Source organism: Balaenoptera musculus, chromosome 4 (genome assembly GCF_009873245.2).
Source record: "Balaenoptera musculus isolate JJ_BM4_2016_0621 chromosome 4, mBalMus1.pri.v3, whole genome shotgun sequence".
Lineage (NCBI taxonomy): Eukaryota > Metazoa > Chordata > Mammalia > Artiodactyla > Balaenopteridae > Balaenoptera > Balaenoptera musculus.
In genome coordinates, this window is record NC_045788.1 from 123,841,834 (window position 1) to 124,130,191 (window position 288,358).

Sequence of the window (288,358 nt, forward strand, 5' to 3'; positions counted from 1 at the left end):
GCAAGAAGAACTACAATCCTGCAGCCTGTAGAATAAAAACCACATTAACAGAAAGATAGACAAGATGAAAAAGCAGAGGGCTATGGACCAGATGAAGGAAAAGATAAAACCCCAGAAAAACAACTAAATGAAGTGGAGATAGGCAACCTTCCAGAAAAATAATTCAGAATAATGATAGTGAAGATGATCCAGGACCTCGGAAAAAGAAGGGAGGCAAAGATTGAGAAGATGCAAGAAATGTTTAACAAAGACCTAGAAGAATTAAAGAACAAACAAACAGAGATGAACAATACAATAACTGAAATGCAAACTACACTAGAAGGAATCGATAGCAGAATAACTGAGGCAGAAGAACAGATAAGTGACCTGGAAGACAGAATGGTGGAATTCACTGCTGCAGAATAGAATAAAGAAAAAAGAATGAAAAGAAATGAAGACAGCCTAAGAGACCTCTGGGACAATATTAAACACAACAACATTCACTTTATATGGGTCCCAGAAGGAGAAGAGAGAGAGAAAGGACCAGAGAAAATATTTGAAGAGATTATAGTCAAAAACTTCCCTAACATGGGAAAGGAAATAGCCACCCAAGGCCAGGAAGCGCAGCAAGTCCAATACAGGAAAAACCCAAAGAGAAACATGCCAAGACACATAGTAATCAAACTGGCCAAAATTAAAGACAAATAAAAATTATTGAAAGCAGCAAGGGAAAAACAACAAATAACATACAAGGGAACTCCCATAAGGTTAACAGCTGACTTCTCAGCAGAAATTCTACAAGCCAGAAGGGAGTGGCATGATATACTTAAAGTGATGAAAGGGAAGAACCTACAACCAAGATTACTCTACCTGACAAGGATCTCATTCAGATTCAATGGAGAAAACAAAAGCTTTACAGACAAGCAAAAGCTAAGAGAATTCAGCACTACTAAACCAGCTCTACAACAAATGCTAAAGAAACTTCTCTAAGTGGGAAACACAAGAGAAGAAAAGAACCTACAAAAAGAAACCCAAAACAATTAAGAAAATGGTCATAGGAACATACATATCGATAATTACCTTAAAAGTGAATGGATTAAATGCTCCAACCAAAAGACACAGGATTGCTGAATGGATACAAAAATAAGACCCATACATATGCTGTCTACAAGACACCCACATCAGACCTAGGGACACATACAGACTGAAAGAGAGGGGATGGAAAAAGATATTCCATGCAAACGGAAATCAAAAGAAAGCTGGAGTAGCAATACTCATATCAGAAAAAAATAGACTTTAAAATAAAGAATGTTACAAGAGACAAGGAAGGACACTACATAATGATCAATGGATCAATCCAAGAAGATATAACAATTATAAATATATATGCACCCAACATAGGAGCACCTCAATACATAAGGCAACTGCTAACAGCGATAAAAGAGGAAATCGACAGTAACAAAATAATACTGGGGGACTTTAACACCTCACTTACACCAATGGACAGATCATCCAAAATGAAAATAAATAAGGAAACAGAAGCTTTAAATGACACAATAGACCAGATAGATTTAATTGATATTTATAGGACATTCCATCCAGAAACAGCAGATTACACTTTCTTCTCAAGTGCACACGGGACATTCTCCAGGATAGATCACATCTTGGGTCACAAATCAAGCCTCAGTAAATTTAAGAAAATTGAAATCGTATAAAGCATCTTTTCTGACTACAATGCTATGAGATTAGAAATGAATTACAGGGAAAAAAACATAAAAAACACAAATACATGGAAGCTAAACCATACGTTACTAAACAACCAAGAGATCACTGAAGAAATGAAAGAGGAAATTAAAAAATAGCTAAAGACAAATGACAATGAAAACGTGATGATCCAAAACCTATGGGATGCAGCAAAAGCAGTTGTAAGAGGGAAGTTTATAGCTATACAAGCCACCTCAAGAAACAAGAAAAATCTCAAATAAACAATCTAACCTTACACCTAAAGGAACTAGAGAAAAGAGAACAAACAAAACCCAAAGTTAGCAGAAGGAAAGAAATCATAAAGATAAGAGCAGAAATAAATGAAATAGAAACAAAGAAAACAATAGCAAAGATCAATAAAACTAAAAGCTGGTTCTTTGGGAAGATAGACAAAATTGTTAAACCATTAGCCAGACTCATCAAGAAAAAGAAGGAGAGGACTCAAATCAATAAAATTAGAAATGAAAAAGGAAAAGTTACAACAGACTCTGCAGAAATACAAGGCATCCTAAGAGAATATTACAAGCAACTCTATGCCAATAAAATGGACAACCTGGAAGAAATGGACAAATTCTTAGAATGGTGTAACCTTCCAAGACTGAACCAGGAAGAAATAGAAAATATGAACCAACAAATCACAAGTAACGATATTGAAACTGTGATTCAAAATCTTCCAACAAACAAAATTCCAGGACCAGATGGCTTCACAGTTGAATTCTATCAAACATTTAGAGAAGAGCTAACACCCATTCTTCTCAAACTCTTCCAAAAAATTGCAGAGGAAGGAACACTCCCAAACTCATTCTATGAGGCCACCATCACCCTGATACCAAAACCAGACATAGATACTACAAAAAAAAAGAAAATTACAGACCACTATCACCCATAAATATAGATGAAAAAATCCTCAACAAAATACTAGCAAACAGAATCCAACAACACATTAAAAGGATCATACACCATGGTGAAGTGGGATTTAACCCAGGGATGCAAGGATTCTTCAATATACGCAAATCAATCAATGTGATATATCATATTAACAAATTGAAGAATAAAAACCATATGATCATCTCAATAGATGCAGGAAAAGCTTTTGACAAAATTCAACACCCATTTATGATAAAAACTCTCCAGAGTGTGGGCATAGAGGGAACCTACCTCAACATAATAAAGGCCATATATGACAAACCCACAGCAAACATCATTCTCAATGGTGAAAAACTGAAAGCATTTCCTCTAAGATCAGGAACAAGACAAGGATACCCACTGTCACCACTATTATTCAACATAGTTTTGGAAGTCCTAGCCACAGCAATCAGAAAAGAAAAAGAAATAAAAGGAATACAAATTGGAAAAGAAGAAGTAAAACTGTCACTGTTTGCAGATGACATGATACTATACATAGAGAATCCTAAGGATGCCACCAGAAAACTACTACAACTAATCAATGAATTTGGTGAAGTTGCAGGATACAAAATTAATGCACAGAAATCTCTTGCATTCTTATACACTAATGATGAAAAATCTGAAGGAGAAATTAAGGAAACATTCCCATTTACCACTGCAACAAAAAGAATAAAATACCTAGGAATAAACCTACATAGGGAGACGAAAGAACCGTATGAAGAAAAGTATAAGACACTGATGAAAGAAATTAAAGATGATACCAACAGATGGAGAGATATACCATGTTCTTGGATTGGAAGAATCAATATTGTGAAAATGACTATACTACCCAAAGCAATTTACAGATTCAGTGGAATCCCTATCAAATTACCAATGGCATTTTTTATGGAACTAGAACAAAAAATCTTAAAATTTGTAGGGAAAAACAAAAGACCCCGAATAGCCAAAGCAGTCTTGAGGGAAAAAAACACAGCTGGAGGAATCAGACTCCCTGACTTCAGACTATACTACAAAGCTACAGTAATCAAGACAATATGGTACTGGCACAAAAACAGAAACATAGATCATTTGAACAAGATAGAAAGCCCAGAGATAAACCCATGCACCTATGGTCATCTAATCTATGACAAAGGAGGCAAGGATATACAATGGAGAAAAGACAGTCTCTTCAATAACTGGTGCTGGGAAACCTGGACAGCTACATGTAAAAGAATGAAATTAGAACACTCTCTAACACTATACACAAAAATAAATTCAAAATGGATTAGAGACCTAAATGTAAGACTGGACACTATAAAACTCTTAGAGGAAAACATAGGAAGAACACTCTTTGACATAAATCACAGCAAGATCTTTTTTGATCCACCTCCTAGAGAAATGGAAATAAAAACAAAAATAAACAAACGGGACCTAATGAAACTTCAAACCTTTTGCACAGCAAAGGAAACCATAACAAGATGAAAAGACCACCCTCAGAATGGGAGAAAATATTTGCAAATGAATCAACGGACAAAGGATTAATCTCCAAAATATATAAACAGCTCATGCAGCTCAATATTAAAAAAACAAACAACCCAATCCAAAAATGGGCAGAAGACCTGCCATTTCTCCAAAGAAGACATACAGATGGCCAAGAAGCACATGAAAACCTGCTCAACATCACTAATTATTAGAGAAATGCAAATCAAAACTACAATGAGGTATCACCTCACACCAGTTAGAATGGGCATCATCAGAAAATCTAGAAACAGCAAATGCTGGAGAGGGTGTGGAGAAAAGGGTACCCTCTTGCACTGTTGGTGGGAATGTAAATCGATACAGCCACTATGGAGAACAGTATGGAGGTTCCTTAAAAAACGAAAAAATAGAATTACCATATGATCCAGCAATCCCACTATGGGCATATACCCAGAGAAAACCATATTTCAAAAAGACATATGCACCCCAATGTTCATTGCAGCACTATTTACAATAGTCAGGTCATGGAAGCAACCTAAATGCCCATCGACAGACGAATGGTTAAAGAAGATGTGGTACATATATGCAATGGAATATTACTCAGCCATAAAAAGTAACAAAATTGGGTCATTTGTTGAGACGTGGATGGATCTAGAGACTGTCATACAGAGTGAAGTAAGTCAGAAAGAGAAAAACAAATATCGTATATTAACGCATCTATGTGGAACCTAGAAAAATGGTACAGATGAACCTGTTTGCAGGGCAGAAATTGAGACACAGATGTAGAGAACAAACGTATGGACAGCAAGGGGGGAAAGCCACAGGGGCGTGGGTGTTGTGGTGTGGTGAATTGGGTGATTGGGATTGACATGTATACACTGATGTGTATAAAATTGATGACTAATAAGAACCTGCTGTATAAAAAAATAAATAAAATTAAATTTTAAAATTAAAAAAAATAAAAATAAATAAAAAAATTTTTTAAATTTAAAATTATAACAAATAATTTATAAGAGAGACTCATAATCTATTGGGAAAACAGCAAAAACATAAATAGAAGTTTCAAATAAGAATTATAAATGCTATGGTCTGAATGTGTACCCCCAAATTTCATTCATTGAAAACTTAATGCCCAAGGTGATGTTCTTAGGAAGTGGGACATTCTGAAGGAGCTTATGTTATAAGGAATTAGTACCCTTATAAAAGAGGCCCCATATAGGTAGCTTGTTCTTTCCACCATGTGAAGACACAGAATTCAGTACTCTACAACCCAGAAAAGGGGTTTCACCAGACACTTAATCTGCCAGCTCCATGATATCAGACTTCCCAACCTCCAGAACTGTGAGAAATAAATGTTGTTTATATTCTGCTTGGTCTATGGTATTTTGCTATAGGAGCTTGAATGGAGTAAGACAATAAATATAGAAATTCAGATTAAGTCATGAGATGTACTTTTCACTGTACAGATTAGCAAAAAACCCTCTAATGGAGAAATACATACTTTCACACATAAAGTATACATACTGTATTAATCACAGCTGTTTCCAAAATTGAAAAGTGGGAACAATATACCTAATACATATTGCCATTAGTAGGGAATTTATTAAAAATTTAAAATTGATAATCAATGGAATGATGTGCAGCTATGTGTAGACAGATGAAAAAAGAATCCTTCAAGACATAATGTTAAATGAAATAAAATGAGTCATTAAGGAGTAAACAAAATGTAATTCAAAATAAAAGATACAAGTCAAGAATCCACAATTAAAGTAAGTATTGCAAAATTATATAGAAAAATAAAAGAACCCATCAAACTATATTTTTATATTTAGCATAGTGGTTAACTCTTTGGCATATGTGGTTTTATTCAAAACACTTTTATATGTGCTTGGATGTCTTTCAACAAGAATGCACACATGTTACTTGAGTAACTTACAAAAAACAAATAGTATAGAATTATTTTATTGAAAATATGCTTTTCAGCCATTTTAGAGATCAAATACTGTCAAGTTAGAATTACTTTGCCAAAGAAAAACAATAAACTTACACTATGTCATATGATGTGAAATAATGTCAGTTCTTGACCTGAGAGTTGTCATATTTGGTATTTATATTTTCCTCTAAGGATTGTGCTTACTCACGAGATTCATAAGGTAAATCTTAATAAATATGAAATAATTTATACATATTGCAGTTTTTTACCCGATTTGAAGTGATGCTCCAATATTATCTATACATTTATCGTACTCAACTCTAATCCCAGTTTGATTAGAAATTCTCGAAGCAGGCCAACTTGTATATATTGTGGTTCTGATAGCATAGGCTTAAGACAGGTGAATAATTGATTAATTCGCATAGAAATAAAACATCAAATAATGAAGTATCAAGTCAAAGGACACAATACCCAGTCTCAAGGAGTCAAATAAACATAACATGAGAGAATGTTGATGACAGTCAAATATGAGCAATTAAGAGAAGTCAAAGTAAACATTATGGACAAAGAACCAAAAAACTGCAGTTTAGGAATTATAACTGGGAGCCTGGTAATGCTGGAACAGAGATTCAGACATAGAGAAAACAGAGCAGTAGGAAAAAAATCTCAGTGTGGACAATATATTCCAAAAATCTCAAAGAGCAAGGCTTAGGCAGGCTCAGGTTCATACCGACAGAGATAAGAAGTTCTATGTTGTCCATTAGCAACGATGGGAAGATAGGTTATGGTCACTCTCCCTAGAGCAAAAGTCATATGTTCTGGTTGGAGTTGTGCTCCCTACTTGTGACGTGTCTCATGGGCTTGTGGTTGTTTGAGGGGAGGCGGTTTATAGCAGATGTCTGTAACTCCTGGCCTAGAAGCAGAAGAAGCAGATGAGACTTCCTAGGAGCTTTGATCTTTGATCACTATGTTTCTTCTACAACATTGTCTATCAGAGCCAGGACCTGTAGACTAGTTTCTGAATATGCGTAAGAGAAGGGTGGAAAACGTGCTCGCTCCTGTTTTTACCACAATAGAACACACACACACTCATTCACACTATGGGGAAGAGAGAGGAAGAAAGTGGTCATTAACTAATTGCATTTCTTTAAAAAAAAAAAAATCTTAGCAAATATTTCTCATATGTAGTATTCAACTACAAGCAATCTTTAATGAGTACCAGGAATGCTTTCTCAAGTTAACATTACAACCAGGAAGGTATAACTAAATGTTTTCTGCAAAACATCATAGAAAATGCTTTTATAATTCTCCAATGTACAACATACATAATAAAATCAATAAATATTGATTGTTTCATCAAGATATATTCTTTCTGTTTTTTTTCTCTTTTGTAAACTTATAAGTCATAATTTTATAAGCACATATCCCATTCTTCAAATTTTAGATGTGAGAACATTTAGTAGTGTTCCAGAGTAGCAAGAAAATGCGCACCATGATTCTGGTGACCTCAGTAAGAAGTAGTCATCTTCTCATCTAGCTATACATCCTTTAAGTGGGAGATACCTGATTTGAGTAGTAAATTCTGACTAAATGCTGACTGTAAAATACTTCCTGTTAAATATAGGGAATGTGTTTCCCCAAAACTTCAAAAATTTCAGCAATATTGACAGAGAAAGATATGAGCGAGGCAGAATATAAAATTGTTATCAACTGAAACACTTCAGATTACAAGCTATGGCTTCAGAACAAGTTCAAATTGCTTTTTAAACTCTATATTGGCTTTTTCTCTATGTGCCCTCAGCACCGCAAACTCTGAACATCTGATAGGAAATGGAAACACTGAGCTGTTCTCTCCTGATTTTTGTGCACAATGTTTCATCAGAGAAAACAGCTGCCAATATTTTATGCCCAGAAACAAATTGTTTCTCTTTTTCTCTCTGTAATCAAAATCAGAAACCTCAACTAAATAAATAAATGCTCTATTTTCTTTATATATAATGTACTTATATATTAAAGTAACACATACATTTAAAAATAGTTCTCTAATGTTTATTAAGGATTAAAAATTTAACTAAAAATTAGATTCAATTGCAGCCCAAAATATAAACAAGTAATGATTGCAGCCACCTATATTGGGGAGAAAAAAGAAATAACAGATAATGCTGAATATTGTTGAAGTTCAAATTTGCAGTCAAATCTCCATTATCTTTGTTAATGGGACAAGGTAGTGGCCCAGATAATATAGCATGTCATCCAATGGTTCATTTTATTGGCCTTGTAATATATTATTCTATTTTGCTCCTGCATATTTATAGCTTTAATTACATTTTAATACTATGTTATTAAAGTTAAGTGTGCATTCCTTGAATACACACTTTTTTTGGCTATCAAAATATTTCATTTTATTTCTGTATCATAAATTTGTCATTTTAACAACTTTGATCATTAGCTAATAGAGTAATACAAAAAACCGAGGGCGAAAAAGATGTTAGTATTTTTTCATAAAGTACAAATTTAGTTTTCAGTTGTTTGCCTCAGTAAACATCATCTCATTTCAAATCCTCCCCTGACCTCATCCAAGGAGGGGCTTTTTTTTTTTTTCCTTAACAAATATCTAACACCAAGAATAAATGAAAGATCTAATAAAGACAAGCTTTTTTGCAAACATTTTTCTGGGTAAGATTTCTAAGGACAACAGTACTGAGTGAAAAAAAACCTTTCATAATTAATATGAATACATATAATAAGAAGAACATAATTTAGATCCCCATGCTTATTTTGCAATTTTTAGGTCTCCAATTATGAAAAAGTTACCTAGCTAAGCAAGAACGGTTACCTTCATACGTGGCCAAATTATTTTTACTGACACTCTTTGAAGACATTCTCTAGTTTTGGCCTTTACAAGAAGTTAATTCTCACACTCTCTCACCAATTACATAGGTTGCTGTTTCAGCCATAGAGACAGGCCTCGAAGAAAAGCTATATGTGAAAGACTATTTAATGGAAGGTGGAAGATACTCTGCCATTAAGATTTTATTATTTTAAACCTGAAAACAGATAACCAGCACATGAACAAATATAAATAAATTGAGTTATTTTAATAGTGAATTTCTCCCAATTAGTTTATTGAGAGACTTCACATGAACTGAGAGAACATTTTGTGAGTCTTACAAATGCCCCTTGTGCTTTTGATGAGGGGCTATTAGAATAAAGGAGCATCAGCTGCGGTAGAATGTATTTCACATACATACACAGAAGCACATATGTAAGCAAAATACTAAATAGCTTACAGTAGTAAGCAAAATACAGCCCATGTCTCCAAAAAACATACGGATACATACACAGAAGGAGGGATAGCAAGAGAATGAAATGGGGAAATAAATAGGTGATAAATCATTCAAGGTCTTAGATGCCATTTAAGATGTTGACCTTTATGGTAAGAGTGATATATGAGTAAAATATTATTCAGGCAAGAATCATCAGTGAATGTTCAATATAAGAATAAAAGTTTATTGAGTAATAGAATATTAATGTTGCCCCAAATATCTCCCCTAAAATTATTAACTATAAAAATTTTTTAAAAGTAGTAACTACAGATCTGAGTAACTGAACAACTCTTTATGTGATCAAAACTAACGTGACAAAATAAGACTGATGGAATCATATGCTCTGGATGTATTACCCTGAAAAGAACACAGTTTCATTCCAATAATATTTCAGCAAAAATTGATAACCTGAACTTTATCATGAGAAATCTCAGAAAATCTAAGAAAGAGTAGTGAAATGCTAGTTTGTAGTTTTCAAAAATGTCAACTTTATGAATGACAAAGGAAGGTTGAAGAAATTTTCCAGATTAAAAGAGACTAAAATGAATGACAGCTAAATGTGGTAAAGGGAAAAACAATTATTTTAAAGAACATTATTGGGGCAAGTAACATATTAAAAATAAGACTGCAGGTGATTAGATGCTAATATTAAATCAAATATAAATTTTCTGAATTTTATAATTATACTATAGACAATATACGAAATACACAGTGAAGCACTAAGGGATAATGGTGCATGACGCATGCAGTCTACTCTAAAATATGTCACAACAAATAATGAATGTATGGAGAAATGAATATATGGAGAAGAAGGGGTAGGGAGAGAGCTAGAAAGGAGGGAGAATGATAAAACAAATCTGGCAAAATGTTAACAATTTTGAGAAGAGGGTATATAGCTCTCTGGGTGCATGAGGAGAATGAATTAGAAGAGATTCTCTCTGGTTATAGACAGATCCGTTGGAAAGTATAGTAATTATCTATACCTAGTAATTATCTAGGAGAGTGATGATGGTGTCCTTCCATTTGCATTAGGAGAAGTAATGGAAAGAAAGAAGCAAAATCAAAAATTTGTTGATTTACTATGCATAGCAAAAGGGGAAGGGAGTAAAAGAAGGTTCTCGGGTGTTTGATGTGTACTCAGCTGTTTGGAAGTAATGTCAATCAGTACAGTAGGGAGGATGAGGAACCCAGGAAGAGAAGGCATTGGGTCATTTTGGAATGTGAAGTGTCCACAGAATCATTACATGAGAATATCCAATGGGCACTTATCTACATGGATTTATAACTCAGGTGACAGATATTGATGGAAATATATCGTTTGGCATTTGTATTTCATCATCTGAAATATGCTTTTAGAATCACAGGAATGGTGTAATTCTCTGAAAAACACTAATGGTTTAGCATTTGTCAAAGGAAGACGTGGTAAGAAAAGTGTCATAGAAGACAAATGAAAAGAGAATTTCAAGAAGAAAGAAGTGGTCAGATTTGATATAAACATGACAAAGGTCAGATAAAATCAGGACTGCTATATAAAAGTACCACAAACTGAATGACTTAAAAGCAATTTATTATTTCATTGTTTTGGAGGCTAGCAGTCCAAGCTCAAGGTGTCCTGTCTGAAAGGTTAGTTCCTTCTGAAGGCCGTGAAAGAAGGATCTGGTCCAGGCATTTCTCCTTGGCATATGTATGCTGTCTTCTCCCTTGTCCCTTCACGTAATATTCCCTATGTGTGTATCTGTGTCCAAATTTCTCCTTTTGATACAGATATCAGTCATATTGGGTCCTACTAGTTGACTTCATCTTAACTAGTTACATAAACAATGACCCTGTTACAAATAAGGTCACATTCTGAGATACTACAGGTTGGAACTTCAACAAATGAGTTTTAGAGGGACAAAACTCTGCACATAGCAACCAGGAACAATAAGTATACTCTAGACTGACCAAGGAGGGTTTAACTGCAGTCCAGTAAAGAGGCTAATAACAAGTTAAGAGAAGCAGTGGGGAAATACCAGATTATCAGGGTTGAGAAAGGAAAGTGAGGTGAGGGATTGAGGGTTGCAGTAGAGGAGCTACATTCCAGAAGTTTGACTGCAATGGAGAGGACAAGGATCCTAAGGAAGCTTAATTTTAAAGATGGGATAAGAAAAGTAAAACATATGCTTAAATTCTGAAAAGAAGGTACAAATACAATATAGTGAGGGTATAGGGAAAGAAATTTGTGAGAAAGATGAGAATCCATAAGAAGTTCAGGACTTAGAGAAATACAGTATCACCCATCCCAAGGGAACAGAGAGATGGAGATTACAAATAATTTATATGTTTACATATCATATCAATGAAAGAAGTATGTGAAAATATCTTGCAAATAGTAGTATGCTGAGTATATAAGGAACATTGATATTATGTTTTATTATTATTAACAGCTGTATCTTATTCTATTACTATTGGTATCTTTTGTAACTAGTATTAGTCTTTTATTAGTATTAGTATCTTTGCTAATTCTCACTTGGAAATTATCTATTTAGAGAATGAGATGATTTTTCTGGCACCTACATAGTAAAGTAAGATTTGATACAATGTGCTAGATCATGCCCAAAACTGGATATCAATCCATTTTTATTATAGGTTTTGCTCTTCTGTTGGAAAATAAAGTACATATATCTGAAATTGAGAAATCAACCATGGCTTTATTAGCAACATATAATTTTATGATAAAGAAGATTAAAAATAACTATAATTCTGCATTCAAAAGTTAAAAGTATCACTAGGTGTTATTAAGTTTTTATTGTCCAATAATACAAATAAGATGAATATTCAAAAAGTTTACCTTCAAACTTTTAATTATAAAATACTAGCTTTATTTAATATCACAACATTAAATAATCTCTAGGATGTGGGTACTCCATACTTTTTGGTTCAATATCAGCACGAATTTTTCTGGTCACAGATTTCTAGATATATGCTTGATAAGCTGAAATTGAGAAAAATGGGCTAGATGTTAGTAATCCAGCTCATCTGTAATTAAATTCATGTGGAAAAGTATAATTAAAAAATTAATTCAGTTGGTTTATAAATACTAAACACAAGAATAAACTGACATTTTATTTTTTATAAAGACTATAATTTTTGTTGAGCTTGAGGTCTAAAATGTTTCATTTTATCTCCCCCACCTTTTAAATTCTGACACTCATAACTCATATTCGTCTTGAAAGCAAATCAACAAGCCCAAATAATCAAAATAAAACATGGCAAAAATATACTTATGTCATCTAGATAAATATGGTAAAGACATTGGTCTTAGATTTGAAAAAACTATTAAAGTTCTTTGGGGTAAAGTTTAAAAAATATTTACTGAAAGGATTATGTATGGAGAATGATGCACTGCATTTATATATATATAAACATCAACTATTATCATTATATTTAGTTTTAAGTTCCTTGCTTCTTTGCTGTCAATATCACTGGAACCAAATGTTATAAGTACGGACAACCTATTACCTCTAAATACAACCTAAATCACTCCTAAATACTTTTGAAGAGTACATGATATTGCTATTTTCTCTCTCTAATATGTTACAAAAGGTAGTGAGGCTACAGACCTGCATGAATGTTCTTATTCTCACCCTCACTTGCATTTTCTGGGACCCCACTCTTTCTAATTTCCCACTCACATACTTTTCTCAACTATTCCTTTACTTTAGAGACTGCACACTCAGGATTCATCTATCTGAAAACATGACATCCGATCTCTCCTTGCATACACTTGCTCATCAAGTTATAGATCAGGTTGTTATCTTCCTTTTAGCCCTTGCAAATATGTACAGTTGTGGCCTTAAGGATCTTTCATGACTCCTAAGCATCACATCTTAGGTTCTGAATAGTGATTTCCTCAAAAGTTCTGTGCCAATAAATAAATTGTTTACCCTCTTCCTTTTTATCCTCAGGACAGTGTTTCAGAAAAACAGAATTCTACTTCTGACTTTTGTACTTTCTAATAGTGAGTCCCAGGGCATGTCATTCAGTGACTTTTGTCTTCAACTTCTTCATTAGTGATGTGAAAGACATTGTTTTCAGTTCTTGTTCCTCTTGGGAAATAGTACAGCGTAGTGGGAAAACCATTGACTTTGGAGCCAAACTGAAGTGGGTACAAATCTCGATAAGTTGTTAGTGTATGAATGTAGTGAATTTACATAGTTACTATGATGCTAATATTTCTTATTCATGGAAAGGGAATAATGTCAATTCTTTAGTATTTTACTGCTTGAACTTCTTACTGTTTTACCATGATGCAAAAATTAAAGGCTACAGTGTTTTAGAATCTTAAACTTACAGTCTTAGATGAGCATCATAACCACAACTGGATATTAAGCTTTAATTTTTGACCATGTGCCTGATCACACAGGATATCCTATGTAGCAGACACTCTCAAAATCTCATCCAGATCCAGGTCTCTTCTGCTCACAATAAAGTTTTACACGCTGACCTCTCTGTGCATGCAAGGATCATGTAACTGGTTTTAGACAAGCAATTCCAACTGTAAGTAACATGTATCACTTTCAGTTTGAAGAATAAAATAGCTTATGTGAGATTCTCCAGCATGTGTGGGTGTGTGTGTGTGCGCGCCTGTCTTTCTGTCTTGTGTGTGTGCTCTCCAGGAAAGCCTGCATGTCCTGATGTGCCTACAGTATGATGCAACCTTTCTAAGTCTGACTTCTAAATTTCCCTGTAGAAAACAGTTGCCTAGAGGGTCTATCACACCCACTTTATACTTTATATGAATAAAAACAAAACAAAACAAAACAGACCTTGTTGTATTAAGGCACCAAGATTGAAATTTACAGAAAAAGAAAATAAAATCTTACACTTCTTTTTACCCAGTCAGCAGAATGCTATCCCATCATCAGACATCAGTTTTGGAGAATGGCAATGCCAAACTCCCACTGAGATGTAATTTGAAAATGTCTTAAAACTAGAGAAGCAATTTGATTCTAAATAAATAGAATCATCCTATCCCTTTAGAGAATGTTATTGTTATTATTCTCTTAGGAGTCACATCCACTTGAAAATGGAAACCTCTCCATTCCTTAGCCAACTTCCAACAGTGATCCCAGGACCACTTTCCTAGATGTTTCCACACATGCTGTATTTCCCCCCCTCTTTCAGGATGCAAAATTACATTTCCCAGTAGACAACACTGTGATTCTTTTAACCACTTAGTTCTAATTGGAATGAATGCTCAATGGGTCAGTAAAATTTGCTTGAATTTTAATTTAAAATAACTCTAATCAATGAAGTTAACATAGCCAATTTGTATTTTAAAATATGGTTCAAAAAATCCCCAAAGAAGCTAATAAACATTTCTATTTCCTGTTTCTTTGAGGTAGAGGTTTACACAATATGTTAAGAAGGTCTAATACTTATAAATATTGCCTATGAAGCTAATTATAGCTTAAATCCATTATTGCTCCTATGTAAATTAACTTATTTTAGTTAAAGAACACAAAAGTTTTTTTATTTATGTAAATTCTGGAATTTGTATTTTATTAATATAATTAAGTGTGGGGAGGTGACAATATCCTTTTACAAAATTTGATATGTGATTTATTGTCCTTCACCTAAAAGAAGGAAGCAAAAGCATTGTATTTTTTCCACAAGCCAGGAAATTGTGATGGATAAATAAATTAATCTCAGAGAACAGTTTAGGGTATTTTATACTCTGAGAGTTGGATCTTTCTAATTTTATGTTGGGAAGAGGACCAAAAATAAATATTTTTCACCTGAAAACTTTTCGGATTCTTCTGGAAAAACCTCCACAGTAGACTGTTATGTATAATGATTCTTCAGCCAAAAGTAACTTTATTCACAGGGTATGAAGTCACATTTAAGTTATGTCCATGATTATCTAAAGTTTATTCCCATAAATTAAGTGCTTCTAGAACCCAAAACCTAGTCAGGAATAAACAAGGGCATGAGGGAGGCAGAAGGAAAGAAGAGGAAAATAAGTATACACATAGGATACAATTATTTTCCTTCATAATATGCATATTCTTCTATGACTGAATTGAAACCAGAGAGTTTGGATAATTAATTATGTCGGTGAGTACCACATAATAGTCATTGCAGAATCTTCTCAGGAATTACCAAGCAGATTGTTTCTGGGTAGCACAATTTAAAATGTAGCATCTCACCTGATGATATTACTCCTGTGCAGATTTCCAGCTAACAGTATTTTTTCTGTGCAATTTTTCACAGTCAAAACTCTGTATTCAACTCCTACCTATATTTTGTTATAATAATAATTTTTGCATCCTACAGACATCTATGTCAATTTAAAGAAAAATGCACAACACAAGAGCTGTGAATTGAAGTTTTATTCAGTATCTTACTGAGGAATATAGCCCGGGAGACAGCCATTCAGTTAGCTCTGAGGAAACTGCTCCAAAGTGGTAGGGGAGAAGCCAGTTTATATATGATTTTTGGCTAGTGAATACACGCAGTGAGGCATACATTCTTGGTAAAAGATTACTGCTATTCACAAAGAACAGATATCTCAAGTTAATAATTTTAGTCCTTTTCTTTGCAGGGGAAGATGCAAGAATCTGGGTTCAATAAAATTCTTCCTGAGCTATACATCTGATTATGTAAGGGATCTGTTTACCCAAGCACAGAGTGCCTCACCCAGTTTTTCATTCTGAATTCCTCTCTGGGTGCACTATCAGTCAGTGACTGTAGAAACTAATGATGTAATCCTTGTAGAACTGGATAGCGAGCAATGATCTATGTTTTTCATTTTTCTTTTTTATATCTAAATGAAACTTCAAATTTAAATCTATCCCTCTCTTTCTGAAAACAGTGACTTTCATTTATTTATAGTTTTTTTGGTCTAATGCATACTCATATACATTATCTCATGTGATAGTGAATGTATTTTTATGGTAGCAGATGATTCTAAAATGACATTTAATCCATAGACTCAAATAGTCTCCCCCAAGTTTATAATCAGGTGCCCATAATGATACAGAAGTTGGTGAAATTCTCAACAAAAAGAAAACTAACACTGTCAAGAAATGTGCTGGGGGGAGACCTTAGAGATGGCAGAGGAGTAAGATGTAGAGATCACCTTCCTCCCCACAAATACATCAAAAATACATCTCCCTGTGGAGCAGCTCCTACAGAACACCTACTGAACGCTGGCAGAAGACCTCAGACTTCCCAAAAGGCAAGAAAATACCCATGCACCTGGGTAGGGCAAAATAAAAAAGAAAAAACAGAGACAAAAGATAGGGATGGAACCTGTACCTCTGGGAGGGAGCTGTGAAGGAGGAAAAGTTTCCACACACTAGGAAGCCCCTTCACTGGAGGAGATGGGGAGTAGGCGGGGGGGGGGATATTTGGACCCACGGAGGAGAGCACAGCAACAAGGGTGCAGAGGGCAAAGCTGAGAGACTCCTGCACAGAGGATCAGTGCCAACCAGCACTCACCAGCCTGAGAGGCTTGTCTGCTCACCCACTGGGGTGGGTGGGGGCTGCAAGCTGAGGCTTGGTCTTCGGAGGTCAGATCCCAGGGAGAGGAGTGGGGTTGGCTGCTTGAACACAGCCTGAGGGGGCTAGTGCACCACAGCTAGCCAGAACAGTGTCCAGGCAAATGTCTGGACCTGCCAATGAGGCAAGAGACCATTGCTTCAGGGTGCACGAGGAGAGGGGATTCAGAGCACCGCCTAAATCAGATCCAGAGATAGGCACGAGCCACGGCTATCAGCGCAAACACAAGAGATGGGCATGAGACACTAAGGCTGCTGCTGCAGCCACCAAGAAGCCTGTGTGCAAGCACAGGTCACTATCCACACCTCCCTTCCTGGGAGCCTGTGCAGCCCGCCACTGCCAGGGTCCCATGATCCAGGATAACTTCCCTGGGAGAACACACTGCACTCCTCAGGCTGTTGCAATGTCACACTGCCCTCTGCCACCGCAGGCTCTCCCCACATTCCAATTATGACTACCATACTCCTCCCTCACCTTGAGGGAGCAAGAGTGCTCTAATCAGCTGCAGCTTTAACCTCCTCATGTCTGGGCAGGGAACAGATGCCCTCAGGCAACCTAAACCCAGAGGTGGGGCCAAAACCAAAGCTGAACCCCAGGAGCTGTGTGAACAAAGAAGAGAAAGGGAAATTTCTCCCAGCATCCTCAGGAGCAGTGGATTAAATCTCCACAATCAATTTGATGTACCCTGCATCTGTGGAATACCTGAATAGAGAGCGAATCGTCCCAAACTTGAGGCAGTGGACTTTGGGAGCAACTGCAGACTTGGGGTTTGTTGTCTGTGAATGATTAGTTTCTGATTTTTATGTTTATCTTAGTTTAGTTTTTAGTGCTTGTTATCATTGGTGGATTTGTTTATTGGTTTGGTTGCTCTCTTATTTTTTATTATTACATTTTTTATTTTAATAAGTTTTTTGTTTTATTTATTTATTTTTTTACATTTCTTTTTCTGTCCTTTTTTCTCCCTTTTCTTCTGAGCCATGTGCTGACAGGGTCTTGGTGCTCTGGCCTGGTGTCAAGCCTGAGCCTCTGAGGTGGGACAGCTGAGTTCAGGATATTGGACCACCAGAGACCTCCCGGCCCCAGGTAACATATATCAATGAGAGCTTGCCCAGAGATCTCCATCTCAATGCTAAGACCCAGCTCCACCCAATGTCCAGCAAGCTCCAGTGTTGGATGCCGCATGTCAAACAACTAGCAAAACAGGAACACAACCCCACATATTAGCAGAGAGGATGCCTAAAATTATATTAAGTTCACAAACACACCAAAACACACTGTTGGACATGGCTCTGCCCACAAGAAAGACAATATCCAGCCCCACCCAACAGAACACAGGCACCAGTCCCCTCCACCAGGAAGCCTACACCAGCCACTGAAACAACCTCACTCACTGGGGGCAGACACCAAAAGCAACAGGAACTACAAACCTGCAGGCTGTGAAAAGGAGACTCCAAATGCAGTGACTTAAACAAAAGAAAGACAGAAATATGCAGCAGATGAAGGATCAAGGTAAAAATCCAACAGACCAAAAAAATGAAGAGGAAACAGGCAGTCTATCTGAAAAAGAATTCAGAGTAATGATAGTAAAGATGATCCAAAATCTCGGAAATAGAATGGAGAAAATAGAAGAAACGTTTAACAAGGACCTAGAAGAACTAAAGAGCAAACAAACAAAGATGAACAACACAAGAAATGAAATGAAAAATTCTTTAGAAGGAATTAAGAGCAGAATAGCTGAGGCAGAAGAACGGATAAGTGACCTGGAAGATAAAATAGTGGAAATAACTACTGCAGAGCAGAATAAAGACAAAAGAATGAAAAGAACTGAGGAAAGTCTCAGAGACTACTGGGACAACATTAAACGCAGCAATATTCAAATTATACGGGTCCCAGAAGAAGAAGAGAAAAAGAAAGGGACTAAGAAAATATTTGAAGAGATGATAGTCAAAAATTTACCTAACATGGAAAAGGAAATAGTCGATCAAGTCCAAGAAGCACAGAGAGTACCATACAGGATAAATCCAAGGAGAAACATGCCAAGACACATATTAATCAAACTATCAAAAATTAAATACAAAGAAAATATATTAAAAGCAGCAAGGGAAAAACAACAAATACCATGCAAGCAAATCCCTTAAGGTTAACAGCTGATCTTTCAGCAGAAACTCTGCAAGCCAGAATAGAGTGGCAGGACATATTTAAAGTGATGAAAGGGAAAAACCTACAACCAAGATTACTCCACCCAGCAAGGATCTCATTCAGATTTGATGGAGAATTTAAAAACTTTACAGACAAGCAAAATCTAAGAGAATTCAGGACAACCAAACCAGCTTTACAAGAAATGCTAAAGGAACTTCTCTAGGCAGGAAACACAAGATAAGGAAAAGACCTACAATAACAAACCCAAAACAATTAAGAAAATGGTAATAGGGACATACATACCGATAATTACCTTAAATGTAAATGGATTAAATGTTCCAATAAAAAACATAGACTGGCTGAATGGATACAAAAACAAGACTCGTATATATGCTGTCTACAAGAGACTCACTTCAGACCTAGGGACACATACAGACTGAAAGTGAGGGGATGGAAAAAGATATTCCATGCAAGTGGAAATCAAAAGATAGTTGGAGTAGCAATTCTCATATCAGACAAAATAGATTTAAAATAAAGAATATTACAAGAGGTAATGAAGGACACTACATAATGATCAAGGGAACAATCGAAGAAGAAGATATAACAATTGTAAATATTTATGCACCTAACATAGGAACACCTCAACACATAAGCAAATGCTAACAGCCATAAAAGGGGAAATTGACAGTAACACAATCATAGTAGGGGACTTTAACACTGCACTTTCACCAATGGACAGATCATCCGAAATGAAAATAAATAAGGAAACACAAGCTTTATATAACACATCAAACAGGATGGACTTAATTGATCTGTATAGGACATTCCATCCAAAAACAACAGAATACACCTTCTTCTCAAGTGCTCAGGGAACATTCTCCTGGATAGATCATATCTTGCCTCATAAATCAAGTCTTGGTAAATTTAAGAAAATTGAAATCATATCAAGTATCTTTTGTGACCACAATGCTATGAGACTAGATATAAATTACAGGAAAAAATCTGTAAAAACTACAAACACATGGAGGCTAAACACTATGCTACTAAATAACCAAGAGATAAATGAAGAAATCAAAGAGGAGATCAAAAGTTACCTAGAAACAAATGACAATGAAAACAAGGCAACCAAAAACCTATGGGATACAGCAGAAGCAGATCAAAGAGGGAAGTTTATAGCAATACAATCCTACCTCAGGAAACAAGAAAAATAACAAATAAACAACCTAAACTTACACCTAAAGCAATTAGAGAAAGAAGAAGAAGAACAACAACAACAACAAAAAACCCCCAAGGAAGAAAGAAATCATAAAATCAGATCAGAAATAAATAAAAAAGAAAGGTAGGAAGTAATAGCAAAGATCAATAAAACTAAAAGCTGATTCTTTGAGAAGATAAACACATTTGATAAACCATTAGCCAGACTCAAGAAAAAAAGGGAGAAGACTCAAATCAACAGAATTGGAAATGAAAAAGGAGAAGTAACAACTGACACCACAGAAATACAAAGGATCATGAGAGATTACTACAAGCAACTATATGCCAATAAAATGGACAACCTGGAAGAAATGGACAAATACTTAGAACAGCACAACCTTCTGAGGCTGAAGCAGGAAGAAATAGAAAATATAAATAGACAAATCCCAAGGACTGAAATTGAAACTGTGATTAAATATCTTCCAACAAACAAAATCCCAGGACCAGATGGTTTCACAGGTGAATTCTATCAAACATTTAGAGAAGAGCTAACACCTATCCTTCTCAAACTCTTCCAAAATATAGCAGAGGGAGGAACACTCCCAAACTCATTCTACAAGAAGACCATCATCCTTATACAAAGATGTCACAAAACAAGAAAACTACAGGCCAATATCACTGATGAACATAGATGCAAAAATCCTCAACAAAATACTAGCAAACAGAATCCAACAACACATTAAAAGGATCATACACCATGATCAAGTGGGGTTTATCCCAGGAGTGCAAAGATTCTTCAAAATACACTAATCAATCAATGTGATAAACCATATTAACAAATTGAAGGATAAAAACCATATGATCATCTCAATAGATGCAGAAAAAGTTTTCGACAAAATTCAACACCCATTTATGATAAAAACTCTCCAGAAAGTAGGCATAGAGGAAACCTAATTCAACATAATAAAGGCCATATATGACAAATCCACAGCCAATATCATTCTCAATGGTGAAAAACTGAAACCATTTCCTCTAAGATCAGGAACAAGACAAGGTTGCCCAAACTCACCACTATTATTCAACATAGATTTAGGTGTTTCAGCCATGGCAATCAGAGAAGAAAAAGAAATAAAAATAATCCAAATCAGAAGAGAAGATGTAAAACTGTCACTGCTTGCAGGTGACATGATACTATACACAGAGAATCCTAAAGATGCTACCAGAAAACTACTAGAGTAATCAATGAGTTTGGTACAGTAGCAGGATACAAAATGAATGCACAGAAATCTCTTACATTTCTGTATACTAACGATAAAAAATCTGAAAGAGAAATTAAGGAAACACTCCCCTTTACCACTGCAACAAATAGAATAAAATACCTAGGACTAAACCTACCTAAGGAGACAAAAGATCTGTATGCAGAAAACTGTAAGACACTGATGAAAGAAATTAAAGATGATACAAACAGATGGAGAGATAAACCATGTTCTTGGATTGGAAGAATCAACATTGTGAAAGTGACTATACTACCCAAAGCAATCTACAGATTCAATGCAATCCCTATCAAACTACCAATGACATTTTTCACAGAACTAGAACAAAAAATGTCACAATTTGTATGGAAACATAAAAGACCCCAAATAGCCAAAGCAATCTTGAGAACGAAAAACGGAGCTGGAGGAATCAGGCTCCCTGACTTCAGACTATACTACAAAGCTACAATAATGAAGACAGTATGATACTGGCACAAAAACAGAAATATAGATCAATGGAACAGGATAGAAAGGCTAGAGATGAACCCATGACATATGGTCACCTTATCTTTGATAAAGGAGGCAAGAATACACAATGGAGAAAAGACAGCCCCTTCAATAAGTGGTCCTGGGAAAACTGTACAGCTACATGTAAAAGAATGAAATTAGAACAATTCCTAGCACCATACATAAAATAAGCTCAAAATGGATTAAAGACCTAAATGTAAAGCCAGACACTAAAAAACTCTTAGAGGAAAACATAGGCAGAACCCTCTATGACATAAATCACAGCAAGATCCTTTTTGACGCACCTCCTAGAGAAATGGAAATAAAAACAAAAATAAACAAATTGGACCTAATGAAACTTAAAAGATTTTGCACAGCAAAGAAAACCATAAACAAGATGAAAATACAACCCTCAGAATGGGAGAAAATATTTGCAGACTAAGCAACTGACAAAGGATTAATCTCCAAAATATATAAGCAGCTCATGCAGCTCAATATAAGAAAAACAAACCACCCAATCCAAAAATGGGCAGAAGACCTAAATAGACATTTCTCCAAAGAAGATATACAGATTGCCAACAAACACATGAAAGGATGCTCAACATCACTAATCATTAGAGAAGTGCCAATTAAAACTACGATGAGGTATCACCTCACACCGGTCAGAATGGCAATCATCAAAAAATCTACAAAGAATAAATGCTGGAGAGGGTGTGGAGAGAACGGAACTCTCTTGCACTCTTGGTGGGAATGTAAATTGATACAGCCACTATGTAGAACAGTATGGATGTTCCTTAAAAAACTAAAACTAGTACTACCATATCACCCAGAATTCCCACTACTGGGCATACACCCTGTGAAAACCATAAATCAAAAACAGACGGGTACCACAGTGTTCATTGCAGCACTATTTACAGTAGCCAGGACATGGAAGCAGCCTAAGTGTCCACTGACAGATGAATGGATAAAGAAGATATGGCACATATATACAATGGAATATTACTCAGCCATAAAAAGAAATGAAATTGAGCTACTCGTAGTGAGTTGGATGGACCTAGAGTCTGTCATACAGAGTGAAGTAAGTCAGAAAGAGGAAAAGAAATACCGTGTGCTAACACATGTATATGAAAAAAAAAAAAAAAAAAAAAAGGTTCTGATGAACCTAGGGGCAGGACAGGAATAAAGACGTTGACATAGAGAAAGGACTTGAGGACACACAGAGGGAAGGTTAAGGTGGGACGAAATGAGAGAGTAGCATTGACATATATATACTACCAAATGTAAAATAGATAGCTAGTGGGAAGCAGCTGCATAGCAGCTAGGGAGGGTGGGAGGGAGACGCAAGAGGGAGGGGATATATGTATACATATAGCTGATTTGCTTTGTTATACAGCAGAAAGTAACACACAATTGTAAAGCAATTATACTCCAATAAAGATGTTAAAAAAAAATGATATGTGCTGGCAGAATTGTTAAAAATCTATCATTTTCTAAAATATCACTAACATTATAATACTATTGAAAAGTGTTGTTGGCATGAACATCCTTCATTTATTAAACAGAAGTATATGGGAGAAGAAGGAACATAGTGCATCCTTTCCCCATTGTCACCCTCCTTATAGAAAAACTTAAGGCTTTTACCCATTGGAAATATAGTTATTCTCTATGATGAAAATGCTTATTTATTTAGTAGGTCTATATTTGAAATATTGAAAGAGTAACTTATACAGTGCTCTGGAATAATATTATACGAGAGTCATCTTTTTTTAAATATGTTATTGTTTCAAAATTTCCTGTGCAGCTTAGCTTGCTTTTAAAACTATTTCAATCTCATATGATTAACATAGCAGGTTAAAGGAAAATATAGTAGGGAATAAGGACAACTGACCAACAACTAAGAAGAAAAGTAGCAGAGCAAATAGAGGGGTATACAAATATAGTACTGTTTTAATAATTTCAAATTTATTTGTTTTAAATAGGGAATGTAGAAAATTACACTAGAGCTATTAAGTTCTTCTAGAAGACTAGGAAAAACAACTCTCTAAAATATCTGCTAAAAGGACCAAGAAATATTTAAGAAATCTTTTATCTGAGTGTAGTAATATCTATCTTTTGAGAAACAGAAACAGAAAGTCGTAACAATGACATAAAATAAAATAAAACAATAATAAAAATAATAAATTGTGTAAAATAATTACCAATGATTAAAAAAGATCAAAATTGAAAATATTACTTAACCTTCTTATGAAACTATTGGAATAAACAAATCTAAGAGACAAAATTAGAGGCAAATCTTTGTCTTCATTAAAAATTAAAGGGAATAGACTTTGGTATCTGGCCTCTTAGTTATCCCAACCATCACTCCAATGAAAGCACATTTGGAATTTCAAATAAAATTATACTGGTATAATTTTGAACGTATAGCTGACTTTGTAACAAAGTAAGGATAATCTTAGATATGTACCTTGAAAAACATTTGCATCTATGCACAAGGTAACATCACCAACAATAATTTCAGAATTTTACACAATATTGAAAATGGAAAACCACCTAAATACACGTTAACTCAGGAGAATAGATTAAGATAAACAGAGTAGTATTGGAGTAGTATATAACAATATAAATGAGAAAGTCAATTTCAGAATGATATATACAATGTCATATAAATTTATTTATAGATTAAAGTGTACAAAATAGTATTATATAATATTTGACAATAATTTTTACGTAGAAAATAACAAAGATATGCATAGCAATGATATAACCTCAGGACGTGATTGTAAGTATTCTTTGAGGTTAATGAGAGAATGAGAATGTAATTGCAATGTCACACGCAGGTCTTTATTTCTCATCCTTTTTTTATCTAAAATATGTTATATAATAATAAAAAATGATAAAGGAAATAAATACAATTAGCTTTCAAGTCAAATTAAATTTTCAAATGTACAAAAAATCAAATATACGAGGAATTGAAATGATGACAGGATAAGCATGCAGGAAATATCTATAACAGAAAATTAACATACTTAATGAGTTTGACCTCCTTGACAATCTAAAAAATTTACCAGTTTGTTTTCACTTACATGCTTATAATTCCAAAACTATTTTACAGCAACATATGGGTAGAATCTTTTTTAGCAAAGACAGAAATTAAGGGGCTGTTAAGTTTATAGATTCATAGAAATGGATCTGAAAGACACCTGAAATATCACTCTTTTTCCTTTAAATGTACATATGTATTGAGGCTCAGTTATAGGTATTTTTCTTCCTTAAATTTTGACAAGTGTCAGCGCTGAGTTCAGTTTTTGGTTTGTTTATCCTCTCCACTAAGCCATGAGCCATAAATGCTGTTGTGCTTTATTTCCAGCAATGCACAATTATCACGTGCTACAACATGAATACTCCGTTTATGTGTGTTTATGAGAAGGTAAAATAAATCTGTTTTGTTTAAAGGGAACTTCTGCTTAAATTACATAGGCCCAGAGCTTTAACATACTTCTTTTTCTTTCATTACAGTGATACCCTAAATTGAATTGTAAAAAACAAACCCTAAAGAATGCGATTTACTTAAAGAAAGACATATAATAAAATGGTAGATTTTGCAATTTATTCTTGTTACTATCTATCTTAATGAAAACTGAGTGACAATTTTGTTGCATTTTAAGAGGAAATAGACTATTGATGTGTTGTATATAATGCCAGGATTAGAGTGTACTCTATGTAGCACTTAAAATCTCTGAATTTTTATTGTCTACTTGTATTATTAATATTACAGGCTCACCCATTATTATTGATATTACCAGCTCATCCTCCTTTATCATCTTCCCTAAATACTAACTTCACATACATGGTGTGAAAAAGCATTTGCAGCTTCATGAGCAGATAGAAAAGAGAGAGAGACTTGTAAATAGTAACTGGTACAAGGTGTTTTTTTTTTTCCTCCCCCAAGGTCTTAGAGTCAATCTTAATTATAGGTAGTTCAAGTAATATGACTAATTTCAATTACAAATCAGTTGAATTGTGATGTCTGCTAAAGGTTTTTTAAGATTAAGTAATGTAATATTGGACTTCTTATCAAAATAATTAATAGACATGAAAACTGGAACTTAGCCCAGAGTTTCTTAAACTTAATCCCCATGGCCACTGTCTGCTTTAAAAATCATGCATATTTTCAGCAGGATGAGTCCCACTAACAGGAGGGAAAAAACTGTCAATTGTTAAGAATAAGTATATTAAAAAGTTAATAAGAATGAGGAGATCCATGTACCTTTTAGGGACTAATTTTAGAATATTGGTAGTTAAAATGAACTCAATTAGAGTGATGCTTACAAAATATTAATAGTGTTTCCATAAATCATATATTCTAATGGCTAATCACAGCTACTTGTCAGAAAATAATATAAAAACCTAATCAAGGGTATATTTTATTTTTCTGAGATACTCTTATGGTCCTAACAGTAAATCTAAATGATCAAAGCATTTCAAGGTTCACAATTTAGAAAACAACAACCATAAAACATCCTTTATTTCAAACTGAAGACGGACTAGCCCCTACAATTTAAGATTAGCTCCAACAGTTGTATTGTAGAGAAATATGTTTTGCACTTTTCTCTGTTAATAAGACACTATCCAAGTTTTGTGGGAGCATGACAGCAGACTCAATAACTCACTGCAAGGCATTCATCTCTAGGGAGTCAATTACCTCTATCTCGTTGTTAGATTGTGATGAGAACACTTAAAACATGGGTATTGAGATCAACTCATTCCATTTAGTCCATAAAATGAGAGCAAGTCATATTTCAAAAGAATAGCTTTTTGAAGTGGTTCAGTAATGAAACAGAAAAATCTCTAAGCTAAACCACACATTTGCTTCAGAAGTTAAACTCCATGTAAAAGAGATGAACACACGCTCATGTCAGTACATTAATGTTTTTGATATTTTTCATACTTCAAATTGCCCCTGTAAATACAATTTTTACATATTAGAATTCAATGCAGTTACTGGAAGTGTTTGAAGGAGTGCAAGTGTTTGAAAATAGCTTTTAAAGCACTCTGCACATGATAGTGGGCTAAGCAGTGTACAGATCAATTTCAAGGGAAATGATCTATAGTTTTGAGAAAGTATGACATAAATCATGCTATACTATAAAGGATTAATCTTCTTAAAACAACAACAACAAAATTGTACTTGTGACTACTCTGTTTAATATCATGCAAAGTTACCTAGAATATAATCTACAGTTATTATGTAGATTATATCATGCAAAGTTACCTAGAATATAATCTACAGTTATTACCATAGCACACAGGGCCTATTTAAGCTCAATAGGTGAATCTCTCCACCTTCATTTTCCATCTTACTTACTGTGATTCTGTAACATAGATCTTTCATGTCCAATGTGTCATTCTATGTCTTGCTTCCAGGGTTTTGCACCTACTGTTCAACTTGCAAAAAGCACTTTCTCTTCTCCATCCTTTGGTATTTTCTCTCCTGATTCTTCGAAGGATCTCACATCTCTAATTATATTCCATTTTCCTGGAGAAACTTCCACCGCTCCCAGATAATCTGTCAGTCAGTTTAGTATTTCTGTATAGATCATATTTGAATTTTTAATCCTTTCTACCTTTGGAATTCTTTTTTTTTTTTTTTTTTTTTAAATTTATTTATTTATTTATTTATGGCTGTGTTGGGTCCTCGTTTCTGTGCGAGGGCTCTCTCCAGCTGCGGCGAGCGGGGGCCACTCCTCATCGCGATGCGCGGGCCTCTCACTATCGCGGCCTCTCCTGTTGCGGAGCACAGGCTCCAGACGCGCAGGCTCAGCAGCTGTGGCTCACGGGCCCAGTTGCTCCGCGGCATGTGGGATCCTCCCAGACCAGGGCCCGAACCCGTGTCCCCCGCACTGGCAGGCAGACTCTCAACCACTGCGCCACCAGGGAAGCCCTCTTTTTATTTTTATATTGGACTACAGTTGATATATAATGTTGTGTTAGCTTCAGGTGTACAGAAAAGTGATTCAGTTATACATATACATATATCTTTTTTTTCAAATTATTTTCCCATTTAGGTTATTACAAAATACTGAGCAGAGTTTCTATGCTGTACAGTAGGTCCTTGTTGATTATCTATTTTAAATATAGTACTGTGTATATGTCAATCCCAAACTCCCAATTTATCCCTCCCTTCACTTTTCCCCTTTGGTAACCATAAGTTTGTTTTCTAAGTCTGTGAGTCTGTTTCTGTTTTGTAAATAAGTTCATTTGTATAATTTTTTTAGATTCCGCATATAAGCAATATCATATGATATTTGTTTTTCTCTGTCTGACTTATTTCATATAGTATGATAATCTCCAGGTCCATCCACGTTGCTGTAAATGGCATTATTTCATTCTTTTTAATGGCTGAGTAATATTCCATTGTATATATGTACCACATGTTCTTTATCCATTCATCTGTCAATGGACATTTAGGTTGCCTCCACATCTTGGCTATTGTAAACAGCGCTGCAATTAACATTGGGGTGCATGTATTCTTTTGAACCATGGTTTTCTCCAGATATACACCCAGGAGTGGGAATGCTGGATCATATGGTAGCTCTATTTTTAGTTTTTTAAGGAACCACCGTACTGTTCTCCATAGTGGCTGTACCAATTTACATTCTCACCAACATTGTAGGAAGGTTCCCTTTTCTCCACACATTTATTGTTTGTAGACTTTTTAATCATGGCCATTCTGACTGGTGTAAGATGATATCTCATTGCAGCTTTGATTTGCATTTCTCTAATAATTAGCGATGTTGAACATCTTTTCATGTGTTTTTTGGCCATCTGTATGTCTTCTTTGGAGAAATGTCTATTTAGGTCTTCTGCCCATTTTTTAAATTGAAATCCCAAATCTAAATTTAATTTAAATTTAATTTTAATTGAAATCCCAAATCTAAATTTCCAGAAAGAATTGGATAAAACATTTTTGGAGTGAAAACATGTAAATGGGTGTAAACCATAGTTATTTGGAGAGGAAAATAAGCTACTATTAACAGGATAGTGTTTAGATAAATCCACATTATATCACAGTTTTATAATTTTTGATTCTTTATTCTGACACTCCATTCATAAAGTGTATTTAAAATACAGAACTATCATATTACTCCTGTCTTTTATTACTTGTTTTCCACTGAGATACAAATGAAATAATTCATTTTCTGTTAGCAAGTTATTTAAAATGTACTTTTTCTTTTTTTGCTTTTCAGCTTTCTCCTCTGAAAAATTAAATGTTGTAGGGAAGGAAATAATTGTTCTCTATGTTTCCTTTGTGCATAGATGTGGAACTAGGCACATTTTCCTTTGCAGTTAATATGATGGGAAAATTTTATGGCATTGTAGACTTTTTATTTTGCTACCAACAATTACCTATGAGCAGAAAGCTACACTATGTTCGTGGATGATAATTGAATTGGGCAATAAGAAGATGTTGGTATGGAGAGGAGATTTTCTAATTAGTAAATATAATTGAATGTGATAAATTTATATTAATTTCTGCATCCAAAATAAACTGTTATTTAATTAACTTCTTACACATGCAAATTAAACTTTATTACATTAAATGTGACTACCAAAGCTATACATATAACTTCAGATGCAAAAATTGCAATTGGAACAAAGTATATTCTTTTTCAAAAATTGCTTTTATGAGTAATGTAAAATCAAAGTAAACCGATGAGACTTACAAAAACATTTTGTTGAAATTTATATTAATTAACATACATTAATGACATATCTGATCACTGCTATGCCGGCAAAGTTTAACAACTGGTTCTCTGAGGAAAGAAATAATGTATTTGTATTGTTTGCAGACTTTGTGGTGTAGCTACTCCCACCATGGGCAATTTCAAGATACCAACATGATATCACTGAGCATGGGATTGGGAAGAGTCATGGGACTCTCATGAGCCATTGCAAGCCAGCTCCAGCACACCGCTGTCACTAATGATTATTTCATCATGATCAAATAATAGTTAATGAAATTGTAGATATTATGTGCATAAAAGTCGCTAAATAAATACAAAGCAGTCAAAACATATAAGAATAACTCCCTAATGATTCAATCATAAAGAATGCATAATAAATCAGAAACACTATACTGTTGTTAACTAATTCCAAAGCTCACTTAGACAAAATGTCACCAACTGTTGTTGACTCCCAATGTATATATAGAAGATTGGAGCTCTCTTTACAATCTATATAAAGTTGGGTATAGCAATTAAATAGACTACTGGGTGAAAATAAAATACATCAGCAAGGGCTTCCCTGGTGGCGCAGTGGTTGAGAATCCGCCTGCCAATGCAAGGGACACGGGTTTGAGCCCTGGTCCGGGAAGATCCCACATGCCACGGAGCAACTAAGCATGTGCTCCACAACTACTGAAGCCCCTGTACCTAAAGCCCATGCTCCGCAACAACGGAGGGCACTGCAGTGAGAAGCTCGCGCAACGTAGAGTAGCAATGAAGACCCAACGCAGCCAAAACTAATAAATAAAATAAATAAATTTATATAAAAAAATACATCAGCAACACTGGCTAAGGGAGAAGAATAAACATACCAGCAGAGTTGTAAAACATTGACTAAACTATCAAAATTCTTTCACAAATGACCAGTATTTTTAAAAGTCTACAGAATAGATTTCATTTAAGCTGTTGAAAGTGTTCCAAAAGGTAGAAATAAATGACTCTTGTGAATTTTCATTATCAGATCCCTTACTTCCTATTCAGACTCCTCCTCTACCTTATTCCTTTCTGTTCCTTCTGCTTCATTCCACTCTGCTATGCACCCCTTTGGCTCTTTCTGCAGTGTGCTAAGTCCCCTCCCATTTCTGGACCTTCAGTGATCTCCTGGCATCCTCACTCCTCAACATTTAGACATTGTACACCTACCTCCTCTTACACCCATGCTATATTAATGTACCTCAAGCCACTTCTCTTCTGAAATTGCATTATTTAGCTTTTGCTTAGGTATTTATTATGTCTCCCTCAATATAGCATAAATTCCATGAGGACAAGTGAATTTGTTTTCTATTGCTGTGTAAGAAATTATTACACGTGGTGGTTTAAAAGAACACAAATGTATTATCTCACAGTTTCCTTGGGTCAGGATTCTGGGCAGTGTTTTCCTAGATTCTCTGGGCAAGGTATCAACCAGGATAAAATCAAGGTGTTGGCCAGGGCAATGATTTCATCAGAGAGGCTCAGCATCCTCTTCCAAGTTTACTAGGTGTTACTTTACTTCCTTGAATTTATAAGACTGAGATCCCTGCTTTCTTACTGGCTATCAACTGGGGTTATTCTCAGTTCTTAGAACCTTCATACCATTCCAAGGGCAGCTGGAGAATCTCTTCCTTCAGTCTGCTAAGACAGAATGCTATATAAGGTAACAGAACCATTAAAGTGACTATCTGTAGTATAATAAAAAGTATATTTTCTTTGTCCCTGGTTTCTGGAGCAGAGCTTCTAAAACGCTTGGAGTTTCCTGAGTGATAAGAGGGTCTGTTGTATGTTAATGAGATGATTCAGGTGTGTATATGGGGGTAGAGGGGGCTGGATAGCTTCAGAGGGGGACTGGCCGCTAGAAAAACTAACCAGATGATTAGAGGGTTTGAACTTTCAGCTCCACTCCTCAACCTTTGGGGAAGGGAGAGTGGTTGGAGATTGCATTCAATCACCCACAGCCAGTGATTAAATCAGTTATGCCTACATAATAAAAATTTAATCATAATAAAAGTAAAAAACCTCAGAATGACAAGTTTTGGGGAAGCTTCTGTGTTGGTGAACATATCTACTTGCTGAGAGGGTAGGGCAATCTGACTCCTCTGGGACAGAAGCTCCTGTGCTGGAAACCCTTGCAGACCTTGCTCTATGTACCTCTTCATCTGGCTGTTCATTTGTATCTTTTATCATAAAACTGCAATCATAAATATAGTGCTTTTCTAAGTTCTGTGAGTCAATCTAGCAAATAATCGAACCTGAGTCGTTTGTGTGGGAACCCCCATATTTGCAGTTGGCTGGGCAGAAGTGTGGGTCACCTGGGGACCCCACTTGCAGCTGGCATCTGAGATGGGGCAGTGTTATGGAACTGAGCTCTTAACTTCTGGGGTCTGCACTCAATTCCAAGTAGTTACTCTCAGAATTGAATTGAATTTTAATACACCCAGTTGATGTCAGAGGATTGGAGAATCGGTTCTTGTATGGAAAAAATAAGCACTATCTCATTACCTTTGCCATATAATATAGCCTAATTAAGGGAGTGAGTATTCTGTCATAATGACTGGTCCCACCCGTAGCTCAAGGGAAGTCAATTTCACAGGACATGCACAGCAGTGGGTAGGAATCAGGGAGCATCTTACAATTCTTCCAACCACAGCAGGGATGCTATTTGCCTAATGTCTAAAACAATGCTTGACATATATAAATAGTCTAGTATAAAGTTGCTTCCTGAAAATGAATTTTCTTCATTTGGCTTATTGTTTATATAAACAAATCAATTTTATTTGAAAATAGTTAAAATACTGAAGTCATTTTATTGATACATAATACAGGTAGGCATTATCCACAATCAGATCAATGTTGCCCTTGCTTTATATTAGATTTTAGATGCTGAGTCTACAAAAGTGACCAAAGAATCACCTAGTTTTTTTTAACCATTATCAAATTTTATGGTTGGTGACTTGAAACGTACTTTGTTTCTGTAACCTGTCACCTTGTAACCATAGGGAATGGGAGATACCACGTACAGATTGCCAATACCTGTTTTCTATACTGTATAAATTCTCCTTTTCTAGCTGGTGTTGCACTTCAAAGACCTCAGATAGTCTATGGTTTGGGTGAGCATTTTTTTTTCCTTTTTAAGGGAAATAGCTCCTGAGATACCAATTTACCTGAAAGTGGAACAGCTTTTGCATGCAGTAAACTCTCAAGTTCAAGGTTAAGAAATAAATATACATAAATGGAAACGTTCTCAGAGATATATATGATTTAACCATTCACTAAAAATGTTTAATAGCTACCACATGGAAAAAATTTATGTATGTATTATATACACACACACATGCACATATTATATATATATATATATATTTTTTTTTTTTTCCAATTTATCTGGTCTTATTTGTATCTTCCTTTACAAAGGTACTGCAAGTTAAGGATTGATAGTTTGGGGTTGACGATACTGCTGAGTGTTTCTGAGGATGTGAATCACCTTTAAACCTAAGGTATTGCTCTGAATATGTGGACACTGACCCTGGGACTGAACCATAACTCAAATTTTCCGAGCCTCAACCACTGCTTCCAGTGACAAATGAAGCAGATTCTACAAACTGCCTCACACAAATAATGCTTTTGGATTGCTTGCTGTGTTTCCTTGCAGAGCTGAGACAACCATTTTTCTTCTAATCCTTAAGGACAAAAATGCATTAGTCTTTCCACTCCTACTCCAATCAGTGCTATTTTTCCTCTTGTGAGTAAAAGGTTTTGTGGAGCCTGTTGGTCATTATAACCACTGGCTTATGAAAGCTTCAATGTGATTCAGAACTTCTATATTCTCCCGTAACTTTTAATATCACACTTTGGCTGTCTGTACACAACAAGTTAGATATTGCAGAATACAGCTGTCTTAATCTTATTATGACTTACCTTTATTATAACTAAATAAAAATAAATGTAATATGTGAATAGTTCTATATAGAAAAACAAAAATGTCAAGGACTTTTATATATATAATTTATTATGTGTAAATAAATGTTATAATTTTCTTATGAAGCAGCATACTACATTTTTAAGAGGATGGACCACTAAGCAGTCTGGCTCCTGCATCCATTCTCTTAACAGTATGAAATGCATACTCATTTAAAACCCTAATTTAATATCTTATGTATCAAACACTATTCCAAGTATTATACTTTTGAAAATTAGACCAATTAACACCCTGTGAAATATTTATTGCTATTAGTGCCATTTTGCAGAAGGAAAAACTGACTATGGTGTGATTTGGAACTTGTAATATAATCATGCAGAGTGCCAATTAAAAAAAAAAACAACTTTATGATATGTATCTACATTTTTGTTATATGACATTATTTTTAAATTCATTGAAAACGTGTTCTAAAGAATTACCATGTACTTTATTTTGCTTTAATCATGGTTTGTATCCAAGATAAATGGTTTATTGTGTAATTGATTATACCTATATATATATATATATATATAAATATGTGTGTGTGTATATACATATATATATATATAGTTATTTTTCAAGGACCCTGAAAGATCAGAGATTTAACCCTACCTGAAAGCTAATTAGTTATCTTTTTGAAATTTCATGAAAGATAATAGAAGACAAAAGACCCCTGGGTCAGAGACAAAAAGTTCATTAATATCAGCAATTACCATAGCCAGAGTATCAGCATTTATGCACTAGTTTCCTAAGACCCAATTCTCAGTGGGTAATATGAAGAGGGTGAGTTAACACCTGCATTACTGGACAGAATTCTTGAGTTAAAATATCACCAATATTTTAAACTGGGCAGTATGTTATATGTATATGCAGGCATGAACTTAATAATAAAGAACTTAAACCTAAAGAGAAAGCTAGACTGAAGGGACCCTGGGGTTATTTATCATGTGTAGCTCTGGTAAAGAGTGGATAGATAATTAAATATGACTAAAAACCTAGACCAACAGGTTATGTAGAAGAGTGATATATTATCATATATCGGTGTATGCTCTTGGGAAAAAGAGATGTTATAGTCAAATAGATTTATATATCCAAGGGATTATTTACTCTAAATATGTCATTGTTAAGAGAACCAACAATATATGGTCAGACACCCAAGGACTACCACCAGTGCTAATCCATTACTCCCTTAGGTCTACAGAGTTAAGGTAAATTTAGTAGATTACATTATAGGCCTATAGTTTTCATCCCTCACTGTTTCAACCCTTTGTCATTTGACTTGGCAGTTCATCTTGTTAGAAAGTAGTCTATCTTTCTATCCTTGATTATTAGTTTGGCCATGTGACTTGCTTTGACAAGTAGTTAGGAGGTGTGATGAATGCAGAGATCATGTCTTTGTCAACAAAACACATTAGTGTTTGCACATCTCCATTTGTTCTTCTACCATTGCTATAAAAGTATTTATCAACCAGCGTGCTGGAAGAGGAGACAGGAGGAACAGGTCTGAGTCACAGCAGTCATCCCTGTGTGGTCATCCTAGATCACCTTGTATGCTGTTTTATTGAAGTCTGAACTTGGGGAAGCATGCAGGAAAGGAAAGTGCACCAATGAGAGATGAAGAACATGAAACTGAGGGAATCTGAAAAGGCAAGCAAAGTTCTTACCCCAATACAGATTCTTATTTAATAAGCATTTGTACATTGTTGTCCAATATTTTCTCCAATGTTATCATTGAAAAATGTTGTTTCATATCTTAGGAACGCTCAAACTGTTTTTGCTTCAGTCTTTCAAAATGGCATGACTTTAATTAGTTGATTCAAACTCTTCTCCTGAGAAAAGTAGAAAACAGAAAGAGAATTGCAGCTTAGTCACATCAGTCAGCCAATTCTACTATCTTCTTCTTATTCTGAGATTCTTAGTGGTAGCATTTTATATTTGAGACCATTACCTTTGAATCAATAATATCTAGTTTTGAACTCCAAGAATAAGATAATTAAATATATCTATAATTCAGATGAAACACAAACTCTTTTTCAACCATTATTTTGTCAACTAAGTTTCTTCAGAGGAACCAGTTTCTTTTTATCAAAATGAACCTAAAGATACATATGTATATATGTATATCCCCTGAACAGAGTTAATTTACATAAGAAGAGTCAGATATGTATACACACACACACACACACACACACACACACATAACCTGACTCTTACATGTGTGTGTATATACATATATATATATATATTTATAAGAAATAAAAGCAGTCCCTCTACCCTATCATTTCTATGGCAAATGGAAGATTGTAGCTCAGTTAGAAAAATAGTATAAGTGCAATATAGCTAAGTATATCAGCTCAGCATTCATGTTCTCTCAGTAGAGAATATAAGCTACTAAACTTTATATCTAATCTGAACACCTACCTGGGACCAAAAAAGGCTTCAAATAAACCCTCCTGATTCAGGGAACACTAGTCTCCTGGCTTATGTCCTTAATTTGATCCTTTCTTCTCTTTTCTTCCAAACCCAAATAGATGCTCTAATTGGACCCCATTTTTTTTTCCATTACAGTGTGAAAGATAGCTCTCTCTCAGTTCATTTTTATGGATTCCAATCATAGTTTTAGTGACCAAAATATACGTAATATATGTACTCAGTCATTATTGGTGCTACTGTCACAAGTAAGGGTTAAAATTATTTGGAATGACTTTAACATACCCAAAAAACAGAGCAATTCCAAAAGTAAGTCCATTTTTTGGAAATGAATTAGCATATAGTTTGAGAAAAGCAGAATAGTCTTCATTTCTTTCCTTCTGTAGTGTAATATATACATCTGTATTTATATTCTTTGTTTCCTTCATACTCTTTTGGATCATAAACACCAGGAAAATAGGCATTTGCCCATTGCATGACCTGACCTGAGTCAATATGATTATGTTGGTCCAGGTCATGTAAAAATTAAACGTGAAAAATAATAGGGATCATTTCTGAGATGAAAATACTATGTAGTTGTAAAGTTCACTATAGTCATTTTAAAAAGGAAGAAAGAGAAATAAGTCTTTCAAATCTTTCAATTAAATCTCACAGAAGTTCCTGGTATTGATCACAGTTTTCAGAAAGTTAAGGCTTTATTTCAAATGCTTACAGATTTACATAATATGGAAGGAAGTATTCAGTGTGTCCAGCATTAAACAATAAAAACCTTTAGAGTCTAAACCAGAAGGAGAAATAAAGGGGGAAAAAAAACTATATAAATTAGTAGGCAATGTTAGTTTTTCTATAGTAACAAATGGAAACTTTAAAAAAAATAAGCAAAAATAAAATAGAACATGACTAAGAAAATATAAGCTCTGTCCAGGTATCTGAAAAGTCAAAATAATTCAATACCATAATTTATATTTAGCTTTTAATTTTCTATGAATTTTAATTTACCACTAAAACTATTTGTTTTTTCTTCACTTAAACTGTATCTGAATAATCTGCATAAAATTACCTCAAAACAAAGCATTTCATAAAATCTCTTTAGAATCCCAAGTCAGTTTTCTAAAATAGACATTTTTAACAGCATGGTTTTTTGAAGTGATTAAAAGGAAATAAAAATCAGAAGATATTTTGATTAGCACTAAAACATGGAATGTGAACACTCTGTATCACAAATTTGAGGGAAATTTCATTTAGATATAGTGCAAGGAAAAAAATAATAGAGAAAATTCACAAGTACCAAATCACAACTTCTCCTTTTGAAAAAAAAAAATTATCCTCATTTTGAACTAATGAAAAAAAAATTAAAGAATATCATGAAAAACCCACGTTTGGAGTCATGAGACAAGAACTTACATAAGAAAGGTGGGGACCTTTTTTCTTTCACTTTTGATCCACAGTAATTTTAGGGAGGTGGGTTCAAGCATGAGAACTACTGAACAGAAGGCCTTGGAATGTTAAAGGCTTTCTCTTTCCCTGGTTCACAAGAGGAAAATATATATATATTTTTATTGATACAAAGGTGCCATAATCTAAAAGTGAGAAGGGCATATTACACAAATGGTACTACTCTATTCAGAAACACTTTCACTGCTTTGGGCCAAGATGGGAAAAATTGTAGTTCCATAGGAAATAACTAAAAAGTCACGAGATACTGTTACATACCTTTGACGACTGCCATTCTTGTTGATGCCATTGACATAGAACTCTACCTAGAGAGTGTTTCTCAAGTTTCCAATTAATAGGAATATCATGGCTTAAATTTCCCATAGTATTCAACTTATATTTACTTGTATCCCCTATACTTATATTTAAATAACTTATATTTACACAGATAAAACAAATCTGAATCAGGGACTCCTCACAACCCCTCCCTAAAGCCCCCTCTTACTAACATCAGTGGCTTCCAGTTTTCCATTATGAATCAGCAGTTTCTCATGAGAACTGGCTCATTATCTTTTTATGACTTAAAGTCAGTTGTAATAGAAGGTCAAATACTGGGAAGACCAATGTAACACCAGGCAGAGTATAAGGGAGTAGATGAGAATAACAGTCTGGACTTAATGGAGATCCCCTGAAGTTGTCTTCACTTAATTGCCTCCACGAATTTGGCTCTCTGCCATGTCAATGGTTGTTGAATTTTCTGGAAACTTGACATCTTTCTGTCATGTATTAGTAGAAAATATGTATTTGAGTATGAATGCCAGAACAGGGAAGATATTTGATTAAATTAAAAGTATAGCAATGCTACCAAATTAATAAGAAGAGAAAGCAATCTCTATAGTAAATTATAAAACTCCAAAAAAGAAAAGAAAAGAAAGATAAGAAAAGAAAGAAGAGACCATGATGTACAAAAGAAAAATATATACTTCAGGTAAGATAGGAATAAAAAATAAATTTTATCAACATAATATAAATGAATGTACTAAATTCACCTATTAAAATAGAATTGGAAAATCAAAAAAATAAAAATAAAATCTGGATATATGTTATTTTCAAGGTATACACATAATAAAAATACCAGGCTGGAAATAAAGAAACAATATTAAATTAAACCATAAAGATAAGACTAAGACACTCTAAACATGATAAAGAAACAATGTTTTAAAATTCTCAAATAATAGAATATTAATATAAAAGCTATATAGAGTTGTATAAAATCTAGTTATTAGAAATGAAAAGAGAATGTACTACAAATACAGATATGATGATATATCCTAATGCAATTATTTCATACACAAATTACTACATAAAAATATATGTAAGGATGTATAAGAATTGAACAGTTAAATCAATAAATATTCATATATATACATCAACAAAAGCGTAAGTGTATGTAAGTCTAAGTTAAACATTAGAAATTTTAAGAAAATCCTGTTTTATTTTGAAGTTGTAAGACATATACTTAGATAACATGTGCATCAAAAGAAATTCAAAGTAAAATTTTCAACTGTCTCAAAGCAGCAAAAACCAGTAAAGTTCACGGTAAACCTATGAGGAAAAGCAGAGTTTTACGCAGTTTCTGGATTTCTATGTCTTCATAATCAAATCAAGAAAAAATGAGAGTGGTCTTACTTTCAAATTAAGATATTAGAGAAATGAAATTCCCAGAAATTAGCCAAAAGTAATTAAGGAAATTAAATGAAGATTTAAGATAAAATTAGTAAAGCAGGAAAATAAAGGTAAAAAGAACATATCAGTGCTGTATTTTCTGTATTCTGAGAATTGAATAATTGTTTCTGCTTCCTCTCTTCCTCTTATTTCTTCCTTCTTTGCCATTATGTTTCTTCTTCCCGCTTATCCTCTTTCTGCTTTTTGTTACTCATGAAACTCCTGGAAAATTAGTTGAAATTATAACTCAGAAAATAAAAATTAACAATGCAGTTTGAGTGAGAAAGTGTCAATGATGAGACTGGAAATTTTCTGAGCATAGAAATGACTAAAAATGAGTGTGGAAATTCAATTACAGTATGTAATAAAGGTGTTACCATCTTCACTAATTAATGAATAATACAAAACTATTAACAATTTAAGAATAGTACTGGGACATTTTAGAGCATAATAGAAGAAAAAATATAAGAAACATAGAACCTGGATTTATGAAATTAAAAAATGTAAACAAGAAGCAATTATACAAAAACCTAAAAGGACACCAAAAAAAAGCTTGTGCATTTTTTTATGGAAAGAAAAGTGAATGAAGAACAGTTACATATTAAGTTAGTTTTCTAGGGTTTCATAACAGATTTCCACAAAGCTTGTGGCTTAAAACAACACATATTTATTAAGGCATCATTTCCATGAGTCAAGAGTACTGGAATGGCTTGACTGAGTCCTTTGTTCTGGGTCTCACAAAGCTTCATTCTCATCTGAAACTTTGGGTCCTCTTCCATGTTCACTGGTTGTCAGAGTTCAGTTCTTTGCATCTGTAGGATTGATATCCCAGTTTTCTTGCTTGCTGTGGAGTGCCACTCTCAGCCCAGAAAGGCCCCTGCACTTAGTCATCTCATTAGACCGTATCACAGCGTGGCCGCTTACTACTCCAAAGCCAAAAGGGAAGGGTCTCTAGTGCAAGCTAGCAATAGGTGTTTATATAGGTATACTGTATGTATAGGTATATTGTAGCCTAACCACAGGAGTGACATCTGTCACCTTTGCCATATTCTATTGTTCTACATAAGTCACTGGTTTCTTCCACACTCAAGGGGGAGGAATTATAAAGGATTTGAATGTGGCAGGGGGGCACTCTAAGGTCTATCCATCATACTTATTAAATAAAAATTCTTAGATTTGTTTAAACAGTCAAATAATAACACTATAAAATTTCATAAGAATTGGCAAAGAAACATGATTTAAATAGAAGGAGAAAAAGTTGTGTGTTGCAGTATTATGTCAGTAAAATAGTATTCAATATAGAAAGTATTAAAGAAGGAGAGAAAAAGGATAAAGGTTGCTACAGACAGTGAGACGGAACTGGTTGTTAAAAATATGAGTATTTAATAGAAATAAAATAGTCATGGTACATTTTTAACTCATTCCTTTGAATCTCCATTAATATATCATTCCTTGTACATTATCTTGCTTGATCCCCTAGTATTGGGTTAAATCTCCTTTGTATGTGTTCCTGTAATGTTTATTTATTTTCCTTTGATGAATTCATTGCACATGTAATTAGTTGTTTAAAATTTGTATTCTTTCCTAGACTGGGAGTTTATGAAAACAGAGATTCCAACTATCACTATTGTCTTGAAGAGTCCCTGGTGCATAACAAATGCTCAATAAATATTTACTGAATTAAAATAGAAACAAATGATTTACAAAGTAAAATATAATGACCTGAAATGATTAAAGACTCTTCTTATTAACACATTTAGTACTAATATAAATGAAAATTGTTGATATAGGTAGAATTTCAGAAATCTTTACTCTGGATCAGATATAAGAAAACAAAATAATTTTGACTAGTATATTTCAAGAGAGTTTAACTATTAAACTTAGCCCAGAAATTTTAGTTGTTCAGACACATTTCTCTTCCTTTAATCAAGTTTTTATAGTTTTCATCTACCACCTGTTTACTCAATATATATTGGCACATCCCCAAGGTATCTTTAATTGAACTCATTAAAATATACGTTTACATTCGCAGCTTGATCAGTATTTCAGGATTGATTTTTTTAAATTTGTATAAACTTAGTAGTTTATTATAACCCTTGTAATTTCTCAAATACTTTTAAAGTTAACTTATGTCATAATATTTGTTTAAACACCTCAAATATGTCAAAGGACAAAACTATTTAGATAATCACTGTACCTGTGATAAATGAAAATTCCACTTTGTATGCTATTTTACATGTCAGTATGTTTAGTCCGTGCTTTAAACAGAACGTTTTATTTTAAAGAAGTCATTCTCAATCTTTTTGCCGTGTGGAACATATAAGGGAGAACCTCTGATATAAATACATACATATGTACATACTATTATGTAGACATCTCATGGTACTTTAATGAAGTTAGTGATTTGAAGATACGATAATAGAATAGTAATTTTCAAGGTTTGTTTGAAAGGGAATGCTGTTTATTCTACAGATCTGTTTTTTGAGAAACTTATTATCTTGATCATTTTGGTATATTTTTTTTTATTCCCACAAAGAAAACTCAAAAGCAGATCATTAGTGTGCATAACTGTAACTTTAATTTTCTTTTTTTTAATTAAAATACCTACTTGATAATTATTTTTTCAGTTATTCCATGTAGGCCAATATATCATGACAAGTTACTACTATACAAGATTCTCAGATGCATAGAGTATTTGTACAGTAGGGGAAATCGTTTTTTTTCACCATAAACAAACATTTGAGCCAACATTTATTGAAAAAAAAGAGCTCAGCTCTGCTTTTGTAATTGAAATGAATGTTTCTTTCCTATTCATATATTTTGAAAACTTACAAGGAAAAAGATATTTCTGAAAAATAACTGATGTAAGCTACAATTATATTTAATATATGAAATGTAGGCTTTGAAGATTTGATTTAATTGATGTTAGTTACTGTTTTATAAAGAAAGTGTCTCTGGGCTTCCCTGGTGGCGCAGTGGTTGAGAATCTGCCTGCCAATGCAGGGGACAAGGGTTCGAGCCCTGGTCTGGGAAGATCCCACATGCCACGGAGTGACTGGGCCTGTGAGCCACGACTACTGAGCCTGCGCGTTTGGAGCCTGTGCTCCGCAACAAGAGAGGCCACGATAGTGAGAGGCCCGCGCACCGCGATGAAGAGTGGCCCCTGCTATCTGCAACTAGAGAAAGCCCTCGCACAGAAACGAAGACCCAACACACCCAAAAATAAATAAATAAATTTATAAAAAAAAAAAAAAAGAAAAAAAAAGTGTCTCTGACAATGTGGAACAATAGACCTAATAAAATCATAATCAAAACAAAATAAATAAAAATATATTTTAAGACACATATGTACAAAACTGTGGAAAAAATATGTTCTTGCTATGTGACACATTCAGTTTCATGTACAGGTCTTGTGTTAGTTTCAAGAAATAGTCTTTTATCAATATAGGCTACTCTTTTTTTATAGAAATGCAGAATTTTTCAAGTAGCAGAACAGTAATTCTCATACTGAATGTACTATCAGACAGCAATTCCAAACATTTTTAATCTTCTCTCAAAGCAGTTTCAATTTGTGTTAAAAAAGATGTAAAATGCAGTCTTATTTTATTCTAGAGTTATTATTACTGCTTTTCAATAACACTTGAGACCTCTTGATATCTTACCTCATTCTCAAGCTTTTCATTGGCTGAGCTTTGCCAGGCAACAAGAAAGAGTCTTTCTTCTTCCTGTTGGGCTTTGCTATCATTGTAAGGTGTGAGAGCTCTTCCTTCGTCTCTTCCTTGGTCTCCAACTCTATTTTAATTAAGGTTTCTCTTTATTAGTTTTTACAGTTTTATTGGTTCTATTTCTCTGTGGAACCCTGAACTCAAAGAGTTCCTCCAGGACGTTTTGTTTTCGTATATAATTAAAAATCTTCAAATATACCTTGACCTTTGATATCTTGGGAAGTTCTTTGGATCAGGAGTGTTTTCTTGAATTATGCTGCAATTTACAAATCTTACAAATGTGAGGTAATATTTAACATGTCAACCTAGATAGAAAAACTGTTGCTTGTCAGTTATTACAAAAAAAATCAGTATTTTGTGTCAGATTATAAATGTCACTTTATCATATTATTACCTCTTTCTATTGTATTTGTAAATTGTTTCACACATAATACAAAAAGGCAGAGGCCAACTTAAATTATCAGCTCATGGAAAATGTATGAATAAGTAGCATTCCTTTTGTTTGTCCTTTGTCCCACTAGTGTATTAGAATGTGTCATAATGTAATTATTCTTTGTCATCAATCTTATGAGAGTTATTTATAGGCTTAGGCTTCAAATTGTTTATTATGTCACTATTTCCTTATAAAAATTTTAGACATGATTGAATAAAATTTCATTAAACAATGAAACAAACATACATAACAAATCAATAGCAAAATCTAATAAAAACACAAAAACTTTACAATATACTTTACTTGTAAACTAGATAATCCATATTTTCCAATATTTATGGCAACAATGGCAACCATTAGGGTGCTGTTGAACTGGGATACATAAAATGCTTCCTTTAGAGTAAAAATTCCCTTTTGATTTTTTGTTACACCAATTTGGTGTGTCCAGACCAGTACGTTAGACAGTAGCCTCCAAGGGGAGGTTGGAGTAGGTTCTTCCAGAAGGAAAGTAATAATATTGTCTCCCTGTAATACCGAAATTACCGATTATCAATGGCTACTACTGTCACATCTAGAACTGACTCAGTCAAGTGAATATGTTCCCCTGACACTGAGCTGCAGGCCTGGAAAACCTCTAATGAAATCTCTAATGAGATTCCTCTGTCACTGTCCTGCATTAATACAGAAATCAATAATTGTTTTATTTTCAATCATCTTACCTTGTAGACCCCTTAATGATGCCTCACAGAATCTTGGTTTGATAAACACTATCCTAGAGTTAAAAATTACCTGAATTTTTACTAGGATGTTACATATTTCTTCTAATTTTCATTCCAAATATGGGAGATACATTGAACAATTTCTCAAAATTATTGGTCAGACAATTTTAACATATTTTCATAATTTGAGTTCAAATAAATCATGTAATTACTCCTAACATCCCATCTATTTAAATAAAATTTTCACCCTAGGTGTGCTTAATGGAATAATGATACTGTAATCGCGTGTTAAAAAAAAGTGCGTTCATATAATGTCTTTGTTTTAAAGAAATATTCATAGATGAAATGATATACCTGGAATTTGATTCAAGATGATGGATGGGTAGTTGAAGTTATATAGGTCAGATAAAATTGCAATAAGTTGATAATTGCTAAGGCAATGAAGAAATTCACATATGATTTATTTTACATACACTTTATAATTAATTTTTTCATAAAACAAAAACAGAACAAAGCAAAATATGGTGTAGGGAGCTTAACCATCTAGTATAAAAACATTGATTCTCACCTAGTTTCCTAATACTCAGAAATGTTAGTATCAAACAAACAATGAAATTGTACAACTTTATTTTGTCACTTTATTAGTAGTAAACACCTTCTTAGAAGAGATAAAACAAAGCAATGTGGGCAAGTATATAAGTATGCTTTCCTTTTGGCAATTTGCCATTTTAAATGCATTTTCCTCTTAGAGTATATATTCAAAATTAAAATATCCTTTTATTTTGTCTTTTAACTCCCTTTTAGAAATAAGTTATATGAAAGTAACTGTTATGGGCAAAATTTTGTCCTCCCAAAATTCATATGTTGAAGTTCTAACCTGCACACTTCAGAATGTGAGTGTATTTGGATAAGGTCTTTAAAAAGGTTAATAGATTAAACTAAGATTATTAGGGTAGACACTAATCCAATATAACTGATGTCCTTATAGGAAGAGGAGATTAGGACACAAATAGACACACCAGGCATGTACATATGCAGAGAGACTATCACGTGAGGACATAGTGAGAAGGTGGGCATCTGCAAGCCAAGCAGAAAAGCCTGAGGAGAAACTAATCCTGCTGACACTTGGAGCTTGGTCTTCTAGCCTCCAGAATGGTGAGAAAATAAATTTCTGTTGTTGAGGCCACCCAGTGTAGTGTTTTGATGTGGTAGCCCTAGCAAAATAATATAGTAACTTTCCCTAAGTTTCTCTTTCACATACTCAATTTTCTTTTAATATGTATGTTAGTCTGCCAGGGCTGCCATGAAAAAATATCACATATTGGGTGGTTTAAGCAGCAAATCTATCATCTCACAGTTATGGAGGCTGGAAGTCCAAGATCAAGGTGTCAGCAGGTTTGATTTCTCCTGAGGCCTCTCTCCTTAGCTTGTAGATGGCTGCTTTCTAGTTGTGTCCTCACATGGCTTTTTCTCTGTGACACCAGTCATATTGGATTAGGACCCCACCCATATGACCTATCTTAACTTTTATTGACTTTCTAAAGGCCTTATCTCCAAATACAGTCACATTGAGGATTAATGCTTCAACACATAAATTTTGAGGGAACACAGTTCATTATATAAAAATATCTATATGTAATTTGAATTCATATGTTTATTTGATTTTAAACATACATTTTCATATTCAGGAAGTGGGATATGGTTAAAAAGAAATTTGCATAAAAATATCTGGTTAGGACTATTGATCCAAAATCTATTTTTACTATATTGTGAATAACTGTGATATTCAGTAGGATAATATTCTTTCTACTGTCTATTTCAAGATGTGGCACCAGCGTTTTAACTCTCTTCAACATAATATTTTCCTGCTATAAAATTCAAAATTATTAATTTTTAGCTACTTAAATGATAGATTATTTTATAACCCCTCTCTTAAAGCACCCCTAACCAACTATGCATCTATAATTTTTTTAACTATGAGGAAATCCTAGCACATTTTTTATTGAAAACTGCCTCCTATTTGAGCCTCATGAGCTGTAAAATACGGTTTGGATACAAGAAGAAGAAAAATAGTTTAATTTGTAGCCTGCAGAAAATGGTTTGTTCTGCTCTGGGAACTAAACCTAAAGAAATACCTTGACATACATTCTCTGTTGTTTTAAAAATAATAGGCATTTAAGTAGATGCGTGAATTCTTTCAGCTTCCATGTAATATATTAGAAAAAAATCTTACTAATTATTTAATACTTCAGACAATATTTAATATCAGTCCTTCATTGAGGATTAAGTACTATATCTAGGATAGCTTCTTAAAGTAAAAACAAAATTTTAAAAATCATTTATGAATAATTGCTAAATCTTGAATACTTATTTTCTCAATAACTATTTTCAAAAATTTTATATTATACATTATGTATATATAAATTATATGTAATATATATTACATATATATATCTTTAATTTTAGATTCAAAGAATGTGTTTAATTACTTCTATAGAAAAATAAGGCCTATAAAGTTTTAGTGTTGAAACTCTCTTATTTCCATCCTATATTTTGCTTGTTTAGTATAGAAATGATGGGAAAACCAAGATGTTGCCACTAAATGTGTATATTAAAGGAAAAAAAAAATAGTATCCTGGTATAATTCACATTAATTACCTCTAGTGATCTGATCAACCTCATTAGATTATGAATTTTATTCACATATTCTTTTTTTTTAATTTTAATTTTTTTTATTTTTTAACATCTTTATTGGAGTATAATTGCTTTACAATGGTGTGTTAGCTTCTGCTGTATAACAAAATGAATCAGCTATACATATACATATGTCCCCATATCTCCTCCCTCTTGCATCTCCCTCCCACCCTCCCTATCCCACCCCTCTAGATGAACACATAGCACCGAGCTGATCTCCCTGTGCTATGTGGCTGCTTCCCACTAGCTATCTATTTTACATTTGGTAGTGTATGGACATATATTCACATATTCTTATCTCCTTTATATTACTGCAATAAAGTTAAGTTATTACATATATAATATATTATTATTATATACATATATCTTTAAACCTCAAGTTTTGAATTTTTAATGAACTAGTCATTGTTGTCATCATCTCTCAATTGGGCTACTTCAAAGTCTCCTAAATGAGATTTGTGTGTACATTTCAGTATTCTACATTCCAGTCAGGATATATTCTCAAACAAATATGGGATCATGTGTCTCTCCTGCATGAAATACATTTTTTACTTTTCTCACAAACAAACAAACAAACAAAAAACTGCTTGATCTGCCTGTCTTTCACCAGGTATTCCCTCTCCCTCTCTAAAACATCCATTTAGTCTATTTAAGTCATTTCCATTAATCTCAGTGCCTTTGTACAAACTAACTCACAGAACATCTACATTTATTTTGCTCTCCATTAGTTGATCAGCATATCACAAATATAATCTGTATATATTATGTATTAAAATATACATGTGAATTGTTCAGAGAAATTTTCTTTATGTCCTCAGGTTTCCAGAAAACTCATAGTTGTTTCTTCCCTAATAATATTTTATAGTAATAAATTAATATATATGATAATGTCTGTATCTTCCACTAGATTTTGAATTCCATGAGCCTAGGGAAAAAGTCTTTTTGTTCACCTTATATCCCACATCTATAAAAATGCTTAAAATATTAGGTGCTCAATGGATATTTGTTTAAAAAATGAATTAAAATCAAGAGAGAGAGAAGGCATTTCAGGAATAGTAGAATAAGTGCTCCAAATCTGCATCTTTATACAAAAGAATGAAATGAGAACACTAGCAAAAAATAGCAAAATAAAAAATTTTAGGGCTCTGAATGCAAAGTCACCAAAAGTTTACAATAATTTGAGAATATTTATTTAACTAAAATGAGTGAATCTCAATAAGAAAAATGAGCTGGTGTTTACCTTTCACTGTTTCCATCCCCCTCTCCTTAGCTCTGTGGTAGTCTTGAAAACCAATTACCTCACAAACAAGATAGCTGTAAAAACCAGCACTCTAGCAGTCACTAGAGGAGGCAGAATAAATTTGGAATTCCCTAAAAGCCCATCCACAGAAAAATCTCTTTATTGTTTTGACTTTGAATTCTGTCAGCATAAGCATCTATAAACCCAGGTTTTTTGTCAAAAACAATTAGCAACAATTGTTTAACTTTGCAGCTGCCTCAGGTAGAAATACAAGCTGAGGCAAGCAAAAGGCTGACCAAAATGTTTAAAAATAATACCTAGGAAGGAAGAAGACCAAAGAGAGCTTTGAAAACATCTGATATATTCCTGGGAATCTAGAAAGACATACACATGTGTAGGGCTATGCACATGCCAAGGAAAGATCTAAGTAGGACAATATCTTATTCTGGCTGGTCTTTAACTTCTGCACAAACAAGAAGTGAAGGCTAAGGCAAAGATTTAGCTTACATAGTGTGGAAGATGTGCCTCAACATATACACAAGGCCCCTAAGCAAAGTCTGAGAGATTTATTGGATCAAGGCATTTGAAGAAATCTCGTGTAATCATTAGCTAATAACTAAGCATATCTAGAACAGATTTCAGTGGCCACAAACGCAAAAGAATACAGATTTTACAGTTCAGGAAAGTAGCTAAATGGTCTAAATAAAACAAACGGCAACAACAACAAACTATGGGGAAAGGGAAGGATCTGATCTTCATAAAAGTTACAAACTTTTTCAAATGTTCGGTTTTCAACAAAAATTAAATGTCTTACATTTATAAGACATGTAAAGAAACAGGAAATAATGAGAGATGTACTGGATACAAAAAAAAAAAAAATCAATAAGAATTTTCCCAAGGAAGCCCAGATACTGATCTTAAAAGAAGTCAGCTACTATAACTAGGTCCAAAATTGAAAGAAAACTATACCCAAAGGATTAAAAGGAAAATATGAGAACAATATATCACTGAAATAGTGAATACCAATTAAAGGATAGAAATTATAAAAGCAAGCCAAATAGAAATTCTGGAGTGGAAAAATACAATAAAGTGGAAAAATTAACTCTGGAAGAAAAACACAATATTAGAACTGTGAGAAGAAAGAATCTAAACATGAATAAGAGAGGTCAACTGAGATTATCCAATTGAGGAACAGGAAGAAAAAGAATTAAAAAAATGAACAGAGATTCAAAGACCTATGGGACATCATTAAGCAAGCCAACATATGCATAAAGGGAGTCCCCAGGTAGAGAAAAGTGACAGAGAGTATATAAGCTTCCTGTGGTTGCTGTATTATAGATGTAGTGGCTTAAAACACCATAAATATATTCTCTCACACTTCTGGATGCCAGAAGTCTGAAATAAGTTTCCTGAGTGGAGCTGAAATTAACACTTCAGGAGGACCACACACCCTCGGGAGGCTGCAGGGGAGAATCTGTTCTTCCTCTTGTCCAACATCTGGGCCTCCAGCATTTCTTAATTTCTGACTGGGTTACTCTCATCTCTGCCTCCATGGTCATAGTACCGCCTCATCTTTTCAGTGTATCAAACATTCTTCTGCCTGTCTCTTGTAAGGACACTCATAATTGGATTTAAGACGCATCTGGGTAATCCAGGATAATATTCTCATATCAAGATCCTTAACTTAATTACATCTGAAAATACTCTTTTTTATATAAGGTAACACTTACAGGCCATAGGTTAATGACCTCATATTTGTGGGCATCTATTATTCAAATGACTACAAAGAGAAAGAGGCCAAAGAATATTTGAAAAAATAATAACTGAGAACTTTCCAAATTTGATGAAAACATTATATTGATAAATGGATGACACTTAAGCAAATTAAATAAGATAAACTCAAAGATATCCACACCTATGAATAAATTGTTGAAAGCCAAAGAAAGAAAATGTTGAAAGCAGCAAGAAAATTGTGACTCATCATATGCAAGTGCTCTTTAAAAATATTTATACCTGACTTCTCAAAAGAAACCAAGGAGATCAGAGGTAACTGAATGTTATTTTATTCAAAGCACTGAGAAAATAAAACTGTCATTCAAGAGTTCAATATGCAGCAAAGCTTTCTCTCCAGAATGAAGGAAACAGTAACACAGTTGCAGATAAACAAAAACTGAGAACACTCCATCACTAGCAGACCTAACCTACAAGGAATACTAAAAGAAATATTTAAGTGTGAAATGGACATTAGAAAGTAACTTGAACATAAAAAACAATGAACACTTATAAAGGTAAAACATCTTGATGGGGTTCTAAGATTTGCATGATAATAAACCACAAAGGAGAGACTTGTATACTATTGCAATTAGTTTGGTATTCATCCAAACTAGATTGCTTTAAGTTAATTTAATCCCCAGGGTGACTTCCAAGAAAATTACTCAAAAAAGAAAAAGAAAAAAAAAAAACAAGTAAAAGATACCATAATGGAATTAAAATAACATATTAGAAAATAACTATTACATTTAAAGAGGGCAATAATAGAGATATAGAGGTACATAAAAGATATATAGGAAACTAATAGCAAATTTCAGATGTAAATCTACATTATTATTGTAGTACTTACAGTAAATTTAAACCAACTAAACACTGTATGCTCTTTACAGGAGAAACACTTTAGACTCAAAGACACAATAGAAGGTATAATTATGGGAAAAGATAAAACAGTCATAAAAACAGTAATCAGAAGAGAGTTTGAGTAATTACGGTAAAATGAGAAAAAATAGTCTTTAAGGCAAGAATTGTTCCTGCAGACAAAGTTGGACATTTTATGATGATAAAAGAGTAAACCTATCAGAAAGGCATAGTTATATACTTGTTATAACATCAAAGTTCTAAATTACATGAAACCAAAAACTATAGAATTGATGGGAGGTATCCACAATTTCAACCACAGTAGTTAAAGACTTCAATACCCTACTTTCAATAATAGAACAGTGAGACATATTATAAAATATGTTTCAAAATATTGAATAGTTTAGGTCATACAATCTATATTCTCTACCTACAATGGAATGAAATTAAAAATTAATAAAAATAAATTTGGGAGATTCAAAAATGTGTGTAAATTAAGCAATATACTTCTAAAAAACCAATTGATCAAATAAAAAATTACAAGGGAAATTATCAGATCAATGAAAACAAAATTATAATATAACAAAGGTTATGAAATGCAGTTATAGCAGTGCCTATAAGGAAATGTGTAGCTATAAATACCTATATTAAAACCAAAAAGAAAACATATCAATACAATAACTGTACTTCCACCTTAGTAAAGTAGGAAAAAAGAAAAATGGAACCCAAAGTAAGCAGAGGGAGAGCATAATAAAGATTAGAGTGGAAAAAATTAAATAGGTTATATAAGAATAATAGAAAAAAATCAGCAGAACCAAAAGTTTACTATCTAAAAGATCAACCAAATTGACAAAAGTTTATCTAGACCTACCAGAGAGAGGAAGAAAGAGAGCAAGAGAGGTAGAGGGAGGCACAAAAAACTAAAATCAAGAAAAAGAGGATTATAGGAGAATACTATAAAAAGCTATATTCTAACAGATTTCTTAAACTAAAGTGGACATATTTCTAGAAAGACATGAAGAAGACATAGATAATCCCAATAGATCTAGAATAAGTAAAGAGAGTAAATTTAGTAATCAAATTCCAGCCAATAGAAGCCCAGGCCCTCATGGCTACAGTAATGAATTCTTCCAAATTTTTAAAGAAGAATAAAGATTAATCCTTCACAAACTTTTCCAAAAAATAAAAGAGAATGGAATGTTGTTCAACTAGTTTCTTGAGGCCCAAATTACCCTGCTACCAAAACAAGACTAAGAACTCACAAGAATAGAAAAATACTCAATATCTTCTCTAAATGTACACCCAAAAATCTTTAAGAAAATACTAGTAAATTAAATTCAGTAACAAATTAACAGAATTATATACCATGACTAAGCAGGATTCATCTTAACAATTCAAAGTTGGTTTAACATTTGAAAAGTTATCAATATATTACATCGTGTTAATAAAGAACAAAAAATATCTTCTCAGCAGTAAAAGGAAAATTATTTGACAAAACCTCAACATCTTTTCACATTTATTAAACTAATAAATGAGTTCAACAAGGATGTAGCCTACAAGATCTGTATATAAAAATCAATTATATTTCTATACCCTAGAAATTAACAATTAACAATCCAAAATACGGAATTGTCCCTTCAAGAATCGAGTTTTCTTCATGTAGTAAGTGTGATGGAAGATACAGGATGGAGAGTTTGCCAAAGTTCACACTGGAAAAAACACATTTCCTCTTTGAATTAGCACCTGCAATCATCATGGAATACTCTAAGCCTGTAAAGTCACTACCATTATGGTTATCATTTCCAGATAAATGGGGAATATCAACTATGCTCAGTCTCACAATTAATAATCTAAGGAGTTTTACTGACTAATCAGATCATCCATTGCTTCATTTCTTTACTGGGATGGGAAAAAAATCTATAAAATATCATTTATATGGAAAATTCTTAGAAGTTAATTAGGACTGTTAGTTCCAGACAAGAAAATTGTGTTAATCTAAAACAAAATGTTCTTTTAAATGAAGATAATTCAAAGAAAAATTGAGATAATTAATTCAAGGCAAAGAGATTCAAGAACAAAACTAATGGCTAATTAAACTACTGTCTGAATATGATGATAACCTTCTTGATAATCATTAACTAATAGAAGCCATAAAAATTATATCAGGTCATAGAAATGTAAATGATTTTATAGAAAGCTTCAAAGACACTTACCTTCCTTTGTTCATCCTGATATCTGGCTCTCCTCGCATACTTACTTATACACTTATAAAAATGATAGGACCCATTTTTAGCAATTAAATTCTAGTGACTTTATACTTTATTTGATCTATTTATTATATGGGTTTAAGAGTTAAATCCAGTATACCCAGACTTTTGATGGACTGACGAATTGGAATGATTTTCAAATAAAGTGCCAGGAAACTGAGATGACACTAACATTTTCTAGAAACTGGAAGCTAATGCTGAGCCTAATAATTTCTCATACTCCAATTCTGAATTTATACTCTGGCCACAATTCCCAGCTTTTTCTATATCAGGTATAAACTGAGATGTATCTTCTCTCAGTGGCTGCAGAATAGAAGACTTCATGTGATTCATCAAATAGGTAATATATGTTACCATTGTATCATTTTTAAACTGAAAAAACAGGACAAATTATATTATAAATATTTTAACTGATAGTCTTTTAAAATTTTGAATTTTTTAAAAAAATTTCTTCTTTTTCTATCTAGAGGCAAAGCTTTTAAACTTCTATTCTCAAAATTCCAAGCTTTCAATACAGTTAATAAGTAAACCAAACTGAAATAATCAAAAAAAAACCTATGCCTATCCTTTATTGTCTGTATATTCCCAATAACATAACATATATGCATATGAAAAAATTATTTACTGATAAATATGGAATAAGACCAAGGTCAAAGTTTTCAGCCTGATCACTTCCAGAATGTTGATATCCTACATGTGGATTAATTAATGAAGAAACGATCAGAACATGCTTGTACTGTTAAGCCCATCTTGATTTTTTTTCCTTGCAGTCATGTGGCAGAACACATTCTTTTTTTTTTTTTTTTTAACCTGTTGATTTTTCTCTTGTTTAATGCAGGATTTTTTTTTTTTTTGATTTCGCACTGGAGATTTTTAAATTATTTATTTATTTATTTATTGAAGTATAGTTGATTTACAATGTTTGTGTTAATTTCTGGTGTACAGCAAAGTGATTCAGTTTGTATATATATATATTCTTTTTCATATTCTTTTCCATTATGGTTTATTATAGGATGTTGAATATAATTCCCTGTGCTATACAGTAGGACCTTGTTATTTGTCTATTTTATACATAATAATTTGTATCTGCTAATCCCAAACTCCTAATTTATCCCTCCCCCAACCCCTTTCCCCTTTGGTAAGTATACATTTGTTTTCTATGTCTGTGAGTATGTTTCTGTTTGATAAATAAATTCATTTGTGTCATATTTTAGAATTTGGTGATAGGGCTTCCCAAACAAAAACTGGTTAAATGAAAATCAATTCTCCAATAGAAAATTTTCGAAAGAATGCACTGTTGAAACCATTTACATAAAGCCAATTCTCACAGACTGAGATGGGCGCTACTCCTTTACTTGTAATGGGGAGTATGTGGATGTTTGGGTTTGGGTTTGAGCCATGAGGGATTTTGTAGGAAATTGAAAGTAGCCTGGACAAACCTGCAATATAATTTATAAAACCATGGACACCCAGATATATACAGTAAACCAGGGGCCCCCAGCCCCCGGGCCCCGGACCGCTACTGGTCCGCAGCCTGTTAGGAACCGGGCCGCACAGCAGGAGGTGAGCGGAGGGCGAGTGAGCGAAGCTTCATCTGCCGCTCCCCATCGCTCCCTGTGGCTCCCCATCGCTCGCATTACTGCCTGAACCATCACCCCGCCCCCCACGCTGGTCCGTGGAAAAATTGTCTTCCACGAAAAGGTTGGGAACTGCTGTAGTAAACCCAGGATGTTGTTTATGCAAATGTTTGGCAGCGATATTTCAGCAGCATTTGTTTCTGGGCAGCATTTGCAAGTCATTCAGCAATGAGATTCTCTATTGATTTTCAATGAATTGGCTTAGTAAATTGAATCTCAGTGATTTTATTTTGGGAAACTTCTTTACAATCCAATTCTCCTTCAAACAGTTTTAGTTTGTGCCCTTAAATATACAATAGGAGTGTGAGATAATAGGGAATATATATATATATATTTCTCTGCCCTGGCTCCTGGCACAGAGCTCCTAAGACCTTTGTAATTCCCTAAGGCATAAGAGTACTAGGACCAACTTTTATTCTAATGAGGTGAGTCTAGATGGGCTCTTGGATGACTCTGGATGGGGGCTGGTCACCAGAAAGATGGAGCCGTAACTAGAAGCTTAAGATTTTCAGCAGCCCCTCCCCACACATACACAAACACACACTTCTTTAGAGAGGGAAGAGTGGCTGGAAAAGGAGTTAATAACTGATCATACCTACTTGAGGAAGCCTCTATACAAATTCCAATATTATGGAGTTCAGGGAGCTTCCAGGTGGGTGAACACATCCATGGACAGGGAGGCTGATACCCTTCAACTCCTTGGGGACAAAAGCTCCTGCCCTCGGGACCCTCCCAGACCTCACCTATGTATCTCTTCATCTGACTATTCAGTTGTATCCTTTATCTCATCCTGTAATAAATTGGTACACTTAATTAAATGTTTCCTTTAGTTCCATGAGCCGCTCTAGCAAATAAATCACACTTGAGGCAGGAATCATAGGAACCTCTGATTTGTATCCAGGTCAGACAGAAGTTTTGGGTATCCTGGGGACCTATTACTTGTGATTGGCATCTTAAGTGTGTGGGAACAGTACTGTGGGACTCAGACCTTAACTTAGGGGGATCTGACTCTATCTCCAGGTAAATAGTATCAAAACTGAGTTAAAGTATAGGACACCCAGCTGGTACCACAGAATTGCTTCGTGTGGGAAAAACCCACACACATTTGGTGACCAGAAGTGTCAGAAATAAAATATTCTGTGTGAAAGTAAAAGAGAAACACAGGTGGAGGACTGAGGTTTTTTCAATGTGAGCAGTCAAAAGCAGAATGATTATCAAAAAGATTGTAGATTCATTTCCTGTAATGTGGTTGAAAAGATATTCTGAAAAGCCTTTCTGATATGAAATATATAGATTTGCTGTTTAAATAATAATTAACATCATTGTAAATGCATGCCTCTGCTGGAAATAAAGAAAAGAAAATATTTTAAAATAGCAAAATATTATCAAAATTGAAATAAGAAAAATCAAGCATGCTAAGAAATTCCTTGAGAAGCTAAGAGCTTTGATTTTTAAGACAGGCCTGAGAAGAAAAGGGAAAGCCAAGGATAAACACATAGTGAGGAGTGAAATCTAAAAACTCTACGTATACTGTGACCAAAAATATTTACATATTAATTGAAATAAAGAACTAAAAAAATAAAATTTACTTCTTAAAAGACGTTAGTAAGGAAATAAATCTGGTTGACCTTGTCTCTGGGCAAAGTGTTGGAAAAAAGTCTCCCCAAAACAATTCACAACTGCATTCAGCTACTCAGGGAGTGTTGGGCCACTAGTTTCATCATTATGTGCTCCCCAAATAAAAGATGTATATTTTATCCTATATTATAAATAAATTTAATCTGTAACTTAAAACTCCCCCACAAATGTATCTGTAGTCCCACATGCTTTCACTTGAATTCTATCAAACATGTGAAATAGCAATAAATATTACAGAAACTCCTCTAGCAATTAGAAAAGAGAAAACAGTTCCCATCTCTTTTTAGAATGCCTTGATATGAAAACCTAACAAGAACCACTAAAGAAAGTAAAGTTGCAATCCAATCTCTATAAAGAACATAAATGCAAAAATTCTAAACAAAAATATGGGGAAATCAAATACAACACCAAATAAAACCAACCAACTAACCAAACAAAATATGACATTGAATAGGATTTATTCAGTACTGCAGTTGTAAATTAATGTTCATCCAATGTAATCAACTACATAATCAGAAGAAAAAGTGAGAAAAATTATATGATGAGTGTAATAGATGTAGAAAAAGTATTAAATAAAAATTCAACATCCATAGGTGAAAATATATCTTATCAAACAAGAAAAGAGAAGAGACTTTCTTTATCATTAAAAGCTATTTACAAAACAAACAAATGAAAACCTAAAAGAAGGGAAAATATGGAATGCTTATCCTTTGAGATCACTGATGAAATAAAGTTGATTGCTATACCACTTCAATTCATTATTGTACTTGAATTCCAAACTATTACTGTAGGGCAAAAAAATATAAGATCCTTGCAAGTACCAGAATATAAGAAGGTAAATATTAGGATTTTGATGTAAGAAATAAACTTTTATTTTTCACAAATGAATAGATTTCCTGCACAGAACACTAAAGTTATTCTACATAATAACAAAAATAAAAAACATGGGAACTTAACACATTTTACTTATAAGCCTGAAATTAAAAACTTCGATTATATTTTTCTATGAGAAAAATGAGAAAATGTAATTAAAAACAAACATTTTAAATAAATAGTATCAACAAAAATAAGGGTATTGAGATATGAATATAGCAATGATATGGAATTATTTCATGGAAACTTTTAATTCTCAATGAAGATTATTAGAAAATATCTAATTATATAGCGACAAATGAAATGCTTAATGTTTCAAAGACCCGTTACTGTAAAGATATCAACTTGCTGTCAACTGAGTGCAATTTTTAAATTCTTACAAGGAGTTTACTTTTAATGAAAATCGACAAGCTGATCTTAAATAATTTAGAAAAAGTAAAGAGTCAAATGTAGCCAGGACACTCCTGAGGAAGAGTAAGCAAGGTAACCATTCTTAACGGTCTTTTATAAATTCAACAATAATTAAAGCATTGTGTTATCTGCTTCACACTATAAAATAGACCTATGATAGATAGAGAGTCCAGAAATCAAATATTCCTTAGATGTTCTAAGAAGTAGAGTGTGTGTCAAGTTTCTAACATTGCCTTAATAAATTAACAAGAAAACTGGCAGTAAAGAGGTGGTATTACTTTTCTGCTACTGGAGCAGCATAAGAGGAGGCCTGCTAAAAAGTAAGCTTTAAATTAGATTGAGTGTCTCACCTCATAATATCAAAATGTCCAGATTTCAGCTGAACATCATGTATAGCAAGAATCTGGAATATCTCAAGTTAAATAAGACAAGAAAATCGACAGATCCCAACGCTAAGATGATACAGATATTAAAATTATCAGGCAATGATTTTAAGCCAGCTATTATTAAATGTTTCAACAGGCAATTACGAACACACTTTAAATAAATGAAAATAGACTAAAAAATAAGGAAAAATGTCTTGAAAGCAGACACAAGGAAATGACATATCATCTATAGGTAAAAAACAATTTGCATGACAGTGAAATCACATAAAAGAGAGGCAAGAAGGAAGTGATAAAACATTCCAAGTTCTAGAAGGAAGGACCTGTCAAGCTGAATATTTCTAAATGTAGTGAAAATATTCTCCAGGAATGAAGGAGCAATCAAAACATGCTCAAAAGCATGAAAACTAAGATTATTTGTCACCAAATGACATACTTTCAACAATGATTAAAAAAATTTTAAACAGAAAAAAAAAAATGATGAAAGGAGGAAACTTGGAACATCAGGAAAGGAAAAAAAAAGAAAAAAAGGATCAAAAGTATAGTAAATACAATAGTCTGTAGTTTTTGTCTTAAATTTTCTTAGCTGTTTTTATTGGTGGAAACAAAAAGTATAACAATGCCTAATGTGGTTCTGAGTATATCTAGAGGAAATATCTAAGGAAATTAAAAATGGGGAAAATTAAAGGAAGATAAAGTGATGTAAAGTTTCTATGCTTTACTCAAACAGTTAAAATGTCAACTGCATTATACTATAAATATATATAATACCTAGAGCAGCCATTTACAAATCTATACAAAGAGATATACTGAAAAAACACAGACACTACAGGTAAATCAAAATGAAATTCTAAAAAATAAAAAAAAATTTAAGGCAGAAAAAAATCATAGAGTACCACAAAATTGTAGACATAATCCTTTAAAACAGCAGTCCCCAACATTTTTGACACTAGAGACCAGTTTCGTGGAAGACAATTTTTCCATGTCCAGGGTGGCGGTGAGGGGATAGTTCAGGCTGTAACGCAAGTGATGGGGAGCGGCAGATGAAGCTTCAGTCGCTTGCTCGCCACTCACCTCCTGCTGGTTGGCTCGGTTCCTAAACAGGTTGGGACCCCCTGCTTTAAAACACATTGATATCTGCATTAATGTAAATGGTCTAACTATACTAATTAAAGTCAGAGATTGATAAAGTAGATAAAATAACACCATCCAAGCGCATGCTGTCTGTAAGAAACTCACTTTAAATATAATAATCACAGACGGTGAAAGTGAAAGAATGGAAAAATATAGACAAAGAAAATAATCAGCAAAAAGCAGGAGTGCATATATTCATATTGGATAATGTAGCCTTTAAAGAAATGTTACCAAGAACTTAAGGAACATTACATAATGGGAAAAAAAAGTCAATCCAGAAGGAAGACATAGTACTAAACAACAGACCTGCAAGTTATGTAAAGCAAAATCTGATAAAATGGAAAGTTGAAATCATCAAATCCACAATTTTAGTTTGAGACTTTTGCACCCCTCTCTCAATAACTGGTGGAAAATGAGACAAAAACTCAGCAAGGATATAGGACTCAACAAAAACATCCATCAACAGGAACTAATTGGCATTTATGGAACACCCCGTTGAACGAGAGAAGGATACACATTCTTTACATTCTTTTCAGGAGTCCATAGAATTTATGTCAATGTATACCATACCCAGGGCTGTAAAACAGATTCAAGGACTGTTAAATAATTGATATCAGAGAAAATGTGTACTCTAACCACCACTAAATCAAGCTAGATATCAATAACAAAAAGATAAAAAGAAAATCTCCATACACTTAAAAATTAAACAACATATTTCTGAATAAGTCATTGGTCAAAGGGAAAGTCTTAAGGAAAAATTTTTTTAAAAGAACTGAATGAGGGCTTCCCTGGTGGTGTAGTGGTTGAGAATCTGCCTGCCAATGCAGGGGACACGGGTTCGATCCCTGGTCTGGGAAGATCCCACATGCCGCGGAGCAACTAGGCCCGTGAACCACAATTACTGAGCCTGCACATCTGGAGCCTGTGCTCTGCAACAAGAGAGGCCGCGATAGTGAGAGGCCCGCGCACCGTGATGAAGAGTGGCCCCCACTTGCCGCAACTAGAGAAAGCCCTCGCACAGAAACGAAGACCTAACACAGCCATAAATAAATAAATTAATTAATTAAACTAAAAAAAAAAAAAAAAAAAAAGAACTGAATGAGGGCTTCCCTGGTGGCGCAGTGGTTGAGAATCTGCCTGCCAATGCAGGGGACACGGATTCGAGCCCTGGTCTGGGAAGATCCCACATGCTGTGGAGCAACTGGGCCCGTGAGCCACAATTACTGAGCCTGCGCGTCTGGAGCCTGTGCTCCGCAACAAGAGAAGCTGCGACAGTGAGAGGCCCGTGCACCGCGATGAAGAGTGGCCCCCGCTCGTCGCAACTAGAGAAAGCCCTTGCACAGAAACGAAGACCCAACATAGCCAAAAATAAATAAATACATTTAAAAAAAAAACTGAATGAAAATGAAAATATTACATATCAAAACTTGTGGGATGCAGCTAAATCAGTTATGAAAGGGAAATCTGTACATTAGAAAATAGAAGAAAAGGCTTAAATAAATAACCTAAGTTCCCACTGTAAACTTTTTGATGTTTGACAAAAAGATCAAAGTAAACCCAAATTGAGTGAAATAAAAAATAAGAAAAGAACACAAATCAATAAAATTGAAAATAGTAAAACAATACAATAAATCAAAACCTGGTTTATTGAAAGGGACAATATGAAAGACAAACCTCTAGGGGAAGAAAAAGGACACAAATTACTCAAATCAGCAGTGAAACTGTAGGGCAATAGAGAAGAGCTATGGACAACCCTATACACATACACTGGAAAATTTAGTTGCAAAATTCTTAACAACATATTAACAAATGGAATTTAGTAATACATAAAGAGAATTGTCCATCATGACATGTGGGATTCACTCAGAGATGCAAAGCTGGTTCAAATCTGAAAATCAGTCAATGTAATGCACCAGAATAAGAGGAGGAAGAAAAAATCACATTGTCATATGTAGTGATGCAGGTAAAAAACATTTTACAATCTTACTATCCATAGATGATAAATAAAAAAGAAACTTTAAGCAAACTCAGAATAAAGAGGATTTTCTCAACTAGATAAACAAATTTATAATATATCTGTAGCTACCATCATACTTAATGGTGAAAAACTGTTTTCCCTCTGTAATGAGGAATAAAGTACTGATGTCCATTCTCACCACTATTAGTCAATTTACTTGTAGAAGTTCTAGCAAGCACAATAAGAAGAAAAAAAAATGTCATACAGATCAGAAAAGATGAAATAGTACTTTCTTTATATAGGGTTGACATAATGGTCCACAAAGAAAATCCCAAGGAACCAAACAAACAAATAAACTTCCTAGAACTAATGAGGGTTAAGCAAGGCCACAGGATACAAAATCAGTGCACACAAATCAATCAGTTGTTGTTTTATATACTAGCAACTGGCAGGTGGGAAAAAACTTTAAATATAATACTAATATTTACAATTGTTCAAAAAATGAAATACTTAAGTATAAAGCTAATAAAACATATAGAGGACTTGTATGCTGAGTACTAAAAAATAGATCTAAATAAATGGAGTGACATAACAAGACATAACAGTCTATGGACTGGAAGACTTCCTGTAAAAGATGTTAATTCTCTCCAAATTCTCTCCAAATTTCCAGACACGTTCAATGCAATTTCTGTCAAAATTTCATTAAGATTTTTGTAGACACAGACAGGATTATTCTAAAAGTTATATGGAAATAAGAGCAGCTAAAAGAATCTTGAAAAATAATTACAATATGAAGTCTTTCTATATAGCTGCAGTAATCATGACAATATGGCATTGGCAGAGGGATAAAGCAAAGGTAAATGAAACAGAATAGAGAACCCAGAAATAACCCCTAAAACAAGTCTGGTCAACTGATTTTTTACAAAGTCATAAAAGCAATTTACAGGAGTAGGGATAGTACTTTTAACAAGTGGTGATGGAACAGTTGTATATCCATAGGCAAAAGAAAATCACCTAAATTTCACACTGCACATAAAATAAATGTTAATCCAAAATCAATCATAGATTTAAAGAAGTATAAAATATAACTATAAAATTTTAGATGATAGAGCCTAAAATCTCATGATCTACAGCTTTCTTAGACATGACACCAGAAGCACGATGTATTTAAAATCAAAAAGATAAATTGACTTCATCACAATAAAGTTATATTTTTCTATGAAAAATTCTGTAACGAGAAGGAAAAGACAAGCTACAGACTGAGAGAAAATATTTGCAAACTACATATCTGACAAAGGACTTACCGAGAATATGTAAAGAAGTCTCAAAATGCAACAGTAAAAATCCAATTATAAAATAACAAAAGATATATGGAGACATTTCATTGATAAGGATATTCACATGGCAGTTAAGAACATAAAAGGATGTTCAACATCACTAGACATTAGGGAAATGCAAATTAAGACTACAAAGAGATATTACTACACATCTATTAGAACAGTTAAATTTGAAAAAAGAAAAATCACAGAAACAATACCAAATGTTAGTGAGGATACAGAGAAACTGAATTTTTCATACACTACTGGTGGGATTGTAAAATGGAACAGCCACTTTTATAGTTGTTTGGAAGCTTCTTAATAAATTAAACATGATATCACATGATCCATCTATTGTGCTTCTGGGCATTTAACCCAGAAAACTAAAAATGCAAAATTCTCTACACAAATATTTATAACGTTTTTGTTTATAATAGTCCCAAACTGGAAACAACCAAAACATTCCTTAATAGGTGAATGGTTAAACCAAGTACAATTCATTCATACAAAGGAATATGACTTAGCCATTAGCATAAATAGACTGCTTGGTGCAAGTAACAATTTCAGTGGAACTCAAAGGCACTATGCTTAATGACAAAAGACAATCTCAAAGGTCAGACTATATGAAGTCATCTATATAACAACATTGAAGTGAAAAAAATTATAACAGTGGAAAACAGACTAGTGATTGTCTAGGGCTAAGGAACTGTAGGAAGGTGGGCATTACAGAGGGGTTCCAATTTCTCCACATTCTCCCAACACTTACTATTTTCTGGGTTTTTTTTTTTTTTTTAATACCTACCCTAACTGGTGTGAAATGGTACCTCATTATTCTGATTTATACTTTTTTTAATGACTAAAAATGTTGAACATTTTTCATGTGCTTCTTGGCCATTTGCATAACTTTTTAGATAAATACCTATTCAAATTCTTTGCCTATTAAAAAAAAAACTGAGCTGATTCTTTTCTTGTTGAGTTGTAAAAGTTCTTTATATATGCTGGATATAGACCCTTATCTGATATAGAATTTGCAAATATTTCCTCTTATTTTGTAGGTTGTCTTTTTACTTTCTGATAGGGTCCTTAGATGCACAAAGGCTTTTAAATTTAATGAAGTCCAATTTATCTTTCGTTTGTTTGTTGCTTGTGCTTTTGGTATCTGAGCTCTAATTTTGAAAGAGCTCTTCTAAGAAATTCTCTTTATTCTTTTAAAAGTTCAATGTATTTTAAGGTATAATTGTATATTAGTTTCTATAATTTTATAGTTAAAATTTAGCTATATTTATATATTATAAAAGTGGTGTGTTACATTTTTAAAAACATGTAGAATATTTTATGGATACAAATAAATTAAACAAGTTTTCATGCTTATTAGATACTATGGCTACTGCACAGTACAATAATATTGTGGCAAATAATCTCTTCATAACATCACCCTGTGGTTGTAAAAATTAACATCTTTTCAAAAACATCGGGTCCTTAAAGGAATGATTTGAGAATTAAATCTGATTTTCAAATTGGAAGGTGCAGAGGTAGCAGAAAGATTCAGGAGCAAAAGATCAGAATTCTTCATTTGAAGGCTTTGTCAGTTACTTACTATTTGACCTTGGGCAATTTATTTGTTCACACCGAGTATCATTTTTCTCAAATGACAGCTGGCATTTGGATATTACAATATCTGACCTAGTTATCTTAAAGAGAGTCTTCAGAATTAAAAAAGAACAGTTACAAAGAGCTTTATAATTTGCATGCAGTAAGTAAACTGAAGTTTTTATTGTCATTTGCATGGCTTGGATATTGAAATCACACAAGGTAAAAACTGGGAGTCAAAAACAAAGAAAATTTTGATCCTGATAATTTTGAGTTATCTGTTCAAGCTCGAGTAATTCAGAAGGAAGAAGTTCCATGGTGTCTTGATTATCCCATAAATGTACAAAGAAACTCAGCCTGCTCCCATGTCAGTTGGTATTTATGGTGCCGTGCAAAAGTGTGCTATGTTATTTTACAAGTGGAGGAAAAAACATTGCTAACACACAATTTATTGTGTCTCCATAATATTGCATTCTTATAGCTGAAAGCCTTCATGAAAATTCGGTGATGTTAAATTGGTACCTTCTCATTCCAGCTATTAACTTCAATTGATAGTTTATACCTCTATGGAAAAAATGGAAATACAGTACAACTTTTAAATCTTACTTTGTTTTGAAATCTAAATACTCATTGAAAGAAAAGGCAACAGACCAAAATGGATTCAACAGATGAGTTCCACTACTTAGTTATCAAAAACTACCAATGAGGGCTTCCCTGGTGGCGCAGTGGTTGAGAATCTGCCTGCCAATGCGGGGAACATGGGTTCGGGCCCTGGTCTGGGAAGATCCTACATGCCGCGGAGCAACTAGGACCGTGAGCCACAATTGCTGAGCCTGCGCGTCTGGAGCCTGTGCTCTGCAACGGGAGAGGCCGCGATAGTGAGAGGCCCGCGCACCGCGATGAAGAGTGGCCCCCGCTTGCCACAACTGGGGAAAGCCCTCGCACAGAAACGAGGACCCAGCACAGCCATAAATAATTAAAAAAAAAAAAAAAAAGTTACTTAAAAAAAAAAAAAAAGAGGATACCTAGTAAAATTTGAATTTCAGATAAACAGCAAAGAACTTTAAAAAAAACCCAAAAAACTACCAATGATCATCTCAAGATAGAGGTGACCAGAATAAGCGTCATAGGTCAGTACAATTGTCCCCATAATATTAGAATGTTTTGAAGAGCATAAACTAGGTGACCTGTGAAATATTCTCCTTTTTGTTTCTTTCTTCCACAATGTAGGGCTCACCTCGTTATAATTATGATTGTCATCATTTGCTTTTCCTTAACTATATCCCTACTGCTGTTTAAAATTAATAGTTTTCTTTCTTGTCCACATCAGATCCAATTGTTCATTTATTTAAATTTAACGTTTTTAACAGGACAACAGAAAACAATGTTTCGAGAAAATATTTTCCTCATTGCGTTTGATTTACCTTTAGGATTAAAAAATATAATCCAAGTGATTTCAAAGGCTAAATAGGTATTATAAAAAGTATTATTGAAAACTTATTAGGAACAAATCCTGCTACTAAACTACAGATGTAGAGGATGGATGGTCCTAGAGCAGCACACTGTGACAATTCCCAAGTGACTGTGAGTAATCCATCCTGAAACATACATAAAAGAACTGAAGTGTTTTGTTTCCTGCTCCTGTCAATCTTCAGTTAATACCCTCTATGCAGAGAGGAAACTCAAATCAAAGTTGCCTAGTTAAAAAAAGAAAAAGAGCTGTCTTCAGATTAACTTTTCAAATATCTTCTTACACTGACCTATAAAACTGTAGGAAAATAATGAGGGTTAGATGGGTGAGGGGTAAACAAGATAAAACCTATTATAACATCCATAATAATGGACCAATAGTGCCATCTATTGCTTCAGATACATGTCCATTATACATATTACAATCTTTGTGTGATAAAATAATGAAGAAATGATACTATGCATTTATTTTGTCATTTTATATACTTGCAAATATCATAAAATTAATAGTTACATTTCAAAATTTATTATGTTATATATAGCATATATTTATTACATATTAAATTTATTATATTTATAATCTTTTAGGAGATAGTGTCAGTTTATAAAAATTTATACTCTTTCTAAGGAGTTATATATCTTCTACACAAAGTGTGAGTGTAGGACAGTGCTAGATGTACAAAATATTAATACTGAGTACAAATTATTGGTGCTGCATATAAAGTGTTTAGTGTAAAAATCAATCTGAATATATATACATATAATACAATTATACTAAGAATTTGTCAGCTATATTCAAACTGTGCTCAATTTTATGCAAAAGTTGCTTGAAGAAAGGAATGAAAAAAAGAAAATATCCCCAGATCCACTGTCAAGATGTTCTTGCAGCAGTTCTCCAACTTGCAGTATCGCCCTGGGTTTCATTTTGCCTCATGTTTTGTTCTAATTGAAGTAAGCGACTATAGTTAAAGCTAATCTTGTTTACAGAGATCTGGTTATCTGCTTAGACCCATTCCTAATAAAACCATGGATGCCAGAAATAATGGAATGATGTCCTGAATTTGTTAAAGACAAAACAAACACACAACAATAAAAATGTTAATTTAGACCCCTATACCAGCAAAAATGTTCTTCAAAAAAGAAAGTTACTTAAGCTTAGATGATTTGATGTTAGCAAACGCACTCTACAAGAAATAGTAAAGATGCAAAATGATCTCTGATTGAACTATATTACTGCAGGAAGGAAGAAAATGATCAGAAAGGGAAACTTTGACAGATAATAACTGTTTTAAGTTGCAGTTATAAGTAAGTATATCATGTGGGACTTTTTACATTGTCATTACTAAGGTATAATTTACATGCAATAAAACGCACCAACTTTAAAGTACAGTTCCAGGAGTTTTGTCAAATCAGTGCAACCATATAATCACTGCAATAATCAGCACACACCACAGTTCCATCACCTGAGAAATTTCCCTTAAATGTCCTTTGTAGCTATAGTTAGCTTCTTCATACATCCAGCAGTAATCTGTTTTCAGATTTTGATAGTTTTGCCTGGTCTAGAATGTCGTAAAAATAAAATTACAAGGTAGGTAGCATTGAGTTTGGCTTCTTTCACTTAGTATAGTGCATTTGAAATTCATTTGTGCTGCGGAGTGCATCAATAATTTGTCATGGTAAGTATATGTCTAATGTTGTAAAAAAAAAAACTGCCGGGGCTTCCTTGGTGGCGCAGTGGTTGAGAATCTGCCTGCCAGTGCAGGGGACACGGGTTCGAGCCCTGGTCTGGGAAGATCCCACATGCCGCGGAGCAACTGGGCCCGTGAGCCACAACTACTGAGCCTGCGCGTCTGGAGCCTGTGCTCTGCAACAAGAGAGGCCGCGATAGTGAGAGGCCCGCGCAACACGATGAAGAGTGGCCCCCGCTCGCCGCAACTAGAGAAAGCCCTCGCACAGAAACGAAGACCTAACACAGCCAAAAATAAATAAATACATAAATAAATAATTTAAAAAACAAACAAACAAAAAAACCTGCCAAACTATTTTTGCAATATTTGTAACATTTTGCATATCTGCCAGCAATGCACTAGAGTTCCTTTAGTCTGTGTTCTCGTCAGCACTTGGTATTGTTTGTCTGTTTAGATATTGGAATAGATATACTGTGATACTTCAGTGTGGCTTTTAGTCTGCAATACCCAAATGACAATGATGTTGAACATCTCTTTATGTGCTTGCCATTTGTATATCTTATTTGATGAAGTGTCTGTTCAGATCTTATATCCATTTTTTTATCGGGCTATTTATCTTTTAATGGTGTGTTTGGAATTCTCTTTATTCTGGTTACAGATCCTTTATCAAATATATGATAAAAGCCAGACTGTGGCTTTTCTTCCTTCTCCTAACTGTATTTCGATTAAAAGAAGTTCTTAATTTTGGTGAAGTACAATTTATGAATTATTTTTTAAGGAAATTGTGTTTTTTGTGCCATGGCTGAGAAATCATTGATTATTCCAAGTCACAAAGATTTTCTTGTATGCTTTATTCTAAAAATTTTTAAGTTTAAAAATTTTAGGTTTTACTTTTGGTAAAATTACCATAGCTTTATATTAAGTTTTGAATTCAGGTTATGTGAGTCATTAAAATTTATTCTTTTTTTTTCCCAAAACATTTTGGCTATTCTAATTCATTTGTGATTCTACATGAATTTTAAAATCAGACTGTTCAATGCTAAAAAAGTTCTGCTGGGTTTTACTGAAATTGCAATGATTTTTTAGATTTTTTAAATCACATTTGGAAGAATATAGCATATATCAATATATGAGAATATAGCATCTTCTAATCAATGAATACAGTATCTCCATTATTTACTTACATCTTCTTTAATTTATTTCATCAGTGTTTTGTAGTTTATAGCACATAGACATTACACATATTTTGGAAGATTTATACCTAAAAGTGTTTCGTGTATTTTAGAGTGAAATTATAAGTGGTACTCTGTTTTTAGTTTTGATCAACAGCTGCTCAGTACTATTATATTAAAATAACTTTTTTTTAATATTAGCCTTGTAACCTGTGACCTTGCAAATTGAAGTGTGTTTATGTGTGTATGTGCTAGATTTTTGTGATTTTCCAAGTAGATATTCATATCCTCTGTGGGACAGACAACTTTATTTCATTCAAACTGTACTTATGTTATTTTTTTAATAAATTTATTTATTTAGGCTGCTCTGGGTCTTTGTTGCTGCACGCGAGCTTTCTCTAATTGAGGTGAGCAGGGGCTACTCTTCGTTGCGGTGCGCAGGCTTCTCATTGTGGTGGCTTCTCTTGTTGTGGAGCCTGGGCTCTAGGTGTGCGGGCTTCAGTAGTTGTGGCACGCGGGTTCAGTAGTTGTGGCTCACAGGCTCTAGAGCACAGGCTCAGTAGCTGTGGCGCACAGGCTTAGTTGCTCCGCAGCATGTGGAATCTTCTTAGACCAGGGCTCGAACCCGTGTCCCCTGCACTGGCAGGCGGATTCTTAACCACTGTGCCACCAGGGAAGCCCTACTTATGTTATTTTTATTTATTTTATTTTTCTTAGTACACTGACTAGAACCTTCATATGATATGGAATAGAAATCATGAGAGTAATTATCTTGGACTTGTCCCTAATCATAGAAAGAAATCATCTCCAGATTACCTGGCTTAAAAATCTGACACCTAATACCTATAAAATATATGTGAAAGATACAATAAATTTTCTATATTTTAAATATGATAAAGCTTAATTTAAATTTATTTTCAATATCTATACATGCAAATTTATGTTAATATACAGGTGCGTTTGCATATATTGCTTACAGATATGCATATTAATAAAAATTATCTTATGTTCCACTTGTACTCTGATAGAGTATTCTGTAAAAATCCTCCTTGATATGTATACAATCCACTCAGCAGGCTACCTGCATCTAAAGCTAAGCCCAGCCTATATTCATTCTCATCTTGCACTCCTTAATACAGGGATAGAAATAAATGTGTTTCCAGAAAAAATATGTCTGTATATACATATTAGGGGAAGAATAGGACAGGAAAATTTTCTGAGATATTTTCAGAGATATTAATTTGTGTTTTGGTCTTTCTATGGTTGACCACTCCATCTGCCTAAAAGCCAAAAGGCAAGACATTTATATTCCCTGAATCAGGGAGGTTTAGTTTGCAAGATCCAAAGAAATACATATTTGAAAAAATGTATTATTTATTTCTTTGAGTGTCTGAACTTTTCAAAAAATTATAGCATGAGAAAGAGGTTTAAGAGAGGGCCTTAGAGAGAGTACAGTCCTGAAAGTCTAGGAATAAGTACAGCACAGCAAGACGCTTACATTTGCACTTCATCACACCCAGAGTGTGACACATATCACCAGCTCCACATCTATGGCTCTGGAGTCAACTTTATCACATTGAATCTTTTTTATTGCCGGAACCTCCTAAATGGTCTCAATGTTCTCTCCTGGATCTGGCAGAACACAGCATCCAGGAGTAGATCTTTTGAAATAACCTCACTCAGAATAAAATCAAGCCCTTTATTTCCTTTCTGACTTCATTCCTCATCACTACCAAGCTGTTGAAATGGAGCAGAAAACCAAGATCTAGCTCCAAGTTTAGTGGAAGCCAAAGCTACAGGAGGTTGGAGCACATGGATTTCATCATTTAATACACAGAGGACTATGTGTTCCATATCACAACTTTGAACTTTAAGAGCAGAGAAATTGTCTTCTTTTGTGTAGTTTGCTTTGGAATTGCTCTGCAGAAAGCCATTTCTTAATGAAATCCTAATTTTCTCAAATGGTTAGGATTGGCACAGTATGAAAAACAGGATTTATACAGGGATCATAAAATGTACAATTTTATGTACAACTGTACATTTCTTTCTATGTACAATTATTTACAGGTTTACAAATTATTCAAAAATGTTAATTTGCACACACAAAAAGCACAAACTGAATGGTTGAGTGAACACTATCAGTATATTTAGGTATATTTCGTCATGATGGATGGATAAAGAGATCGATAGATGAACTGGCATATAGAAATGATTAACAAAATTAAAAGAAAAAACTATAGTTTATAAAATGTACCTATTATTATGCAAGATTTCAGATTTATTGACGGATGGGTTAGCATTCATTAATGTGATGTAATGAATAATTGGGTATAAGTTAAGCTGCTATGAAAGAGACCTTAAGACATAGTGCTTTAAACTTATGATATTTGTCTCTCACTTAACAATATGGCTGCTCTGGTAGCTTGATGGTGTCAGGGACCCAGTCTCGGTCCATTTTGAGTTCTGTCATTCCCACATGTTATTGCCCATAGGGTTGATGATATCCACCAGCTGAAATAAATGAACTGTTGTATCTATAATTGAGTTTTCCTAAGAAATTTTCCAATCAGTCTTCTCCTTTAGCAAGGCCCTTTTTAATATCCCACAACAGCTGATTGCCTGATTAATGTCCCATAAAATGCATAATTTGCTATTATGAATGACATGAATTTTTGCAGGAAAAAGTATAGACAATATTATATGTGACATGCTAGCTATAAATTATATTTTGCCAGCATTGAGTCCAAGTTTAAAATATGCAAACATTCATAATAAAATCCTTCCCTTTTGAATACTTCAAAAAGATTTTCTCATAGCTGAAACATATATCAGAATGTGTTGTTCTTAATCGTTTATGAAAGATTACATCTGCTTGATAAAACAATGACAAAATTGAGACTGTTGCTATTTTCATATACTGAAACAGTGTAGTCCTATGCTTGCAATCAACAAAATAAGATCAAAATAGTCATAGGGAAACTGGTCTAGTTACTTTACTGTCAGAATAAGATTTTACTGAATGATCACTTCTAAATGTTTGAAGATATATTTAATGGGAGAAAGTGAGTTAGAAGAGGTGTTTCAAACTATATTTTGAATATATAATAATCATGTATCTTTAATGTTTGATTTGAATAAAATTGTGATGTAACAAATCCAACTTTTGATTATCTATTATAATATAGATGAATATAATGAGCTAACGCAGATAAGACAGGGTTTGACACGTGGTAAACATTCTGTAACCATTAGCTGTTGTATATCTTACTTGTTATATATCTTACTGTAAATGTCTGCTGAATAGAATTAGATAACTTCCTAAGAGGACAGAATCAGTCCATGCTTCCTCCCTAGTAGCCATGAATTATGTGAAGTAATGCAAAACATATTTTTCTACTTGGTATCCTACTTATTACATAAATGCATTATCCAGTACAATATTGAGAAAATAAATATCAACTGAATCAACTGTAATTAATGAGGCATCAACATGGTCAAAATTGTATTAATATACTGTTATAGGATATTGCAAGTGAATACAAAATTATATAAGTACACTGTTCTTCATTCAGAGAAAGAGAATGGCACTATCAATCAAGAGCCCTTAGTTCTTACATTGTTTTCACTCCCACAATTTCTCTAAGTCTCAACATTTCCCTGGGCTAAATAAGCCAATATCACCTGTCCTACATACATAAGGACACAGACACTAAGTGAAATGAAGATATTTTGAAATCTTTGAGAAAAAAATTACTAAAATCATTCATGTAAATACTTCATATTAGAGTTTAGGGAAATTTGTACTGACATTAACATTTAGGCATATAAAAATAAAAACGAAAAAGACCCTCAAAAGAAAAAAATTATATACACTAATTTCATTTAAATAGACTATTATAAATGTTTTCTTTTTTACAAGTCAATATTAATTTTTATAATCCAATTATATGTCTCCATGTATTACCATAGATTCATTCCTAATATGTAAAGTGAACAATTTATTGTACATTTTTTATTGCTAAAACTCTCAGAAAACTTGTTTTATGGGGCATTCTGTATTTAAAATCAAGGGCTCAAATAAAGAGATTATAGTCCCAAGTTCAGCAAGGCTGCTTTCTTTAAATCTATATAAGAAGATAAGAAATATTCCTTTGTTCTCAGAAATTTGTTTTATTTTATCATGAATTCTAGTAAGAAGAAAAATGTAGTCCAAATTTGATCATTATTTTCAAATCTGCTAGAGGCCTCAAAACAAACTTGTACGCAAATTGAAGGATTTACCAGATTCAAAATATTGCTTTTTGTTGTTATTTTTGTTGTTATTGTTGTTATTTTTGTTGTTGTTCTACGCTTATTTTATGGTATTCTATCTTATATCTTTCTTACTTGGAGGTCTATCTATTTTACTTGTGGGTCATCAAAAACCTTTTCTGGAAGACTGTGTATATTGAGAATATTTATTTGGAGGAATATATATATATATACACACACACACATACATGTACTATATTGGACATATACAGTGACACATTTACATCTATATATGACTGTATGTATATGTACATGTAAACAGATTATATATATGATTAGGTACAGATAATAATATTGATGATATAAATCAGAGATAGGCAAACTTGTTCTGTAAAAGGCCATACATAATATAAATATTTTGGTCTTGTGGGCCATACAGGTCTCTGTCACAACTGCCCAACTGTGACCCTGTAATACTGTAATATGTAAGCAATCATAAACAATGTGTAAACAAAAAAGCATCACTGATTTTTAACAACACTTCATTTACAAAAATTAGTACCATGCTAAATTTGGCCTACAGGGTGTATTTGCTAACCTTTGATATACTTAATAGATATAGCTACAAAATGGACAGAGATATGTAACAGAGCCTGTGTACTCATAAAATACTTCATTTATCTTCTCTTCTGACCTAAGTTCTCACATGTTTGCCAAAACATAATATAATCATTTCCAAATCCATTAAATAGTCATATAAATTCTCATTAATTGTGGGGATTACATTAATCCTTTCATGAAAATAAATTTAAAAAAATTCTATACCATTCTATAATATTTACATATAAACATCACCCTTTAGAATCTTGCACATGAAAATGATCAAGATAAAAACAATGTAAAATTAAATAGATTTAACTATAAAGGGCTATTATTAATATAAAATATTAAAATAGTGTATTATATGAAATAAAACTATAATTGGAAATAATATAGCACTCTAGTCCTTTTGAAAGTGACAGCAACGAAAGTGACACGAGATCTGTATCATGGGAGAAGTTCCTGCCATTGAGACAGAATGACTCACATTTATTTTCTACATTAATTGTGCTCCTGTGTGATCTTTCTTTCTCCTTCCCAAGTTTATGTAAACACTGGTATGGCATGGAATGCAGTTCCACTTTTTTCTGCAAATAGTGTGGGAAGACTTTGGTGAGAAAATTATGTTTAATTTGACACCTGAAGGATAAAAATAAGAAAGCCAAGCAAAACAGAAAAAGAAAGTCAACAAGGCTGACAGAAGAACCTGAAAGAAGCCACACTGATCTAATGGACATATCTAGACCACTTAACCTTATAAATAAATAAATAAATAAATAAATAAATAAATAAATAAATAAATAAATATCAGTAAAAACAAAAACTGGTTCATTGAGAAGATCAATACAGTGAGTCTAGTCAAACTCATCAGGAACAAGGAGAGAAGATAGAAATGATAAAAATTGGAGAATAGAGAAAATGAAAAACCACCATCATCAACAACAAATCTCTTGTTAGTAATCGTAGTTGGAGATGGGAGTATTAGCATTGTTATTCTGAGGCAGCTGTATTACCATGTGAAATGAAATATAAAAATAAACATGGGATATTCTCCCTATATCATCTCCCACGTCATTGAAAACCGGAATTATCAATGTATATGAAATGTGACACAAAGGTAATAAAGATGAAGTCATATAAAATTTCCATAATTTTTTATTGGAATGGAAATGGAAATATTAGTATGTCTCACAAGGCATTTTATCTGTATAACTTTATCTATACCTATTGGTCCTAAATCTTATGAGAAGGCTTAGAAAAAATGATTGATTCTCATTGCAGTACTGTCCAATTAAAAGAAAAATGGGTTTCTTGGAGAAATAGGTGATTCCATGTATAGGGAAGAAAATGTACAAGATAAGCATGGACCCTCCTGAATTATCAGATAGCAAGATAGCTATTAAGGACCATTAGGATCATACCCTGAGGATTCAAGATCCAACCTGCTGAGGCTTTCACTTGTCAATTCAAGAGGGGACAATTTGAGATTTAATATGGCTAAGTAGTATAATGGATTGAAACTCATCATAAATAAGTGAGCTGCTAATTAATGTGAAAAATAATAATTCATTTTTTTAACTGAGTATATGACAGAAAAAGGACCAGGTGATTGTCCCACTTTTCCTGTATGAACTGTACCACTGGGTAACCAAATAGTAGATGAAAGGTAACATTACTTTGCAAAATTGTTTCAGCTGAAAAGTTAAAGTAAAATTATAGAATTAGATTATCACCATTTTTTAACCTCCAGTAGAAGATGAAATGAGAAATTGGGTATAAATGGTGGGAACAGGAACAACAAAAAGTGAAAGCCAGGAGGCAAATATTCTGTGCCTCCTGTTGAAAGAATCTATTTTATTTAAAGACCTTATCAAATCTTTGTCTGACACATGTTAAGCTGCACCATGAGCTGCAATCAACCTAATTTGGATTCAGGGAAACCTAACTCAAATTTCACAGATTATAAAACAGAGAAATTATAAAGAAAAGAAAGGGATAGAGAGTAAAAGACACAGTAAGCTGAAAAATGGGAAAACTAAATTCTGGTATCTAATGCTACACACTTGCTTTATAAACTATAAAGAAATTCAAGGAACTGACTGCTATAAATATCAGGATAATGATTAACTATTGGAGGTACCAACAGAGCTGTGACTGGTTTAGAGCACCAGGAGAGTCTTTAGGAATGGCTGGGAAAATTATATTCGTTAACCTACACGGTGGATACAAGTATGTTTAACTTGAAATAATTCAGTAAGCAAATAAAGAAAATTCATTTGACTGAATTATCACAAAATTAAAAACAATCAAGTTTGAAATAAAAGTGGTTTTATTGTGTTCTTCCTTTGGTAAGCAAACTTGTTTAATCATGGCATACATTTCCTAAGAATAAATGTAAAGTTATTGACTATTTAATCCAATTTCCATCTAGGGCCCTCACTCTACTTCATTTATCATGTTATTTCCTTTTCAGGAAACTGGGGGAATAAACAACTAATCATATTCTACATATGGGAACAGAGATCTTAGAGAATACATGACTTTGACAATCAAACAATTGAATAGATTTAGAAGAAGAATACAAATCATGAACTTAAATTTAGTGTTCTTTTCTCTGCTAAGGTTTCAAAACCAAAGGGGAAAATAAGGATGGCTACAACATAAATTCTGTGATAATGATATGCCATTTTTGGCAGAGTACTTTGTATTGCTCATTAAGTCTCTAATATATGACTTTTATAGGCAATTACTAACTGGTTAAGAAACAATCTATAAGAACATTTTTTACCAATTAGTGCTCTTTCTCATTAAATATTTAATTGCTCAATGGAACTAAACATCACATGTTCTTTTCCAAATAAGTTCTGAAAGACGAAAGATAAAACAACATATCTCAGTGAAATGTCATCTCCTGCATCCAAACTGCTTTCCTTTTATTTTGTAATGGTCTCTAACTCCTTTGATTAAGTGACTAGCTTGTGGTGTTTTGTTTCAATCTTATCAGATTTTCTTAGGGAACTTTCCTATGGAATGTTCACAGAAATGTTAAAGTTCCTTTTACCTACTCAATAATTTTCATGTGAAATTTTTGACTGCAAAGCCAGTATAAATCTTGGTTCCCATGAAGTTACTAAAATCTGACTTCAGTCTCTTAATGGCAATACTGAATACTGTAATAATAGCTACTTCTACTTATCTGAAAAAAAAAAACAGTGGAGAATGGAAATCATTTATGAGAATAGTGGTTAGCAAACTTTTTCTGTAAAAAGATAGATAGTAATATTTTTGTCTTTGTTAATTTCACATTCTCTGTCACAACTACACAACTCTGCCATTGTCTTGCAAAAGTTGCCGTAAACAATATGTGAACAAATGTGCATGACTCTGTTCTAATAAAACTTTATTTACAGATCAGGTGGCTGGCTGGTCTTAGCCTAAGGACTTCAGATTGCTTAACTCTGGTACAAAAGAAAAGCTCCTCCTTTTCTTGCATTCATTTATTAGTTTGTCCAGCAAACATTTATTGTATATCCCTTACATATCCTATTAATAGTAGACTAGCAATAAACGGATAAACAAGTGAATTTATATCAAGCCAGGTGGCAATAAATGTTACAAAGAAAATGAAAACAGGTGAGTGGGGAGATAGTGAGTGGCAAGGCCTGGTTGGGTGGATTTTATATGGTGGTCCGTGTAGACCTCACTAATATGTGACTAATAGGTGACGTGTAGTAGAGAAACCGAGCAAAAGTGCGATAGTGTTGTCTGAGTGAAGAGAAAATCAGGCTAAGGAAACCACATGTGTAGAAACCATGAGATTGAAACAAGCATATCATGGTTGAACAGCAAGACACCTAATGTACTCAGAGTAGGAGAAAGGGAGAGAGTAGTAAAGTAGAATTTGAAGCCAGTATAAAGAGTGTGTTGAGGGAATGGCATTTAGGGAATGCAGCATATGGTCCCTTTATGGTATTTTAAAAATTCTTGTTTTCTTTCCCAATAAGGTACAAAATCACTGGAATTTGTGAGTACTGAGGTGACATGATGCATTATGTTTTATATGAATAACCCTGGTTGCTTTGTTGAGAATAGATGACGGAGAGGCAAAAGTGGCAGTGGGGAGAAGTTTCAGGAGCTATTGCAACAATCTAAGTGAAATGTTGTGGTGACTTAGGTGAGGGCAGTAGCTGTGTAGGTAGTGAGAAGTTGTATAAGCACTGATTACTATTATGTGAGCTTTTGGGAATAAAACCAGAAAGCAATTTCTATTAAACTAAATCTGAAAAGTGTAAGTGCAATACATTGTTATAAAAATTGTCATGTACTATATAAATAATCTTTTCACCTTAAGATATTTTGATTTCTTTTGTTATAAGTTAATATTGCCAAATAAAAGAAAATGATCAACACTCACAAAAAGATAAGCATCATAAAGCTTAATACATTTTATTGGATTTACACCTGAAAAAATCCTGGCTACAACCTTTACAGCATATGAAGAAAAGGGATAGGAAAAAAATTTCCTATCTTAGAAATTGGTTCCAGAGAAAGGAGGTTAGAGGAATGTTCCTGGGCCCTCCCTCTTACCAGGTGAAGACGGTGTCCTGACTGCATTATTGGAAAAATTCTGGCCTGATTAATCCTTATTTGGCTACTTCGCAAAATTGTTTTAATGATGATGCTGGCATGTTTCTTGCCTTGTGATCATCTTTTGAAAGGTTTATTAACAATATTGAGGAGCCTTTAACAATGAAGTATTAGCTGAATTTTCTGAGTACTGTTTAATAAATGACTGTCAGTAATAAATGTTAATGCATTGAGTAAAGACTTTGCTAAAAATAAAATCTACAAAACTTAGAATTTCTTAAATGAATAATAATTTAATATATTAACAATAGGTCTACATATATCTAACTTTCACTATCTGAATAAAGCAATAAAAGAAATATGTAGGAGGATCTCACTTAAGTTGTGAGAGTCTCTCAACCCCACATTTTAAATAATTGCTTTTACTTTAAATTTCTTTAGAAATGGTAGTTAACATTTTTGAATGTTAAGGGATAGCTAATGTTTCTCACTACATTCATCTAAAGAGATGCTAATCATACATTTAAACGGAATACTATTTATCAAAACATTCATGCCAACTTTGGAAATGGCAATATTAGCAGAATCTAAAGGATTTTTGTCCTTTTAAAAATCTTGATATTGTTATGATTGTTTAAAATATTTTATGTTCAGAATGGAGGGATATATTTATTATAATAAATATTACTCAGCTAGAAGTAATGACATTATTTCTACAAAAGATATTTTGATACTGTTTTACTCAAGGCCATAGAAAAATATTTGGAGAGGAAAGAACATTAAATATATGTGTTATCATAAATTAATGAGTTATATTTCATTACTTTGTACAATGAGATATTTTGGTTTTCTATACACCTAACGTTGTTGTCTATACACCTAACATTCTGATTGATGATACGGCCAATAAAGAGCACTAGTTAAGGCCTCTGGCCTCAGAGAGCTTAGAGGAAGAGTCATACCTAAAACAATACAGTATAGTTAAGTAGGAAAAATAATTCGTGTTTTTGAAAGAAAAACAAGAGGTGGTTGATGCAGTTTAGAAGGTTTGTGGAAGGGTTCATCAAGAAAATAGGAGTTGAACTGATCTTCACGTGATGTGGAACATTGAGGTGGCTCTTTTAGTTTTAGAGAATTACCATGAAAAGTATTGAAATGACATAAATGTCACATGCCTGAAATGAGGAGATTTACTCTGTTGGATTCAAAATTACTTATGAGTCTCCCTGTATTTGTTATCAAGATGCTGGAAATGGACTAATAAGGGAGAGAAACACTGATAAGTAGAAGATATTGCGAGAGATAGTCTGATGAGAATTTCCATTCTCATACAATTAGGAGTACATAATATCATTTTGAATCTTGGATTTTCTTTAATTAAATACCAATGCATTTATTTTATTCACAATCGATGGCTTATGTGACTTACATAATCATAAAGATTTGTAATAGCACTAATTCTAATTATATGTATTGTTTCTGTATCTACACGATTTGGTAAAAGTCAGTTTTCTAAGGAGAGAGAGAGGAGAAAGAAAGAGAACTCGGGATCATTGTAAAGTAACCTCAATGGCTGAGCGTTGCTAGTTTCCTGAGGTAAAAAAATCTTGATTAAAAAATCAATTAAGAAAAAAAAAATCAATTAAGGCTTCTCTGGCGGCGCAGTGGTTGAGAATCTGCCTGCTAATGCAGGGGACACGGGTTCGAGCCCTGGTCTGGGAAGATCCCACATGCCGCGGAGCAGCTGGGCCCGTGAGCCACAATTACTGAGCCTGCGCGTCTGGAGCCTGTGCTCCGCAACAAGAGAGGCCGCGATAGTGAGAGGCCCGCGCACCGCGATGAAGAGTGGCCCCCGCTTGCCGCAACTAGAGAAAGCCCTCGCACAGAAACGAAGATCCAACACAGCCAAAAATAAAAATAAATTAATTAATTTTTAAAAAAATCAATTAATATTAATTTTTAAAAATGCTTTAGAATAACTGAACTGAGACCTAACTCTGCCCAACCTCTCCGTTTAGAAACAGGAATTTAGTGGTAGGTCTAAAGTTCATGAAATGCAAACTTGTAACCTGGGGCGGGGGCGTGGGGTGGAGTCAGGTGGGATCTGTTGAGTAGAGCAACTGAAAACCATTGAAGGCTCACTTTAAAGGAGTGAATGAAGTTAAGCATATGGATCATGTGGGAATCAGCATAGTGCCCCTCCCACCAAAGATGTTTATGACCTAATCTCAGCAAAACAGTGTCTGCAGAGGTGATTAAGTTAAGGATCTTGAGAAGGGGAGAATATTCTGGATACTGGATGGGCCCAACGTAACCATAAATGTCTTTATAAGAGACAAAGGGAAATGTGAAATTCAGAAAAGGAGATGTGAGGAAGGAGCAGAGGTCAGAGTGATGGGACCTGGCTTAAAGGGGCCTAGGCTTAGGGCCAGGGAATATGGGGAGCCTCTCCAAGCTGGAAAAGACAAAGAAGCAGATTCTCCCCTGAGCCTCTGGTTTCCAGCATACACCTTGATTTCGACACTGTGAGGCTCCGGTTGAACTTTTGATCTCCAGAACTATAGGTAACGACTGTATAGTTTTAAGCTACTAAATCTGTGGTAATTTTTTTTTTTTTTAATAGCAGCAATAAGAAACCATGCTAAAGGAAGCCTTAATGATGTTCTACTATCAATACAATTTCTGAGGGGGTGGAGGAAGTAAACACATATTTTACAGGGTAGCACATAATAGAGCTCAGAGAGGAACTGTAAAAGTGTTTATTTTCCCTGAAAGGTCTCTATTTGGAGAAAAGATTAAGTAATAGAAGGAAGGTCATACTGGTAACAAGTTCCAGAATGCATGAAAAAGATCTCCTTGAAACTCTCATCTGATCTTATTTACCAAACTCTTTCCCTTATCTTTTCATCCAAACTTCTACAAAGTTATCTACACTTCTTATCTATAATTTAATACTTGTATTTGTTCTTCATTTGACAGCCCTATAGTTTTACCTTTACAACTAGATTGCAGTTGATCTAGCACTGATTACCAATAATCATCAGATTTCTTACATGATTTTCATTGTTATTTTCCCCCAATTTAAAGCCAGATGAAAAAACATAAAGAAAAAAACATATTCTATGAGAAACATAGAAGGGATTATTTTTGAACCTCTTGAGTTGCAAACAGAAGCTTTTTCTATAAAATGTGGAATATAATGAACCATGGGTATGCTGACCATCAGAGTAGGTACTTGACAGGCAGTACCAAAGAAACAAATTACTGCATGACTTTTATATGAAGCACTTGAGTATTTATTATATAGATTATGACTTCAAGATGCATTAAAGCCCCAAAAGTTGGGGCTTTTGTCGATGTTACCATTAATTCTTCATATCCTTACATTAAGATTACAGACTATAAAAGAAACAAAAAAACTTATATCACAACAGCTTTATACCCCCAATATTATAGTGGGGATGAGTTAAAATGTGAGAAAACAACTGAGAGTGAGAACATGAAATAGCAATTCTGCTGGGACTTATGTTCTGCATAGGTCAGTGGAATTATCTGCATAAGGTAGCAAAAGTTTTGCAAAAGCTAAATCAAGGCAAGAAGGTGGAAATGTCCACAGGCTTCTATCCCACCTGAATCAGGTTTGCACATATAGCTTTAAGTATTGCATACACAATATTGTGAATATTGCATGCAGTGGTATTTAAGTATGAGAAAAACAACTTTTTTTCCATATAAATGATTAAACCATGTTGGACAGAGTAAACTTTTTAGAAGTTTGACACAATTGTTTTGCTTTATTATATAGGTTATCAAAACATTTAAAAATATTGTCCAATATAACATTTAGGAAATGAAAAGAGATATTAATTACTGCATTAAAAAGGTATCTACCTAATTTTTAGTATTCATGTTAATAAAACTAATTATCAATTATCAATGAAGTATCTGGCATTTATGACAATTTAAAGAACATAATAACTGCTGTTCTGATAATAGTAATTATACTGTTATTTCCAATTAACATAGAAAAGTATAATTACCATGATATTGTTGGGGGAACAGTTGATAAACATATGATTTTTTTAATTGAAGTATAGTAGATTTACAATATTGTGTTAGTTTCAGGCGTGTAGCATAGTGATTCATTTTTTTTCTGATTATATTATTATAGGTTATTACAAGATATTGAATATAATTCCCTGTGCTATACAGTAAATCCTTGTTACTTATCTATTTTATATATACTACTTTGTATCTGTTAATCCCATACTCTTAATTTGTCTCTCCCTCCCCTCCCCTTTGGTAATCATAAGTTCATTTTCTATGACTGTGAGTCTGTTTCTGTTTTGGGTATAGATTCATTTGTATTATTTTTCTAGAATCCACATATAAGTGATACCATATAGTACTTGTCTTTCTTTGACTTGCTTCACTAAGTGCAATATTCTCTAGGTCCATCCATGTTGTTGCAAATGTCAGTATTTCATTCCTTTGTATGGCTGAGTAATATTTCACTGTATATATATCAGGCCTTCTTAAGCCAATTATCTGTTGATGGGCACTTGGGTTGTTTCCATATCTTGGCTATTGTAAATAGGACTGCTATGAACATTGAGGTACATTGTATCATTTTAATACATGGGGGCTTTTTAAATTAATTTATATTTACAGTTTTATGCTATAATTCTTTCCAAATTATTTTTACTTATTTAGGCCTAGATAATGTTTCAAAAGGAACATTATAATGAACAAAGGAATTTAATTTTCTTTCAATATTAGCAATGTAACTGATAAGTTACATTGGATTCTCATTTTCTTTTAAATCTGGCAGGTGAGAAAGAGTAGGATGAAGGAAAACCTTTAAGTTTGGTCTTGCTAGAGTTCATTTTCATAGTGACACCACAAGGGAAGTATCCCAGCACCCAATTTTTTCTGCTCCTAAAATATTTTGACAGCTGGTAGTAAAATTGTCAGGAAGCACTTTATAAACACATCTGATTACTTTTTCTTTTTTTTTAATCATCTTTATTGGAGTATAATTGCTTTACAATGTTGTGTTAGTTGCTGCTGTATAACAAAGTAAACCAGCTATATGTATACATATATTACTTTTGAAATTTATTTTTCTCGTTTTTCTTTCTTTCTTTCTTTCTTTCTTTCTTTCTTTCTTTCTTTCTTTCTTTCTTTCTTTCTTTCTTTCTTTCTTTCTTTCTTTCTTTCTTTCTTTCTTTCTTTTTCTTTCTTTCCTTTCTTTCTTTCCCCTCCCTCCCTCCCTTCCTTCCTTCCTGTTTATTGCAGTAGATCTATTTTCTGTCATAACGCTGTTAGTTGAGCATGTCAGAAAGATTAGGAAAGAGTTCATTTGCTGTTTATATTCACAGCCACAGGTGTACACTGTGAATATAAACTGTTTGCACTGGAAAACACCGCATAATTCATTTAAGAAGTCAGTGCAAAATAGACCCGATTAAAGACAACAGAGACAAGTGAAATACAAAATGAGGACAATTTATTATTTTGCTATGCTCTTATCTGTGATTTGGTTTCACTCTTGGTTTCTAAGTGTCATGTACATGCCAAGGGAAAATTATAAAAGAAACAAATAACTAATTATTAGGCAGTAAAAAGGAGAGAGGAAAAAAATACAGTCACCTACAGGTGTTCTCTTCACACACATTCTACTTAGCAGCAAGTTGATGTTGTCTGTTTTATATTCTCTCACATACTCCTGCTGAATTCTGTAGATTGCTTATAATGACTGAACTTCTTGGGAATGCTTTAAAGAAGCCTCTTCAAATTTGAGCACTTTGCTCAGTAGGCTGCTTTGACAGAAAGTGCCAATTACAGACACTAGAAAAAGGATTGGGAGAATTTGTCTAAAAAAAAAATCACACAAAAACATTTTATTAATATGAGTTAAAACAAAGGAACAGATGATAACATTAGAATCACAGTTCGAATTTTATGTACAGTTTATAAAAATATTCCTGAGACTCAATAGAGTTAAGAGAAAAAACAAAAGAACTTTTAACTTATATGTAAATCTATAAAAATAGACAAATCTAAAGCAAATAGGGAAATAATAATGATGAGATATTTTTAAAACATTTATATTCTTGAAATTTATGTCCATCTTATAAATGCAGTGTAATCTGCAGCCATCTAATGAATTTATAATCACTAATATTGTTCCTGTAAATATTCGTGAGACAGAAAATGTATTTATCCAAATATAAAAATAGATATATTCCCAGAGGAAAAATGCAAAGAATACACAAAACAGAAATTATAGGATTGTTATTTTTAAGAGAAAAAATATATATACTTTCTATTACTCTGATCAGGGAATAATAATACTATTCAATTATTTCTATCAGGACTTATAGTAGTACAACATGAGAAGCAACTACATACTTCTGTGGCTAAAGAGCAATTTATAAATATTATTCTTACATCACAGTCTTACCTTGATTACATTTTATATTGTATGTTTAGAATGTTAATATATTGAGACAATTTGCATTCCCACTAAAATATTTAAAAACTAAAATTATTCTTTATATCAGAATCTATAAGGTCAAATAAATTCGATCCCTTTTACCAGCATTAATGAGATTGTTTGGGGTGAAAACAATCTGATCTCTCTCTGAGTACATTTAATGAGGCAGATGATACAACCATGCCTTTCTTTTATAATATTCTGCTTCCTGTGAAATGGACCCATTTACAGTAATAATATAAATAACAAATAGTAAAAATAGTAATAGTTCAAATTAAGGTAAAATAAGGGCTTGTCTAAAATATAAAAATATTTGTAATGAAATAAAGTTATATTCAATATGATTCAATTGATAATTTTGTCAACAAAACAACTAAATGGAAGAATTGATAAAATATAACAATATTTTGAAGGGTTATACAAAAAGCGTGAAGATTGAATAATTTTATGTTCAAAACAAGAAGGGCTAAAGAATCTAGAGAAAGAACAGAGTAATGAATAAAAAATTACTTTTCATTTCTTATATCCTTGAATACTTGAAATTTCAATACTTGAAATTTTAAAAACATATAAATGTGTTTAAATTTAAATAGAGAGGTATGATTTAGTTCTACTTCCCATCTCCCCCAAAACCTAACAAATAGTACTTAGAATGTCATATTAAATGTTATTTAAAAAATCAATTTAAACACAGATATATATATTATTTGACTTGAATAAATAGAAAGACAACCTGTCCCTAACTAAGAAGAAGGAATGTCATAAGGAGAACAAATCTCATCAAATTAATATAGTATCAATCAAAATGTCAAATGAATTTTTGGGGAAGTTATTATTTTTTAATTAATTAATTTATTTATTTTTGGCTGCATTGGGTCTTCGTTGCTGTGCATGGGCTTTCTTTAGTTGCGGCAAGCGGGGGCTAGTCTTCGTTGTGGTGCGCAGGCTTCTCATTGCAGTGGCTTCTCTTGTTGTGGAGCATGGGCTCTAGGAGCATGGGCTTCAGTAGTTGTGACACTCAGGTTCAGTAGTTGTGGCTCACGGGCTCCAGAGCACAGGTCAGTAGTTGTGGCTCACAGGCTTAGTTGCTCCACGGCATGTGGGATCTTCCTGGACCAGGGCTCAAACCCATGTCCCCTTCACTGGTAGGCAGATTCTTAACTACTGTGCCACCAGGGAAGTCCTGGAACTTATTTAATAATTCTAAATTTCACGAAAGATGAAGAATTAGAATAGTCAAGACATATTAAAGCTTACCTGAAGAATAATATGGGGAGGCCCATTATCAGTTATGAAATGTACCTTAAACCTGCATTAAAAAACTAAGTTGAATAAACAATGTGTGTGACTGACAAACTTTTGCTCATTTAATAATAAAAGCTGACATTTATTTAATGCTTACTTTGTATTCTAAGTGTTTCAGTATATTACACACTAGTTAGTACCTCTAAGGGAAATACAATGATTATCTCAATTTTATAGTTGTGTAAACTAAGGCTTACTGAAATTCATATCTTGCCCAAAATCAAGGTAACACAGCTAACTAGCAGCAAGGGTGGCAGTCTGCCATCAGAAGAGTATCCTAAATGACAAAGTCATTGGAATTGATCCATTGACCAGACAGGCCCTCCCCTACTTGATCTCATAGCAAACACATTAATTTTTCAAGCATTTTTCAAGCTGTGGTAAATAATTTCTTTTCAAATAATATGTAATTAGGCTATAGAATCCTTTGTATTTTAAATTCTTAAGCCATGTTTCACTTGAATGCTGGTTCTTAAGTCCCATGATTCACATTGTTTGAATGTTGTATTTTTACCTCAACTCTGGAATCTATTTTTTCATTTTATTTTTATGAATGTATATTTGTTGTATACCATTATACAAGTTATAGGTGTACAATATAGTGATTCACAGCTTTCAAAGGTTATAATCCATTTATAGTTATTATAAAATATTGGATATATTCCCCATGTTGTACAGTATGCCTTTGTAGCTTATTTTATACCTAATAGTTTGTACCTCTTAATCTCTTACCCCTGTATTGCCTCTTCCCCCTCCCCTCTCCCTACTGGTAACCACTAGTTTGTTCTCCATATCTGTAAGTCTGCTCCTTTTTTGTTATATTCACTAGTTTGTTATATTTTTTAGATTCCACATATAGTGATACTATACAGTATTTTTCTTTCTCTGTCTGACTTATTTCACTTAGCATAATTCTCTCCAAATCCATCCATGTTGCTTCAAATGGCAACATTTTGTTCTTTTTTATGGCTGCATAGTATTCCACTGTGCCTATCTATCTATCTATCTATCTATCTATCTATCTATATATCACATATATATATATATATATATATATATCACATCTTCTTTATCCATTCATATGTTGATGGACATTTAGGTTGCTTCCATATCTTGGCTACTGTAAGTAATGCTGCTAAAAACATTAGGGTGCATATATCTTTTTGAATTAATGTCTTTGGGGTTTTTTTTGGATACATACCCAGGAGTGGAACTTCTGGATGATATGGTAGTTCTATTTTTAGTATTTTGAGGAACCTCTATACTGTTTTCCACTGCACCAATTTAAATTCCCACCAACAGTGTACGAGGGTTCTCTTTTCTCCACACCCTCTCCAAAATTTGTTATTTGTGTTCATTTTGATGACAACCATTTTGACAGGTGTGAAGTGATACCTCATTGTGGTTTTGATTTGCATTTCCCTGATGATTAATGATGTTCAGCATCTTTTCATGTGCCTTTTGGCACCTGCATTTCCTATTTGGAAAAATGTCTATTCAGTTCTTCTGCCCATTTTTTAATTTGGTTGTTTGATTTTTGATGCTGAGTTATATGATTGTATATGTTGGTTATTAACCCCTTACCTGTCACATCATTTGCAAATATTTTCTCCCATTCAGTAGGTTGGCTTTTCATTTTGTCGATGGTTTTCTTCACTGTGCAAAATCTTTTAAGTTTAATTAGGTCCCATTTTTTTATTTTTGCTTTTATTTAAATTGCTTTAGGAGACAGATCCAAAAAAATATTGCTGCTATTTAGGTCAAGGAGTGTCCTGTCTATATTTTCCTCTAGGAATTTTATAGTATCCAGTCTTACACATAGGTCTTTAATCCATTTTGAGTTTGTTTTTGTATATACTGTTACAGAACGTTCTAATTTCATTCTTTTACACATAGCTGTCCAGTTTTCTCAGCACCACTTATTGAAGATACTGTCTTTTCTCCCTTGTATATTCTTGCCTCCTTTGTCATAGATTAATTAACCATAAGTGTGTGGGTTTATTTCTGGGCTCTTTATCCTATTCCATTAATCTTTGTGTCTGTTTCTGTGCCACTACAACATTGTTTTGATTACTGTAGCTTTGTAGTATAGTCTGAAGTCAGGGAGAGTGATTCCTCCTGCTCTGTTCTTTCTGAAGACTGTTTTGGCTATTTGGGATCATTTGTGTTTTGATACAAATCTTAAAATTATTAAAACTAAAAGATGGTTCTTTGAAAAGATAAACAAAATTGATAAAACTTTAGCCAGACTCATCAAGAAAAAAAGGGAGAGGGCCCAAATCAATAAAATCAGAAATGAAAAAGAAGTTACAACTGACATCACAGAAAAACAAAGGATCATAAGAGACTATATGAACAACTGTATGCCAATAAAATGGAAAACCTAGAAGAAATGGACAAATTCTTATAAAGGTACAATCTCCCAAGACCAAACCAGGAAGAAACAGAAAATATGAACAGACCAATTACCAGCAATGAAATTGAATCAGTAATTTAAAAACTCCCAACAAACGAAAGTCCAGGACCAAATGCCTTCACAGGAATATTCTACCAAACATTTAGAGAAGATTTAACACCTATCCTTCTCAAAATATTCAGAAAAATTGCAGAGGAAGGAATACTTATGAGTTCATTCTGTGAGGCCAGCATCACCCTGATACCAAAACCAGACACAAATATCACAAAAAAAGAGGAAACTACAGGCTGATATCACTGATAAACATAGATGCAAAAATCTTTAACAAAGTACTAGCAGACTGAATCCAACAATACGTTAAAAGGATCATACACCATGTTCAGGTGGGATTTATCTCAGGAATGCAAGGATTTTTTAATATCCACAAATCAATCCAGTGTGATACAACACATTAACAAATTGAAGAATTAAAACCATATGATCAAAAAAAAAAAAAAAAACATATGATCATCTCATTAGACGCAGAAAAAGCTTTTGATAAAATTCAACATCCAATTATGATAAAAACTCTTCAGAAAGTGAGCATAGAGGAAACATAGCTCAATATGATAAAGAACATATATGATAAACCCACAGCTGATACCATCCTCAACGGTGAAAAGCTGAAAGCATTTCCTCTAAGATCAGGAACAAGTCAAGGATGTCCATTTTTGCCACTTTTATTCAACATAGTTTTGTATTTGGAGGTGCTAGTCACTGTTACCCAATTTAATTTATTCCCTGTGAGAACAGGAACATACAAGCATTTTGCATGTTTTCTGAGAAACACAGCTTTAAAATTTTACATGCAGTCAGTTCAGCATATAGGCAAAATAAATAAAATATTTGAGCCTATTTTTCACCTGAATTCCTATAACAAAGATCACATTTATAAATGAGGATGGAGTTAAAAAATATATGTTGAGGGCTTCCCTGGTGGCGCAGTGGTTGAGAATCTGCCTGCCAATGCAGGGGACACGGGTTTGAGCCCTGGTCTTGGAAGATCCCACATGCCACGGAGCAACTGGGCCCGTGAGCCACAACTACTGAGCCTGCGCGTCTGGAGCCTGTGCTCCGCAACAAGAGAGGCCACGATAGTGAGAGGCTCGCACACCGTGATGAAGAGTGGCCCCCGCTTGCCACAACTAGAGAAAGCCCTCGCCCAGAAACGAAGACCCAACACAGCCGAAAATAAATAAATAAATAAAATAAAAATTAAAAAAAAAATATATATATGTTGAAAAATATTAGCAGATAGAGATCAAATTTAGCACAAGAAATCCCAACAATAACATCAGAGTTAACTTTGTCTCCATTTTCTAGAAAGACTATAAGCAAACAGGGCTGCTTTGAGTGGTAGAAGAATTGAACCATAGAGAATATCTCATCAGACTTATAAAATAAAGGAAATTTCTCTTTTTGCTTACAGTAAAAGATATAAATTGGCAGCCTGTTACTCCATACATGTGTTTTAGCCTTCACTCCTCACTTCTCACCTTTAGCCACCACGTACACCACACACACATAAAATATAGATTCCTTTTCTGGCATCTGACACTTCCTACTTCTGAGGAGTCTAAAAGAGGAGAGTTTAACAAGGTTTTAAGAAAGGACTTGAATTTCCTCACTCTCAGAGAGGCTTGGTAAAGTTTATTGTATGATTATATTCTTTGCATGTTTTTATTTTATTTTATTTTTCCCATTGCCCTGTATAATTTTAGCCTCTTTTGAGGTTCAAGCTAGTAAAACCTTATTGTCATGAGCAAGCGAGAGAAAGACATTCAAATAGTTTTACCAGATTAAAATTTGGTTCCACATTAAAGAAGCATTCTTAATGTTTACTCTCAAGCTACTGTTTCTAACAGTATCATCTTGTTAAATATTTCTTAAAGCCTATTTTGTCAAAGCTGTTCAAAATACTCCTCCCTCTGAAGGAGTTTTAGGCATTTTTTGGGGGGCATTATGTTTGATATTATTTTCTCCAAATATGTTTTAAGAGATATGCCAAAAACTCTCTTACATAACCGTATTTTTGCTTCTGCCTTGTCTTTCATATATATGAGTATTTTTTAACGGTATATATTCATCTTTATGTTGCTTTAAAAAATAACAATTGCCAGAATAACTTTATTATTATTTTCTATTTATTTTTGGATCCTTACCAATGGACTTTTTAGTTGTATGTTGTATTGACTCTCTGAATTCATCATACATATGTTTTGAGCTCTTTTGTTTGGAGACTATGATTCAATTCTCTATTTCATTTCATTTTATGGAGACTATTTTCTGAGGAGTTTCAGCTGTAATATACTTGTTATTTTTCATTAGTTTCAGGGAGTAGAGGAGGTAGAGATGTGTTTCCTCTGTTATTCAGACATTCAAGGTGAAATTCTGAATAAGACATTATAAGGGTAATACGCATTTCTGAAAGACACTTTACTGTGGATGATGATTATGGGAGCACTCTAAAGGAAAGTATCATTCTGTATTACAAAGATTTGTTAGGAAAGATGAAAAACTATTAGAAATGTTGATGTAAATATTTTCTTAATTTAGACTGTCTATGTCACCATGCTTTGTGGCCACAAGCAAAATATCATGGAACTTGTTTCACACACAAAAACTTTTAATTTGGAAGTACAGATGAAAAGTTGTCAAATAAAGAGAATCTAGTTGGTGTATAACTGGCTGGCAGCACCTTACAAGTTTCACATGAGCAAAATAAGACTCTCAGATTTGTGGGTCCTAGTAATTGAGGCCATTATTTGACTAAATGCATAAAGGATCTAAGGAAAAAATCTTAGGAGCAAAATATATCAGAATTCAAAATTTATTCATTTTAACTTGATATGCTGAGAAAGAAAATTGATAACAGGCATTATTTCAGGCTGCTCCAAAGTTGTAAATTTATACTAAAGTAAAATTATTCACTGCAAAAATTACTCAGAATGTTTAGGATAAGGACAAAGCAAGTTAGATATCTTTAAGATATTTTAATCAAGCATTGGATGTGAGATAATTTATTAATCTCACCTGCAAATACAGGATATTCTGTACTTTTAAAAAATGGCAAAAACACTGTTCAAGATTCGACTTTCCAGTTTTTGTTTTTACCTAACCCCAAAAATGCTTTTACTTCATACTAAGGAGGTTAACATTAAGAGATCCCAACTATCATTTCATTATTGTTATTGGTGCCTTTTAGAAGATAAAGCATGATCCCTGTCAACATATATATGAAACATTCCCATCTCATTTGCAAACCATCTCTTCCCCAGATGGTTAAGCATACCCAGTTATCTTGAATTACTAGCTCTATTTTAGATGTAGGCATTTTCTGGCCTTTCTGAAACTTAAGCATTCTCATTTTTATGTTCTCTATTTGGAATACTCTGAGTATACAGTTTTATATAAGGTTAAGGTAATAAATATATTATAACTAACTTATTCAGTGTAAATGGAAATTGAAATTCATCTTATTTGGCTAAAATTAATTTGACCAAAAGCAATTTGGTAAGCATAAAAGTCAACAATAAGTATCCTGAAATATTGATGCTTTGATTATTCTTAATTTTGATGCAACAATGCTTGGACTTACATAAAACTCTTTAGTCATTTTACATATACTTGTAGTTTTCTGGTATTCAGAATTTTACCATATTTTAAGAATATTTTTGTTTCTATTTTAATTTTTAAACAATAATTTCTCATATTTGTTATTACAAATATTTAAAATCACTCAATGCCTACTAAAATCACCAATGTCTACTAAAATCACTAAATGTCTACTTTGTACATGTGAAACTTGTAAGGTGCTGCTGCCCGTTATTATCAACTTGGGACTTGATTGTTATGTGTTGAAAATTTAGAGGATTAATTACTAGAAATATCTATATTTTTGTAAGGTTATCTTTTATCTATCTATCAACGATTTTTTCTAATTATATATAATATAATATATATTATATATAAAATGAATATGGAGAGAGAGAAAAAGTTCTTTGAAAGTCTATTTATCAATTTCTGGAGGGCAGAGTGAGAATACTACTTAAATGCTCATTTTGTCCACTTACATTTTGTTTACTTTACTTTCGTTAAAATACTAAAAATGATATAAACTTCTGAAATAATATTCTTCTATGATACAATATTTATTTGGCTTAGTCTATTCCCTATTGTTATACATTTATCTTATGGAAGCTAATTGTGCATTAACTATACATATCCGAAAAACTAATTAATGCCAAATATTTTTTGTTTACTTAGAGATGCTTAGATATCTACATGCAGTTTGTGATATATACATATTACTTGGTTCTCTGACATGAAACAATTCAAAAATTGGCAGAAAAAGCATGTAAAGAATGTGGATTTTTAACTGGATAAGTGATTAACTACATTAAAAGATATATTAATAACAAACAAATGAGGTCAATTTAGTTGAAGGGCCTTGTAGTGGAAAAGTAAGAATAGGAAGTAAACAAATTTTATCTGTGCTGTCAGGAATTCTAGATTACCATAAGCTGCTAACTGGACACAGGTGGCTGTTTTCTCAGGAGAGCACTTCATAATAGGTTTTAAATGAGAAAATGAGAAACATCAGTTTTAGATACTTTTGAAATCTCACAAGTGTGAAAGCCTTCATACATCATAACTGAAATAATGGGAAGTGATTAATAATTGTCATTGACATAAATGAGTTGCCAGATGCATCTAATCCTCAAGTGAGCAGGAAAAAAAAATGCAAAAGAACTTCATAAAATGTGTCATAACAGATTGTGGCAATTTATGTTAAACCAAAGAAATGATTTCAATTTCCAAAATAAAGTACTTTTAGAAAGGTAAGTTATTTATTTTAAGAATATAACCAAGTTCCATATTTTAACATTTGAAGATTATATTTTGTCTTCTATCTCAAAGCATAATTATAAACAAACCAAAGCAATAAATGGACAAAAAGTAATAAATGCCTCAATTAACAAAGACAATAATGGAATGTATAAATGTAGCCCAGTTAAAATAATAGGATATAAAAAAAAACCTCTTAATAGGAGTATCTGTTTACTGAGAAATTTTTTAAATAATTTATTTGATTTTAATTTGAAAGCTAACTACTAATTTAGTTAACTTATGCTATGATGAATGTCATTGGGTGGTTATTATTAAATTTAAATTTTAGAAAATCTTGTTACAATACCAAGTTTTGCTTTTCCTAAGGGAAAGCCAATCTCAGGCAATAACTCAACATTTTTAAAATTAATTAATCTATTTATTTATTTATTTATTGAAGTATAGTTGATTTACAATATATTAGTTTCAGGTGTACAATATAGCAATTCAAAAATTTTATAGGTTATGCTCCATTTAAAGTTATTACAAAATAATGGCTATACTTCTCTGTGCTGTATAATATATCCTTGTTGCTTATTTTATACATAGTAGTTGGTATAAATACCCCTATTTTGCCCCTCCCCCTTCCCTTTTCCCAATGGTATCAACATTTTAATATATTTTATGAAGAATCTTTTTTTTCTTGTGTAGCTGAGCCACAATAAAAGAATAATAAAATCATATTTAATAAATAATAACAATTCAGCCATTTTACTACTCAAGTAAATTTTGGTTTCATGTCAAATAAACATTATGACTCTCAGTGCTCCTCAGTTCCAAAAATGGCGCTTCCCTGGTGGCACAGTTGTTAAGAATCTGCCTGCCAATGCAGGGGACACGGGTTCAAGCACTGGTCCAGGAAGAACCCACATGCTGTGGAGCAACTAAGCCCTTGCGCCACAACTATTGAGCCTGTGCTCTAGAGCTGGCGAGCCACAACTACTGAAGCCCTCGTGCCTAGAGCCTGTGCTCCACAACAAGAGAAACAACTGCAATGAGAAGCTCGTGCACTGCAATGAAGAATAGCCCCCACTTGCCACAACTAGAGAAAGCTCGCGTGCAGCAACAAAGACTCAACGCAGCCAAAAATAAAATAAATAAATTTATTTTTAAAAAAGTTGTATTATTTAAAATATTCACCAATGTTTACATTTTATCTTTTATTGGTGGGCATGATAGAGATTTTCTAATTAGATCGGTGTCCCACCCCAATGTTTTTGGGTTACTGGTGACTGATCCAGACATTGGAATATTTTATATGCTCTATAGTTTACTTAATAGTAATGAGTATGACATACATTGTGTTACTTGGTTTAATCAATTTTTTGTTTAAAAATATATTTTTAAACATTTATCATATGTGCATGTGTTTTTTTTGTGTATCTTTGGGATTTACCAAACAGAAGACACTGTATTCTGAGTAACATAAAGTTATATAAAGTGTGGTGTTCTTCAACTAAAAGCTTTGAAACAAGTAGAAACTGGTAATTTTCTCTACTTTAGTATTAAATATAGATAACTCTAAAATCAATTTTTTCGAAATAAAACTGGATCTTAAATGCTCATTTAGTAGTTAACTCATCAGTCTGCCACCTGAATTCAATACACTCTAAGTGAAACTGATCATCTCTTCTAAAATACCTATTCTTTCTGATTTTCCTATCTCCTTCAAAAAGGGGATAATCTCTTCTTTTGTTACCTCCTTTGTGTTGGCTGGAATATCACTTGATCGCTGAAAGTAGAGGAGCCATTTTGAATGATGAGTTAGCCTTGGGAACAGAAATAAGGCACCAAGGAACAATGGCATGGATGGGACTTATATTTTTTGTGTTTCAGCAACATTCCATCACTGTCTGATTTTTATAAGTAAATCATGTAAAACTTCTATTTTACCAAATTATTTTCTTTTTGTCACTCACGTTTAAGCATATTTTTTTTCACAATATGCATAATTCATTTATTATAATCTACCATCACAGCCATCACAACCAACCAGACCCTCCTGTTTCTAGCCCCACATCTGAGCAATGAAAACCCTTACTCTCTTTGTCAAAGCAGTGGAACCAGCAGTTATTTCCAGAAGAGTATGCTTTGCTTGGCACTGGAGCAACTCAGAACAAGGCTATAGCTCATCAGTCCTAGAGAAATGGCAGAGTAAATACCATGGCTGAGAAAGCAGACACAACAGTGGAAATGTAAAACACCCTTTAAGGGTTTTGCAAACCCTGGAGTGGGAGTAGCTTGCTGTGAACTGGAATTTCTACATAAAATTGGGACAAGATAAAAGATAATGTGGGTTTGATTTCTTTTACTCATATGTATTTGAGAATTAGACTGACCTACAGTTTTTGCTTTATTTAATCAGTTATAATGCTACTTTACTTAGACATTATCATACTAAGTGAAGTAAGTCAGAAAGAGAAAGACAAATACCATATGATATCACTTTTATGTGGAATCTAAAATATGATTCAAATGGACTTATTTACAAAACAGAAACAGACTCATAGACATGGAGAACAGAATTGTCGTTGCCAAGGGGGTGGGTAGGGGGAGGGATGGATTAGGAGTTTGGGATTAGCAGATGCAAACTATTATATATATATGTATAACTGAATCACTTTGTTGTACAGTAGAAATTAACACAACACTGTAAATCAACTAAACTTCAATAAAATAAATTAAAAAAAGAATGGCAGTAGCATATTTATTCCTATGAGTTCAAATGCATACATTTAATTTTGTTATGCAGTATGTCCCCTACATACGAACCTTCAAATTATGAATTTACAAAGATGTGAACGTGTGTTCCATCAATGTCAGGTGTGAATGAAATTGCAGCTTGCCCTCCATCTCCCACTGCTGAAGAGCCTTCAGCTCTACCATCTCCAATTTCCTCTCCCTCCTCCAGTCAGTAACTCTTCTTGCCCGTTCACTTGATACACAGACCAGCCCCTGTATGCCAGCTGTTGTACTATACTACTGTATTTTTCAAGGTACTGTGCTGTAAGATTAAAAATGTTTTCTTTATTTTTTTTTTCATTTCTGAGCTTTTTTTTTGGAATTTTATTTATTTTTGTATACAGCAGGTTCTTATTAGTCATCCATTTTATACACATCAGTGTATACTTGTCAATCCCAATCTCCCAATTCATCACACCACCACCACCACCCGCCACTGCTTTCCCACCTTGTTGTCCATACGTTTGTTCTCTGCATCTGTGTCCCAATTTCTGCCCTGAAAACCGGTTCATCTGTACCATTTTTCTAGGTTCCACATATATGCGTTAATATGCGATATTTGTTTTTCTCTTTCTGACTTACTTCACTCTGTATGACAGTCTCTAGATTCATCCATGTCTTTACAAATGACCCAATTTCGTTCCTTTTTATGGCTGAGTAATATTCCATTGTATATATGTACCACAACTTCTTTATCCATTCATCTGTCGATGAGCATTTAGGTTGTTTCCATGACCTGGCTATTGTAAATAGTGCTGCAATGAACATTGGGGTGCATATGTCTTTTTGAATTACGGTTTTCTCTGGGTATATGCCCAGTAGTGGGATTGCTGGGTAATGTGATAATTCTATTTGTAATTTTATAAGGAACCTTCATACTGTTCTCCATAGTGGCTGTATCAATTCACATTGCCACCAACAGTGCAAGAGGGTTCCCTTTTCTCCACACCCTCTCCAGGATTTGTTGTTTGTAGATTTTCTGATCATGTCCAGTCTAACTGGTGTGAGGTAGTTTTGATTTGCATTTCTATAATAATTAGTGATGTTGAGCAGCTTTTCATGTGTGTCCTGGCTATCTGTATGTCCTCTTTGGAGAAATGTCTATTTAAGTTTTCTGCCAATTTTTTGATTGGGTTGTTTGTTTTTTAAATATTGAGCTGCATAAGCTCTTTATATATTTTGGAGGTTAATCCTTTGTCCATTGATTCGTTTGCAAATATTTTCTCCCATTCTGAGGGCTGTCTTTTCGTCTTGTTTGTAGTTTCCTTTGCTTTGTAAAAGCTTTTAAGTTTCATTAGGTCCCATTTGTTTATTTTTGTTTTTATTTCCATTACTCTAGGAGGTGGATCAAAAAAGATCTTGCTGTGATTTATGTTAAAGTGTGTTCTTCTTATGTTTTCTTCTAAGAGTTTTATAGTGTCCGGTCTTACATTTAGGTCTCTAATACATTTTGAGTTTATTTTTGTGTATGGTGTTAGAGAGTGTTCTAATTTCATTCTTTACATGTACCTGCCCAGATTTCTCAGCACCACTTACTGAAGACACAATCTGTTCTCCATTGTATATCCTTGCCTCCTTTGTCATAGATTAGTTGACCATAGGTGCATGGGTTTATCTCTGGGCTTTCTATCCTGTTCCATTGATCTATATTTCTGTTTTTGTGCCAGTACCATGTTGTCTTGATTACTGTAGCTTTGTAGTATAGTCTGAAGTCAGGGAGTCTGATTCCTCCAGCTCCGTTTTTTTCCCTCAAGATTGCTTTGGCTATTCGAGGTCTTTTGTGTCTCCATACAAATTTTAAGATTTTTTGTTCTGGTTCTGTAAAAATGCCATTGGTAATTCGATAGGGACTGCATTGAATCTATAGATTGCTTTGGGTAGTATAGTCATTTTCACAATGTTGATTCTTCCAATCCAAGAATAGGGTGTATCTCTCCATCTGTTGGTATCATCTTTAATTTCTTTCATCAGTGTCTTATAGTTTTCTGCATACAGGTCTTTTGTCTCCCTAAGTAGGTTTATTCCTAGGTATTTTTTTCTTTTTATTGCAATGGTAAATGGGAGTGTTTCTTTAATTTCTCTTTCAGATTTTTCATCATTAGTGTACAGGAATGCAAGAGATTTCTGTGCAATATGTATACTGCAACTTTACCAAATTCATTGATTAGATCTAGTAGTTTTCTGGTGGAATCTTCAGGATTCTCTATGTATAGTATCATGTCATCTGCAAACAGTGACAGCTTTACTTCTTCTTTTCCAATTTGTTTTCCTTTTATTTCTTTTTCTTCTCTGATTGCCACGGCTAGGACTTGCAAAACTATGTTTAATAATAGTGGCAAGAGTTGGTATCCTTGTCTTGTTCCTGATCTTAGAGGAAATGCTTTCAGTTTTTCACCATTGAAAATGATGTTTGCTGTGGGTTTGTCATATATGGCCTTTATTATGTTGAGCTAGGTTCCCTCTATGCCCACTTTCTGGAAAGTTTTTATCATAAATGGGTGTTGAATTTTGTCAAAAGCTTTTTCTGCATCTATTGAGATGATCATATGGTTTTTATTCTTCAATTTGTTAATATGGTTTATCACATTGATTGATTTGCATATATTGAAGAATCCTTGCATCCCTGGGATAAATCCCACTTGATCATGGTGTATGATCGTTTTAATGTGCTGTTGGTTTCTGTTTGCTAGTATTTTGTTGAGGATTTTTGCATCTATATTCATCAGTGATATTGGTCTGTAATTTTCTTTATTTGTGATATCTTTTTCTGGTTTTGGTATCAGGGTGATGGTGACCTCATAGAATGAGTTTGGGAGTGTTCCTTCCTCTGCAATTTTTTGAAAGGGTTTGAGAAGGATGGGTGTTAGCTCTTCTCTAAATGTTTGATAGAATTCACCTGTGAAGCCATCTGATCCTGGGCTCTTGTTTGGTGGAAGATTTTTAATCACAGTTTCAATTTCAGTGCTTGTGATTGGTCTGTTTATATTTTCTATTTCTTCCTGGTTCAGTCAGTCTTGGAAGTGTATACCTTTCTAAGAATTTGTCCATTTCTTCCAGGTTGTCCATTTTATTGGCAAAGAGTTGCTTGTAATAGTCTCTTAGGATGCTTTCTATTTCTGCAGTGTGTGTTGTAACTTCTCCTTTTTCATTTCTAATTTTATTGATTTGAGTCCTCTCCCTCTTTTTCTTGATGAGTCTGGCTAATGGTTTCTCAATTTTGTTTATCTTCTCAAAGTACCAGCCTTTAGTTTTATTGATCTTGCTATTGTTTTCCTTGTTTCTGTTTCATTTATTTCTTCTCTGATCTTTATGATTTCTTTCCTTCTGCTAACTTTGGGTTTTGTTTGTTCTTCTTTCTCTAGTTACTTTAGGTGTAAGGTTAGATTGTTTATTTGAGATTTTTCTTGTTTCTTGAGGTAGGCTTGTATAGCTATAAACTTCCCTCTTAGAACTGCTTTTGCTGCATCCCATAGGTTTTGGATCATCGTGTTTTCATTGTCATTTGTCTCTAGGTATTTCATGCGCACTTGAGAAGAAAGTGTAATCTGCTGTTTTGGGATGGAAATTCCTATAAGTATCAATTAAATCTATCTGGACTATTGTTTCATTTAAAGCTTGTGTTTCTTTATTAACTTTCTGTCTGGATGATCTGTCCATTGGTGTAAGTGAGGTGTTAAAGTCCCCCACTACTATTGTGTTATTGTCGATTTCCTCTTTTACAGCTGTTAGCAGTTGCCTTATGTATTGAGGTGCTCCTATGTTGGGTGCTTATATATTTACAATCGTTACATCTTCTTCTTGGATTGATCCCTTGATCATTATGCAGTGTCCTTCCTTGTCTCTTGTAACATTCTTTTTTTTTTTTTTTTTAATTATTATTTATTTATTTATTTGGCTGTGTTGGGTCTTCGTTTCTGTGCGAGGGCTTTCTCTAGTTGCGGCAAGTGGGGGCCACTCTTCATCGCGGTGCGCGGGCCTCTCATTACCGTGGCCTCTCTTGTTGTGGAGCACAGGCTCCAGATGCACAGGCTCAGTAGTTGTGGCTCACGGGCCTAGTTGCTCCGTGGCATGTGGGATCTTCCCAGACCAGGGCTCGAATCTGTGTCCCCTGCATTAGCAGGCAGATTCTCAACCACTGCGCCACCAGGGAAGCCCTCTTGTAACATTCTTTATTTTAAAGTCTATTTTATCTGATATGAGTAAAGCTACTCCAGCTTTCTTTTGATTTCCATTTGCATGGAATATCTTTTTCCACCCCCTCACTTTCAGTCTGTATGTGTCCCTGGGTCTGAAGTGGGTCTCTTGTAGACAGCATATATATGGGTCTTGTTTTTGTATCCATTCAGCAAGCCTGTGTCTTTTGGTTGGAGCATTTAATCCATTCACGTTTAAGGTAATTATTGATATGTATGTTCCTATGACCATTTTCTTAATTGTTTTGGGTTTGTTTTTGTAGGTCCTTTTCTTCTCTTGTGTTTCCCACTTAGAAAATTTCCTTTAGCATTTGTTGTAGAGCTGGTTTGGTGGTGCTGAATTCTCTTAGCTTTTGCTTGTCTGTAAAGCTTTTGATTTCTCCATGGAATCTGAATGAGATCCTTGCTGGGTAGAGTAATCTTGTTTGTAGGTTCTTCCCTTTCATGACTTTTGTGTGTCTTGCCACTCCCTTTCGGCTTGTAGAGTTTCTGCTGAGAATTCAGCTGTTACACGTATGGGAGTTCCCTTTTATGTTATTTGTCATTTTTCCCATGTTGCTTTCAATAATTTTTCTTTGTGTTTAATTTTTGCCAATTTGATTACTATGTGTCTCAGAGTGTTTCTCCTTGGGTTTATCCTGTATGGGACTCTCTGCACTTTCTGGACTTGGGTGGCTATTTCCTTTCCCATGTTAGGGAAGTTTTCGACTATAATCTCTTCAAATATTTTCTCTTGTCCTTTCTCTCTCTCTGCTCCTTCTGGGACCCCTATAATGCGAATGTTGTTGCATTTAATGTTGTCCCAGAGGTCTCTTAGGCTGTCTTCATTTTTTTTCATTCTTTTTACTTTATTCTGTTCTGCAGCAGTGAATTTCACCATTGTGTCTTCCAGGTCACTTATCCGTTCTTCTGCCTCAGTCATTCTGTTATGTATGATTTCTAGTGTATTTTTCATTTCAGTTATTGTATTGTTCATCTCTGTTTGTTTGTTCTTTAAGCCTTCTAGTTCTTTGTTAAACATTTCTTCCATCTTCTCGATCTTTCCTTCCATTCTTTTTCTGAGGTCCTGGATCATCTTCACTATCATTATTCTGAATTCTTTTTCTGGAAGGTTGCCTATCTCCACTTCATTTAGTTGTTTTTCTGGGGTTTTATCTTGTTCCTTCATGTGGTACATAGCCCTCTGCCTTTTCATCTTGTCTATCTTTCTGTGAATGTGGTTTTTGTTCCACAGGCTGCATGATTGTTGTTCTTCTTCCTTCTGCTGTCTGCCCTCTGGTGGATGAAGCTATCTAAGAGGCTTCAGCAAGTTTCCTGATGGGAGGGACTGGTGGTGGGTAGAGCTGACTGTTGCTTTTGTGGGCAGAGTTCAGTAATACTTTAATTCACTTGTCTGCTGATGGGTGCGGCTGGGTTCCCTCCCTGTTGGTTGTTTGACCTGAGATGACCCAACACTGGAGCCTACCAGGGCTCTTTGGTGGGGCTAATGGAGTACGCTGGGAGAGCTCATGCCAAGGAATACTTCCCAGAACTTCTGTTGTCAGTGTCCTTGTCCTCACAATAAGACACAGGCAGCCCCCACCTCTGCAGGAGACCCTCCAACACTAGCAGGTAGGTCTTGTTCAGTCTCCTGTGGGGTTACTGCTCTTTCCCCTGGGTCCCGATGCTCACACTACTTTGTGTGTGCCTTCCAAGAGTGGAGTCTCTTTTTCCCCCAGTCCTGTCAAAGTCCTGCAATCAAATCCCACTAGTCTTCAAAGTTTGTTTCTCTAGGACTTCCTCTTCCCATTGCCAGATCCCCAGGGTCAGAAGCCTGATGTGGGGCTCAGAACCTTCACTCCAGTAGAAGTGTTCTTTAGTTTGTGAGTCACCCACCCAGCAGTTATGGGATTTGAGTTTATTGTGATTACACCCCTCCTACCGTCTCATTGTGGCTTCTCCTTTGTCTTTGGATGTGGGGTATCTTTTTTAGTGAGTTCCAGTTTCTTCCTGTAGATGATTGTTCAGCAGTTAGTTGTGATTCTGGTGTTCTTTCAAGAGGGAGTGAGCACAGGTCCTTCTAATCTGCCATCTTGAACCAATCTCTCCTGTTGTCTTTATTTTTTGTGTTTGTTTTTTATGTATTATTTGTGTGAAAAGTATTATAAACCTATTACAGTACAGTACTATATAACCAATTGTGTTAGTTAGGTTCTTAGACTAACTTTGTTGGACTTATGAACAAATTGGACTGACAAATGCGCTCTCCGAACAGAACTCGTTCGTGTGTAGGGGACTTACTATATTTTGTAATATTTTATATAGCTCTTTTTTTCCCTAGAAAATTTGAAATGAAATGCAGGAAAAATACGTTGTACCTGATATATTATTTAGGGTATTTTTCCTCTGTATTTTATTCTCTCAATTTCTGTTCAAATTTCTTTTTTAAATATGGCTATGCTTTTTTTATATAAATGTTTTAGCCCTTATATGTGGGTGTTTGATTCTTGTTTAGTTATTTTTTTATGTGGGGTAAAAGTAGGGGTCCAACTTCATTCCTTTGGATGTGAGTATTTAGTTGTCCCAGCATCATTTATTATTTATTTATTTACCACTCATTTTTAATTTCCTTTTTGAATTGCCTTGACACTCTTGTCAAAATCAGTTGCCCATAGATGCAAGGATTGTTTCTGGATTCTGTATTACATTTCATTGACCTATATATCTGTCATTATTCAGATATCAACCTGTGTTGATTACTGTAGCTTTATAGTAAATATTAAAATAAAGATGTGTGAGTCCTCCAACTTTGTTCTTTTCAAGATTGGTTTGCCTGCTCAAGGTCCTTTGCATACCTATATAAATTTCAGTATCAACTCATCAATTTCTTCTAAGAAGCCAGCTGGGATTTTGATAAGAATTGTGTTCCATCAGTAGATCAATTTGTAAGTGTTGTCATCTTGACAACGTTAAGTTTTCCAATTCATGAACATTGGATGTCTTTTCATTTATTCAGGTCTTCTTTAATTTCTTTCAAAGACTTTTGCATTTTCTAGTGTACAAGGTTATTTCTAAGTATTTATTCTTTTTAATCCTACTGTAAATGGGGATTTTTTAAATTTTATTTTTGGATTTTTTATTGCTGCTATATAGGAATATAATCGATTTTGCTTATTGATCTTGTATCCTGTATTCTTGCTGAACTAATTTACTTCGCTCTTTTTTCAGCCTGTCTATGTGAATTCCCTATAATTTTCTATACAAGTTCATGCCGTTTGTGAATAGCATTTCCCTTCTATTCCTTTCCAAACTTGATGTCCTTTATTTCAGTTTCTTACTTAATTGCCCTGACAAAAACCTTCAGAAAATGCTGAATAGAATTGACAAGAGTGAACATCATCTTCTTGTTCCTAAACTTAGGGGGAATGATTGAAAGTTTTCACCATTAATGTGGTGTTCTCTGTGGGTTTTTGGTAAATGTCCCTTATCTTGGTTATATTCTGCAATCTACTTTAGGTAGAACTTGCCCCACATGTTTGCTGAGAGCTCCTGTCCCTTCTGCTCCTGCTGCTGTCACACGAGGCCTTCGTGTATCTGGTTCATATCAGCTGACATTTCTTCCTGTTCAAATCTACAATCTCCCGTTGTTCCATAGTCATCCTTCAATATGTCTGCAATCCTCTCTCAGAAGCAGGGAAAATTTCATCTGCTTTATGTTACCATTCCCAGGTAGGAAGGAAGTATCGATGGTGGTGGTGAGATGTAGGAGCACTCCTACATAAGGACAGGAGATTAAGAAAGATTAAAGTAAAATGTCCTCTTTTAATATAATATTTTGTCTTACTCTTTCATGCCCATGCCCAGCATGGTGTCATTTCTACTTTGACATGTCTTCTTGAGCTGTCTTTGATGTCTTTTGTCAAGGAATGGCTGTATTCACTGCTAGATGCTGAAAGCATGACACAGAGTATTCACCTGAACATCTCATATTGTGATAACAATTAAGTTAGGTATCACCCCAAGACTCTGTCAACAGGGTAAAGGGAGGGCCTAGGGCAACATACACTCTTCACCTCTCTTCCTATTTTCCAGGTTGGATAGCATCTTTTTAATTTGGAGATGGGAGTAGGAATAGATAAAAACAAGCACCCAAGCTGGTTTGTCCAGCTTGAATATATATAGTCGAACTTAACAGCTCTCTATTTTCATTACTCTAAGGGGTAATGAAAAAAGGTAATCCTTTTTCTAGGATTGAAAAAGATCTTGCTGCTATTTATGTCAAAGACTGTTCTGCCCATGTTTTCCTCTAAGAGTTTTATAGTACCTAGCCTTACATTTAGGTCTTTAATACATTTTGAGTTTATTTTTGTATATGGTATTACGGAGTATTCCAATTTCATTTGTTTACATGCAGCTGTCCAGTTTTCCCAGCACCAATTATTAAAGAGACTGTCTTTTCTTCATTGTATATTCTTGCCTCCTTTGTCATAGATTAGGTGGCCATAAGTGCTTGAGTTTATCTCTGGACTTTCTATCCTGTTCCATTGATCTATATTTTTGTTGTTGTGCCAGTACCATACTGTTTTGATGACTGTAGTTTTGTAGTACAGTTTGAAGTAGCCATTTTTGAAAACAAAAATGAAATAATGCCATTTGCAGCAACATGGATAGACTTCAGAGATTGTCATACTGAGTGAACTAAGTCAGACAGAGAAAGACAAATATCATAGGATATCGCTTATATGTGGAATCTAAAAATAGAGTACAAATGAACTTATTTACAAAACAGAAATAGAGTTACAGATGTAGAAAACAAACTTATGGTTACCAGGGGGTTAGGTGGGGGTGGGGGAGGGATAAACTGGGAGATTGGGGTTGACAAATACACACTATTATATATAAAATAGATAACTAATAAGGACTTACTGTATAGCACAGGGAACTCTACTCAATACTCTGTAATGGCCTATATGGGAAAAGAATCTTAAAAAAAGTGGATATATGTATACATATATCTGAGTCACTTTGCTATACACCTAAAACTAACACAGCATTGTAAATTAACTATACTCCAATAACAATTTTAAAAATAAATAAATAAATAAAAACTCTCTGGCTCTCTTCTCTGGTGTCATTTTAACATTCTCCTTCTGATACAAATCCCTTCTCAATAACAGAATACAGGAAGACCATAGAGTAAATAAAATGCATCAATTAATAACTCTTTATCTCTTTCTCTCTCTCTCTCTCACACACACACACACACACACACACACACACACACACACACACACAGACAAACACATCCCTAAAGTCAGGTTTTGTTGAATGTAGTTGAAGTTGAACTGAGAATTATCTAGAACTCATGAAGTCAGAAGATTTTATTTGTGAATAACTGTAAAATTAAAATTCTAATGAACATTACCTCAAAAGGGGTAATTTCATCTTATATCAATTTGTTTTGTAAGAAAAAAAATTAGCATCAGAATTACCATTCTTATAGCACTTTGTCATGAACTATCAAGTAAATCCTCTTTTTTATTATTGATTAAAATAAATGTCCTATAGAAATGTAAATTCCTCTAATGGAGTGCAATCTGTACATTAAAAAAAAACTATATTTATATTGTATAATTAGGCTTATTTCTACAATGGAAGTACATAATTTTTCCATAGTATGGTATTCCTGACCTGGGCATAGAGAAAAGGTTACTTGATTAAGTGTAAAATAGTCAGTTCTTATATTAAAAAAAAAAACTAACCTATTTTCCAATCCCTCTAACTTTATTTGTAGTCAACTTATACTCTTCCAGAGTTCTAGTCAAACATAAGTTATGGTTTGCCCATTTTTGTCCTACAAAATGTGTTCCTTATAGCTCCACAAATATGTGCTTCCCGAAGCTAACTGTATTCTCCATTAAACTTGTTGTCAGGACCCAAAGTCATGATAATTACAGGATGACTGTTCAATGCATACTCCTTGATGACAAAAATTAATGAGACTTGGCATTGCCTCAACTTATGGAGGCCTTAGTTGAGCAATTATATTACTATAATATCTATTGATATTTGGTAAATCTTGTTGTGATACTGATTTTTAAAAATCTAAATCAAATTATAAGACAATATATTTTATTACCACTATTCCTAGCAACAAATATTAACAATATTTTTATTTGAAACATCATCATTAATCTGATTCTATCAGGTTTTTTTTTTTTTAACAGAATAAAGCCAAAAACTATATGTACTTGCTGAAAACTAGGAAACTATTAGGAACTGTGACCAATTACTTCACTTCAAGATTTTTGGATTGGCTAAAAAGATGCTGGCCTGGCACTGGAATGTCACACAATGGCATAGCTGTATCTCACAAAGAAGTTGCCTACTGGGGTGTTTCTTAGGTCTTCCTTAGCATTTTCTTTTATTCAAGAGCAGCATATTTCCCATCTATTTGGAAAGCGAAAGCAGAGATTTCGTTACAGGGCTATTGGACACCAGTTGCAAGCTCCATTTTTAAGAATTTTGTTGTTGATATTTCTGTACTCACCTCTGGCAATTATAAAAATACGATTCCAATTAAATGTATCCACATAGCACACACATATAGGTGCACATGCACATACACACACAAACACATTCACACAAGCATGCACACACATTTATGTGAGATGTTTTCAAAGACTGGTTACACAGGATCCTTTTGCTCTAAGGTCTTGTTTCTTTTTACTTTCTGCCACAAGGAAATTTGATTAACCCTGCCATTGATCTTCCATATAGTGAAGTTCTGTCTTTTGAATTCCAAATATAAAAACAGAACTTAAAGAAGAATGGAATTGGTAAAAACCTCACGTCTTCCCAACGGCCCTTAAGAAAGTTTTGTTATGGGATGAATACCTGTTTCTTGTATACACCTCACTTTGTTGAGGCATTCTTTTTTTAAGAATATTTTAATTGAGGTTTACTTGACATACAACACTGTATTAGTTTCAGGTATAAAACATAATGATTTGATATTTGAATATATTATGAAATGATCACCATAATAAGTCTAATTAACAGTTGTCACTATACATACTTACATATTTTTTTTCTTATTATGAGAACTTTTAAGATCTACTCTCTTAGAAACTTTCAATGATGCAGACAGTATTATTAGCTATAGACACCATTATGTACCTTGCATCCCCATGACTTACTTATTTTAAAACTGGAAGTTTGTACCTTTTGACTCCCTTTACCCATTTTGCACATTCTCCCAACCCCTGTCTCTGGCAATCACCGATCTGTAATCTGTTCTCTTATCTATGAGCTGGTTTTTTTTCTTCTTTTTTTTTTTAAGATTCCACATATAAATGAGATCATATGGTGTTTGCCTTTCTCTGCTTGACTTATTTCCCTTAGCATAATGCCCCCAGGGTCCATCCATGTTGTCACAAATGGCAAAATTTTGTTCTTTTTGTATTTCTGATAATATTCCACTCTTTATATACACAAACCACATTTTCTTCTTTTAAACTTTTTTCTAATTCATTTAAAATTTTTTTGGTATAGTTGAACTACAATATTATATTAGTTTCAGGTGAACAAAATAGTGACTCAGTTTTTTAAACCTTATGCATGAGACAAAGTTATTACAATATTATTGACTATTTTCCCTTTGCTATACATTAGATTCCATTGACTTATTCATAACTGATAGTTTGTAACTCTTAATTCCCTTCACCTGTTTCACCCATCCGCCCTAGCCTCTTCCCCACTGGTGATCACTCATTTGTTCTCTGTATCCATGAGTCTGTATCTGTTTTGTTATATTTGTTCACAAGTTTTGTTTTTTAGATTCCACATATACATGAAAATGTTCAGTATTTCTCTTTCCTTGTCTGACTTATTTCACTGAGCATAATACACTGTAGGTCCATCGAAGTTGTCACAAATGGCAAGATTTCCTTCTTTTTTATGGCTGAGTAATATCTCACTATGTATATGTATATAGTGGGATATACACACATACATATATGTTCATATATATATATATATATATATATATATATATATGCTGAACTTCTCTTTTCATTCATCTATCAATGGCTATGTAAGTTGCTTCCATATTGTGAATAATGCTGCAATGAACAAAAAGTGGATGTATCTCTTCGATTTAGTGTTTTGTTTTCTTAGAGTAAATACCCCAAAGTGGAATTGCTGGATTGTATGGTAGTTCTATTTTTAATTTTTTGAGGAAGCTCTATACTGTTTTCCATAGTGGTTGTACTAGTTTATATCTCCACCAACAGTGCACAATTGTCCCCTTTTCTCCACAGCTTTCCCAACACTTGTTATTTTTTCTATTTTTGTTAATAGCCATTCTAACAGGTGTGATTCCTCTAGCTTATTATTTCTCAACATTGCTTTAGTTGTTTAGGATCTTTTGTAATTCCATACAGATTTTATGATTTTTGTTCCCCTGTGAAAAATGCCTTTGTCATTTTGATAGGGATTGGATTAAATCTGTAGTTTGTTTTGAGTAGTATGAACATTTTAACAATATTAATTCTTCCAATCCATGAGCACAAAATATCTTTCCATTTATGTGTGTCTTCCTTAGTTTCTTTCATCAATGTCTTATAATTTTCAGGGTACAGGTGTTTCATCTACTTGGTTAAATTTATTCCTAGTTATTTTTTGATGCAATTGTAAATGGGATTGCTTTCTTAATGTCTCTTTCTGATCGTTTGTTATTAGTGCATAGATATGGAACAGATTTCTGTATATAAATGTTTTATCTTGCAACTTTACTGAATTCATTTATTAGTACTAACAAGTTTTTGGTGGAGTCTTTAGATTTTTCTGTATATAATACCATGCCATTTGCAAATAGTGACAACCTTTCTTTTCTATTTGGATGCCTTTTTTTCTTGCCTAATTGCTCTGGCAAGGACGTCCAATACTACGTTGAATTAAAGTGGCACTAATGGGCATCCTCGTCTTTTTCCTGATATTAGGGGAAAAGCTTTCAGCTTTTTAACCATTGAGAATTATCTTAGCCGTGGGTTTGTCATAAATGTAGAAGCACATTCCCTCTGTACCCACTTGTTGAGAGATTTTATTGTAAATGGATGTCGAATTTGTCAATGCTTTTTCTGCATCTATTAAGATGACTATATGATTTTTGTCCTTAATTTTGATAATGTGGTGTGTTATATCAATTGATTTGCAGAAGTTGACTCATCCTTGAATTCCTGAAATAAATCCCAGTTGATCATGGTGTATGATCTTTCTAATGCATTGTTGAATTTAGTTTGCTAATATTAGGTTGAGGATTTTTACATCTATGTTCATCAGACATATTGGCCTTTAATTATCTTTTCTTGTAATCTCTTTGCCTGGTTTTGGTATCAGGGGAATGTTGGCCTTGTAAAATGAGTATATAAGTATTTTCTCCCTTCTATGTTTTAGAAGAATTTGAGAAAGATTGCTAATAATTCTTTGAATGTTTGGTATAATTCACCAGTGAAGCTGTCTAGACCTGGAGTTCTGTTTTGGGGAGTTTTTTGATTACTGATTCAATCTCTTTAGTACTAATTGGTCTTTTCAAATTTTCTATTTCATCTTGGAAGAATATATGTTTCTAGAAATTTATCAATTTCTTCTAAGTTGTTCAATTTGTAGATGTATAATTGTTCATACAGTCTCATGATTCCCTGTATTTCTGTGGTATTAGTTGTACTGTTTCCTCTTACATTTCTGGTTTTATTTATTTGAGTCCTCTCTATTTTTTTCTAAGGGAGTCTACCTAAGGTTTGTCAGTTTTGTTTATCTTTTCAACAAACTGGCTCTTGGTTTCATTAATTTTTTCTATTGCCTTTTAGTCTCTATTTCATTTATTTCTGCTCTGATATTTGTTATTTCTTCTTTCTACTAACTTTGTACTTTGTTTTCTTTTTCTAGTTCCTTGAGGTGTAAAGTGTGTTTGTGTTTTAGAGACTTTTCTCATTTCTTGAGGTAGGCATTTATTGCTATGAACTTCCCTTTTAGAACTGCTTTTGCTGTATCCAATAAGTTTCAGTATGTTGTATTTCCATTTACATTTGTCTCAAGTTATTTTTAAAAAATTTTTCTATTGAGTTCTTCATTGACCCACTGGTTATTCAGTAGCATGTTGTTTAATCTCCACATAATTGTGAATTTTTCAGTCTTGTTCTTGTAATTGATTTCTAGTTTCATACCACTGTGGTCAGAAAATATGTTTGATGATTTCAATCTTCTTAAAGTTGTTAGGACTTGTTTTGTGGCCTAATTTATAATCTATCCTAGAGAATGTTCCTTGTGCTCTTGAGAAGAATGTATACTCTGTCATTTTTTGAAGAAATGCTCTGTATATATCTAAGTCAATGTGGTCTAACGTGTCATTTAATACTATTGTTTTCTTGTTGATTTTCTGTCTGTATGATCTATCCACTGATGTAAGTGGGGTGTTAAAGTCCCCTACTATTATTGAGTGAGTGTAAATTTCTCCCTTGAGGTCTGATAATATTGGCTTTTGGGTGCATAGATTTGCAAACATTACACTCTCTTTTTGGGTTGAGACTTTTATCATTATGCAATGCCCTTCTTTGTTTCTTACTGCAATCTGCTTTTTTTTTTTTTTTTTTTTTTTTAAATATTTATTTATTTATTTATTTTTGGCTGTGTTGGGTCTTCGTTTCTGTACGAAGGCTTTCTCTAGTTGCGGCAAGCAGGGGCCACTCTTCATCGCGGTGCGCGGGCCTCTCACTATCACGGGCTCTCTTATTGCGGAGCACAGGCTCCAGACGCGCAGGCTCAGTAGTTGTGGCTCACGGGCCTAGTTGCTCCGTGGCATGTGGGATCTTCCCAGACCAGGGCTCGAACCCATGTGCCCTGCATTGGCAGGCAGATTCTCAACCGCTGCGCCACCAGGGAAGCCCTGCTTTTTTTTTAAAATTTATTTTATTTTATTGTATTTTATTATTTTATTATTTTTGGCTGTGTTGGGTCTTCATTTCTGTGTGAGGGCTTTCTCTAGTTGTGGCGAGTGGAGGCCACTCTTCATCGCGGTGCACGGGCCTCTCACTGTCATGGCCTCTCTTGTTGCAGAGCACAGGCTCCAGACGCATAGGCTCAGTAGTTGTGGCTCACGGGTCTAGTTGTTCTGCGGCATGTGGGATCTTCCCAGACCAGGGCTCGAACCTGTGTCCCCTGCATTGGCAGGCAGATTCTCAACCACTGTGCCACCAGGGAAGCCCTGCAATCTGTTTTAAAGTCGATTTGTCTCATAAAATCATAGCTACACCAGCTTTCTAATGGTTTCTATATGCATGGAATATCTTCTTTCATTGCTTCATTTCCATTCTCTGTGTGTCCTTACATCTGGAGTGAGTCTTTTTTGAGCAGCATATAGATATGTTTTTTTAAATTTTTGTTTGTTTATGTTTATACATCTGCCACAATATGTATTTTGATTGCAGAATTTAGTACATTTACATTTTTTTGGCTATTTATTTATTTTTAACATCTTTACTGGATTATAATTGCTTTACATTGTTGTATTAGTTGCTGCTGTATCACAAAGTGAATCAGCTATATGTATACATATATCCACATATCCCCTCCCTCTTGCGTCTCCCTCCCCCCTCCCTATCCCAACCCTCTAGGTGGTCATAAAGCACCCAGCTGATCTCCCTGTGCTATGTCATTGCTTCCCACTAGCCATCTATTTTACTTTTGGTAGTGTATATATGTCCATGTCACTCTCTCACTTCTCTCGGCTTACCCTTCCACCTCCCCGTGTCCTCAAGTCCATTCTCTACATCTGCATCTTTATTCCTGTCCTGTCGCTAGGTTCTTCAGAAACTTTTTTTTTTTTTTTTAGATTACATATATATGTGTTAGCATATGGTATTTGTATTTCTCTTTCTGACTTACTTCACTCTGTATGACAGCCTCTAAGTTCATCCACCTCCCTACAAATAGCTCAATTTCCTTTCTTTTTATGGCTGAGTAATTACTCCATTGTATATATGTGCCACATGGTCTTTATCCATTCATCTGTCGATGGACACTTAGGTTGCTTCCATATCCTAGTTATTGTAAATTGAGCTTCAATGAACATTGTGGTATATAACTCTTTTTGAATTATGTTTTTCTCAAGATATATGCCCAGTAGTGGGATTGCTGGGTGAAATGGTAGTTCTGTCTTTAGGTTTTTAAAAAACCTCCATACTGTTCTCCATAGTGGATGTATCAATTGACATTTCCACCAACAGTGCAAGAGGGTTCCCTTTCTCCACATCCTCTACAGCACTTATTGTTTGTAGATTTTTTGATGATGGACATTCTGACTGGTTTGAAGTGATACCTCATTGTAGTTTTGATTTGCATTTCTCTAATGATTAGGGATATTGAGCATCCTTTCATGTGTTTCTTGGCAATCTGTGTATCTTCTTTGGAGAAATGTCTATTTAAGTCTTCTGCCCATTTTTGGATTGCATTGTTTGTTTTTTGATATTGAGCTGCATGAGCTGCTTGTATATTTTGGAGATTAATCCTTTGTCAGTTGCTTTGTTTGCAAATATTTTCTCCCATTCTGAGGACTGTCTTTTCATCTTGTTCATGGTTTCCTTTGCTGTGCAAAAGCTTTTAATTTTCATTAGGTCCCATTTGTTTATTTTTGTTTTTATTTCCATTTCTCTAGGAGGTGGGTCAAAAAGGTTCTTGCTGTGATGTATGTCATAGAATGTTCTGCCTATGTTTTTCTCTAAGAGTTTTATAGTGTCTGGCCTTACATTTAGGTCTTTAATCCATTTTCAGTTTATTTTTGTGTATGGTCTTAGGGAGTGTTCTAATTTCATTCTTTTACATGTAGTTGTCCAGTTTTCCCAGCACCATTTATTGAAGAGGCAGTCTTTTCTCCATTGTATATTCTTGCCTCCTTTATCAAAGATAAGGTGGCCGTATGTGCGTGGGTTTATCTCTGACCTTTATATCCTGTTCCATTGATCTATATTTCTGTGTTTGGGACAGTACCATCCTGTCTTGATTACTGTAGCTTTTTTTTTTTTTTTTAAGCCAGCATTTTTTATTTATTTATTTTATTTTTGGCTGTGTTGGGTCTTCGTTTCTGTGCGAGGGCTTTCTCTAGTTGCGGCAAGTGGGGCCACTCTTCATTGTGGTGCGCGGGTCTTTCACCATCGCAGCCTCTCTTGTTGTGGGACACAGGCTCCAGATGCGCAGGCTCAGTAGTTGTGGCTCACAGACCCAGATGCTTATTGGCATATGGGATCTTCCCAGATCAGGGCGTGAACCCGCGTCCCCTTAATTGGCAGGCAGACTCTCACCCACTGCACCACCAGGGAAGCCCTTCTGTAGCTTTTTAGTATAGTCTGAAGTCAGGGAGACTGATTCCTCCAGCTCCTTCTTTCTTTCTCAAGATTGCTTTGGCTATTTGGGGTCTTTTGTGTTTCTATACAAAAACTCAAAACTAAAACTTCCAAAACTGTGTTGAATAATAGTGGTGAGAGTGGGCAACCTTGTCTTGCTCCTGATCTTAGTGGAGATGCTTTCAGTTTTTCACCATTGAGAATGATGTTGGCTGTGGGTTTGTCATATATGGTCTTTATTCTGTTGAGGTAAGTTCCCTCTATGCCTACTTTCTGGAGGGTTTTTATCATAAATGGGTGTTGAATTTTGTCGAAAGCTTTCTCTGCATCTATTGAGATGATCGTATGGTTTTTATCCTTCAATTTGTTAATATGGTGTATCACCTTGATTGATTTGTGTATATTGAAGAATCGTTGCATTCCTAGGATATACCCCACTTGATCATGGTGTATGATCCTTTTAATGTGCTGTTGGATTCTATTTGCTAGTATTTTGTTGAGGATTTTTGCATCTATGATCATCAGTGATATTGGCCTGTAGTTTTCTTTCTTTGTGACATCTTTGTATCAGGATGACGGTGGCCTTGCAGTATGAGTTTGGGAGTGTTCCTCCATCTGCTATATTTTGGAAGAGTTTGAGAAGGTAGGTGTTAGCTCTTCTCTAAATGTTTGATAGAATTCGCCTGTGAAGCCATCTGGTCCTGGGTTTTTGTTTGTTGGAAGATTTTTAATCACAGTTTCAATTTCTATGCATGTAATTGGTCTGTTCTTGCTTTCCATTTCTTCCTAGTTCATTCTTGGAAGGTTGTGCTTTTCTATGAATTTGTCCACTGCTTCCAGGTTGTCCATTTTATTGTCATATAGTTGCTGTAGTAATCTCTCATTATCCTTTGTGTTTCTGCAGTGTCAGTTGTTACTTCTCCTTTTTCATTCCTATTTATTTGAGTCTTCTCCCTTTTTTTCTTGATGAGTCTGACTAAAGATTTATCAGTTTTGTTTATCGTCACAGAGAACCAGCTTTTAGTTTTATTGGTCTTTGTTATCATTTCCTTCATTTCTTTTTCATTTATTTCTGATCTGATACTTATGATTTCTTTCCTTCTGCTAACTTTGGGGGTGTTTTTTGGTTCCTCTTTCTCTAATTGCTTTATGTGTAAGGTTAGGTTGTTTATTTGAGATGTTTCTTGTTTCTTCAGGTAGCATTGTATTGCTATAAACTTTCCTCTTAGAACTGCTTTTACTGCATCCCATAGATCTGGGTCATCATGTTTTCGTTGCCATTTGTTTCTAAGTAATTTTTGATTTCTTCTTTGATTTCTTCAGTGATCTTTTGGATACTTAGTAGTGTATTATATACTCTCCATATTTTTGTATTTTTTACAGATTTTTTCCTGTAATTGATACCTAGTCTCATAGCTTTGTGGTCAGAAAATATACCTGATATGATTTCACTTCTCTTAAATTTACCAAGGGTTGATTTTTGACCTAAGATATGATCTATCCTGGAGAACGTTCCATGAGCACTTGAGAAGAAAGTGTATTCTGTTGTTTTTGGATGAAATATCCTATAAATATCAATTAAGTCCATCTTGTTTAATGTATCATTTAAAGCTTGTGTTTCCTTATGTATTTTCATTTTGGATGATCTGGCCATTGGTGAAAGTGCAGTGTTAAAGTCCCTACTATGATTGTGTTACTGTCGATTTCCCCTTTTTTGGCTGTTAACATTTGCCCTAAGTAATGAGGTGCTCCTATGTTGGGTGCATAAATATTTACAATTTTTATATCTTCTTCTTGAAATGATCCCTTGATCATTATGTAGTGTCCTCCTTTGTCTCTTGTAATAGTCTTTATTTTAAGATCTATTTTGTCTGATATGAGAATTGCTACTCTAGCTTTCTTCTGATTTCCATTTGCATGGAATATCTTTTTCCATCCCCTCTCTTTCAGTCTGTATGTGTCCCTAGGTCTGACGTTGGTCTCTTGTAGACAGCATATATATGTGTCTTGTTTTTATATCCATTCAGCCAGTCTATGTCTTTTGTTGGAGCATTTAATCCATTTACATTTAAGGTAGTTATCGATATGTATGTTCCTATTACCATTTTCTTAATTGTTTTGGGTTTGTTATTGTAGGTCTTTTCCTTTTCTTGTGTTTCCTGCCTAGAGAAGTTCCTTTAGAATTTACAGTAAAGCTGGTTTGGTGGTGCTGAATTCTCTTAGCCTTTGCTTGTCTGTAAAGGTTTTAATTTCTTTGCCAAATCTGAATGAGATCCTTGCTGGGTAGAGTAATGTTGGTCGTAGTTTTTTCCCTTTCATCACTTTAAATATATCCTGCTACGCCCTTCTGGCTTGCAGAGTTTCTGCTGAAAGATCAGCTGTTAACCTTATGGGGATTCCCTTGTATGTTATTTGTTGCTTTTCCCTTGCTGCTTTTAATATTTTTTCTTTGCATTTAATTTTTGATAATTTGATTAGTTTGTGTCTTGGTGTGTTTCTCCTTGGATTTATCCTTTATGGCACTCTCTGATCTTCCGGGACTTTACTATTTCCTTTCCCATATTAGGGAAGTTTTCAACTATAGTCTCTTCAAATATTTTCTCAGACCCTTTCTTTTTCTCTTCTTTTTCTGGGACCACAATAATTCAAATATTGGTGCATTTAATATTGTCCCAGAAGTCTCTGAGACTGTCCTCAATTCTTTTCACCTTTTTTCTTTATTCTGCTCTGCAGTTGTTATTTCCACTATTTTATCTTCCATGTCACTTATTTATTCTTCTGCCTCAGTTATTCTGCTATTGATTCCTTCTAGAGAATTTTTAAGTTCATTTATTATATTGTTCGTCATTGTCTGTTTGCTCTTTAGTTCTTCTACGTCTTTCTTTGTTACATGTTTCTTGTATTTTCTGCATTCTATTTCCAAGATTTTAGATCATCTTTACTATCATTACTCTGAATTCTTTTTCAGGTAGACCTCCTATTTCCTCTTCATTTGTTTTTTCTGGTGGGTTTTTTACCTTGCTCCTTCTTCTGTTGTGTATTTCTCTGTCTTCTCATTTTGCTTAACTTACTGTGTTTGGGGTCTCCTTTTCACAGGCTGCACGTTCTTAGTTTCCATTGCTTTTGATGTCTTTCCCCAGTGGGTTGGGTTGGTTCAGTGGGTTGTGTAGGCTTCCTGGTGGAGGGGACTGGTGCCTGTGTTCTGGTGGATGAGGCTGGGTCTTGTCTTTCTGGTGGGCAGGACCATGTCTGGTTGTGTGTTTGGGGGTGTCTGTGAACTTATTATGATTTTAAGCAGCCTCTCTTCTAATGAGTGGGGTTTTACTCCTGTCTTCCTAGTTGTTTGGCATAAGGCATCCAGCACTGTAGTTGCTGGTTATTGAGTGGAGGTGGGTATTAGCTTTGAGATGGTGATCTCTGGGAGAGCTTTTGCTGTTTGATATTATATGGGACCAGGAAGTCTCTGGTGGACTGATGTCCTGAACTTGGCTCTCCCACCTCAGAGGCTCAGGTTTGACACCCGGCTGGAGCCCCAAGACCCTGTGAGCCTCACGGATCCGAAGAAGGGTAAGAAAGAAAATAAAGTAAGGAAGAAAGAAATAAAATAAAATAAAGTTATTAAAGTTAAAAATTAAAAAATATTATTAAAAATTAAAAAAGAGTAATAAAACAAGAGAAAGAAAGAAAGAAGAGAGCAATCAAACCAAAAAACAAATCCACCAATGATAACAAGCAATAAAAAGTAAAGAAAGAAAGAAAAACAAAAAACGGAGAGACAGAATTCTAGGACAAATTGTACAAGCAAATCTACACAGACAAAAGACAAAATCATACAAAGAAGCATACACATACACACTCACAGAAAGAGAAAAAGGAAAAAAATATATATATATATAAAGGAAGAGAGCAACCAAATCAGTAAACCAATCTGCCAATGATAATAAACAAATCTACCAATAATAATACTAAACTAAATAAACAGAAATCCAGAAACAAATTAGATGCTGAAAGCAAACCCCAAGTCTACAGTTGCTCCCAAAGTCCACCACCTCAATTTTGGGATATTTTTGTCTATTCAGGTATTCCACAGTTGCAGGTTACATCTAGTTGACTGTGGAGGTTTAATCCGTTGCTCCTGAGGATGCTGGGAGAAATTTCCCTTTCTCTTCTGTGTTCGCACAGCTCCTGGGGTTCAGCTTTGGATTTGCCCCCGCCTCTGCACTTAGGTCGCCTGAGGACCTCTGTTCTTCACCCAGACAGGGGGGGGTTAAAGGAGCGGCTGATTCAGGGGTTCTGGCTCCCTCAGGCCAGGGGGAGGGAGGGGTACAGAATACGGGGCCGGCCTGTGGTGGCAGAGGCCAGCATGACGTTGCAACAGCCTGAGGTGCACTGTGTGTTCTCCTCCCAGGGAAGTTGTCCCTGGATCACAGGACCCTGGCAGTGGCGTGCTACACAGGCTCTCAGGAGGGGAGGTGTGGATAGTGACCTGTGCTTGCACACAGGCTTCTTGGTGGCTGCAGTAGCAGCCTTAGTGCCTCATGCCCATCTCTGGTGTCGGCACTGATAGCCGCAGCTCGCGCCCGTCTCTGGAGCTCATTTAGGTGGTGTTCTGAATCCCCTCTCTTCACGCACCCTGAAACGATGGTCTCTTGCTTCCTAGGCAGGTCCAGACTTTTTCCTGGACTCCCTCCCTGGAAGATCATTTTGATTCTATTTTTCTATCATGGAATTAATAGCTGAAATAAATGAATAGATAAATAAGGAAAGACAGACAGAAAGAAAAAATAAGTAAAGGAAGGAATAAAGAAAAGAGAAAGAGTGCTAAATTCTCCAATTTTCTAACATGAACCAGGCTCAAAAAGGACTAATCAAAATCTTTCAGCTGATCAAAATTAAGGCAGAAAACTAACAAGTTAAGAGTGTTTTTGTTTGTTTGTTTGTTTTTTGCTTTTCTCCTCTGTGTGTGTGTGTGTGTGTGTGTGTGTCTAAATCATTGGTAGGATGTATCACAATGTTATTCACTGAGTGGAGGATTCATGTATAAAGCCAATGGTGGAATAAAATTCAGTTGTGATTCTAATGAAGAAATATAAACATTCTTTCTTCAAAGTAAAATGGACATGTTTCCAAATAGCATGCACAAATATGATAATATTATCTTGTGTCAACAAATAGTTTTTCAAACAGTATGTTTTCCCTTGTCATATAATAACTGAACAATGCTGCCTTAACCACAGATCTATTTGACAAAGGGTAGAAAGTAAAATGAGGAAGTTTATGAAAACAAAAACAGTAAACAATGATGATTACTTTGTGTTTTCTTGTATCTGGTCTAATCAGATCTAATGTTGGTTTTCTGTGCTGTAGTTTGATTATACAGTTAATGCTATGCAATGAAATGACTCAAGATGTATATTTATGAGCAGATATCAGGTTTCTTTGCATTTTAATGTTTATAAGTGTGATACAAAATATATATATATTGTTTACTGAAACAGGGTCTAAGGTAAACTTTTCATTTGAAAAAAAAATTATTGTAAACTTTGGTTTTTATAGTAAGTAATTTCTGTTTAAAAAATATCATCACAGAATAAGTTCTAGAAAAAGTCATGATTTCATCCTATAAGGAAAGATTAACTGTGTCATTTTTACTAATATGAAAAAGTGAAACCTTAAAACCAAGACACTAGTAATTACTGGCTATCGTGTCACCCTCCATATAAAATGCTTTGGTATAAATATACATTTGTGTCTTCTGTGCTTTGTTTTACTGAAATGTGTATTTTTATATTTCTGGTTTAAATCAAAAGTAATTTAATTAAAATAATTGAGAAAGATAAAGACAGAGAGGGACAGAAACAGGGTGAACAGGTAACAGAGAGCAAAAGAAAGACACAGAGGTAATTAAAGGAATTTCTGACTCTGCTTGCTCATTCAAATGATAAGAATGATTTTACTTATGGAATTCAAAGTCTTGACTAACCTATCAACTCCATAAATCTATTCCTAACTTCCTATAAACTATTAGACTAAGAGCAAAGCACCAAAAATATCTTTGTCCTGAACAATCTTCAAATATTATAGTGTTTATTTTTTCTGAGTTAGGAGCTTTGAAAAAACTAGGCAGGTAAAGATGATCACTATGACAATCACAAAGTACCTAAGAATAATTGAGAGTTTTCAAATTTCATTTTTGTTTTCCTTTAGAATCTACAGTAAACCTGTGCACTCTGAAGGAGAATTTGGACAGTAAGTTTGTTCTCTAAGTAAAATAAATTATGAAATTTATAACCGTCAGAATTTTAAGAAATGTCAGAAAACTTCCTTATTAAGAATTTTATTAGCATTTGTCATATACCTGTGATTTCTCTGCTGAAATATGTTGGAAGATGTTATTATCTTGCACATATGCTTCTTCTTACATACATGTAAAGGGATTGTGAGTAGAGAATGGAAAAACCTACTTCTAGAATGCAGAGTGATAATCCTCAAAGATGATTTCACAGAAACAAAATTTACTGTGATTCTCTCAGCAATGACCAAGCTCAATATGGGAAGCATATAAAAAGTCAGTCTGCAAAATTCTCCATTCATCTTTTCTGTTAATCACTGATACTTATTATGCATTTTAACCTACTTTATTGCTTTTTTTAATGGTTCTCAGGGTTGTAAAGCAAAAATAGTTAGAATAGGCTCTAGATTTTGTCTACTATAAACTAAGGTTTTTTTGTAAAAAGCCTTAAGAATAGCTCTATAATTATTTTTTACATTCCCAGAGTATGCAAACGTTCCTAAAAACTTCTTAGTAAACTACAACTTACTGTTTAAATGATTAGATGACAAATCACTCATTGTTCATGCAAGTTATTTCCAGTGTGTGTTGCAGGGTGTGTGGAAGGAAGGGTCTCATCATTCTTATTTATAATTTAGCAAAGAGAAGTAACTCTACTGACTACATGTCAACTCTAAGAACAATACAATGATGTTATCATGGGACAAGCAACATGTTTTAGAGAAAGTGGGTACTTTACATATAGGCCTTTATTTACTCTTTCCAACATATGGGTTAGCTAATGTTTTTATTCACATTTTCACTTTGCACTGAAATAGTGAGTGACAAATACAGGCAGGACCTCAACAGAATTTGCTACAGATAATGTCACTCTTCTTCCTCCTCCCCCAAATTCTCCTACATGTTCTAATCTCCATTTAGGAATGTAGCTGATGATATAATGGGAAAAGATACTCTGATTTTGATAACAAATGGATAAACTTTCCACATTATAAAGTTTCTACTGCATTATTCCATCATATAAAATATAAGAAGCAAAGTTTAATTGAAATGTTACTTAATCACTATTTTCACACAAACTATATTTTGTAGGGGAATCAAATACATTGCTATTTGATAAGTGGCAAGAGGAAAAATGACTTTAAAATATAGTGAAATAGTGAAACAACAAAGAATCCTAACTAAACAGCAAATAAATACTCTATTATTATATATATACACACATGTATACATACATTCACCCCAAAACACTGTTAAAATCATAGAAAAATAATTATAACATGAAACTGGGTAAAACTAGATGACGATTATAAGAAGACTGAACCTTGTAGATAAGAACTCAATCCTAAATGAGTTGGAAAGACAGGGTATCATGAAAACAGTTTTGTTGTCTGCAAAATGATATTTTGGCTAATTCCTATTGTCTTTTCTAGAAAGTTTGCTGTGGTTGCATAGGAGCTAGTCTCTATCCAAATATCCAAGTAACACTTCACTAGTAACTCTCTAACTTCTCCTATATGTTCACATTTAACTAAAGATAACCTATATTTCATCAGGAACACTATTCAATAATATAATATCCTGAGGTTTTGGGTTTGCTTTACAAACATAGACCAAAAATATTATATATTATTTATGATACATTAATTGTGTCAGCTTGGAAAATTAATAAAATAATAAGAGAAATCAATGGCAGCATTCTTCTTCCCTATCATAAGATGTATCCATTAAGACAAGAACATAGTTGCCTTGCTTGTAAATTCCAATTATCACTACAACAACATTGAACCCACCTCCAGGGAGACAAACTGCTTTAAACTGTGACACACACACCCCTCTTCTGGCAATCCATCTTGGCTGACTTAATGAGACACAGAGAATCCCTGAACACGTGGAACCACAGTAGTTAACTTGCTCAACCATGCCTGTAACAATTCAATTAGCAAATCCCTGTGGACATTCTGTACTTCAGCAAAATTATCCAGGGATATTTTTACTAAGCTTGCTTTCTAATCACGTTGCCAAGCCTAACTGTTTGTACAGAGACTATCATTGCCCTTGCCAAGAGGAAGGGTCAACTTTATTAACAATCCCATATGTCTACATTCCTAAATTGTCATTTCATGTACATGATGGTGATTATGGTTAAGCAGAAGCTTTAAATCTTTGCTAGAGGCTAATCATCGAAAATCATATGCCTTTTGTCTCCTCACCCCAGAATTAATCTGGCAGGAAATTTAGACCAATACTAGGTCAGAAATATATTTAAAGTTATACAATCAGAGTTTATGGTAGGGTTAATATAAGTATTCACAAAAATGCAAAGTCAGAAGTTTGTGGTCAATGGCTTAGAATCCATGAAAGCTAATACACACAAATGGAGGGTTAGTTGCAAAACACCCAGACCCCAAAAATATAGTTCAAAACTTTTAAAATTATAGGTAAACAAAGGCAGTTTCTCTGTGGCTCTTTCTACTTATGGACTAAACTTTATGAAAAAATTAAAGTAAGTCTGTTTTGCTTCATTTTCAATAAAGATTAAGTGAAATATTTATTCACAATTGCCAAATATCACACACGATTTTTCCTTTCTATGAATCAAAATTTAGTTTGTATTTCTGTTAAGAAAATAAACACCACCACTAGGGGCTATGGATTAAATACCAGTACATATATTCATTAGCACAAAAAGCGTATGCATTCCAAACAAAATTAACCCATTTCACATATTTTCCTCCCTGAGTAGAAAGCCTAATTTCTCTACAGCAAATTTATTATCCCATGGCATATCCAACTAATTTTTGCAAATAAAATTATGTTTCCTCAAGCCATCCATTTATTTATCTTTCCCATATGTCTCCATGCACAACACATGTTGAAGGGTGGAAGAAATTTAGCCATGGTCATAGTGGAACTCCAATAAAGTGGCAAAGTTTCTTTTTTCTGGATGAGTATAGATATTCTAAACTCTTAATTGTTGTGTTTAATATTTCTGCCTTTAAGAAGCAAATATATTACCTTACAAAAATTCACTAATAGATATGAAGAGCTAGATTTTTAACTATCTCTGATTCACAAATTTGCTTAAAACAGAACCCCAAAATTCCTAACAGTTTAGGGAACAGACCTAAGCATCATTTATACCTCCATGTTAAAAAGAAGATTAGGAATATGATGTGACTAAATTACTTTAGAGAGAGAATTCCTTTAAGCTCTAATTTTTTCTAATCAAATATGCCAGTGCTTAGGTATCTCTCTCCTTTGTGTTATTTACTTTTCTTTCCTAGTGGGTTAAGATACCAAGTGTTCTCCCACTCTTATTATCAAAGGAAATTTCTACATTTCCCAAACTATTAGAGAATGATAAGATACCCTTCATTTTTGATTTTTTCTCCCAAGTCATAGGTCCTGTCCAGCATCCTCCAAAGACCAGGTCAATCATGTGTGCAAGTGTGTGTGTGCAAGTGTGTGTGTGTGCAAGAGAGACAGAGACTGAGAAACCTTCCCTAAGTACTGGATCTACAGAGACTTCTTCTGAGCCCTTCTGACAATTACTCTCTGCATTGCTCATTAACCTTTGTTGTATATATAATTTCATGCTGGTTCTTTTTGAAGAGTGACCTGGTCTAATGGTGATTCTATTTTCCCCTCATTCCTTCTTCATTAATTAGTTGGAATCCTGTAAGGAAGAACTTCCTATTCTCCCCTATATATTTATTTATTTATTCATTCATTCCTGAATGAAGTGTCGGTCGTCTATTTTGATGTTTGACTGCTGACTTCTTTTTAGGCTGCACCCTCTCTTCCCCTTTGGCTCCAAAGCTGGACAGGCAGATAAAAGGTCCAGGAGTTTGCACTGGTGGGAAATTTTTTTTTAATTAATTAATTAATTAATTAATTTTGGCTGTGTTGTGTCTTCGTTTTTGTGCGAGGACTTTCTCTAGTTGCGGCAAGTGGGGGCCACTCTTCATCGCGGTGCATGGGCCCCTCACTATCGCGGCCTCTCCCGTTGCGGAGCACAGGCTCCAGACACGCAGGCTCAGTAGTTGTGGCTCACGGGCCTAGTTGCTCTGCGGCATGTGGGATCTTCCCAGACCAGGGCTCGAACCCGTGTCCCCTGCATTGGCAGGCAGATTCTCAACCACTGCGCCACCAGGGAAGCCCACTGGTGGGAAATTTAAATCTTGTGTGCGTGAACTTTTCCCCCATCTAAATCCTTAGCCATTACAAAGGCCAAAACCCACTCCCTCTTCTAACCAAGACAACCTGGACTTCCTTTCACTCACCTAGCTGTTTCTAAGACTCCCTTGTATGAGTAATAAACTTTCTCTCAAATTGTCTTGTTGAGTGTCATCAACTACACATCCAAACTATATTCTCAGGGGGGAATCCCTGTTGCTTTTTCAGGGGTAATATACAATTCCCATATACACTTCTGTAAGTTAGGCCTCATAAATATTTATTTCATTTTATGGGTAAAATAAAATGCTATTTCTATTCAATTTGTTGTCCAAATTTTCCCAGTTTTGGCCACTGCAAGCTCTTTCAGGTTGGCTCTTTGGTTCCTTTGATATTCCCCCATATTTTGAGTACTTTCTTGTTTTCTGACATCATAGGATGCTTAATGTTCATCTTGTATTATCCTTTCCTTAGCCCTGGAATGAACTACTTTTTTAAGGAGTGCTGGTTTCATTTATTGGAGAAAGATATTTCAAAACTGAGAACTGAGTGTTACACTGGTTCTGTGGTGAACAAGTTATTTCATCTGAATGTTCTCTGATAACACCTTGGTGATCACTGTAGAGTTTTCACAGATGTAAGCCAAGAAAGTGCTAAAAGTTTGCACTTGAATGTCATGTAACTTCTGGTTTAACCTTACCCTTAGTGCAAAGCCCACTGGGTTATCAATTTACGTGAGGGGTAGCCTTATCTACAGTAAGGACAAATGTTCTATCTGTGAAATTGTGAGAAGAAAAGCTAAATTCATGTTAGTTTAGCTGCCACATCTCAAACTGCAACAGTTAACAGCTACAGTGCATGATAAGTGCTTAGTTAAGGTGGAAAGGGCATTAAATTTGTATAATAAGGTATTCTAAGGGAGACAGACGCCACATTCACATGACTTTTATTACAGGAAGTTGTTATAATTGTTCTATATTTTTTAGTTATTGTAGTTACTCTCTTACTGTGCCTAATTTATAAATTAAACTTTATCATAGCTTTATATGTATAGGAAGAAACATTGTAGATATAGGGTTTGGTACTATCCATGGTTTCAGGCATCCCCTGGGGGTCTTACCCCACAGGTAAGAGGGGACAACAGTTTGCTTTTGTGGAGGTGGGGGGCATTTCAACTTGACTATGTTTCCTATTCCTCAGATTACTGGTTAAACTATAAGATATATTGTGGAGGTTGGCTAAATTCCACTAAGCAAATGATAGTAATTCACACAGACTGGCTTGGGATTCAAAAAAGTTTATGAAGAACTCCATGTTTATTACCTGTGGTAAGAAATTGTTAAGAACTAGAATTGTAGCCTGTTTTGCTTGAAATGTGAGGGATAAATTAATTCAAACTTACAATAAATAAAACAATTATCAGTCCAGTTTATCTGTAATAACATATTTATAGAACTTCTAACATCATAGCAACTTGCATTAAAGGATAGCTAAATATGAAATCCTAATATTGGCTTCTCTGGTTATAAAAGAGAAACATTTTTTTCAGTGCCTTGCATAATGTTCTTAGAAATATACTAATTAACTTTTAACAATTTATGAATTGTATTTTGTGATGATTTAAGTTGTATCAATTTACTCTGCAGTTTGACAATTATTAAAACATACATGTCCCCAAGTAGAAAAAGTATAGTTTGGTTATATTTTGGTTATATTAAGGACCAGTGCCTGAATAATATGTTTACTGTTGATGCTGTGAATTATTCTATATGAGTAGTTAATATCTCAAGGAATTTAAGATAACTAAGCTATCCTTTTATTGATCTTCAAGAACTGATAAAAACTATATGCTAATTATTGAGTTGGAGAATTATGGCCTAAATATTTTTGATGCTAACACCATATGCCTGGCTATCTGTAAAACAAACAAAATCAAACAAATAAACAAATCCCCCCAAAAAACAAAAAAAACCTGAGATGAAACATTTTTATGTGTTATTTGCTTTCCATTCAGATCCTTGTTCAAGAATAATTTGCAGTGTTTTATTCCTGATTGTCTGAAGCTGTTATTCTTGATTAGGTAGAGCATACTTTGTACGTATAAACAATACAAGCATCTTAACTATTCTACAGTGAACAAATTGGATGTTTGAATGTAAAATAAAGTTTCCTAGGATTTTACCCATATACTACTAAAATGAAAGTCAGTTTCTTGTGTTTATACCTGCAATAGAAAATAAGAAAATCATCTTTGAAAACTGGTAAACTTTAGGGATAACACTAATGATGAGTCTTTAAGATGTCAGGAAAAGTATGTTAAGATAGAATTAATCATATATATGGTATAGTTATTGGTTATTTTATTTCAGTAAAATGTACTATAAATATAGTTTTTATTTCTTGTAGTGCTGTTGCTTTTATAGTGTACAGTATATCTATATAGATATTTTATATCAGATTTTGTCTCTTAGTAGAATAGTTTACTCCCTTTAAAATGACTACTGTTATGTGGTGTCTGAAAGATTATTATTTGTCCAAAACACTTCCCATTTAGCTCTGAATTTAGAAACAGTGACTGCTGCTTTGACTGCTCTCTGTAGCCTGAGATCCTAGTTTCCCTGCTTCTCCCTACCTGAGCTTCAGGTTTCATGAAACAGAGACCAGTCCTTCAGGCACCCTGACAGGTTAGAACATCGTATGCGGGTCTGCTCTGCTCACTTCAGTTCAAGACAGGGAACTGGGAATTGGACTGCCACCTTCTCCAGATCAAGACCACACAAGTTAGGGGAAGGTATGGGGCAAGAGTAAGCAAAAACACCACAAAATTTCCCATGACTTTGAGTGTGGCTTTTGCTTTGTTGGTCATTTGCTTGGTTGCTATAGACCTCTGAATATTTTCCAGAGTTCCTATACAGTTATTTTACCCAGTGTCTAGTGTTTTTATTGATTTTCATTTTTGGGTTTTTTTTTAAATGTTTCCATGGGAGAATCTGGAACAACAGCAGCTTTCTAGCCTTCCATCTTACTGATGTCACTTATTGAGGATTTTTGTGTTTATGTTCATGAAAGGTAGTTCATGAGAGATATGTACATGAGAGAAATATGGGCTGGAGTTTTATTTTCTTGTAATATCTTTAAGTTTGATATTGGGGTAATGCTTGTCTCATAGAATGAGTTAGAAAGTGCTTCCCATCCTTCCTTTTTCTGGAAAAGAAAGTGGAGAATTGGTATTATTTCTTTCTTAAATGTTTGGTAGACTTTATCAGTTAAATAACCTGGGAGTGGAGCTTTTCCTTCTTGTAGTATTATTAATTATTTATTCAATATCTTTAATAGTAAGGAACTATTCAGGTTATGTATTTCTCCTTGCTTTCTTTGTTTGTTTTTCTTATTTTTTTTTTTTTTGTCTTTCAAGAAATTTGTCCATTTCATCTAATTTATCAAACTTGTGGCATAAAATTATTAGTGACATTCAAGTATTAACTTTTAATGTCGATGGGATCAATGGTAATGGCCCCTTTTCCATTTTTGATAATTGTTGGTAATTTGCATCTTCTTTCTTTTTCTTGTTTAGCCTTGCTAGAGTTCTATCAATTTCATAGATCTTTTTAAAGGAATAACTTTTGGTTTAATTTATTTTCTATATCATTATCTTGTTTTCAATATGACTGATTTCTTCACTAACTTTTTTTATTATTTCTCTTTCTATATAGGCTTAAGTTGTTTTAGGCTTAAATTGTTCTTTTTTCTCCTTTTTAAAATTTAGTTTTTTTTTCTAGTAATGATTTAATGCTATAAATATCCCCTAAGCATTGCTTTTACTAAATCCAACACATTTTTGATAATTAAATTTTTATTTTTACGAGTTCAGTAATTTGTTTTTATCACTTGAGACATTTTCTCAGATATATTCATTATGTATTTAGACAGGTATTAACTATTTTAAGTGCTTGGAGATTTTCCTGATATGTTCTAATTATTAATTTCTAGTTTAATTTGATTGTGGTCAGAGAGCATACTTTTGAATAATTTCTAATATTTTTCATTTGTTAAGGTTTGCTTTACTACCTAAGATAGTGTCTATATTGATGAAATCTCATGCACCCATGAAAGTATTTGTTCTTGCTGAGTGATCTGTAAATGTCAATGAGATTTTGTTCAGTTTGCCTATAATCTTGCTAGTTTTGGCTAGTGTTTTATCAATTACTGAGACATTTCAAAGTCTCCAACTATAATTTTGGATTTATCTATTTCTCCTTTGATCTATCAGTTTTTCTACATGTGTTTTGCAGCTGTTGGTTTGTGCATACACATTTAATTCTGTTTTATCTTCTTGATGAGCTGATGCCTTTATCATTATGTAATCTCTCTCTTTGCCCTGATAATTATTTTTCTGTTCTTTAGTCTACTTTGATATTAATATAGCCATTCCACTTCTATTTTAATTTTTTATGTTTTCTTTTACCCTTTTATCCTTAACCAACTTATATAATTATTTTTGACTTGAGTTTATGGTAGACATTGTGCAGTTGAATCATGTTTTTCCATCTAGTCTACTAATGTATGTCTTTTATTTCATGAGTTTGGACCATTTCATGAAATTATTGATTTTTAAAAATTGATGCCATTGTATTTTTTTTATCAGTTTGTTCCTCTGTTTATTGCCTCCCCTTTTTTTTATTTTCTTGTGTATTATATAAACATTTTTAGTATTCCTTTATTTTAATCTATAGTGTTTTTGAGATGTGTCTCTCTATAATTTTTTAATTAGTTGCATCAGGGCATACAATATACATATAAAGAAGTCTACTATTATCAATACTTAATCTCTTTAAGTGCGATACCTATGTCTTATTACCAGTTAGGTTCTGTTACTCCTCAACTTCAATTGTGAGATAATAGTCTTAAGTACTGTTAGAAAAATAATGTCCCAGTATTACTTTCACAGTTCTGAGCAATGTGGCTTCTTGACCAAAGGAAACTGGCATACTAGATAATGTCTCCTTTTCTCCAGACTCATTTAATCCTCATATTCCAAGGCTGTTAGAATTTTAGCCATGATCTGTCATTCAAAAAGTAATAAACTTATTTATACTGGAGTCAAATACTTGCTCTCCAGGGAAGGGGCTTTCTTCTATATCCACTCCAGAGAATTTGCTTATATTTCAACATGGGATAAAACCTAGAGACATAAAGTCAGTGGGCTATATCACAAATATTGTAAAGGACTAGGGATCAATGGTTTCTGTCCTGAGAGGGTATCACCTGTATCACTCCTGTATAAACTCCTAGATTTATAATTTCAGAGTTCTTCTTCTATGGCATAAGATATCCACTTTGTACATGAATTCTGACCATCTAGTAGCTCTCATCACATTGCCCCATTAGAGGTAAGAATTGGGCATGTTAAACTGTTGTGGTTATTGCTGTAAGTAATAATCCCTCTGATCTCTGCTCCAGAAACTTCATAACTGCATTTGAGATAACATAAAAAAATACAATATTAAAATCTTATCAAAAATTAACTCTAAAAAGAAATGTCCCATTATTATTGGCAAGTATATCAGATAATGTTATTTTTTGCTTTTGACAGTAAAACACAATTTTAGAAACAGAAAATGATAGTAGTTGTGCACTGTATTTACTCATACATTTACCATTTTTTTTTTTGCTCTCTTTTCATTCTTATGATTCAAACTTTCTTCCCCTATTATTTCCTTTCTGTCTGAAGTACTTCATTTAGTTATGTTGCAGCATACCTGCTTTGACAAAATTCTCTTAAGTTTTGCATAGAGTGGAATGTCTTTATTTCCCTTTAATTCCTGAAAGATATTGTTCCTGGATGTAGAATTCAATGTTGACAAATATTATTTTTCAGCCCTGAAAAATGATGTACCAGTTTCTTCTTAATTCCATGGTTTCTAATGAGAAATCTGATATCATTCAAATTGTTATTTTCTTAAGTAATATTTCATTTCTCTGTAGCTGCTTTCAAGACATGTTTTTCTTTAGTTTTCAAAAGTTTGGCCATGAAGTGTATACGCATAGTTTTCTTTGTGTTTCTTTTCTTTGGAATGTACTCAGGTTCTTGCATACACAAGTTTATGTCTTTTGGCAAACAGGAGAGAAGTTCAGCTTTATATTTTCAAACATTTTTTCACCTATTCATTCTCTTCTTCTGAAACTCTATTGACAGAGATGTTAGTTCTTTTATAATTGTCCCACAGGTCTCACACGCTCATTTTTAGTTTCATCTGTTTCTTTTTTCTCTGTTGTTTAGTTTGGATGATTTTTATTGATCTATCTTCAAATTCAGTGACTCTTTCCTCTGTCCTTTCCATTTTGCCACTGAGACCATTTAGCACATATTTTTGTTTGTTTATTGGGATTATTAACTCTCAAGTTATCATTTAATTCTTTATATCTTTGATATTTCTGCTGAGATTTTTATTTTTTTCACTTTTTTCAAGAGTGTTTGTGTTTCTTAGAGCATTGTTATGATAGTTGTTTTAAAATGCTTGTTCAATAATTCCTACATTTGGTTCATATCAGTGTTGATGTCTTTGATTTATTTTATCTTTCTAATTGAAATTATCCTATTTCTGGTATGAAAAGAAATTTTGGACTGTATCCTGGAAATTTTGAATATTATGTTTTAAGATTCTGGTTCCTATTTCAAACTTTTATTTTATCAGGAGCCAATCTATTCAGGATGCTGTTTAAATGTCAATTTAGATTCTAAAGCCTCTGCAGCTCTCTGTCCTTGTGAGTTAATCAGTTGACAGAGTTCCATGCCATAGTCTCTTCAGTTCTGGGTTGAAATTGGGAAAAGCAACACTTTGTTATTACATCATGAGGAAGATGGACACGGTTTTCCCCACTGACTTAGCTTGGATCCAGTGCCTGCCTCATTACTGCAGAAAGTTTGTAGTCAGCAATTCTTGAATTGTAACTTCATAGAAAAAAAAAATTGTCTATTACAATATTTTTCTTCCATATCCCCCTCTCTTCTCATCTATTCATATTCCAAGTACATGTGTATTAGACCACTTGATACTTTCCTCTGGTCATTGAAACTGTTTATTTTTTTTATCAGTTTTTATCCTCTTTATCCTGAGATTGAATAATTTCTATTAAAGTTTCAATAAAATTTTCTTCCTGATTTTCTAATGTTCCTGATGCTGTATTGACATTTCTATAAATATGTTTATGTAAGCATCATATGTATAGCCTAATTTAAAGTTATTCATAATTTTGAAATGCCTTTCCATAGGTTTTTCACTGTGAGTAATTTACTCCATCCTCAATTTTTTAACTTTAAGTACTGACTAAATTAGCTATCAAATCTCATATTCCATTTGATAATGAAAAAGAGAGAAAAGGCGTAGTTAAATTAATGGGTAATTGAATGAAGATGCTTCATTTTGAGGAAGGTTAAAGGTTAATCATCTCTGTTTTAATAATGCAGCTTTCTTTACCTTATATTCTGATTCAGGGAGTGAATGGTGGGAGAACACCAAATAATAAAGACTTCCAAATTTAAATAACCTGTGTCAGACTCTATCTAGGTTATGCTTTAAACCTGAAGTTAAAATTTCCTTCTAGTTTTGAAATATGAAAACCCCTCTTTCAGTTTACCTAGCCAGTCTCAAGAACCTTATTAGATACAGGAGAAATCCAGATTTTCTAGCCTGAAACTGGAGTTCATGGCTCAAATTTGTGTCTATTTCATGCCATATCAGGCAAGCAAACATCAAGTACTGTAAGAGACCAAATGATACATGCCACTTTTCCCCCTATTTCCTCTGGCAAAAAAGAAAGGTGACATGCCAGATCTCTACCATGAACCTGAAGTCAAATGATATAATCACATTAATAGAAACAATTAAGATGTTAGGGTTACATACTATTTTTTTTTTTTCCTTTGGTAGAATGGCAGTGGGAGTGTGAACTCCTGTGTGCGGTGGTGCTGGAATCATACTGTTGCAGGAAATCATATGTTGTCCATGAAAGAAAGATATAACCATTTCAATCTTCACGTAAAAAGCAAGATTAATTCTATATAAATTAAATAAATATAAATTTTAGGATATAATCTGTTAAGCCTGTATGCAAATTTAAGTGACTATTTATTTTATTCTGAGTTATAAAAAGACATTTTAACTGTAGTAGCTCTGTAGAAAGAGCACAGAAGTCTAATACATTGGATAGTAAAAATAACATTATCACATTTATTTAGTGTAATATCTACATTTTTAGCCATGACAAAAAATTTAAGAAACAGAGACAGGGGCAAAATCACATTAGTAGCTTGAGGCAGAATTAAGATGTACACTTTGACTAGTCATCATGTTTCTAAGTATCCCTTGAATTGTATCAATTTATTAGCAGGAATTAGCACTTTGAAGACCAGTTAGTTTGGCTCCCTGCTCCCCATTCTGAAATAACCTTGCCATAGCTTTTCAAGTGCGAAGACTTTAGAAACAGGAGCAGTACCATAGGCCAAGTTGCAGAAAGTCTTAACCAAATATATTGGCTGAACTGCAGCCAGGCACCTTTATGGAAGCTTTGCTTGTACAATATTAGCTACTTATCTAATGAAATTAAATTTCATGTGGAACATATAGATGTTGTTAAAAATATCCATGTTATTAATTATTTAGTGAGTAGTAGAGTGGTAAAATATATGTCTAATATGTTGGATATGTTTATCATCAAGCAACCCTGGTAAATAAATTAATTTTTAGAATTAACAAAAATTGATCTTTATATATATAACATATATATATATATAATATATATATAACATATATAATAATAACATATATATATACATATATATAATTTATAATATATATATATAATAAAATGTTGAGTATCATAGAACACAAGTACCAACCTGATAAGAAATGAGCAGACCTAAATTTTAAGACAGAAACTAAGTTTCCAGTAACCCGCTTCCTGAAAAAGAAAGGGAATGTCTCATCTTGTTCTTATTTTCTTATTGTTGCTTTTGCTTTTATTGTTGTCTGCTGATTTGTTTTAATTTCTGAGGTTCTAAAACAAATATTTTGTAAGGCAACATATTCCATGTAACAGTTCCGGCAGAATCAATGCTCATATTTCTTTCTGTGTATGTAGGCATGTATATACGTCATAAACATAAATATACATGTATGTGTTGACCCTGTCATTTGCCCCACTCTGTATAGATATCAAAGAGTAATATGTATCTAATAATCCAATAACCATAGTGACATAGAAGACAGTCAACATCCCAGAACTGGGGTTGAGCACACCCATGTTTGAAAAGTGATGTATAATCACCTGTTCAGAGTGGCATTGGCTTTTATAGATTTCCTTTAAAAATTTCTAAAGAAATATAGTCCCCACTTGAATGAAGCTACTCCAGAGTACTTTATCTGTGAGTTCGCAAACTTTCATGTCCAGTCATGTTGTCCATAGCAACACTGGATTTTATAGATGTCTTTTAAACACTACCAATGTCAGATTATTCCCATATGAGTGGACTTGATCCCAAAATGTATTTTTGATAGAAGGAAAATTTGTTTTATTTGTCTGTAAAAGTGTTTTTTTGGCTTACTTTAGCCAAATTGAATTTCTAAAGAGGTGATTTCTTTGAATAATTGAAAGGAATTGTCTCATCTTTAGACTTAGATTGCTACTGAATTAGTTGGAGCTTTGAAGATTTGTGGATTTTGCATTTCTTTTCTGTACTAAATACTCACTTGTGATGTTTGTCATGTCAGAAATCCTTCCTGCCTTCAGCTGAGAAAAAAATGTGTGCAGCTGTTTGATAACCTACCGATAAAGGAAATAAGAATCCTCTCTCCCACCAAAAAACAAACAAATATATATTTACATATTCAGAAATCAGTAAGAAGAAAGTATTTTTGTAGAGGTCTGACAAAATTAAATTCATTATAATTACATATAGCTGTATATACATAAATGTAAATTTGACCTAAACTTTGATACTCTGAGGTCCAAGCATGTGTAGACAAATACAGAATATTAATTGCATTTGTTCATCTGGACCCTTCATTTGGTTCATGAACGAAAAGGATCATCTTGTAAACAATTCATTTCAAGACAAAACAGGATGAGTGATAATATTTTCATCAAGGATAATATAACTGCATGGCAGAAGAGGCTTATTTTTAAATGGTGTCTATTACTCTTTTTGCCTTTAGTTTTGCCCTAAGTAGATTCATTCCTGCATCCTAGGATGATAGGATTGCAATTAATGAGTAAGAAAAAACATAAAAGATTGGTTCAGCAAAAATTACAATGGACTTTAGGGCACAACTGTCAAGCACCATTGTGGTGGACCAGACTTTGGTAGAATCAGACATGTGCCACGTTTTTTGGGCTTTAGGAGAAATGCTGTCAGCACAGATGTCTTACTAGTAGTTTAGTCATCAGTGATACTGGCATAAATAAAAGTTCCGGTAGCATCATAGCACAGACAATGCCTTTGGCAGGCATTAGCATCTTAGGTAGCACTCCAGCATAGAGGGAAAAAAGGGGAAGAGTAGATAAGAAATTTCATAGTTGCTATATGCAGGCCAAGAAGACTGATGACTATTTGATGCAGCACATGTAAAACAGCCTCTGAAATGTCTTCAGCTTATCAAGGATGTGTTTGGGCTGAAGTAACAATAAACAAATGTGGCCTAAGTCAGCAGAATATTTTTTGTGACTGATGTTCATAGCTGTTCTAAATATTTTATAGGCTGATGACTCTCAGGTCTCATTTTAAATTTCCCTGCATTATCTACTGTATTTTCCTGGGAACCTAACAAGTCACAGCTGTAGGTGGAACGTTATTGGTATCAGTAATCTTCTCTGTATTAGGTGTGTATCTATGTATATATAATTCTAAAGGCACAGTTTCTATTAAATATTAACTACTATTTGAAGAAAATGTGCCAATGATAATTCATCTCACAAAGAGCTGCATGAATTTTAAAATAGAATAGCAGGTACCAAGTTTAAAACTAAAGGAGAAGTTTTTGTTTATTATTTTAGCTGGACTGGGAAAGCCAATATCCCCTATAAAATTATTTTATCTTAACTGTAATACATTTCAAAATTACCCAACTTAAATTAATATTTTTAAAATTTATAGGAAAGTCACAGAGAAAGATACATTTCTAGATATTTGTGCTAAATTAGTTTACTCCAAAGGAGACATCAATAATAGTATTTTTTAAATTATTGTTATAGATTAGAGCAAATACAATGGTTATTAAACTACATTAAAAGTGAAGTCAGTAAAAATCTGAACAAATATATATCTATGCTTACATCATCAATAAATCTTTATTTTTGAGTTTTATCTGATATTTCAAAAGTACAGTATACTATTCATAACTGAAAATAATATAAGTGAGAGTATGTTTGATATGAGGAAATATTTATTAAATAATTATTTCTCTAGACATTGGTATTTTATGTGTATAGAACTAAAATACATTTAAGTGTGATACAGTAAATAATTTATATAGCAGTAATAAGAAATTTAATTAAAATCTCTAGCTAATACTAGTTCAGCAAGGCAAGAATAAGATCCACAGTGCTTCTATTAACATATAATCAAATACTACATCAAAAAATAAAAGAAAAGTAAGCCTTAAAATCATGTTCAAATAAAAATATTTTGCATGAATCTATTTAATTTCTCTAAAATCATAATTTATCTCTTCATGATATTCCCAAATAACAGCAAATTTCAGCTTTTTATTATAATACTTTACTGTGTATAATGGTAAGCTAATGTCTAAATTTTAAAAAGTATTTTAAGACATAAAATATCATAATACTGTAAATGAACAGTGTTACCTATATGTGCTTCACAAGTGTTGATGTATGTGGAGGGGGCCATGGGCGTGGATGGGAGTTTAGATTTTCTTCTCTCACAACCATCCTGTATATGACCACCTCCATCTGAATCCCTAGTCTCCTCATTTCAGAACTAGGTCTTAATTCCCTGAGCATGGGTCTCCCTGAGAATTTTACACATGTATCCTCAAACTGGCAGGTAGCCTGGCCCTCCAGATGCCCCTAGTAGCACAGTTGGAAGCACAGTGGATGCCTCAGTCCTAACAGTGATCTTGGCTCTTGAACTTAAATTCTCCAAAATCAAGGATTTATACTAAAGAGCAGAACCAAACAAGAGACCAGCAAAGATGCCTTCAGACAAAAATGTTTTAATTATTTGTTGGGTCTTTTTATGTTTGCCCTGGAATCTAGCAGGATAACTACTTCTGGAACAGTTTCAGCCATGTCTTTGATCTTACCCATGGTAATTTTCATCTTGCTTTGAAGTGTGGTTGGCTACTTTTTTTTAACATTTATATTTTATTGTTTATTTAAGAATACTACATATACGATTAAAAGTTGGCAGTCGAACTTATGAAATCACAGTATTGACATGATCAGAGACATAGCAAGATAAAATTTTATTTCGTATCTCTGGCAGCATTTATGATGAAAACAATCTGTATTTTCAAGCATTAACAAAACAAGAGAACAGATAATACATAGGAACAAGGAGTTCTGAGAAGAAAAATAGAATAGGTCTCAACTGTGAAGGACCATGGCAGAGATAAAAATGAAAATGATAAGCATAGATTGAATAGGAAAGAATAAAAGAAAATAGAAAGGCCATGTCATAATAGAAATTCCTCTCCTTAAAAATAATGGTTTTCAGCCGAAAGCAAGGACAAGAGATATTGAGAACTCTGTCAAAGTCAGTAATACAATTAGGAGCTGCCTGTCTCTAAGCAGTCACATGCCTGGTCTGAGAAATTAGGCACCCACAATAGACCACTGACTTGGTGCTTCTTTAAATTAACGATCTTTAAAAAACAAAGATCTCTTTAGCATTTATTTAGTGAGGGAAGGGAGAACTTGAGAAATTTTTCTCTACAAAGCACAGATAACATGTAAAACAAGAAATTAATTACATGTATTGAAATGTAACATTAAATATTACCTTATTTTGGATTATCTTGGTATCATGAATTTTTTAAATAGACAATTCCCAATTCCCAGAAAGGCACATGAAAAGTTTTAGCAGATAATAAAATAAATCACGTACTGCATGTAAACAATAATGGATTTACTACTTACAAACTCTGTAATCCTGATCTCTTACGTGGGAATGGTAGAGTTTTTATAATTATTAAGGGACATGAAATTGCTTAAAGCTATTGCTATTAGCAATACTTAATTGCTAATTATAAATAAATGTTAAGTATCATTAAATTTGATAGTCATATGTCATCTAACTTGTATATGGTAGAGTGGCCTTTTTATCACAAAACTACTCAAGCAGGAAACTCATATGAGTTTCTGCTTTGGAATTTAGAACCTTTCAGAGGAAGGGGATCTGTTAACGTTTCACTAGTTATATAAGGAATGAGTGTGGATGTCTGAGTCTGCCTAATAATTAAATCAATACAGAGAAAACTGACTGAGTGATGGGAAAAGAAAGACGTATTGGCAAAACCAGTTGAATCATTAGGTGGTTCTATTCTAACTTTTATGTGTGCCAATGAATCCAAACGTGTTTGTTTAAGTCAGGTTTAGTTGATTTTTTAATCACCTGGAACTGAGATTCTTTCATTTCAGTATTCCTGAAAAATGCAAGAGGTACTCTGTAGGAGTATTTAATTGTATAACTATGTTTGAGCCGTCAAAGGACCTCCCAAAACACTAGGAAATAGTTTTCCAATCAATGAATGATCAAATGAATGAAGAGACAGAAACAAAAATAACATAAACCAACCTTGATTTTGAAATATCAAATTCCCTAAACTGGGTGAAGGATAGATAGTATCTTTCTCTATTATTATAACAATGTGAATGCACAATTTTCTCAAAATAAAATAATAATAATAATAACTTCACATCTCCTAAGCATAGTGTACATACTTACCAAAAACCACTTCTACAAATGTTTCCACTCTAAATATGTAATGCATAATCACCAAGTCAAATTATGCTGCATTAACTTTTATATACAAATAAATCCCTTGAAAAATAAATTATAAATAATTTGTTTCAGAGTTGTAACAGATTTATTTTCTTATGGAAATCATGGTGTGAAGGACACACTACCTATCACAAGAGAAAGAAGTACAATCTCTGGATAGAAGACATGGATTACACAAGTGTAATGGGATAGAAGTCATGTTTGGTTGCTATATTTAAAAAAAATGTCCATTCCAAGTTCCCCTTTCACATGGAAAAAGGACTGGAGGACTGTTTATGTAAAATTTAGAAATTAAATCTTTAATCTTTATTAATCTTGAGGCAGAAGATAATTTGATTGAGAAAAAAATATAATGTGAGATCTAAAATGCCATACTTCCCACGTGGAACAGCAATGTAATATATTTTATATTCATGATTTTCAAAGAAAAATCTCTATATGCCATCTTGAAAATGGTGATGCATACATAAGTACCTGCTCATTATCTTCCCGAATTCTTGTCAAATGGCTCCTTTTTTGATAGAGCTATAACAAACTCAATTCATTTTTATATTGAAGGTTTATACAAAGTATCATAAAATATGTTTTACAGAGAATTAAAACAATGAGAAATACTTCATTGTACTGAGTGTAGTGTCTGATATATAGTAACAGAGGCTAGAGTCTGCAGATAAATTGTTATATAAGAAAAAGATAATGAAATTTAAGACTTTTTGATTAAAATAACTCATTCTCTGAAGTTGGAGGGCTTATAAGGAAATATATATTTAATTCTAACATAAAAAAAGGAAGAAGGAAGTATGATGGTACAATGCAGCAAAGAGTAGTTCGATAAAGAAGAATGTTATTCCAAAAACTTGGGCATATTTATTTTAAATTGAGCAATTGTTCACATATAATAATATTCAAAATGTACAGTTCAATGTGTTTTGACAAATGGATAAAGTTCTATAATTGCCTCTACATTAGGATACAGAATTAATGCATCATCCCATTAAGTTCCCACATGGCTCTGGCAATAACTGATCTATGTTTTTGCCTTTTCCCTAGTGTTTTGCCTTTTCAAGAATGTCATATAAATTGAATCATACAAAGTGTAGCCTTTGGTTTCTGACTTCTGTCATGGATCATGATATCTTTGAGATTCATGCCTGGATGAGTAGTTTGTTTCTTTCTATTGCTGAGTAGTATTCATTGTATGAGTATACCACAATTTATCCAATTATATTGATGAATGTTTCCAAATTTTGCCTAATATGCCTAAGATACTATCAACATTCAGGTATAAGTATTGGCCTTAAAATATGATTTCATTTCCCTTAAGTAAATGCCTAGAAGTAGAATGGCTGGGTTATATGGTAGGTGTATGTTCAAATACTAAGTAAATGGCCCATCTATTTTGCATGGTGGTTGTGGTATTTTTTTACGTCCTCACCAGCAGTGTGTAAGAATTTCAATTTCTTCATATTATCACTCATACTTTATATGTCCAGTCATTTGAATTATAGTCATTCTAATAGTTGCCTAATGCTAACTTGGGGTTTTAATTAGCATCTGCCTAAAAATTCATGATATTCATGATTAAATATCATTTTACATACTTATTTGGTATCCTTATCCTTCTTTGGTGAAATGTCCTTCAAGCATTGCCTATTTTTAAATTGGATTATTTTATTATTACTGAATTTTGTATTTTTCTTTTCCTTTTTTTAAATTCTAGATATGCATCCTTTATTAAACATTTGCTTTGTAAATTTCTTTCCCAGTCTGTGGCTTGTCTTTTCATTATGTAATAGTGTCTTTTGAAGAGATGATATTTTAAATTATAATCAAGCCATTTCTTTCTTTTATAAGTCATTCCTTTAATATCATATTTAAGAAATTATTGCTTTACACAAAGTAACAGGGATTTTTTAATGTTTTTTCCTAGAAAGTTTTTGGGTATAGGTATCACATTTAAGTCTTTGGGTATAGGTATCACATTGAAAGTTTTTGGGTATAGGTATCACATTGAATCATTTTGAGTCAGTTATTGCATATGGTGCAGAATATGGATCAAAATTCATTTTTATGCCCATAGATCTAATTGTTCCATTACCATCTGTTGAAAAGACTATCCTTCTACGAATGAATTGCCTTTGCATCATTTTTTGGCATCAAAACTTATTTATCCACATATATGTGAGAATATTTCAGGATGCTCTATTCTGTTCCATGTATTTATTTGTCTTCTTGATATTAATTCTACATTGTTTTGACTAATGCCTTAGAATCAGAAAGTAATGAGCCTTCCAACTTTTTTTTTTTAAACAAATTTATTTATTTTATTTATTTATTTTTGGCTGCTTTGGTTCTTCGTTGCTGTGTGCGGCTTTCTCTAGTTGCAGCCAGCAGGGGCTACTCTTCTGTGTGGTGCACGGGCTTCTCATTGCGGTGGCTTCTCTTGTTGCAGAGCACGGGCTCTAGGCATGCGGGCTCAGTAGTTGTGGTGCACGGGCTTAGTTGCTCCGCGGCATGTGGGATCTTCCCTGGTCAGGGCTCGAACCCGTGTCCCCTGAATTGGCAGGCGGATTCTTAACCACTGTGCCACCAGGGAAGTCCCTCCAACTTTTTTTTTTAAAGTTGGTTTGCCTATTCTAAGTCCTTTCTATTTCCACATGATATTTAGCCTCACCCTTTTCATGTCTATCCTTTAAAAATTACTTTGATTTTGATTGGGATGGTTTCAAATCCATAGATAAGGTGACCATCCAACAGATTATTTTGTATGGTCCATGGTATAAAAATAGTTTTTATATTTTCACAAAGAAGAATGAGAAACAGAAGCAGAAATAAGAGTAGAAGGAGGAGGAATAGGAGAGATAGGATGGGGAGTACAAGGAGAACGGGAGGGGAAGAGGAAGAGGTGGAAGAAAAGGATAAAAGAAGAAGAAGAAAAAACAAATTATGTATCTGCAGAATCTAGAATTTTTATTATCTGGACCTGTACAGAAAAATTTTGCCAATCATTGTAATAGATCAGTTTGGAAAGAACTGTCATCCTAACAATACTGAGTCTTTACAAGCAGTGGCAAACCATATATATATTTATGTTTTCTTTGGTTTCCATTCCCCTCCCTTTCCCTTTCTTCCCTTACCTTTTGGAACGTGAGGAGGTCTGTCTTATGTGAGAGTTAGGTCACAAATTGCAGGAGAAGGGTGTGGACATTGGTTGAGCATTGGCCTGGCACAGTATCTAAGAGCCCAAGTTAGGCAAGGAAGTCTTCCCTTTGGAACAGCAACTGACATAGGATGTTAGAACTTGAGAAGGAAGAAGAGGGCATCCTTGAAAAGGTACTGCAAACTATGGGTTTTCAGAGGCTAATCAACGGTGAGTGCACCCATATGGGAAGTGGCCTAGCTCACATTGTGGAATTTGTATGGTTAAAGGATATCTGTGTGGGGAAGAAAGTGTAGGAAGCAGTGAGAGATTGGTTACATACAGGAGTATTGATCAAATAAGGAAATGTATTAATGAGAATAGGAACCAGGTTTCTCATTGATAAGGAATAGAGTTGCAAATCTGGAAGGTGGAGGGCACTATAATAATATCAATGTTGTTATAAGTTGAGTAATTATAGTCAGTAATTTAATAATACATATTAATCTTTAACATTTTTCCAGAAGATAAGCAGCATAGAATAATATTTTTTTTCATTGTTTGTATACTTATAGTTTGAATACATTTCCAGAAGAGGTACATTATGGTTTTTTGTTTTGTCTTGTTTTGTTTTATTGTATTTTGTTTTGTTTTCTATCATAAATTTATCTATTTATTTATTTTTAATTTTTGGCTGCGTTGTGTCTTCATTGCTGTGTGCTGGCTTTCTCTAGCTGCGTGAGTGAGGGCTACTCTTAAGGTGGTGTGCGAACTTCTTATTGCAGTGGTTTCTCTTGTTGCAGAGCATGGGCTCTAGGCATGTGGGCTTCAGTAGTTGTGGCACTTGGGCTCAGTAGTTGTGGCTCACTGGCTTTAGAGCACAGGCTCAGTAGTTGTGGTGCACGGGCTTAGTTGCTCTGCGTCATGTGGGATCTTCCCAGACCAGGGATTGAACCTGTGTCCCCTGCATTGGCAGGCAGGTTCTTAACCACTGCACCACCAGGGAACTTCAGAGGTACATTATGTTTTTATTCACAAACAAAATCTTATAATATAAGGCAATGTTAGCTGACCAATGTGAGGTCATTTTTGGCTACAATTTGCCTCTCACATTCTATCAATGCATTCAATCTGTCAGTATATCAGATTCATTTTACCTTCAAAACATATCTAAAATATGAACACTTCTCACGTACATTTACTGCTACCATCTTGATTCAAGATGACATTATCTCTCTCCAATATAAGGTTCTATCTGATGTCAATACTTATACTACAATATTTCTCCTAAGTGGATAAATTCTCCACTTAGCAGCCAGAGTTATCCACTTGAACTTAAGTTGATGTATGTCATTCTTTTGCTCAAAACTGTAACATGGCTCAGTATTTCTATCAGAGTAAAAGCAAAGTCTTATATACTCTACATGGCAAGAGACTTTAGTCACCTTCCTGACCTCAATAACCACTCTTTCCCGTGCTCACTCTTCTTAGACGCAATCTCTTTCACACTGTTCTACATATGCTTCTGCCACAGAGTATTTATACTGGCTATTCTCTTTGCTAATAATGGCATCCTCATAGCAAATTCTTTTCTATCCTTTGTATCTATGCTTGAGTCACATCATAGTGGAGCTTTCCTGACCACATTATTTCAAACTGCAACCTACCACTCCTCTGAATCTTCATATTCCCAATCCTACTTACCCGGTACTACATTCCTATGGGACATTTAATATGAGCCTCCTAACACAAGATATAATGTATTAATGTATCATTTCAAATGCTTACGGTCTGTCTCCCCACAAAAAATGTAACCTCATACCAAAAGCATTTTAATCTATTCTGTATACTAGAATACCTCAAGAAACTATTCTATATTAAGGTATTTGAATATTTATGAATATTATTGAATGAATAACCTGATCTTTCTGGAATATTTTATGGTTTCTAATATCCAGATACAAGCTTGTGAGTTAATAAAATATTAATGGTTCAGAGTTTGCACTAATGGGGCATTTATGTCACCAAGATTTAAAAACAATGAATTCTCATTGTATGTAACATTTTGGCTTGTTTATAGTAGATATGGGGAACGATTGCTAACAAAAATAAAATATTTTAATACCACGAGGAAGTGTCTGACATTTTTATTATCTACCCCTTAATCACAAGGTATAAAATCATTTACTGTAGTAGTTATCTATAATTTATATACATACCAGGGGAAAAGTTTAAGATAATACACTATTGTTACAAATATTGAACATAATTTAATTATCTTTTATTTACTGTGAAATACATCCTATGGTTTGCCGTGATAAAATCATATATTTATATCAAGAATATTTCTTTATACATGGTACAGAACTTTGACAGATCATAATTATTGATCAGAATAATTAACCACAAATCTTCTCATTTTGATAAGCATAATTCAAATTTAAACGTTTTAATTTATTGAAAATATAATTGATTAGATCAATTGAAACTTGTTAATTCAATCAGCTAGCAGCATTTAGCACTTATCATATCACCAGAGATAAGTAAAGCCCTTTAAATTTTAAAATGAGAAACAATTCCTCCTATTCTGAAAAATAAACCTGGCATTTATGAAGGCTGTCTCTCTGAAAACCAAATTGTCTCGAGTTTCATTTGCATTTTTTCTCATGAGATGTCTTCTCCTTGAGAGGGATTACCCATTTTCCTTACTTCTTATGTATTTCATTAACCATATGGAAGTGAACTGATTTAATATGTCTCTGTAATAATGTCTCAGGCACAAAAAATTAGCCCCTCTTTAAAGTGGTAGTGAGAGTGGAGTTAATCTAAAACCGTGATAACTCAGCCATAATACAACTGTGAAAATCTGTCTATATTATATCTATATATATATATATACGCCAACATTTTAAAGATAATTCAAGAAAAGGTAGAACTAGGATGTCTAACATTTTAGTAACAGAGGATATAAAGAAAAAAAGAAAACCCGTGATGTTTCCAATCCCACTTATCCTGCTTATTTTTTTTATCCCACTTATTTTTCTATAGCATATAAAAACAATACACTTACCAACATTTGGAAGTGAAATAACTCTCTTGGTATTAACTGATAAGTTAAAGAGCAGTCACTCTGGCATTATGAAATATTTATGATATTTAAGAGATAACTCATCCCAGAAATGGAATTTGCTTCTACTGAGCTCTATGGAAATCAACTATAAACTAGTGCTTAAGCAGGTGACATACCACGGCTGGAATTCACTGAGCCATGTGAACATGGATGTGGCAGATTCTGTCCCAGTTATGAATACTAATTAGGTAGAAGTGAGCTGGAAACTAAGTTTCTATTATATCACATTGCTGCAACCCCGAGGGGAGGCTTGGAGTACAACTCTATCACTGCAACAGAGGGACCTCATGCTTTTCCAATCACGTAGTTTATATAAAGCTTCCAGCCAGGTATTTGCTCTAAGTGGGGCCTTATTTTCTACCTGTATACAGTCCCCCAAATGACATTGTTGACAGGAAATCCTCTCTACTACTACTACTAGTCTGTCTCCAGGAAGAAAATTATTAATTTTCAATAATTGATAATTATTAAAATTATAAAATTTAAAATTATCAATAATTGATTCCAATATATTTTAAGGTTACAATGGAAATTATCTAGGTAAAATAAGTTAATAAAAAAACTCAATGGAATACAATGTCTAAAAATATAAAATCCACTAGGGAAAGTTATTTGGTAATAAAAATCATTCCACTCAAGATAAAAAATTATTATTATAACAGGGAACTTTTGTTAAATTATCTACAAGCATATTTTCTAAATACTCTTTCTGAAAATAGAGAGTAGAAAAACAAGTCAAGATAACCTGCTTTTTTATGAGGATAGTATAATTTTGTAAATGAAACAAGAAAGCAATCTAAACTATGACATTAAATATGAAATCATCTGGTAAAATATTAAAATAATGTGCCATCATCAAATACTGTGGAAGGGGGAAATAAATATACAAGTAGGTTTATAATGTTTTTTTCAATTAAAAAGCAACATAAAACAAACTGCTGTTAAAGTAAAATAATACAAAGCTAGTGAAAAGCAGACTGTTTTGTGTTGTATCAATCATCATCAGTGATGTTAAAAAGAGAAAAAAGAAGACATAATAAAGAAACTCAAATCTCCCATTTAAAATGGCTGGTAGATTGTACTGTAAGATTACCCCAAGGGCAGTAATTAAGAATATCTGAGTGAATAGCAAAATTTAAAAAAAAAAGATACTTTTAGATTATGTATATATATGAGAAACCAAACTTTTAGGTTTAGGAACATCTTGGGAACAACACAGCACTTTATTTCTTCTGTGAACTCAGGTCACAGCACATTAGGTCATAAATCATAAAATTTTTAATAGGCATTCTTGGTTGACATCACATTTCTTTTTTTTTTTCACATTTCTTAATAGTCGTCATTACGTGGAAGTTGACTATCGCATGCAGGCAGTCTATTGTGTAGCATATTTCTAGGCTTTATCACAGATGTGAAAAGATACACAAACACACTGATGTGTATAATGGATTAAATGATAAAAATTATATTACTATCATAAGCAATGCATAAATATTTTGAATGTTTAATTTTAACATACAGAACTAAAATTATTATGTTTTTTAAACTTCAAAGAGTATTTATCAAGTAAACTTTATCAAACATCAAACTTAATGAGGAATCATTCAATCATTGCCATATTCAATAAAAACTTGATGTATTTTATGGAGCTTTACATTGAAAATTGTACTGGTGACTCTAAGGAAAGCAACAGATCAAAAACAATACAAAACAAAGCTATTACTGAAAGGAGTTAGGTTGAAGAGATAATCCTGATATTTTATCGATTCATTTGTTATTTATAATTATACAAAAATCCAAGAGAATCTGCAATAATAATCTAAAGTGAAAGGTAAGAGATTTCAGTCAGATTCTTGTCAAAATACAAATATGAAAAAATCAATATTGTTCCTATATACTACCAATAAACAATAGAACAACAAAATCAATCTTATATCAACAAAACTTATAATGTACATAATAATAAATCAAAAATGTGCTAGACCTTCTGAAACGGAACCAGGAAGAAATAGAAAATATAAACACACCAATCACAAGCACTGAAATTGAAACTGTGATTAAAAATCTTCCAACAAACAAAATCCCAGGACCAGATGGCTTCACAGGCGAATTCTATGAAATATTCAGAGAAGGGTTAACACCTATCCTTCTCAAACTCTTCCAAAGTATAGCAGAGGGAGGAACACTTCCAAACGCATTCTACAAGTCCACCATCACCCTGATACCAAAACCAGACAAAGATGTCATATAAAAAGAAAACGACAGACCAATATCACTGATGAACATAGATGCAAAAATCCTCAACAAAATACTAGCAAAACAGGATCCAACAGCAGATAAAAGGATCATACACCATGATCAAGTGAAGTTATCCTAGAAATGCAAGTATTCTTCAATATATGCAAATCAATCATTGTGATACACCATATTAATAAATTGAAGGATAAAAACATATGATCATCTCAATAGATGCAGAACAACTTCCAACAAAATTCAACACCCATTTATGATAAAAACTCTCCAGAAGGTAGGCATAGAGGGAACCTACCTCAACATAATACAAGCCATATATGACAAATCCACAGCCAACATTGTTCTCAATATTAAAAAACTGAAACCATTTCCTCTAAGATCAGGAACAAGACAAGGGTGCCCACACCCACAGCTATTATTCAACATAGTTTTGGAAGTTTTAGCCACAGCAATCAGAGCAGAAAAAGAAATAAAATGAATCCAAATCAGAAAAGAAGAAGTAAAACTGTCACTGTTTGCAGATGACATGTTACTATATATAGAGAATCCTAAAGAGGCTACCAGAAAACCACTAGAGCTAATCAATGAATTTGGTAGAGTAGCATGGTACAAAATTAATGCACAGAAATCTCTTGCATTCCTATACACTAATGATGAAAAATCTGAAAGAGAAATTAAGGAAACACTCCCATTTACCATTGCAAACAAAAAGAATAAAATACCTAGGAATAAACCTACCTAAGGAGAAAAAAGACCTCTATGCAGAAAACTATAAGACACTGATGAAAGAAATTAAAGATGATACAAACAGATGGAGAGATAAACCATGTTCTTGGATTGGAAGAATCAACATTGTGAAAATGACTCTACTACCCAAAGCAATCTACAGATTCAGTGCAATCCCTATCAAACTACCAATGACATTTTTCACAGAACTAGAACAAAAAATTTCACAATTTGTGTGGAAACACAAAAGACCTCAAATAGCCAAAGCAATTTTGAGAAAGAAAAATGGAGCTGGAGGAATCAGGCTCCCTGACTTCAGACTATACTACAAAGCTACAATAATGAAGATAGCATGATACTGGCACAAAAATAGAAATATCGATCAATGGAACAGGATAGAAAGCCCAGAGCTAAACCCATGGACATATGATCACCTTGATAAAGGAAGCAAGAATATAAAATGGAGAAAGGACAGCCTCTTCAATAAGTGGTGCTGGGAAAACTGGACAGCTACATTAAAAGAATGAAATTAGAACACTCCCTAACACCATACACAAAAATAAACTCAAAATGGATTAAAGACCTAAATGTAAGGCCAGACACCATGAAACTCTTAGAGGAAAACATAGGCAGAACACTCTATGACATAAATCAAAGCAAGATCCTTTTTGACCCACCTCCTAGAGAAATGGAAATAAAAACAAAAATAAACAAATGGGACTTAATGAAACTTAAAAGCTTTTGCACAGCAAAGGAAACCATAAACAAGATGAAAAGACAACCCTCAGAATGGGAGAAAATATTTGCAATCGAAGCAATTGACAAAGGATTAATCTCCAAAATATTCAAGCAGCTCATGCAGCTCAATATCAAAAAACAACCCAATTCAAAAATGGGCAGAAGACCTAAATAGACATTTCTCCAAAGAAGATATACAGATTGCCAACAAACACATGAAAGGATGCTCAACATCACTAACCATTAGGGAAATGCAAGTCAAAACTACAATGAGGTATCACCTCACACTGGTCAGAATGGTCATCATTAAAAAATCTACAAACAATAAATGCTGGAGAGGGTGTGGAGAAAAGGGAACCCTCTTTCACTGTTGGTGGGAATGTAAATTTTACAGCAAGTATAGAGAACAGTATGGAGGTTCCTTAAAAAACTAAAAAAAGAACTACCATATGACCCAGCAATCCCACTACTGGGCATATACCCCGAGAAAACCATAATTCAAAAAGAGACATGTACCACAATGTTCATTGCAGCACTATTTACAATAACCAAGACATGGAAGCAACCTAAGTGTCCATCAACAGATGAATGGTTAAAGAAGATGTGGCACATATATACAATGGAATATTACTCAGCCATAATAAGAAACAAAATTGAGTTATTTGTGGTGAGGTGGATGGACCTAGAGTCTGTCATACAGAGTGAAGTAAGTCAGAAAGAGAAAAACAAATACCATGTGCTAACACATATATATGGAATCTAAAAAAAAAAGAAAGTGGTTCTGAAGAACCTAGGGGCAGGACAGGAATAAAGACACAGACATAGAGAAAGAACTTGAGGACACGTGAAGGGGGAAGGGTAGCTGGGATGAAATGAGAGAGTAGCATTGACATATATACACTACCAAATGTAAAATAGATAGCTAGTGGGAGGCAGCTGCATAGCACAGGGAGATCAGCTGGGTGATTTGTGACCACCTAGTGGAGTGGGATGGGGGGGTGGGAGGGAGAAGTAAGAGGGAGGGGATATGGGAATATATGTATACATATAGCTGATTCACTTTGTTATACAGCAGAAACTAACACAACATTGTAAAGCAATTATACTCCACTAAAGATGTTAAAAAAATATGCTAGAATAATATGAATATAAATCTAAAAGTTATGGATAGCCCTAACAGGAGATCTGAATAGAGATAAATCACTATATCCATAGATTAAAAGATTTAATCTGCCATAGTAGAAAATTCTCTCAGTATTAATTGATAATTTCAATTTAATATTAATACATTTTAATTAAATTGTATCCAGAATTTTTTCAGGTAACTTGACAAAATTATTCTAAAATTTATATAGTAAAGGACCATGGATACCACTGTAATTTTAAAAGTGAAAAATAAGTAGAAAATGAAAGGTTCTTGTGTTCCTGGATATCAGACTTATTAAGAGTAAACATTGACAAAGCTGCTTATATAGGTGCAGGGAGAGTTAAACATCTCAGTGGATGGAATAAGAACTTGGCATATGATAGAGCTAGACTTAAAGATCTATGGAAGAAATTAATGAGTGCAAATTTTTTCCAGCAGAATTTATAATCATAAAATTGTCAAGTAAATCAAAAATAAGCCAAAATAATAATGTAATATTAATCTGACAATCTCTAATGATGGCCTGGAGGTAGAAAGACCAAGAGCTTTTCCACTTTACTGGTGGGTGTGCAAATTACTGTAATTCTTTTGAGAGCAATTTAACCATATTTCTTGCAAACAGCTTTTAAGACATCAATTAGTGTTTAATTAACATAGCAATATAGCAACCCACTACTTATTTCCAAGTATATTTCCTAATAAGAATTGTGTATGTGGACAAGGGTACACATATTTCAGGGCTGTTTACAATAATAATATTATATTGGAAACAACATGTACACCAAGTGGTGTGGTGTAAGTGTTTAAGAGCTAGATATTTTGGTGCAAAAAAGTCTTGGTTTGTAGCAGTTACCAGTCTTCATGACGTAAATACCAGCCCCTAAGACCAATTTTGATCCAATCACTGAATATGATTTGAGAAGGAATATACATAATGGGCTTATAAGATCTTTTAAGGGCTAGCTCCAACACACCCGCTCATCGATATGAACATAAATAAGTGATTCATAAAATATACTATAAACTAAAGAATTGAATTAGATCTATTTGTATAAATACAGTTATGTTATCAAAGCATAAAACTAAATGTAAAACAAATTGCTGAATTACATGTGTACCCTGAAGTGATTTATTAAAAATTAAACATGCAAAACTTTTTATAGCATTCATGTGTAGTACATGTGTTTACCAAAGTATGGAAAGTGCCCTATAAGAAGTGCCACCATCTTCATGACGGTGGTTAATTCTAGGGACTCAGCAAGAGGAATGACAGTTTGAATAGAGATCACAGGAGTCCAAACTTATATATAATATTGTATAAATATATATATATATAAATTATATTGTATAATATTGTATTTATTATGGAAAGCTGCATGCAGATATGACATTAACAATTATCTACTCCATATGGTAGAAAGTCAAGTGATCTCTTGTTTCTCTGTACTGTGTATTATATTTATCTTTGAATATTAGTCTATAATGTCCATAAACGTTAAGAGAGTTCCTGGAATAACTATATAAATAGATTGTAATAGGGTCCAAGTATTAATTTGGTTCAGTTTTCTAAAAGTCTCATAATTACTAGGAACAACTTTTCACATTTCTCAAAATTATCTTAAATAGTGGAATAAACATTCAAAATCTATTGAATTTTCATTTTAAATGTCTCATTGATGATTTTTTAGCAAAATTGAAAGGAATTACTGGTAGTCTGAAAGGGATGAATTACCTCAAAAAAAATAATGGATTGATGGATTACAGAATAAATTATTTTTAATACTGTAGGGAATCGGCTCTCTTAACGGCTGTGAAAGTTATTCAATTTGTTTTATAAATAGTATCTGACTTTATCCAGTTCAAAATATAGACAGGAATTCAAAAAAAATTACTTTTAAAAGTCATCAATTATTTTGTCATATTAATGTAAAATTAGTGTGATACTCTAATTAAATGCTCTATGTCAAATCAGAAAATCTGACAAGACAAACTTAAATGTATCTTTGATTGGCATGGTTGAAAAACATTAGTACCACAGCTGGTTTCAAGATAAGAGAGAGAGGGAGAGAGGAAAAATATAGTGATGAACAGGAGCGAAGAACACAGAAGTAGGAGCTCTTTTACAAGAACTGGAATCATTACTGTCTGTGACAATACCTGAAACAGTGAGTAGGAGTGAACTCATTGACTGATTCCTTGTCTCTGCCATTCAGTCTCCCAATCAGACCTCCCATGGACTAAATTTCATCAAAAGTCTGATGGATAGAAGGCTTAAGAAAGAAAGAGAAGGATAGGAGAGGGAATGAAATATATCAGAAAGCAAAAAGGCAAGTAATTACAACAGAAGTAATAATAATAAACCCTGATATTACAGAGTAATGTCAGAAGATTGAAAATAATAATAAACAATTATAAAATACAGTGTAAACAATAAAAAAGATTATTTACAAAGAAACAAAATTCAGAATGACATCAACAACACTGGAAACAAGAAGACAAGGAAATAATAATATCAAAATATTGATGGGGAATTATTTGAAGCTAGAAACTCTTACACATTAAAATCATATTGAAGACTGTTGCTTTTGCTCATGACAGAATAACTGATGCTGAACTTGCCCTCACACGTTACACTAGAAACCTGGGGAAAAAAATGAGTCAATTGTTTTCAGACAGCGTTGGAGAGTGATCAACAAGAGAAAGGAAACAAATGAGTTGATCACTATGATCACCCTGGCTTTCAGTCTCAAAGCACTTTCCAGGATGAAGAACAAGGAGGGGAACCCAAAAAAATCATAGCAGTCTCACTGATTTGTGGGGAAAGATGGGAGTCCGGCTGAGATGGCTAGAAGCTGTGGGGCATGGTACCGAAGAGAAGAGAAATCTGCAGACGGAGAGACATACGAATCTGTACAGGGCTCCTTGAGTTTTTACAGAATGCTAAATTGCACATGCAAGTGGGAATCTCATGAGGCAAAGAAGTAACCACTACTAAGGCACCATAAGGTGAATAAATCCCAGAGCTCACGCAGAGTGGGGAAACATCCTAGTTCCAACTGATGTGAGTGGAAAGACTTTACTGAATACCTCAGGCATTCAGCAAGGACTCCATAAGTATCCTGCTTTAATACCAAGGGACAATGTTGATCTGCCAAATAAAGCTTAAAAAGGAGGTCCCGAAAGAATCAACATGATCTGCAAGTAACTCTAGTGCATAGCAAATGATAATAATAATAATTATTATTATTATAGTTATAATAACTTTATTTTAAAAAACCACAAAGTCTAGACATTCAAAAATATAACAATCAAAATACCCAGCATCAAACATAAATTACCATAAGTGCAAGGAATCAGAAAAATGTGCCCCATAATGAGGAGGAATATCATTCAACAGAAACAAACCCAGAAATGACAAGAGATAGTGTAATTAGAAAGCAAGAACTCTAATATCACCATTATAAATATGATCGATAATTTAAAGGAAAGGATGAATATAACAAGGAGAGAAAAGTTAGATATGAAAAAGAATCAAGTAAGACCTCTTGTGTTGAAAAACAATACTGTAATTCTCAAATAAAAAGATCCATAGCATTGGAAAACTTTAACAGTAGATTAGACAAAGCAGAAGAAAAATCAGTGAACTTGGAAACATGACAACAGTAACTATCTAAACTCTAAAGAAAGACTCACGAAGAAGGAATGATTATTGTGGAATTCTTCCCAGGTTCATAAATGTTAATATGTGGGGGAAAATGTGTGTGTTACAATTGATGAAAGAAGGTTAAAAGGGACTGGATGGTGAAAGTGTGGTTAAAAAGCTAGATTTTATTTATAGACAATTGACTGAGTATCTTTGAGTGGGGAGTACTGTGATCAGAGCTGAGCTTTATGTCTTACAACATCTTTCTTCCTCCAGGAATGGAAAAGTCAGTGCAAAAGACAGGCTGGCTGGGTTTAGGAATGATACTGCTAAGAAAAACATAAACACATCTATTTAAGTAATCCACAGGATTTTGCCCAGTTACTATTCAGCTATTCACTTCTCCAATAAATATTAACTCCCAGTCAAAGTGCTATGTTAATAGCCCTCCACTGTAATATACACATTGGGACAAAACTGAGACATTTTCAGAAAACAAACATTAAGGAGATCTTGAAACCATGAATTTCAAAGCTCAAGATCATTATCTCGTCTCATAGTGTGCTGTTCCATGGATTTGCTTGTATTCTGGACCCAAAGATTGAATAATGAATATAATTATGCCAATAGGGAATCTGACAAGACAATCAGAAACAAGCTCACAATTAGGGATATTAGTTGAACAGAGTGACAGTTACTTACCTACAAACAAAAAGATGTATTTCTAAAAATGAGTTTCCTGCTTCAGGAAAACCTGGAAGAATCATTTAAATTAGAATTTTCTGTTTGTTGCAGATGAATTTGTTGAGTGCTTAAAATTAGGAAGGTGAAAAGACCCAGTTTATAGGGGGTAATTCTGTTTTATTCCTATTGTTTTTGCTTAATTATTAATACTACACCTTTTCACTCTCAAAACTGCCCTTGATGGAGTTTGAAAACACTTGTTTAATTAACATGTTGTAAAAGGACAGTTGGGTGTTTGTATCACATTAATTCCAATAAAAATATAAGGGGAGAGACGTTTAAGATTTGTTTTTCACACAATAGCTTTCAAATTTTCCTTTATTAGTTCTCATAATTCACATATAGCATAAGTTCCTGTTAATAGTTTTACTTGCCTGATTGGATGAGGAAATATGGGATGCTGTAGAATTCTCTGCAGCATTTGAAGAAGTACATAACCACTACCAATATAGACTAGTTAGGACTATGGACTCTGCAGCCTGGGTGTAAACTCTGGTTCTGCCAAGAACTTCCTGAATGACCTTGGAGAGGTCTCTTAAACTCTATAGGGTTGTAGTCTTATCTGCAAAAGAAGGTCAAATGGTTAATGCAGGGATTAAATGAGTGAATAGTTGTAAAGGTAGCAGATAATAGTTGGCACATTGTCAGAACTATGTAATTGTTTACTGCTATAAGATACTCTTTAGAAAATTAAAAAAAGATTTTTTAAAATTTATATTTGTTACCAAACTCCCAATCAAGCATAAATTCTGTTGGGAGGAAAAGGTGGATAGAGCTGGGTTCTCATACATCCTGGGAGGAATGTGTAAAAATTCTAAAACTATCCTTTACCAAGTGTCAGTTAATTGATCTTTAACCTCTTCAGGACTAAAGACATAGCAAAAAAAAAAAAAAAAAAAAAAAAAATGGAGATAATTTGTAAGAATGCAATATCAGGCACTACTGCACAAAGAAAGTATTGCAAAAAAGAGCTGACTACTGGAAAAATTATGTATGATCATAAGGCTTTAAGTTGATAGTACTGTTTGGCTAATCATATACCTATTCCAAAATTCTGTGTTGTCTGTCTATCTGAAAGAGTTTAAGTGCCTTTTTTTTTTTTTTTTTTAGTTTCCATAATGTAGCAGATGCAAACAATGAAATTTACACAGAAATTTCCTGGGGTGGGGGACAAATTTCTTAGAAAAACTTCTGTTTCTTTTCACTTTTTCCTGCTTTGAAAGAGAAAGTGAAGTCCAGAACTTCAGTACAAATTCTTCAACCATGCAAATGATAGGCCAGTCTACTAAATATGTACAGTGGAAAAGAAAGAAAGAAGGGTATTGCTGAACCATTGCACAAGTCTTAGCTGTTACCTCTTGATTTCTTGGTATGTGAAGAAAAAAAAAATCTACTCACTGAAGCTATTATCAGTTGGGTTTTCTGAATTTTTTGCCCTTCAAATGCATTTCCAAATGATTCAGGAACTTATGAGGGCTACAGCTCTACTCTAGACATCATACTGGGTTTTGTATTTATTAATGCTCTTTCAATTTTATAGTAGCTTTGGAGAGGAGTATGCTTCTACTCCAAGTACTGCATAAAGGAAAATTATAAGGAATGCAAAGAAGGGCCATCAAGTACAACTGATTGGATACTAAACATTATAAGTAGGCAATTTAAAAAAATCTTTAAGAAACCATAGCTAACAAACAGTACAATTCCAAACACAGTGTCAGAATACATTATGCTTTAAACATGTCTGTTACTCTTTTCCATTGCAATGTGAGAGGAATCCAATTGTCAGTAGGAATGTCATACCCTATTGCCTATATAAAATAAAGAGTAAGCACATAGGTGGATATAGTTGGTTTTTCACTAAAGTATCATCTTGAAGAAAGAAGCAATTTTTTTTCAGTGAAACTTTACCTGTACGCACAGAACCCTGAGTGGAGCTCAAGTTATAGAGACCTTAAAATTAAATTCAGATAAATTTAGGTATATTTATGAAACCACTAGGTGGTGTTTTGGGGGGCTCCAAGGAGCTCCAGTTCTGTAAGTCTCAGAAAGAATTCAGTGAGAGGGAAAATGATAGATAAGAAGTGATTTACTAGTATAGGACACTTGTGAGGCTTACAACTGGGCAGGTGAATGAGAGGGTGCCACACCCCAAGAACTTAGTGGGCTATAGTTTTATGATCAAGGAAAAGTGGGGAAAAGGAAAAGACCACCTTCTTCCTCATTCTTGAGTAGGCATCAAGTTTCCATCATCAGGTCCTCCTCCAGGTTGGGCAGGGGAGTTTTCTTGTCCCTACATGGTCAAGCTAGGACTGTCATGGAACTACGGAAAAATTATTTCTGGTCTCACTACAATGAGGGTCTTTCACTTTGAAATGTCACCTTTCCATAAATTATTGTTTCTTTATGTGTGCAAAGAGCATGTCCTAGGGGTCATTAACTTACTGAGCTCACTGGACAGGATGTGGGTCTCATGCCACCATTGTTTTATTGTTTTGGGGCATGTCTCATTTGTCTGTTGCATGGTTTTGTTGCTAAGCAAGCCTGCTTGGTTTTGTGGTTAACCAAACCTGCTTTCTGTTTTTTTGTGATCATTAACTTACAGGGGTCTCCCATACTTTTTTTCTTTACTTACAGTCCCCTAGTGTGACTAACTATTTAATTACCTATTTTGTCCCTTTACTCTGTCCCTATCATTTATATCTACTTTACAAAATAGATGTAGGGCCTACTCAAATAAAAATAGAAACACAAAATATTGAGAGAAATTTTTAAAAAGTCACAGTAATATAGAAGGTTAGAACATATTTGTAGATTGGAACAATTAGCATAATAAAGATTTCATTTTTCCCCAAATCCATACCTAGATTCAATGCAGTCGTTTCCAAAATTGCAGAAGTCTTTCTGTTTGGGGGTAAGAGGGGTTGATACATTGACTCACTGATAGTCAAGAAAACATGAAAGAATATAAGAACAAAGTAGGAGGGTATATTCTACTAAATATTTTGACTTACTATAAAGATATATTAATTAAGATGGTGTACAATTTGTGAAAGAGAAGTAGACAATGGAATAGAAGGGACTGTCCAGAAACCCTACTAAACTTACCAGTGCTTTAGAAGGTTTCCTGTTGCTATCATTTTCAGAATAGCAGCACTGGAAAAAATATCCAGTGTCATCGAATCCAATATGTCAAATATTTTGGTCCCACTTCGTTCTCCTGCCTATTATGGCCATCGTGCCCAACTTGTCTCTAGTGGTTCAATGGCCTCTGCCAATCCAGGATCCCATCACCTACACTAATAACTGGGAGCTCAGGCAGAACCCCCCATTCCGTATTTAACTAATGTTATGTGTCAATGTTTTTGTAAAGGACATGCACTTTGGGACCTCTTGAAATATGTAGGGGCAGGGAGGAATAAATGTGAAGTTCTCATCTGATTAATTCAATCTAATATTCTTACATTTTTGAATACCTTCGTTTACATGATACCAAGAGAGTTATAACATCTTATCCTCCCTGAGAGCAGGCCAAGTTGAATTACATTTTAGTCAGTCAACCAATCAAACTACTAGAGCCCAATTCCACTGGCTCGAGCTAACACAAGCAGCAGGAACAAAGTTGGAAATATTTTCGTCTGTGGAACATTTTCTTCACTTGGATTTCCTTTACTGATTCTCTCATATCCTCTAATTCCTAATATTGTGCTATCATTGGTTTCAGCTATCAGGCATCTTTATCTAGACATACTCCCTTTGGTCTTCTCATAGTTTTAAGACTTTATTTTTCTTCATATTATTTATGATTCTCTTTCATCTCTATTATTCTTTCTTTAATAATTCCATCTCCCAAATTTATATTCCTAGTCTAAATATCTTCTGGTCATCTCCCCCCAGCCATTGTATCTGCCCCAGTTTTTAAAAATTTTATTATCATTCCAGTTGCTCAAGGCAAAACAACATGGTGTCATTCTTGTATTTTCTTTTTCTTACTTCATATCATATCTGTTTGCAAATCCTGTTTGTTTTTTCATTAAAACAAAACAAAACACATATCCAGCTGCACCAACTTCTCACACCTTTCACCTCTTCCACGCTGGCCCAAGTCTCTATCAACTCTCACTAGAGTTACTTCAAAAACCTTCCAACTTATCTCATTATTCTGACTTTTCCTTCCTTCCCTTTTTTCTCTCCCAGCAGCAAGAATGGTCCAGTTAACACTTAAGGTCAATTTCATCACTCAGATCACTCTAGTAATTTCCCATTTCACTCAGAGTAAATTTGTTATAATGAACTGCAAGGTGCTACAAGGTGCTACCTGACCTAACTCTGGAACTTCTTTGACTCTAATATTCTTTTTTTCCTCTTAGTCCACCGAAATTGTCCTTGTCTCCATGTTATCACATAAAGCCAACAAACACGTCTTTCTCAAGACTGTTACCCCTGCTGTACCCTCTGACTGAAATATCTTTCCCAAGATAGTCAAATGCCTTTCATGCATTTGCTCAAAAACTCCATGACCATCCTATTTAAAATTTACCTGCTCAACACTCTATTAACTCCCTATTCACATTTCCCACAAATGAAAATTAAACTACCCTCTCTTTCATATTTGATAAATTTGATGTGTTACATTTTGTAAATTTAAGGTGCGCAGGGTATTACTTTGATAGATTTAATATTGTAATATGATTGCCATTGAAGCAATATTTATCAGATTACATTATTATAGTACAGTATTTTTGTCTATATTCATTATACTGTGCATTAGATCTCCATGGCTTATTTTTGGTTTTGTTTTTTGTGCTTTTGGCATTACTCTCAAAAATATTATTGCCAAGACCAATATGGATACGCTTCTTCCCTATGTTTTCTTTTAGAGGTTTTATGGTATCAGGTCTTACATTTAGTCTGATCCATTTGGAGTTAATTTTTGAGAGTGATATGAATCAAGGGTGTAATTTCATTGTTCTGTATGTTCTTCTCCAGTTTTCCCAGAACCATTTGTTAAAGAGACTCTCCTTCCCCCATTGAGTATTCATGGCTCCTTGTTAAATATTAGTTGACCTGACATGCTAAATTTATTTCTGGGCTCTCTATTTTGTTCCAATTGTCTAGTGTCTATTTTTGTTCCAGTATCGCACTATTTTCATTACTATAGCTTTGTAGTGTAGTTTGAAGTCAGGAAATGTGGTGCCTCTGGATTTGTTCTTTTTTTCTCAGGATTGCTTTGGCAATTCAAGGTTTTCTGTGATTCCACACATATTTTGTAATTATTTCTTCTTTTTCTGTGAAGAATGACATTGATGTTTTGATGGGGACTGTGTTGAATCTGTAGATGGTTTTGGGTAGTATGGCCATCTTAACAATACTTAAAGACACAGATATCTTTCCATTTGTTTGTGTCTTCTTTGATTTCCTTCATCAAAGTCTTGTAGTTTTTATTGTACAGATCTTTCATTTCCCTGGTTAAATTTAATTCCCAGGTATTTTATTATGTTTCATGCTATTGTGGTTGTGACAGTTTTTTTTTTTTTTTTTTTTTTTTTTTTAAATATTTATTTATTTATTTATGGCTGTGTTGGGTCTTCGTTTCTGTGCGAGGGCTTTCTCTAGTTGTGGCAAGTGGGGACCACTCTTCATAGCAGTGCGCGGGCCTCTCACTATCCCGGCCTCTCTTGTTGCGGAGCACAGGCTCCAGACGCGCAGGCTCAGTAATTATGGCTCACGGGCCCAGCTGCTCTGCAGCATGTGGGATCTTCCCAGACCAGGGCTTGAACCTGTGTCCCCTGCATTGGCAGGCAGATTCTCAACCACTGCACCACCAGGGAAGCCCCATGACAGTTTTATTTATTTCTCTTTTTGATGCTTCATCATTAGGGTAAAGGAATGCCACAGATTTCTGTAAGTTGATTTTTTAACCTGCCACTTTACTGAAATTATTTATTAATTCCAACAGTGTTTTGATCGCCTCTTTTGGATTTTCTGTGTATAAGATCATATCATCAGCGAATAGTGACACTTTTACTTCTTACTTCCTAATTTGGAGGCCTTTTATTTCTTTGTCTTACCTAATTGCTTTACCTAGGACTTCCAATACTATATTAATAGGAGTGGTGAGAGTGGGCAACTGTGTTTTATTTCTGATTTCAGAGGAAACCCTTTTCTTTTTTCTCCGCCAAGTATAATGTTGGCTGTGAATTTGTTGTATATGTTATTAAATTGAAGTATGTTCCTTCTAATCCCAATTTATTAAGAGTTTTTAATCATGAAAGGATGTTGTATTTTTTCAAATGCTTTTTCTGCATCTATTAAAATAATCATGTGATTTTTACCTTTCATTTTATTGATGAGGTGAATTGCATGTATTGATTTACATATGTTGAATCATGGAGCTAGCTACTTTTTGATATACAAATATAGCCTATATATCTTAAGAATGTCAGTAGTGAATTGGCATAAGGGCCAGGTTCTCATTTCAAACTGATTTCTAGTATCAAATCTGTTTTCACTTAACTCATGGTGCTAAAATATAATGGCAGAAATATGGAAAACAGAATAGAAATGCCAATATTATCCTGGCATTTAATATATATTAGCAGTGCTTCATAAGCTAATTATCATAAAAATAATGTGGGGGGGGTTCTATGTATCTTTATCAGTTCTTGACTAGTAAAATGCTTTGTTAACTGCTAGTGAAAAACAAGTAGTTAATTATAAAGTGACAGCCACTGAGCTGCAAATTTTAGTGCTGCAAATTTTAGCAACTGATTGTTATGATCTTAGAATCTTTAATGGCCCTGCAAGTCACAATCTGTAAAACAAATATAAAACATGTTTCCACTATTTTGATTGAGTATAAAAATGGTTGTCTGTTAAAATATTGTATTCATTATATCCAATTCAATTTTTTTTATCCACCAATGCTTCTAATGCAAGGATCTTCTTGCTTGCTGAGTACCCACTGATGGAAACAGGAATTGCCCAACAATGACAGTTTTTTTCCTGGGGACCTTTCACAAAGGACACCAACAATCCCTAGGCACAGTTTTATTCCTCCCAGAAAATTCTTTCTCCAAATACAGCTACTTAATGCCTTGATTTCATCTGCTAAATAAAAGGAGGGAAAAGACCTATATAAATCCATTAATTTTGACCTATTTTGGAATATATCAATTTTGGTTTTTTTTGGCCTTCTGTATATTTTGGTGTTCTGTTTCCCTGGATAATTCTCACTATAAAAATGATTAGTGACTTGCTGTCTGAAACTATTATCAAACTACTAAGGGAAGTTGCTATGAAAAAATATCTTACAGGATAACAGTCAACCCTCCAGTGATAACACCATGCATCAGTTGCTTTGATACTGAATTTTCTGTATTTGCATAAGATAAAAAGACACTGATAATGACATTTAAATGTTAACAACCATTTTAGAATGACCATTTCTATCTGTACAATTTAGAGGTTTTGTAACTTGTGCTTCTTTGTCTTAAAAGATTTCCATACAAATATATTATTCAACATCTACTCTGGTTAGAATATAAACAACTGAATGCAATCTGAATTCAACTACTTCATTCATCTTTCAGAACCATTCTCACAGTGTTCTTTGATTCTAACTTTCTTCATTTCTGAAATGAAGTTCAATAAACCCAAGAAGCACTTTCTCTTCCAAAAGTGATATGTTCGAAAATTCCTCTGTTGAATTTAATTAGTTGAGATGTCTACAGGTGGGTAATTAGTTCATTCAGCAGATGAATTCAGAAATGTTTCTCAGAAGGCAGATTTATTATATTTTAACCTTGAGGTAACAGGGAGGAACATTTATTAAAAAATAAGTACTTCTAATGAAAGTGTTCTATTTCCAAATTAACATCTCATCAGATAAAATGCATCATATTTTATCAGTAATTTAAGCTTCAATAAAAATTCTATGTTATTGGAATTTAAAAAAAAAAACAGTTTTTAATAGAAGATACCTAATTTAAGTAGCTGTTACTTAGAAATAGCATATGTATACATATATATAATTTTACCTTAAGGAAGAATACTGAATAAATGACATTAGGCATACTTGGTAAGAGTGAATTTTGCTTGCTATCCTTATAGAGTTAATGTTTTTTCCCTTAAAAGTGTTTTAAATAATTACAGTAGCTGGGGAATTTAATTCTCAGCATTTATTGCTGAGATTACTGAGATAGATCCACGGATTCCTATTACGACATGTATATTGTATCACTGAGAGATTAACTTGATATGTCTCAAATTAATCAGGCCACAAAGCAAACCCAATTCCATTGTAAATAATCAGCCATCTACATAATTGATCTAAATTCAATGTGTTCATAAGCTTATGGAAGGGTTTATATCAATTTCAAATTTCCCACAGTGAGGCAAATAAATATTTTATTTTGTTTCTACATTCTAGATTAGTGTATTGCTCATAGAAAATGATTTCTGTAATTTGTATTTGCACAAAGGCATTTGAGACATGAGTCTTTGCTTTTCTTGAGATTTCACTGATACTACAAATCATGTAGCTTTCACTATAACAGATGATGTCCTTGTATGTTTATGGGTCTAATACAGGCAATGCATATTTGCAAATATTATTTTATATACTCAAGTGCATCTACAGTTCCATGTGATACCTACCCCATACAAAATATTTATTACACTTTTTAAAGCACAATTATACATTAGTATTTTTCACTAAATTATAAACAGAATTTTCACAAGCAAAACAGAATATTTTTCAATCTGGAAGAGAAAATTTCATGATGAAATATTTGTGTTTCCTTTATTTGGATAATAATATAACTTACACTTCTTCACACATACAAACACACAGGCACACACACACCCACTTTTAAATAACTAAAACCATTCTTTATCACTCCATATGGTATCACTTTTCCTGGAAACAATTCAACTGAGAATTTACACTTACCACTCACAATATCCAGGTCTTGCTATGCTTATTCAATGGAGGTTGACTATCAGACACCGATTTTCATTCACAATGTTGTTGCATAACCAAATTTGAAAATAACAATTTTGCTCTTCTAGATTTTTTTCTCCTAGATTTTTCATGCCTTGTCATTTAATCATAGGAAAAGGGTCTATTATAAGCAATGAGGCAACTAGAATATATGTGTCAAATAGTTGTATTATCAAGGGGCTATTTAGTGTAGATAGGGGAGATTTTTCTAGATGTCTGTTTATTTCATTGAAAAGTACAGGGGTTACTTTTTGCAAGTTATTCTTGAGATATAGTATAAGCACTTGTTACAAATTAGAAATTAATTTGGTAAATGCACTGAACTAAGAAGCAGTTTACTTTACGGATGATTATGAATATAATCACATCATCTATCAACATACACTATTTTTGTTTTCAATTTTAGTTCTTATACTTATAGGTCTATTATGTTTCCGTGTTGTGCTGGTTCTGTCTTCTAGTTCAACGCTTTATATGGAAGATAATGGTAGGCATACTTATCTCGTTCCTCAACTTAAAGGGGAATAAAAGTTTTACTATTATGTACAGCATTTGCTGTAGGTTTCCTGTCAATTGCTTTTAACAAGCTAGAGAGCCCCTTTCTATTCCTAATTTGCTGAGAGCTGTTATCGTGAATGGATAGTTCAATTTTATCAAATTTTTCCTGCATCAGGTTATCAATTTGATAATCACTTTATTATTTATTATCTCTTTATTTTATTTTTTGCTTCTCCATATCTCACAAATATAATGTTCATGTTGCTGGTCCAAGGACAACACTTTGAGTACCACTGCTTAGATATTGGTGATTTTTTCTTTTCTTTTTTTTGTGGTAAACTCATTTGAGTTTGCTTTAACTGAATATATTGCTGCTTTGCTCTCATTCTTGAATGACACATTCACTGGATTCACAATTCTGGGTTGACAGATGTTTCTTTCAGATCTTTGAGTGTATTATTTCATATACGTCTGAATTCCATTAATGCTTCTATGTCAAATGTCAGTCCAATCATGTTGTCTTTTTGAAAGCTGTCTTTTTTCCTCTGAATGTTTTCAGAAACATCTCTTTGTATGTGTATTAGTTTTCTTTTGCTGCTGTACCATATTACCACAAACTTAATGGCTTAAAACAACACACATTTATTGTCTTACAGTTCTGTAGACTGGTCTACACAGGTCCAACACAGGTCTCACTCAACCAAAATCAAGGTCAGAAGGGCTGTTTTCTTTCTGAAGGCTCTATGGGAAGAGTCTATTTCTGTGCCTTTTCTACCTTCTAGAGGCCGTTTGCATTTCTTTGATCCTGGACCTCTTCCTTCATCTTCAGAGACAGAAATGTCACACACCTCTCTGATTACAGACTGGAAATGTGTTCAGATTTTCAGGATTTATTTGATTAGATTGGGCACTCCTGGATAATCAAAAATAATGTCTCCACATCAAGGTTCTTAACATTAATCATATTTGCAAAGTACCTTTGTCACATAAGGGGATGTATTCACAGGTTCCAAGGATTAAGACATAGACAGCTTTGGGAAGGCTATTAGACTGCTTACCACAATACGGTTCTGCACTTTTGGTATGGATTTATTCTCATTTACCCTAATTGCGAATTTTGGACTCCTACAAATGATTATTTATATTGTTAGTTCAGTCTAGAAACTTCTCAATCAATTCTTTTATTTTTATTTTTTTTTAAATTTTCCTATGGGGACTTCTCTGGTGGTCCAGTGGCTAAGACTTCATGCTCCCAATGCAGGGGGCCTGGGTTCGATCCCTGGTCAGGGAATTAGATCCCACATGCCACAACTAAGAGTTTGCATGTGGCAGCTAAAAGAGATCCCTCATGATACAATGAAGATCCCACACACTGTAACAAAGATCCCGCGTGCCGCAACTAAGACCCTGTGCAGCCAAATAAATAAATAAACAAATATTGAAAAAAATTTCCTATGGAATTCCATTCCAATTCTCAATTTTTTCTTCCATGTCTCTTACCCTCTCTTTAATATTTAATATTTCCTTTGTCTTCTTTTTTTGTTTTGGTATGTTCTGAATGTCTTTTTACCTTTCTTTTTGTTTCCTAATTCTCTCTTCTGCTGTACCTATTCTATTATTTAAACTGTTTATGCAGGTTTTTATAAATTTCAATTCATTTCCAGGTTTAAAATACTATTTTTTGAAATCTTTTTACTATTTTTGATTTCAAAAATAGCAATATTACTATCTTTAGAATATGAATTTTAACTTAATATTTGAAATCTCACTTTTAATTTCTTTAAACAGGTGAAATATGTATTTATTATTTTAAAAATAATCTTAATAAGTGGCATATTTTGGGGTCTGATTGACTTGGCTTCTGTTTCTACTGATTTTAACTCATAATGCCATCTGTGTGCACACGTGTATGCCCGTGGTGCATGTTGTGGGTTTTGTTTATGTTTTTTTACTAAGAGCTCATAAACCTTGACCTGTGGTTTGAAGGTATATTCAGCCAGAGGATTTAAATTTGCTTATCTCTCTGCTTGGCGGTGCTCTCAACACTGGACTACTTTAAAATATATTCTTCGGCTGAGTTTTTGTTTTGTTTAATTTGATAAAGTTTGGTTTATCAATTTGGCAGCTGTAAATTCAGCTATAAACCCAAATAAGATTTAGTTGTTAATAACAATGTGTCAGAGGTGAGCTTTTTAACATATTTATTTATTTACTTACAGTTTCATACATACATAATAATGATCTAAGTTTTTGTTCCTCTGACTTTGTTAGGAGCTGACATCAGAATCATACTAGCTTCATTTTCTGCTTTAAGCTGCTTTCTGTAATGCAATTACATATTTTTTAAAGATTTAAAAAAACTAGCTTAAAGACTGGGAATGCTAATACATTTCCCCATGGCGACTTTAAATTTCTTCAGCCAAAATTAGAACTCAAAATGCCAATAATTCAAATAGTAAATCAGACAAAAGCAAACTATTGTTTCAAATAAAAATAATGAATAATACTTAGTAACAACAAAAATAATTCAAAAATAATATATTAAAATTTACCCCAACTTCATTCTTGCCAATTTTAGTATGGAAATCAAACTTTATAAGATTTTGACCAATCTAGCTGGTGTAGCCACTGGAGCCAGGGACCACAAGTTACCATTTGTAAAATTGTGAGGTTGAGAGAATACAGTATGGTTAGTAGATAATTATCTTAACAATGAAAGCAGTGACTCTTATTGAGTTACATTTCTTTCCAGATTACATAGCAAAATCCAAAAGTGGGGGAAAAATCTACTTAACCTTATTCATATGTTGAGTTAGTGCTGAACTAAGGAATTGGATGCTCACTAATGTTAAATATTGCCTTTCTAATGTCTTTCAGATTAGCTTAATATCCTCACAGCTATTCAAAGTAAAAATAGACAATTATTTCTGTCCACATATTCTTTAGATAATTTTATGCTTAGATGATCTGTTATATTTAGTACTTTTCTTCTTTAAATTAATGTTACAGTCATTTAAAATTGACTATGTGCCATTAATTACATCAGATTTATAACACTTGAAAATGTACAATTTAAGCTAATTTCATTTGTTTAATTAGATATGATATTTTATATATCTTAAAATATGTGTTTTGATTTCACTCTATACTATTTTTAATCCATGTATACGTATGTAAGTAGAGGTGTTTTAGTGAGATGGGAGAAAGTCTTTTGCAGGAGCCGGCAAAAACAATTTCAATTCCTGACCCTCTCACTTACTAAATTTATGTATCCTTTGGCAGGTCACTTAATCTCTTAATATATGTGTTTCATCTTTTTCTTTGTAAACTGTATTTGTTTGTTCTTTGTGTTATTACAAATGTTCTATCACGTAATAAATGTGCACTTTTTCTGAAAAGTTTTGAGCTCCTCTACATGTAATTATCACATCGAATTATTCCTGATAAAATATTCCTTTAGAATCACAGTACCTTCATTTTGTCCTCATTTAGATGAATGTAAAGAAAGAGCTTTCCCCTTATTAATTTATGCCCCAACTTTTTATAGTGAAGATAATTGTGCCATATGGAGACAATCCATAAAATAAAAATTAGGCTGCAACATAATATTTGCACTATTGATATGACTGGATATTTCCAGTCTATTCTATTCTGGTTTGGAAAAAGAAATGATGAAATTAGTTAAGAAAGACAGATACTGTGTTTCAATATGGCTCAATTGCTGAAACATTTTAACAATAAAGGGAGATGAGAGTAGGACTCTTTACCAATAGACTTTCTTTGCCCTTATATTTATGCTTTCCAGAAGGTATAAAGTCATTCAAATTTTATTCCGAACCTCAGATACATTTGCAACAATTTTATTATCTGTAACAGACAATAAGTAGTTTTAAATGGATAATATACAGGGAAAAAACTTTTGAGGTAAAATAAAAAAACAATTTTAAATATATTGGGATAACCTTGGAAAGTTTCTAAATCCCATTTTTATCAACAATAAGTGAATATTGATTAAACTTATGTCAGAGTTAAATGAGTGTCTATCACATTAATGAGCAGGGAAATTCTGACACCTGCCAGGTTTGGCTTCAGTTCACCTACGGCTCCAGTCCTTCTGAAGGAAAGTCCCAGAATCCGGAAGATGCCAAGGATTTTATTTTTTTAGCAATGACACCCCCTGATACCTCATGGGTATTTGTTTGTTTGTTTGTTTGACTTCATGTTTCGCTGTGATTTTATGCGCAATTTAACAACTTTCTTTCCTTAAACCCTGGGTCTATAGTTGAACATTTCATTCTGTTTTACCAAATTTTTGGCAACCTTTATGTACTGGTTCTTTTTTTCTTTTTAGTTCTTTTTAACAGTTTTATGACTGAAAATTACATACATAAAATGAATCCATTTAAAGTAATTTAATAATATTTCCCTGAGGTTCTGTTCATTTTTCTTCATATTTTCTTCTCTGTTCTTCAAAGTGTTCAATCTTTGTCAGCCTACCTTGAAGTCCACTGATACTCTGTTTTGCCTGCTCAAGCTCAGGCTGAGCTCTCCTAGTGAATTTTCCATTTTGTCCTTGTACTTTTCAACTCCAGAATTTCCATTTAGTTCTTTTTTAAAATAATTTATTTATTTTCATTGGTACTTCCTATTTTATAAAACATTGTCTTTTGTACTTCCTTTATTTCTTAAATCATAAGTTCCTTTAGATCTTTGAATATATTTATAATAGCTACCACATTAGCTCTAATAGCTACCTTTTATATTAATCCCAATATTTGGACTCCCTCATATAAATTTTTCTCTTGCTTGTTTTTTTTCCCTATGTATGGGTCACACTTTCCTGGGTTTTTGTATGTTTCATATATTTTTGTTGTAAACTGGATATTTTGGATATTATATTGTGACAACTCTGAATACTGAGCCCCAATCTCCTCTGCCACACAAGTCTCAAGGGCTTGTTATTATTGTTGTCTCTTTACTTGTCTGTTTGTTTAATTGTTGATCTCTCCATAGTTTTTGTCTCTGATATCCACTTCTCAGAGGGCACGGCATTGTAGTTCCATACAGTATCCTGACCACCCAAGATAACTAGGTTTTAACTGCCTTTTTTTTTTTTTTTTAAACTCTCTCCTTCTCTTATCTCCTCCACTGAATTTGACTGGTTAGCCTCTTTTTCTACTACACCAGCTGTTAGCTTCCACTCATATTACCCCAGTGCTCTATTGTTTTTAAATAGCACTCTGGGGGTATAAATCAATGTTCAGTACTAAGTCCAACAAATAAGTCAAGCCCCTTGGCAAGAACCAAATGTCACTGTCTTTGAGGTTTTCTAGGACCCTCTCTTTGACAAAAATCCTGAGCTATGGAACAGGAGCAAGGTGATGAAGAAGAACTAGTTTTTCATCGGCTGCTCTAACCAGTTCTTCCCAATGGAGCAGGGCTTGGATCTGTGTGTAGAGAGAATGGGGTGAGAACTGTTTTTATCAACCAGTTGCTACCACTGTCCTATATGGCTATTCTGTAGCCCAGAGCCAAAGATGATGGAATCATCTGTCAAGGTTCACTGCATGACCAATCTATCTAGAATAAGTCTTCTTCTCTAGGAAGCTGGGGTTGATATGAGCCACCATTCATCGCCCACACCCACCAGAGACGCTCTCCCTCAACACATATTTGTAGGGAAAGAGAGGACAGCTCTCTTCACAAAACGAGCCACTTGCATCCTTCCTGTGTAGAAAGATTTGGGGATGGGGTGGGAAGTGCGTACCACTTAGTTGACTTTAGCCACTCAATAAAAACCTTATACAGCACAAAGCTGTGAAAAATGTGTTTTGCCAATGTTCATAAGCTGCTGAGATCACATGAAGTAGCTCTTCTCTTAGGGATCTTGGAAAAATGCAAGCTGCTACTCATCTGCTGAGTCTACTGGGACAGCTTTTCAACAAGACTGAGTGGTAGGGGCGTGGGTGTAATCCTTAGCTCAAATGCTACAGCCTCCCAATTTTCTTACTGAGTTTTTATAATTTTGTTGAATAAATGTTTCTTAATTTGTTGTAAATCATTGATCAAACTCCAGAAACTTGGATACTTGTCTGTTCAAATTTTGCCCAGCTTAAAAGTATCTCTTTAGGAGAGAGGTTTCTCCAAGCTCCTCACGCCACCATTATTAAAAACAAACAAACAAAACACACACATACATACACACAAACCCTCCTTACATAAGCACAGGTTCTCAAGCTTTGAAGTGCATTAAAAGAACTGGAGTTGGTTATTAAAAGTGAAAATGACTAACCTCAACTCAGACCTCTGTATCAAAATCTCTAATGGTGATTCGTAGGCATCTGCAGTTTTAATAAACTCCCCCAGTTGATTCTCATACAAGAGCAAGTTTGAGAGCTATCTAGCTGAATGTATTATCGAACAATGCCACACATGAGCAGTTTTATCTCATATATAGATTTTGAACATGACTTAAAATGTGTGGTCTCCCTTTCTCCAACTTCTACCAGAATCCTTTTTAAATCATCTAAAAAACTAAATAGTATTAAAATACTAGCAGATTTAGTTTTTAAAGTTATCTTTATTTCATCATAGTCTTGTAATTGTCCAATAATTCTTGAGTTAATTTCCTTTTTCTCATTATATAAGTTTTAAATATATATATTCAAGTATAAGAGATTGACTATCTTAGGCAATCAAGCCACAAATTTAAATGTATAATGGCTTTCTTTAATCTTCTATTTTTCTAATGCTCTGTATTAGTCCTTAAAATATCAACTTTTCATTTCATCATCTTAATTTTTGTTTAATTTAGGTAATATCTCAATACCTATTATTCAATTTTTAAAAGATTTTTTGTATGCTGATATACATAAACACAAGCAAATACTTATCCACCAAGCATCACAAGCTGCATTCCTCCATAACCACAATACTCCAAATCACCCTCCCTCTGAAGTTTTATAATATCAGGATTTCCTTTTCATCATGTTTTATTCAGAATGTCTCAGCACTTTCTGAAAGCTTGAGGAAGTCATCTTATAGCTTAGAAGTTAATGGGGTATAGAATGCAGGGAGATATTTTGCTGAAGTCTTCAGTGAATCTGGAGGTTTCCACCAGGGGGAGGAAAATGACAGTAATGAGAATGGATGGTGGTGCATGGGGATACAGTGGGGTTGTTAATATTATTGTTATTAGTATTATGATTGTACTTAGTTTTAAAAGGTGACTGGTAATCTAGAAGCAACTTTAGGGAAAAAGGAAAACAGTGAGTGACTTCAACACCAGAAATTTGAATCACAGGAATGAATAATGATAAGAGGAATATAGGAAATCAGCCTGCTTGATGAACAGGTAGTTTCCAATCATGGCAAGCAATGGAAAAAAACTGAAAAAGTACTAAGGATAAAGAGTAATTTGCTGACTGGGAGTGCCTTAGTGTATACAGGGAAGCTTTGAAGAGATGGGTTGCCTTAGGTGAGGGGAATGACAGACCTCAGTGGGGATCAAAGATAACTGAATATATTCAGCCAACATTCTACAAGGCAATGCAAACTAAACCAGACATGGAAGATAGACTGTACTTTGAAAATTGTCTGTCGCCACCCTGATGACAACAAATATGGAATAACGTTGAGCAAGTACTGGTGGGGACTTGAGGGAATAGGGAAAAAGTAATATTTTTTCTAATTCTATGTTTTTTCTAGTTGCTAAGTTTTAAAGTGTGAGTGTGTGTGTGTGTGTGTGTGTGTGTAATCCACCAGTATTCAATAAAAACAGAGACAATCATAAAGATCTTGCATGTTTTACATGATGTGCTTACATTTTTGGTATATGAGAAAGAAGGGGAAAAATCTGCTGTGAATAAGTATATATATGTATACATACGTGTATATATATATGTATATACATATATATAATGATTTACATCAAAATACCAAATGAAGTTGCTTATACCTACAATAGTTTATATAAATTCACAATTGTGAATAATTAGATTACTTAAAATATCTGCAGTCTACTCTTTTCCAGTTGAAGTTGCTATATTGGCAATTTTGTAGGCAAGGTAAGTTAAAAAATTTCACACAATTAATTAATGATTTATGTACTTACAAATATAACGTTGTTTTAGTAAAACACACTTATAGACAAGCGCATACATACAGATCGAAATTACAGACAAAACCCTATCTGCAGATTACAACACTATCATTTTGTACATTGTTGAATAGTATATAAAAGTGACTAAAAGAGTTAGTGAATGTTAGTTAGCAATATACTGACCATATTTTTTCTATTCTTGAGAATGGGACAAAAATCCTCATGATGGATTAGAATAGTGCCACTTAGTGAATGGACACTTATGATTGTAATACAATGTTCTCTTGTAGAATACAGTACATATTAATTATCTATGATACAATAAAACTACAACAAACATAACATTGAAAATAATCACAATGCAGAGAAGGTAAATCTTAAAAATAATTTTGCTTTTATTTCAATATCAAATAAGCGCAAAACACAATGAAAAATGCTCTGGATCTAAAAGTTGTCTTGATTATTCTTTTAGAGAATAAATTAAATTGGTTATTATCATTTTTATAGATAGTTCCTATTATTAGTTATATTTTTCTGTTTGAACAATTGGTTGTCTCTATAATTATAATAAACTGCTATATTTAACTTAAATTTTAAAGAAAGGTTATATGTGCAGGCAGACACAGAGAAAAAATAATAAAGTCTATTAAAGTAAATTCAACTAAACATATATTTTCAAATGATTTAAATTAATAAAGTAGCAGAAAAGTCTCTTTAAATTTCTTGATAATAATATATATATTTATTTTTTACTAATTTTATGATCGACTTTAGCTTTGCAATGCTAATTAATTCCTTTGGGGAAGTAATATACATATCTTTCCTCACTTTAGTTTTTCAGTAATTTTAAACAATAGATTTAAATTCAAGGATAATAAAAGAGCAAATAGTAAAACTGATAAGACACTTATCACCCTGAACTCTAATTATTTGTTTATTTTAGTTTGTCTCCCATTAGTCTGGAAAAACCTTAAAGGCTGGGGTCATAGTTATTCATCTTTGCATCCTTAATATATAATACAGTGTTGGAATAGCAGAAAAACTCTAAAAATATTTGTGAAAAGAATAAACTAATAAAGGGACATAATTTTAAAACGGAAACTTGTGATTTGGTATTTTCAAAATACAAATGTCTTGATAAAAGATATATAGTTTAATCATTGCACCAATGTCCTTCTAATACTTTATAAGAATCTGAAGTGTTTTTAGCATTGTTCACACTAAGTTACCATCTGGCTTTCTACCCAAAATAGACAAGGACATGTGTTAAATTTCTTAAAGGATGCCTTGTGTTTTACAAAAAAACATAAGCAAGTGGCCACACCGTCTATAACTTTGCTCATTGATGCAAGTCACAACCTTAATTCCATCTATAAATTTAATTCTCTTTTTGTCTTGTAACAGAATATATTCACAAGTTCCCCAAATCAGTATTTGGACATTACTATTTTGTGTGTGTGTGGTGGAGTGGTGTAAAAAGGAACATTAGTTTACTTATCCCAGTATCGTATTGCTCATAGTACTTCTAATTTTAAAACTAATATTTAAAACAAAAATAGGCCTATTTCCATATATTTTTGCATAACTTTAGAAATATACTGTGACCATATGCCTGTTCCCAAGTGTTCCCAAAGCGTTCATGAAAATATGAATATCCCATTTAAATTTATTCTCCAAAAGAATAACCAGGAATGCATTACATCAAAAATTGTAAATTCAGAGGCCAGTTAACAAAATCTTGAAAATGCTATTTTTTCCCTACAGCAACCCCAAATACTCAATATTTTAAAAATAGCTAAAATTATGTCTTTTTCATGAAAATAATAGATTGAATTTATTAACCTTAAGAGAATTATCTGTATTTATACTTGACATTTGTGTAAGATAAAAATTAAAATTTCCACGTTATAAAATGGTGCTCAGTGATGTGTATTCTTTCAGCTGAGTCACAAAATTAACTATAAATCAATTATTATAGAAACAGAATATAGCTTATATTACTGAAAAAGCAAAAACAAACAAACAAAAGCTGAAAAAAAAATTACAAACCAGGCACTAAGTTAAAAGGAGAATACTAAGTAGACCTCTGCCTTTTGCAAATGTTAATTTCCAGTATCATATATAAATATAACATTTCTGGAGTTTGTCGTTTTACTTTGGATTATACAATCTATTTTATTTTGAGAAAAATGATCTTCAAGATACAGGCAGTGAAGTTGAAAAGTTATCTTCTGGTCTAAGGCAATGTTTCAGAAAGTACTGTTGACCCTTGAAAAAAACAGATTTGAACTGTGCAGGTCCACTTACACATTGAAGTTTTTCAATAAATACATTGGAAAAATTTTTGGAGATTTGTGACAATTTGAAAAAACTCATGTGTGTACCACATAGCCTAGATACATAGAGAAAATTAAGAAAAAATATGTCATGAATGCATAAAATATATGTAGATACTTACATAGGCATAAGTGCTACTTAATCTAAAATTAATAGTGTGTTAGTTTACCTTAAGCATGCCTCTCCCTCAGTCTATCATCACGGGTAACAATGTTTCCAATATTATGTTATGAATATGACTGTAGTACTGTATGCCACAACAATTTTATAATGATTTATATGTTAATGTATATGCTAGGCTACCATGAAACAATCATATTGATTGCACTAAGCTACCATAAAGCAATCATATTTCTGCTTCTTCATTACCAATACATTAGTTATTATACTGGTAAGTAAATATGAATTTCTTTTTCACATCATCTTTCCATTTTTGATATCTAATGCTAGTAGCTAGTAATTTGTATAACATCTACAGTGTTTTGTATCAAATAAGACAATATTGATGTAGGTACTGACAGATATTTCATCTTGTAAACAGACAACATAAACTTACGGTATTGATAAATATAGTACAGTACTGTAACCGTATTTCCTCTTCCTTAAGATTTTCTTAGTAACATTTTCTTTTCTTTATTGTCAGAATACAGTATATAATACATATATAAAGTATGTGTTAATTGACTGTTTATGTTGTCGGTAAGGCTTCTGGTTGATGGTAGGCTATTAGTAGTTAAGTTTGGGGGAGGTCAAAAGTTATATGTGGTTTGGCACCCTAACCCCCTCGGTATTTATGGGTCAAATGTATTTCTGAACCAAAAGCATTAAGGTCACTTGAGAACTTGTTGGAAATGACAATATTCAGGCTCCACTCCAAACCTAGTACATCAGAAACACCTGGCATAGGGCCCAGCAATCTGTTTAAAGTGTTCAAGGTGATTCTGGTGTTCTCTAAAGCTTGAGAATCATCCCCAAACACTCTGCGCAAAAGAAAAAAAGGCAGACTCTGAGCAGCAATTGTAATGGTAAAAGTTACAATGTTAATAAAGAGAAAACATTTCATTCAGTCCATTTCTTCCATACAGTTGTGTGTGTGTGTGCATGTGAAAAAACTTTAGCAAGATTATTAACGTTGAGGTTTTGCCAAAATATGTAAGTACCTAACTGGAACTACAACTGATGACAGAGCACTGAAGGATAATGTGGTAGAAAAGAGAAATAAGAGATGCCTGCTTTTATTATTTAATCAAATCTAGCCAGAATTTCAAACAATTTCTTGATGTCACATTACAAACTGTGCATTTTTACAGCATATGTTACCATAGAAGTTAAGCAACACATATCTTCAGAATATATACATGCATATTAGAGTACACCAAATACAATATATTTTCAAACAGTTTTCTTTAAATTAACACAATGGCCCCAGCTCAGCCATATTAAGAGCAATCTTTGCCCTGAGGGCCTGTTTGATAGATAATAAAAAATGTTATTTCCTTCTTCTTTATAAAATGAAATGCATTATCTTTCATTTACTTCACAGGACACTTCATTTTCATAAATATTCTTCATTCTGAATTACTTTTCTCTACCAATATACATGAGTAATTTTTGTAACTTGAGGGAACATATTTCTCTTTCAAATACATTTATTAAAAATGTCCAACCAAGAGAGAAAAATAATCTAATGACATTTAAAAGTAGATAAAGTTCAATAGATTTGTGGCAGCTCTACTAACTTACATGTGAGAGACAGTAATAATGAGCCAATTTTTATTCAGCATCAGCTATTTAAGAAAATTCTGCCGTGGATTTTAAGAATGAACAAGTGGGCTCTAATCATTCTCTTTGAGCAGAGTATCAGTTTGAAATATTTTTTCAGTACATTACCTTGAAACTGTAAGGGACTGGATTTTAGAAATTGATACACATTACTAAACCTCATTATAAAATAGTATCCTTAGTATTTGAGCAAGGATATCCTCTGCCTTATTTACTTCTAAAACTGTGCACTTATAACCACAAAGAACAGCATAGCAAATGTTCAATAACTATTTCTTGAATGGTGAATTCGCCCTTGCAGTAGTTTATGACATTTCTTAAAACACTAGATTGAACCATTAATTTGTCTTCTATATCTATAGTCAAAATTTATACTTCATAGTGGTCTACTTTTATTTAAAATTTGTTTTATTTAAAAGATACATACCCTCACTTGATGTGCTATTTGCCTTTAAAATTAATAACACCTAACATTCATTAATATGGATTAAATATAAAAATGGTTTAATTATTTAAATGGCAATATCTATATTTTCACATATAATGCAACATAAAGTTACTGGTGATAAGAAACTATAATTTTGCTATGTACTCATTATAATTCATGTCTATAATTCTCTTTATATCAAATGCAAAGTCATACAGACTGAGTAGCCACATTTAAAAGCCTGAATTGTCAAACATCATGTAATTCAGCAGTTAAAAATACTTTTTCAAATGCCAACACTCACTGTAGAACTTGAGGAGAAATGCATGATATAATTATTTTTGGATTACCTAATGAAGCTAGTCAGACTTTCCCAGTGACATTGCTCTAGATCCTTGTATATCAGAGAGTATGTGAAACAGAAATTCAAGGTCAGTAAGCAGGTTCATTTGAGAGCCATAGCCTGCAAGTATTAACATATAACATGTTGCTCTGATTGAGAAGGTTATTGTATCATTTTGTTAGTCAAGACTTCCTTATTACTTTGAATCTAGATGGTTCATTTTTCTTGGCCCCTTTAGTTCCCTTCTCACTTTCTAGAAATTACTGCCCTAAACTAAAGGGTCAGCAAATATTTTCTGTATAGAGCTAGATAGTAAATATTTTAGGCTTTTGAGCAATGTCCTCTCTCGTAACTACTAAAGTTGGCTATTGAAGTGGGAAAACAGCCATAGACAATATGTTAATGAATGATCATGCTGTGTTTCAGCAAAATTTTATTTACAAAGAGGTGATGGGCAGGTCTTAGGTAATGACAGCTATTCTAAACTAAAATCCTCATATCACTTTTCTTAAGAAATCTTTAGAAACCCTTCTAAAGATGCAGAGCACCCTTCTGCATACAAACTGGAGGAATATTTACTCACCTTGTACAGATGTGATTGTTCTAATTTTCTCACACTAGAGCAATCCTTGTTCCCATGAAGCCCAGGGCAAGAGGGGGTAAATGCTCACTGAGTGAAGCGTGTAAACATGCTTTTCTATTATATGTAGCTATATAATAATAGCAATAATGATACATCTTTTGTTATATGGTTATAATTACAAATACATATAGATGACACTATATTATATGATCTTTTAGTAAACTTTGATATATCAAAGTTATACTGATTGTTATACTTGCAAATTACACTAATATAAAAATAAGCTGAATGCCATTTTCATTCTTGTTTCCACACATAAAAAATGGTTCCGGGATGGTTTTCTGATGTATTTGTCCACAAAAATATGAGGAAGGGTATACTCATTTTTCTTAAAAGAAAAAATTCCATATCTCTTTTTAAAAAATAATATTTAAAAAGTTATTTCCTGTATCAATGCCTTCCTATATTTTCTTACCACTTTTGCTATTTGAATGCATTTTCCTTTGGAAATTGACTACTACAAAGAACCATAGATTATCTGAAAAGATATATAACTTATTTATTTTATATATTTCCTCTAATTTCCAATAGACTATAAGGTGCTGTAGAGTAGGATTTTTTTATCAGCTTTGTTAACTCTTTCATCTCCTGGCTAGAAGAGGCCTGGCTGATAGCAAATATGAATGAATAGTGGAATAGAATAATGTTAGCAATATTACTTGGATACAGATTGTTACATATTTAGCTTTTTAATCAAATTTTCATTTATTTTTTCTATTCTTAATAAGAAATTCACAAAAGTTTCATATAATTTTAGAAAATGTCCTTGATACTTGAGTGGGTAAGAAATAGAATTAACTAAGGAAGACAAGCTTATATTTGCCTGCTCGTTATTCTTATATATTATGTATATTATCTTACTGAATTTTTGTGTGTTATCTTACTAAATTTTTTAACAATCCTATGACAGGTGAATAGTATGCCCATTTTACTGAGGAGGAATCTGAGAATCTGAAATATTAAGTGATTTCTCCATAATTACATTGCTAATGTGTAATTGAGCTGAGGTTCAGACATGTAGTTCTGCCATCCCAGTTCTCACTGTGAAACTTACTTCCACCAGGGACACTGTTCATGATCCCATTGCACATGGACATAGAGCAAAAGCCTGACTGACATCTACAAAACAGTTAACTTTGTCTACCTGGTAATTCAGATCGTCTCTGCTAAGGTGACTCTTCTTTGAGTTTCTGTGCAGTGTCTATACATATCTTTCCATTCTATGCTCATTCTAAATGTCTATTTGAATACCTCCTCATCCCCACAACCACTTGGCACCAATTTCCTAATCATGTTCTTTCCAAGGTCCTAACCACCCACCTAATCCATAAGCCAAAATCTAATATTCACTGTAGAACCTTATCTCTGACTCTTTCTAGGCAAAATTAATGGTCAGGTATACTGCAACTGCCTACTGAAAGGATTTTCCTTCACCAGAGCCTTCCTTCTGGGTAATGCCTGAGTGGGACTATAGTGCAACAATTGTCCATTTTCTGGTAGTACAAGCATATTACATATAGTATGCACAACTATCTGTAAATCAGGGCTAAACTTTTGCTTTCTCTATCATCTGGTCATAAAGAAATCCCAAGAAACCATAAATGTGGGTTGAGGGAGAGGAGGTGGTATAGCAGGAATAAGATCCATGAGAGTCTAAGCATCTTGCTTATGGAACTTGCTTATTGCTTCAGGAGTTACTTGAGCTTGATCTTGTTTATATCACTACCATGTAGTGATGGAGTCCTTCTGTCACTGTGTACCTCAACTTTGTAGAGTGATGGATCAGGAAAATCCTACTTCATGATGGAGAAATCAGGTCACATGGTAACTTGGTGGGCCTCCAGTCTCTACTAAGGTCAGTAGTAAGCTAGATGCTTTTTCTAAAAATGAAGTACTTACCTGCAGATGATGGAATTGACTTGTCCCCCAAACCTTGACATTTACATTGTATTTTACCAAAAGGGTCTGACAAAGACTCCATGTAGCATTACTATCTGCTACAGACACTCAACCATCATTGTATCTTTTCATAGAATCTCATTGTCAGAGTAACTTTCATGGCAGGCCAGACTTTAATGGGGTCTTACTTGCTCTAGACAAGTAAGACCTTTTAGACTAGTAGCCTTTTAGGTTAGTCAATAACTAGCATCTGGTGGTTCTGGTAGCCTTTTAGGTTAGTCAATAACTAGCATCTCAGATTCATTATACATTGTTTCCCAAATTCAAAGAGTTCTACTTATAGTGTTTCTTGTTGTTAGGAGAGGCCAGATGCAATAAAAATTTCTCTGTCTTAGAAGAGTTACCTTGAAATGCTTCATATTTCTAAACAGCTAAAAATTTTATTGAACTTCACCAGTTCCTAAAATAGTTTTCCAGGTTTTTGTGTTATACATTCATGCCCAAATGCAATGCTTAATATTAATTATGCCCCTAATTTATTCCAGAAACTACAATATATTTTGGGTTTATAATAGTGCACAAAACAAATGAGATTCCTACCCTCACTGCAGATGTAAGTGCTACTCATAAGATGGGTATAAGATGTGTAATTAACTTGCAGCAAAACATAAATCAATTGCTGCTTCTTTCTTTGGAGAAGTCTTACCATGAAAAAAATAATAATATAATTTGAAATAAACAGTGCCTTTAAAAGATAGTTGATTTACATTCTGATGCATTCTCCTAATCTCAGTGAGGATAGCACTCTGAGTAGCACTTGTTTAGTTTATATACAATATGAACTAGTAGTAAGATAACCACTGCTGTGAAAATTTTAATATCAGATAGAATTACAATGCAAATCTTCCTCTCACCTCAAAGTCTTTGCACATGTTGTTACTCTGCCTGTTTGTAACATCTTTTCAATTTCATCACTTTAGTTAAACTCCACTCATCTTTTAAGACCCACCTTTACAAGGGGTTCTCTCATAACTTCATAGATGATGCCATGACCCTATTATGTTACAAAATCTCTTATCATTCAGCAACTGTCTTTCTGATCACTTTTTATTTTATAAATTCATTTAAAAATGATAAAATGAATTATTTGTGGGATTATATAATTAAAGTTTTAATTGTTGATTATTAATTGATCCAAAAGAATAATAACCAATATTTATAAAATAACAATACCATGTCTGACATTGTGATCAAATAGTTTATGAGTATGTGTATATATACCTATATATCGATATAATTTTCTCAATATATATACATACACACATACATTATATACATACAATCATATATAGCTATATTAATCTCTATATGCATAAACATACAAAACTATCATATACACATACATATGTACATATACATACACATAATTTCATTTGATACAATAACATAACGTTAATGAATGGTGGATTTAGAGTTTTGAACAAGCCATAGAAAATCCAGAAACCACCAATCTACATTTCTGATGTTTGTTTCTCTCTTTGAAAACATGTGTTAACCCCTTCCCCTTGCCTGATGACAGAGAAAACATGTGTTAACCCCTTCCCCCTGCCTGATGACTGTTAATGAGTCTACAGGAAGAGAATAGGAGTATCATTTAGGGGCTCTTGATACTACATTAGAATATCTAATAATTCTCTATATTAATAGATCAAAAGACTTCAAAAAGCAACATGGTAATCTCAGTAGATTAAAAAAATATTGACTAAAATTTAATGCACAGGCAATTCTTAAAAAAAATTATGAACAATGAATATTGGAGATGATTCTTTCTTTTGCAAGCTTGAAAAAAATTATATTAGCAAAATCCTACATTAAACATCAAATTATGGGCAAAATGTGATAGGTATTTCCATTAAAGTCATAAATAAGCAAAATATCCATTATGAAATATACTGTTCATTATTCTAAAGCTCTGAACCAATGAAGTAAAAAAATGGATAAATCAGGTGCACAAGTTGGATACGAAGTGACAAATCCTCATTATTTTCAGACAATATTATTTTCCAGCTGGAAATTCTAAAGAACCAACTGGCGAATTGTAAGTACTAATAAAATATTTAGAAAGATCTATATATGATTTATTTAGTAACCCCAGAGCTTTTCTATATATCAGCATTACTCTATTAGAGAAATCATAAAATAATTAGAAAAATTTGTACAATATTATTAAATACATCTGGCAAGATATTTAAGAAATTGTTTTATAGGGCATCATCATAACTAAATTATTGTGAGTTCATTTTTCATGATGCACTGTTGTATGTTTTACATAGCACATTTAACCCCTACTAAAACCGTATGCATTTAGAAAAAGACTTAGTTACTGAAAAGTCAGAATTTGTAATAAAAGGATGACTTTGGGCCCATGTTTTTAACAAAATATGCTATGTTGCCTTGCAACATGGGAGACATAAAATTAATACTGAAATAACAGAAAAATAGAACTTGATTTTATTTTGGAAGATTCAGTCATGTAAAGATGCCGGTGCTTACCAAATCAATTTAAGATTTCAATACAGTTCCAGACAATCTGATTAGAATTTTTATTCTAAAACTTAAAATTTTTCCTAAAAATTCATACCAAAAAATAAATATGAAAAAATTACTAACAAATGTTAGAAAGAGAAAAATGTGCAGATGTATTTCCTAAAATATTCAAATATGTTATAAAAGTGTGGTAATTATAGTGATAGTATGTCAGACAGGAATAAAAGGTAGATAAAAACAAGTAGATAGAAAGTCTGAAACCTAGAAAGAGCTCTATTTATATATGAAAATATATTAATGAAGATGACAATTAATTATGTAAAACATTAACTAATTAATGAATAATGTTAGTTTGATTTTCCATTTTGAAAAAAGGTCATGCCTTATCTTACATATTCATACAAATGAGTTTCAAATTATTAAGGGCAAAAATATAAAACAAAATTTTAAAATGTTTTTAAGACCATACTAATATTCAGAAAGAATGAAACTGAATATGATTCATCCCTGATGTACAGAAGTCTTAAAAAATACTCAAAAAGCAAAATTCACAACTAAGATTGATAAATTTGGATATATTGAAATTTTAAATTACTTCTGTTAATAAACCCCATTGACCAAGGTTAAGACAAATAAAAGAGACTGCAGAAAATGTTTGTATTATATGTAAACAGTATTTACTACCCAAAAGTTATAATCGATCTTTATAAAGTGAGAATAGAGCAACCCAAAATAAAATAGATGAATTAATGAATATTATTTTCCCAGAAATATGAAGCCATTATTCATTTGAAGGGTATCTAATCTAACTAGTAACTAGGAAATATAAATCATATTAATAATAACTCATTTTTGACTCATTACAATAAAAAACATTAAATAGAATGATAGAATCAAATGCGGACTAGGATTTTTAAATCATTTATGCAACATTAATCTGCAACAACTTTGAAGAGCATTTTGAAAGGTTCACATAAATGTCAGAAGCACGTATCCTGTAACCCAACGATTCTACTTTCCTCATATTTGTAAGCAAATGAATGAAATAGGCACAAGGTGGATGTTTCTTGAATAATTATTTGTACTGATAAAAGAAAGATTTAAAAAATCATTAACAAAAGGGAAAAGTTAATAAACTGAGGAAGCTTAATACCCTGATCTGAAATGCTATCAAAGAACTAAATAAATAAGGATACATTTTATGTTTATATAGGAATAATCAACATTGTCAGGATGTCAGTTTCTTCCAACTTGATCTATCCAGTGAAGGCAATATCAGTCAAAAATCCAGCAAGATATTTTGTGGCTATATCACAAAGATTAACACAAATTGGAGCACAGCCCTAAATGTTAAATGCAAAAGTATAAAACTCAGAGAGCATAACACAGAAAACCTAGATGACCTTGGGTATGGTGATGCCCTTTTAGATACAACCTAAAGACACAATCTATAAGAGAAATAATTGATAATGTGAACTTCATTAAACTCAAAACTTTCTGCTCTGTGAAAGACAGTGTCAGTACAATAAGAAAATAAGCTACAGACTGGGAGAAAATATTTGCCAAAGGCACATCTGATAAACTGTTATCCAAAATATGCAAGAACTCTTAAAACTCAGTAGTAAGAAACCAAACAACCTGATTAAAAATGAGCCAAAGAACTCAACAGATATCTCAACAAGAAGATATAGAGATGGCAAATAAGAATATGAAAAGATGCTCTATAACATATGTCATCAGGAAAATACAAATGAAAACAATGATGAGATACCATTATACACTTATTAGAATGAACAAAATGGGGAATACTAATAACACCATATACTGACCAGGATATGAGGCAACAGGAATTCTCATACATTGCTGGTGGGAGTCCAAAATCATTGAACCACTTTGGAAGACAGTTTGGCCACTTTTTCCAAAACTAAATATACCCTTACCATATGATTTGACAATTGCACTTCTTGGTATCTATCTATCTAAAGGAGTTGAAAACTTATGTCCACATAAAGACCTTCAAGTGGATGTTTATAGAAACTTTATTCATAATTGCCAAAGCCTGGAAGTAACCAAGATATCCTTCAGTAGATGAATGAATAAATGAACTGTGGTACATCCAGACAATAGAATATTGTTCAGTGTTAAAAAAAAATGGAGGTATCAAGCTGTAAAAAGACATAGAGTAATCGTAAATGCATATTACCAAGTGAAAAAGGTCGATTTGATAAGGTTACATGCTGTATAATTCCAACTATATGCCATTATGTGAAAGTCAAAACTATGGAGAAAATAAAACAGTCAGTGTTTGCTAGGGTTGGCAGCAGGGATCGGATGAATAGACAGAGAACAGGATTTCTAGGGCAGTGTTAATACTGTTACACCATAATGATGAGGACATGCCATTATACATTTATCCAAACTCATAGAATGTGCAAGAGTGAACCCTAATGTAACGTATGAACTTAGGTGATTAAGATGTGTCAGTGAGGTTCATCCTTGTTAACAAAGGAAATATTTTTTTTTTTTTTTTTTATTTATTTATGACTGTGTTGAGTCTTCGTTTCTGTGTGAGGGCTTTCTCTAGTTGCGGCAAGTGGGGACCACTCTTCATCGCGGTGCGCGGGCCTCTCACCATCGCGGCCTCTCTTGTTGCGGAGCACAGGCTCCAGACGCGCAGGCTCAGTAATTGTGGCTCACGGGCCCAGTTGCTCCGTGGCATGTGGGATCTTCCCAGACCAGGGCTCGAACCCGTGTCCCCTGCATTGGCAGGCAGATTCTCAACCACTGCGCCACCAGGGAAGCCCCAAAGGAAATATTTTGATGGGAGATGTTGATAATGGGGAAGATATGCATGATTGCGGTTAGAGGGTATATTGGAAAGCTCTGTACCTTCCTCTTAAATTGTTATAAACCTAAAACTGCTCTTAAAAAATAGTCTTAAAAAGCACACCAATATATATTGTTTTCATAATTAAATTGTTTTCATAATTCAAAATTAAAATGGAAAAATCCCTCAAATGTATTAGGTAAAGCATTCATTTTCTTACAAAATGTAATTTAATTTTATAAGAAAAATATTTCTACCTCTATATAGGTCATTTTGACAAAGTCAATGACAGAAGTTTTTCGTTTTTTGTTTTTTTAGAAAATACAGTTTCAAGCATCTATTGAAAAAGTAGAAAAACCCCTAATTTTAAACAAAATAGGAGAAAATAGGACAGAAATCCTAGTCTAGTAAAATGAAAAGAAAAGAAACAAAAATCCACCCTTCAACTCACAATTCCTGTTTCTACAATTACACTTTTATAGCCAGGTTCTTCCAAGTATATATGAATGAAAAATCTTTATGTTCTCTAGAGAGATATTAATCATAGAAGACATAACTCACAAAAATTTGCATTTGTAATCTAACACCAATACCTAAAATTTACAAAAATAGTATAATAAAATGTAGAGAATGGCCTTTTTAAGTGAAATATGTGCAAAGCATGCTAAGGTAAACATAAGTAAACTATGTGTAAGCATGCTACACTGAGGTAAACGTATGTTTAAAGACTAATCTACCTGACAAGTGGAATTTATTCTAGGAGTGGAAAGATGATTTACTATAAGAAAATATAAAAATAAAATAATTCCTTAATAAATTTAGTGAGGCCGAGCCCACTTTATAGTAGTGAAGCCTTCATTTTAATACAGGTACTAGAAACTCAACTGGTTAGCACAGTTGACTAAATTCAGACACCACTTGCTAGTGAGCATATTTTTTTGCCAGAATTATTTTTCACATATTTGTGATTTCATGGGAATAAGAATGGTGACTCTGGGTCTTTATAAAATGCATAAAGAAAGCAGAAACTGATATTTTGTGGGGAAATACGAGAATTTAGAGTCAGTTAATATTTGTATATATCCTTTTGTAATAAAAAATTCCTTGTAGTCCACCTAGAAATTTCATGGATTAATCGATAACAAGCCATTTCATTATTTCATTATTTCATAATTCATTGGTATCTCAACAAAGAAATTAACATTTAAAGAAAGCTTTTAGAACCACTTGAAGAAACTCATAAATAGTCCATTCTGGAAGAAGTCAAATCCAAATGTTAAATCCTAAAGTCAAATAAAATATCAATAGCAAAATAATTACTTATATAATAGCCTAGCTGGAGTCAAAATACCTAGCAATTTAGAAAGGCTTTGGATGCATCATTTATATGTGATTTCTTCTTGGGACCTTTAGCGTACTCATAACACACTGGAAAATCTTACAGAAATAACAACAGTCACCATCCAAATAAGTCTTTGTTATGCTGCAGTCACAATCTTGTCTTTGAAGGAATATTATTTCAGAATTAATAAATAATTATTTGCCACATTTTATGGTGATAATAAAAAAGCTTGAACATAGAATTCTAAATTTAGATGGACTTTAAAGTATTTATTTTTTATTGAATTAATTTTTATTGAATAAATTTGATGTGTAACATTGCCGAAGTTTAAGGGGTACAATGTGTTACTTTGTACATTTATATATTGTAATATGACTACCATTGTAGCAAGATTTATCACATTACATAATTATAGCATAATATTATTGTCCGTATTGATTTTATCTTGAAGTACTTATTTTTTAGTCTTAATTTAATGTACACCAAATACACAGTAAAACCTGTATACATTATTATTTTCTAGAAAGATAGAAAGAACTGTATGTTTTCAAATTTTGTATTAAAAATACAATCTAAATTTCTTAGCAGAATACATATATGTATATATATACAATTCTTTTCCAGCTATCCCCTGACAAAACACTCCCCTCTATTCCAAGCCTATGATGCATTTCATTGTGACTCTTTGCAGATATTCAAAAGTGTATGAGGAATTAATTAATATTTGAAGAAAGGATTGACAGAGTACATTATTTTGGTCACCAAATGATTCAGATCAAACATCATTATCAATGAAAAAATATTGAGTTGTACAAGTTTACTACTATTATTTACTACTACTATTTTTAGTAATTTACTACTATTATTAGTAATAAATATGTATTTATTATTGTTATTACTATTTTATTACTATTACTATTACTATTGTTATTACTATTATTGTTATAATATGTTATTTATTATTATTTACCACTACTATTATTATTATAATTTACTACTATTATTAGTAATAAATATGTATTTATTATTGTTATTGCTATTTTAACAATAAAAAGAGATATAATCATCAAAGTTTAAAAATAATGATAGATAAATTATTTAAATATTGTAATATTCATAAATAAAATTTAATGAGCTGTGGTTACATAGTCACATTCATCTTTAAAATTCTTAGTTTAAGACAATGAAATATTGATTTCAAGCGGTGGTTTTCATTTAAGATTATTTCAAAATTTGTTTTCTAAAAAAATTATAATAAAAAAATACCTCCCAAGTAAAACTATATGTAAATGGAACAAAAGCTTCTTTGGCTATGCTTGCTAAAAATGGTCTCATTCATCTTTCAGTTCCAATCAACTGCTTTACAAAAAATTTTAAAATATAAGCTAGTAGATTTAGTTTTTAAATATAAGCTAGTAAATTTCCATCTTTCCCAATGTCAGTTAGACATTTGGGGGAAAAATTCTTACCCAAACTCTTATTTAATAAATTCCAATTTTCGGATTAGAAATTACTATTTTCCATATTTAAACACTGAGACCTGAGAGTGTTTCCAAGTTTTACAATTTCTTTTCCATGGTACAACTAGTAAATTTCTGCGTGGAACATATTAATTTTAATCTCCTTCTCCATGTTTTTACATTGCATTTTAAATAGTCTACTATTTAAATGTCTTTTTAAAAACTAATATGACAACATCTATGTCAATCTGTAGCACAAAAACTGCAATGAATTGCAGTAACTGAAAATAGTACGCATCGGAGGGAGAGGATCTCACGCTCTCCTGACTGTGGTGCTCTCCTTTTTCCTTTATCACCTAACATACACATAAGTGAGGATAACAGTGTCAACTCTGAATTGTGATGCTTAATTTTTTTAAAATATTGCTTAAAATGATATATTCTAGTACTTCCTTCCTAGTTCAATGAGAGTTTTTGGAAGGATGTTTCCCAGTAGTAAACATGATTACCTCTGGGTAATGAATTTTTGCCAATAGTTTTGCTATTTTACTTATATAATGCCTAACACTGTAAGAATAGTATAATGCCTTTATAATTAAAAAAAAAAACTACTTTCCTTTTGAACCTGAGACTTGGCTTTAATTATGTGAAATATTGCTGAAAGATTCAACAGATTTTAAAGCACTTTCATAAGCATTATTTCATTTAAATCTCACATTACAGAATACAGTAAACTACATTGTATTTATCCAAAATTCATATAATTAGAAAAATTACTGAACTACAAAGGGTTGTTATTGCCAGAGGTATTTACATATCATTTCTTCTTTAGCTTAATAAGTTAGGGTACTTAAGAAATACATGGAGAGGTCATGGGCACTGATAGGACAAAAGCTAAAAATCCACCCTGCACGGAGTTGCCTTTTCCAGACTTTAACTCTGAACTCATCGAAAGTTCTTTTTACTTCATCTTCCTTCATTTCCTACATTTGTTTTTAAGCACCATATCCTCAGACTAAATATGAAAAAACATAAATACAATTGGACTTTGTCTCAAAACTGTGAAAATTGGTTAAAATTGGTTTCAAACACTTTGGTGAGTGAAACAATTTGTAGAAGTGAAGTGTCCTTAACAAACTATCTAAACTCAAGAAGTAAGCTTGAATTGAATGTGTAGAGATGAAGGCAATATAAATATTATAAAACAGTTAATTATTAAATTACTATGCAAACTCTTTTATTTAAGACAGTAAATACCAAGTTTAACCAAATTAAAGATGGCATCGTTCCTATTTCAGAAAAACTAAAATGTGAATCTGTGATATACAGTAAAACATCTCACATTTCTGGCTTAATATATCATGTTGTTGTTGTTGAACTCATATTTTATTATAAAGTAGTAAGTGTTGTGACAGCATTGGAGAATTAAATAAAATCTCAAACGCCTTCTCGTGGACTAATATCTCACTAGGGAGATGGCTTGGCTCTGAACTCTAGGATATAGTTGCCCAAAATGTATCCAGAAACTCAACAGCATTAGAATTCTTCAACACTTCTTAAGTTATTAATTTGTGTCCTGCCTCAGATCTAATGAATTGGAAACTTAGGGGATTTGAGGTTTAGAAACCTGAATTTTGAAAAAAACTTCCAGATGATTTTTAAAACAACTAAATCTGAGATGTATTCATGACTTGTTGAATCAGTGCACCTTTTATCACAAACTTTTTTGAAGTAATCTTATCATATTAATTCAGAAGACATAACATTTATATTTCTTGGTGAGCTTAGAGTTTGTTATCATAGGAAAACATCTTTTTATTAACTAGAATAATAGTAAGATTTAATTACCAGGCATTTGGGGAGAAATCATCACTCTGCCCAAATATTTACTTTTGTAGTTTTCATCAGACACTTCGTAGTTCATACTTAGATTCAGGAAGAAAATTAAAGGAAATGCTAAGTTTCAATATAATCAATTTATAAAACTTATTTAATGACATTAAAGTCTTGAAAATGCTAAAGTAGTACCTCCAAGTTGTCAGACTAAATAACCTTTGTCACTGTTGAATTCAATATGTTCTACTTACCTGCCACTAAATTAATAATCTTAAAACAATCTTTTCGTCATCACCTTCACCGAGCTTCGATGCTTAGATAGCAGTTTCATCTTTCTAATCATCTAATACAGGATCTTCCATATTCAGATAATATTTACCCAAATTTAACCTCATTATTGACAATATAAATCACCATATGCAAGCAGGTATGATCTTGGCATAATCATTCTCAAATTTAATCCTTTTGTTATGTCCTCTTCCAAATTTTCTCTTTTTGTGTTACTGTCTTGAAATTCCAGTCCAATTTTTAAAATCAGCATTTCTCCCCTTCATCTTTAAGAATCCTTTTCACTGATCTAGAAACATCTTTTCCTATTGTTTCGGGAATGTGTATCTTTTGTACTATTCAATTTTCTACTTAAATTTGCGTTGAACTTGTTTATTTTTAGTTAACTTATAAATACATACTGATGATGATAACATTATCAGCACAATGATAAGTGTTGGATCCATACTAAGTGGCAAATAATTGCTATGGCTTTTACCTACATTATATCATTTAATCATAATGACATTCTTTTAAGTGATATATTGTCTTGCAATATGATAATTTAATCTCAGGGCGTTTACTTGATGTCATAATTTACATACCTAGAATGAGCCAGAATGAAACCGTAGGAATCTGGGGCTCCAAAATTCTTTCTATATCCCATCTACCAAGCTGTTTCCTTCAAAAATAATTGTAAGCTCTTGGCATCAGGAACTCTGTCAGTTGTCATGTCTCCCAGTGAATATAAGGAGTAAAATCATATTGTTTTTCAAGAATTATAATTAAATTAACTTGACATGTATGAGGATGTAATGTACAACATGGTGACTATAGTTAATAATACTGCATTGCATATTTGAAAGTTGCTGAGAGAGTAGATCTTAAAGTTTTTCATCACAAGAAAAAAAAATTTGTAACTGCGTATGGCGATGGACGTTTACTAGACTTATTGTGGTGATAACTTTGTAATTTTTACAAATATAAAATGATTATACTGTACACCTAAATTAACATCATAATGTTGTATATCAATTGTAATTCAATTTAAAAATTAAACAACCTGGCAATCATATGATTTAGAATATTAAAAAATAAATAAAGGGAAAATAATACAATGTGAATTTTTAAAAAAATGCAATTTCTTAAAGACTCCAAGCTTGTCAACACTTAAAATAATCTTATTTAAAGTAGATATCAACCTAACAAAGGGCAGTTTGTATTGTTGGCCTGGATCAAACTTATTTACACATTTACTTAGTATTCTTATTGTATGGTGTAAGAAAATAAAAATAAGCCATAGAAATATATTGCATTGTCTGATCCACTTTAAAATGTAAAACAAACAAAACAAAACAAAACAAAACTCGTGTACACAGTCAAAATATGGATATCTTTGCACATGTAGCAATTGTTTTCACAAGTCTAATACATTTTTTAAAACTATTTGACATTTTATTAAAACAATTTTTAGTAAATATATTTCCTAAGTTATCATATTATACTCTGATATCTAAATTTTATAATTCATGCCTAGAAGAAAATTAGACTTTCATCATAAGGAAGAATATTTATCAGAGATATAAGAAAATACTTTTGGATTAAAGTGGATAAAGCAATAATTTTTGCTCTTTCATAAATAAAATTTTCATAAAAGATGAGTGCATGTTATTGGGAACTTGAAAGCTATGTAGGATTTGTAACAAGAAGAGGAATGGCATTTGAGATTAAGAACACAGTGAAAGCAGAGATACAAAGAAGCTTGATACTTTTTGGCAGAATTTTTAATCTGGGAGGTTGAGCTTTGATAAAAAAGCAGGATAGCAGGATATTAAGTTGGACCAATTATTTATTCAATAATCCCTTCTTTCATACTAAAAGTCTTAATTTACTGTTCACTTCATGCCAAATATTTTGGTAGAGATTAAGAATGCACAGGTAAAGCCATTCAGTTCTGGGATTTTGTTTGTTAAGAGGTTTTAATTACAGGTTCAATCTCCGTACCAGGTACATATCTGTTTCAATTTTCTATTTATTCATAATTTATCTTTAGTAGGTTTATCATTTAAGGAATTTACCAATTTCTTCAAGGTTTTCCAATTTGTTGGCATAGTACTTTCTTATGATCCTTTTTACTTCTTTAATATCAGTTGTAATGTCTCCTTTTTCATTCCTGATTTTGAGTCCTGTCTTTTTTCTTAGTGTGGTTGATAATACTGTATTGTACACTTAAAAGTTTGTTTATGAGGGTAGATCTCATGTACATGTTCTTACCATGATAAAATATAACTAATAAGATATAAATATAGAAAAATAATGCACAAGTGAAACTAGCAACTGTGATTTTCCTTATTTAGATAAGGCAGTGAGAAAAGAATAAAAATAATGACTGCAGAAAAAATGATAAAGGATTATGAGTTAACTAGACTTAGTGATTGATTGAGGCAGTGCCTAGAGATGGAGTATGTTTGATGTATACAAAGAACGTCTTGGAGATCAGTCTGCTTGGAGCCAAGAAAGCAACGGGGGAGCAGTGGGAGAGAAAGTCAGAAAAGGCCATTGAAAGAACTTGACATTTAGTTTAAGAGAAATGGGGAGTCTTCCCAGAGATGTAAGCGGACTAACTGACATAATGACAAGTAGAAAAGGATCATATTTTGAGTCCTTTAGAAGGTGCGTCTAACAGAATTTTCCGCTGAATTGGATATAAAATGAAGCGGAGATGTAAAAGTTTTCCTTTAACTAAGGTGGGGAATGTTGCAGTGCAGCACCCAGTCAAATGGATGCCTAGGACAAGTTTCATCAAAGAATTACCAAATTTCTAATAGGGAAAACATCCAACTTGCTTACTTCTCCTGAATTGCTCAAGTTTGTCTGTCATCCTGGAATTTACCAGTAATAGTGCTCCCTTTCAATTTCAAAGGTGAGTTGAATAGGGAAATACATTATGTGATCACCCTATTCACTGAGACCTATTGGATTGTATTAAATAGATCCTGGATGCCAGACATATACATACAAATGTCTTTTTAATAATGTAAACATCTTTATAATTTTCATTTTAAGATATTCAAAACTTAGATCCTGTGATCCCTCAAAAAAAAGAGAGAATCTGTTACATATTCATATTTTGGTGACAACTAACTTAATACTTAGAGCATATGGAGATTTGGCCCCAAAATTTGCATTTTTAGCTAATTATCTGGGTAATTCTTTCTTAAAGTAAAATGTTAGAAACATTGGTCTATGACATCCAGTAAATATCAGTCAAAATTTATATAGTAATTCAGATATGTTGTCTATATAAGAATCTATATATGTAGAAATAGTTGGAAAGAAGTTTTCACTATCCCATTAGGAATTTTCAATAGAAATTGATAACCAAAATATATTTTGTCAACTATTGTTTACAGTATTTAATTTATATAATTTATTAGGTATGTATTTTATTTTCAAAAGTAAATTTAAGGTGACATAGACACAAAAAGTGGAGATTAAGAAACAGTTCCATTGCAGGGAATAGGAGGGAAATATGCTAATCCTAAGAGTATGCAATACAGATATAGAAGATCAAATTTAGTTCTAAACTTTACAATAGCCAGAGAAATGGATATATTAAATACTTATCATTATCACAAATCATAAAATATGTAATCTTCATTGATAACTCTGATAATGTTGCATCTACTTGGACTTCAACTACGCTATTTCATTGAATCAATTGTAGCTACACTTTTAAATTCATTTAAAACTTTAAGCTTGATTATTTAAACAAATAACTCGTTGAGAAAAACATAGTTTATTGTTGGCTTACAATAAATGATGACAGTAATTATTTTAAATACCTCTCAAATGCAATGTTTTCTATAGAATAGAAATATATCAGACTTACAAAATCTATAATAAGGATTAAAAATATATACTAAATTATCATTTATTGATGAATTAAATACAAACTAGGCTGGTCTAGGAATTCAAGTTTTATTTATTTTTTCATGATACAGTTTCAAACAATGTTTTTTTTCTGGTGTGTGATTGAGTGTGAGTGTGTGTGAGTGTGTTTTAATATATAAAGATATATTAGAATCTATTGTTTGCACTGTGACTTTCCTTTTGCCTCTGGATTATTTTTACAAACCAAGTATTCCCTAGTCTCTTTGAGCTTATACTGTGATACATAGTATTCAGTGACTTGGAAAGCACCAACCTATTTCATAATGCTTTGGGGAAGAAACATTTAGAATAGGAAAAAATTATAATTACAAGTAATGTATAACAAAAGTAGGCTTTTTCATGCTTCATCTGATTCTATACACAAAGAAATATGTGAATTCAATTTGTAAACTACATAAGCAGTTTAATAAATTGTCCTTTGGCCTCATAATTTTCTAAATTGGTTGATCTCAGTCTCTTTATCTGCATTTAAGTTCTGTGCAAATATCCTTATTTAAGTTTAAATGTTCTTTGCCTGGGGAACCAAAATAAGGATTGTCAATTTTTCTTTCATAAAATAGGTGATAGAAAAGCAATTGCTATACATTAAACTTCTTAGTAATGAGTAATTCTTAATATAGGGAAAACACTGTAGGGAGGAAATTTGAGTTTACTCAAAGGATGAGTGATTTCTTTTTAATTGTATCACTGCAGATAATAGGTCTTCTGTCCTTTCAAAGTTGACATTATTTCAAGTTCACATTGCAAAACAAGGACTTCAGAAAAATAGAAGCACTTAAAATAATTGCTGAATGCTCACACAACTTGAAAGCACAAAATAAATTCAAGACCATAAATCTTCATGTCTGTAATTCAAAATTAATATTGTAAATTATCATTTCTGGAAAATCATTTTGAATATTACAAAAGAGTTAATACAGTTACACTTATGTTCTTGACAAGTTAGAGTTATACTATGTGAAAAATTCAAATCCTCACCAATAATTTTTTATTAAGCATCTGCATAAAGCCAAGTATATTACTAATTAACAGTGGGCAACAAGAGTGTGCCACGATAGTGATATTCATGAATATCTTGACAAAGAAGCATCAAAAAGAGCCATAGACTAGTCTTAGTGGAGACAGGGGAAGAGAAGAGTCAGTTTGATGGCCCATTCTGAAGCACGGAGTGGGTTTAAGCATACTCCTTGTATAGGATCTTTTAGAAATACCCCAAAACTGTAATTTTTTTATATTTGTCAAAAATTCATTTAAACTGTTTAAAAAATTTATTTTCATTAATTGTTTCCAAAGATATATGGTTTAAAAAAAACAAAACAAAACACCTAAGCAGGTAAGAATTGTAAATACAGCATAGGGAAGGGAAGTGCTGTAACATCAGAATCAAAAAAAAGAAGACTCTTAGGCATAAAATGAAGTGACAGTACCTTAGCCACCACATCCTGTAAAGAAAATTTTTAGCATTTAGAGGGTAACAGGAAGAAAGGAGCGGCAGCAGAGTAGCTACATCATATCACCTTTTCCCCTTCATCTTAAAGAGAAGAAAGGCATATTAGAGCTGTAGAAAAGAGGCATTAACTAGAAATTGTGAGTTAATGAGAAATGAGTATCCAATCATAAGAAGTACCTCCCTGCCATCTGTGACTTTTAATCACAGAGCTAAAAATAACACCTAGTTGTGAAAAGAAGAGCTCAAGAGAGAAAAACTCTAGTATCTTTAAAAATAAAATTATGTTAATCCCAGAAATGTCTAATACAAACTATTAAACTGAACCTACAATCCTGAAGATGAAGATTAACAAAAATCTCAGGCCAGTAAGGGAGTGAGCAAAGTGTTGTTCAAGAATTGGTGAAGCAGGACAAGATAGCATCTTGCATTTATACAAGGGGCCTATTTGAATTTTTCATATTGTTATCTCCTCCTTATCTCTAAAGTTATTTATATCTTATTGAGAGGAGTTAGTACTGATCAAAAGAAATATTTCTGAATAGCTAAAAAAAAGATAATTCAAGTATTGACATAGCTATAGATATTCAGAAGACCATGGATGGAGAATAGAAAGAGGTCAAAATTAGAAGTTATTCAAAATATCTAGCAGAAACTATTGAACCACTTGTATCAACTTTCTAATAAAAAAAATTAACCCCAAATTTGTTTTAGATATTTATATAAAATTTAATATCCATTATTTTAATCCACTTACATCCCAATCCAGGAAATGATTACAGCCTAAGAAAACAAACAGCTTTACTCTTATTGTATAAGCATAAATACTGTATGTAATTAACTATATAATCATGTGATTGTATAGTCAAAAGAGCTCCTAGCTTTCTGAAAGCCAAGGCAGAAATGTAAAAATTGATGAGTTTAATGGTCCACATAAGAAAGGAAGAGACATAAACATTTTTAAAAGCAAGATAATCTCTGTTGATTGACAACTTAGAATTTGTCTGTATTTCTCACAGGCAACAGGAGAAAAACGATGTAGCTTAGTGAAAAGATTTTAGCAAGTTTAACCAATACTTTTACTTTGCATCTACTCTTAAACCTTGTCCTTTGATCCAGCTTTCTTATTCTCCCTTTCTTCTTTCCACCATCACCAAAACAATGCAAGGTTAGTGTTAACCTTCCTCTGAAAATGATGGAGGAAGTGATGCCTGAACCCTAATAGCCGAGCTTCTAAATCACGTTCAGCAGTGGCGATGGGGGCAGTAGGAGAGTGGGAAAATGGGTGAAGGTAGTCAAAGAATACAAACTTCCAGTTATAGGATGACTAAGTTCTCAGAATGTAATGCACAGCATGGTGATTTTAGTTAGCAATATTGTGTAGTATACTTGAAAGTTGCTAAGAGAATAAATTTTAAAAGTTCTCATCACAAAAAAAATAAATAAATGTGAGGTGATGGATGTGTTAACTAACTCTATGTGGTAATCATTTTGCAATATATACATGTATATCAAATAACCACCTTAAACTTATACAGTTTTACATGTAATTATATCTCAATAAAGGTGAAAAGACAAAGAAAGCATCCAGACCGGATGCATAGTATTGTGGTCTAATTGTGACCACTGGGCTTCATCTGATTGAACTGCTACCATTTTGCTGCAATTATGGGTTTCCTGACCTGAGTGTCTGGGTTCAAGAACTTCTGTGGGCCTTAATTTAAGAAACAGAGCTTAAAATGCCTGCTGCTTCCTTGACTCTGCCAAATACCTAATCCCCTCCTAGCTTTGGATATTGTGCTATACTTATTTCCTGGTTGCTGTAATGTTGGTCTTCAATGTTAGCCTGAACCTGGGTTTCTACTGTTCATATATAGGACTAAAGGATCTCAAGGGCATCCTGCCTGGATGCCTAAATATGGGCTGCTCTATGTGCATCCCTGAATCTTGTTTTCTGCCTACAAGTTGGTATCTGCTGCTGAATCAACTCAGCCCTTAAAGGTTTCTTAGGCTGTGATGTTAAAAGCGAGGCAACCTTGGACTCATTAATATTCTTCATTTGGCTTCCAGCTGGATTCAGTCAACTGACTTTTATAGTTGATAAAGCTCTCATCTCTCCTGCCACATTTTAGTCCTTATTTTAGCTTAGGTAACCTACAGTATCTGATTGCCTGATCTTGAGACTTAAAAAACATTAAATAAGATGATGGGATGTTTTATAGATACTAAAGATCACTTGATTTTACAAGTATCTAGAGATCAATGAATAAATAAAAGAATAAATAATTGAATGTCATAGAGTCATCATAAAATGTGTTTCATTAAAGATGTGAAGTACCATAAAATTGATTTAATATACCACTGTTCTCATACACTGAAGATGTAAAGACATGATTATATTTGTTTAAAAGAAACAAAGCTTTTTCTTTTAAAATGTCATAGCTTAGATTTCAGTAACATTATTCAACTTTGCACACAAAAGACTACATGCACACAAGCTTTTGTGTTCATTCTCAGAAGTAATGAAAGTATTTATATATGTTATATGTACATTTATATACATACACAGATACACACACATATATATAAATAACTTTCATTAAGTTTCTAAAAATAAAAATTATTTCTAACATTAGATAAAGGAAGGCTCATTCTAGGTAACATTCAATGCTTATGAGGAACGGAAAAAAAAGTGATCTAAAATAAGACCTAATATTTAGAGGAAATACAATCTTATATGCATTAATTTATTGCTTATTTTAAAAATATCATCATATAAATAATCTTTTTGGGAGAATTTTATGATAGTTTGTGGTATAAATGGGATAATAAACAGGCACTAGTGAAGAATATATATTTTATTAACACAAAGATGTAATTCAACTTTCTGCACAAAGGTAGAGTCCAAGGGGGAGGGGCCAGCCTCCCTTACCTTATAGTCCCCAAAAAGACACCAGTGCTGTAGGTAACAGTATTTTCAATGTAAAGATCATGGAAATCCTTCCAGAAACTCCACTTACCATTCTCAGGAGATATGTATATCCTCCTAGCACTCCCCAACTGTTCATAGACTGTGCCTCCATGTGTATTAGTCCAAGCAGAAGGCATCCCTTGTGTATTTTCTCCCAGAATGAATAAGCCTTAAGATAATTTCCCAGGTCTACCATCTTGCTAACAGACTCCAGCCACATGTCAGTTTGAGTGCATTCCTACATATGGGATAAATTAGGAACATACACATGTGCAAAAGCAAACATGAAAAGTGACCTATTCAGCATTAAGAGAGTTCATTTATGAATGTGGAACTTCTTGGTTATTTGAATAAATAACTTTACTATGTAAGATATGTAAATTCAGAAGTAAATATAAAATGACTTAAAATCAACATTCAATCTTTTTTGAAAAATAGTTCTTCCAGATTTACTGCTTACCAATAATAGAAGTAGAATGTGCCTATATGTATTGATTACCTTTTGCTGCTATAACACACTCTCAGAAATCTAGTGACTTACAACAAAAGTTTATTCTCTTACAGTTCTGGAGGTCAGAAGTCCAAAATCACTGAGCTAAAGTCAAGGTGTCAGCAAGACTGTTTCCTTCTGTAAACTTGGGAGGGAGACTCTGTCTTCAAGCATTTTTGGTTTCTAGTGGTTGCCTGTATTCTTTAGTTGGTGGTCTCTTCCTCCATCTTCAAAGGGCATTGCTCCAATCTCTGCTTCAGTCATCCATCCTCCTTTCCCTTGACTCTGATTCCATGTGCATTGCTCTTATAAGTACCACTGTGATTCGTTGGACCAATCTGGATAATCTCTCCCATCTTAATGTCCTTAATCTTATCTGCAAAGACAACTTTTGTATATTTGGTAACATTCACAGGTTTTAAGGATTAGAGCATTTTGGGGGGCTATTTTTCCTACCATGACAGTTGTATAGTTTATAATTATAAATGGACACCATGACATCAATAGCAGCTCTACTCATAATATTTAAGAAAGTTAAATAGAATATGACTAAAAAGAAAATAATTTAAAAGTAATATTCACACTATTATCTGAGGAAACATATAAATGATATTATTTTCAGATCATAGTGATAACTTACTAAAATCCTAAAAGTATATCTATCTTACAGCAAAATATCAAAATTGAGAAATTATAATATGGAGAAATTATCTAAATGATACTAATATCAGGTAATTACTTCTAATTTTAGTATATTTCAATATAATTTGAAAGCAGATCCACAGGTTCTCCTTAATGAAAGCAACACAGTGAACCTATTAGACAGATGTTTTAAACTGACTAAAGTTCTTAAAGCTTGAGAAATGTGTTAATAGAAGTAATTATTAATTGAATCCTAGCATTTAGTTTCCCGAGCTCCCAATATTACATTCTAAGTGAGAGATTCTCACACGTCTTGATATTAAATTTAGCGCTAAGACCCTGAAATATAATTTAGTTTATTAGAAAATTTGCCCTTTGAAAAAGTAGGGTAAGAAGGAAAGGGAGAGGGAGGTGGAGAGAGAGAGGGAACTTATTGATAAGGTAAAGTTTTAATCTTGCTAGGGATTTTGTATCTTCATATCAATGGCTCTTGGCCCAGATCCACTCAATCAATGAGTGAATTTATTTTTCTATAGCCATGAGTACAGATTTGTTTTTTCTTGTCTTGTTTCAATTTCAAGCAGAAAGAGTTAATAGAACACTATCTCAGGCTGTGTGTAAGTGTATCCTTGAGTGCTTATGAAGTACTGATTGTTTGAAATATTACTAATTAAATTGAATTGAAAAGGAGACCTAGGCCTATTCTAACTGATTTTAAAAGTTATCAAATATATTTTTATATAGAATTGTTAGAATAAAGGTAAACTAAGAATATAAGTGCAACTTTTATTTAATTATTAATGTATCAATAGTGGAAAGCTGGTTAAAAAATTTTTGTTTAATAACAAAATAGTCAATTCTTGAATATGCTTGCTCTTTCACTGTCCTTCGTTTCTCCTTTTTAGAATATGCATCTGTTTAAGAGCTTATCCTTTAGATGTTACATTTTAGGAAAACATTTGTAAAACAGATTGTGATGAAGAGTTAATTGTTATTCATGTAAAAGGGATATTTCTTGTTGTAAAGAGTGTTTGCTACAACTGAATTATCAGATGATACCTGAAATGCTGTGTAGAGATATTTTTTAATATTTTAGGGAATCTAAAAGTTTTCACTGAAACTAGAAAGCTTAACCATCTTTGCAATACTCTTTCATTAGTCCTTTCCTCCAAAACAGGCCCCACAACATATTTCCTAATGTCTGAAACCTAATAACATGGCTACAAAAACCTTTCTAAAAGAAAAACTCTAAATAACTATAAAAATAACTGGATTAACCTTCACCACTTCCACACTGTTACTCTGAGAGCTATAATTGCCTCCTATTCGTTGCCACTGACTTAAATATTTTTGGAATATGACATGGAATAAAAATGCATCTGCATTCATATTCATGAGAAAATACCCACTAACTAAAACAATATATGTATGTAATATGACCCACTGCCAAGTTCTTTTCATTTAGGTGAGATTGACATTATTATGTGCATATTTGTAACCAGAATGTTCTGAGTGGTTCAGTGAAAACATGATTTTTCAGTCCTGAAGTCATTTTTTTCCATCCCTCTTGCCACCTCATAAATAACTAGTTCCTCTCTTTTTAATTTGAGGAGGTAGTATCCTTACCCTACACTCAGTCCCATAAATCAGGAAGTGAGGGTCAAACTTGCCTTCTTCTTCTCTCTCATCCCCTAGATTTAATTGGCTGCCACATCTTATCATTTCCTTATCTTTAATATTTCTCTATTTCATCTACACCTGCTGGTACTCATTTAGTTTCATCCCTTATCATCTCTTACTGTTCTTCTTATTTTTTGATTAGACATCTACATGGTTTTGTTCTATTTCTGTATCTATTCCAAGTTATTGCTCTGTTGGTCTTCATGTTTTCACCTTGCTTTAAATACTTCTTTTGTTCTCAATCATATGTACTAGTATTATCTAAATTGCTGATTTTAGTCCAAAAGTGGATTATAAAATTTGTTTCGTGTTTCTCAACCAACTTTTTAATGAACTATAAAATAATAAAATTTAACAGAAGAGAAAAAGAAATAGAGTAAGAATAATTTTGTGAATACACACTTCCACATTCATCTGTTTAAACATGTAAAAAATATTTTTCAATGTGCTTACCATTCAAAAGTATTAAAGCCATGGACTTGTACCAATCATTAAAGCTTCTTACCACAACATAAAGACCCTTCATGGTGAAGCCTGTGACCAAATGCTCAACTTCATTTCTTGTAACTGTGCCTCCTTGTACTGTCCTGAAATCCTGTACTAATCATAATTCCTTAACCAATTGTGATTTATAGACTGATTCCATACTCTTTTTAATGTCTTAGCAAGGACACTATCTCTATCAAGATAATATTCTATGCATTGGTTTTCAAACTTGAGTCTGCATTAGAATTACTTAAAGTTTGTTCAAATGCAGATTATTGAGCCCAAATTCCCAGAAAGTTAAACTGAGTATATCTGAGGTTGGGCCTGAGAATTTGCAGGTGATGCTATCATTGCAGTTCCAGGCACCACAGTTTTAGTCTCACTGTTCTGTAGCCAACATCTTAGTCACGAAACAGGACAGGTGTCTCTTGTCTGGAGTCTGACTTTGAGCATGTTTTTATTATAGATATATCATGTTTCACAGAGTCCTTTGTTATAGTGAAATTGTATTTATTTTTATGACTCCCTATAGATAGCAGAAATAAGATGAAATCTATTTTGGAGCAGGCAATATAAATTTTCTTTTATCTGGACCACCTAATTAATGCAGAGCATATAGTAGGTGCTAAAAGTTCTTTATTTAAAGAATGCCTTAATGAAAAACTTAATTTTGAAGGCTTTCACCATATTTATGTTTTTAAACTTTTACTTTTCATACATTTAAAATATTCAGCAGAAAAAAGTCATGATGGTATGCTGAATGCAGTTATAGTGTCCAAACATGTCAGGTAGTAATGAAATGTCTCAGAAATAAAGAGACATTTAACTCTGAGCACAGAGAATTATTTCTTGGTCCCATTACTTATATATTTATTATAATGAGAGATATCATTAAGACACTTTGAGAAGATACTCTGAAAGTCAGTTTAAATGTCAAACAAAATTTTTAAAAATCTAGGGTTAAAGAGGTGAAAACATATTTGTAATGAAATTTAAGTTAACATCATAATACTTTTCAACAGTGTTACAAAGTTCAGTCAAATGTCTGTACAAATAATATTTTGAAGGAAAGAACAGTATGAATCAAGTATACTTTTAAGAAATTGAAAGGGGCTGTGTGTTTTACTTTTATAAATTGGACTTCATTGACAGATTCTTTGCAGTGTGAACAAACCATCCTTGCCATTATATCTCCTACTATCATTATCATAACTTCAGATATGTAGCTACAGATCAAACGAAAGGTATAAAACATATGCAAAAACCATTTAGACCTCATCAACTCACACCTGTCAAAATGACTATCATCAAAAAGACAAGCAATAACAAGCGTTGGCGAAGATGTGGAGAAAAGGAAACCCTTGTGCACTATTAATGGGAATGTAAATTGGTGCAGCAAATGTGGAAAAGAGTATGCGGATCCTTCAAAAAACACTACCACACGATCCAGAAGTTCCACTCCTGGGTGTTTACCCAAAGAAAATAAAAACACTATTTGGAAAAGATATATGCACCCCAGTGTTTGTAGCAGCATTGTTTGCAATAGCCAAGATATAGAAGCAACATAAGGACACATGGACAAATGAATGTATAAAGAAGATGTGAGATTATCTATCTATCTATCTATCTATCTATCTATCTATCTATCTATCTATCTATCTATCTATCTAATGGAATTTTACTCAGCCATAAAAAGGAATGAAATCTGGCCATTGGCACAACATGGATGGACCTGGAAGGTATAATGCTTAGTGAAATAAGTTAGACAGAGAAAGACAAATATTGTATGTTTTCTGTTATATGTGGTATCTACAAAACAAAACAAATAAATATAATGAAACAGAAACAGACTCACAAATACAGAGAACATACTAGCGGTTACCAGAGGGGACAGGGGTGGAGTAGGGGGGCAAGATAAGTGAATGAGGTTAGAGGTACAAACTACCAGTTATAAAATAAATTAGTTACAAGTATGTAATGAACAACACAGGGAACATTGACAATATTTTACAATAACTTTATATGGTGCATAATCTTTAAAAATATCAAATTGCTCTGCTCTACACCTGAAAGTAATATATATTGTAAGTCAACTATACTTCAATTGAAAAAAAATCCAATTGGGCCTCATTTGAATATAAGTAGGAATTATAGTCTTTAGATTATGAAGATTATGAAAAATCCAAAAATTAAATTAGACAACTTAGTGGAAGAGAAATTTATAATTCTTTATGCCTAAACGAGGGGGTGAAAACTGAAATAATTAAAGAATTCTGTAAGGTTATGAATTGGAAAAAAGTTTTAATTGTGGATATCATAATCCACTCTAGTCATTTAAGATATAAATTAATTTACTAAGATGTATGAAATCAATTGGAGATCCCAAGCATTTCCAGGAAAATGGAAGTATGCAGCCGCACCATATCACCAACAGAACCAGTGTGTCTGCTCTGATAGTGAAGTAGCAGAATTTGAAAGCTGCAAGCAGAGTTGTTGGACTCAATCCACACTGCCTCTGCTATGAAAAAAAAATTGCTGAATCTGAAAGCCTGCTGCTAAATAAGGAGCAACATACCTGATCATAAGCAATCACCTGATTTGTAATCAAGGAGAACACCTACTGTAATTCAGTGGATGATGGATTTATTTTCAATAACTAGTACACAGCCAAGTAGACATCTACACTGAAACATATGTAAATAAACTGTAATCCCTTCTTCACACCATACAAAATTATTGATATCAGATGTATAATAGACGTGAACATGAAAGCTAACAATAAAAAAAAGAAAAGGAAAGGAAATAAATCAACCTGCTTGAAGAAACCATGAGTTTACATCACCTGTTAATAGGATTTTTAAAACAAGATAAAATGTCCAAAATAAAAAAGACAGGGCTTCCCTGGTGGCACAGTGGTTGAGAATCTGCCTGCCAATGCAGGGGACACGGGTTCGAGCCCTGGTCTGGGAAGATCCCACATGCCGCGGAGCAACTAGGCCCGTGAGCCACAATTACTGAGCCTGCGCATCTGGAGCCTGTGCTCCGCAACAAGAGAGGCCACAATAGTGAGAGACCCATGCACCGCGATGAAGAGTGGCCCCCGCTTGCCGCAACCGGAGAAAGCCCTCGCACAGAAACGAAGACCCAACACAGCCATAAATAAATAAATTAAAAAAAAAAAAAAGACAAATAAAATGGATTTCATTAAAATTAAGAACAAATTTACATCAATGGATTACATTAAAAGACTGAAAGGCAACCCACAGAACTAGAGAAATATTTTCAATTGATAAAACTGAAGAAGGCTTGTATACAGACAATATCAAATATGGCTACACATGAACAAGAAAAGGCTATAAACACAACTTCGTAAAGGATAAATTTATTGAATGGACACTTTAAAAGAGAGGAAAATAAATGACCTATAAATGTTTTTTGAAAGGTACTCAACATCATATCTTATCATTATTCATAAGATAAATTCAAGCTAAACCCACAATGAGATAGTAATACACACCACACTAGCAAGCATTTAAAAAAGACAATTAATAACAAATGTCGTTGAAAGTATGAAGCAATAGGAACTTTTACATTGATGGTGGAAGTATAAATTGGTATAAACCACTAAGATAAATATTTATACACTTTATGACTCTACAATTCCACTTCAGTCTTTTAAGGATCTAGGAGACTTGGAATAATTACTATTCTATCTAGAAGAAAATAACATCATCACACTCTCTGAATCTTGGACCCTGAAAATTCATGCTTGCTTTTGAACTCTTGATTGCTTTCAAACTTAATCTTTTTTTTTTTTCTCCTCAGCATTTATGTTTTTTTCTCAGCATAAGGTTTGGTCCAAAATGACCAAGGCTATCACTGAGAGAAGGTTTAAATACCTTTTCATACTGCGAAAATTTAGAATTAAACAAAGAAATCAAACTCATGTTGTAATGCTTTGTATTCACTTCTGACAAAGTGCATGCTTTATACTTCACATGCTTGTAATGTCTAGGGGAATTATGTCTAATTGAGAATCTGACACATAAGCCTACACTTAAGGGTTAGGAAATGTCCCTGTGCTACTAGGAGGCGGGATCACTGGGGCCTTCTTAGAGGCTGCTTACCACACATGAAATATAATACTTCTCAGGGAAAACACAGAAGACAATTTCTTCCCCAAGCATACAGAATTATCTGCACATTATGGCAAACAAATGGATTAAAAACAACAGCAAAATATCCTCTAATAAACATTGCAAAAATTGCAAATCAATCAATATGATATACCACATTAACAAAAGGAAGGATAAAAATTACATGATCATCTTAATAGACATGGAAAAAACATCTGATAAAATTAAACATCAATTCATGATAAAAACTCACATCAAATTTGGTGTAGAGGGAACATATCTCAACACAATAAAGATCATTTATGACAAACCCACAGCCAATATCATACTCAAAAGTGAAAAGCTGAAAGCATTTCCTCTAAAATCAGGGACAAGACAAGGATGCCCACTCTCACCACTTATTTAACATAGTATTGGAAGACCTAGAAAAGAAAAAGAAATAAAAGACATCCAAATGGGAAGGGAAGAAGTAAAACCATCACTATTTGCAGATGACTTACTATATATAGAAAACCCTAAAGTCTTCACCAAAAAACCCCCAAAAAACAGAAAACAAACTATTAGTACTAATAAAAGAACTCAGCAAAGTTCCAGGATACAAGATTAATGTACATAAATCTGTTGCTTTTCCATTCACTGATAATGAACTTTCAGAAAGAGAAAGCAAAACGTATCATTTAAATTGTATCAAAAAGAATAAAATACCTAGGAATAAACTTAACCAAGGAGGCAAAAGACCTATACTCTGAAAGCTATAAAACATTGATCAAGGAAATTGAAATGATACAAAGAAATGGAAAGATATTCCATATTCTTGGATTGGAAGAATTAATATTGTTAATATTTCCATACTACGCAAAGCAATCTGAAGGTATAATGAAATCCCTATCAAAATGCCCCTGATATTTTTCACAGAACTAGAACAAATAATACTAAAATTTATACAGGCCCACAAAATACTCCAAATCACCAAAGCAATCTTGAGAAAACAAAACAAACAAAAAACTTGAGGTGTCATGCTCCCTGACTTCAGACTATACTACAAAGCCAAAGTAATAAAAACAGCATGATACTGACACAAATACAGACACATAGATCAATGGCACAGAATAGAAAGCCCAGAAATATACCCACTCACCTATAGTCAATCTATGACAAAGGAGCCAAAAATATACAATGGAGAAAAGACCACAAAAACTGATGTTGGGAAAACTGTACAGCTATATATAGTACAATGAGATTAGAACATTTTCTAACACCATATATAAAAATAAACTCAAAATGGATTGAAGACCTAAAAGTAAGACCCGAAACCATAAAACTCCTAGAAGAGAACAGCAAAACACTCTTTGACATAAATCATAGCAATATATTTTTGGATTTGTCTCCTAAGGCAAAAGAAATAAAAGCAAAAATAAACAAATGGAACCTAATTCAACTTAAAATCCTTTGCACAGCAAAGGAAACAATTCACAAAAGGAAAGGCAACCTACTGAATGGGAGAAGATATTTGCAAATGATGTGACTGATTAAGGGTTAATATCCAAAATATGTAAACAATTCATAAACTCAATATCAAGAAAACAAACAACCCAGTTGTAAATGGGAAGAAGACCTGAATACACATTTTTCCAAAGAAGACATAGAAATGGCTAACATGCACATGAAAGGATGCTCAACATTGCTAATCATCAGAGAGATGCAAAGCAAACTATACCATAGTATATACCACAATGAGGTATCATCTCACTCTTGTCAGAATGGCTATCATCAAAAAGATCACAAATAACAAATATTGGCAAGAATGTGGAGAAAAGGGTACCCTTGTACACTGTTGGTGGGAATGTAAATTGGTGTAACCACTATGGAAAACAGTATAGACAGTCCTCAAAAACTAAAATTAGAGCTACCATATGATCCATCAATTCCACTCCTGGGTATATCTGAAAAACTAATTTGAAAAGATACATGCACCCCAATGTTCACAGCAACATTATTTATAATAGCCAAGATATTGAAGTAACCCAAGTGTCCATCAACAGGAAAATTTATAAAGAAGGTGTGATATATATATACAAATGAATGTTACTCAGACATAAATAAAGAAAAAATTCTACCATTTGCAACAATGTGGATGGATCTAGTTAGTATTATGCTTAGTGAAATAAGTCAAAGACAAATACTGCATGTGTTATCACTTATATGTGGAATCTAATACATAAAGCAAACAAATGTATATAACAAAACAGAAACAGACTCACAGACACAGAAAACAAACTAGTGGTTACCAGTGGGGAGAGGGAAGGGGTAGGGACAAGGTAGATGTGTGAGATTAGAAGATACAAACTATTATGTATAAAATGGTTAAGCAACAAGAATATATTGTATAGCACAGGGAAATATAACCATTAATTTGTAATAACTTTAAATGGAGTATAATCTATAAATATATTTAAACACCATGCTGAATACTTGAAACTAATATAATATTGTAAATCAACAATATTTCAAGACAAAAAAAAAAAACCTTGGCAGAGATATTTGATAAATTTGATTATTACTGTCCTCCTAGGTTTACTATGATGGGCGCATGATAGTCATAACTTTATAGGTGTCAAATAAGTAGGGAAACCACTTGTAAGACACTCAAGTACATTGCCAGTTTGTTGCCTGAACTCACTGTATTGAATAGAAGATATGTCTGCATGGATTGAATAAAAGAGAGAAAGACAGATGGAGTCCACGTGATATTTCTGCCATCTCACTCTCCAAATAGTTTATGATTTTTCCACATCATTATGGTGTGACCATAAGTCTTTTTTCTTCTGCCCCATTCTGATAGTTTCCGAGACTGGCAGGGAACTTTGAGAGATTTACATTCCAAAGACACTCAACTGTAGATTAATCTTTAATTGTGACATGTTTGTCTTGAGAATTGTTCAGGCGCAATATCTTTTTCCTCCCCTATTCCCATGTTCCATTCCCACCCAAGCATCCATCTGTCCTTTTGCTAACCTACACTGCTCTATGCCTCCATCTGTGGTTATAGGAATTTCCCCTTAGTGAAACATATTTTCAGTTTTTCTGTACCTTTCTTTGTATAAATGGAGATTGCCTAACTCGTTCACCCAAGTTTGGGTCTAAGATTAATAAGGACCAGGTTTATAATTAACTAGTCAAGATGCCTGCTGTTTGTGAACCACAAACTCTAGTACTTCAACCCAAACACTCTGCAACACATGTAGGGACCTTGAGTATTTTAAGAATCCCACAAATAGCAAGACATTTGGCAAACATCCAAAACTATAAGATCAGCTATGAATAAACTGAATGGGGATGAAAAATGTAAGAGGAGAGCAGAAAAAGTTGGGTTTTCAGCTTTGTTCGATACATGTTTTATAACATTTTCCTTTGTTAAGAGGAGAAATAAGTATTTTGAATGAGAATATTTAAACAACATGTCAGTATATTCTACATGTAAAGTTAAATGTTAAACACAGGATTGACATACATTTTAATTCTGTCACAATGGAAGTTTTTTCATCAGAATAATAAGTATTAAATATCTCTCTAATAATTGACTAGTCAACAAATACTCAGTGTATATCTGCTATGTGACAGATCTTGCATAAAGTATTGGCAACACAAGGATCACAAGGAAGAAATCTGTACTTACCTGGCTTATATTTTAATGCAATTCGAATCTACTAAGTCAAGGTGTATAAATAATTATTGAGGGTGCTACTTCAATAAGTAGAGACCCATAGTTTTGAGAAAGAAAATCACAAATGCTGGACAGGAAATATTTAAAATGTTTTGTCATGTTATGAAGTATCAAGAACACCAGAGGAGCCATACTATAATAAATACAAACTTAATATACAGTCACATTTTAAAATATATGTATTAAAACCAAAATAGATATTCTGACATCTGGAAAGTAAATCAAGGGTTTTGCATGGAAAGAGCTTGGAAGTTGCCTACTACCCTAACAACAACTAAAAAGGTGAATAGCCTGAAAAATAGACACTCTTCTTTTCTATAAGAAAGGGGAAGACACAAATCAGACAGCTGTCCCCATAATAGCAGAGATAGATAGCTGAATACCAGGAGTCATGGCTTACCAGGCACAGGACCCATTACCACAGTAGGAAATCCTCTGAGAGTTAAAAATTCCAGGGAGACACACTCATTAGGCAGTCTCCTCAATTTTGTGAGATGGATCTCCACAGGCATTACAAGGTTCTCACAGTAAATATTTGAGGGAAAATCCCCTTGTACTTGAGGCAGTGGTAGAGGAAAAAGAACCATTTGTAAATATACCACAACTCTTTGTTCTTCTTGACAAAGCCTGCCCTAAAGGGAAACTAGTTAATCAGTGCCTAAACTACTGGAGAAATATCAGAGACCAATTGATCTGGGGAAGGGAAATATCCACTTCCTGCCCACTCTAGACATCATGTTCAACCTAACGGGGGAGAAAAAAGAAATTGAGAAACACCTGTGAAGTTCACAGTCCAGGAGCATAAGCTCGCTAAAAGACAGAGATCTAAACATAGGACCACAGAACACTTTCTCTCCCCTCATAGCTTACCACCACAGTGCTAAAGGTCTGCTTATAGAAGTTTATTTTTTTAATCTACTACATCATGTCTAACTAACAAGAAAAAATTATAAGGCATGCAAAAGGCAAAAAACACAATTTGAAGAGATAGAGCAACCATCAGAACCACATACGGCAGGGATGTTGGTTATCAGACCAAAAACTTGAAACAAGCATAATTAATATGCTAAAGCCTCCAATGGATAAAGCAGACAGCCTGCAAGATGGGCAATATAAGAAGAGAGACAGAAATTCTAACAAAAACAATAAAAGGAAAGAATGTTAGAGATTTAAAAAACTGTAACAGAAATGAAGGATGCCTTTCATGGGCTTGTATTAGTAGACTGTACACAACAGAGGAAATAATCTCTGAGCTAGAGGTTATATTCATAGAAACTTCTAAAATTAAAAAGCAAAAAAAACCCAAAGACTAAAAATAAAGGAACAAATATAAAAAGACTGTGGTATAACTAAAAAAGTTATTACATATGTGTAATGTGAATGCCACAGGAGAAGCAAGAAAGAAACAAGTAATATTTGAAACAATAATAACTGAAAATTTCCCCAATTAATGTAAGATGCCAAACCACAGATCAAGGAAACTGAGAGAATACCAAGCAGTATGGATGCCATAAAAACTACACCTTGGTATATTATTTTCAAACCACATGAATTCAAAGATAAAGAATAAAACCTGAAAGAATCAGAGAAAAATAGCACCATTCATATAGAGGGATATATAAGAACTACATCTGGCTTATCTTTAGAAAACATGCAAGAAGAGCATGCAGTAAAATCTTTAAAGTGTTGAGAGAAAAAGAAAAAATCCAACCTAGAATTCTGTACCTTCTGAAATTATCATTTAAGGGCAAAAGAGAATTAGAGACTTTCTCAGACAAAAAAAAAAATTAAAGAAATCTGTTAGGAAGATCCATCTTGCAAGAAATGGTAAAAGAATTTCTTTAAAGAGAGGGAAATAATATAGGTAACAAACTCAGAGAAACATAAAGAAAGAAAGAGCATCAAAGAAATCAAAGAAAGAATAAGTAAAGGTAAAATAAAAACTTTATTTTTTCTTATTCTTAATGTATGTAACAGATAACAACTACGTTCAAAATAATTATGTCAACATGGGTTCAATTATATATATACTGGTGCATGGTCCTATATAAGTGAAATGCATGACATCAATGATAAAAGACACAGTAAAGAGGAATTAGTATTTTTTTTCTTGTTATTATAAGATAGTCATGCTACTGTGAAGTGGTATAGTGTTATGAATGCATATTGAAAACTCTAGGTCAACCACTAAAAAACAGTTTAAAAAGTACAGTATATTATGTCAAAAAAGGAGAAAAAATGGAATCATACAAAATGTTAAATTAAAACCACAAAAAGCAGGACTTCCCTGGTGGCAGAGTGGTTAAGAATCTGCCTGCCAATGCAGGGGACATGGGTTCGAGCCCTAGTCTGGGAAGATCCCACATGCCATGAAGCAACTAAGCCTGTGTGCCACAACTACTGAAGTCCGCACACCTAGAGCCCATGCTCCGCAACAAGAGAAGTCACCGCAATGAAGAGTAGCCCCCGCTCGCCACAACTAGAGGAAGCACGTGCACAGCAACGAATACCCAGTGCAGCCAAAAATAAATAAATTAATTAAAAAAGAAAAAACACAAAAAGCAGAAAAGGAGTGGAAGACAAATATAGGAAGAAAGAACAAGGGCAATCAATACAAAACAGTACTGAATATGGTAGATATTCATCCAACTATACCAATAATTGCTTTGAAATTCAATGGTCTAAATGTATCAATTAAAAGACAGGGATCATCACCGTGGATCAAAAATCAATAGCCAGCTATACATTATCTTCAAAAAAATCAACTTTAAACATAAAGACACATGTAAACTAAAAATAAATGGTTGGAGGAAAATATACCATGTTTACACAAACTGAAAGAAAGCCAGAGTAACTATATTAATTTCAGACCAAGTCCATTTCAAGGTAAGGAAACTTATCAGGGATAAAGAAGGGCATTGTATAATGATAAAGGGTCAAATATTCAAGAAGATAAAAAGTGTTAAAAATATGTGAAGAAAAAGCTAATACAATCGAAAAGAGAAATAAATGAATCCACTATCATAGTTAGAGACTTCAATGACCCTCTCTCAGAAATTGACAGGTCCAGCAGTCAGAAAATCAGTTAGGACAGAGTTGAATTCAATAATATCATCAATCAACTGGATATAATTAACATCTATAGACTACTTCATCTTATAGCAGCAGAATACACAGCTTCTTCTCAAGTTCATATGGAACATTCACCAAGATAGAACATATTCTGGGCCTTAAAGCACACGTTAACAAATTTAAAAGAATGGAAACCATACTATGACTGCTCTCACCTGTAATGGGATTAAACTACAAATCAGTAACAGAAAGATAACTGGAAAATCTCACTATATGTAAGATTAAACAACACTTCAAAGTAACAAATGAGTTAAAGAAAAAAAGTCTCCAGAGAAAATTAAAGATATTTTGGACTAAATGAAAATGAACACACAACTTATCAAAATCTGTGGGATGTAGCAAAAGCAGTGCTTAGAGGGAAATTTATACCATTAAATGCATATATTAAAAAGAAGAAATATCTAAAATCAATAATCTACTTTCTGTCTTAGGACATAAGAAAAGAAGAGCTAATTAAATCCAAAGAAGGTAAAAGAAAAATAATAAGAATTAGAGCAGAAATCAATGAAGTTGAAAACAGAAAATCAGTAGAGAAAATTAATGATATTAAAATCTGGTTCTTTGAAAAGATCAATAAAACTGATAAGACTCTAGGTTAGATAACTGTTAAAAAAAGAGAGAGGGCATAAATCACTAATATCAAAAATGAAAGAAGGGACTACACTACAAATCTCTTGGACATTAGAAGGATAATAAATGAGTCTATAAACAATTCTATGCCCACAAATTAGTTAACTCTAGATAAAATATACCAATTCCTTGAAATATACATTCTGCCAAAATTCACACAAGAAGAAATAGAAAATCTAAATAAGCCTGTATCTATTAAAGAAATTGAACCAATAATTAATAACTTTCCAAAACAGAAACCACAGGCCCTGACGGGTTCATTGGTGAAATCTACCAAACATTTAAGGAAGAAAATATATCACTTCTCTATAGTCCATCACAGAAGCCAGAAACAGAATGAATACTTCCAAACTCATTTTATGAGGTCAGCACTACCCAAATAGCAAAACCAGACAGGCATTACAAGAAGAGAAAACTACAGACTGATATCTCTCATAAACACATCCTCAACAAAACGTTAACAGGTGGAAAGCAAAATTAAAAGAATTTTACAACATTACCAAGTGGGATTTTTTCTAGATATGCAAGGCTGATTCAACATTTGAAAATCAATTAATGTAATCAATCATATCAAGAAGCTAAAAGAGGAAATTCACTTTATCATATCACTAGATGTAGAAAAAGCATTGGACAAAATCTAACACCTACTCATTATGAAAACTCTCAGTAAGCTAGGGTAGAGAAGATCTTCCTCAGCTTAAAAAGAATAGCTACAAAAAAAAAAAAAATACTCCACAAGTATCATCATATTTAATAGTGAGAAACTCAAATCTTTCCCACTAAGATCAGATACAAGGCAAGGAAGTCCCCACTCACCACTCATTTTCAACATCATACTGGAAATCCTCCTAATGCAAGAAGACAAGAAAACAAAAGTTATACAGATTGGGAAACAAAATAAATAAAACTGTTTTTATTTTATTTGTCAAAACAGAGATGACTTTGTTCATAGATGACATTATCATGTATGTAGAAAATCCTAAAAAATTGATTTTAAAAACTCCTGGAACTAATAAGTGACTATAGCAAGGTTGCAAAATATACGGGTAATATATAAAAATCAACCCCTTTCTTATATACCAGCAATGACAAATGGAGTTTAAAATTTAAAAAAAGCATGAACGCATTTACATTAGCACCCTCCAAAAAGAAATACTTATGTATATAAACATAACAAAATATGCACAAGATGTATATGAAGAAAACTACAAAACTCTGATGAAAAAAAATCAAAGAAGAACTAAGAAAATGGAGAAATATTCCATGTTCATGGACAGGAGGACTCATTACTGTCAAGATGTCAGTTTTGTCCAGCTTGATCTATTGTCAAGGTATTCCCCAAATCCCAGCACTTTATTTCTGGATATTTACAAACCAATTCTAAAGTTTATTTATAGAGGGAAAAGACCCAGAATAACCATTTCAATATTGAAGAATGCTGCCAGACATCAAGATCTACTCTAACACCACGAACATTAAGACAGTGGTTTTGATCTATTTTACTATTCTTTCGGTATTGGTGAAAGAATAGTAAAACAGATCAATGGAACAAAATAGAAAGCACAAAAATAGACCCATAAAAGTGTAGTCAGCTGATCTTTGACAGGAGCAAAGGCAATACAATGGAACAAAGATAGTCTCTTCAACAAATGGTGCTGGAACAACTGGACAATCACCTGCAAAAAAGTAAATGTAGGCACAGACCTCACATCCCTTACAAAAATTCACTTAAAATGGATCATAGACATAAATGTAAAATGCAAAATTATAAAACTAGAATATAACACATAAGAGTATGTAGATGACTTTAGTGTAGCAATGAATTTTTAGATACAACACCAAATGCACAATCCATGAAAGTAATAAGGGATAACCTGTACTTCATTAAAATCACAAACCTCTGCTCTGTGAAAGATAATGTCAAGGAATGAAAGACAAGCCTCACACTAGGAGAAAATATGTGCAAAAGACACATCTGATAAAGGACCGTTATCTAAAATATATGAAGAATTTTTAAACTCAACAATAAGAAAAAAAAATTGATTTAAAAATGGGTCAAATACCTTAATAGGCACCTCTCCAAAGAAGACATGAGAATGGCAAATAAGCACATGAATAGATGCTCCACATCACATGTCATCAGGAAATGCAAATGAAACAATGAAAAGCTAACACTACATACCTATGAGAATGGCCAAAATCTGGAATACTGATGACACCAAATGCTGGTGAGGTTGTGGAGCAGCAAGAACTTTTGTTTGTCGCTGATGGCAATGCAAAATTGTGCAGCCCTTTTAGGAGACTGGGGGTTTCTTTGAAAAACATGTGTACTTTACCATATGATCCAGCAATCTTCCTCCTTAGTTTTTACCCAAAGAAGCTGAAAACTTATATCACACAACAACCTGCATATGGATGTTTATAGCAGCTTTATTCATAATTGCTCAAACTTGGAAGCAACCAAGATGTCCTTCAGTAGGTGAATGGATAAATAAATTGTGGTACATCTAGGCAACTAAATATTATTCAGCACTAGAATAAAATGAGCTTTCAAGTCATGAAAAGTTATGGAAAAAACCTTAAATGTATATTACTGAGCGAAAGAGGCCAATCCAAAAAGACAGCATACTGTAAAATTCCAACTGTATAACATTCAGAAAAAGGCAAAACTACAGAGACATTAAAAAAATTTGTGGTTGCCAGGGATTGGAAGGGGAGCGGAGGAGTGACTAGGCAAAGCAGGAAGGATTTTTAGGGCAGTGAAAGTACTCCATATGATAATATAATGATGAATACATGTCAATATACTTTTGCCCAAACCCATAGAATTTATGATACCACAAATGAACTCTAGTGTAAACTATGGACTTTGGGTGATTATGATGTGTATCAGTGTAGGTTCATCAATTTTATCCAATGTTCTACCTTGATCAGGATGTTCATAAAGGGGGAGGCTATGCATGTGTGAGGATGGGGTGTATGGGAAATCTTTCTTCTTCCTCTCAACTTTTCTGTGAACCTAAAACTGTTCTAAAAAATAAAGTCATTAAAAAATGTCCAGGGTGAAAAAAATTTTGTTCTGTTTCTTTAATCTTATAAAAAATCAAAAATATTTTTTTCACGAATACTCAAGATCATGTTTGTTCTGTTTTAAGGGACAGTTTATGACAAGGATATTTTTAAAAATTAAATAAATTACTTTGTAGTTAAAATATATACTCAATTCTGCAACACAAAATTGCTGAATATTATTTGGTCCATGACTATATTGTGGAGAGAAATAAGGTATTTACATATATTATTGGTGTATGGTTACCATAGATAGAATATATCATCAAGCCATCAAAAGGAGGGTACGGATGTTGGAATGGGAAGAGCTCAGGTCGGACATTCCACATGTGAAGCTCACAATATTTCTGAAGAGCTCTGAACTATTATACCTGGTAAATAAAACAATGAGACATACTAGTACTCAGTATATCTGCCCTTGATCCTAGTAACATTGCCCAGACACTTAAAAAAATATCATGAGATGCTAACCCCACAGAAGTATAGTAAATGAAGGAATGTTTTAAAAGTCTGATGTGTATGACTGCAATTAACTATTTCCTTTCCCATATTAGGGAAGTTTTCAACTATAATCTCTTCAAATATTTTCTCAGTACCTTTTTTTCCTCTTCTTCTTCTGCGACCCTATAATTCAAATGTTGGTGTGTTTAATGTTGTCTCAGAAGTTTCTGAGAGTGTCCTCAATTCTTTTCAATCTTTTTTCTTTATTCTGCTCTGCAGTAGTTACTTCCTCTATTTTTTCTCCGTGTCACTTATCCATTCTTCTGCCTCAGTTATTCTACTATTGATTCCTTCTAGAGAATTTTTGATTTCCTTTATTGTATTGTTCATCATTGTTTGTTTGCTCTTTAGTTCTTCTAGGTCCTTGTTAAACGTTTCTTGTATTTTCTCCAATCTATTTCCAAGATTTTGGGTCATCTTTACTATCATTACTCTGAATTCTTTTTTAGGTAGACTGCCTATTTCCTCTTCATTTGTTTGGTCTGCAGTGTTTTTATCTTGCTCCTTCATCTGCTGTGTGTTTCTCTGTCTTCTCATTTTGCTTAACTTACTGTGTTTGCGGTCTCCTTTTCATAGGCTGCAGGTTCATAGTTCAAGTTGCTTTTGGTGTCTGCTCCCAGTGGGTAAAGCTTGTTCAGCAGGTTGTGTAGGCTTCCTGGTGGAGGGGACTGCTGCCTGTGTTCTGGTGGATGAGGCTGGATCATGTCTTTATGCTGGGCAGGACAGCATCCAGTGGTGTGTTTTAGGGTGTCTGTGAACTTATTATGATTTTATGCAGCCTCTCTGCTAATGTGTGGGGTTGTGTTCCTGTCTTGCTAATTGTTTGCCATAGGGTGTCCAGCACTGTAGCTTGCTGGTCGTTGAGTAGAGCTGGATCTTAGCATTGAGATAGAGATCTCTGGGACAGCTTTTGCTGTTTGATATTGCATGGGGCTGGGAGGTCTCTGGTGGACCAATGTCCTTAACTCGGTTCTCCCACTTAAGAGGCTCAGGCCTGACACCCAGCTTGAGCACCAAGACACTCTCAGCCATGAGGCTCAGAAGAAAAGGGAGAAAAAAGAAAGAGAGAAAGAAATAATAATAAAATAAAAGTTATTAAAATAAAAAATAGTATTAAAAGTATTTTAAAAAAAGATAGAAGAGAGCAACCAAACCAAAAAACTAATCCACCAATGATAACAAGCATTAAAACTATACTAAAAAAAAAAAAAAGGACAGAGAGACCCCTAGGACAACTGGTAAAAGCAAAGCTATACAGACAAAATCACACAAAGAATCATACGTATACACACTCACAAAAAGAGAAAATTGATAAAAGTATATATATATGTAAAAAAAAATAAAAGGAAGAGAGCAACCAAATCAATAAACAAATCTACCAATGATAATAAACTCTAAATACTAAACTAAGACAAACATAAAACCAGAGACAAATTAGATGCAGAAAGCAAACCCCAAGTTTACAGTTGCTCCCAAAGTCCACTGCCTCAATTTTGGGATGATTCGTTGTCTATTCAAGTATTCCACAGATGCAGGGTACATCAAGTTGATTGTGGATATTTAATCTGCTGCTCCTGAGCCTGCTGTTAGAAATTTCCCTTTCTCTTCTTTGTTCGCACAGCTCCTGGGGTTCAACTGCGGATTTGGCCCCGCCTCTGCATGTAGGTCGCCTGAGGGCATCTGTTCTTCGCTCAGACAGGACGAGTTAAAGTAGCAGCTGATTAGGGGGCTCTGGCTCACTCAGGCTGGTGGGGGGGATGGAAGGGAGTGATACCAAATGTGGGGTGTGCCTGCAGAGGCAGAGGCCAGCGTGACATTGCAACAGCCTGAGGAGCGCCATGTGTTATCCTGGGGAAGTTGTCCCTGGATCACGGGACCCTGGCAGTGGAGGGCTGCACAGGTTCCTGGGGGGTGCAGGGGTGTGGATAGTGACCTGTGCTGGCACACAGGCTTCTTTGTGGCAGTGGTAGCACAGAATTTATTTTTTTAATTTAATCTACCTTTATTAAATGTTCATTGTATATTAGAAAAATGGATTATGCCTTATTACAACCTTAGTTTCAAACAACGTCCTTTATTTACAATCTTTAAGTTTTTACATATTTAAATATTTAAATTAAATTTAAATTTAAATATTAATATACTAAAAAAATAATTATCTACAAAGCAGGTGAAGTGAATCTTAAAACAGAATAGTAAATAGAAGAGTGATTTGTATGTTTTCTTTCTTTTGATATGTCCATAAATCTCAGTAAATGCAGTGAATAATAAATATTCACTGAATAGATGATTGTAAAATAATACCTTTAGATGATTTATAAAGCAGTTTTGATATATTTTATATTAAAACAAAAACAGCTAGTTCTTCATAATTTTGTATCATATACATTCTAGGCAGTTTATATAAGATATCAAATATGGTATCATTTTATTTCTCTTGTCTCGCTGCCAATCCATTAGAGAAAAAATCTCAGGAACAACGCCAGTATCTGTCAACTTTTCTGCTGTTTGTGCCTGGAAACAGCCTCACATGCCATCATGTCCCAGAGGGCATCGAAAACAGGCTTGAGTGTCTTATGAACAGTTGGCACTTGATTCTGAGATTGTTTTCCAAGTTCCCAATCCTTGTTAGAGAAGAAAGAGGGTCAGGAAAACAGATGATCAGTTGAGCAGAAAGAAGAGAAAACAGACATACCCATGAATCAAAATGGGTATTTACTAGAAAACAAAGTAAACTTTTCTGTTTCTATTTTATCCCGATTTAACACAATATTCTAATCAAACATTAACACGTTAGTCAAAATTACACAGAGTACTTCTTTTCAGCCATGGTATGACCTGACACCTGATAGGATGTTAAAATATTAAAGCATTAAAAAATTATAATTACAAACAGTCATGTATTTTCAACTTAACTGACTCTGGGAAAATTGGTGGAAATATTTAATAACCTGATAATTTTTATTCCTTCATCACTTATGTAATGTTTTTTTTATTAGTCTACACATGGTTATAAATCACTGCTATGTTTAGCTTTCTTTCTCCACTTTGCCAACCAAAAAAACATAATGCTTTCATGAAGCCTCCTTAAAACCATTTCCTCTTCTGGAAATCAACAATGCTATTTGGGTTTCCAAATAGCATCTTATGGGACATCTTATGGAAAAAACCCAAACGAACTTTTTGGCCAGTCCTTATTTCCAAGTGTATGTTTGTGATAACCACACAATTACCCCACTCCTGAAAATATTCCATTTTAAGATAAATTTGGCAGGTGGCATGCATTGTATCTCTCTTTGAAGATTAGCAATGAAGTGTGGCTTATTAAAGCTTTGCAATTTCCTGAAGTATATAAAATACTTTATCTTTGAAGCAAACATTTTAATTATGCTCTTTACAGCATTTAAGAAAAATTAATTGGTGGTTAATATTCTACTTCAGAATTTTTTTAAAAAAATTGCTGCTTTCAGTCCAGTGAATATTTTTGTTTGACTTTATAAATGTTTTTGTGTTATCCATCAAATTGGGCTATGAATTTTTCTTGATTACATATATATATGTAATTTCATATATGTATGAAATTACATATATATTTGTAATTTCTCTCAAAATGCATGTAAATAACTGAGGTTAAGTACTCAGCAAGTGTTCTGATTTGGTTTGACTTACTAAATTACTTTTATCAAAATATGAAGTGGAAAAATATGTAAATAATTTTGAATAAAAATATCAAAGAAGCTACAAATAGAAACAGAAGCCAACATTTAGCCACTTAATATATACTAAATTATTTCTAATAAAGTTATAACAAGTAATGTATGAAACTTCACAAAACTTAAAAAATAAAGCATTTAAAAAAACTGTGCTTTCTTTCCTGATGGAATCCCGTCCAGAGGAAATCACTATCCTAAGAATGTTGCTCATCATTTTCATATATTAATTTAAACTCTGTGTATTTACATATCTATAAACAATATATAGTATTGCTCTTGATATTTTAATATCTTATATAAATCTTATGCTGTTTTCAATAATACCCCTTATGTACACTGCATCATTGCTTCTAAAATGTATATGTTTAGTCTCTTGCTATTGGGCATTTAAGTTACTTCTAATTCTTGGCTATTGTAAGCATTACATCTATTAATATTCTTGGGCAGGTCTACATGAGCACATATATGTAAGTTTCACTAGGGTGTATGTCTGGTAGTAGAATTGCTGCATCTTATTTTAGGTACTTCTTCATATTGAGTGAGTAATGTGAAATAATACCAGTGCATATTAATACCAGAAGTAAAAAAGATATTTATTTTCAACCTTTCTGCTATTTGATTTTACCAGATTAAAAAAATTTTGTTCACTTGAAGTTTGTGAAATTATATCTAATTGTATTTCTATTTTGAATTTTCCTGAAAACTTGCTATTTTCACATCATTTCATATGTTTACAAATGTTTCCTATTATGTTAGCTATCTTTTCATATATATTCTTCTCCTTTTTCTTTTCCTCCTTTCGCCTTCTCCTCCTTCTACCTTCCTCCTCCTTCTTCCCACTCTTTCTCCTTCTTTTCCTCCTTCTCTTCTTCTTTCCTATCCCTTCCTTCTCCTCTTTCTCTCTTATTCTCTAATTTCAAAAGTTTGCTATTTGTGGCAATTGGTTTTTTAGAATAAAATAAAAAGATAATCAATTATGTCAGACCCAATAGAACCCTTATTATAAATGTGATTGATATTATGTTGAATTTTTGTTTTCTTCTGGAAGAACTGTTATATTTGGTCTTTCTTTGCATGAATTCAGTGTAGATCTTTGTATATTTAGTTATTTAATTTTTAAAAATGTATCATTTACTTTAATTTTTCTCCCTATAGGTCTTGTACATGTCTTTTATTTCTGTCCTAAAATATATATATATATATGCATATATTTTAGATAAAAATGCTTAATTTTGCCATTCAAAGCATCACTAAATGTTTTTCTGATTGTGCTAGAAGAGATGTTTCTTAAAACTACTAGAGTCATTTTGGAACTGTCAACTTATATTTCATTTCTATTAGTTATTTGCCTTGTGAAATTTGGAGCTATGTTATTAGTACCTGTAAGTTTAATAACTTTATATTTTGGGGTGGTGAATAAATTCTGCTTCATTGTGTACATCCTCTATAAATATAACAATATATTTTGTCTTAATGTCTATTTTGCCTGGTATTACTTGGTGTCAGCTTACCTTGGTGTTAGTGTAAATTTAATATTAATATTAAATTTATAGTATTTTGATATCATTTTATTTCTCTCTCTGATAAAATCATTACTTGTTTTTTTAAATGGTTTTCATTTAAAATTCTAATATCCAAGTTTTCTGTACTTATTTCTGCTGTTTTTTTCTTTTCATCAATCTTCCCATGTTTTTGAAATAATTTTTGTGCATATGTTGGCTAATCTCAGTTCTAATTATCCCTAAACCTAACGTTGTGTTTTCTTAAAACACAAGAATTTTATTACTGAATTTTAGAAGGCATTCTAGAGCAGCCCATGCTTGAGGTTATGTTTATTTTCTTTTTTCCAGAATATCTCAATTTTTCAAATGAGATTTTTTTTTTCCAGAATAGCAAATGCCTTATGTTGCTGAAAACAGCAATACCAGGCAATTCTCAAAAGTATTTTTATAAATTCCCTATTGAACCTTGGCATGGTAAAATTTTCTGTGTTGAAACTAGTAATAACAGATTTTATTATTCACAATTATGTGAACTGGCAAAGTACAATGATATGACTGAGCACGTTTTGCCCTTCAGTAAATAATTTAAAATTTTGTCTATGTGATTTAGAACTAGAATAAAAATTTCACATAGTGTTTAATTAAGCACATTTTGGAAAAAAAATAAACTCAGAGGTTAAACTAAACAAATTGCAATACAGAAGTTAATTTTATTCATATTTTAACATTCTAGGAGCTAATACAATACATCTAGTTTCTTTCTCAATTAACGAGATTACCATGGGTTAATTTTTTAAAATAAAATTCCTTAAAGGATAAATAAAAAAGGAACTCTCACTAGAAAACTGTATTTGCATAATTACAGTAAAATGTCAATTTTATATGAAAAACAGGAGCCAGAAATATTTCAAAATGTCATTTGAATTAGACATGCAAATGTACTGGTTCTGCATGGCTAAGCCAAGAGCTACAGTAGTGAAAATATTTATCTTGCAATGTTAACAATAGAAATAACAATTTTCAGTATGAAAACAGAAGCACCAGTATAAAATACACAGTATCTTCAGATAGATCTAACCTTCTACTATCACTGTTAGGTAAAATAATACATTTATGAAAATAATTACAGTTATTAATTATAATTATAATTAAGTATCAGTGGCCTACAAATTTTTAAAGTCTAAATAATGTCTAGTCCTTTACATTAAACTTAGGTATATACATGTATATCTCATGAAATAAATTATTTTTATTAAGACACAGACCTTAAATCCTCAGTTTGACGAGTTTTGACAATTACAGAAACCTGTTATCATCACCCAAAACAAGATTTAGAGCAGTTATTTAACCTTAAAAATTTACCTCATGTTCCTTTCCAGTCAATTCTCAATTTGAAATAAGCTCTTACCATAAATTCATTTTGGCTGTCTTTGTTATTTGTATAAATGGCATCATATACTATGTACTCTTAATCTAAATTTTTTCACTCATGATGCATTTGAGATTCATCTGTATTGTTGCATGTACTTTGAATTATTTTTATTGATGAGTAGAATTCACTGCATCAATACACCAAAGTTTGTTTATTCTTCCATTAAAGGACTTTGGGTTGTCAGCATCTTTGCTCCTTTTTTTTTTAACTTGTATTTATTTTTTATTAATTTTTATTGGAGTATAGTTGCTTTACAATGTTGTGTTAGGTTCTACTGTACAGCAAAGTGAATCAGCTATACATATACATATATCCCCTATTTTTTGGATTTCCTTCCCATTTAGGTCATCGCAGAGCATTGAGTAGAGTTCCCTGTGCTATACAATAGCTTCTCATTAGTTATCTATTTTATACATAGTATCAATAATGTATGTCAATCCCAATCTCCCAATTCATCCCACTATTAAATTCAATTTAATAGTAATATATTATTTGTGATTTTTGAATATGAAGGTTTTTAACATGCTTTTATCCAGAGCTTTTACCTATTTTTCACTTATTCCTTCCTTCCTTCCTTTCTTTTTCATCATTTCTTTTATTTGATTTAATTCACCAATCCTATTCTCTTCCCCTTTAACAGGCAACTAATCTAATGTGTTTAATTCCTTCATTCATATATTTATTTTTATTCAAATATACATGTGTTTCTAACTTTCAGGAATGGCATTATGCCATAGTTGTAATTTTCCATTTTAGTCCTTTTACTCAATGCTTTAAAAAAAAAAACTATGTTGCTGTGTGCACACTGCTACTCAATGCTCTGCTTATGCCATAATGTGCATTCATCATATTGTACATGTTTAATTTCACATTGATGGAAGCATAAATTGTATCTGATGCTTTGCTGTCACAATCTATGATTAATAATTTTACACTTCCTCCTTATGAATATGAATAAAGATTTCTCTGGACATATGAAAAGATGCTCAACATCGCTAATCATTGGCCAGTGATTTATTTCATTTATTTTATTTGGCTAGAAAGGCATGACTACTTAAAGTCTAGGTACAAGAATATAAATACATGAAGCTACACTGCTGCCCAACCACAGCTGATATAATTTTTTTTGAGACATAAACTTTGTTTTTCTAAATTGTGATAATATTGAGGCTGTTTGTTACTATGGCATAAAATTATGAAAGTTGAATTCACTCATGCTTTGTTCCATATGATTGTTTTTCTTTGAAATGAACTAATTTTTGAGTTATAACAGTGTTACCTCAGCCATAATTCTGTGCTTATATTTGCCCAATACAGTTATATACTATATCAGTATATATATACATATAGTATCAAGTGTACAAAATTAGATTACTCATAATCCTATGTAGCAGATTTCTAATTTTTCATGCCCTGCCCACATTTTAATTTACTTATTTAACTAATACATTTTTGACTTTTTAAAGTAAATTTTTTAGATTTCAAGAATAATTGTAAATTGCAATCATTGTTGCTTTTGTTGTGGTCATCCATGTACAATGCTTGGTGTCAGTCTATTTATCTCTTGTAAAAATAAAATACAGTGTGTGTGTGTGTGTGTGAAAAAAAAAGAATAAAGATTAAAAATTAAAAAAAATAAATAAATACAGAATAATTGTAAAGATATTATGGAAAATGTCCCTATACTCACAATTAGTTTCCCTTGTTATAAATACATTATTATGGTACATTTGTTATAATTAATGAACCATATTGATATGTTATTATTAGCCAAAGCCTATTCCTTATTCAGATATCTTCAGTTTTTAACCTAATGTCATTTTCCTGTTCCAGGTTCCCATCCAGGATACCATATTGCATTTAGTAGCCATATCTCCTTAGGCTTTTTGGGGTTACGTTGATTTCTCAGAGTTTCCTTGTTAATGATGACTTTGAGAAGCTTGATGAGTAAGGGTCAGATATTTTGTAGAATATCTCTCTGTTGGTATTTATCTAATATCTTTCTTATTATTAGAATGTAATATTGGTTTTTGAGACTAAGATCAGAGGGATACAGTATCTTGCATCACATCATATCAAGGGTGCCTATTATCAATGTAATTTATCACTGTTGATGTTAATATTGATCACCTGGCTGAGGTAGAGTTTGTGAGGTATTTCCACTGCAAAGTTGCTCTTTATTACCCCATTTCCAGATTATATTCTTTGCAAAGAAGTAACTACACACAGCCCACACATAAGAAGTGGGAATTCATACTACACCTCCTCTAAGGCATAGTAGTTACATACATTATTTGGAATTTTGCATGGGAGATTTGTCTTTTCCCTTTCATTTAATTATTTATATCAGCATTGAGTTACAAATAATTATTTTTTATTTTAGTTTATAATCCAGTGTACTTTATTTATCTTCTTGCTCAAATTGTTTCACCTTTAGCTTTTGGGAGCTCTTTAAGTTGGCTCCTATGGACCTGTCTTTTTAACATACACCCATCAATGAGAGTTTCTCTCTTTTTTTCCTTCCCCGCTCCTTCCTTCTTTCCTTCCTTCCTTCCTTCCTCCCTCCCTCCCTCCCTCCCTCAGGTCAACATGACTTCCCTGACCCCCTTCAGTGAGATTTTTCATACATTTGTAATACAGTTAGGATGTTTTGTCACATTTTATTCTGGAATTCCTTAGCTGTCTTAAATGATGCATTTTAAAATTTCATGCATTAAAGTTCGTTCTTTGTGCCATAAAGTTTAACGAATTTTGACAAAGTCATAATGCCATGTATCTGCAGTTACAATATCATACAGAAAAGTTTCACCATAGTAAAAAAATTCCTCTGTGCTTCATCTACTAATCTTTACCCTATTCCACTGAACCCTTGGAAACCAATGATGTGTTTAACATCTGTATATTTTGGCTTTTTCAGAATATCATAAAATTGGAATTGCACAATATGTAACTCTTTTAGACTATCTTTCACTTAACAACATACATTTAAGATCCAACCATGTCTTTTGTGGCTTGATAACTTATTTCTATTAATAATTAGATACTATTCAATCTTATGGATGCACATAGTTTGTTTATCCATTTACCTATTGAAAGGCAACTTTGTTGTTTCCAGATTTTGATGATTATGAGTAAAGCTGCTGTAAATATTTTTGTGCATACTTTTGTGTGGATATCATTTTTTCCAATTAGTTTTCTAAATATCTAGGAGATGACTGAGTACAGTAAAACTATTTTTATCTTTGTAAGAAATTGCCCAACTTTCTTCCAAAGTTGTTGTGGTAGACTGAATAATGGCCATCAAAGCTATTATATTCATAGAAATGTAAAGATTTTTCTTGTATCATTAAATTACATTATTGTAAGAAAATGAGTGCCTTACCTCATAAATTTAAGGAACTTTACATAGTTTTAATTATGAAAGCAACATAATATATATTTGTGGGTGTTTTAAAGATTATTTTTGGAGTAGTTTTAGGTTCACAACAAAATTGAGAGGAAGTGCAAAGATTTTCAGTGTATCAGTTACCCCAACTTTTGCATAGCCTCCCTCATTATCTACATCCCCCGCCAAAAAAGCCCATCTGTTATCAAGGATGAACCTACACTGAGACATCATAAGCACCCAAATGCATAATTTACCTTAGGGTTCCCTCTTGGTGTTGTACATTCTATGAGTTTGAACAAATGTATAGAGACATGTATCCAATATTATGATAATACTGAATATTTTCACTGTGCCAAGAATCTTCTGTTCTCCACCTATTCATTCCCTGTCCTGTAAACACTTATCTTTTTACTGTTGCAGCAGTTCTGCCTTTCCAGAATGTTAGTTCGATTATATAGTATGTAGCTTTCTAGGATAGGCTTTTTTCACTTAGTAATATGTATTTAAGGTTCCTCCATTTCTTTTTATGGATTTATAGCCCATTTCTTTTCAACACTGATTAGTATTCCATTGTCTGTGTCTACCACAGTTTATTGACCCATTCAATACTAAAGGACATCTTCCAAGTTTGGGTAATTATGAATAAAGCTGCTGTAAATATCTGCATGTAGGTTTTTGCATAGGCATAAGTTTTCAACTCCTTTGGTAAATAACAGGGAATGTGAGTGCCAGTTGGTTTGTTAGAAGTATATTTAGTTTTGGAAGAAAGCACCAAACTGTCTTCCAAAATGGCTGCATGATTTTGCATTACCACCAGCAGTGAATGACAGCTTCTGTTCCATATCCTCACCAGTACTTGGTGTTATCAGTGTTCCAGATTTTGGACATTCTAATAGATGTGTAGTGGCATCTCACTGTTGTTTTAATTTGTATTTCCCTGATGACATAAGATGTGGAGCATCTTTTTATGTGCTTATTTGCCATCAGTATATCTTCTTTGTTGTAGTGACTCTTAAGGTCTTTGACCTATTTTTTAAATAGATGGTTTGTTTTCTTACTGTTGGGTTTTAAGAGCTCTTTGTATATTTTGGATAATAGTCCTTTATCATATGTGCCTTTTGCAAATATTTTCTCCCAGTCTTTTGCATAGCAGAAGATTTTAATTTTAATGAAGTCCTAGTTATCCATTATTTCTTTAATAAATCATGCCTTTGGTGCTGTATCTAAAAGGACGTCATCATACTCAAGATCATCTAGATTTTCTCCTATGCTATCTTCTAGGACTTTTATAGTTTTGCATTTTATATTTAGATCTATGATCTATTTTTAGTTAAATTTGTGAAGTAGGTAAGGTTTTTGTTAGATTCATTGTTTTGCATGTGGATGTCCAGTTATTTCAGCACCAATTGTTGAAGAGAATATCTTTGCTCCATTGTATTGCCTTTGCTCCTTTGTCAAAGATCAGTTGACTATATTTATGCGAGTCCATTTGTGAGCTCTCTTTTCCATTCAGTTGATCTGTTTGTCCATTATTTTACCAATACCACACTGTTTTGATATCTATAGCTTTATAGTATTCCTTGAGGTCTGGTAGTGTCAGTCTGGATAGAGACAGCCCTGGAGAGAATCCCCCAGCAGACAGGTTTTCAGTTGTCATTAACTCCTCGCTTTTCTTTTTTTTTTTTTAACATCGTTATTGGAGTATGATTGCTTCACAATTGTGTGTTAGTTTCTGCTTTATAACAAAGTGAATCAGCTATATATATACATATATCCCCATATCTCCTCCCTCTTGCATCTCCCTCCCACCCTCCCTATCCCACCCCTCTAGGTGGACACAAAACACCAAGCTGATCTCCCTGTGCTATGTGGCTGCTTCTCACTAGCTATCTCTTTTACATTTGGTAGTGTATATATGTCCATGCCACTCTCTCACTTTGTCCCAACTCCTTACTTTTATAGGACTTTGGGGCTGTTCAGGTATTTTCCTGTAAGGCTGGTGGTGCTAAAATCTATTTCAGCATGCTATTGAGATTAATGATGTGGCATTGATTCTCTTAATGCACCCCATGAAGGAGGACAAAGCAATGAAGTTCCCCCACTTCCACCTATTTTTCTCACCACTGAACCTGCTACCACAGATTCAGGCTTCTGCAGCCATTCTACAATTTAAAACAGATTTCAATCTGCCTGGATTTTGTCATCATTCATTTTAAGTGTTGGTCATCTGTCCCTTTCTCTTTGTTTCTACACAGTTGATTTTAAGAAGGAAGGCAGAAATTTTACTATTTTTTTTCATTATGTTACACTCTAGAACTCTTAAAATTCGTTTCAAAACATTTTTTCTTTCTTATTAATAATTCTTTATTTTGGAATTTATAAAAATTAAAAGCTCCTGAATTTGTCAGTCTCACATATTGCTCTTACACTCATTTTCAAACAAGTAAAAAATAAACTAAACATATAAACAAATAAATAAATAAAAGTGAAGCCTTGTACTTTTGATTAATTTTTGGTTGTATCATCTGCTAATAGCAGTATAATGTTGAATGGTACCTTTTCTTTTAGCTACCTCATAGAATACTGCTGATGTGTCTATAGGTATTAACAATTCAATCTCAAAGTAGACAATAAAAAAATACTCCCAACTAATGTATTGGTTTATATGAATACGGTTGTGAAACAAAACTTCATTTAACATGTTACACTCAGACTAAATTATTATTAGAACTAGTTTTTAATATAGAATATTTAGAGAACTAAAATTCTTTGGTAAAGAAGTGCCTTTGCAGTCTAACATAAAGAACTGTCAAAATGTATGTTTGTGTTTTTCTTATATTTTGATAAGAAAAGTTTATCTTAACAAAAAACAAAATATGATTAAATTTGAAGAAAAGTGAAGAAAAAAATGCAATCATTCATCTTCACAGTTATATTTCTTGCCATTTCCATAAGAATTAGATTTCATTTGTCAATGTTAAACCTTATCAAACCTAGGTAATGGGCATCAAGCCATATTTAGAGTGAGTTTTCATTTTAATTATGTTTGTACAGTATGAATATTCAGGAAATATAATGAATATGTACATTTCTCTTATTATATCTTTATTTTTCTACAGTTATAAATTATGTAGATCACTCATTTGTTTCGCAAATTTTTGACCTGCTTTGACTATTTTCTTCTAACTCAAAATCATCACAGTTGAAGTTACTATTGAAGATGAAGGTTTGAGGCAAAGTTAGAATTAGAGATAAGTAATTTGTTTGATTTTAGAACTTGAAAACAAACTCTTGCCCTTTGAATTTAGAAACTGAAACACTAAAATATGCATTAAATCAAAGAGTAAAACATCCTTATGACAGATTATGTAAAGCATAAGAAAAATATGTTTGGCAATATCCAGAAATTACTGTTTTCTTAAAATTAGGAGATATTTAACATTTTATGATTAAAAACTAAATATTTAGGTACAGATTAATAATAATCATTTATGATAATTATTAAAACTGAAAAAATAGAATATTGTAGCTTAAATTTACATAAAACAAAGAAAATATTAGTATCAAAGTCCATCCTGTGCTGGATTAAAGGATCTCTTAGCAGCATAAACATTGATGTAACTCTCACATAAGATTTAGCGGAAATTAGGCAGCAATATATACAAAATAAAATATTTTCAGAAAAAGTTTAAGTGATTTCACAATGTTTATTATGCCTTTGCATATGGTACCCAATATGTTATATGTCCTTCCAATTAGAAATAAACATTAGAACATTTGTGTAAAAGGATGTAAAAGCTACAAATAAAGCGCAAATTGCCATCTGACTAATGTATTTCCATGATATTTCAATAAAGTAGTGGGTAAATTTAAATATGCACAATGGCTTAGGTTATACATAGTAACCAATGTTATGAATAATCATTAATAACCACTAACACACACAAAAAAATATTTAGCAGATGTCACTTTTCTAATTAAAATTTTAAAGTTTAAATCAGAATTGCTTTGGCTACTTAAGATTTTAACAATGCCACCTTGAATTAAAGTTTGTATTTTACTCATTTCCTTATAAGTAGAGGTAATAATTTCATGGTTACAAGTAAGTATCAGAAAAAAAAGACGAAATGATCTTTAATTTACTTTTATAGAAAGAACTGCATGCATCATATACATATTTATTGTGAAGTTCTGTTTTACCCCTTTAAAGCAAATTACTTCAGGTAATTTGTAAGAACACTGTTGGTCTTGAACAATAAAGTTATCAGTTATCTGCTTTAAAAAGCTTTCAAATATCAGTTCTGCAATGTTGGTTGTTCATTTGCCAATTGTACAGTATTCACAATTACATATACTCACTGACACTATATCCTATCATTATAGAATTACTTTAATTTGAAGCTATGATCTCCACTGAAATATCTTTACCATTTACCCCCCAAATTGACTACATTTGAAAGCTTATCCTTTAAAATTTAAATTAATCATTTTGAAAATAAAATTAAATGGCACAAATTAATCTTCATTTTCTAAATGTCTTTAAATCATTGTAACATGTAGAACCGTGGAACATTATATATATTATATATATACATATTATATATAAATGCACAAATTACATAGAGATATATATTCCTCTGTATTAAATCCTTCTCCCTATAGTACAGATATATATATTTTAGCTATTTTTTAAAGCTATTGTTTTAATTATACTAGGTTGATTTTGTTTTATTAAAATGGAATTAAAAACAAATTCATCAATAGTTTAAAGTAACCAAAAGCACTTATTCTGGGGGTATAGCTCAGTGGTAGAGCATTTTACTGCAAAAGCAGTTATTCTATGCTTCATACAACCTGAAAATATCAGTGCCAATTCAGCATAAGAATACAGTATTTTTTCATATTATTATTATAATAATTTATGTTTAAGACAAATTAATATTTTGATAGAAGGACTTTGAAACAAAACACATGAACACAGTACTAATTTATAGAAGTATATAAATTTCTTAAATATTATAAGAAGCATATTTTTCATCACTATATTTAGTATTTTAATCTCATATTTCCTGGAACTTCTAGTGAGTTTTAATGAATTTTATGAATCCTTTAAAAATGATTGACATTTGACAATTTATAGTAAAATGTGATATACTTAAAATGATTAACATCAAATGGAGCTGGCTACAGAACAATGACAAGGTCATTGGGCATCATTAATTTTCAAATATTTGATTTCAACTGAATGGTTGGATATATCACTTTTTATTTTAATCATGAAGTACACCTGTCAAAGAAATACTTTTCTATACAGTATTTTGAATGAGGCTATGCACAGAGCTTCCTTCGATTGTTTCTACTCAGTGATCAGTAGGTGAAGTGGATGGCTTGCTATTATCTTCCCATGATGTATAGCCAAAGAGTCCAAATTAATATCACTGGATAAAGTGATAAACCTAAGATGGTGTATAGCAGAGATTGAGTGGCCTTTGATTAGATATATGGAAGCTATAAATACGAATATATATTTCCAAATTATCTTATTTAATAAATAATTTTAAAAAAATTATAGAAGTGGTGTAACTCTAAGGAAAATTTTATATGTGTATGTATGGAGGTGAAAGCAATATGCTTTTCACTTAAATTCCTTTTAATTCCATTTAATACATGCATAGTCACTGTTCTAAAAGTGTGTGGTGGACTAGCCTCCAGAAAGCACATAGATGAAGAAGACACAAACCTGGTTTGAGTAACTTAGAGTCCAGAAATGAAAATAAGGCATGTGTTAATCTGGGGAAAAGAAGGAGCCAAGACACTAAACCATGTGGTTTTTATGATGCTTATTTCTTAACAGGATCCTACTATATTATCTCTATAGGTACCTTTCAGTGCTTACATTTTATGATATCATCGTCATAGAAACATGAAAACTTTTATTATTCCTGAATGATTTAGAAAAAGTATTCATGTTATGTGGCAAACATAAAATCAATTCCGAATGCTGGAAAAAAGTAAGTGAACGACAGCAAACAACAACAAAATTGTAGACCAATCTTACTTATGCCAACAATCATGAAGATTCCTAATAAAATACTAGTATTGATAAATGCAAATAAATAATTCACAGGAAGAATAGTACAGGCATGCCTTGGAGATAATGCAGATTTGGATACAGACCGCCACAATAAAGGGAATGTTGCGATGAAGTGAGTCACGCATTTTTTTTGGTGTCCCAGTGCACGTATAAGTTATATTTACACTATTTTGTAGTGTACTAAGTGTGCAATAGCATTATGCCTAAAAAATCAGTGTACAGACCTCAATTAAAAATACTTTATTGCTAAAAGTACTGAACATCATCAGAGACTTCAGCAAATCATATTTTTTTTTTTTGCTGGTGGAGGGTCTTGCCTCAAAGTTGATGCTGCTGACTGATCAGGGTGGAAGTTGCTGGAAGGTGGGGTGGCGGTGGCGATTTCTTAAAATAAGACAGCAGCGAAATTTGCTGCATTGACTGACTCTTCCTTTCACAAATTATTTCAAATTATTTGAGTAAATTCTCTTAAACTCTAGCATATAGTAACAACTAAGTATATGTAATATTCTAAATGCTTTGTTGTGATCTTAACAATCTACATAGCATCTTCACCAGCAATCAATTCCATCTCCAGAAACCACTTTCTTTGCTCATCCATAAGAAGTAACGCCTCATTTGTTAAAATTGTATGAGACTGCAGCAGTTTAGTCATATCATCAGGCTTCACTTTCCATTTTAGTTTTCTTGCTATTTCCACCACATTTGCAGTTACTTCATCCATTGAAGTCTTATATTCATCAAAGTCATCCATGAGAGTTGGAATCAACTTCTTCCAAACTCCTGTTAATGTTCTTTTGGTATTTTGACCTCTTCCTCTGAATCATGAATGTTCTAATAGCATCTAGAATGGTGAATCCTTTTCAGAAGGTCTTCAGATCCATAAGAGGAGTCACTCTCTATTGCAGCTACAGCCTTACTATATATATATATATGTATATTTAAATAATAAGATGTGACAGTAAAAGTTATTCTTTGATCTGTCAACTGCAGTATGGATACTGTGTTAGCAGGCATAAAAAAAACATTAATATGGGTATCCGTCTCCATCAGAGCTCTTGGGTGACCAGGTGCATAATGAATGAGCAATATTATTTTGAAAGAAATCTTTTTTTCTGAGCAGTAGGTCTCAACACTGGGCTTAAAATATTCAGTAAGCCATTGTGTAAACAGAGGTGTGGTCAGCCAGGTTTTGTTTTCCATAGAGCACAGGCAGAATAGATTTAACATAATTTTTAAGGGCCCTAGGATTTCCAAAATGGGGAATGAGCACTGGTTTTAACTTAAAGCCACCAGATGCATAAGCCCTTAACAAGAGAGTCAGCCTGTCCATTGAAGCTTTAAAGCCAGGCATTGCTTTCTCATTTCTAGCTATAAAAGTCCTAGATGGCACCTTCCAGTATAAGGCTGTTTTATCCACATTGAGAATCTCTTGTTTAAAGTAGCCACCTTCATTAATTGTCTTACATAGATCTTCTGAATAACTTGCTGTAGCTTCTACATCAGTCCTTGCTGCTTCACTTTGCATTTTGATGTTATGGAGACAAATTCTTTCCTTAAACCTCATGAACCAACCTCTGCTATCTTCAAATGTTTCTTTTGCAGCTTCCTCACCTCTGTAAACCTTCACAGAATTGAAGAGAGTTAGGGCCTTGCTCTGGATTAGGCTTTGGCTTATGGGAATATTTGGTTGGTTTGATCTTCTATCCAGACCATTAAAACATTCTCCATATCAGCCATAAGGCTGTTTCCCATTCTTATCATTTGTGTGTTCACTGGAGTAGCACTTTTAATTTTCTTCAAGAACTTTCATTTCCATTCACAACTTGAACTAACTGTTTGGTACAAGAGGCCTAACTTTTGGCATATCTCAGCTTTCAGCATGCCTTCTTCACTAAGCAAATCATTTTTAGCTTTTGGTTTCAAGTGAGAGACCTGTGACTCTCGCTGTCGCTTGAACACTTAGAGGCCATTGTAGGGTTATTAATTGGCCTCATTTCAATATTGTTGTGTCTTAGGGAATAGGGAGGCCTGAGGAGATGGAGAGGGACTGGGAAGGGCTGGTCATTGCAGCAGTTAGAGAACACGCAACTTTTATTGATTAAGTTTGCCAACTTATACGGTCCCTGTTAGTGGTACTTCAAAACAGTTACAATAGTAACATCAAAGGTCAGTAATCACAGATCACTGTACCAAATATTATACTAGTGAAAAAGCTTAAGATATTGAAAGAATTACCAAAATATGGCACAGACACAGGATGTATGCAAATACTGTTGGAAAGATGGCGCTGATAAACTTGCTCAACACAGAGTTGCTACAAACTTCGATTTTTAAAAAATGCAATTATCTTTTGTGGTGCATATGTACAATGGAATATTACTCAGCCATAAAAAGGGACAAAATTGTGCCATTTGCAGAGACATGGATGGACCTAGAGACTGTCATACAGAGTGAAGTAAGTCAGAAAGAGAAAAACAAATATCATATAATATTGCTTATATGTGTAATCTAGAAAAATGATACAGATGAACTTATTTGCAAAGCAGAAATAGAGACACAGACATAGAGAACAAATGTATGGATACTAAGGGGGAAGGGGGTGGGATGAACTGGGAGATTGGGATTGACATATACACACTACCATGTATAAAATAGATAACTAATGAGCACTTACTGTATAGAACAGGAAACTCTATTTAGTGCTCTGTGGTGACCTAAATGGGAAGGAAATCCAAAAAAGAGGGGATATATATACATATACGTATAGCTGATTCACTTCACTGTACAGTAGAAACTAACACAACATTGTAAAGCAACTATACTCCAGTAAAAATTAATTTAAAAATTGCAATATCTTCAAAGTACAATAAAGTGAAACATGGTAAAATGAAGTATGCCTCTACATCTTAGTAAAACAGAATTTATGTTAGGAATTAAAAATGATATACCAAAATGAATCACATAACATAAGGCACCATGTGGATAGGTAATTTTAATGACTAGTTAAAAAGTTATTAATTAATAAATTCTATAGACATTTTAATAAAACATTTCAAATAAAAATAGAATAAACTTTGTCTAGAAATTTTTGCTATGTGATTGTACCAATTTACACACACATTCAGCAATACATGTGTGTTGCCAATATTCCACATCCTTATTAAACTTCATATTGCTGTTCTTTTAAAATCTTAGTTGTCCTAGTATACGTGTAGTAGTATACCAATGTGCTTTTTTTGTTTTCCTTTTTTTGATAAAAGTCACTATTTCATAAATATATATTGGCTATTAGTATATGATTTTTTTGAAAAACCTCCTTAAGCATTTTGCCTGTTTTTATTGCATTGTCTGTCTTTTTCTTATCGATGTCATTTAGTAACCTTATATATTCTGTATCCTAATCTTTTCTCAGATATATGTGTTGCAAGTATTTTATTCTATTTGGTGGGTTTTATTTTCATTCTCCTAATGGTGTCTTGGCATCTTTTTATAATAACTTCTTAATTTTGAGTCCAATTTATAAATCTTTTTATTTTTGATTTGTACTTTTTATCTGTATCAAGTTTAGGGATATATTTAATAATCTATGTGAAATTAATTTTTGTGTATAGAATGAGATGAGTTAAGATGTTTTCTTTCATAATTTAACCCATTGAATTAATTCAATTGATTGAAAAGAACACCTCTCTTCCACTATATTAAATATCACCTCTGTGTAAAAAGTCTAGTGATGAAATAGGTTTGGGTCAGTTTATTAACTCTCTGCAATGCTCCAGTGGTCTACTTGTGTCTCCTGGTTCTGATAACACGCTGTGGGTTAATTACTATAACTTTACAATAAGCCTTGATAGGTGGTAACAAAAGTCCTCCATATTGCTGCTTCTTCATGATTGTTTGTGGTACAAATTACCTGATAAATTAATAATATAAAGCATGGCTTTACTTATGTGTATAATGTTTAATAGAAATGATTCAAGGGTACTTTCTCATATTTTAGTATTTGAGAAACTACAACAGCTCATTTATGATTTTTAAAAATCTTAGCAAGCTAGATATAAAAAAACATTTTAGATTATGTCAAATTTAATCTACAGAAAACTTCCAGTTCACATAACACTTACTGAAAGATTTCTTGTTTTCTCAGATACTTTTGGAGTGAAATAATATAACTTTCTACATTATTCAGTAGATGGTTAATTTCTTTTAATTAGTTGTTAAATATTACACCATCCTTGAATTAAAAAAAAAATTTTTATGTCCTTTTATTTTCATTAATTTCTGAAAATTATTTGATAATATTGTATTTCCTTTCTTACAGTAATTGATGTATGAATAATGTCATTTCTCCCTTACACGTTTACAAAATTTTACTAATTAAATATAGTGAACAAAGCAGTTTGCTCTTTCTGGAAGGAGTTTTACTTGTATGTTCAATAAATTTAATAGATACAGGTCAGAATCTCTATTTTTTATCAGTTTTTATAAGCAGTGTTTTACTTTGGAAATTTATGCATTTTGTCTAAATTTATAAATGTATGTATGTAAAGCTATTAATAGTATCCTATTACATTTATCTTATCAATAGGATCTTTAGTATACCATCTTATTCATTCCTGATATTTGAATATTGTGCAGTCTCTATGTTTTTTTAAGAAGTCTAATTTTGTATCCTTTTTATTTGTCTTTTCCTCAAATAACAAGATTTTAAAATTTTCTTTGCTGTTCATTTAAAAATTTTTTTATTGATTTCTGTGTCTATCTTTACTATGTTCTTTCTTTATTCTTTAGGATTAATTTGCTACTCTTTTCCTGGTATCTTGAAATGGGAAATCAAAACATTAATTATAAGCTTTTCTTCTTTTATAATAAATGCATTTAAGACTGCAATCTCTTCTAAATACACTTTATCCATATGTCATACTTTTTATTTGCCATATTTTTATGATTATGGTATCATACTGCTCTCTATCCTTAATTCTTAAATTGTAAAAAAATGTCCAATTTCTTTTTCTTTTTAACATCTTTTTATGAAGCGTTTGAAAAGTGGAGATTTCAGTTAAACCCATTGAGCTTAAAAAAATATTGTGTGATAATTACCTAAGGGCATGCATTATGTCAAAAGAATGTAACAAATATGAATTCAATATAGGCAACAATTTATTGAAAAGTTTGATCAAATTGATTGGCCAATTTAAACAACCATTAAAATCCAGCAACCAGTTTGATTTTCTTTTCTACCTGAACCAGTTGATGACCTTCTGAGTTTGTTGATTATTACCCTTTCTGTTGATTTATGTTAGTTCCAGTGTAAACTAGTCCTGCAATTTGATTCTTTCAATTTACTTTACTAGAAAAATCAGCAAAATAGTTGATTTCTATATAGCTAAAATTCAAGCATAAAGAAAACAACCAGAAAACATTTCTCTGATCTTTAAAAAATTTTCAGTATTTTCTTTTAAATTCCAAATTGAGCTTTAATGATTTAGTACTATGGTTAAAGCTTGTAGTGTACTTAACCTTTAAAATGTGCATAAAACCCTTACCCTAGAAAGGGATACAACAAATTTAAAATAATTACATTAGGCAAGATTTGTTTATATTGAATTTCTAATTCTTACTGTTTAAAACTGTCAGGTGGTTTATTAATTGATACTTTCACAAAATGAGAAACGAGTAATTTCTTTGATGGAAAAGCATTACTGCTATGTGGTGCAAATCACCTGATAATTTAACAATGTAAGGCATGGCTTCTATCAAGTTACATTTCAGTAGAGGAATAACATGTTTACACATTTTTTTTTTTTTTCACACACACACACTGTATTTTTTTATTTATTTATTTATTTATTTATTTATGGCTGTGTTGGGTCTTCGTTTCTGTGCGAGGGCTTTCTCTAGTTGCGGCAAGTAGGGGCCACTCTTCATCGCGGTGCGCGGGCCTCTCATTATCGCGGCCTCTCTTGTTGCGGAGCGCAGGCTCCAGATGCGCAGGCTCAGTAATTGTGGCTCACGGGCCCAGCTGCTCCGCAGCATGTGGGATCTTCCCAGACCAGGGCTTGAACCCGTGTCCCCTGCGTTGGCAGGCAGATTCTCAACCACTGCGCCACCAGGGAAGCCCCACACACTGTATTTTATTTTTACAAGAGATAAATAGACTGACACCAAGCATTGTACATGGATGACCACAACAAAAGCAACAATGATTGCAGTTACCAAACATGAAACACACTCATACTATGTCATAATATTGACATTCAGTCCAGTAATCCTCCACTGTAACAGCTCCTTTACTTTGCAGTGAAAATTGATTTGTATATTCTTTGCCTCTGAGTCCTTGTGGGATTTTTTTTTTTTTAAATTCAGACAGAAAGTCACAAAAATTATACTCATCCTCATCAGTTCACTCAGTCCTATGTAATTCATTTTTTTTTTTTCATCTTGATCTTTTGTTAGCACTTTTATGAGTTCATCAGTTTTTCATTAGAGTTCTGAAAATGCTTATTCATTCAGTTCAGCAGTACAGTCAGTTACCAGAAACCTGTACTTGTCAGAGTCTTTTCCATGAATTTCTTGAAGATGAAACCCTTTTATAGGAACATATTTGCAAAATCATCAGAGTACACCCAGAACTGTCTGTAAATGACAAAAGACTTAAAAATGACCACGGTTAAAGATTTGATGAAAGTTCATAATAATGCAGTTGACAAGAAAATTAGTTATTTCTGAGATATACATTTTAAAGTAATAACTAGGATTATTACTTATAACATTATACCAGAACATATAAGATTTTTAGAAATTTCATGTAATGTCTGAAACATTTATATTAACATATTTCCATACATATTTCCATACAAATACAAATATAAGATTTTTAGAAATTTCATGTAATGTCTGAAACATTTATATTAACATATTTCCATACATATTTCCATACAAATACAAATATAAGATTTTTAGAAATTTCATGTAATGTCTGAAACATTTATATTAACATATTTCCATACATATTTCCATACAAATACAAATATAAGATTTTTAGAAATTTCATGTAATGTCTGAAACATTTATATTAACATATTTCCATACAAATACCCCAATGAAAGTTTAGTATTAGTTGTTTTGTTTGTTTTTTTATACTGCAGGTTCTTATTAGGCATCAATTTTATACACATCAGTGTATACATGTCAATCCCAATCGCCCAATTCAGCACACCCCCATCCCAACCTCACCGCAGTTTTCCCCCCTTGATGTCCATATGTCCATTCTCTACATCTGTGTCTCAACTTCTGCCCTGCAAACTGGCTCATCTGTACCATTTTTCTAGGTTCCACATACATGCATTAATATACGATATTTGTTTTTCTCTTTCTGACTTACTTCACTCTGTATGACACTCTCTAGATCCATCCACGTCTCAACAAATGACTCAATTTCGTTCCTTTTTATGGCTGAGTAATATTCCATTGTATATATGTACCACAACTTCTTTATCCATTCGTCTGTTGATGGGCATTTAGGTTGCTTCCATGACTTGGCTATTGTAAATAGTGCTGCAATGAACATTCGGGTGCATGTGTCTTTTTGAATTACGGTTTTCTCTGGGTATATGCCCAGTAGTGGGATTGCTGGGTCATATGGTAATTCTATTTTTAGTTTTTTAAGGAAACTCCATATTGTTCTCCATAGTGGCTGTATCAATTTACATTCCCACCAACAGTGCAAGAGGGTTCCCTTTTCTCCACACCCTCTCCAGCATTTGTTGTTTGTAGATTTTCTGATGATGCCCATTCTAACAGGAGTGAGGTGATACCTCATTGTAGTTTTGATTTGCATTTCTCTAATAATTAGTGATGTTGAGCAGCTTTTCATGTGCTTCGTGGCCGTCTGTATGTCTTCTTTGGAGAAATGTCTATTTAGGTCTTCTGCCCATTTTTGGATTGGGGTGTTTGTTTCTTTGATATTGAGCTGAATGAGCTGTTTATATATTTTGGAGATTAATCCTTTGTCTGTTGATTCATTTGCAAATATTTTCTCCCATTCTGAGGGTTGTCTTTTCATCTTGTTTATGGTTTCCTTTGCTGTGCAAAAGCTTTGAAGTTTCATTAGGTCCCACTTGTTTATTTTTGTTTTTATTTCCATTACTCTAGGAGGTGGATCAAAAAAGATCTTGCTGTGATTTATGTCAAAGAGTGTTCTTCCTATGTTTTCCTCTAAGAGTTTTATAGTGTCCAGTCTTATATTTAGGTCTCTAATCCATTTTGAGTTTATTTTTGTGTATGGTGTTAGGGAGTATTCTAATTTCATTCTTTTACATGTAACTGTCCAGTTTTCCCAGCACCACTTATTGAAGAGACTGTCTTTTCTCCATTGTATATCTTTGCCTCCTTTGTCATAGATTAGTTGACCATAGGTGCGTGGGTTAATCTCTGGGCTTTCTATCTTGTTCCATTGATCTATGTTTCTGTTTTTGTGCCAGTACCATACTGTCTTGATTACTGTAGCTTTGTAGTATAGTCTGAAGTCAGGGAGTCTGATTCCTCCAGCTCCATTTTTTTCCCTCAAGACTGCTTTGGCTATTCGGGGTCTTTTGTGTCTCCATACAAATTTTAAGATGATTTGTTCTAGCTCTGTAAAAAATGCCATTGGTAATTTGATAGGGATTGCATTGTATCTGTAGATTGCTTTGGGTAGTATACTCATTTTCACAATGTTGATTCTTCCAATCCAAGAACATGGTATATCTCTCCATCTGTTGGTATCATCTTTAATTTCTTTCATCAGTGTCTTATAGTTTTCTGCATACAGGTCTCTCGTCTCCCTAGGTAGGTTTATTCCTAGGTATTTTATTCTTTTTGTTGCAATGGTAAATGGGAGTGTTTCCATAATTTCTCTTTCAGATTTTTCATCATTAGTGTATAGGAATGCAAGAGATTTCTGTGCATTAATTTTGTATCCTGCAACTTTACCATATTCATTAATTAGCTCTAGCAGTTTTCTGGTGGCAGTTTTAGGATTCTCTATGTATAGTATCATGTCATCCGCAAACAGTGACAGTTTTACTTCTTCTTTTCCAATTTGTATTCCTTTTATTTCTTTTTCTTCTCTGATTGCCGTGGCTAGGACTTCCAGAACTATGTTGAATAATAGTGGTGAGAGTGGACATCCTTGTCTCGTTCCTGATCTTAGAGGAAATGCTTTCAGTTTTTCACCATTGAGAATGATGTTTGCTGTGGGTTTGTCATATATGGCCTTTATTATGTTGAGGTAGGTTCCCTCTATGCCCACTTTCTGGAGAGTTTTTATCATAAATGGGTGTTGAATTTTGTCAAAAGCTTTTTCTGCATCTATTGAGATGATCATATGGTTTTTATTCTTCAATTTGTTAATATGGTGTATCACATTGATTGATTTGCGTATATTGAAGAATCCTTGCATCCCTGGGATAAATCCCACTTGATCGTGGTGTATGATCCTTTTAATGTATTGTTGGATTCTGTTTGCTAGTATTTTGTTGAGGATTTTTGCATCTATATTCATCAGTGATATTGGTCTGTAATTTTCTTTTTTTGTAGTGTCTTTGTCTGGTTTGGTATCAGGGTGATGGTGGCCTCATAGAATGAGTTTGGGAGTGTTCCTTCCTCTGCAATTTTTTGGAAGAGTTTGAGAAGGATGGGTGTTAGCTCTTCTCTAAATGTTTGATAGAATTCACCTGTGAAGCCATCTGGTCCTGGACTTTTGTTTGTTGGAAGATTTTTAATCACAGTTTCAATTTCATTACTTGTGATTGGTCTGTTCATATTTTCTGTTTCTTCCTGATTCAGTCTTGGAGGTTATACCTTTCTAAAAATTTGTCCATTTCTTCCAGGTTGTCCATTTTATTGGCATAAAGTTGCTTGTAGTAGTCTCTTAGGATGCTTTGTATTTCTGCGGTGTCTGTTGTAACTTCTCCTTCTTCATTTCTGATTTTATTGATTTGAGTCCTCTCCCTCTTTTTCTTGATGAGTCTGGCTAATGGCTTATCAATTTTGTTTATCTTCTCAAAGAACCAACTTTTAGTTTTATTGATCTTTGCTATTGTTTTCTTTGTTTCTATTTCATTTATTTCTGCTCTGATCTTTATGATTTCTTTCTTTCTGCTAACTTTGGGTTTTGTTTGTTCTTGTTTCTCTAGTTTCTTTAGGTGTAAGGTTAGATTGTTTACTTGAGATTTTTCTTGTTTCTTTAGGTAGGCTTGTATAGCTATAAACTTCCCTCTTAGAACCGCTTTTGCTGCATCCCATAGGTTTTGGGTCGTCGTGTTTTCATTGTCATTTGTCTCTAGGTATTTTTTTATTTCCTCTTTGATTTCTTCCGTGATCTCTTGGTTATTTAGTAACGTATTGTTTAGCCTCCATGTGTTTGTCTTTTTTACGTTTTTTTCCCTGTAATTCATTTCTAATCTCATAGCGTTGTGGTCAGAAAAGATGCTTGATATGATTTCAATTTTCTTAAATTTACTGAGGCTTGATTTGTGACCCAAGATGTGATCTATCCTGGAGAATGTTCCGTGCGCACTTGAGAAGAACGTGTAATCTGCTGTTTTTGGATGGAATGTCCTATATATATCAATTAAATCTATCTGGTCTATTGTGTCATTTAAAGCTTCTGTTTCCTTATTTATTTTCATTTTGGATGATCTGTCCATTGGTGTAAGTGAGGTGTTAAAGTCCCCCACTATTATTGTGTTACTGTCGATTTCTTCTTTTATAGCTGTTAGCAGTTGCCTTATGTATTGAGGTGCTCCTATGTTGGGTGCATATATATTTATAATTGTTATATCTTCTTCTTGGATTGATCCCTGGATCATTATGTAGTGTCCTTCCTTGTCTCTTGTAACATTCTTTATTTTAAAGTCTATTTTATCTGATATGAGTATAGCTACTCCAGCTTTCTTTTGATTTCCATTTGCATGGAATATCTTTTTCCATCCCCTCACTTTCAGTCTGTATGTGTCCCTAGGTCTAAAGTGGGTCTCTTGTAGACAGCATATATATGGGTCTTGTTTTTGTATCCATTCAGCCAGTCTATGTCTTTTGGTTGGGGCATTTAATCCATTCACGTTTAAGGTAATTATCGATATGTATGTTCCTATGACCATTTTCTTAATGGTTTTGGGTTTGTTTTTGTAGGTCCTTTTCTTCTCTTGTGTTTCCCACTTAGAGAAGTTCCTTTAGCATTTGTTGTAGAGCTGGTTTGGTGGTGCTGAATTCTCTTAGCTTTTGCTTGTCTGTAAAGCTTTGGATTTCTCCATCAAATCTGAATGAGATCCTTGCCGGGTAGAGTAATCTTGGTTGTAGGTTCTTCCCTTTCATCACTTTAAGTATATCATGCCACTCCCTTCTGGCTTGCAGAGTTTCTGCTGAGAAATCAGCTGTTAACCTTATGGGAGTTCCCTTGTATGTTATTTGTCGTTTTTCCCTTGCTGCTTTCAATAATTTTTCTTTGTCTTTAATTTTTGCCACTTTGATTACTATGTGTCTCGGCGTGTTTCTCCTTGGGTTTATTCTGTATGGGACTCTCTGCGCTTCCTGCACTTGGGTGGCTATTTCCTTTCCCATGTTAGGGAAGTTTTCGACTATAATCTCTTCAAATATTTTCTCTGGTCCTTTCTCTCTCTCTTCTCCTTCTGGGACCCCTATAATGCGAATGTTGTTGCGTTTAATGTTGTCCCAGAGGTCTCTTAGGCTGTCTTCATTTCTTTTCATTCTTTTTTCTTTAGTCTGTTCCGCAGCAGTGAATTCCACCATTCTGTCTTCCAGGTCACTTATCAGTTCTTCTGCCTCAGTTATTCTGCTATTGATTCCTTCTAGTGTAGTTTTCATTTCAGTTATTGTATTGGTGATCTCTGTTTGTTTGTTCTTTAATTCTTCTAGGTCTTTGTTAATCATTTCTTGCATCTTCTCAATCTTTGCCTCCATTCTTATTCCGAGGTCCTGGATCATCTTCACTATCATTATTCTGAATTCTTTTTCTGGAAGGTTGCCTATCTCCACTTCATTTAGTTGTTTTTCTGGGGTTTTTTCTTGTTCCTTCATCTGGTACATAGCCCTCTGCCTTTTCATCTTCTCTATCTTTCTGTAACTGTGGTTTTTGGTCCACAGGCTGCAGGATCGTAGTTTTTCTTGCTTCTGTTGTCTGCCCTCTGGTGGTTGAGGCTATCTAAGAGGCTTGATGGGAGGCTCTGGTGGTGGGTAGAGCTGACTGTTGCTGTGGCAGTTAGAGCTCAGTAAAACCTTAATCCACTTGACTGTTGATGGGTGGGCCTGGGTTTCCTCCCTGTTGCTGTGGCGGTCAGAGCTCAGTAAAACCTTAATCCACTTGACTGTTGATGGGTGGGGCTGGGTTCCCTCCCTGTTGGTTGTTTTGCCTGAGGCAACCCAACACTGGAGCCTACCGGTGCTCTTTGGTGGGGTTAATGGCAGACTCTGGGAGGGCTCACGCGAAGGAGAACTTCCCAGAACCTCTGCTGCCAGTGTCCTTATCCCCACGGTGAAACAGAGCCACCACTCGCCTCTGCAGGGGACCCCCCAACACCAGCAGGTAGGTCTGGTTCAGTCTCCCCCAGGGTCACTGCTCCTTCCCCTGGGTCCCGATGCACACATTACTTTGTGTGTGCCCTCCAAGAGTGGGGTCTCTGTTTCCCCCAGTCCTGTCAAAGTCCTGCAATCAATTCCCACTAGGCTTCAAAGTCTGATTCTCTAGGAATTCCTCCTCCTGTAGCCGGACCCCCAGGTTGGGAAGCCTGACGTGGGGCTCAGAACCTTCACTCCAGTGGGTGGACTTCTGTGGTATAAGTGTTCGCCAGTCTGTGAGCCACCCACCCAGCAGTTATGGGATTTGATTTACTCTGATTGCGCCCCTCCTACCGTCTCACTGTGGCTTCTCCTCTGTCCTTGGACGTGGGGTATCCTCCTTGGTGAAGTCCAGGGTCTTCCTGTCAATGATTGTCCAGCAGCCAGTTGTGATTCTGGTGCTCTCGCAAGAGGGAGTGAGAGCACGTCCTTCTACTCCGCCATCTTGGTTAATCCTCTCCACATTTTTTTTTATAATAAGTATTTATATACACACATACTTTATAAATATACTGAGTTACATTATGTCTGGAATAAAACAGTGAATCAAAAGGATCTATAGTGCAGTTTTCTGCCATATATGGTATTAGATATATATTCCAAAGCAAAATAACTAAAAGTATTTTATTAAGTATGTTAACTTGTCATGTACTGTTTCTTTGGAATTTACTCCATATATTTACTCTCAGTTTATAAAAAACTGGTGTAGTGTTTTGCTATTAGTGAAAGGTTTATAAACGTGTCATTGCTCTTAATAACTATCCCATACTGTCTATAAACAAAGCAGTAATTCTTTTAATAAATGAAGAATTCAAAAAAGGATGAACAGACGCTATTCCATAGTGCACTCTGACATTAAATATTCCCAACTGTTAACTCCAGTGACATGATAACACATTACGGCAGCAGCCCTTCATGGAACTAAATATTCTTATGTGGTGGACTTTTGCTATTGATTACTATGCATTCATTTAGAAGAGAAAAAATATAGTTACGTAGCAACAAACAAAAGATTAAATTCAAGAATTAATTTAATGGAAAGAGATAAACACAAGTGTACAAGAATACAAACTCCATAGAATATCTGTCAGAAACAGAAAACTGAAAATTAAAGGAAAAGACTCCTACTGGCCTGAAGTTGTTGATGGAATGCACATCTATCTCTACTTGCCCTCCATTCCCCAATTTACAAATTCCCTTTAGGAATAGGAGCTCCTCACCAAGATGGGAAAAAATAGCAAGTGGAAAAGCATCTAAGAAACACATTTGAGGCTCTGCCAAGATATTCTGTTAGCTTCATTTCTGATAATCAGTAAATTGAAAGAAATCTGACTTTAATTGATCTTGTAAGGTACTAATAATTGTATATTTTATAAATTGAAAAATTAATTGAGCTTTAAAGTTTGTTTTAGCCACTCAAAAAGGACATTGAAAAATGCACATGACATTTATAATTGGTGGATATAAAAATGAACGTTATGTTAACAATAGAGTGACCAAATTAAAAATTTTAAAAATACAGGATTTAAAATAGGATGAGCACATACCAATACTAAGTGGCAGATGATCCAGTGGTTTTAACATCTTCTATGTAATGATTTATTTTTAATCATAACATAAAATAGGAAGTGGAAGAATTTTTTTGTGATAGAAATATCAGCTTTATCTATTAGAATCTCTAATTTAGCATCAGGAGATTATCTTGGATAAAAAGTACCCATGATTTGTCACTTAAATATGTATGTATGTCTGAGAGCAAGCTCTGTTTTGCCTGTGTCCTCTCATTTCTGCATCTTATATATTTTAGAAAAATAGGTAGTGTTAGGGGTCACCAAATAAGCATTCTTCCCACTTGTGATTAAACCTTTACTTTTGACTCAGGTAATGACAAAGAAAGATCAGTGAAGGGATCTTGCTTCATTGTTGATATCATTATAGACAATTTTATACATTTAGAAAGCCTAATAACAATAGTTTTTGGAAGACATAAAGAAAGGCAAAACAGAAATTCAGGCAAATATATGGCTATGTTAAAAGATAATACCCCCCTAAGTATTAAAATTAAATTAGAAACAATTATTGAGACATTGCAAAAATTTATTAACTTTTTTATCCTTGGTTTCTTGTTCAACCACAAGGTCATCTTGTAAGGATTAAATAAATTAATATGTAATGGACATTGAAAATTAGAAAGTGATAAAGATAGAGAAATAAATAGAACTAGAGATAGAGAAGGACAAGAAGAAAGGAAAAAAAGGATGGGGAGATAGAGACAGAAACAGAGAGAAACTGATTTTAAAAGAAGACTTCAAAACAGAGTTTCAAGACACCACCTTAACCGCTTATAATAGAATTTGTGTTACTAAGAGGATCTGGGAAACCAGGAATAGAGGAGCAAGGTCAGGGCAAAATCTGGAGAAAATTACGGAGTTGTTCAAATTACGGGTCCATTTCTACTCATCAGTCAGCAGAGTATCCAGTGCATGGTACTCTTCTCTGAGGAGGAAGCAGAGGCTGCAGCATGATTGGTTGAGGTCTAGTTGTAGATCCTGCTGGCAGAGCAATTCAGTCAGTACGCTGTAGATTGTGAAGGCCCAGGAAAAGGAATTCCTGGTATTTTTGGCTCAGACACTTTTTGCTAGACATTACTGCCAAATTTTGCTCTAGGTGATAGTTGAAAGTGAAAGTAGGACTTCATTTTTGGTAATGGAGTTTAGAGAACAGAAGCCTGGAACATCTGTAAAATAAGGTAATTACTCAGCTGATCCCAGGTTCATGTGACTAAAATTTCCCCATGGTGCAAGAAGTGGTACAAAGAAAGCAAAATGGATTTAAGTTTATCTTAAACTTTAACTAAAGAAGCTTTTATTTAATTGTTTTTAACTATGAAAATTTATAGTATTTGTCTTTCTCCATCTGACTTATTTCACTAAGCATAACATATTCCAGGTCTATCCAAGTTGTTGCAAATGGCAAAATTCCACTTTTTTTTTAACAGCAGAGTAATATTCCATTGTATGTGTACAAATCTTCTTCATCAATTTATATGTTGATGGGCACTTAGTTTGTTCCATATCTTATATTGTAAATAATGCTGCTATGAACATTGGGGTGCATATATATTTTTGAATTAGTGTTTTTGTTTTCCTCAGATATATACCACGGGGTGGAATTGCTGGCTCATATGGTAGTACTGTTTTAGTTTTTTTGAGGAACTCCATACTGTTTTTCACAGTGGCTGCCCCAATTTACAGTTCCACCACCAGTGTACTAGGGTTCCCTTTTATCCACATCCTGGTCAACATTTGATAATTGTAGTCTTTTTTTACGATAACCTTTATGACGTGTGAGGTGATATCTCATTGTGGTATTGTTTTGCATTTCTCTGATGATTAGTGATGTTGAGCATCTTTTCATACACCAGTTGGCCAGCTATATGTATTTTTGTGGAAAAATGTCTATTCAGATCTTCTGCACATTTTGTAATCAGTTTTTTTTTATATTGAATTGTATGAGCTGTTTATATATATTGGATATTAACCCCTTATGAGACATATCATTTGAAAAAAAATTCTCACATTCAGTAGGTTGTCTTTTCCTTTTGTCCATGCTTTCCTTTGTTGTGCAAAAGCTTTTAAGTTTAATTAGGTCCTATTTGTTTCCTTTGCCTGAGGAGACAGATCTAAAAAATGTTGCTACAAATTACATCAAAGAGTCTTGTGCCTATGTTCTGTTCTAGGAGTTTTATGGTTTCAGGTCTTACATTCAGGTTTTTAATTCATTTTGAGTTTATTTTTGTATATGGTGTGAAAAAATTGTTCTAATTTCATTCTTTTACTTGTAACTGTCCGTTTTCCCAGCACCACTTTTAAAAGAGACTTCTCTTCATTGTATATTCTTGCTTCCTTTGTCATATATTAATTTCTATTGAAATTAATTGCATTAAATCTGTAGATTGCTATGAGTAGCATGCACATTTTAACAATCTTAATTTTTAAAATCCATGAACACCGAGTGTGTTCCATTTCTATATATCATTTTTAATTTCCTTCATCAATGTTTTATAGTTTTTAGAGTATAGGTCTTTCACTTCCTTGGGTAAGTTTATTCTGAGGTATTTATTTTTTTAATATGATTTTTAAACTGGATAGTTTTCTTGCTTTCTCTTTCTGATAGTTTGTTATTACTGTATAGAAAAGCAACATGCTTCTGTATATTAATCCCGTATCCTCCAATTTACTAAATTCATTTATTAATTCTAATAGTTTTCTGGTAGAGACTTTAGTGTTTTCCATATATAGTATCATGTCATCTGCAAATAGTGACAGTTTTACTTCTTCCCTTCCAAATTGGATGCTTTTTATTTCTACATTCTAACAATTAAACAAAACAAATTCCATTTATGTAGTAACTTTTATGAGATTTATATGATAACATGATTAGAAAAAATCATGATTCTTTACGATTTTGACAATCTGTAATTTTTCTCAGTAAGTGCATTTAGGAGTTACAAACACCTCTATAATTCCTCAACCTGTAAAATAGTGATTTCCAATACTGAACAATGAAATCACCTGTGAGTTTATAATAATGGCAAATGCTAATGTCTAGGATACTTACTAGCTGAGATAAATTAGTAAATTAGCATATCTCAAAATAAGGCTCTATACACATATTTTTAAAGAACTCAAAGTTGACAACACTGCTGCAAATATATTTAGAAAAGTGTGAAAGTTATGCTGCATAATTTTTTAAACAGTGATTTGGAAAATTCTAGATATAGTTTCATTTCTGAAATTTCCATGTCTACACTTTACTAAATTATTGGAATAAAAATAATTGATTCCAATGGTTTTTTTCACATGATCTATCCACATATGGTAAGAAAACACCTTGAGGATGTATATAGAGAAAATCATGTCTGATATTTTGATAATTTCCATGTTCGAAGATGAAAGAAATGTGTAATTCAGAAGCTTCTGCAAATACTTTGCTAAGTATGGAGAAGTAGAAAGTAGAGAGACTACCTTTTTAACAGCAAAATATCACAACGATTTTTTCTTGCATTTTTGTTTCATTTTGTTTTGTTTTTTGTCTATCCAGATACAGGGTCAGTGCAAGGAAGTTATTATACTGTGGACACAAAAATAGAGGAATCTGGAGTTTTCAGAAGATGGCTCAAGAAAGCATAAGGAACTAGAATTGAGATAATTGAAGAGAGAAGAGAGCTCTGAGGTAAAAGGAGGAAATATAAACTGTGGCAACAGGCCTGATAAGTTCATATTTCCTGTTGAGGAATAATGAATAATTTTCAATTAACAAGAATATTATTAGGATAGTTTAATTTTCATTTAGCTTTCATTTGTTTTTTATTCTTTGACAAGATAAATCATATTGTTCATATAATTTTTAATAAGTATGTGATACATATGTCTATATATTCATAAATTTTGAATCAAAATGATTTTGGGGTAGGGGACAGCTATCAAAGCATGTATTATTCATATATATAAAGCACATAATTACATGAAATTTCTAAAAAGCAAAAAAAAAAAAAAAAATAAAGCACATATATTTATATATTCATATACATATTCATATATATAAGATAAAGCATATGTATATAATTTATGCTTATACATGCAACAAAAATCACTGAGCAAAGTTTGGGAATGAAGCTGAGCTGAAAAGCATCAAGAAAAGGGGAGAAAAGTTTGACAATCTTCAGAAATATCAGAGTTTGTCCTGGATTTACCACAGAAGGTGGGATGATCACTTGGGCCTTTTTTGTTTAGAGATCAAATTGAATCATAATTTTAGCTGACTGTAGCATTTTGGGGCTCTTAGTTACACTGAGTACTTACTGAAAGGAATAAAACTCATTTGAAAACCAAATATGGAAATAAGAGATAAAGATAAAAATAATATGAAATAAAAATGGGCAGCCTGCAGTCCTCCCTGCTTCCACGCCAAGCTGCCTTGAAAGAGTCATAGGACCTGGAACTGCCAAGACGTTGGGGAAGAGTATAAGAACATTCCCAAGTCACCTCAGGCTCAGTAAAGATTCTCTGTCAACTAAAGGCCTTTTCTCACCAAATGCATTCATCGAAAATGGGTTTATAGTCATTTTCTCTTATCGAAAAATAATTTAGATCTTGACAAAATGTAGAGGAAATGGGAAATCAATGAAAATTAAAAGCTCTGTACTACAAACGACCTCGAGATCAGAAATAAGAAAAATATCTCTATGTCAGAATCTAGACATGTCACACTTAATGTAAAAAAAAGTAAAAAGGACAAAACTAACTGCCATGAACAACAGAGCAACAGAAACTTGACATGATTAGCCATTCTTCCCAATAGAGCTTCAGAGAAAGCAAAGGCGGAGAACATCCTGGGCAGTTGGATGATTATCAGTGTAATTAATTAAAAGATTGATCAATATCTGGGTCAGATCATCAAAATTTATTTAGGTTCAGATTGCATTTTCTTTTACACTAATTCTCTTATTTAGGTAATACTTATTAATAATTGCATTAATATTAAAATATTAACATCTGGACAATAATTATTTTTAAAAAAGGTAAAATCCAGCAGATTAGCATGATATGTAGAGAACGCTCAAAAATAAGCAGCAAGGGCTCCCCTGGTGGTGCAGTGGTTGAGAGTCTGCCTGCCAATGCAAGGGACATGGGTTCGAGCCATGGTCTGGGAGGATCCCACATGCCGCGGAGCAACTAGGCCCGTGCGCCACAGCTACTGAGCCTGCGCGTCTGGAGCCTGTGCTCCGCAACAAGAGAGGCCGCGATAGTGAGAGGCCCACGCACCGCGATGAGGAGTGGCCCCCGCTCGCCGCAACTAGAGAAAGCCCTCGCACAGAAATGAAGACCCAACACAGCCAAAAATAAATAAATAAATTAATTAATTAATTAAAAAAAAAAGTATTTGCAAGGCAACTAAAAATAAAACACTAAAAAAAAAAGCAGCAAAGTATTTATAGTTAAAACTGTTATGAACACAAGAAAATGTATGAAACTAATGATCTTTATCAGATAAAATAACATATAAGGTTTTATATTAATATATTTGCATTTCTCATTGTAATTTTGCTATTCTTTATTTCTCTGTTGTTTAGGAAAATATCACTTTGTTTAATTACTGGAGATTAATTTGTTTTTATTTTTTAAATATTCTTTCTCACAAGGATCTCTTAAAGATTTATTGAGATATAACTCAAGCATTGTAAAATTCATCCATTGAAGTGTATGATGCAATTTTATTTTTAGTATCCTCCCTGGATTGTGCAACCATTACCACAATCTAAGTGGAAGAATATGTTAGAACATTTTCATAATTATAAAAAGAAACCTTGTACTCATTAATAATAGTCTCCATGCCCTAGGCCCAAAGAACTGGGCAAAAATTAATGTACATTCTGTTTCTACAGATTTACCAGTTCTGGACATTTCATTCTGATGAAATCATGCAGTAGGTGGTTTTTTATGTCTGGCTTCTTTCACTCAGCATAGCATTTCAAAATCATTCAGGCTGTAACATAGTTAAATACTTGATTAATTTTATTGCTGAATAATATTTCATTGTATGTATACCCAGGAGTGGAATTGATGGGTCATATGGTAAATCTTTTACCTACTGTGGAAATAACACACTATTTTTTCCAAAAAAAAAAAAAAAAGGCAAAAAAAAAAAACTACATCATTTTACACTTGTGCCAACAATGTATAAGGATTACAATTCATTCACTGTTATTAATCTGTTTTTTTTATTATGTCACCTTAGGGGGTGGGACATAGTTTTTGTGGTTTTGATTTTCATTCCCCTGGTTGGATAAGAATGTTGAGACTCTTGTTATGTGTTTATTGGAGATTTTTATATCTCCTTTATACAAATGTCTATTCATAATCTTTATCCGTTGTTTCATTTATGTGTTTTTATTTGTCTTTTTTTGCTGAGTTTTAATAATTCATTATATATTCTGGGTACAAGTACCTTATCATATTTGTGATTTGCAAATATTTCATCCATTCAGTGGTTGTCTTTTCACTTTATTGATGTTATTATATGCAACATAAAAGTTTTCAATTGTGATGATGTCAAAGTTATCTCTTTTTTGGTCACTTGTACCTTTGTTGTGATAGCTAAGAAATCATTGTCTATGTATTCTCCTAATGTTTTGTAGCTTTAGATCTTAAATTTAGGTTTATGATGCATTTTCAGTTAATTTCTGTGTAAGGTGTGAGGTAGGGAGATCATTCTTTTGCATGTGGGTAGGCGGTTGTCTCAGTATCATACTTGTTGAAAATAGTTTAAGCTGGGCATTCTTGTAAACAACTTCGAGTATAGTGGTTTACTTCTGTATTCTTGATTGTGTTCTCTTGATCTATATTATCTATCCTTATGCCAGTGCCACACAAAGTTGGTCCTGGCCTTTTCTTTGTGAATAGCCTTTTGATTACCAACTCAATCTCTTTACTTGGTATAGGTCTATTCATGCTCTTATTTCTTACTGAGTCAGGTTTCGTTGTTTGTGTTTCTTGTGATTTTCTAGGAACTTGTCTATTTCATCTCATCTAATTATCTAATTTGTGGGCATACAATTGTTCATAACATTCCCTTAAAATCCTTTTTATTTCTGTAAGGTTGGTAGTCATGCTAACTCTTTAATTTTTTATTTTAGTAATATGAATATTTTCCTTTTTTGTCTTGAACAGTCTAGCTCAAATATGCTAATGTTGTTGATCTTTACAAAGAAACATTTGTGTTTTTGTTGAATATCTATTTTAATTTTAATATTATCAGTTTCATAATTTCAGTGCTAATTTTATTATTTTTCCTTTGAAATAGGTTCAGTTTGCTCTTCTTCTTTTAGTGTCTTAGGACGGCAATGACAGTTATTGAGTTGAGATTTCTTTTTTCTTTTTTCTTTATTTTTCAGATATATAATTATAACTGAATCATAATATAGTTTTCCCTACTTCTTTCTCTTTTTTGTAAATTAATTTTTTTTTTTGGCTGCGTTGGGTCTTTGTTGCTGCGCACAGGCTTTCTCTAGTTGTGGTGAGCAGGGGCTGCTCTTCGTTGCAGTGTGCAAGCTTCTCATTGCAGTGGCTTCTCTTTTGCAGAGCCCGGGCTCTAGGCACACGGGCTTCAGTAATGGTGGCACGTGGGCTCAGTGGTTGTGGCTCATGGGCTCTAGAGTGCAGGCTCGGTAGTTGTGGTGCACAGGCTTAGCTGCTCTATGGCATGTGGGATCTTCTCGGGTGAGGGCTCGAACCCGTGAGCCCTGCATTGGCAGGTGGATTCTTAACCACTGTGCCACCAGGGAAGTCCCCCTACTTCTTTCAATTCTTATGCCTTTAACTGTCATGTTAATTGCTTTGACAACTGTCTCCAACCTAATGTTAAATAGCAGTAGAAATACTGAGCATTATTATATTGTTCCTGCCTTTAATAGCAAAGCCTCTAGTGTTACCCAATTAACTAAAATGCTAGTTTTGGGCCTGAAGTATTTTATCATGTTGGGTAGTGTCCATCAGTTCTTATTTTTTAATTAATTTTTATTGGAGTATAGTTGCTTTACAATGGAATATTACTTAGCCATATAAAGGAATGAAATGTGCCATTTGCAGAGACGTGGATGGACCTAGAGACTGTCATACAGAGTGAAGTAAGTCAGAAAGGGAAAAACAAATATCGTATAATATTGCTTATATATGTAATCTAGAAAAATGATACAGATGAACTTATTTGTAATGCAGAAATAGAGACACAGACACAGAGAACAAACATATGGATACCAAGGGTGGAAGGGCAGGGTGGGATGAATTGGAAGATTGGGATTGACATATATACACTGCTATGTATAAAATAGATAACTAATGAGAACCTACTGTATAGCACAGAGAACTCTACTTAGTGCTCTGTGGTGACCTAAATGGGAAGGAACTCCAAAAAAAGGGGGGATACCGGTATATGCATAGCTGATTTACTTTGCTGTACAGCAGAGATTTTTTTTTTTTAAATATAGTAATTTCAGCCAGAAGGTACCTCTTAACACGTAATTCATGGTAATATGGCTCAGGGCCCTTTTCAATACTTCAACCACAGTAGTTCTGCTTTTATGTGATTTATAAATTGATATGTAAGCAAGATTTTGTTTCAAAGATAGGCTTTTGTGCTTGTGCATATGTGTGTGTCAGTGATTTAAAACCAATTCCAGAGAAAAAAACTCTTACAGGGAACCTTAGTTGGAGCAGAAAACATGTAGAAATAACAAGAAATTGGAACTTAGTGAATCATAATTCAACGTAAGATGTGCAAATGGTGCCAGATATTACTTTATCCATTTCATAATTTTGCCTCTGACACTTATAATGGTAACTTTTTTATGCAACTTAAAATTATTGGAAATGCTTATGTAGCAACCCGTGATTTTAAAACACACAAAGAAACAAATAATGGCTGCTAAACTCATGTTTTGAAGATACATCAAGTATGCACTTGATTAGGTGTATCCACTCTTACAGCATTATTCTATACATTTCTCCATCTGTAAATTTCTTTTCATGTAATATAATATAAAATAATAGTATCCTAAATGCTTTAGGTGAAACATACTATGGTGAGATTTGTGTACTTGTAGAGTGAGCTGGTAAGAAAAGAAAATACAGAGACACACTCTGATGATCATTTAGCTGCCTGCCAATTATAAAACTACAACAACAAATGGCAGAGAAAATCTACCTAGCATATTTAAACATAATGGTTTTTGCTCCTAATTCTAGTGGTAACCATTCCATCTGGAAATTTTGGAAAACCTAAAATATTTAAAGAAGAAAATAAAGATTGTTTATCATTTTGTTTGGTCAAGAATAAATGATAACTTTTCTCAGGTATCTACTTTTTTTTCTTTAATTTATTTATTTTATTTGTTTATTTTTGGCTGCATTGGGTCTTCGTTGCTGCACGCGGGCTTCCTCTAGTTGTGGCTAGTGGGGGCTACTCTTCGTTGCAGTGCGCGGGCTTCTCATTGTGGTGGCTTCTCTTGTTTAGGAGCACGGGCTCTAGGAGTGTGCGCTTCAGTAGTTGTGGCTCATGGGCTCAGTAGTTGTGGCTTGCGGGCTCTAGAGTGCAGGCTCAGTAGTTGTGGCACACGGACTTAGTTGCTCCGCAGCATGTGGGATCTTCCTGGACCAGGGTTCGAACCCGTGTTCCTTGCATTGGCAGGCAGATTCTTAACCACTGTGCCACCAGGGAAGCCCCTCTACTTCTTTACTTCTAAATTGGCATTATACAACCATAAATTGTTTCAAAACATTCTTTATTCATAGAAACATACATTATGAACTAATTTAAAATTTTCTAGTAGTACAAACACACCTAAGGGATTCATGATACAGAAAGTCCTCCTTTTCCCATACTATTTCACTTTCCATAATAGATATCAACATCCCTGGCACAGGGGAAGAAAATCCTCCCTCTACAACTCAGGGTACATTTTCAAATTAAAAGAAATGCAATCCTCATGAAAGAAGTAGGTCCCACAATATTAGAATTAACTTGAATATTATGTAGACATAAATTATTTTATTTAAGTGTTCATTATAACAAGAAAATTAATAGTTGCATTTTAGTTGGCACATATTTTTAATTCATGGGTTTGCGTTCCATTTGTATGTTTAGTAACATTTCCAAGCACAGTTTTCTAAAACCAATGTTTTTCATTAATATTTTTTGTTAGAATATTCATGGGGCAAGGCCAGATAAAAGTGCATATAAATGAGGATGAATAATCATATCTCAAGAATAATGAAAAAATTTAAATGAACCAGGGTTTAAAAGGATTTTATCAAAAAGAGGAAGGGGGAGAAAGCACCAAATATATCAGGATGTATAATCCGTGTTGGGAAGAAACCTGAAGACATTCCTGAGGGATAATGATTTCCACAGCTGGCATGTATTGGTTCATAGGCTGTACACTATACAACTTAAGACCAATTCTATAATTTGACTTTCTTTTCTTACCTTATCCCATGAAGTTTGGGTCCCATTGCTACTCATTTAATTTTCAGTTCCACTGAAACAAGCCATGCTTTTTAGTTCAACTTGTTGCCATTCTACATCATGGAAGGAAAAAAGGGATGATTTTTGTCTTCGTATATTGTATGTATCATCAGGAATCATAGTAATGGGGCAATTTCATCATGCTATGTAATGATATTATGTGTCAGCACTTGAAATAGTTACATAACTAATGATGAAAGGCTTTTAATTAATGAGAAATTGATAGTACAATCATTAGATCAAATTTTATTCACACTATCAGATAACTTAATCTAGACCTCATCCTTTTCTCCAAAAATAACCTGAATCAATAAAATATTACATGTACATTCAACATGTTCTTGGGGAGGTTTATGTAGCACCAGGAGGAAGAGATTCGTCAGTATTTCAGTATTAAAAAAAAAAATAATTTTGACTTCTGTTTTCCAGTCCAGAAGTAAGTAGCTTAGAAGTTGACACTTAATCCTAACAACAAATAAAAAGATGAATAAACTAAAAAATCAACATCTCTTTTTAGACCATCAGAGAAATGAAATCAAGGGCAAACTACTGCTCCAAAAATTGGAGACAGATGAACCTATACAGAGAATCACAATTTACCAGAGCAAAAACTTATAAACAGTAACCTCTTAGGCGCCGGTAGTGTGGTAGGAAACCTTGAACAGTAATTGACAAATTGATGGGGGTTCAATGTGGACAAGCCTGAAAAAGAACAGAACAACTTCAGAGGGACTCAGTAATAGGGAATTTGTACCTGCAAGAGCTCTATCAGGTCCTCATAATGGTGAATATCACAGAAACGTCTCTTTGTGCTTCTGGCAGGGGGTGGGGAAACCAACACTTTGAAATATGCCAGTGTTCTATTCTACTTATGAAGCCTACCCTCAGAGAAACTATCTTTCCAGAGCCTAACTTATTTGGATTTTATCAGAGCCCAACTGACCTGGGAGGAGGAAAATAGCCAACTCTAGATCATTCTAGCCAGCCTATACCACCTAAGGGGGTGAAAGAAAGAAAAAAAGAAAAAGCCAAAAAGCATTTGTGAAGTTAACAGCCCAACAGCAGAGGCTCAATAAAAGACTGAGACCTGTTCATTGAACTATAGAACATTGCCCCTCTCCCAAGACATTACCACAAAAATATAGATTCAACACAATCCCAATCAAAATCACAGCAAGTTATTATTTTTTTATTATAATTTTATTTTTAGAGCAGTTTTGTGTCACAGCAAAATTCAAGGAAAGGTACAGATATTTCCCATATATCACCTGTCCCCATACATTCATAGCCTCCCCATTGTCAACATTCCCCCGCCAGAGTGGTACAATTGTTAAAATCGATAAACTTACATTGATGCGTTATAATCACTCGAAGTCCCTATTTTATCTTAGGATTTTTTCCTGGTTTTGTACATGTTACCTGTTTAGACAAATGTATAATGATATGTACCCATCATTATAGTATCATACGAAGTTATTTACACTACCCTGAAAATCCTGTGTTCTATTTATTCCACCCCCAGCAACACATGACAGCCACTGATCTTTTTACTGTCTCCATAGTTTTACGTTTTTCTGAATGTCACATGCTTGGAACCATATAATATACAACCTTTACAGATTGTCTTCTTTCACTTAGTAATATGGATTTAAGTTTCCTCCAAATCTTTTCATTGTTTGATAGCTCATTTTTATTTAGCACTGAACAATATTCTATTGTCGGGATGTACCACAGTTTATATATCCATTCATTCACCTATTGAAGCACATCTTAGTGGCTTCCAAGTTTTGACAGTTTTGAATATAGCTGCCATAAGCATCTATGTACAGGTTTTGTGTAGACATAAATTTTCAATTCCTTTGATAAATACCAATGAGTGGGATGGCTGGATCTTATGGTAAGAGTATGTTTAGTTTTGTAAGAAAAGTTATTTTTCAAATAACAACAAACCTATTCTAAAATTCATATGAAGAGACAAAGACCCAGAATAGCCAACACAGTATTGAAGAAGAACAAAGTCTGACTAGCATTACTCTACTTCCAGTATTAAGATAAAGTTGTAGTAATCAATACAGTGTGGTTGGTATTGGCAAAAGAAAATATAAAGAGACAGATGGAACAAAATAGAAAATCCAGAAATAGTCCCACATAAATATAGTCAACTCATCTTTGACAAAGGGACAAAGGCAATAAATTGGAGAAAAAATAATCTGTTCAACAAATGGTGCTGGTAAGATTGAACATGCCCATTCAAAGAAAAAAAAAGATGTCTCAAGACATGGATTCATTTTGTACCTTCTTCACAAAAATTAACTCACAATGGATCATAGACCTAATTGTGGAGGAGTTTGGGTATCTGTGGCGGCTGTTTTGCTGTGAAACTAGAACTTCTCTAAAAAATAAAGTCTATTATGGTTACCAAGGGATAAGGAGGGATAAATTGGGAGTTGGGGACTGACATATACACACTACTATATATAAAAGAGATAAATAATAAGAACCTGCTGTATAGCACAGGCAGCACTACTCAGTACTCTGTAATGGCCTATATGAGAAAAGAATCTAAAAAAGAGTAGATATATGTATAACTGATTCACTTTGCTGTACACCTGAAACTAAGACAACATCATAAATCAAGAATACTCCATTAAAAATTTAAAAAAACTAAAGTCTATTTATAAAAACAGTCTGTACCAACACCATAAATGTAGTTATTTGAAGTATGAAAGTGTATTATTTGCATTTTGCATTGTTTACTTTGTCACAGGAATTTTCTTAGATTTGGGGCTAATTACTGACGCTGAGGTCATGATTCATCTAGAGTTTTGTCCTATAAAAACCTGTACATATTACAGAAGAGTCTTGTGGGAAGGGAGAAATATCAGGAACTAAATCACTTCAATTCATCCTGACATTCCTCATTTCAAACTGGCAACACATCAGCTCTGTCCCTCATTCTGAGCCATTTGCTGGCAGTCAGGACTTTTTCCACTCATGTAAACCCTGTAAGAAAGAAAGTAAGAGACATTTCCTTATGCCTATGTATATGCATCTTATGCATTCATATTCATAAAATTTAAGTATGACTATTTTTTAAACTGCAGATATCTAGTTTCAACAGTGTTTGGAAGATAGCTTTATAAATGTGAGAGTATTTACTTGGAGGTCATGTCTAGAGCAGACTAACTTTAAGATTTTTTTTTTTTTTTGGTAACAATACCAAATCAACACCAGAAAAATATCCTAAGCACAGGAGGCACTTTAACTCAATTATCTGTATGAATCTATCTAATATATTTTTAGTCATCATAGCTGTTGTATTTGGCATTTTTATTCTTCAATGTCACATCTCATTAATGCACTGGTTCTATTACTGTCATTTGAAGACTTTTCCGTTGTCATTTTACTTCATTAACTGATTATTTTCTAATTGCTATTTTATTCCCCTGTTTGATTCATCAGCTTTTAATGTTCCACTTAATCGACTTCTTTGTCTACATGATGTGAGAGAAAATGTGGCTGAATTAATCATTTAGCCTCTGAAGATGGATATAGTGACAGCTTACTTTGATTGTTCCATTTTCTAGATAGAAAAACTAAGGAAATATATCTGCAGTCTATTCAAACACCTCCTATTAAAAATATTCTTACTCCTCGCCTTTTCCAATCTCTTTTAAAAGTCAAGTAGCTACAAGGACACTTATATGTACACTACATCTTGCTGATTTTAAAATATATATCTTTCATGTTTTTCTATAATATTTCCCGTGACAGGATATTAAATCATAACTTGAATTGTGTTTTATACAAATTAAAAAAAATTTTAAACTAACACAACATTGTAAATCAACTATACCTTAGTTAAAAAAAAAAATGTTTAAATCAGAAACTGTGGATCAAAGAAATTGGTGATTAAAGAGAGTGTGTTGAGGCCTTTATCAATCAACTAAGGGTTACCAAATAGGAATTTTAAGGAAAATTAGAATAATAATCATAAAAATTCTAAAGTTCAATTTATTTTCCTGTTGAACATTTTCTTATTACAGTTCATACTGAGAAGCAATTTCGTGCAGCAAAGAAGTGATAGAGTTGAAATTCAAAGCAAGTTGTGCCAAACGCAAAGACCTGAGCTGTACCTAGTCTCATGTAATGAATGTGTGTGCTCTGAAGTCAGGTCATGTATATGATGTCGGTAAAAGAGAAAGGCTGTTACCCTTCACTCCATTATGGTCATCTCTGATACCCTCATTGGCAAAACCCTAGGAGATTCCAAAGCTTTTTGTTTTTTGGCCAAGCACGAGGCATGGGGATCCTAGTCAAAGTTAGGAGTCTACTGCATGGGGTACAAACCCTCAGGCAGAGCATGTATGACTCGTCTTGGGTTCTCACCACTTCCTTGGAAGACTACACAGCTCCAATATCACACGATCTGCAAAACTATCTCCCCTATAAAAAGAGGGTTAAGTATTACATCTTAACCTCAAAAGCTTTCCCTCCCTCCTCTTCCGGTTGAAGACATGTCTGCAATTAGCTTGGGCTTCTAAATGCCTGAGGCAACGCATCAGAAAAAGGGAAGGATAGACAGTTTGATTCAGTTTAAGCCAAAGAAAGAAAAATACTGTGATAAATTCTAATTATTCAATAAACGATTCTCTCATTTAAGAAAACAAGTAATTACCATACAGTGTTATACATGCTGTAGTGTTATACAACGAACACAAAAATCTTGAGATCAATTTATTTGGGGAGAGGACAACATGGCATTTATGCTGGAATTTTTTATTTTTTTATTTTTTTGGCAGTGCAGTGCAGCTTGTGGGATCTTAGTTCCCTGACCAGTGATTGAACCCCGGCCCTTGGCAGGGAAAGCACCGAGTGCTAACCACTGGACCGCCAGGGAATTCCCTGGAATTTTTTTTTTTTTTAGACAATTTTTAAGAGTAGTTTAAGGTTCACAGCATAATTGAGGAAAGGCACGGAGATTTTTCATATATTCCCAAAACTCACACATACATATCCTCCCCCAAACTGTATTTTTAACAATAAGTAGGAATATATCTAGGCAAAAAATGAGAAGCTATGCTCCTGAGAAAAAAAAACCTGTAAAAGACATGGGAAGTAGGACCTGTGACACATTGCAAAGGCTCTCATTAGCTAAGTCAAAGAGATCTGAAAATGAGCAGTAGGAAGGTGGGCAGGGAGATTGACAGCAGCCACAGGGTCATGAATGATCTTATCATGCACAGATGTTTAGAATCATGTTTGAGCATTATTTTGTTCCAATACATCAAAATACCTGAATGATTTTGATGATCATGAACATTTTATTTTTTTTCCAATTTAGTAACTCTGAGATGGCTGACTTTCAGGAAATATATGCTAGGAATAATGCTAGGCAAATTCAGGTATTTTAATGTTGGATAACTATGCCCTTAACCTAAGAACACACAATCCAATAAATTGAAAGAGGAGGGATAAGAAAACAGCTCAATATAGCACAGATCAGAATATAATTTAGTCATGATTTTCAGACTAACTTTTGGAAACAGATACTTTGGAGTATTTTTGTTTGTTTTTTCCAATACCAAGTTGATTATAGCCCTTAAGGTCTGAGGCTTAAACAGAATATAAACAAATTAAAACCCTAAGTTGAAAGGAGGAGATTTTGATGAAGACAATCATTATTTATCTGTTTCTCAGAGAAATAATTTGATATCTCTTCAAAAAGCATTTTACTGTTGCTTAGCTAGTTAAAGAAGTGCTAAAAGAGACAACTACAAAATTATGCTGAATGTTTTTTCTCATACATCAGAATCAAGTTTTGTCCACCATCGATTATTCAGGAAATAAAACAAAGCTCATTGCCACAGTTAGAGCAATAAGAAATAACTTTTGTTACATAGAGGGTTCAACAACCTTCCTGATAAAGGTCATCTTCCCATTCTGGATCCTTTTCTGTACTGACTCAACAGGAAAAGAAAACAATTACTCAGACAGTAAAATTTCAATAAAGATTCCAAAACTTTATTAGGTCCTTAAGAATGTCTTTCAAGTTCAAATCCAGACTACCCTTCTCACTACTATCGCTCTAATAAAGGCATCCATTACTTCACATGTTGATTGTTGTAACAGTCTTCCAGGTTTTGCTTCAGTGACTGGCCCTCCAAACTCTAAAATATCTTTCAAACTAGTTTTAAGATAATATTCATTAAACATCATACTGAAAACATTATTTGCTTATGTTCAAGAATCAAAAATGGATTCTTCATTTGAAGTAAAATGTAGTGCCAAGTTTGAAAGACTTTTGTATTCATGTCCCATCCAAATTTATTCTTTTTATTCTCCAGAATAAGTTCATGTTCCATCCAGGATACACAATGTTTGCTATCACTATACTATGGAGGGAATGTTTTTATCCCCCCACAAATTCATATGTTATAATCCTAAACCGCAATGTGGTGGTGTTTAAAGTTGGGGCCTTTGGAGGTGATTAGGTCCTGAGGGTGGAGCCCTCATGAACAGGATTAGTGCCCTTATCAGAAGAGATTCAAAAGCTTGCTCTAGTCCTCTGATCTCAGCCATGTGAGGATACAATGAGAAGACTGCCAGCTGCCAATCAAGAAGTGGTCTCTCACCAGATACCAATTGGCCAGTGCCTTGTTCTTGGACTTCCCAGTCCCCTGAACTGTAGCAAATAGATTTTCTATTTTTTAAGCCATCCAGTCTATGGTAATTTGTTATAGTACCCTGGAGTAAGAAACAATACCATATATTTATCTATTGCATCAATTTGCTTATAATTTTTGCTAGCAAAGAATGCCCTTATTCTTCTTCTCCTATGAAATTTTATCTACTTTCATGTCTCACATCCTGTACTGTTCTCTTAACCCAAAGCAAACAGGTCTAAGTCTTTGCTTAATCAGCATACATTTATATTTAAAAGTTTTTTTTTTAAAGTTTATATTTCTTAAATTCCTTGAAAATAACGGAGCATATGTTTTAATCCTTTGTAATTCTCCATAGTCACTACCATGGTCCTTAGCTTATAGAAAGTAGTCCACCCTCTCCCAATCTCCCATTCCTTCACTGTTCTACTTAGTCTCAGAAGATAAATTTAGATCTTAATTCAGGAAAATGAAGAAGATACAAGAAGACATTTCTCTCATCTGTCTACTACAAAATACACAAATCTACTAAAAAGGAGCTGACTCATTTAAGGCCAATAACTTATGCTATGGTTCTCATCCACATATGCTAAGACTATCATCCACACGTCTTCTCAGCTATGAATGATCACATTTCTTCTTTAATATTAATATTTTCCACAATTAAATACCTCTCCTCAGCCTAAAATAAAATGTCTTTTTCCACACCATTTGGTTCTGACCCATGCTGCTTTTTCTCTTCTCTAGTCTTTGGTTTCAGTTAGCATCTGTATACTATTTCTGAAAATATCCTTAGCCAGGCTTCTTTTTCTGAGCATCAGACAACTTATCCAATGGCTTATTAAAGTAATCAACAGTTGGCTGACTCAGACGTGTCAAAACCAGATTCATAATTTCCCCCCCAAACCTAGTCCTCTCTCAGAGAATTTTAATGTCATCAAGCCAAAAATCTAAAAGTCATCTGTGACAATCTTCTTTTACTTACCCCCTCCACCAAAGAAAACTAATCATAAAATCTAGTCATTTTTACCTTCTAAATACCATTTAAAGGCATCAGCTTTTGTTCTATAGCCATCCTTTTACTTCTACTAATTTCTTAATAAATTCTATCCTGGCTTTTATTTGCCCCATTTCAATAAAACTATTCATTATTATTGTCATGTTTCTAAATAAATGGAAATGTCCTTTCTTATCTTACTTGTCCTTATAGCAGATTCAGTGACTCTCTTCTTTGATATCCACTCCTTTAGAAATACTCTCCTTTATCAGATGGCATGGCATAACTACCTTCCATTCATTCTTCTTCTATCCTGTTCTCTGGCTCATCAATCTTAATTGGATTATTAAATATTTGAGTTTCACAAGGCTACATTATAGTCCCTCTTCTTTCTCTTAAAAGGTGACTTTATTAATGCTTGAGCCTTCCATCTTTGCATACATACGTGCTATCTTAACCTACTTTTATTAAGAAAAGTTTTTCCCAAACCTTCCTGTTGATGTTGTCTTTTATTAATGTTCTCATATTCCATGTAACTTTCCTTCATTGCCCTTATCACTGGCCTAGTTTCATACATAACTATGTGATTCTTCTTTCAATTTATTTCCCTGCCATTAGACCCCTGGCTATGAGAGCTACAATTATAACATTTATTTTATTTTTCTTACTTGTAATATGCAGGTATTTAATAAATCTATGTTGAATTAATGAATTATTAAAATAATTCCTTAAATATTACACATTTAGTGGCATCATCTTGAGAACAGGAGTTAAATATACCAAGAAGCAGATTAACGATTTCACCCTAAACCTTGTCTTCTCCCAACTTTTCCTCACTCAGTGAATGTTATCAACCATCAAGCCAGAAAGGACTATTTTATTATTTTTATCATATCTATAGAATTATCCAGTAGAATTATTTAACAGTATATTAGTCATAGTACTCCACAGAAACACACCCACTAGAAGATATATGTATGTATATGCACATGCACAGAGAGAGAGAGAGAGAGAAATCCAGTCTGCTGTCTGCAAGCTGGAGACCCAGGAAAAATGGTGGTATAATTCATTCCAAGTCTGAAGGCCTGAGAAACGAAGGAGTTAATACTGTAAATCCCAGTCTAATGGCAGAAGAAGATGAATTGTTCCAGCTCACTTAGCCTTTTTTTAGATTCAGATTATCAATGAGTTGGATGAAGCTTACCCACACTGAGGAGGGCAATCTTATATTTATATTCTATACGAGAATATGTCCTATACTTGTTTATGATCAAATATCATATATTTTTATTTCAAAGCAATTTCCATCTGTTAAAGCATTTAGCCTCTGGAAATATTAATGAATCATATATCACATGAACATTATAAATATGTATATTTTATACAGAAGTAAATTAATTTCTATTTGAAGCTAAAAGAGTTATGAATTTGAGCTTTTATTTCCACACAACTTTTTTTTTCCTTTTCTTTCACCCTAAAGTTTCACTGTGTTAAATATGTTTTTGTTTAAGTCATGCGATGTCATAGCATAAGGCAACATAGGACTGATATCAACAAAGGGATACTTTTTCAGCCATTCAGAAGAACAGCAAAAAAAAAGCCCCATATAATTTAGTTCCTTTTGAAATACAGTCATTCAAAGTGAAAGCATGAATCAAGATATTACTCTTTACAGAGTAAAGTAAAATATAGTTTAAAAAAATATGTGGCTACTTTTTAAATCAAGTTTTGTTCTTTTTATTTTAACATCTTTATTGGAGTATAATTGCTTTACAATGGTGTGTTAGTTTCTGCTTTATATCAAAGTGAATCAGCTATACATATACATATATCCCCATATAAATCAAGTTTTGAATTGATAGTTTCTTGTGTCTTACATTGCTGAAAAATCCAATAGTAAAGCATTCAATCACATTTTGAAGTGAAATTTAGTATATTATTAAATACTATTATTTAGTTTGATATTTAGTATATTATTTTATGGCTATAACTCTAATTTCCTAAAAATTAAATTTGTTATAATATTACTAATATAATTTGAGAGACAAATGCAACTAAAGTTATAGAGAACTATATGCATAAGAAGCACATACAAGCACATAGACAATATACTTGCCTTTCTTAACATTTTTAAACAGTTTTTCAATGATACCATACAGACTATTATGGGTTGTATTGTGTCCCACCTCCCAAACAATATGTTGAAGCCCTAACCCCAAGTACCTCAGCATGTGCCCTTATTTGGAAATGGAGCCGTTGCAGATGTAATCAGTTAAGATGAGGTCATACTGAAGTAGAGTGAGACTCTAATTCAATATGACTGGTGTCCTTATCAAATAGCCATGTGAAGACACAGAGACACTGGGAGAATGTCATGTAAAGATGGAGGTAGAGATTAGAGTAATGTGTCTACAAGTCAAGAAATGCCAAAGAATGCTGGCTGTCACCAGAAACTGGGAGAGGGGCATGGAAAAGGTTCTTGCTCAGAGCTCTCAGATGGAGCCAACTCTGCTGACACCTTGATTTCAGACTTCTAGCCTCCAGAACTGAGACTAAATGTCTGTTGTTTTAAGCTACCAGCAGGTAGTACTTTTTATGGCAGTACTAGAGAGCGAATACACTGAGTAAACTAGACTAGCAGCTGTGTGTGTGCATACACACATACACATACATAAACACATAGGTACATGCATGTATGTAGGTAGCTTAGTTCAGCCAAAGTTCTGTTACTTTTTAGCCCTATCTTTAAGACTTAAATTATATTTTTATTTAGAAAACTATATTATTCAGTATGTCAAAAACTAACCGATTTGAACTTAACATGCAAAATTTTATTTGTGTGAACATTTGAAATCAGCACAAATTGGAGGTAGGTGAGTTCTACAGGTCTCCTCAATCACAACCTCACTTCTATGTAGAAAATCAGTGACCATGACACTTGCAAAACAGTCTCACCTGTGTCCTTTTAGGGTCTCTGTCTACACCTTAAAAGAAATGTTCCCTCAATGCAATAAGACAAATTATAGGGGTAAGGCCATTTATCATTATAAATCAACCGTAGGCAACCAGAATTCTTCAAATCTGTAACTGTACATAAGAATACAATCTAATCAACTGTCACAGATCATTCTAAAGAGTGAAGGATAAAGATCTTGCTGTATGGCTTATATCCTGCTCATCCAATTTGTAGTGTATCTCTATAATATCATAGAAAATCCACATAGCTTAAACACTTCCATAATTAAAAATAATAGTAATTTTAATCATAATCTAATTAACAAGTGACTAATTTTAAAGTGAATAGTCCTTCAAAATTCATTATTAAGAAAAAATAAAACTTCTAAACCTTTACCTATACGCGTTTATTAGTTAGAAGTAAAGATCGCAGAAATGTTGACCAGCTGTTTCTGGAGTGTGGCCTTTTATGTAAATCACAGCTAACAAAACCCAGAGAGTGTTTTCTCAATTACAGACACTAATTTACAGATAAATTACTGCACACTTGACTTCTGTTTCCAGCTATGGCAGACTAGGTTGTTTGAGAGCAAATCTCCCACCAAGAACAAAAGGAAATATACATCTGTTTGAAGGCATCAGAGTACTAATGAGACAATAAAAACTGGAGGATATAAGATTTTAGACTGGAGAAAAGTGCTAAGAAGAAAATCTTAGAATTAGCTCTGTCTTCCCCCTGAGATATTTTCCATTTTTTAAGTGGCAAACTGGATGTTGAGAAGGTGAGGGAGCTTTCAGCAGTCTCGCGAGGCTGGGAGACCACAACTGGAGTCCATAGTCCACCAAGAAGGAGAAGCCCTGGCGAACATGTGTTTTTCTGTTGGGAACTGTGAAGGGCTGGCTACTTCTTAGAAGTGAGGGTACAATGGAAATAGATAATCCTGCACAAAGTTTTAAATTCAAGATTAAATGTCTCTACCGGTATGCCTCCCAAGAATATTCTCTCTAGAGCAAGACAGACTCATTCATAGCCTAGCGTTTTCAAACACACTATTGTGTTTCTTTCTTTTAAATCTGCCAAAAAGAAGACAAAATAAAATTGACAAAGATGAAGAACTATCTATCTATCTGTCTATCTAGATCTATCTATTTATCTAGATGTATCTAGATCTATGTGTATATATCTAGATCTATGTGTATATATATGTATGTATATATTATATATATATATATATTATATATATAGAGAGAGAAAAGGATTCAGATATTTCATAAAACAAAGTTTTCAACTAAATAGTGATTAATATATATATTCAAGGAAATATATAATAATAAATATATATGTATATCTAAAAAAATAATCATTAAATGAACAAATTAAAACAGATTATTGTAAAGTGGTAATTTCTGTATAGTTTAGAATCATTGAACATTTAGTACATATGACTTATTTTATATTTTTTATGAAGTTGTGCTTTCCAATATGGTAGCCACATTTGATATTGAGCATGTGAAATTGCAGCTAGTCTAAATACCATGTGCTGTAAATGTAACATACATAGCATCTTGCAAAATTTAGTATGAAAAAATAATGTAAAATACCCTATTAATAATTTTTATATTTATTGCATATTAGTATTATAATATTTTATGTATTTATTCAATTAAATATATTACTAAATATTCTCTCTTGTATTTTAAACTTTCAATTATGGCTACTAGGAAATGTTAAATTACATATGTGGCTTGCATTATATTTTTATTAGCACTGCATAAGGAGTACAAAATTAAAACTTTACAAATTTTTTCCCTTCCTAGAATTAGTAGAAATTCAATATTTGTGTGTTGGAGAAATAATTTTATAGCAAAGATAAGTTTCCCTCTAAATGAAGCAGTATGGAATATAAGAATTTGAAAACATAACTTAATAAGGTGGCATGTTAATATCTGATGTACAAAATATATACTTGTGGTGGTCTTCAAGATGCAAAATATATGATATATATTAACAGTAAACAAAAAGACTATAATGGCAAAGAAGCATTAAAAAACAGTGGGAGATGAGAAAAAGTTGCATTATGAAAGGCCATATGTTCCATGAATATGATTTTTGAAATGGCCTAAAGGGCAGTGTGAATTATAAACAGTTGTTGAGTCAAGACATTTAAATATCTGCATTCCACACTAGATCTAAAGTTGAGATCTGTCAAGTAACTGATAAGCATAATTAATTCCACTATTATTTACATTCCATAAAATCATTTTCCAATATTGTTCATCGTTATAAAGACAAGTAAATGATGAGTGAGAATCTCTGGGCTCTCACTATTTCCTCTCCAACAAGTGATCTTCATTTAAAGCACTATAGAAGCAATAGTTTGGAGTTATTCATCTGCACTTTTGCTCCTCTAAAATAATGGTCCCTGGAAAATTTTAATTAGTCTGAGATCATAAATCTTTCCAATTCTCCTTGGCATATTTTTATCACTAGAAAAGTCAGTGTATATTATTTACTTCTTTTGTATATGTGTTAATGCCTATGATGATATGTATTGGTCAAGTTAACTCAAAATTTAGAGACCTATTCCTCTAACACAATAATCTTTTCAGTAGCACAGATATGTGCAATTTACAATTGTGTAATGGAAGTTAATCTCTAAACACCTCTATTATTATCTCTAATATTATTGCTCTCTAATTAGAGCACAACCTGCATTGTTATTTGTTTAACTGAAGATCAATTTCTCAATCACTGAATTGCATAAAGCCCTGAGAGGGATAATACTTACTATTTCTGTCTTCGATTTGCTAGACGTTTCTGACCTGTCAGTACATCTGATTTAGAATAAATGTTAATGCAGTAGCTTATCTTTAATCTGTGAGGAGATCTGACAGCTGAGATTTTGCGATGATGAGCATCTTTGCCATCTCTGCTCATGGATTTTTGTGAATGCAGCTCATTCTGCAACTTTCCCTTCTATAACCCGCTCGCTCCAGTCTCCTGTGATGGGGGCTAGTTGCTCTTACTGCTGCATGCCTCTTTCTTTCAAATGTCATAAACAAGACATATTCTTTCTCTCCACGTCTGTTATTGTAAAGTCGGGGGCGGGAAGGGAGGGTGTCTTTTTGGTTTGCTCTAGAAGCCAATTAATTTTTGCTTTGACAACAGAAACAAAAACTCAAAGTCCCTACACCATTGCCATAATGTTGACCTATAAACAACAAAGTAAAAGGTCCAATAAACTAGCAATAGAAACACCAAGAGCAAAAGTTCTTCCTTACAGAGAATATAAAAATCTCATAAGATACCATCTTTAGTTGTTGGTTGGCCTTCTTAGGCCTGTGGCAGCCATGAAGGTGTGCCCCTGGATCTTCTTACTGGGAACAGTTTCCCATCCATCTGCGTAGACTTAGCTGAGAGACCCCCAGCATCACTCTCTTCAGAACCCACCTCAGCTTTCGTGTTGGCCCCTGCTATTTCTAGGCATCTTTCAGCCAATGGCAGTGCACAGTCAGGGTACTAATGGCTGGGTATTTCTGTCCAAAGTGACTCCTTTAACAAGCAAATTTTGCTTCCAGACTTTGTCCCCTATGCAACCCAGTCTGACGTTTTCTCTATCCAATCCTTTCTGTTCACAGGTATCAGATCTGTTTCATTGTCTGAAGGCCGAGCCTGCTCAATGCTTCCCCTATATATCTTTATATATATGTAATCCTTCAATAAAACTCTTACTCTGTGCTGATTCCAGTTTCCTGGAAGAGTGAGCTGACAGACTGAAAGGGCCAGGAAATTTTTCCTTAGTGCCAAATGCCACAGTTGGCATAATTATCAATTATTAAATATAATATCAATTTACTTTCATTTTACATGTAAAAGTTAAACCAGAACTATTTGTCCAAGTACCACTGAATTTTACTAGGATTTATTTTAAAAAGACTAACTTCAAAAATATTTATGACTTGTATCCATATGGTACTTCAGTCCTAACTCCTACTTGCTTTTCTTTTAAAATATTTACTATCTTACAAATGGGGCAGCTTGAAAGAATGAGGGAAAGTCCACCAAGAGCTATATAGTCACATTTTCAAAATTTATAAATCTTATTTTTTTTGAGAAATATTGTATGGGACTAGAATTATAGAAAATTGGGTTTTTTTTGTGAATGCTAATTTATGAAATTTAGTGTTACTAAACCCTTATGTATAGTAAAAGAAGACTTGTATTTACAGTATTATTACAATAATAGGGAAGCATTCAGGAGGCTGCCAGGATGTTAGTAATTTAGAGTGTTATTATTGAAAGTCATAGGAGAAGACACCAAAATTGCAAGCATGAGAAGTCTCCCCAATGTCTCCTTTCTGGGTTCTAGATTTATATTATCGAGCATGGAATTTTATGTTTTATGATCACAGGAAGTGACGGAATTAGGAAAACACTAAATAAAATAGTAACATGGTCAGCATTTTATATATATATGTATATACAGATATATATGTATAAAAATTAAATTTATGTGTTAGAGTGTCTCTCTCCCTACTCCACACCTCCCCTTATAATGTAGCAGCAGGAGAGCAAGAATATCATTTTTCAATGTATACAAAATTGATAGCAATGCTTGATGCTCAATAGTCATTGAATGAAAGAATAAATGCAATAAAGAATCCAACATCATAATCCAATTAAAATTTTATCTATCGAGAAATTAGTTTCTTTTTAATATTTCAGTAAAATTTTTTTGGTTTACTTGTTTGTTTTTTACTTCAAAGAAAGTTCCAAGGTGATTATATACAGGGAAAATATATTAATTCACTTGCTACCACCATTTGAGGTATACTTCAAAGAAGGAGGACAAATAAGTCAGTTCCATCAGAATTTGAAAATAATAGGAAACTATAAAGTCAGAGAATAAGAGATTTTCAGTAAAACTATGGTCATTTATATTTAAAATTATTCTGTAGTAGTAGTCCTGCCTGGACTGGGTAGTTTAAGCTTTCCATTGACCTTAATCACAGGCCTCTGTAATATTAAGAGATACTCTATGGGAGCTCCTGTATTCCAGACGTACTCTTCCTTATCTCTGTTGTGACATAGCAGTCCAGTTTCCTCTGAATATTAAGGATCAGTCACCCTGGCCAACACAGTAGCTCTCTTCCTTGCCTATTTAAGAGGCAAAAGGAGTCCAAAAATGTCTGGATGACAGTCTCCATGACCAGTTCAATGGAATTAACGGAATCAGTGGAATTAATGTTGTGTTTCCACGTGAAAGCATTCTTTCCTTTGGAAGTAAGATCCCTAGGCCAGTAGAATATAAGGTCATGAGGACAGAAAGGAAAAACTTTGTTAGTGAGTAACAAGAGGTAATGAGGGTGGTGCCTAACACTGACCACAGGCCATGAATCAGTACATAATCACCTGTGTGGTCATTTTTCCTTTCAAGCAAAGTTAATAGCCAGGTGCGTTGCTCAAAGTTCTGCCAGATGGGTGGATTTCCTTCACCACTGTCCTCCAGGGATGTCCCAGAAAGGGGCTGTAGTTCTGAAGCTGTCCACTTTCTGGTGGTGACTGCATATTGTGCAGAACCATCTGTAAACCAGGCTCTACTCTTCTCTTCTTCTGTCAACTGAACTCCCCATGAGGACATAAGTGCAAGCTGAGAGAAAGCAGGTAGTGTGGCGAGAGAGGGGACCATGAATATTTGGACCACTTCTTCATGTAACTTACTTGAGCCTTTAGGGACTGATTGAGCCTGATCTCATATAGACCACTTCCATTTGATGACGGAGTGCTGCTGTGCATTCCCAACTTTATGGCTTGGTTGGTTAGATAACATTCAGTTCATAATGGGTAGCTCAGGTCACATGTAACTTGGTGACCCATGGTTTAGAGTCCAGTCTCTACCAAGACCCAGTAACAGGTCAAAAGATCTTTCTCAAAAAGAAGGTAGTTATCTGCAGAGGACAGTAGTATTTTGCTCTAGTATTCTAAAGTTCTGCACTGTGATTCACCTAAAGGATTCTGCACAAGGCTTCAAGGGATACTCCAATTTGCCACTGACACTTCAAGCACCATTGGATTTACTGGGTCATATGACCCAAGTGGCAGAGCAGTTTGCAAGGCACCCTGGACCTGTTGCAGAACCTTCTCTTGTTCTGGGCTCCACTTAAAACTAGCACCTTTTCAGGTCACTCAGTAAATGGGCCAAAATAGCAATCAAATGAGGAATATGTTTTCTCAAAAATCCAAAGAGACCCACTAAGTGTTGTGCTTCCGTTTTGGTTGTTGGAGGGTCCAGATGCAATAATTTATCCTTTACCTTATGAGGGATATCTTGATGTGTCCACATACCACTGGACATGTAGAAATTCCGCTGAGGTATAACGTCCCTGAATTTTCTGTCAGTTTTATTGTCTACCTTTTGACATACAAACAACTAACAAATTAGTCTAGGATAGTTGCTACTTTTTGCTTACTAGGTTCAATCAGCATAATGTCATAAATGTAGTGGACCAGTGTGATATCTCGTAGAAGGGTAAAGTAATCAAGATCTCTGTGAACTAAGTTATGTCATAGAACTGGAGATTGATAAATTCCTGAGGTAAGATGCTGAAGGTTGATTGCTATCCTTACCAGCAAACTGCTTCTGGTGGTCTTTACTAACAGAGATGGAAAAAAAAATGAATTTTCCATCTTAAGAGCTGCATACCAGGTACAAGGGGATATGTTAATTTGCTCTAGTATTGAAACCACGTCTGGTACAGCAGCTGCAATTTGAAGCAACTATCTGGTTAAGCTTATTATTGTAATCCATTCTCATTCTCCAAGATCCATGCCTTCTGCACAGTCCAAATAGGCAAGTTGAATGTGGACGTACTAGGAATAACCAGCCCTGCATCTTTCAAGTCCTTAACTGGAGCACTAATCTCTGCAATCCCTCTAGAAATGCAGTAATGTAATCTTCTAGGTAGAGGCAGTTTTACTGGCTTCTGCTTGACCTTTTCCAATAAAATAGCCTTCACTTCACAAGTCAGGGAGCCAGTGTGGGATCTGCCAGTTACTGAATATGTCTATTCTAATTATGCATTCCAGAACTGGGGAAATCAGGGATCCTCTGGATCCACTGTGAGATGGACCAGAGCTACCATTCCACTGGTGGGGGTTGGGGAGAGAGAGAGAGGGAGAGAGAGAGAGAGATTTTAAGGAATTGGCTCATACAGTTGTGGAGGATTGGTAAATCCAAAGTAAGCAGGATAGGCTGGCAGACTGGAGACCCAGGAAAGAGTTGCAGTTCAAGTACAAAGGCAGTCGAATGGCAGAATTCCTTCTTGGTTAGGATGGTCAGTTTTTTTCCTATTAAGACCTTCAACTGATTGGATGAAGCCAATCAGTTTGGTTTTTAATCTTTCTTCTTTTTCGTCTTCCACAGCATGACATGATCTCAGTTTCTACCACCCCCTGTGTTAAGGATAAATTAGCTTCTATGTAGTAATTAATAAACACTGAAATACAAGCAATGGTTCTTTTTCTTGCATAAAAATTCTGATGCAACATCAATATCCAAGCTGCTTTCAGCTTTGGGTTCTGTCTTTTCAACACATGATCTCCATGGTTACCACCAAAGAGGAAGCGAAGAATGGGGAGGCACACTTACCTGTAACTGTTTTAGCCCGTAAGTGTCACGTGACATTTCTGGTCACAGTCTGTTGGCCAGGACTGGTCACATGAATGGTTCTGCAAGGGGGGCTGGGAAATATGAGGGAGCCAGTGAGAATATTCTGGTAACAAAAATGTCACTTTGTTCATCCTCTTCAACCTGCAAACTACCTAGATCCTTCCAAAGGAATACAAATCAGAGTCCCACCCAGTCATTTCATCAGGTAAAATTTCAGGATCTTTGGGAATTAAGTTCCTTTATCCAGTTCAACTTAATGTGGCTTTTCTTCATCTGGAGATCCATGTTCTAAATAAGCACCTCCCAAACCCAAGTTTTAATAGTGGAACAGGGATAAGGTAATTACAATAAGCAGTACAATTCAAAGAAAAAAAAAATAGAAGATACATAATATTCTCTGGTTTATAGTATTTCAGAAATCCCATTGGGTAAACATTGGGAAGTCTCCTATTCCATAGCAGTGCGGAAGTTTCTTGCTAAGCATCTGATTCTCCTACAAGGGAGTACCCTCTTACCTTAGCTCTGCCTTCCAGTAATCTATCCTTATCTCATTATTTTTTTTGCTACTTCTGAACTGAACATTGGGAACTAGGCCCCTCTTTTTAGTTATCTATTGATGCATAATAAAACACTGTAAAACACCTCCCCCGCAATTTATTGATACTATTTACAACAGAAAAAAGGCAACAGTCCAGGACGGCCTTAGGGGCGCGGAGGCTCGGGGGTAAGGGAGACGGCAGCAGCATGGCGGCCGGACACCAGCCGCCCAACCCTCGTGGAGTCGCTGGGACCCTTTAGTCTGCGTGTGTTAGTTGTAGCCCGCTGCCTCCCCATCAGTCCTCGGGTCTACCCTCCCTCCTTCCATTCACCGACATTGCCAGCCCGAGGGTCGGGTCGGCGGGTAACTCCCACCCCAGCCCATCCCCGTTCCCCCCCCATCCCCTTCCCCACCCCACCCCCAAGCCCGTGGTCCGGGACCATGGAGGACGTGAAGCTGGAGTTCCACTCGATCCCACAGTGCAAAGAAGACACCGAGGAGTGGGCCTACCCTCTGAGACGAGGGATGCAGGAAGTTTTGCCTAGATTGTTTTTAGGCCCGTATTCTTCTGCCATGAAAAGCAAGCTACCTATGCTACAGAAACATGGAATAACTCATATAATATGTATAAGACAAAATATTGAAGCAAACTTATTAAACCCAAATTTCAACAATTATTTAGATATTTAGTCTTGGATATTGCAGATAATCCAATTGAAAATATAATACGTTTGTTCCCCATGACTAAAGAATTTATTGATGGGAGCTTACAAAATAGAGGAAAAGTTCTTTTCCATGGGAATGCAGGGATCTCCAGGAGAGATGCATTTGCTTACGTTCAAGAAAGAAGATTTTGTATTAATCCTAATGCTGGATTTGTCCATCAACTTCAGGAATATGAAGCCATCTACCTAGCGAAATGAACAATAGAAATGATGTCGCCCCTTCAGATAGAAAGGTCGTGATCTGCTCATTCTGGCACCACAGGCAGTTTGAAGAGAACACATGAAGAAGAAGATGATTTTGGAAACATGCAAGTGGCGACTGCACAGAATGGCTGATTCAAGAGCAACAGTATAGAGGATGTGAATTTCTATTTGGGAAGGAGAAAATACAACAGACAGTAAGAATGTAAAACGGTAAAAATACAAGTAGTTTCTTTTCAACTATATGTTGCTTCCAGACGTGTTTCTCTGCAACTTGTCAAGAAACATTTTAAGATGTTGGGCTTCTGCAATAGATGGCACTGATGGTTTTATTCCTTTCTTTTTTTTTTTTTTAATTCTTCACAGTTTTATTATAAACCAAGAATTTTGGACTTGCAAAGAGGTGTTATTACAATAATGCACTTTTCATACTTGCAATTTATTTGTATGATATAAAGTTGTTACTTTAAACAAAATGCAAGTTAGGGGGCATTTGTTTATAAAATCTGGGTAGTTTATAACAAAAAATTTTCCTAAAATTTGCTAAAAATTCATTTTGTGTTCTATGTATTACATTTTAAAAATAATTTTACAGTTCAATTTTATGATGGAGCCTCTTACAGAAACATTAACAAATGCAGGAATCTGCCACATTTCTTTTTGAATATAATTCAATAGCTTAATTATCTTTTAATTTTTTAAACTTCTTGATCCCTTATTAATAATCTTTAAATCATGACATTAGCCAACTCTTCTTACTTTAACATGATCCAAGAATTGCTTCTTTTCCTATTAGCTTCCTAATTTTATTCTATAGAAAAAAAAGTTTAATGAACAAAGGAAAATGTTTTTTGCTTTATAATACCAGATGCTCAAAAACAAGGAGAGTTTTAAACTTTCAAGTGACTGACTTTCCTTTAGCATTCTTAAAAGCCAGATGTTGTGTTTGTTCTTTTCAGAGCTGTGTAGCCCATTTTTTCTTTGTCCAGAATGGTTCTAAATAGAATATAATAAACCAGTGTAGCACTATTTTGTTTTTTCTAAACAAAGCCCAAGAAAGAAAAGTACCTTGCCTAATTAGAGAATATAAAAAATAAATCTTCATGACCTCTAAATTAGTATGTAGAACAGTGAAAAGTGTTGAATATTTTTCTGTAATTTCTTTTTTTGAAACCATAAATTAGTTCAAACTGAAAGTCTTAAGGCTTGAAGAAACCTTAGTAAATTATTTGGAATATGGAGAAAAAAAAAAGGCCACAGTCCAATCTGGCTTTTTGGACCAAGGCATTTTAATTAACTGAGAATTATTATAGGGCATGTGATTCTCAGAGCCTTTTGAAACCCCAACTCTTAGTGCTTGGAGAACAGAATTAGTTGGTTTTCCCAGCTCCAAAAGGCTCCTGATACCTGAGCCATCTCAATTCCCTTTCACTTCTTTTTGCAAACAAGCATCATGAAGCCTGAATTCATGTCTTCCTGATTAACATTTTGCCAAATGAAGTTAAAATTATACAACAGAAAATATCAATATCCAATTTTATGTCCTCTTCCTGTATAGTTACAACCTTATTAGGCACATAGACTGCTTTTCTGGTTGTCTTAGATGATAGCCTATTAAACAAAATTGCAACTGTGTAACATTGTTCTCCATCTAGCAGGCTTTTGACGTCAGTTTCCTCCAGATCTTCTGTTCATCTATGTAGTTTTCTCATATTAGCACAGTTCCCCTGCTGATATTCAAAGATAAGAGTTTGGAAAATGCTCAACTACATACAATTAATTACCTCAAACTGGAAGTAAGATACACGTTCTTATTTCTGAAAAGTGAGTCTTAACCAAAGGAGGCTTGGAAATACAGTCTTTCTGAATGACAAAACTAGTGCGGGAAACATATTGTACATTGTCTTTAGTCTGTAATTGCATTCTTTCTTACTTCCCTTTGATAAACTCTATTCTAACTTCATTTTCTTCAAAAGAATCTCTTATATTCAAAATTTTGTACTATTTAAATTTTCTTCTCTCTATACTGTTTTCTTTCAAGTGAATTAAATGTTCATTATCCACATAGTATAGACACATGCCATTTATTTTATTTTATTTATTTATTTTTCCATTTTATTATTTTTTTAACATCTTTATTGGAGTATAATTGCTTTACGACGACGTTGTGTTAGTTTCTGCTGTATAAAAAAGTGAATCATGGGCTTCCCTGGTGGCGCGGTGGTTGAGAGTCTGCCTGCCAATGCGGGGGGCGTGGGTTCGAGCCCTGGTCTGGGAGGATCCCACATGCCGTGGAGCAGCTGGGCCCGTGAGCCGCAACTGCTGAGCCTGAGCGTCTGGAGCCTCTGCTCCGCAACGGGAGAGGCCGCGATAGTGACAGGCCCGCGCACCGCGATGAAGAGTGGCCCCCACTCGCCGCAGCTGGAGAGGGCCCTCGTGCAGAAACGAAGACCCAACACAGCCAAAAATAAACATAATAAATAAATAATAATAAAAAAAAAGAAAAAAAAAAAAGTGAATCAGCTATATGTATACATATATCCCTATATCCCCTCCCTCTTGTATCCATTATGGCATTTAGCTTTCACAGCTGTCCTATTATAGAAGTTTACCTAATTATATAAAAGAAAGCAAGTCTAGTATATGATGAAGCAGATAGAAAAATCGTCCAAATTTTTCTATACCAAAAAAATGTATAGTAAAGGGTGTCTGACTCAAAAATAAATACTCTGTGTATTGTATGATGCTAGTTTAAACGTACCCAAGTCTGTGTCTTCAACCCTCATATTGATGGAGGATCAATTTACACAATGAGCTTCATACTCTTTCTGACCTTTATAACCACGAGTCTGAACCACCTCACCAGCCTGTTACAATTTTCAGTCCCCTAATTATCTCAACCTCAGTAGTCTCTAACCCAAATACACTGCTTTTTTTTTTTTTTTTTTTATCATTTCTTAAAGAACACCTCCTTTGAGATGCCCTTAATCACGCAACCTAAGACTCCTGCACCCGTTTCGGGAGCCCAGAAAAAATGAAGTGGATTGAGGGCACCAGAGTTACAACAAACTTCAGCCTGGATCAAACAAGAAATTAGATTCTGGCATGCAGTCCCATCAAAGGGCAAGCACACGTGCTGGAGATACCAGACCAGAGCAAGCAAATATACAAGAAAAGACTCGGAACAGAGCCTAGGATGTACCTTCTGCATTAGAGTTTAGCAGCTTTAGAAACTGCAGGTGAACGTTTGGACTGCGTTGTGAGGCAAAACTCTACGGGGCTGACCCAGATGTTGACTTCTGTGTTTTAATTAATGGCACTGACATATTCTGGTTACTCATGATTGCATTCTTGAAACTAGCTTAGAGCCCTAAATCTTTTTTTTTTTTTTTTTTCTGGACCAATTATCATTTCCCTGCAAATTGAAAAGTTTTTATTATCTTGCTCAACCTACTCCTATAACCCGATTATCTTACTCCAACCTACTCCTATCACCCTAGCCCAGACACTTAGCTGTTTTTACTTGGCTTATTGCAATTACCTCTTAGCTCATCTTTAACTTATTTGTACAATCATTGCCGATTTTCTGTCCAGTAGCCTTTCCTATTCCTATTTTTTCCTCACTAGCAAACACATCTTCAGATCTTTCAAGCTGGAAATCCAAAAACTTGCTCAGAATTGTAAATAAAGTGTGATTTGTACCCCGATCTTTCTTAATGAAAGATGGGGGAGGGAACCAGGAATTCCTAGAAAAGTTGCCCTCCCTTAAACACACACATACACACACACAAATACACAAACACACATGGACCAAAACACCATTTTCTTCTTCATTGGCAGTAATTGATTGCGTTTTCATGAGGCATCTGGAGCTGCTAAGCAAGCTGACCCTGAGAAGAATATGCTAACACAGCAAGGATGACAGACCAAGAATAGGAAAAATTCTTACATCTTTGGTAATGTTGAACCACTGAACCAACCCTAGAAATTTTTGCTCTCCTAAACTTACATCATATGTATATGAAATATGTATATTATATATATATATATAAAATTAATGTTATTGTTTAAGCCACTATTGTTTGGGTGTTCTGTTTCTTGCAACAGAAAGTGTCATAAACGATGAGCTTCTGAGTCTTTTACATTTATTTCTACTTTTCAAGTCAGGCTCGTCATTGCTGTTCAGATGTGACATACACATTTTAACTTTGCTCTTGCCCTTGCGATACCTCCTCCTGGGCTGTCAGGGCTCTCCACATAGTCACTTAACCAAAATCATTTCCATGTACCAAAGTTCAGTTTAAACAGGATACGTTAGCAAGCTTCCCTTTATTGCCCTAACCAGATATAACCATTTTAGTTCTAAAATTTCACACACTCTGAACTTTGAATCCTGAGACACCTGTCAGTATTGGCAGAAAGCAGTTTTGGATTTCCACAGACCTGAGTTATCAAAGTCTGTCTTTTACTTAGCAATTATGTGATCTTAAGAGATTTATTGAATCTCTCTTACTCTCAGATTACTCATTTAAAAAATGGATATAGTGACACTTTTTTGCTGGATTCTTAGGAAGATTAAATCCCAATTCTTCCCTTACAAACCGTGCAATTTTAAGAAAATCCTACTTAAGTTTCCACGTATATAAAATGTGGAGGGTAGTAACAACCACCTTACAGATTTTTATTGAGGATTAAATGGGTTAATAAAAGTCCAACACTTAGAATGGTGTTTGGCACAGAGACAACACTGTCTACATTTTTTTCTATTATTAGTAATGTATTGCCTGACACTGAAATATATTCTTGATAAATGCTAACTATTGTTATTATTATAATCACTATTTTTATATTTTTCTTAATATTTTCATTTGTTTGCTTACCTAGAAAACATGTGCCATGTAGATCCTAGCACTATGCCCATAAATAGATCTCAGCAGATAGTTAAAAATTATACTTATTCTTCAGACACGAAGAAGTGCAAAATATCTACACGAAGTGCAGAAGAATTCTAAGAAAAAATCTTTAAGAATTTTTTGCCCCAGATATTAAGAAAAATGAAAGCTGTCACTGAAGTGCTTATAAAAATAACAACAGAATTGAATCAATATAATTGTCCATTGATAAAGGATTGACTGAATAATTAATGCTACACTCAGCCAAAAAAAAAATCAAACAGTTATTAAATAGAAGAGTATTTTAAAATATAGCTTTTTATTATTATTCAGGTATGGCAAGACCAACAGATCAAGAGATGATTGCCTTTGAAAAGATAGCCTGTTACATTCACAGATTCTAAAAGGAGGAGCATGGGGAGGGGGCCACACAGAAAACACCAGAGTCAGTTAAAGGCAGAGAGTGAGGGGAAAGCAAGGACATGAGTCTTTATTGCAGTTTCTAAGGGAAGGAATGGGTGAGGCAGAGTAAGCAGGCTTAGAATTGACTAGTTTTTAGTAATTTCCACAGACTCTGGGTTATAGGGGGTCTGTCTCTAGTTGCCTGGTACCTGGTCCTGAGATGATTAGGGCAAGGGAATAGTGTGTGAGCACCACAAAGGAGGTAGTTGGGGGTTTGAACTCCGAATTTATTGGTTTGCATACTAAAGACATGCTTGCAATTGGTTTGCCATCACTATGGATTAATTAACTCTGGGAAGAGCAATGTCTCCAGGCAACAAGATCCTAAAATGTCAAAGCATCAAATGCAGAAATTAGAAAATACGGTATTATAAAGAGGTAAATCAGTATGACGTGGAAAGAACTCCATAGAATTTTATAACAAACTATTGTGTAAGAATTTGTTTAACCTGCAGCCGATCTGTGGTTGTTCAACAGTTTTCTACTGGGATGTCCAGAAACATGGTACTGACTCTTGCAAATTAGGGATAAAGTGTATTAGCTTGTGGTTTATGATGTGTAAAGTCTAAAACTCACCTTTTGTACTAGCTTGCTTACATTGTTTATTAAATGTGTATAGACGATGGTATGCACCTGGTTTTAGCTAGTTGACCAGTAGAGGATAAAAGACTAGTAAACTTGTTCTTTGGTTCATCTGAGACTAAGGTGTTTCATATCTATTTCAATGATTCACAATCAGAAGATGGGATATCTACTGTGTAACTGAGAAGGGACTCTGAGATCTGCTTCTGGAAAATGAAAACTTCTCTGATCTTTGCTTGGCTTACTTATCTTGGTATACTGTGTATCTTCATCAAAGCCTTTATGAGTGTACCCTATGGAGTTTCCTGAGTTCTCTCAATCACCTGACCCTTTGTAATTGCTGAAACAATATATAATACCATCTGTCTTATTTTTAAAGGCAAATATGTGTGTATATATATTTTATAAATACACACTGCAAAAAATTAATAAATAGAAACCTCAATTAATTAGAATTGGGAGACCAGAGCAGGGAGCTCTGAATGTATAGAGTTTAATAGTGAATGTAAGTAATAAAAGTGAGTTGAAATATTTAAATGTTTAGTACATAACTATTCCCTTTTCCTTAGCTTAGGATAGTATGTAAACCTCAATTACCTGACTGTCTGGGAGTCTCATATTTTCTGTAGAGCTCCTATACTTACTGAATTAAACGTGTTTTTCTCCTGTTAATCTGTCTTATGTCAATTTAATTATAAGACCAGCTGAAGAACCTAGAAAGGAAGAAGGGAAAATTTTTCTATCCCTACACCACATAGGATCTTCCAGTTGTAACTTGACTGACCATTACTTTGACTTGCATATGTGTACTTTTATTCAGTCTCATTTTCCAATTTCTTGAATTTTACAGTGCTTTTCTTGTTTTTCCATTTCTAAAGGTAAATTACAAGGGTGACCTATAACTAATTATGAGGTGTATCCTAAGCACTGAGTCTCTAATGTCAATGCCTTCCTGCCAAAGGCCACCTGGCATACACCTGCAGTTGAAAAAAATTGTTATGCTTATTGCTCAGTGTAACAATGGGGCAGCACAGTGTGGAACCACAAGATGATATTTCACTAAGGTGATATTTCACTGAGAGCATGTTACAGAGGACTTAATATCGGAGTTGGACTCTAGGTGATCTTGGAGTGTACATTAAGTTAAAGCATTAACTTTCTAGAAAGTTTTGTTTTTCTCTTTTTTATTAAGTTGTATCCTTCCAATTTTCAGTCTTGGATTATTTTGTCAAAAAGAATAATCGAATGTATGATTTAAAGTAGGTTAAATAAAGACAAGAAACCTGATACCTGAGTTGAGTACGTTATAATATTTGTATCTAACCCATACCAATTATTTAACTAATTTCTATTGAACGGAAAAATGAATACCATTTTTTTGTATGTGTGGTAGTGGGTGTGATTGGAGGCTTTAATACTTACTACTTTAATATTTACCTAAAATCTTGTCTTTCTAGGAAAAGCTCCACTCAGTGTCAGGAGACTGTAGTGAGGTTATCCACCAGGCAGCTCTGTCAGAACTGGTCACAGACTCCATTCTCCTGGAGACTGTGCTTGATCCAGCCACGGGCACATAAAGGAACCTGGGTAAATCAGAGTGTGCGAAGAGAGTAAGAAGGTGGGGAGACTTGATATTTCTCAGTCCCCGGAATCGTATCCACCAGGTGAACTCAATAATCTCATTGAAAAAGACTGTCTGAGAAAGAAACCAAATCATCACGAAGAACCATGAGAGAGAACGGTTATGACTAAGAAACAGTCCTGAAACACTGGATCCATCTGTGCCTGAAAGAAGTATTATTCCTTCAACTTTAGCTACATAAGGCAGTAAAACACCTTTTTTCCTCTTTAACCTAGTTTCCATTGAGTTTCAGTCATTGCAGTGGAAATAACACTAAACAAATTCTAATACAATTATTTGCTTTTCTATATGGGAAAATGCAGACATTCCTATTGGGAACTTTTTTTTCCTCTAGTTAAGATCGAGCAGTTTGGGAGGATTTCAGCCATTTTGGACAGCTATAGAAACATAATTTTATCATGAGATTTTCATGTGAGCATTCTATAGAAGCTGACTGTGTGAAAATAATTCTGACACCAAAAAAGGTAGTTTTTAAGGGGCTATTTTATTCACATTGTAGAAAATATAATGTTGTATGCACTTTAAATAATTCAGGACAGAAGAAATTTAATGATAAGTAATCGAATGAAAGCACATACATCAAAACATTTTAGTGGGGATGTATAGCTTCATAAATACTTATTTCTGATGACTTCAATTTTCTTACCTGCATTTCTCAATGAATAGTTTTATTTTAATTCTAATGACTGTCTGAAAAACTACTTTTATTATTTTCAACTGGTAAAAACATTTAGAAAATAATGTCAATGAAACACTGGCTTTCTAATATGATACACTGCAAACTTTTAAGTTTGGTCATCATTTGTTTCAAAAATTCTTGCTGGCTTTGTGAGTTAAGTGGAAAGTTAAATGAGGACAGAAAATGAGAAAGGTGTGGAAAGCCTTCCTCTTTGCCTCCTGTCTACCTAGCCTTACCTGGGTGACTCAGATGATCTCATCCCTTATGCTCCATTTCCTGAGCTAGTAATTAAAGGGATTATGACTTCCAGTGGTTTTTGAATTTAGTTACAAATGCCATAGCATTGATAACTGTTAACGGAGAAATAAAGACTAAGTGATATACATGCCTTGTCTTTACAATATCTCCATCTTTCTTCATCACTATCCATAAAAAGCTCATGCAGAGTTTTAACAAACTGTTTCTACCACTCAATTTCAAGTTTCTCAGTTTTAAAACATTTAAAACGACATGCTTATCTTTGCCAAGTCTCAGGAAATATTGTACCCCTGCCATTTTGAGAACTGTGCTAGATGATTAGAAAATCTTCAGCAAGATGACTGTTGGTGAACACTGAATGTATTTAACTATATCGAAAATTAAGAATAAACCAAAGGATAACAAAATAAAGTACAAATTTGTATTTCTAAATTTCAAAAAAATGAAAGAAAATGGATGATATTGTGAATTACATAGTGGGCTATTAAAGAAAATAAATTTTTAGATGAAGTTATAGAACAAAAAACAGTTTTTAAATATGCTTGTATTTAAGGTAGAAACTTGTATCAGATCATGAAATGTCTCTCACCTTGCTTAGGACTACACCACAATAAGATGTAAGGTATATAGGGAAGTGGCTTCTTATTAGTATGTTTTCTAATACGCTGAAGCAGCAGATGGTGGACGTACTTAAGCTTTATAGCTTGTGTTCTAATCAAGAAGCTTATTTATTCCTTTGTCCTAAGTTTCTACAAAGTCAAATGCACTAGATAAATTGATGAATGTAACAAAATTGCAGAACATCTTGACTTATTCCAAATATATAATACCCCTACCTCTCTATATATTTCTATAGATCTGTTCAGCTAGAATTCTTTTGGCCATTGGATAAGATCGCATTGCCCTTTCCAGTAGTAAATGCTTTGAAAATCATAATAAAATGTGACTTAAGAGTAAGAACCTTTAGTTCTCATGATTTTATTGTCCCAAATAATTTTAGCTTCTCAAGAAAACAATTTAATAAACACCATGTATCTAGCACCATCCCTAATTCTAGCTGATAAATTATTGAAAATTATTTTGGTTGTTGTTGGTAAAGGCAGTCTCACACACACAGTCTTTCCACCACCCACTTGGTTGCTTAAGGATGGACCTTGGGTTTGCGATACTTCCTTACCAAGAGATAAAGAGCTCACACAGCCTGTGCTGGGCTTATCATCTTGTGTGGGAATATTTTCCACTGTTTCAAGCTCAGTGAGTATTCTTTTGTTCTACTTAAGTGTGTGATCTTATATCACCATGCCAACCCCAGTGCTATATCTGTCTTCCGTGGACGGAGACCTAATCCTTTTGCTACAGCATAAGAGTGTGGGGCATAGGTGAATTGCCCTGCCAGTAGAGACCCACTGGGCACTGGTACCCAGACCCACCACTGAAGCGTCTCTAAGTAAGTAAAGCGTTGTTCCATCCAGTACTTGACTCTGTTGTGTTTTCCTTGCCAACTCTGATACCAAGATGCAATGAGCAGAAGTGTTTGGATTTCTATTTCTGAAGGTTGGCATAGTGATGACCTTTGCTATCCTCCATGTGGCTGGAATCCTCCCCTGGGATTGATAACAGGTATATGATATTCTGCTTAACAGTTTTTTTGGTAGTGATTTGGTCTACAGATCCTCCTAAATGGTGCTCAGTTAGTTGGAGTATATTTGTAATTACTCTGTGGGCCAAGCATCATGCTAGAAGTTAGGGGTAACACCACTGAACGGGAAATATGACCTCTGCTCTCTGGATGATTGCATTCTGTTTGGAAGATAGTCAGAAAGCAAATAATTCTAATTTGTTAAGCAGAGTCTCTTGTGTCACCGGTTCGATAGGGTCATCTCCTTCATTCATCTCCTTCATTTTCCATGAGAACAAACTGGCAGCTTTGATAAGCAGGTATGCCTAAATTCAGTGACCTGGGATCTTAGGTGTTTAGGAGCACAGGTTCCATATTTGCAGTTTTATTTTTAAAATATTTTTTAAAATCTAAGCTAACAAGGGAATTCATTGATAAATTCTGTACACTTTTAAACGGCATAAGCGTTGTCCGATTTACTTGTTTATGTTATTGAATGCTAGTTTTACTACATCTCTTACCAGATTTCCTGATTAGACTCATTCCTATAAGTGAGTGTTCAGACCATAAAAAAGAATATAATAAAAATGTAAACGTGACACCACCAACGGCATTTCTCAAAGATGAGCTCTGATTCCTGTGAGCAGTGTTCACACTGGAAGAGAGGGAGGCTTTTTTCATGTGCTTCAACACCTGAGCTCTTGTCATGTTATCCTGTAATTATGGGTTTGCCTGTAGCCAAGCTCCATTTTCCCATCTCTTAAGGCCATTTCTTGTATCTATTTAATGTATCTAGTGAAGAAATGAGCTAATGGGTTTATTATTTAAAGACTTTTGTATTAAATCACTATATTATATCAATTATATTTTTACAGGGTATGATTATATTATACCAGTGGCTTTTATATTAAAATCTATTCTGGAATTGGCATTCTCATTTCTTTTTTTTTTTTTTTTTAAAGAAATTCACGTTCTTTTATTTATTTATTTATTTATTTATGACTGTGTTGAGCCTTCGTTTCTGTGCGAGGGCTTTCTCCAGTTGCGGCAAGTGGGGGCCACTCTTCATCGCGGTGCGCGGGCCTCTCACCATCGCGGCCTCTCTTGTTGTGGAGCACAGGCTCCAGATGCGCAGGCTCAGTAATTGTGGCTCACGGGCCCAGTTGCTCCGTGGCATGTGGGATCTTCCCAGACCAGGGTTCGAACCCGTGTCCCCTGCATTGGCAGGCAGATTCTCAACCACTGCGCCACCAGGGAAGCCCGGCATTCTCATTTCTAAACACCAAGTTTCTGGCACAAATTAACAGTAGCAACATCCCCTTTCAGAAGTCATGGTTTTAATGATAAATGAAGATAGCAAATAAAAGGATGATTTACTTCATAGAAACTTAGAAAGTATTAACATGGTGTCTGGAGATTATTTATTCTAGGCCCGACATATACTCATCCTATTCCAAAATGAATATTCTGAGTACAACTTTTAATTTAAGAAAGAGGAAAAATGACCTTTTAATTTTTTTAATTTTATAAACTGTGAATGGTGTGAGGGTTGACTACAGGTGCAGTGTTGTACAGAATATTTCTAGACCTTTTTCACTTTTCTTGACTGGAGCACTTTGTCACTTGATTAGTAACATCCCAGAAACAACCTTTTGAATCAAAGCACTCCCTATACCCTTCAAATAGGGAAATTATCAGGGAAGAGACAATCTTGCAATTCAAATGTAATGAGACAGATGTTTTTCTATGTCAGCTTTCTTTACTCTGTATGAGCTCCCAGTACTTTGTGACTTTCTTCCCTAAATATTGAGGCTTGAGTCACTTCTCACACACCAAGTATACAGCAGTTGGGCAAATAATTAGAATTACAGAGAATTTACATATCAATCAAGGGCAAGTTGAACAAGAGAGTGCAGGTTATCACTGGTATGCTTATTTAATGAATAAAAATTCTAAAGTAGTCTTGTCTGTACAAGTCCAGAAAATCTGACTTGGCATTGATTGAAATCCTGCTTCACATAAACATTTTTCATTATTTGTGTAGTTCCCATAGGAAAAAAGTGCCTAATGCCAAATAAATGTAATCATTATCATTTCTAGAATGAGTTGTATGAGAGGTTGTATTACATAGTTTGCTGAGTGTTGAACGTCCAATTTCCTGCTAAATCATCTTTTAGTGGTAGCTCATTCCCACTTTTGCCTGAAGCTTGCTGTGCTTAAAGACCTAGTTAGATGTGTTCTCACCTCTGGTAGATGAGGGATCAACTTTATAG

The 288,358-nt window shown here is 33.6% G+C and overlaps 1 pseudogene; it reads left to right on the forward strand.

The window, feature by feature from the left end:
- The first annotated feature begins 275,467 nt into the window (after positions 1-275,467).
- Positions 275,468-276,144, forward strand: LOC118894880 (annotated as a pseudogene).
- The last annotated feature ends 12,214 nt before the right edge of the window (positions 276,145-288,358 follow it).